The sequence below is a fragment of the Nesoenas mayeri genome (assembly GCF_963082525.1).
Source record: "Nesoenas mayeri genome assembly, chromosome: 4".
In the NCBI taxonomy this organism is placed as follows: Eukaryota; Metazoa; Chordata; class Aves; order Columbiformes; family Columbidae; genus Nesoenas; species Nesoenas mayeri.
In genome coordinates this window covers 10832414-11067627 of record NC_137540.1, presented here as the reverse complement: position 1 = coordinate 11067627, position 235214 = coordinate 10832414, and the positions used below count along the sequence as shown (strand labels likewise).

Genomic DNA, 235214 nt, shown 5'->3' with positions numbered 1-235214 from the left:
TGCCCCTCGCGGGGAGCAACAGGCGCTTTCACGGCGGGCGGGGGAGCGCCGGCGGAGGCAGCCCGAGGGGCGGTGGGAGAGGGCACAGGCTTTGGGCGCCCTGCGGCAGCCGGGGCAGTGTGCATCCCAGCCCTGTGCATCGCACCTGTGTGCATCGCACCCGCGCAGCTTGCGGCCCACCTGCTGCCCCTCGGCCGGCGCGGGGGGCAGCGCGCAGGTAGCCGGCCCGCCGCTCTGCTGTGCCCGCGGGCTGGCACACGCGTCCTGCGCCCAGCAGGGCCATAGGGCCGACCGGATGGGGAGACCTGTTACACTGCTACAGGCATTTAAGATTGTTAGTTAACGGGGGAGAAAGATTGGCTGTGTGCAGGTTTTTCACTGCATTGGAGTAAATTTAAGCTTATGCTTTCATAGCTTATTTCAAAATGTGGGGTTTTTTGTGTTTGTTTTTTTTGGTTTTGTTTTTTTTAAATACATGTAGTTATATTCCATTCTGTGTATATATTGTGTGTAGATGAACACACACTCCAAAGAGGATTTGCCAAGTTGAGGTGATAGCATGCCTTGGGGAGGGATAGCACCTTTCCCTAGGTGATGTCTTACCAAACACAGTGTATCTGAAGAAATGTAAAGTTAATAGTTTTTCAGTTAGCTGAGAATGTGGTGCTCAATTTTTCATTCTGTTATCCTACTTCTATATGCACATAGTGGATTTTTACATCTTCATAGAGATACCATTGCTGTATGGCATTGCATAGATTCATCAATACTCTGAAAAAAAAAATGACTACTTGTTTTGTAGAAGTAGTAAATTAAAGTGTTTGTGTTAGTGGTGTTCTTCAGGCTATGGGATGTGAGGTAAACTAGTGTTGAGACAGGGGAAAAAAAAGTTTTCACATCCTTCTATGTGGTGACACTTGTAGTAAACAAAACCAGGGCAAGATCTGGGTTTAGCAGATCCTCTGATCTTTCTCATGTGATTTCCAGCATGAATCTATATGTCTCTTGTCAGAACCTGGTTGCTGAAACCACCTGATCAATTTCTATTGATATTTTGGGTGTTGCCTCCAAACTAGTTTCATTGTGTGTTGGTATATGTATATGAAGAGATTAAATATGCTCAATGTTAAACAGAATGTGAAACTGTGGTTATTAAATCTATACTATTTTGCCTATGGTTCCTCTCCCTCTTCAGCACAACCTCTGTGTGTTTATACTGTCTGTGGGAAGCTTGACGTGGCAAGATTTTTTTTGTGTGAGGAAGCTGTGGAGGAAGTCATTTCCCCTGGATGCTGTCACAGCTAAAGGTATTGGCTGGTGCAGCTGCCTCAAAGTGAAAATTTCTTCCTTTATGTAGATATAAAAGGTATATGTGTTTATGCTAGTATGTAGGTAATTTAGCGCTGATTTACTGTCTTTTGGAGCAACTGAAGCTCATGCTGCCACGTCTTTTCTGATGGGAGCAGGGGAAGGAAGAAAGTATGACTGGCAGCAAGAAGCCTCTCTTGTTTAAACTTTTTTTCTTCTTCCCACATTTACTTTATTAACTAAGAAATAGAAGACTAATTCTCTAAGATTACCTGTCTGAAGCAGTTTAATGCTGCAACTGAGGAATTTTATGCCACAATGAAGAGTGTGGCGTACAGGATTGTACGACTAAAGCATGAGGAGGGCTAGGCCCAGCTCAAAGTGATTTCTTGTCTGACATGGAAGATAAGTAAAACTGTTGCTTTTTTTTTTTTTTCCCCCAGAAACGTATGCTTAATTTGAGAAGTCTAGAGATGGATTTTCTGATAGGGATAGCTTTTCTCTGCTGACATGTGCCAGTGCAGCGTGAATTTGCCTGTTGTGATCTTGGTGCTGCGTGTAATTTTGAGATGCCTTTGTGCATGCTTCTGCAGCACAACTCCCGATTTACTTTACTCCAGTTTACATACTCAAAGCTGAGTCCATGGCTCAGTTCTAAGAAGATGAAGTATAGATGGTTGAGAAAGCTAGTTCAAAGGAACACTTAACATCTAAAATCTTAGTTTATATCATGTATCTTTAGTTCTTTGAGGATGCTTGACCTGTGTTCTTGGGACTCCAGAGACATAGTAAGTGCTTATTCTCTCTCTCTTGTACTTTATACTCTGTTTTACCAGCATCAAACACAGGGAATCTTCCCTCATTTGCTTGTAACGGGGCTGATGAAGAAGGTGTGATTAAAAGCTGGTGCCATGTTCCATACTGGCTCTAAAAACAGGCATACTAGCACAGGAGAAGGATTTGCTTAGAGGAGTTTCATATTCTGATCACTCAACCTTTCCTGATTTTTCAGTATGTTCACTGAGATGTCTGGTATTTGGGGAGCAGGACTGACAGTGTCTTTTTCAAGTCTAGGTTTTCCCAGTAAAGGGAACAGTTTGAGACTTTCCCTTGAGTTTTTGTCTACCTACATATCCATCACTTACAATTTCTCTCTCTGTGGGCCTGGGACAGATGAATCCCATTTGGATTAATTCAGTGATTTGTTTAAATTCATGCAGTATGCAGTAGTACTGGGAAAACTAACCAAGGAAGCAAACAAAACCACTATTTTTGCCAGACTTCCAGGTGCTTTTTTTGCCATCAATTGTGGCTTTTGTCTTTTTAGGAACACAGTTCACAGCCTCTTATAATGCACAGTAGCAGGTGTCACTTTCTCTTTTGCAGATTCTTAAAAAGGACCCAATTCTTGGAATGAGAATATTGCCATCATGAGTCAACAAGGTTATGTTGCAGCTCCTCCATATTCCCAATCCCAGCCAGGGATAGGAGGCTTTTCTACAGGTTTTGGACCACCTAGTTCTTCACTTCATTATGGGCATTACGGGGACCCTACTTCATCATACTCAGCACCTCAACCAGGTATGAAGTTGAGCTTAAAATGTGTTTTCAGAGTCTACTTTCCTATGAAGGCATTTTGGATCTCCTTCTTACTTGTGTCAGCACAAAATGCTCAATTTTACACTGCTACTGCAACAGGATTGTTGTTGGTGCTTAGATGATGATGTAAGATGCCTGGTCGTGGGTGTCTGAACTTCATATATAATTTCTGTTATTCAGAAAGCTATAAGCACCAGTGCTTAATGCTGTATTTTGAGTAATACCTAATACAGACAAATACAAAAGGAGCGATTTCTGGGAGTAGAGAAATGTTTGTCAATTCATGTGTGTTAATGGCAAACAAGCTTTCTGAAAGGAGTTATATTCTTCACAATAGGACCTCAGTCCTACTGAATTCTTGAGTTCAAACTTGCCAATGAGTATGAGTTGGTGTTCTACTTAATCTTGCTTACTGGGTGATGTATGTGGATAATGCATGATAAGTAGAGCCAATCTACATTCTAACCACTCAGGCAACAATTACTTTCTATGAGGAAGCGCACCTTGGATATAAGCAAATGGGATATTCTCTCCAGATGATGTAATTGACATCCAACAGAAAGCATGGCTGTCATTGTCTCTTCATTGATTTTCATTAATTTTAATTTACTGTTGTGTGGCTTCAGATCTTTCAAGAAGAATAATGTTAGTACATGGTGGCTGAATCTTAAAAAAAAAAAGTAAAAATGAGAGGATGGAATTGAAGCCTGTTTTGCTGTAAGTCATGGTGGTCTAATTTTAGTAAGACCAAAGTGGGCATGCTGGACTAGTGGACTGGGCTGTGGAAAATATCCAGAGAGCAAGGTTTCTTTTTCCCTTTGTAAGTCTACTAATAGACATAGCCAAGACAGGGAGACAGGAAGGGGGACCATCTCAATGTTTTACCTGATGACACAGAGGAAAATTAATTAAAACAGTGAAGATGTCTAAATTATTCTCTAAGGTGTCCAAAAAAATGTGTTTCTTAAATTTTTAAATAACATTCAGATCATGATAATTTACATTAAATTTAGTATTTGAGATGGTGGAGGAGGGTAATGACAGAACTAAGTATCCAAATATTTGAGTTTTGAAAAATATTCTGTGTGTCTTTGATTTTTTGTGGCATGTGAAAATAGGAAAAGAAGGTTTACCCAGTTTCTCTAAAACTTATAGACAGCAGGAGTTGTGTTACCATAATCCAATGCTGAACATAGGCAGAAGATAGAATTACTTTTGGTGATTGGCTTATTAGAATACTAGGGGAAAATACCAGTTTTAGTATCAAACATATTTTTGATGTTAGAGTAATTTAAAGGAAAATAATTCAAGAAATTGAGGTTGAAAAGTTGTTTATTCAGCACTGCTGTTTACATAAGTTATAGTTTTTTCACAGTCACTGTTCCAGTTCAGAATTAAGAACCATTTTTACTACAGGTTTACAGATATGGAGACTTTTTTTTTTTTAAAGGGTTGTTCTAAGTTTTCTTTCTGATCATGGTCTCCAAAATCAAAGGGACCTCTTGCTTCTCCCTGTAAAGATAACCAGTTGACAGGGCATTTGCAGTATACCAAATTGAATTGCAGGGTCTTTTGTCCATTCTTGCTTCTTTCTCACTGTCCCTCTTGGGTTCTTTTGCTGGAAAGTTACCATCTACTATTTGTTTCCTTTTTACTATGTGTTCTCTTTCATATCTGCTTCTATAGCTGACAAGAAATCTGTCCTTTCTTATGGAATCACAGAATGACTGAGATTGGAAGGGACATCTGGAGGTCATCTAGTCCAACCCCCCTGCTCAAGCAAGGCCACCTGGAGCCGGTATTCTTATTGCTAGAGCTGGGCCATACACTAGGATTGCTTGGTGTTCTTGTGCTTTCTTACGGGGTTCTTACATGAAAGTACTTCTTCTTTTGCAGGTATTCCAAAATCAACTGCGCCTTTAGGATCTCCGGCTCCTGTTGGGCCTCCACCACCTGGTACACACCAGTTCAACCAGACCAACTTCCACAATGGGCCCAGTGCACCAGGGCAACAGCCACATAGGTGACTTTCAAGAATTAATACATGAGATCTAAGCTATTTTACCTCTGTTTCCTCTCTTTGGCAGCTTCACTGATATTTAAGTATGGCATCCCTTTTATCTTCAGCAGTTCTGACTTATTCCAATTCTGAACTGGATCTTTTAGTTTGGTTCCCTGTGATGTTAAACTGCCAGATGTGATCTGTAATCTCATTAAGTTCTATTTTACAGCAAGTCAGGTCTCTACCATGGGCTGTTTGTTTTATTTTTAGTTATTCTTTCTGCTTGATCTTAGACCCATTGCTTCAAAGCAGCAGTAAGTTGCTATAAGCAGTAAAGTGTTGTAAGTGCTGTTTGATACTGAAGTTACATTATTTTTTTTTGATCACTTTATAATATCTTAACTCTCCTTTGCTATGAGGTACCAAGTAGTTGTTATTTATAGTTGCCAGCGAGTTTTGACTAGAAGCTGGTGCATGCCTCTATATCTGTAGTTACTCCCCTCCCTCCATTGTTAGGATGTCTTTGCTTCATTGTTGTGGGATCACAGCCAAAGCTCTATAGGGTTCCTTAAAGCCATTTTTACTGCAGGTTTGCTATACTCTCTCAGGTGGATGACTGCTACTCTTTTGCTTAGATTTGACATAAACTCTTCATAGTCGATTTGAAGTGCTGCTGTCTGGCCTCCTGAGCTTACAGGAAGAAATGGAGGAGAGAGGAATGGGGAAGGGAGAAAATAGGGACAGGAGGAAACTGTAAAAAGAAATACTGGAAAAATGATGGTACAAGGGAATAGACAAGCTTTATTATACAGTGGTTGTATTGCAGGTAGTTTTAAGTGGGTAAATATGCTTAGCTCTTTTATTTAATTCTGAAATGTTAATTATTATGCTCACCTACCAGATGTGACAGAGTTAGAATTTGGGGACTGATAGCTATTTTAGTTTTAGTGAACTTGATGCTGTCTAACAACATTCTCATTTTAATTCGTTGAAATCTTAGCCTGATTCTGTTCTTTTTAGTTGTTGTACAGTTGTGTTCAAATAAAGCCACGTATATGTTTCATCAGGCATCAAAATAGGAAGTTTGTTTGTTGTCATTGTGTTATCACTGTGTAAAGACCCAGAGACTGGTGGTTGATTGTACAGGACAATGCAGAGGGAAAAGCGCTTGTTGTCCTGAATATGTAAAAACAAGGAAAGAAAGAACAAGGTGAACAGAGACAAATTGATGTGACCAACCCAGCAAAATACCGATTCTCTTTCTTAACTTCTAGTCATTGCCCTGACAGCTGTAGATCTCCTGTTTTTACCTGATTTGTTTTATTCCCGAATTGCTGAGAGCCTCTATATCCACATCAAAATTTCAAGGAAATGAATTATACTTCTCTTGAATATAGCTAGTACCCTCCTCAGTGTTAGAAGTGGTTATGGGAAAATCAGCGTAGATCTTCTTTGGGAGGTAGCCTGAGATCTTACTTTTCTGGAGTGAAATAGTCTGTTAGAAAATATCTTTATAAGCCACATGTATGTTACCTCTTTATTTTCTTTAGTTCTTTTTCTTGCATGAATTGTTTTCCAGATCAGATAACCATAAAGCAGTTTTCCCCCACCTGCACCTTTTTTTCCACTACTACAGGGGACTCCTTAAGAGTTTCTCACTTCATTTTCCTCTCTTCACAGATTTTTCTCTTAATCTTATTCACTCATCCACAGTAGGGAATCTTCCTTTATAAGCATGAGAAGAGGATGGAGGGATGCAATATGTTCAGAAACTCGTGTTCCTTAGTCTTCAGACTTTCATATAGTTATTACGCTCTCTCTTTGCCATGGCATACTCTCTCTTCTTTGTTTCTAACTATGCAAACAAACATTTACTGTCTTTTTTTTAACATTCTCATTGTGCATTCTCTCTGTGCTTCGTGACTTTTAATACAAGCATATGTTTTCTGAGCAGAACATGAGCAAACTCTTTTAAGAGTTTGACTATCCTAATGAATTGTTTCCACACCACCCTTTAGAAGGTGTGAGACCTTCTAGAATTATGATTGGTTGATGTAATTTTTTGTATAACTGCACTAATTTTTCACTTTAGGTTTCAAGGCCCTCCACCTCCAAGCAATACTGGACCTTCCTATCCTCCCTACAGTCCTCAGTCACAACCAGCCTACTCAAATTCTGCATCCACGTCATCTACAACACAACTTGCTAACCAGCTCAACAGTATGCAGCTAAATAGCTATGGTAATCACTTCTATCTGATTGACTTTTTCTCAGTTAAAGCTCTCAAAACTATGATAATTAGAAACTTACTGAATTTCTATTGAAGCAGAAAATGAAATCTTTGACCACTATCACTTGCTGAAGTTTTTAGGTTTTTAATCTCATCCTAAATCAATATTCTTAGGTTAATTCTGAATCCATGTTTGATGAACCTTCCATAAAGGTCAGCTACCTCATCAGTCACTTCTCAAATTATTTTGGTGATCCTGCATGAACAATAACATGCAGACAGGGTTTCATTTTTTCTTCAACTCTTTAGACTTTCTCTCTCTTTTGACACTTTTTTTTTTTTTTTTGTCCAAATCCTATAGGTTAGTTTTTCATCTAAATTTATGTGCGTTTATTTTGACGTTAAAACATCTCAAACCTAAGCCATGAGGTAAAATTCTTTCCATCACTTATTTTCTGTTTGGTTATATCTGCTTTTCTTGAGTATTTCCTGGTGAAATTTACCATTTCATTGAAAGTGAATGGAATTTACTTAGCATCTTGTTTTGCTGAGGCCAGTGTGTTTAGGAAGGTGAATTTTTTAAATGAAGATCACTTTGGTGGTGGATATCCTGGTAAGATACGTGTAAAGATGAATTTTTCAGTTCAGACCGCACTGACAATATCACTCTTCCTACCCTGACTTTACAAGTTGCCGATTTGTCTTGAATTAAACCTGCATACGTACCATGGGGCTGTCCCTCTGTTTCTACAACTGGCTGTGAAAACTTAGACATTTTTCACCTGAGAAAAATTAATTTAGGCTCTAATTCAACCCTGAGGTACTGAACTGCAAGTGCACAATTAACTCAGGCCTTTTTATACAGGATAAAGTGTGGCTCAGCACTTCTACAGCACTTAATTTAGAGCAGCTTGTATTATTTAGAGCCTTTTTGTTTGTTTGTTTCTGCCTTCATTATATGGCCTTCAGCAGTCATTATTTAAAATATAATGTTCTTGCTTATCGTGTTATATGCTAGAAGGCTGAGATACTCTTCACACCACTGAGGACATGCTTTCTTTACAACTCTGCCTCTGTGTTGGTTTTTTTTCCTTCTGATTTTTCCTCAGCTGTAAGTCTGAACCGGTATAACTTGACAGAGTGCTGAAATTCACAGCTACGTGTAAAGCTACTGGAGTGGTTTTGCTTGTATCAGCTGAGAACCTGAGCTTGTGTTTTGCATGTGAATTTTTTTTTTCAGTTAGCATGTCTGGCAGAGTTCTATTTTAATATTTGTATATTAGCACATTGGTCCTTTTACTCCAGACCTGACTTTGGTTATTTTTTTTAACTTAGTTGAAAATTATTTTCCTGAAATAATAGAAATTTGACAAAAAAATGTAGGTTTTGTAAAGTAATAAGTATTTACAGAATGTAAGTCTCAAAGCCCCCCCTTTTTACAGAGTCCTCTTAATTCTAATTGGAATCTGTATCTTATAAACAAGCAGGTATTCCTCACCAGTGTATACCAAGTCATTCCCACATGCAAACTAATGAAAACATGCCACATAAGAGAAATTGATTATTAAGCAAAAATAATGTTGTTTCACATTATGAAATTAAATATTATTTCAAAAGCAAATAGTGATTTATGTGTATTCTAAACAAGAATTGTCAAAGGCCAACCTCCACCTGTCTTTCCCCATCCAGCCCAGCTGCACAGTTTCATTGAAAATAGAGCCAAAATAGAAAAAATTGAATGTCTGAGTCAGTTCAGACTTAAAACTATGAGGTCAGATTTGTTATGTGAACAGGCATTCAGAATCCCCATAACGCAGTATTACCAGTATGAGATACAATATGTTGCAAAAGTATTGATCAAAACCAGAACTTCTACGGCACAGTTAGTAGGTTATCATTTTTGATTCAGCTGACATAGAGTTTCTTGCTCAGGTCCTGGCACTGCTCCGAGCTCTTGCATGTCTTCTGGGCATCCAACATCTTTTCAGGGTCCACAGTTACCACCACCGACCCAGCAGCAAATTGCTTTACCACCTGGATTGCAGGTTCCTCCACTAGCAAATAATGTTAATGGACTTGGTGCTCCACCATCATTGCCTCCTATGGCTAGACAGGATGGGATCACTGGATCTGTCCCCCCAAATCCTAACTTAGGACAGCCTCCAGGGCCTGGATATCATCCTCAGCAAGGTAGGGAAAAATGTTTGTTATGTACTTGAAAACAAAATATGCATTGAGAATAACCAGTGGAAGTGTGATTGTTCATAGCTGATGTTCTGCTCACTTGGCAAAATGAAAATTGAATCCTCTTTTTCTAGACTGGAAAGATTCACGTTGTCAGTCAGTGCGTTTAAGGCAGGCTATGTTTTTGCTCAAAAGTTCAGCAGTCTGTTGAGAATGTAACAAAAAATAATAAAAAAAAGAGATTAATCTGGGTCAGGAACAGAATTATTTGGTTAGCAGTGGGTTAAAGCACAACATGCTCCAGAAGGGAGTTTTTCTTATACTGTGTAAAGGTATAGGTTGCTCTCTATCTTACACTGTCTTTCATAAGCACCTTTCAAAAATGCTTTACTATAGCAATAAAGAATTGGAATAGTGTACAAAACACGTACTTTATTTCACTTGACATAGTTGAGTGAAATAGTTATTTTGGCAACTAAAAAGCCAGCTAACTAGACCAGTTTGCATTGACTGATGTTACAGGAGAGATTCTCAGTAATGTAATAGCCTGATTTGAGAAGCTGTGGTAAACTCTGCTAACCCTCCTACTTGGCACATACCTGAAACCAAAGTTGTCACACCTCATTTATGCTTACCTTTACAACACAGACTGCATGAGCCAAAATGATCCATTTATTTTACTTGCTGAAAACAGAAGGGAAGGAGAAGTTGCATTTAGCTGTGCAAGAATGAAATGTATGGTAAAAGTTGATGTTAAATTGATAACGCAACTTAAATACTTCAAATTAATTGTCACTTGTAACTCTGCAGCAAACTATGGTCCTCAGATGGCAGGATCTCAGCTGTCTTATCCTGGTGCTTTTCCTGGGAGTCCAGCACAGCTTTCGGGTCCACCGCAGAAAAAACTTGATCCTGACTCTATTCCAAGCCCAGTAAGTAATATGGCACTGATTTTTTTTTTGTTTGTTTGTTTTTTATGACAGAAAATTTCTGCTGCATTTAGGATAAAGGAATGGCAATGCTAATATTGTATTTATTATAGGTGTGGTTTTTGTTTGGTTTTGGTTATTGTTTGTGTTGCAGGGGAGAGCTGGAGGTTTTTTGTGACATTTGTAATCTGTGCTGTCAGTTTTGGAGAAATGAGTAGTGTGTAATGTTAGTTTTAGAACTGAAGAGGCTTTATAACTTTAGCTAATGTAGGACATACCCATGACTCCGTATACTTTAATAGGAATTCTTAACAGGGTTAGTATGACAGTAAGCAGTACTGAAGGATTACTTGCGTTCACTCCAGCTAATCACTTTCCTTTTCACTCCAGAAAGTTTGTAGGCTTAAACTTAGTAACAGATAGACACCTGAAGTTGGATTTGTGCTGAATATAGGTATGTGACCTTTAAAACTGCAATCTGGGAAATGCTGAGAAGTCCCGTGCTCAGAAGGCACCTCACTGTTTGATCGCAGGAGTTTCTCAGGCAACTGGAATTATTTCCCTGAGCATCCCTCCCGTTGCTGCAGCCTTGTAAGGATTTCAGTAGCTTGGAATATACTTAATGTATAAGGTTCCTACAGGTTCTAGAGGCATGGCCGTTGAAGCACGCCTGAACATGCACCAGTGGGACAGTGTCTGTTCTTCTCAGAATGGTGTTAGAGAAAGGGAAAACAAGGTTATGGTTGTGTTAATCTTTCTTAAATAAAGTTATTGTTACCCAAAGGAATAGCTAGTCAGATACAGGTTGCATTTAACTTCTTTTTTATTGAAAACAGCTGATTGAAATAGGGGGAGAAAACATGCTGAACTCCTGGGGAAAACACATTCTGATGTACACACTTATACTTGTTCTGGCAATAGGTCAGAAGGTCCTTGAAGAGTCAGAATTCTTGAAGCAGGCCGTGTTCTGCAGATTTAACCTGGAAATTTCTACTTAGAAAAATGAATTAACCACCACACTGTCAGCTAGTCTGGGTGAAGGAATCATCCACGGCTCTGCTGAAGCAGTATTGCTGCCCAGAAAAGAGTTTCTGTTCCACTGAGATGAGGGAAAAGCATTTGTGTAAATGCCTGGCACTGTCTACTAGGGGACAGCCCTGCCTCCTTAAGCTGGGATATTACTTTATCCTTCTAGAAGAGATTACTTGTTTTATCCAGTAATGATTTTGACATAAAACCCCCACAATTTTGGAAAAAATGTTTGTTGATAATCACTTAGAGGTTAACATAACAACTGTAATTGCCCCCATTAAAGGCAATTTTTAAGTTAAATATAATTGAAACCAATTGTGTAAAAAAAATGAAGTGTCTGAATAATTAACAAGTGCCTTTATTAGGTTAATCATTTGTAGTATTTCAGTATGGTGCTTTTTACATATGAAGAATAAAATGGTCTTGTCTGATTTACAAAAAAGGCAGGGGGAAGGGACGGAGAAGGAGGTCTGGCATGAAAGCATGGACTGATGTCTTGTTTCTATTACACATGTAGAATAAACAACTTTGACTATGACAGCGATGTTAAAATAGGTTAAAAGGTTTGTTTAAGCAGCACAAAGGGGATCAAAATGACATATTTAAAAGAAACACGATCTGGGTCAATGTCCATAAAGGGCAAAAAGCTAATTCAGAATGAGGAATAAGTATGACCATGTGTATTTTTCTTGTTATATTTACATTATATAGTTACAGTAATGTTGCCAGATAAATTTACTTCTTATCTGCAGCCATTGTTGATTTATATTTTCTTACATGTGTTAGAGGTTGATACATGCTCTGACAACATCTATGAAAAATAGCATCTGGGCTTTGTCAACCATTATTTCCAAGAACAATGATATATTTAGGTCAGCTAACTGCAGAATACCATGGTACATTGATCCTTTGCAGAGCTAAGTCTGAAAGTGGTTTGCTTTCTTCAGCCAGTGGACCTTTTTAGAGCAAACCCTTTTTCTTCCTAATGCAAGAGTTAGCAATAAGTACACAAGCCAAGGAGGCAGGGAAGAGTAATCAGGCAAAGATATAACAAGCTCTCTGAGGAATGTATTGTATATTTAAATTGCAATACAAAGACTTTATAGAGAATAAAAAAGTTACAGGCCCCAGATTACTTCCAGTGTGTTAGGAAATACCTCTTGGACAATGATCAGTAGAATCTTTGCGACTAATTTTGTTTTCCTTCTCTGTTTGCTTTCCAGCAGAGGCTTCTGAACTTCCCTAGCTATTATTAGAAATTCATGTGCAGTGTAAAGATATAATTCCATGGGATACCAGCAGCAGTGGCAAAGCCAGTTTCAGAAATTCCGTCTCATTCTTCTTGCCTCTCATAGCTGTTCAGCTACACTCTGAACCAGATTACTAAAAAGATAGCTTCTTGGAGGGAAAAGAAGGAATAATGGTATCAAACTGGTCATCCGGTTTATGGTGTGGAACAAAATACAGCTTTGTGTAGCTTCAGTTATATCCCGAAAAGTATCAGTCTTAAACAGGAACGAGGGACTGTGCAGAAGTGACAAGGGAAGTAGTATACGGGAAAGGAATGTGTTACATAGTAAAGCCAGCTTCCTGGGCATTTCATGACATTACATTGTAAATTGCTATAAACAAGGCTTCAACTAGAGTAAATCTCCAATGTTGAGGAATCCACCACTTCCCTGGGGAGATTAGAACTGTCTCACATTAATAAAAGTTTTCTATGATTGCTCTCTTTTACTTGCTTTTTAGGAGGAAGCTCACAACATGGTAGTCTGACCTAGCGAATGAAAACGTTGAGCTCCAGTATTGAAAATACTACCTCATGGCCAGAAAGGCTTTTCTCAGGAGTTTAAATTTCTGCTTTCTAAATGGCAGTGCTGAAGTATAGCTCAGCTAGGAAGGTGATATACTATGTAGATTATTGTTTATTTCTTAACCACCCTGTGCATGGAGCCTAGTCAGGAGGAATAAGGGCTAACCCCTCCCACCTTTGCGGTCTGATCACCTGTGCATTCATTTATGAAGAACAGCAGCTGGCACGACTGTGGTCATACAAAAGATAACCTGGTAGATATGGCATCTGAGTAAGGTCATGCAGCCTTGCACTTCAGTTTGATCTGGGAGAATGTAAGGCCAGATTCAGTAGCAAGGACTTTTTCACACCACTACTCTCTTCGATTTGCTGGGTAGCCTCTCCTGAGAAGCTCCGTCCTTCTAGCAGTTAATATACTTACTGTAAACAACTCATTTGTTCGCTGTATATAGGTCTTATCCACCCCTATGTGTAGTGTTAACCCTGATTTCCAGCAGGCAGCTGCAGTTGTAAATGAGTTATACCGCTCAGCTGCGTATATAGTTTTCTAGTTAAGTGTCCCTGAAGCCTGTATTGTGATTGATTTATAGCACCTGTGTATAAGGCAATGTCAATGGTGCTACTTGGTATAGATGTTAGCAGAGCTGTTTATGATTGTAACTGAACACATGGCTTACTGTTCTTGCTTCTAATTCATCAGATTCAAGTAATTGAAAATGATAAAGCTTCTAGGGGCGGACAGATCTATACTACAAACATAAGAGGACAGGTTCCTCCTCTTGTCACCACAGACTGCGTGATCCAAGACCAAGGTAACTGTCCTTGTTACTGCTTTGGGAGTCTTTCTAGGTGAAATCAAATATAATTATATAAAAAAAGAAAGACTAAATTCTCAAATTTCTCATCTGAAAATGATGCTGCTTGTGTTAAATTGGACATGAAATAGGGAACTGCCTTGAAAGAAAAAAAAAAGGGGGGGGGGGGGAGGTCAGGGGGAAAAAGTGGGAATTGAATTCTTATACCTTGGGTTAATTCCAGTGAATGCTTTGAAACCACTATGCCCTCACCTCTTCTACCATTCCTGACCTTTAAAATAACATTAATAGTTGAGACAACTTTTCTTTTTAACTTAAAGTTTTTCAAGGCTTTAGATTTCAAGTTAAATAATTTTTGGATTCTTTTGAGATTTTAAAAGCTGGACACTAGAAGACACAGTGAGACTAGCAGAGGGAGAACACAAGCTGTCTAGTTGACTTTATTTTTTCCTTTGGCCAGTATATCTGCCTTTGCTTCTTCCCAGAGCTTGGAATTACCATATTCTGTGTGCTGCTCTTGACAGCAGACTTGATATTTTAATACAGCTTAAACCAATAGTATCATTCAGTCCAGCACATATTTATCTGTGTTTGGATAAACTGTAAAAAGTGTACAAACACATCAAGATTTTTTGGCATTGTCTGAGAATGGGGTCTTGCAGTTCTGATGAACAAAGAAATTCCTTTCAAGAAAATGAACAGAGCTGCAGCTTGATGGTTAAAAAAGGAGTATAAAGAAGCCAGTTTCTGAACTCGTGTTGTGTTTCAGTGCTCTGGTCTGCAGTGCATGACAGTTTCTCATTGAGGGAACTGAGCTAAGTGTGTTACAAGAAGTGGTGTAGTAATTTCAGCACACTATTTTGCAAGATAAATGAGCATGGTGATGTTAACACAGGTATTCTATTTTCTGAATCAGAGCTCACTTGTTAGAGCAGTCTTGACAGCACGTGTCAGTCTGCAGCATTTCATTATACACAATTTCCACTGGGAATTTCATTCATGTTATTTCCTTTTAAGATCTATGATATGTTTCAAACTAATCTCTATTGAGATTTGTGTTGCAAATAATTGTGGGTTTTTTCTCGACATGTTTAAATCTCTGCTTTAAACTCAAACTGTAAGAAAATATTTACCCATAGGGACAGGGAATGGGCTGATATATAAAGAGGACAGATGGGCAGAAATTTGCACGGAAGGGGAAAAAAAGCATGTATTTAACTTAGCATAAAGGCTTGTAGCTTTATGTTGTTCTGTTGATTTTTCTGGTTTGTATTTGGGACAGGCACGTTCCTTTTAACAGCCTTTCATTCTGCATATTATGTTGGGTGTTTCAGGCCATGCCAGCCCTCGTTATATCCGATGTACTACCTACTGCTTCCCATCATCTTCAGATATGGCCAAACAGTCTCGCATTCCACTGGCAGCTGTCATCCAGCCTTTTGCTATTGTTCCAACAAATGAGGTAAGGGCTAACTGAATATGTGGTTTTGTCTCCTAAATATTACTGACTTGTTCTTCTCTGATTGGGTTGGCGGCAAAGGTGTTTTACCTCTGACTGTGAAGGAGTAAGAGAGTAGAGAGGTGGCAGAAGACTATGAGATGCACTTGGGTCATGGTGCAGCTTTAAGGGCTAAAAATCTGTGTTTGGAAAAGGTACAAGAGAGATGACTGTGTAATCTGAACAACTGGGTTCCTGTTGTTCCCTCAGCTGCCTGTAGTTTACGCCAGCTTTGTCAGTTGCTTGCTCTGCTGGAACTACTTAGGTATAGTCAAAGACGTTGAAAGAGGATGACCACAAACTACATCAAGTTAATTTTAAGACATGTACAGTTACATTCAAAGAATGGTATTTTTCCATTTAGTTCTTTACAAAATAATTTAATTTCACAGCAGACTGAGAGGATGATGGTATTTTCTACTTGGATGAGCTGTCATAGAAGACAAATGTAATCACCCCTGTTTGGCACTCATTCAAAGGCACTAACCTAATCAATTGCTTTTCTCACATTACTGTCTCTAATAGCCCTTCATATTCCAAACGTATCCCTAGTTCATCTGCAAAGTATTTCTGCAGACTGGCAGTATCTTATGGTCTTAGGTTAGTTGTCCATATTTCCTGGCATCCCCAAAGAATGGTATCAGTAGCAGGGAAAAAAAACCAACAGTTTTCAAGTGCAGCATTTAACTGCATCATCCCTAGGATCATCTTTCTTGTTCTTCAACTCCGGCCTCCTCCATTGCACATCATCTAAATTCTGCAACAAAGGTCTACAGTATGCATTTCCTTCTAATGTGCTGTACTAACTTTCAGAGCACTCTTTGCTAGAAAAAAAACCAGGGATTTCATGGAAATCGTGGTATGTGATTGTGTCTTCAAAAACTCATAAAATGCATGCACAGAAAAGCCTAATTAAAATTGCAAAGACTTTCAGGGCTTAGTTTTGCAGTCTTTGATTTTTCTTTAACTTTTTTTTTTATTACTTGTAAATTCTTAGGGTTTTTTAAAAAATATATTGGAAAAAAACAGATGTTGTTCTTCATCAAGCTGGATAACTTCCAATCCAACAGACCTCTGTAGTTTGAATTAAGAGTATTATTTTAGCCGGGTAGTGTGTAGTTATCTATTTTGTGGTCCCCAGGGAAACAGGATGTATTACTTACAGTTCTGCAGATACTGAGTCTCACCATTTGTCTGCTAGACAGCAATTTTGGGTTTCATTCCAGTTATTTTGGGGAATGTGCAAACTTGGCTTGTTGCCCCCCCTGCATATTCTCCTAGATGAAACTCCTGCTGTTACTGCTCCACCCCTTCACTTTATCAGCCAGCCTTTACTACCTTTTATCCCAGCTTCTTTGGCCAGATGGCACTTACCGATCCTGCTTTAATGCTGGCTCTTCATTTGTGCGTTTTTCAGTCTGTGCCTAGTCATTTATATCCCCCATGCATGGTTTCCCTGTCTCCTGCGTAGTGTTTAGATAGGGTGACCTAAGTATCTTCTGCATACATAAATTAGCAGTATGTACAAACACTTGCACTTGGCCAAGTTCAGGAGGGTTTTCCCAGCGTTGGCAAAAAGATGTACTCGGTGACCCACCAGTTCTGAAGTGCTAGTGCTCTCAGGCTGTTGGAAAGGTCAGTGGAATTCATTAATCTGTAAAGAGCAGTGTATTTTTCCCCAGCCTTTTACTTGGAAGAGCCTAAAAAAACTCTGCAAGATGTCTCAAAATTGGCGCAAGTCCAGTGTGGAAAATTTTAGTCTGAACAATTATAGCTTGGTAAAGTTATAAGAACTGAGGAGATGGTGTTATAGTAGGACATGCTGGGCAATCTTAGCTGAGGCCGTTTTTCCAAGGCTTGTCTGTGCCCTTTGTTTTCACTGTTACTGCCAAAGTAAGATCTTGCTCTTAACATCTTTTAATAAAAATGGTCTTCATATTGGATTTATAATGACTTTAATTCTAAAAAGTCACTTAATTTGAACGAACTGGACTTTTAATAGAGGTAAAATACATTTAGGGGCTGATTTGTGTTTCTGAATTTCCTAGTGTGGTGTATTCTACCTGGAACTAGTGACTACAAGGAACAGAATGTTCTTTTCAGAATATCTAGCCTATCGTATGAATGCCTTTTAAGTGCCTTTTAATAATACCTGCAGATGATGCTCAACACATGTTACAGGGCTCAGTGCAAAGTGGGAATCTGTCTTATCTCTTTATCTCTTGATAAACAGCATGTTGTACATAGTAACTGTTTAAAATAATGTTTTTCTAGCCTTTTAATGAATGATTTGCCTTCATTCATCTTTGCTGCAGCTTCAGCTGCAGATACGGCACAGTTTCTAAAATATTCAGTGTTAGCACCCAGAGAATTTCAGTTCTGTTTCTTTTCAATGGAGGAGGAAGAAGAGTGATGGCTACAAGGGTTTAGTGGACCATGGATGTGAAATTGCCACAAATGGTTTGTGCAACTGGTAATGTGTTTAGGAACAACTGAGAAACTGACCTATCTCACCTGAACTGTAGGGAATTTAGCAACTCTACACAGTATACATAATCCATTATGATGAGTTTTGCAAAGACCATGCCTTTCTGTGTTAGGAAAGCTGTATTCAAACAGCTTTGGGCTATCAGGGTCATACAAGTAACTAATGAACTTACGAGTGTTCCATAAATATAATTCTTAATTAGTTAGTATTTTGCTTTGATCATCACTCATAGTCAAGAATTAATTTAAAATAGTATATAAAACATATTTCCATTTTCAGTGGTCTGTTGCCATAGAATTAATGTCCATATTTTTTTTTGTCTATGCTATTACTGTACTAAGACAATTAGAAACAAAGCAAAAACCTTACATTGCTCTCATTTCCAAATAATATGAGGGTTCAGTGCAGTCTTCAGATGGCTTGTTCTTCCTCTCTGGAAGCCAATCCTGAACATAGATTTTGATTCATTGAGAGGATTGTTTTTTGCATTGATGAAGCATTATGTTCTGTCCAGGTGATCTAGATGATATCAAGAGAACTGCAGATACTTTATCCTATCCATGCTTTGTTTGGCACTGTACAATCTAAACTGCAGCAAAAATTTGATAAAAGAGCAATGAAATAGCAAATTCTACTGACAATGATAGAATTAGATATGTGTTTGAGAGGGAGAGCGCAATTGTACAGACCTTATTTTCTTTCTTAACATATTCATCATTTTGGTGAATGACTTGTAAATGATGTTACCTGTTGGTACCAGTTGGAGGGTTGTGCACTCTAATTAGTGTGTCTTGCTAAGTTTACACTTCGACCAACAGAGTGAAGTGTTGCACTGTTCTTGGGTGTGCAGGCAGAAAGGAGTGCCTGAGATATCCTTCATCTAAAGCAATTGGATAGGACGGTGTAGGAAAAGGTAATTGGGGTCCTGGAGTTGGCAGAGGCATATGTGTAATGGAGATGATAGGCTTTGCTGACAGACCTGTTTTGTTCCTGTCACTCATTGACAAGGAGTTCCTGTGAGAAAGTCTGTTTGGAGTTTACTGTAGCTTCTGCAGGTTAACAGCATTTTGTTCTGCCAATTAGGTATTTTTCACTTATGTCTCATTCAGATTTTACTTCAAAGAAACAATAGTGCCCCAGCTGACAGAGCCTGGAACACTCCCTGAAGTTTTGGAATTGATGTCTATTGTGAATTAAAAACAAAACAAACCCAAACCAAAACAACCTGTCAATTGCATTCATAGAAAAAGTAGTCAACTGGCAATTGAGCTTTGAGGGTTTGTTTCCTTTGACTACGAACACAGGATGATGGAGATAAAAGGTCCTGGGAGCTTTCAAATAAAAAGTTTAGGTTCATTGACTGAAAAGTATTTTTCTCAGAAATACTCTTCCAGTTTGGAGGTCCAACCTAGAAAAAGAGAATTCAGAATTTCAGCACATATGAAAGGCAGATATAAGTTCATTAGTCACTAGAATGTTTACACACAGGAGCTGGCGTCCCATCTCTAGAAGTGAAGTGGGAATATTAGCACAGAAAGTGAGTATATATACATATATATATATAGATATACACACTTTTTTTTTTTTTTTTTTTTTTTTTTAACTGAGGTCCATGAAACACCTGTCAGGAGCTGAGAAATACACCAACTTGATCAGGAGCATCTTTTGGATATGTGTACAACAGGTATCTGTGTTTCCAGTAAAGAATGCAATGCAAATTATCCCTGTGGTAGAAAATAAGAACAACAAGAAAAATCGTGGTGCTAGATACCACGTTAAATGAAAAGATGTCATGCATGTCTTCTGAATAAGTGTTTTGGGTGGGGTGAGCCCAAAACAATCAGGGTTTTGCCCTACACTGGGAAGGAACAAATTCAAAATTACAGAAATGCAGTGGAATGAAAAGATGAAGATGCTGTTGCCTTGTACCCTGCTAGAAACTGTCAATGCAGTTTAGACCTGATGGAGTAGTACTGTGTCTGAGAAGTTACACAGCATCTCGAAGTCTGGTAGAAATTCTAATTTGTGAGGACACAAGGCCAACATAAGTGAATACAAATCAAGGCATAAAAATATACGCATAGCAGTAAGCTGTAATATCAGTCTTCACATCAAGAGAGGAAAGTTCACCTTGGCAACAATTTATAGTTGAAAGAGTAAGAAAGATCTAATGCAACTGAGATGCAGGATTTCAGGTGTTCACATGTAACCTGGTAAAATTGCATGATGAAAACGTTCTAGAGAAGTCATTATTGAAATTCAAATAGTAAACCTGGCCACACTGAAGATTAGTGCATAAAGGAGGCTTTACTTCAGTAATGTTAAATCACAAGTGAGAGCTAATTTAAGACATAAATAAACTGTTCAATAAAGGTGGCTGTAGGGTTGTGTTTGATGTTGCAAGAACAGTTAAGTCAGCAGCGCTTGGCACATTAAGCACTGAGCTTCAGAACAGCCGAGCAAGTGAAATGGGTTTATTCATAAAAGCCCTCAAGTTGAAAGTTAAAGAGTCAGAATTCATGGAGGGCACACAGTCTCTCGTAGATGGCTACAAAAAACCTGTTAGACCTAATCTAGAAAATTCTAAACTGGTGAATGTTACATGAATGCTGTATATCATTTGAAAGAAAGGTTGTTAAAGCATTCATGCCTTCCACTCCTCCCCTACCCTGTGTCTTAACAGCTCTAGGCATTTCGGAATCTTATCTTTACCAAGTCCTTATTTATTATTTCTCAAAATTAACAGTTCATTTTCATTCTCCTGATTTGGATGATCTATGGAAAGTATTTGTTTGTTATAGATTGAGAATACAGTATCATTGTTTGACAGAACTTATTTTTAGTCCACCAGTGCTTTAGCAACGGTCTATAAAAATAAACTAGCTCTCACACTTATCATCATAGACCAAGCCCTACATGAATTTGTTTTGGAGATGTATGAATGTTTCCAGAGCCTGAATAAACCATGTGATCTTGATTTAACATTTAATACTAATTGCTAACAAAAGGTAGTTAAAAGAGTATTTCATATTTTAAAAGCAAATATAAACAACTGCAAATAATTATCTATAGCTTTTAATATCTAAATTACTTTATCCATTGTTCCTTAGTAGATTTGTGTCATCATTCTCTACCATATTCTTTCCCATTTAGTTGACTTTTTTTTTGGTAGAAATATTAATTGGTAGGATTTTAATATTTCACTTTTCATTTTCTCCACAGTTAATTGAGTAGTTAAAAGATAAAATTGGAATGGAATTACTTCTCAGAAACAGTGATGTTCTTGAGTTACAAGACATTTAACCTTTTCAGAATAGCGAACTTCAAATATCACCAGTGCAGCCGAGTGGTTTGGAAAGCCATGGTTTTTAAAGGGATGATAGTTCAATATCCTAGGTAGAGCTGTAAGGTTAGCAGCAGCTAAAATTGAGTAAGGTGAATAACAAGCACATGATACAATATTATAAATATTTTTTTGTTTCAAGTACTAAAGTGCAAATTTTCTTTTAGACCCCAAGTCTGCTCCTTCGGGTTTTAAATACATCATTTAAATGTTAAATCTTGAGAATCAAGGAAAGCCCTGCACTCTTGTAGTGTACCCTGGGCTCAATGGGGACTCAGGTTCTGCTGTCCTCATTCTGCAGATAGTAAGAAGGGTGAGCGGGCTGTAGATTTGGTTTAAAGTGTATTTTTATGTAGGCACGTGCATTTATTAGTGGTTTTGTGCTCATGCAGAACTCTGCTTTGAGGAAAGTGAGGAATGCTTAGTTTCCAGGCAATATGAAATGATTCATACTGAACATTCTACTGATTGCTCCTTTCTATTAGGGTTTTGTTAGATACCACAGACTGCAGAATAGTTCCTTGAGGTGCTTGTTGATAACATCTATCCACTTTTATTTTACCCTTTGATTTCTGTCTTGTTACTTTTTCACAGGAGGCCCTTCCCCCATATTGCAGAGAGCCTAGCTAATTTAATAGTTTTTGTTGAGGGATTCTACAGAAAGACTTTTTTCAGAAAGAATACGTTATATCAGCTAGGTCATGCTTACCTGCATGGTGGCTGACTCTTGGCAGAACTCATTAGATCTATATGTCGTGACATCTCTCTTTAAGAGCTGCATCAGATCTTCCTCTGTATATCCTATTTTTCCATGTGTCTTTTAATATTCTCCCCTGTAGTATCTACCAATTTGCTCTCTGTGGAAGTAAGACTTGCTACTCTGTAGCTCTGGGATCACCCAGAAGTTCTTCTTAAAGTTTCTCTTTGTATTGCTGCCTTTTTCCTTGTGGGGAATTAGGCCTATGTAAGCAATTAATTTTGTGTACAGTTCAACAATTTCACACTGTGAGTCTTTTTAGACAGGAATTATGTGGTTAGACAGTAAAATTGTCCATACTACTGTTAGGCTACTTTTGAACTATCTAAAGATTATTATTATTGTTCCTTTCTGAAGGAGAAGTTTTGAAAGAGAGATTGTCAACAGCGTTGCCCTGCTCTGTGTTCTGAAATTGTCTCAGCATTCTCAGTGTTGGCTTGTGACATTGTAATCCCCATATGTACTTGGGACTTGATGTGATTCCTCTTCATAGTCGCAACTACTGGAAATGAAATGTCAGCACTTACTGAATGTTCAGTGACCTTTTCCCTTTGTGTAGACTTCGTATGGCACTTTATATCTAGGTTATTCAACATTGTTTCGTGTCTGATGATAAAACTGGACTTTGCTCCAGTGTAGGTAGCTCCATAGCACAGCCAGTAAGTGTTGACCAGTGAGGATATAATATTTGCTATCTCTGAATCATAAGGGGGACAGACTGCTTTGTGTGCTCAGCAGTTCTGTTCTCTGGATTGTCCAAGATCCAGCAGAGAATGATTTTGTCAATGTCTTTGGGGTGCACTGCCATAGTAGTCTATGTTAGTTGTCATGTTTTCTTAAAACATAGTGAGAGTAAAAGCCCTGCACATGTGATATAACTTAACAGTTAGGACACTTAGTCTGACAGTGTTGACACCCTTGTTCTCCCTCCAGGAAAGGGGGGCTGACCACCAAGCCATTTACCAGTTTATACAGAAGAGTTCGTTGCCTCTCTTTAAACTTCCAGAGATGGAAGTCAGTGGACCAGAAAGCAAGCATATGTACCAGTACTGCACTGTAGATTACAACTAGGCCAGTCAGCTTGGAGATAGGGCCATGCTACCAGACGTTCCTACTTGTTCTTAGGACTGCCTTGGTATTTTTACAACCAAGCCATTGTTGAGCTATTTGGAACAATCAATCCATGTAGAGATTGTCCAGGTAGCATAAACTTGTATCCTGAACTGACTGCTGTATACCATACTGTTAAATGTGAGCCTAAGCACTGCTATTTCTTCAGTTTTCCAGATATTAAAATAGAACAAGTTCCAAAGCATCCTTGTTGATGCCTTCATGTGGGAGAGAACTGTGAGACTGCAGTCTCAGTTCTGAGTCTGCCTGGGCTATGGAGCAGGATGGGTGTTGGACAATATTTGTTGCTCTGTCAATGCTTTTTAAATGTTTTTCCTACTAGCTAGCAGCAGGTTGGTGTCTGGGGTTTTTGCAGAGCTCCTCTGGGGTGCCTGACTTTCCTATGCATGGTATAGCAAGCCCAGAACTCTCAAGCATGTCCGGGTGCCTCACCCCAAAATTTTTGTATCACTCCGGAGATCAGTGCCTGTAAGCTAGGTTTGCAATGCCTAATTTAGAGGTGCATAAATCCTCTATTAGATGAGACGTTCTTTATGGAGTATGCCCTGTGCTAGTCTGCATTTGGTAGTAAAGTGTTTGGAATTGGATTGCTTCCCAAGGCTTCATGTAGGAGAACGTTTTTGTTAGCCTGTTGGGTTGTAACTACAGCCTGTAACTAGAATGGACTTTCAGAGCCAAATTTAGCAAAGGCTTTGGCATCAGAGCTTTCCCTGATTCAAGTAAATTGCCCGATTTAGTTTTTTGTGCCTTTTTTTTAGTGTACATTTTAAAATACTCTTTAAGTGGACTCTTTTAAAATACTTCTGTAGTATATTATTCCATTCACCATTTTTATGGTAAGGAGGTGATTCCAAAAATGATAGGTGTGATAACTTGGAAGTTTGACATTTATATAAACATTACTTATATTATAATCAGAATTCCTGATTAATTTCTTACAAATTCGATATTTAGACTGAAAAAATGCCTTTCTAAAGATGTTGTAATTAGTTTTTGGTAAGTTGGAGACTGTGTCTGTTCTTCAGAATGATGATGACAAAAGAAAAACCTGACTAGCAACAGTAAATATAGAAGCAAAACAAAAAGTAACATTCATATCTACTTAATCAGCTGGCCAACAATATTGATAATTTGCTTTGCCAACAAAAATTACACTCAAGTGAAAATTACTCGCTAGATACCTCTAACTCTAAATAGCTGCTTGAATCACATCTGCCATTCTACATGTGTATTTTCCTCTACGGACTGCGTGTTGCTGTCCTGAAATGGTGTTTCTCTTCTCTTACACACTGGCCAAAGTGGATTGTAGCAACAGCAGTAAATTAAACATTTTAAGACTCTGCAAGCTCTAACTTTAAGCCATCAAGGATGTTACTTAGTTACCTTGGAAACTTCACAGAGTCAGAACATGCTGGTATTTAGTAAGATCCAGAGGAAGAGTTTGTATTTTGCTTTTTAAACTGAAGTTGTTATTGCATTTTCAGTTTATATGTATTTTAGTTATCTGTGTATATTAGTGCAGTATTGTATTTTGAATGCAACCATGTAAAGTGTGTAATTACATCGAAAAATGTGTTTTAAAGTTTAATAGGAAACTGATGTTGAGGGTCTGTGTTTGTGGTTGGGTGATTTGTTATTTGGTATCAAAAAAATGCTGTACCGGGTTACATATGGGCCTAATCACAGCAGGCTCTTAATGCCACCCTGTAGAAAAATAGGAGAGACTGAGTGTTCTTTCACAGAATGTCCCTTCATTAATTCTCTGGGGAGGGAAACTCGTTGTAGGACGGGGAGTAGGTGGAGGGGGCTGCTTTCTTATATGACGTTTAACGGAATTAGGTAATCCATGCTTGCTAAATAGTGGCATAGATTACCCCTCAGCCCCAGACTAAAGGAGCAATAGAACAGGTCTGTGCCTTTCCCAGGACTGCGTAGCTCATAACTCAGTTCTGCACAGCCCCCTGCTTGTGACATTCAGTCACAGCTCAACATTGATAAAAGAGAAGGAGGTAGTTGCATACAAACATTATTAATGTTTGGAGGTTCTGGAGTCTGCTTGTAGCATCCTAGCTATCGTAGTAGCAGAAGTGTCTGTGGGAGAGAGACTAAGAGTATGAACATTCCTACCTGATGCAGTATTTTTAAAGAGCTAGTTTTGCAACTGACCTTCAAAACTAACATTGTAGAAAAGACTTAACTTTTAAAAAGGATATTAAACTCATCCCAAATATCCTTGCTTCAGAGATGAAGATATTCAGTACTGCCTTTTGTTCACGTGACAAAAATTCTCCTTATACTTTCTAAGTACTCCTGTGGCAATTGGCTAGCCATAGTTGGCCTGCGAATGCTGCATGACACTTAAAGTACTCCCAGTTCTTTCTGATTTCAATGTAAATAAATTACTTAGCCTTATAAGCATGTTTACTTATAAACATTTTTAAGAAGGCCTTCAAGTAAGCAGAACAACCTTATCCACCTCCAGTTAATACACTCTTAAACCTGTATATGCTTTTTTTTCTAATGAAAGTTTCTTTCTTTAATATGTTTGACTGCACAGAAATAGGAGCAAGAGAATTCCTATTGTAGAAAGTTCTCAGCAATGCAAACATGAGTAGTCAGTTGATTTAAAAAGTCACAGTAATGATGTCTAACGTGCCCTGGTGACAGAAGATACAGAGAAGGCAGAGTTACTGAATGCCTTCTTTGTCTCTGTCTACTCTGCCGGAGGCTGTCCTGAGGAGCCCCATACCACTGAGGCCCCAAAGGAAGGCAGGACAATGGAGGAGTTTGCCTCGGTTGATGAGGACTGGGTTAGGCAGTCTGGACATCCATAAATCCATGGGTCCGGATGGGATGCACCTGTGGGTGCTGAGGGAGCTGGCTGAGGTCATTGCTGGACCACTCTCCATCATCTTTGCCAAATCTTGGGAAACGGGAGAGGTACCTGAGGACTGGAGGAAAGCAAATGTCACTCCAGTCTTCAAAAAGGGCAAGAGGGAGGACCTGGGTAACTGTAGACCTGTCAGCCTCACCTCCATCCCTGGGAAACTGAAGGAACCACTTATCCTTTGTGCCATCTCAAGGCATATCAGGGATAAGAGGGTCATTAGGGGCAGTCAGCATGGCTTCACCAAGGGGAAGTCGTACTTGAGCAACCTCATTGACTTTTATGAGGACATAACAAGATGGATGGATGATGGCAAGGCAGCGGATGTGGTCTACCTTGACTTGAGTAAGGCACTTGACACAGTCTCCCATGGCATCCTTGCAGCTAAACTGAGGGAGTGTGGTCTCGATGATCGGGTAGTGAGGTGGACTGTGAACTGGCTGAAGGGAAGAAGCCAGAGAGTCATGGTCAATGGGGCAGAGTCTAGTTGGAGGCCAGTATCTAGTGGGGTGCCTCAGGGGTCAGTACTGGGGCCTATATTATTCAATATATTCATCAATGATTTGGACAAGGGACTAGAGTGTACTATCAGCAAGTTTGCTGATGACACCAAGCTGGGAGGAGTGGCTGACATACCAGAAGGCTGTGCTGGCATTCACAGACCTGGACAGGCTGGAGAGTTGGGTGAGGAAAAATTAAATGAAATATAACAAGGGCAAGTGTAGAGTCTTGCATCTGGGTAGGAATGGCTGGAGAGAGTCCAGCACAGGGCAACAGAGATGATGAAGGGGGTGGAGCATCTCCCTATGAGGAAAGGCTGAGGGAGCTGAGGCTCTTTAGCTTGGAGAAGAGGAGACTGAGGGGTGACCTCATTAATGTTTACAGATATATAAAGGGTGAGTGTCATGAGGCTCTTCTCGGTGACAACCAATGATAGGACAAGGGGTAATGGGATTAAACTGTAACACAAGAGGTTCCACTTAAATTTGGAAGGAACTTCTTCTCAGTAAGGGTGACAGACACTGGAACAGGCTGCCCGGGGAGGTTGTGGAGTCTCCTACTCTGCAAACATTCAGAACCCCCCTGGACACATTTCTGTGTCACCTCATCTGGGTGTTCCTGCTCCGGCAGGGGGATTGGACTGGATGATCTTTCGAGGTCCCTTCCAATCCCTGACATTTGTGATTCTGTGAAATGAAGAACAAATCCAAGTTCTGTAGAAAAAAATAAGCTCTCCGTTCTTCAGACTTTCATGCATGATTTTAAGTCAGTAGTTGCTTTTCTCTTAAGTGCTGAAAAATATTTTTATATACGTATATATAAATACATATATACACACACACATCTGTCTATCTACCTGTGTTTATGTATATATAAAAAGAAAAAAAAGCCCATGTGTTTGCTCTCTAAAGTTGATGATAGCCCAGGAGGCCAGAATGGTCCTGAAATCCAAAGTTAGGTTTTGGTTTTGTTTGTGCTACAAAGGAATGAAAAACATTATTAAAGTCCTTCTGCTGCAGAATTTAGTCTAGGAGAAGTATGATCTCTAAAGCAACTATGTTACATTTGGATTTATTTACAAACTTAAATATTTGTTCCCTAAACCTAGAGCTTCGTGTTCTATTAGTACTATTTGTAGTGTTGCTTGATTGGCTATCTTAAGGATATTTGAGTGCATGGTCACAGCTGTGTTTGTATTAAATGGTTTTGACAGAACTGATAGGTCCATTTACCTGTTATCTTTGTATGTTACAGGCTGTGCATGTATTTTAAACCGTGGTGTTAGATTTGTCATCTATTTAGCAGAAATGAAAAATTTTGTTTTAGAGTAAATTAACAATAATGTGACCATACAGCACATGTAAGAGACTGGGCCTGTCAAGGAGAAGACAGTACTAATAGTATGTGGAGCCCAAATTCTGTCTGCTATTTTGAAGATCACCTAGAGCTTTCCTGCAGTAGTCTGCAAAAATGATGCCTTTAAGAGTTGTATTTACTTCTGTAAAATATATTTCTAAATATCTTTTGTTCAGTGCTGAATGAATTTCAAGCCAGAGAATAAATCACTGAAAATGAAACTTCTAATTTTATTGTGGAAGACTTGTGATCAATCAACCTAGACTACCTCCTTGTAATTATTATTTACTGTTTCTGTAGAGAAGCTTCCTAAAACTTGCCTATCTTATTTTTTAGTGGTTTTGCTGATAGTGTGACAATCATACCTACTAATCTCAGGGAAGAACTGCAGTGGTGTACCATCTATGGTACTGATATGTGGGAAGCAGAGCTGAGGATTAGCACAGGCATGAATCCAAGTTCTCTCATGATGTAACATGTGTATATCATCCTCAGGAGTGCTAACAGGAACCAGGGATGGGGGTGTGGGATGGAGAGGAGGACTGACACTGTCCTAGAGTAGTTTGGTCTGTCTGTTACACCTTTCTTTGCCCTCTTCTTGTGTATGTGCCTCTGCACCAGCTCCCACTCTTGCTAGGATGAGTACAGACTGGACTGAGGCAGGTTGAGACATGATTGTTTCGAAGTGCAAACATTTTAAAAGTCTGTTGTTCAGCACAGTTTCTTGATTATCCAGTTTCACGCTCCTGCTTATGTCATCAGTTAATCCTGGCTGCTGACCTTCACTTGAGATACAGCATGTCCGTACATCCAAATAACAGTCAGCACTTCACAGCTGAGAAGTGCTGGAGAGGGCTGACTTGTTAATGTGTGGGATTCCTGGCCCAGCATTATCACTGGGAAAACTTCTGGTGCCTCTCTTAAGCATGGATAGTAAACTTTTTTGTGCTTGTTTGTTTTTCCTTCTGTCACCCGTATGATAAGGAAGTTCTAATAAGAAGCTAACTGATGTTGGTGTTTCTTTACATCAAAATTTTATCATTATTACATGAATTTCCCCCCATCCTCATCTTTTAAAAATCTCTTATTCTGCTGATTAGAATAGCCTGTATTTACACTCTTCAAGCTGCCGATTCTATTCAGTTAGTTGCAATACTCCCCTTAAAAGGTGAATACTGAGTAAAAATTTCAAGGATAGCCTGAGGTATGATGCGCTGAAATCAAGATCTAGCTCTCTGTTTGTCGTACACACTGGATCATATCCCGTGTGCAGTGTCGACTTAAACTCACCTACTGTGCCACAGTATTTTTTGCACTGCTGTGTATGCAGGTGAATGTTCAGCCTTGGTCTGCAGGGTTTCTGAGCAAGAAAGTTTGAGCATACTTTTTGCATTTTTACATGAACTGTAAAACTGAGGTTAAAGCCAAGAGATAATCACATGGTTGATGCTTTAGCTGTGCTGCAGTTATGCAAACAAGCAAGGAAATAGATGAAAAAGCACTGTTATGGAAAATACTTTAACCTCCTGTGAGCCTTGCAGAGGAGATAGTCCAAATTGGCTTGAGTTGTCAGCTGAGGACACTGATAGTGTTGTACGAACCAAGAACAGGCAAAATCATTTCTGTCTTCAGAGGGAATGGCTTCTGATAAAAGACAGTAGGAACATCACAAAGGGAAATGCTTTCTTGACATTTTAATGTGAATCAGTAAAGCAACTCAAAACCAAGGGATTATTTTTAGACTGGTTAATCTTTCTCAAAAGCAATCTATGATGGTATAATAAAAACAAACAAACCCCTTCAACAGTCCTAGGAAACAGAGACAGTTTGGTTCATGACCTAGTTTTTTGTTGTTGGTTTTTTTGGTTGGTTGGTTGTTTTTTTCCCCATGAGAACATCAGTGTTACATTTCAAGATTATTTTTGATTTACCATAATTGGCCAAAATCCCTCTCCTCTGTTCATCAGAAAGTTGCATTGTATAGTGTATTTTAAAATTCTGATATGAACATTTTAATAATTAGATGTGCATCAATGTCAGTGTAAAAAGTAACTCTAGAAACAGTGCCTTTATGAATTTGTTGTGCGGGCAAACTGCACAGTTTATATGTTTACTGAACTGTTTGAATTGAATAGCTGGCAGTTTTGTGTCTTTTTTGTTAATCAGCCATGCAAATACAGTGTTTAATGTTCACTCTACATCAGAAATAGAAAATATTTTTTCTGCTGTAGTACTGCTGATCATGAAGTATCATTTTCGGGAACTGTCATATTGGAAGCCATCAGTAGTTGTGTATCTGTGCAGCTCTCTAAACCTGGAAGATGCTTTTCCCTTTTAAACAAATAACCCTCATCTGGGCCATGCTTTCAGAATCGTTTGCCCCTGAGATAATTTGTGGTTGAAAAGGCAACTTGTCATGAGTAGCATGCGATGTTAGATGGTGTAGAGTGACACTCTATGTTTGCCGGTGGTAATGTTCTTCAAAAGTGTATAGAAAAACTGGTGGTAAATTCCACTTCTTTTGGAGATGAATAAGCATGTGATAGAGATACTGGTCTAATAGAAAACTACACTCGTGGAAAGAGTTTTTGTGCTCTTCTTGGACGTAGGCAAACTGTTAGGTTGCATGGGTCTCTTTTCGATAGGACAGTGTTCCTGTTGTCTCACTGCTGGTGTGTTAAATGCACCCAGCTGATGGCAGAGGCAAACTAAGGCCAAAACCACAAGTCCTCATGCAGACTTGTCACTGTATTGACAGAGCATGTGTCAAGGAGTGGATAGGAATCCGCAGGTAGGAAAAGGCAAAGACAAGATGTGGTGTGTGTTGCATGTGAAGATTTTCCTTGCAGCACAGCTACAAAATATTTTTGTGCAGCCCAGTCTATATGCAAGCTTGGCAATGAAAACAGATGCTATACATGTTCTATTTTGTTGTGTGATAGATGGCTAGCTTTCTTCAGTGTTTGCGGATGCCTCTTTTGTTCTCCAGAGACTCTCTCATGGTTTTTCTCTTTAAGATGTCTTAGCGAGATATGCCATGATGATCTTGAGTTTCATCACAGTTCTTACTCCTACGCTTATAATTTCCAGCTGTGGCTCAGATCCTGCAATATGGCTATGGTGATACTTTGCAGGCATCACAGGAAACCCTCATGAGTGGGTCAGAACTTCATTTTTAAAGCAAGCGATAGTAATTCAGCTTTCTCAGCCTTTAAAGTGCAGGTTACAGTCCCTTTGGAAATTTTTATGGATGTATTTCATCTTGGACCTGTGCCACCAATGTCTATCTATTGCTTTGTGATGTTGTTCTGACTCCTGAGAGATGTTCTTGCTGAAATATTTCCAAAATAAAGCTTGCTATCCCAGCTATATTTGGTCTAATAGTGGGATAAGTTATGGTTTATCAGATCGGCTTTCACGACTCATGCTCCAGTGGGGCCCTGAGGTTCCAGACAAGGGAAAGTTTCTGCAGGTCTGTTAGAGCATTTCCTATCTCTTCTGCACATCTTCCTTTGCTTTAACCTAAAACTGTCATGTTCTGCCTCCCAGCACAACTGATTCTTTCTGCCTCTTTACTCCTCTGGCTTATATAAAAGGCCTATCTTTTATGTGTCCTCTTCTGATTTAGGCTACCAAGTATTAGTTTAGTCCTGGGCTTTAATAAATATTTATATTTTGATAGCACTCCTACACTAACAACTAATACTTAAGTGTTCCTTTTTGTGAGGCCTGTCTCTGTTCTTGATTAGATAGGCAGTTGAGCAAAGATTTGTTGAAGAAATGAGGGGGAGGAGAGGTGTGAGGCCATAACAACTCCACAATAGCAAAAGTCTAAATAGTTATGGTAGGTATCTAACTTGATTCACTTATTATTGGTAGGGAATTAAGGGAGGAGAGAAAGGAAATCTTTGGAAAGGCAAAAAACCAACTATTGTTTATTTTGTTTTATTCCCCTGCTTCTGTGAGAGTTTGCCACTGACTTCCATGGAACCATAAACAGATCTCTGCTTTATCTTCTGGTACACAGTGACATCTACAGAGAGTGGAGCACATCAAACAATACTTTCCTATTTCGTACTGTGTATTTTTATGACCATTTTTCTTTTCAATATTCAGTAGATTAAACTTATTACTCTGTGTTATGCTTTTTAATGCATGTACAGTATTATTTGTCTTTGTAAATTCCCAGAAGATCTATGTTTGTTTTGTTGGTTTTTTTTAAGTTACTTCACCCTGGCAGAAGTTATTTTGACATTTGGAAATGCGATAGCAGTTTATACACCCAATCAGCAATTCATTTCTCTTGATGGGTAGGATGTCTCGTCTCATGGTGCAATGCCCGGGAAGTTTTCAGCTTTTCTGAGGGAAAGTTTCTATGTTGCTCCCATCAAGAAGTGGGGTTTTGATGCTTTTGGTCTGAGTGCTTCTTCTGAAATTATCATATCAATATCTTTATTATTAGATATGTTCATTATTGAAGTAATGTTTTAAATTATTTTAAGAAAATACTAAAATGTAAATTCCATTTATTTTTTTTTTTTTTAAATCCAAATGAATAAATCAATAAAGCTACACATAGTGCTTTTTTTCAGGATTTGTTCTTTGTTAGACAAAACCCCTAGTTCTATTGCAGGCATATTTTTTGCTTGGTTTTTCTTCACTGATTTTCTTTTTCTCCTTCATTTTTTATTTAAGTTTCTGCAATCTTATTAGGAAGAAAAAATAGCTAGGTTCTGCAGTATGATTTTATAGGTATTTCATCCTGTATTTCTCTGGGTAAGACAAACCAGAATCCAGCCTAGTGTACGTTTACAGAGCATTGCCCGTGGATGCTATTTTCTGCAGACCTGGGCACGTTTTAGCCTCATGCACTGCACGTAGTCGCAGTAACTTCAAGACAACCATTTAATGCAGAAAGTTAAACACGCGTGTAGATCTTTGCAAACATAACCCTTAGGCTACTGGGGCTCTAACTCCACTCTTTCAAAAGGACTTTGTAATAGGTGATTTTTTTAAAGAAGCTTAAAGGGGCGGGGGTGGAAACTAAAATTTCCACTCAAAATATGAAAATACAAGAGAAGAAATTATTTTTGTTTCTGCTGTCTTTAAAAAGCTTGTTCATTAAGTATATGTAAGAACATAGACACTTAAGCTCTGAACTTCATGGCATTTATTTTTGTTTTGTTTTGCTTGTTCATGCTTTATATGTAAAGGTCTTAATTTTGGTAAAGTATTTGATCATTTGGGGGTATTTTTTCTTTGCTCTTGGATAACTTTAAATGTATCAAAATAAGGTTTAAAATTACTACATCAATACGCATACATGCATATTGTTTCAGTCTTTTCCCTCCCCCCCCTTACTTGGTCAGATACTATAATAGTATAAACTGCAAACCAGATCCAGGCCTTATTAAACTAATACAGCACAATGATAATCAGAAAATTGCCAAGTACTGAACAAAACCTAGAAGTTTTAAAACTTATTAAGTGATTGTGGCTGATGAGCAGGTTTTATAGCCGAGGCTTTCATATCTGAAAAATGACCCCGATAGTTTGCCAGATGACATTATTGTATAGTTTGTGGTAAACCCAATTTTTGTAGAAGAAAGAGCACAAAGTGTATTAATATCCCAGTGGAGCAGGAGGGAGCACTGGAAACCCATGTAGTGAAAATCTCATGTGTATAAAATCCTTGGTAAAAAGCCTTAAACCCTTTAGAGAAATAAATAGGTAAAATAGACTCTGTAAAATATAAACAAGCAATAAAATACATGTAAGTAGTGATTTTCTAGGTATTCAAAGACTATTAATGCTACAATAAAAGATAAAGTTTATAATAGATGCAGTATGTCCATTCCATAAGAAGAAACAGAATAATTAAAAAAAAAGAAGTGAATACACTAGTAGAAATGTTTTAGCGTTCAAAGGCCGTCAGCATTTTTCCTCTTGTAGAGATCTCTTATGTGTCCGAACTCTGCATTTCCTTTCTTATTCTTATGGTCAGAGATTTTTTATTGGGATTGAAGGGAGTAAGAAAGAAAGAAAAATACAGACCATGTTTATGCTCCATATAGTTTTACAAATAATTGAGCAAACTTCCACTTGTATAGTGGTTTCAAGTATGACTTTTCTAACATGAAATATAATCACAGGAATCTTTCAGTTGCTGCACAGTTATTACTGCGAGAGGCATCTGGAAAATGTTTTCCATTATCTGTGGGTTTTGGCAGAGGCTATAAGCAAGCATGGTCAGTGTAATTAAACTGACAAGTGCTTGAGATACTGTATTTGTCTGCTCCATGTACTTTCCTTCAATAAATATTAGTATTTCTTCCAAATCTTCTACTTTAGCCGGTCACCCTGGCAACATTTAAACGTTAGTACAGCATGTAACACGGCAGTGTTCGGGGGCAGCATTTATGATAAATTATTAGCAGCTTTCTAGTAAATAACTGTTTGAGAGACCATTTGCAATAGGTGAGAGCAACAGATTTCTTTAGGAAAAGCTCAGACTGACAGCAGGTGAAATACCTGACTCCAGCAGATTGCTCTTCGTGAGCTGTAAAAACCCTGTGCTGGAGAAAATCAGCCTGGAGGCCTAAACTTCCAATGCTTTCAAAACTTCGTAGGCTATTGGTGTGAATCCCTCTTTCTGATAAATGTTGGAATACGGCCTGTGGACTTCTAAATGTAGCCCTTCAGGGGACCTATGGGTTGAGCCACCTGTACTGCAGATTTTGGGTAAAATCTGAACAATTAATGATCTTTTAATCAGGTGATCTCTACCAGGAGTCAAGTCTGAGCAGTAGCTTTCTAGCTTATTTTATTTGGTTTCAAGTTTGCATTGCTTTTTATAACTTCATGTACCACTTCATCTAGGCACCTCTTTATGTGGTAAACCATGGTGAGACTGGACCAATCCGATGCAACAGGTGCAAAGCTTATATGTGTCCCTTCATGCAGTTTATTGAAGGTGGAAGAAGATACCAGTGCGGATTTTGCAATTGTATAAATGATGGTAAGTGGTGTTTCTCTGATCTGTGCTGCATACAAATTCCATAAAACTAAAAAGAAACTGTACCTAAAATTATTTTCTTGACTTGCTGACTTGATGAAAAAGAAGTTTAGTGAGATGCAAGAACTAGGCTGATTTTACAATAAAAAAAATACTACCCAAGAAAAATACTTAGAATTTGTTCAGTACAATTAAAAATAAATGTATGAAAAATACTGCTGACTCACAAAGTCCAGTCTGATATGATCAAAACTTTATTTAAAAATATTATGTCAGTATAGGATACAAAGCTGCTTGTATTGCTAACTAAAAGCAACTTTTGTGTGGAGAAGAATATTTTCTTTAAGAAACCTAAATGTCCAGCAAGAACCAAATATTTAGAACCATGTTAGCCTAGTCCTGTCCATGACTGTGGATGCAACGGTTAAATAACCTATTAATCTTACTGTGACAAGTGTTGGTTTTCACAGAAGATACCATGCCATATTTGTTCAAGTGTGCTGCATGTGACTCATAACTGTTCTTGTGCTCTTGGCTAAATCCCAAAGCTTTGCCAGAACTAGCCTTTCTAGACATTTGTATCATGTTGGATTTCCTCAGCTGGATCACAGCAGTATGTGCTTTCCCTAATACAGTCATCTTTTCAAGTCTGAAATGTGAACCTTGACAGGCTCATTCCAGCTTCTTTTCTGCTTAACGCTCAAATGTTTGTGCAAGCATAGCAGATAACTCATATCATGGTTTGTTAGCAATTTAAACTCTCATAAAGAGAAATTTAAATGCACAGTGAACATACTAAGAAAGACATTTAAGTTGCAGTGTCATTTTAAATCATGCTTTGTATTGCTACAGTGTCTTCTGTGCAAGTCAGAAGGCACTTAACCAAACCAAAACCACAAAAACCCCACAGAACTTTAACAAGGACTAAAAATGGCCAACAAACTAGGTAGATATTCCTCCCCCTTCCCCAGCGCCCCCCCTCTTTTTTACAAGCAAAAATGTGAAAAATAAGCATTCTAAATAGATATTGATTAAGGAAAGAGGAGCTAAAATCCAGAGGTGATTCCTCCTCAGTGTGACTTCCAACCATGAGACCAGCTGCGTATCAATTAATGGAGGAAAACCCACTTGATTTCTTAATGCTTTGAAGTTCTGCAGCTTTTATGTGTAGCTGCAGAAGGTTCCCAATACAAAGAGCCCAGTGCTCTTTGCTTGTACAGTGGGCCAGGGTCGTGAACCTGTTGGAGCATTTTCCAGTGAAATGGTGTTTTTGGATAAAGTGGTACAGGCTTTAGGAAAAGTGCTGGTTTTACCCCTGTCCCCCTGCAAAGCTCTGGAGATCTGAATTAACAGCAACTGTGAAGTCTGGATCCCGAGGGTGGCAGACTCCTGCCTGTGGAAATGGCCTGGCTCAGTTTTACCTACTCAAGCCTGACAGTGGATGGGTGGGAGAAAAGGGTCATGTATAGGGGAATATGCCCTGTCCTCCAAATACAAAAGGAGCTGGCATTACTAGAATTTTGTGGGATTTTGTTTCATTTACTTTTTTAAACCAATGTGGGGAAAAAAAAACCCCAAAACAGTGCAACCTGGCTAAGTGTTTATTTAAACTCTTCCCTTGATCTAGTAACAGAAGAGCCTACATTAGTACATTGTATCTGTTGAAATACCTTGTTGGCTTGTTCCCCTCCTCCCGAAAATATAAACATTTTTTTCTGCTCTTGTGTTGGCTTTTAGTCCCTCCGTTCTTCTTTCAACATCTGGACCACGTTGGCCGACGGGTAGATCACTATGAAAGGCCCGAACTGTCTCTGGGATCTTATGAATATGTTGCTACTTTGGATTATTGCCGAGTAAGTATTTCCAGGATGTAAACTAATTTATATTATACCTTCAGTGGAGGAAATGCACGTGTAAGCTGAACATTGGAGTCCAGGAACATTCTAGAAAATATAGGTAGATTTGGAGAATTTAAGCTTGCAATATTATGTTTTGATCTTTTGTGCTGCAGAATATGAGACTAGCAAGTAAGAATAACAAACAGTGCAGTAAAGTTGTGGATCACCAGTCTTTAACTGGGGCATTCGCTTGGTCCTAGCTAGCACGTTGCACTGTTTAGAGGATATGGCTGAAACTCTGACGCAGTGTTGTATTTTAGCTGAATGTCTTTTATTAATTTTGAAAACATGCAGACACCTAAATCGCCTTCTGAATGTTGAAAACCCTAGCAAGGGAATTTGACCTTGTAATCTTTTCCTGGCAAGATTAGTTTTAGTTTTCAGATCAGGAATAAGTTACAATGGAATGGGTTCTCTCTTATAACATTAATTCACTGAAGAACTTAATCCAAAACCCACTCAAGTCACTGGAAATATTTGTAGGTGCTTTTATTAGAGAACTGTTATTGGATACTTCCAAAAGCATAAATTACTTAAATTGGCTAATTTTACAAAACTGCAAGTGTGATTTCATCTGTCCGCAGTATGGACGTATTTTTCTGTTCTTGCTGAAATCAGGCATAATTTTCTTCCTGTCAGAGGAACTGAGGTCACGATAAGGTTAGGAAAAGCAATTGGATCCTATAACGTCTCGAAGTAGATAGCAGTCACTTCCTCAGACAGTCAGATTATTACTGGTATATAGAAAATGAACAGGTTTAATTCTGCTTTCTCACTAGAGTGCTGTTCCAGAATCCAGTGAAATCCCTGAGACCACCTCTATAGATTTTATTGAGATCTGGGTTAAACCTCAGAACAGGAGAGAACTGTAGTGAGGCATTAGAGAAATATAGTGTGGGATCCTTAGTGTGCATCCAGTGTAGATGCAGCAAATTCAGTTAAGCTTTACTGATTTCTGGCACCTAAACCTTTGGGAGCTTATGTGTGGCTTTGTGCCATTTTCACAATTCTTCTTCTCCACTCTGGAGTGTAACTCTGTGTGATGCAGTTTGCAGTGCAGTGGCTTTTGCCATAGAGCTGACTTAAAACAGGGAGTTTCCTTGACCCAAGCCACCCAGTGTGGTCTGTCATCTTGTTGCAAAGACCTGTCCATAGACTTCCTGGAATATTAGAAAAAAGAAAGCTCATACAAAATTAACATGCTGGAAATGCTAAGTCATTAAATTTTAGAGATGTTACTGTTATAATTACTTTTTCATTTTGTTGCAAGTTACAAAAGTTTGATTCCTTTATAAATCCAGTTTAAGACCAGAACTGAAAAGTCATTTCCTTTTGTGCTTATCAAATGACAAGGATGAACAGCTACAAAAAATGTTAACAAATAACAGCTGTTTTGCATTATTGTGCTCCTGCTATAGCGGATGTGGCAAGAGCACAAGTCCTCCATTCTGCCATATATTTGTCAGAAATTATGCAGGGATTCTTTATAAATGATGATGCGATACAAGAGTTTAGAAGTAGTGTTTGATGTAATTTTTGAAACTAGAATCCAAATACAGTAAACAGAGCAGCTTTTAAAAATACTGCCTGGCTTTAGTTGACAGTAGTTAATCCTGATTTACATGATTCAAATGAAGTGAGATCAAAGGCTATAAAGTTTAGTTTCAAGCGTGCCAGGGACTATGGTTAAGTCATAGTTCGAGGCTTAGATGATTGTTTTCTTAAATGGAGTTTTCTGAGCTTTAGTTAAAGAATAATTTGGTAGGTGTTCAGAACTCTATATATGAAGGCTGTGAAACAGTATAATGGAAAATCTGTCCTGAATTTGACAAAAATTAATGGCCACTACTCATCTTAATGAGAATTTGGAAAGCTTTGCTTAGGGAGTATGATGATTACTGTTGCTGTGTTCATGTTAGGTGATCCCCTTCCTGGGTACATCTCAAAGCATTACATTGCATTATTTGAAAGCAAAAGACCTTCATCATACTTTTTTTACTTACAAAAACTTGTGTCAGTAGTGTATGTCACTATTGTGTGCCATTTACATTATGAATAAGAGACTATGCTAAGAAGTCATGCCCAAAGGAATCCATACCAGCCCCAGTCACTGCTGTTTAGGCAGCAGTTACATACATTAAATGTTCCTCTCTCATGCTGTGATTATGTTACAGAAAGTCAGCTTATTCCCCAAAGGACAATTCAGCTGTCCAGAATGCACTGCAGCATGAGACAGCAAAACAGACAGGATGCAGATGATCACCACTTAGTACTGCTAAGAACTCAGATACTTGAATTCTGCTTCAGTATCTAAGTTGTATTTTCTGTTTCCAGATTGGTTAGAAGTCACTTGACAGTTGGTAGAAGCAAATGCTAACAAAAACTGAATTTAAGCATTTCTATTAACAAGACAGCATTATATATTGATATCGGGAATGCAAAAACAGTATGGGTACAGGAAAAAAGGCAAAAGGCAAATTTGTTTAAACACTTGAATTCCAGGAGAAAATGTTTGTGTTTCATTCTATCTAATAAACTTTTACCCTTTCCATATTTTATTCCATTATGGTGCTGTTTTCTAGTAATAATGTTTTATTGCAGGGGTGGACTTTAGCCAATATGTGTCATCTTTCTGCAATAATCTTCTGCAATGCAATCTTTCTGTTCCTGGTCCATAGCATTTTTCAAACAATTGAACACTGTATTTAGATTGCCTTATGGTACCACCTGTCAATTTTTTAAATGTAACAGAACACTGTCTAATTTTCCCTATGAATGATCATTTTTTCTGTAGAACAACAAGCCTCCAAATCCACCAGCTTATATCTTCATGATTGATGTATCACACAGAAACATAAACAGTGGCCTAGTCAAACTCATATGTGATGAACTGAAGACTCTGCTAGATAAGCTTCCAAGGTAAAGAAACATAACCGTGCTTTGCTTAACTCACTACACTGCAGTTTTCATGCAGCTTTGCATGTTGGGAGGTAAAAAGAAGGTACAGAATATGTCAAAATTTACCATACATGCATTTTTGGGGTGACAGTGACCATATGTTGATTTTAACTCTGCTGGCAGTTCTTGGACTTTGATGTCTGGGCTGATGGAAAGAAACTGTCATACTAACAGCACATGCAGCATGCCTCCTTTTCCTTTCTTGTAGTGAACCCTAGTGGTATTATCAGCTATGTCCAAGCTTGTAGTTTACACTTTACTTGCTATAATTTTGTTTATTGCAATGCTGTATTAAATTAAGCAGGGAAATATCAAAACCAGAATACTCAAGAATGGCAAGTCTCTCTAAAGCCGAAGTGCTGGTGACTTGTGTCTTTTATTGTTAATTAGTAAAACTTTTAAAGCTTCCTGCTGTGCTGTGAGACTTTTCTGTCCTGGTATGTATCTGGAAGGAGAACAAATCTTGTAGGCAGCAAATACTTTATGAGATATAGCACGTTTGCTTTGTCAGCGTGAAACACACAGTACTAGTATTACTGCTGATCAATATTAATAGCAATATATTATTTTACTGTAGTTTTGAGTATAGTACGTTAGTATAGTTTTCATTAAAGACATTTCTCAGCTAAGGTGTGTAAAAGCATTGAAGCACATGAAGAAAGAAAATGCATTGCAAGTAACAATACTTGCAGAGGGAGGACAGGCTTAAGAAATGGAGGGAGCAAAGTGAGGAAGGGTGAGAGACGAGATCCTTGAGATCATCTGGGATATGTTAAAAATCTTTAATCATATGTCATTCTGGGATCTCTGTGCATGAAGGAAATTCCAGTCCGGGGGGGGGGGGGTTAATCTGTAAGATGCCCATGTAAGGTGCTTCTCAAGTACTTTATCATTGAAGATTACACTGGAGACACAAGTGTTTGATATTATCATGAACATATCTCAAAGCTTTCCATCAGGATTGGTCATGACTCTGAAGATATTATGATAAAAGGCATGAGTGTGGTAACAAAAAGCAGTTGGCAGTTCAGGAACACCTAGGCTTGGAAGCTGAGGAAAAATGAAAGCAAGTATATCTATATCACAAAAAAGATATATTAATTCTTCTCCTCACCAGCACTCTGCAGAGATCTGCTGCTATATCATTTGTTTGCAGGGCCAAATTCTTCATGTCCACTGAAAAAAAGAAAAACAATACAAAATGTAAAGACACTTCAGTTTACTCAGAGACTCGTCTGTTGTCTTTAAATGATATTAATTAAAAAAAAAAAAAAAGCATTCCAACAAAATTTGTGGTGAAGCTTTTATTTTGGTGCTGAGACACAAAGGTTACTATGTGTTCATTTGCTGTTGCTTGGAGAAAGACACCTGCAAAAATATTCTGCTGTTCTCATGTGAGATAAAAGCCCTGTGCTGGGAATTGACCCTGTGTTCAGATCCAGCAGAGGAAAGGCTTGGGATAGCAAAGCAATATCCATGTAACAAAAAGGCCATTGGTGTACAGGCCTGGGCCAGATAAGCCTGTGAAAGTGGCTGCGAAATGAGAAGTTAGAGGCAACAAAGGAAGAATGAAGGTCGGTAGCTCAAGACCTGGTGTTTTGTAGCACAGCAAACACATTATTTAGTTGCTTGAAATTGTAGAGCAGACGTTTTCAGATTTAGGTGTTCCAAACCAGAAACTCCTGACTCTGTACTTAGAGAAATATGGATAAATGTGTTTAGAGAAATCATGCTTATGAGCTTGGAAAATCTAGGCTAACTAGTTCTGCAAGTATGATTTTTAGATGCCTAATTTAAAAAATAAATCGTTTTAATGCATTTCTGTACACACGATCCAGACATCTCATTCTGAGATGTTAAAAAAATCTAAATAGCGTGTGAGCTACATAGGCAGTTGGCTGTGACATGTACAGCTGATCTTTAAAACCGATAGCAGCGATGGATGCGTGGCAGGACAAACTGTCACAGGGAAGAGCAGCATTGGAAAAAGTTGTCCCAAGTACCTGCTGTGTAACAACTTTGGGACTCAATGATGTGGCTGTTTCTCTTTCAGGTAGGAAAGTGCTGTATGTGCAGAAAGTTAAAAATACTTTGTCTTTATCAAACTCCTGAATCATTACTAAGAGCGTAGTAGTGTCTGAGAAATGCTTCTGTTTGAGTATCTTGGAGGAATTATTTAAAATGCTTCTTCATGGAGTGTGTTCAGTATAGAATATTATTTTAGAACAAAGTAGCCCCCTTCTCATCTAGCTGTATTCCCATAAAGCAGAAATGGTGGATTAACATTCTAGACTGACATGAGAGTTAAAGCTCAAGATTTTAGATGAAGCTTATGAAGGTGCCAATGACAACTCCCTCCTCCTCCCCCTTGAGGACAAACAGATTTGATAGGAAAAACACTGCCAGTTTTTTCTATTTGCTGTAAGAAAAATATAAACAAGAATTGCAGAAGTATTTCTGTGTTGTTCCTCCTCTTTAGTTTGACTTCTGATTTTGCTAGCATTTGTGAACTCATGAAATACAATCTCTTGATTGCAGTGGAACGAATGGATCATTCAATGAATGGATCAATTGCCATTGATTTTGGTGGGGTCAAGGCTTTATGCTGCTTAGGAGGACGTTTTCAGAGCCTGGCTGCTGTACTGTGCTGAAGGCTCAGGATGACTGTTAATACTCCCTGGATAAATAGTAGTTTGGTTTTTATTTTGCCATGAATGCCTAGTAACTGGAAATGCTATATGCCACAGCTCTGTCATTAAATTCCTGTGGTGTGATAGTAGCACTGAATATGAAACTCTTTGCTCTCAAACATGCAAAAGCATTAGACTACAGACTCGGTATTTGCTGGTTTTGTGACACCATAAGTTAAGTAGGCTCCTTAAATGTTTAATGTACATTTAATGTACAGAGCATATGGGCTGATGTGTACTAACTGCAGGTACCACAGACTTCTTGTCTGGCATTTTTCATGCTAAAGGCTTGGTTTGTCATTTATGAGAGGAACTCCTTCCTGCTGTGAGAAGGTGCCATTTTATTAGTAATTAAGACTGACTTTTTGAGTAGGATTGCCTTTTACAGAAAAAAACCCACTGAACTTGGAATGCAAGCCTGGTAAGGATCTGACTAGTACTATTAATAGTACTGCTACTCATGGCACAGTGGGCTGCTGCTTAGAGGAGCCACCAGGAGTGAGCCTGGCTTGGGCTGAGAACTTAGTGGCCATCATGAGCCATTTCTACAGTGTTTTCTGGGTGATACAGAGCTATGGAGATCTAAGAGCTTGTGCTGATTAAAAGCAGCCATGTGGAACCAGAGGACTGACCCACCGAAGTCAATAGACGTTATTCAAGCCTAGCTAGTGTTCTTACTAGGCATCAATCATCAGTGTCACTGAATTACAGTGTATTCTAAATAAAGCTGATTTTCTGATTGTACCTTGTAAATAATTGCCCTGTTCTCTCTTTTCCATGTTTTGAGGACAGCATGGTTTATTCTTTATCTTAGGGACTTTTGACTTTCTTGGACGGGATGCACAACCTATAGGATTGATGTAAATACTTTCTTTTTCAAAAAATAAATAATATAGCAGGTTTTTTTTATCAGGGTGTTTTAATTTGACCTAAGGCAAAGATTGGGGTCATTACATCTGCCTGGTGGTTGTTTGCTTTGTTGCTCCCAGTACTGATAATGATCTGAAAGCAGCCTTGCATTTCAAAGGATTGCTTGTATTGCAAGGGCAGAATTTCAGAATTCTAACCAGTTGGACTTTGTTTTTCTTACAGGGAAGAGCAAGAAGAAACCTCAGCAATTCGAGTTGGGTTTGTCACTTATAACAAGGTCCTTCACTTCTTTAACGTAAAAAGCAGCTTAGCCCAACCTCAGATGATGGTGGTTTCAGATGTTGGAGAAGTTTTTGTTCCTTTGCTGGATGGCTTCCTTGTTAACTTTCAGGAATCACGATCTGTTATTATCAAGTAAAGTATAATTATTCCATATGTAAATACGATCTGAATGCTTACATTATACCTTTTAGTCAACTGTGTTGGGTTTTAGAGGGTGCATGTATTTATTGAAATACTTCAGAAGCCAGCAGATGCTTCAGAGTTGTATATTTATACCTCTGACGCAAAGAAAAAGTGGTATCAACAAGCCCCAGTGCTGAATTTGAAAGCTTGTTTAGGCCAGGGGTAAGCCACGCATCTTCAGCTGTCCTTCTTCACAACTGGGAGGGGGTTGCAGCTGTTTGCCACCTTGCATGTTTTTACTCTTGTGATGTGTATGATGCACACCTGGGTATGATCTAAAGGATTCTTAAGTCCTTACAGCACGCTAGAACTCTTTAATTTTTAGTTATTTTGTATTTATTATTGAAATAATGTATCTAATAGAATTTACAAATTCATATTTTTGTTTTATTCTGGCTAGAATCCTAAGAAATGGAGCAATTAAAATTTATGGTTTTTTAAAATACAAATTTACATGGAAAACACCTTCCTGTGTGAAAACTTGGTATATGAAAAGGTATATTTGGAGACTACCCCAAATATGCTAACCAGCTGAGGCACTGATCCTTTTGTCTTTCATAGCTTGTTGGACCAGATTCCAGAGATGTTTGCAGACACAAACGAGAGTGAGACGATCTTTGCTCCTGTTATCCAGGCTGGCATGGAGGCGCTCAAGGTTAGAATGTTCCTCTCTGTAAGAGAAACAGCACTTTAATGAGAATAAGACTTGATAAGCTGCAGAAAGTTCCCTTTGCTAAAAGCCAGTACCAAGTGTTCCTACAAATCACAATGGGAAATGAGAAAAAATGTTGTTGATTGTTTCCAGGCCTAATGTTCTGTTATTCTAACACTATGTTTCAACTGCTTTAGTCCAGATGAGAACACTGACAAGCATAACATCTGTTTCCAGATTTTGCTTATTGAGGGAAATCAGTCTCTAGTGTCTGTTCCACATAGAATTGATGTTTGGGAGAAGATGAGGAGCAGGAGTCGGTTTCTTGTTCAGCATTTGAAAGAAATAAAAGTGTTTAGTTACTGCAACAGAACTAAAGAGATGCTCTGGATGTTTCCACAGACATCCAGTCCTTGCGCATGTGATGGGCAGGAAGAGAGTCAGTGTAAGATGCAGTTTTACCCTGTCTGTTGTCCCACTTCTGCTGACTTCTTGTGCAAAACAAGATATTTATGACTGAATTTGGTGGACAGTGGGTTCACCACAAGATTCATAGGGGCAGAAAACAGCCAGTGGTGGTTTAAAATAGTTGATTTATCTGTGAGCCATGCATAAGGAAAGCATGAACTTTGAGTAGATAAATTTCTTGAATCAAAAATACACAATACTTGTCAAATCTGTTTCTTTAATATTTAATTATTACCTGTTTTCTTGTTACTTATTTATACTGCCAGAAGGTATGTGTGCAAAACATATGTTTGGTTACAACTTCTATCAGAATGCATGTCCCTAATACCTGATTTCTACAGAACAAGCTTAAGGACCATAATCGTACGTTTCCTTCAATGCTGACTTTAAAAGAAAGCAGCTCTTAATTAAGCTTTTTATTTAGCTCAGTATTTTACAGTTATAAATCATAAGGATTTTCACTGTGAGTTGTTGTGCACATATGTGTGCTCAAGAAAACAATTATTGTCTAAAAATAATAAAATGGATTGTGTTCTTGAGATGAATTTTAATATGTTTCTAGAAATAATATATATATTTTAGCAAGTTTGTCAAAAGCAGTGTTAGTAATTCCTGATGCGTATCATGACAAATAGATATTAAGTCTTTCAGACTTCAGCAGAATGCTTCTTAACAGAAATTCAAGAAATGGGCATTCATGATTAAAGGTAACTATGCTTGAAATAGTAGAGGTGAAATTTCAGCTCTGTTGCAAGTCAAGATACCATCTTCAATTGCATTTCTGCCACAGCAAAGAGTTTTCCCAGAAGAGTGCTGTAGCTTATTCTAAAATGTGGAACGTTTATCTTGTGAAATCTTAAGATTTGGAGAGACAGTACCCAAGCTGATCGGTGTTTGTAGTTTTGGGTATTGCAGTTTTAACCTGTATGTGAGGTTAAGTTTGGAGCAGGAAAAGGACAAATGTCTCTTTCCTCCTTCCTTCGCTTCACCCAACTTCTTCAGTACTTGAAGACCGCAGAATTGCTTACCAGTTTTCATTTCCCTTTGCTGTAACTTCTGGTCAGCCCTGAAGTGCTCAGGCAGTTGGGCTAGATGATCATTGCAGGTCCATTCCATTCCATTCCATTCCATTCCATTCCATTCCATTCATTTGCTGTCTCAATAGTAAGAGTGAGTGATAAACTGCATTTTCTAAATGGTGGTGGGAAAGTTTGTTAAGAGTACAGAGATGCCCGCAGTACTCCTACTGCTGTTATTCTTTGGAATTCAGGGTTTTCTGTCAGTGGTTTGTTATCTTGGTAAATATCATGTTCTCATTAGAGTTCTAAATATGAAAGAAAACAAATAAGACTGGCAGTTACTTCATTTCTTAGTGACAGGAGGAAATGTTCATCACATGTTTTGATACTCCTGCATTTCAGGATAGATTTGAACGTGGAGTCTACTACAGGAATATAATCGTTGCTCATCTATAAAAATGTAATGTATGCTATTGTGCCTAAACTGAAAGAAATAATTTTTTAGTTAAATTATAGTTCCTTTTAATTTTATCCAATTTAGTATTTATACTTTTGATACTTGTTGCTTGTTGCATAATGTTTGTATCCAATTGGCAAGTCTCTGAAAGAGGTACTCCTGGTTTTGCCCATCAAGGTTTTAGATTCTTGTGTAGAAATTACTGTAACAGTGTGTCAGCCAACATGTCTGTGTGCTAGACTCAGCTGTTTACTGGCATAAAATTCATAGTTTGTTTCATGACTTATTTCCATCAAGTAAGTTTTGGGTTTCTCAATGAATTATTTAGCTCTGAAGAACCTGCAGAAACTATACATTGTTCTTTGCGATACCACAATGTATGAAAATTAGGCTTTTTTAATCTTAGCAGTAATAAAAATGCCAACATGGTGTCTTTGCAACAGGCTGCAGAATGTGCTGGAAAACTGTATATCTTCCATTCTTCATTGCCAACTGCGGAAGCACCAGGGAAGCTGAGAAACAGAGATGACAAAAAACTACTCAACACAGATAAAGAAAAGGTATTTTCTACTCTGAGTTAACAAGGACTGCTGTTACATTGAGTTTCTCTAACAGAGCCTTGATATTTTTTAATGTATTTTCTTTTACAAAGATGTGTTAATATTCCCATTCTCACTGTGCCCTGATTCCATAGGTCTATTGGTTTGGGCCCTACAGGAACACCAAAGTCAAAGTAGGGTAGAGCTGCCATTCCCACCCATAAAGGAAATCCGCCAGCTGCAAATAATTCCACCCATCTAGAGCCTTTGCTGCCCACCTGTTTAGCTCTCCAAGACTGTACTGAGTTGGTTCCCTGCATGCGAGTATCACTGGACTGTGTGGGCAGGGGCAACGCGCTTTTAATCCAATCCGTGCCTCACTTAAAACTTTCACTTCATCTTTTTTTCTTCACGTGGGCATTTGGATTGTGGTTGGCTGCCAACAGCATCTAATGTTATGCCACTTCTATTTTTCAATTCTGTGCAGACACTCTTCCAGCCCCAGGTAAACTCGTATGAGGCCTTAGCCCGGGATTGTGTGGCTAACGGCTGCTGCGTGAATCTGTTCCTCTTCCCGAATCAATATGTGGATGTAGCCTCCATGGGTCTTGTCACAATGTACACTGGAGGAACCTTGTACAAGTACAACAATTTCCAGGTAAGTGATGCAGGTTTCCAGCCTTTCAGATGGTAACACCTGGGATTTGTTGTTTTTCCTGTCATTTCAAAGTGTGCTTCAACAAAAAGAGAGTAACTCTAGAAAACTTACTTATGAACTCCAAGGGATAAAGTTCAAACTTAAAAATGACAGATCAGGCTCAAATATATGTCCTGAAACTGTAATAAACTGGTCAGTATCTTAAAATGAAATCTACTTAATTAAATATGCCGGCATCTGAGCAGGGAAGTCAGTTACTCCTGTTTATACAGATAAAAATGCTGATGATAAAGATCCCAAAAAAGCAGTAACAACACCTGTTTATGTAAAATTTCATGGCAATCTCTATGGGGTGATAAAAGCCCAGCTAGGCCGCAAGGTTAAGGGCAAGAATGGATGTTACTGGAGATAGTTTGATCAAATAGAAATTCTGGATGTTCAGACCTAGTGATGGATTGGTGAATGTTTGCATATATATGGTTCTGTTAAGAAAACAATGGTCAACATTTTTAATCTCTTTTTAACTGAAAAGAGAGATATTAAATGTTAACAGATCTATGTTGGGTGGGAAAGAGGTGGGTTTCTGCTGTGTTGCTGCCACCCCGTGGTCAACTGCAACTTTTGCTTTTGCTTTGCATTTCTAGCTCTGTTCTGACAGCCCACAGTTCTTAAGTGACCTCAGGAGGGATATAGTAAAAAAGACCGGATTTGATGCAATAATGAGAGTTCGGACAAGTACAGGTAATAGCACCCATTGGGAATAAAAATAAACGTGAATACATATGACAATATATATTTTTAAGTAATATAGTGCTGTACAGATGACTTTTAACACCCAAGCTAACTATTGTAACTTATATACTTGTTGAAAAGTAATTGGACAGACTGATAAAATGCTTGAATATGTCCTTCCTGTATATGCCTCCTTATTTTCAAATAGGAGTAAGGCCTCTGATCATTATAGATGCAGCTTGGATTGCAAGTTGTATAAAAAAAGTGTTGCAGCTGCCTTACATTTTACTTCATTTTCTAAATACTTCAAATGAAATTACGGTGTCTGCTTTTCCAGCATTCATTCTTAGCTCAAATGCAGGTAATTGAGAAACATGCAAGTTCAACAGACCAAGTCAACAGTGCAAAAGGTTCTGGGGGGTGTGTCCCGGAGTCACCGTGAGGCTTTGTGGCCCATCAGCTTTTAGCTCCCACTCAACTGTAAAAAAATGCCATTGGCAAGGACAGCTGGTGGGGCCCCCTGGTGCTGCAAATCCCTCCTGTTTCAATAAGCAAAATTCACCATAAAGTCACAAAATAATGTCAAATGTATTTGCAGTTTTTACATAAAAAGTCATTTGTTTTATTTTCATTTGGCTGTAGGCTTCAGGGCTACAGACTTCTTTGGTGCTGTTTACATGAACAATACCACAGATGTAGAGATGGCAGCAGTTGACTGTGACAAGGCAGTGACAGTGGAGTTCAAACATGATGACAAACTGAATGAAGACACTGGAGCCTTAATTCAGGTAAACAGAAAAAAACCCCCTTAATTCTATGTCATTTCATGACACTGTGAGCACGAACTTCTGCAGCCATAACAGAAGACATTTATGGTGTAGGACTGATGGGAGCAAGGCACAGACTCTGGTGTCATAATGCCACTAATAAAATAAGGTTCTAATTAACCAGCCAAAGACTGCATCTTACCTCAAAAGCGCAATCTTCTGTTTGCGAGTTAAGCATGAATGCAGGAATGCCCCTTGTGTTCAACTACCTCTATACTGTATGTTCTCTATTTAGAGATACCAAAATGCTTTCTAAATACTAAGACCTTGTTTTGTCATTTTACTCAACAAGTTTGTTTCGAGTGCAAGATTCATTACTTCTTGTATGGAAACTGTTATTGCTGTGGCATTCCTTGTGACATAGTTAAGTCAAAAGCAGTTCTCACTAAACATCACAGCCAACCCTGTGGACTGTGCAAAACCCACCAGCACTGGTACCTGTGCAACGAAAGCTCTCACTTGCAAACCAGCCGGCTGCCCTGCGCCTTCAGGCTCTAGGCAGGTGAGCGCTAGAAGCCCCATGGCAGTAACTGGGAGTCTGTGTTTGCCCTGCAGGCTTTGGACCACACCTGAGATTGAAGTAGAATTGGAGTCATAAGCAAATTCTTGAATTACCCCCTCAATTTTTAATACCTAACCTCATGGTAGATGCAGGATACAGGGGTTAGCAGGACCTCTTGCATCACTTCATAAGCATTTTATTCCTGTAAAAAGAAACCTCTCATTTTTTAAGATTAGGAAGTTTTTCTGTGTTGTTCTTTGCCAAGAGCAAAGGTGACCGGCACAGTACTTCCCAGCAAGCTTCCCATCTCCTGTATGGCATCTTTTCAGATACATTTGTTTGAGCTGTTCAAATACTACACAATTACAAAGTATGATTTACCAATTTACAATCAGCATGTAGCAAATGAGAGTAATAAGCCTTTCAATCAGTCATATTGTTTTTTATAAGTTTAAGTTTAGTAACTTTGATAAAATGTTGAATACGCTTCCATTAAAAATACAGGTATGCCAGGCCTATAGATCACTGACACAGCCCTAGGCTGTCTTCAGAAGTAAAGATACGCCTTTTATGCACAAAGTAGGTGGCTCTTGCATGCTGAGAGCTTTTTGTTCTAAAATAAAAATGGTAATTTGCTCTTCTGTTGCAGTGTGCTGTCCTCTACACATCAATAAGTGGGCAAAGACGACTTCGCATACACAATATAGGTTTAAATTGTAGCTCGCAGTTAGCTGATGTCTACAAGACTTGTGAGACTGATGCACTTATCAACTTCTTTGCGAAGTCAGGTAAGTTAGAACAGACCGATTTTGTTTCCTTTATTTCTTTGGAGTAGAAGAAGAGGAAGGAAAGGGAGTTGAAGTGATTACCCTAGTGGGAGCTCATGTTTTGTAACTTGCTGCTCCAAGCCTGAGCAATTCCTGAAGTATAACAAGACAAATAGATAACATCATTTCGACATCCTGCCATAAAAGCAATGCTTGGGAAGGCAGCTAGAAACATGTAATGCACAAAACTGCATAGACACAGTAGTGGAAATGCACATATTATTGCAGTGGGGGTTTTTTGTTGTTTTGTTGGTGGGGTTTGTTTGTTTTGTTTTCAAAGAATTAATAATCTTAAAGATGCAGTAAAAGAGACTAAGAAAGACTAAATAGAATGGAGTTCAGAAAAATTAGAAGCTAGCAGCATTATAGATGCTGTGTAAGTGTCCACCTTTAGCATGCTTTTTTTTGTTCTTCTATGTGTGTAGCTTTTAAGGCCATTCTAAGCCAACCCCTGAAGACAGTCAGAGAGATCCTGGTGAATCAGACAGCTCACATGCTGGCGTGTTACAGGAAGAACTGTGCCAGCCCATCGGCAGCGAGCCAGGTAAAACACACCCAGCCTCGCACCCCCCTCAGCCAAACTTTGAAGCACATGAACCACCTCCCCTGCAATATCAGCAGTGCCAGAAATTTGAAGACAAACTTTTTCTTTTCTTTCAATATGATTAATGACAGGTGGGATTCAAAGGTAGCAATTGCAAGACACAGAGGCGGTAGCTCTGGAACAAGTGGCAATACCATTGAAGGAGACTGATGATCACATTCACATGAAGGAGTTTAGACAGGCTTTTTCTTCCTGCTGGAATTATACACTGATTCACAAAGCTTTCATTTTTTTATTCTTATGTTGTTAAAGATTTTAAGATCCTAACTTTTGAGAAATAAGACTGCTGTTGTCAAAAAATGAAACTACCATTGTATCTTAGTAAACAATCTAAATTTGCACATAGGTCTCTAAAGTGTGCTGGAATGATACATACCTGATGTCTAGATGGGGTGAAACTCCTTGGGGGGAAAAAAAATCCATGGTGATTAAGATAAGTCTACTAACTCTTTTATTTACCAAAGAAAGAAGCTCAAGGAACCTGATTACTTATATTCCACAGTACTTGAAAATTCTCTTAAGACAACTCTATTATTTTTCAGCCTATTCTTTTATATATTCAGAACATTTGGGAAGGTCTAACTGAACTAACAGGAAGGTGTTTTCAAGTCCTTTCAGCAATTATTGCTGAGAAAAGTCTTTTTCCATTTCAAACAAACACCCAAAGACTACAAATCCTGCAAGCATTTGAATTTAACTTTGCTTTTTCTTGCAATTCTCAAAATATTTCCCTATCAGATTTTAGGGCACTTCTAAGAATAGCAGGAATGGTTGGCTGAGACTTTTTTTGAATGACATTAGCAATTTTGTACATGAATGCTGAAGTTAAAAGGCCAAAGGACTCTGAAAATGTTGGACATATTTGATTTAGATTAGTTCTTTTGATCTCCTTTAAACTATATTTTCCAATTATTTCTTCCTTCTTCTTGAATGTGAGGTTTACAATTATTAAATAGCACATCCTAATTATATGACTTAAATTTAAATGCTCCAGTAAAATCAGCAGTTGTTTCCTTTTGAATCATTCACCCTTATGTCCTGGCAATTCAACCTGGAGCAAGACCAAGGCCTTTTACATGCTATGCAATGCTTCCATTAATCAAAAGCTTGGACAATCAATTGCTTAATGGTAGAGAGGACCAAATATGTAAGAACAGTACCAGAGAAACACTTACTGTGGACCTTAATTTCCCTCCTAAACTGTTCCGAGAGGTAACACCCACTTTTCCTATGTGACTCCCCTTCATTTTAGTGCCTGAAAATGAGCATGAGTGGCAGGGAGATGAGAGCATCCAAGATGATCACCACAGTCCAGAGAGCAAAAGTTTTCTGTTGGAGTGCTATTAAATATATTAAGCACTCAGACCTGTCATATCTCATTTGAAACAATACACGTTTTTCTAGTTTTTGGGGTTTTTTTTCCTGTAATCAAAGAAAACAAGCAGCTGTGTATTTAAATGTTTGAAAGTCCAGCTCTCGTTTCCCCCATCCTTCACGGGCTATATTAAACAACCATCTTTCTCTGGCTCTCAGCTCATTCTCCCAGATGCGATGAAGGTGCTGCCTGTGTACCTGAACTCTCTGCTGAAGAGCTGCACACTAGTTGGCAGACCAGAAATTCCAACTGACGAGAGAACCTACCACCGACAACTGGTCATGGCTATGGGGGTGGCCGACACACAGCTCTATTTTTATCCCCAGCTTCTGCCAATTGTAAGTATGTTGCTTGCACATCCTTTAATCTTCACTAACAAACACTGTTTTCAGTATGTGGTGATTTTATAATTGTGCAGATGCAAAAAAGATTGTGTCTACTGGGCAAGTGTTGTACTACCAAGCTGGATTACATTTTTACTGTGATGTAGTTGGTAGCTGAACTAAATTGAGGGAGGGTACAACCACTAGTTAATGGAAAATGGGGAAGTAACGTTATCAGTCATCGACATCAGCATCCTCTAAGAATCTCACTGTCCTTTTAACAAGGTTTTTTGACCAGGCTAATGAAAGGCACCAGCTTTACTACAGATCAACACTGGTACGCAAGTGTCTTCCTGCTTGCAGCAGGTATTCCTTTGCACTCAGTGCACTAACTGGAAGAGATTTTTAATTTCAAATTGCCTCTAATCTGGAAAGGAAGCACTAAGATGCACTAAACCTTTCAATTAGTTATTTGTCAGTGTCTAATTAAAGCTTTAGTCACCTTGTAGCTGCCGAGTCTGCAACTCTTGCGTATTTTTGCCCCGCAGCACAGCCTGGATCTGAAGAGTGACGCTGTCCCCGCTGCAGTCCGCTGCTCAGAGGAACGTCTCTCCGAAGGAGGGGCCTTCATTCTGGCCAGCGGGCTGAGTATGTTCCTATGGCTGGGAGTCAGCGCACCTCCAGAGCTCATCCAAGGGCTTTTCAACGTGCCGTCCTTCGCACACATCAGCACAGAGGCTGTGAGTACATGGAGACCAGTCACGGTTTCAGAATTTGTGATTCAGTATGAGCAGACTGCTAATCAGAGAAACAAGTCAGATAGATTTGCATCATTCAACTTAGAGCAGAAACGGGTGACCAGGAGGTGTTAAGACATCAGAAGTAACACCTAAAACTTTAATGGAGTGAAAGTTTAAGAAGGTTTAAAAATGTTGTGAGAGCTTCTGTCCTGTAAGCTTATTGAAGTCCTATTTAATGTGTATTGCTAAAATGGGAACAAAACACTTTGCCATAGTTAAACTTCCTCATGATGATGAATTTTCATGTAGTGATTACGTTGAAGTAAAAAATGGCTTAGACAAATGCATGTTTTTGTGATGGAGATGGCATTTCCCAGTTTAGAATGAAATCCACAGTAACTCACATCATCAAGAGCAGCAGCTAGTCTTGTATGAATTCACATGTGATGTGACAGGACTAGAACAAACTGCCATACTTTCATTCTAACAGACATTACTGCCCGACCTGGACAACCCAGTTTCTAAGAAACTTAAGTCAATACTGGAGCGTATCCAGAGCCACAAGCCCTACACTATGAAGGTAAGACTTTTCTCTGCCTCAACTCATTCCTCATGCCTCTTCAAAACACCACCACAGACTTTGACAAAACTCACTGTAGCTGTAAAAGGTTTTTTAAATATCAGGAATTTTAGTGTACGACAGCAAGTTCCAGCATGCATTGTAGGCGCAAGCATCTCACATGTGCTTAGTTCTCAGTCAGAGTGCTTACGTCTAAATGTTATCACTTAATTCTGCAAACCTTATTTCATACTAGTCTTTCTCTCCTGTGGTCATAAATACAATTACTGAAATGTGGAGATCAATTATGTTGTTGGTTCCCACCACCCCCCCACCCCAACAGCATCCGGTAACAGATACAGGAAAACAGTACTGCAGTTTGCTATGATTGTAGCCTAAAAACTATTTATCTCCTCTTTTCAGCTGATAATAGTGAAACAGCGGGAGCAGCCAGAGATGCTTTTCCGACAGTTCCTAGTAGAAGACAAGAGTATTTATGGAGGAGCTTCTTATGTGGATTTCTTATGCTGTGTTCACAAAGAGATCTGCCAGCTGCTCAGTTAAGACAAATTGAGTAAAAATTTGTCAGTTGCTTTTTGGTTTTGCAAGAGGGAGAGTCATGGGTGCCTGAAGGCTGGCCCACAGCTCCACCATACCAAGGCATTCTCCTGTGCTTTAGTGAACCTTTTCTGTGCTCTTCTTGTACAGTTTCATTTCACACAATCTCACTATTTAGTTTACTTACTAAGCTGTAGAATAGGTTATTCTGCACTCAGGTATTAATCTTCTGCGAGTCTCAAGTCTTTAAGTTGAACTGCCAGATTTCAAACTGTCCATGTTTAAGAGCATATGGTATACATTTTCAAATATCAAAATATAATTTAGAGAGCTCTTTAATTATTCCTTGTGCTCGTCATAAGTTGTATGAGTGCCAGGAAAGATCTCACAATCTATACAGAAGAGGAAAAGAATACAAAACACAGCTTTTTCTAAGTGAGGGCACACAGCTGAATCACATTTGCAGTAATCATGTAGTTCAATCTGAGTACTTAAAAATCCTTAATGTAAAGCTAATCTCTAAAAGATAATCCCCTTTTTTCCTGGAAGGGACTTTCTACAGAAACAGAACTCTGAGTAACCTTCCACACCAGGGGTTATCCAGGACACAGAAGTGCCTCACTTTATAACTGGACTTAAGTTTAACGACAATGGACCACAGGAAGAACAGTACTCGAACAGTCCTTATCCTAAGTTAGGCAGGTAGTGCCACACTAGTGCGGTACAAGTCACTGGTCTTAAAGCAGCAATTATTTTAGCATACTATTTAATTACATCTCCAAAACTGAACATGTACGCTTGCTAACTGGAATATTCCCAATACAACTTAGATAAACGTCTGTCCATCACATTTTCAGTGGCAGGTCAACCACAAGACAGTTGACACATTAACCAAATGTTATTTGTGGTGCTACAAAAAGAAAGCCTTTTGTTTAACACCAGTGCTATCTATTACATGACGGATTGATTCAACAGTCACTACTTCGAAAAACAAACCTCTGCTGATATCAATATTTAAGGTAGAATTTAGAAGGGCAGAATCTTCAGAAGAGCTGTTTACCTCAGGTACTTCAGCAGTCTCTTTATATCTTTAGGACCAACACCTCTGCACAAGACTTGAAAAGCTACTGTTACAAAAATCAGTGTTTCAAGGAAAACAAAAACCCTCAAAAGTAACGATAAGACTTGGGCCTCATGGGGAAAAAAATAAAAAGTGCCTTTAAACATGTCAGTGTTGCTAATTAGTGCTAATCATTTTTATATCCAAGGTAAGCAGTACAAATGCGTATCTTTTTGGTTTGACTGCTTACCAAAACAATTGTATCCTTTTGCATTGACTGAGAACTCTTAAACTAAGTGGATATATTATAAAAGGATCATCAGACTAAATTCAGCTGCCAAGACAAGCACTTTTTAGTTGAAGATGTTACCTTGTAAAAAGTATTTGTTGCCATTCCAAATCAGTGTACTTTGTAAAATGACACCAGCAACTATTTGTAAAGACATAACCAATTATTAAATATAATCATTAAGTGTGTGTTTATTCTTTCATATACTAAGTTCTCTCAGTTTTTTATGCTGTTGGACCCTGTTGAAAGCTGTCCAACACTTCATAAGCAGCTCATAACAGCAGGACTGTAATATTCAACTCAGATTTACTTTAATCGCTGCAATAATTCTAGTCAAAATTACTTCATGTTTCACTACAAAACTTACTTAGTGCTTGCTTTTTTTGCCCATGGGAATGGCTCTCTAATAGAAAGGATCAGTAAGCTTTCCTCCATGTTATTAAGTTGACCTTCATCACATTACACAGGCAAGATTTCTATTATAGCAGTTAAGCTGCCACCAACTATACCAATTTTAGAAGGAAAATAATTTTTCAACTACATACAGAAACAAGAGGGCTCACTACATCACCCTTTCAGTTAATGCATCCTTTAAAAGCCATATTCAAGAAACAAAGACTTACAGTTTTTAAGTTAATGGGCTTTACATGTTTGGTTTTTTGGGTTTTTTTTTTGGTTTTTTTTTTTTTTTTTTTCTTTTTTTTCCTATAGTGTGTTCTGGTTATTTCTATCCCTTGCAAAGGATTTAAGAACATCAGCGTATTCTAAAATTAATCCCTTGACTTAATGCCATTTAACTTCCACTGTCAGATTAAAATTGTTCCTTAGTTTTTGCAGCCTAAATCCCATGCCACGGAACAAAGCATTCAGTATTATGAACGTGCACAGTGTGCCTGTGCTCATGATACTGTGTTAAGGAACAACATCAAAACCCCCCAGATCATTGCCCACTGACCTGCATGGCACACCCAGCATTTCCACCAACTTCTTAATAGCCAGCAATATCAGAAAGTGGGAAGAACTGTCAAGGCAAAGGCTGGATTTATACATGGTGGGTTACAGCTGACTGATGTTTGAAAATCCCATTGGAGCTAGATGCTAAGACATCCCGAGTACCTCGTCGGTGTAATTGTCAAATCCTTCACTTGATTTATATGGGATGTAAGATACTCAAAGTACTATAAGCCTCTTCTAGAATGGAAAGATAAGACCTAGACAGGCATCCCAAATCAGACTGGTGGCATTATGCATTTGGAAAGAAAAACAACTTGTTAGGCTTTTTATCTTCAAGGACAACATGCTTCAGTTAAGTCACTTGTAGCAGATGAAATATTCATCAGTTCAGTGGTGATGCGTTTCACCCTTCTCCTTTTGTTAAAGTGTTATAGCTGAGAAATTAACTGACAACTGGTAACAAAATTAAAAGCTTTTCATCTCTAAACATCGCTTTAGATATAGACCAGATCCAAAGAGTTTAAAATAAAAAAAATTACCAGATGTTTTCACTGTATAATGGGAGGGGAGGTAGGAATGCTCTCAACTTGGGTATTTTCTAAGTATGATCTCCACAGCTGCAAGTACATGACACGAAGCCTTTGGGGATATGCACCCTGCGCTACTGCCTTACCTTTACAGCCCGTCTGTGACTGCTGAAACAGCACCTTCCAAGTACGACCAGCAGGTGTCTTTCTTCACAGAGGACATGTAGAATATTCTATTTCCTTCTCCATTAACCTCAATTTAAAAAGGTAGGTTGCTTGTTAACAACATGTACATTATACTTTCCTGGTGAAGATTGCCCATCCATATAGATGAAATCAAACACTCTCTGGGGCAGTGTTCTTTTTTTTCTTTAGACTACTTTTTAGCTATTTCAACTTTAAGGGAAAAACCGAGGAACCGAACTCTGCATGCTCAGGAAGGATGAATTTGGTAGGTTGGTTTTGGTTCTTTTTTTTTTTTTTTTTTTTACAAGACCATGTGCAGTTAATTTCCCAAGTCACTGAAGTCTTGAGCAGCATCCTGAGTTCTGCAAACTGATACAGATGCACATCTTAAACAGTTATTTTTGAGTTTCTTCTTCAGTGTAGCCTAGTATTCTATATTAAGAGAAGCCTAAGCATTGAACTATCAGCTATGAACATATAACTGAAAGAAGAAAATGGGAGTTAATATTTTCTACAAATTGAGAAAAAAAGGAATAAGATTTGTTGCTGGCACAAAAACAACATTCCTAAGGTTATCTCTGGTATTTACTTTATAGGTAAGAACATGATTAGCACAAAAATCAAGAAAAAAGTTTTCTTAATGCAGCATGTAACTACCAGATGCAGTTCTAAGTAGTCTTTTGCAGTCAGAGTGCTACCCTGAGAACACCCTCTCCCCCAAACCCCATCACTCCTCAGATGTGCTAATGTAACACCGAAAGAATCAAAATGTAAACAGGCGAGTTTCACCTACACCTCCGCAGTCCCTTACCAGCCACAACAGCAAGGCCCTGAACCTGACAAGAACCTATAAAAATTTCTGTGCTAAGATTTCATGCACCAGAAGAACAGTTACTGCCTGCTCTTTTACAAACAGTAAGGAGGAAACCACAGGAAAACTCAGTCACCCCAAAACCTCAAGGAAAACAAACCCACAAAATATTAAGAAAAATATTTCAAAATTAGCTTTGATAAACAAGTTTAATAATCCACTAATTTACAGGACAGTCATTTAAAAGCCAGGCTTCAACAGAGAAACTTCATGAGACTTAAAAGCCAATTTTCCCAAATCCACAACTAAGAATCTGAGACTTCAACAGCCAAGTTTATTCAGTCTACCAAGCATTGACTGAAAAGGTCAGAGTCATGGTTTTGCTAAAAACAAATATCGTACTTACCAAAGTGAATTCCTTCCTCTTCACTTGATACTTCAGAGCTGATCACCAACAATCTATTTCCAATGTGCATAACGGCCACAGGCAAAGCAAAACACTCAGTTCACCCTCATTCTCCAGGTGGTTATTTTCAGGAAGCTCTTGCTCTTACAGCATTGCCTCACATTTCCAATATGACCTCCAGCGAGGCCTTTCTACTACTTATATTGCAACTACTCTGCAATAAAACTGTTTTCCCCACCAAAGAACAAAGCTATGGACACTGGGTGAAAATCCCAAAGCAATCCAGACCTATGTGGAAGTTCTGGACTGCATATACACCCACGACTTCTTGCTTACCATGAAGCACAACACGCAACTGCACAGAATTAACACTCTCCCCACAACAAACATGAAAAGTGACGGCTTATACACCACAAATAAAAAATGAACTTGTTCCCTATTCCCAGGAATAATTTGGGAAATTTAAATCAAATAAGAAAAAATATAATTCTATTTATTCAATTTGCTCCTTGGTTTAAAAGAAGTTAAAATAGGTGTCAGTATAGACACAGCACTTTTTCTTCCATAAATAAGAGAGTAAGTCTGCTATGGCCATGCAATTAAGAACTGCCCATTCCAACATATTATTCCAAGTCAGTCCAAACCTGGACCTACAAAGAAGGAAGAGGAATCCATGTTTTGGAGAAAATGACAGTTGTAAAAAAGCCTACATGTTGCAGGTTTTGTAAGGGAAAAGCAAGTATCTTCACTTCAATCCTGTCCATGGTTTGCAGAGATGATGCTCTCTGCTTTGGCAAACAGAAGCTGTCAGGTGCAGGGTCCTGCCTGCCAGGTGAGGTGATGTGCCAGGCTGGTCACTGGAAGGCAAACTATCTGTAAATGCTTGCACCAAAACCAATGTTAAAATTTATCTAGCTTGAGTCCCCAGATAATTCACTTTATCAAAAACAAGAGTAAGAAAAAGATTCGGAGATGAGGCATGGGAATAGGGTAGGAAACAATTACCTAACAGTCATCAGCGGGTAGGGAAGCCTCCTCTGTGGGTACCTCCACGTCCCCCTCTGAAGCCACCCCTCTCACCCCGGAAGTTAGTTCTGTTCCTCTCTCTGCCCCTTTCTCCTCGGCCAGCCGAAGTCCCGCCTCTTCCTCCTCCCCTTGGGGCACCACCTCCCCGGTCAGACTTGGACTTGGGTGGTGGTGACTTGGGCCGCAGTCTCTCAATCTCCTCGGTACAGCCAGTCAGGTGGGAATTTGGAGCCGTGAAGTACGAAGAATATGTTTCTGCATTGAAATTGCTGTTTGTGAGGGTGGGTCCTACAGTCAGCCAACCTAAGGAACAAAGCCAGAGTCAACAAAAGCAGTAACAAGCTGCATGGCCATTATTGCCTTTCCCTAGCAAACAAACACTCTATGGGGACAGACTCTTGTACATATCATCTGTATTGAACTGAATGAAAAGGTCACCTCTAGGAAAGCCACAGTTTGACACTTTTAAGGCCTTCTTTCCCCTCCCCTCTTTTTTTTAAAAAAATTACATCTGGCTATGGGAACACTGAAGCTGTGGTTTCCCAAGACCCTTTCCTGCTCCTTCCTACTTGCTCTTACACTACAATGTTTTCCAGTCCCTCTGCAGCCACATTGTAAACCAGATCAGTAAATTCATCTATTTAGAAGTAGCAACATCCTCCTCCTCCCTTTTAAAAAAGGCATTTAAACATGAATGGAGTAATTTTGTATCCAGAAACCAGTTGTGACAGTGCATCCAAGAGCACAGCATACTGAAAGCACACATCTGAAAACACAATAAAATGGCAATGCTGTTGTTGAAGCCCACAAGATAAGAAAATAGAGCTTAAAGAGTTAAACTAACCTGTTTATGCACAAACATAACATTCAGTGGGCTCTTCAGCTTCACCAAGTGAAGCATAGCAGGCAGACATTTAAAATAAATATGTTCCTATTTCTCCATATTATGACCTAACATAGAATTTTGACCTAAAATGGGGCTGCTAAAATAGGGCTTAGACCACTAAAAATGTCAATGGAAACTTAACTTTCAGTTGTATCATCTATTAATGAAGAAAAATGTAGTTCAGTAATCTCAACAACACGCTTATAAGGAAAAGAAGAATAATAAAAAAAAACCAAACCCAACAAGACCAGTTCTTTAACACTGTTTGCTTTACCCTGGGAGTTTACAGAACATTTGCCTTGTTTACTGCACATTTAAAAAGAAAGAAAAGGAGAGGGGGGACAAAGAAGGAGAGGGGGACAAAGAAGGAGAGGGGGACAAAGAAGGAGAGGGGGACAAAGAAGGAGAGGGGGACAAAGAAGGAGAGGGGGACAAAGAAGGAGAGGGGGACAAAGAAGGAGAGGGGGACAAAGAAGGAGAGGGGGACAAAGAAGGAGAGGGGGACAAAGAAGGAGAGGGGCTCATAGTGATTTAAAATTGGTTTAGAGAAATAAATGGTGCTTCTGAGAAGTGTAAATGCACCACACACAGGGAAAAAAGAAAACTCACTTTTAAATTAGACACGTGAACGGGCAAAAATATTGGTTAACAAAAAAATTCTTCTGAAAAAAGTAATAGTTGTCTCAGACTTTCCAAACAATGCTGCTTTGTGACTGACACACAAACCAAAAATGCATCTCCTTGAAGTCTTTTTTCTGACCCATGACTTATCTCTAGAAACCTCTTCGGGACACTGATGGGAATTTTACAAGCAGAGAATTCTGCTACTCTGTCTTACACACGATATAGATATTTTAATAGTGAAGTAAACTCCATACTAGCTCTAAAAATTAAGTCCAAAAATAAAAGTTTCATAGAAAAGAAATATCCAGAATATTACCCTAAAAAGACAGAAATCATACATTTCAGTATTCCAGTAGAATACTGAATAATTTCAGCATTTATTTTCAATTAGAGAAAACATGGAGAAAACAAAAGCCTAAAGGTTTTCTTGTTTGAGCAAATATTTACTTCTAAAAATGAATACTTACAAACCAAAACTTAACAGTAAGCAGTGTTAAACTGGATTTGTGATTTGGTCTTGCTCCCTAACATAATAGTAAGAGCAGAAATTATAACCTAACTGTAATAACACTTAACAGGGTTCTATATGACATCCCTGCAACACAGGCCAAGGATTCACCCTAGACAGACATTCTTGCTAAGAAAATACACATGTGAGAACTTCAGTTCTAGCAAAAGTTTCTTCTATTTCATCACGAGGGTCAGAACATGAACTAGAGCAGAAGCCACTTTGATACTGTCATGGTGTTGAACTGTCAAGTGATGCCACAATCCCTCTCTGATGCTGAACATTAGGCTGGTTAGTTCCCTGAAGCAGAGGGCTGGAAACCTGGGCAGTATCTCCATTCAGTAGATTGTCTCACTCCTGACTAGATTTCCACTATGGAGAAGCCACCAAGAAAGTTCATGTGGCTTTCTGTTGTAGTGTAATCCCATAGTGGGAGAAATGGGGATAGATGCAGAAATACATAGTTATTCAGTTGGTGCAAGCGCTGGCAGAAGTATCATACATTTGGATTAACCGTTATTGGCTCAGCTTCCATCAGAACCCACCAAGTGGCCTCAGATGATGGAAGATGGTTATTAAAGTAAATTAACATTTGACAAAAGTAAGCATAAGAGCTACCTGGTCGAATTGTACTGTCCCTTCCGAAAAGATGAAGACGTCGTCGTCCAAGGCAGAAATGCTCAATGATGTGAAAGATCTCTACAGGTTTTTCTATGTTGCCAATTTCAGGCTCTTCTGTGATGATGAGGTCAATATCAACATTAGCGTGGATGAAGTCACCATCTGTACTGCGACGCACAGTTCCTTTAATGCCCATGAGGCAGTGCTCCTATGTACAAGGAACACAGAAGAGGACCTGTCACATGCCACACATGCTACTACAGCACAGACGTCTGTGATTTGAGCAAAATGGAGAGAAAAGGACATTCTAGGCAGAGTAGATCCTACTCTTATACAGAAAAAAGTCTGAAGCATGAACTAGAACAGAACAAGCTGGAGCCACTAAAAAAACCCTTGGAAAACAAAGCAGAGAGTAGGGTGAGCTATCTGGCTTGAAAAACAACACTACAAAGTGATAATACTCAGATAGAGGCTGAGATAAGATACTTGAACTTCTTCAATTACAGCAAAGATAGAGCTTTAAGTTGGAAAGGCTGAGAAATCACCACAAGGAGAGTACAAGTTGAAGGCAAGACTAAGGGAGTAGGTATTAATTAATACTTGGTATTAGCATTCTGATCCTAACTTTATTCATACATATAATTTTTAAAGTTCCCAGTCATGAAACAGTCTGTCAGTGAAAATAAGATGTATTTTTTTCACATTGTACCTCTGCTACAAAAGTAGCCTTCAGCCTCAGATTCCCTACTAGAAGATAACACTGCATCCAAAAAGTAAAACCACTAGCAAACTGTGAATACACTCTCAGTCAACTCCATCAGCATTAAAAATGTTCTTTAACTGTAACATGCATTGCTTTTCTTTCCTCTGAAACATTATAGATGAATGGAAGTGACTAGCATGTACAATCTGTGAATGAGGAATCACCATCATTGGTACAGCAGGAAATGAAGGGTTTACTTATTTATTTCAGAGTTCTGTTTCTGGAAATATTAAACTCAGAGGAGCAATCTTCCCCTGTACCCTAAAACATTGATTCACTAACCACCACCAGATGGCTCTAAAAAAAGTTGCAGACAAGAGTATGTAATCGTTCCCAGATTTCTGGCAAGGGTTTTAAGAGTTAGTGAATAAATATGAGAAGTAGAATAGGTGACCTATCAAATCTTCGCAGCTGATCAGCTGCACCCAAGCTACAGGGTTTTCAGATCTTACATTTAACTAAATAATAAGGCAGAACACTGCTAAGCAAACTGGCCATCAAGTAAAGCCTCACAAATCTAGTCTTCAGAAGAACTACACACAACATGTTATTTTTATAAAATACAGAATCTTATGAGAATCTTAGTACCTAAGATTCTGTAACAGGTGGCACAGCATAAAGCATCCATCAAGAGAGATGTCTAAACTAAATATAACAGGATAGCACTTGCTGTTGTAATCACTGGTAAATACTTCTTGTACAACAGACTACGTTTTAGTCAGAATAAGCTAGCTCAATTTTCAATGTTTCGTATGAAGAGCGACCTCAACCCAATCCTTGTTCAATAAACAGAGAAATTCTCTGACACCAGAAATTATTCTCCTTTGCCAAACAAAGTCACCCCCAAATTGTCTTGTGTTAGTGTTAACATCTCCCTCACAAGTGAGCTACACATACTTGCCATACTATATGCAATAAACATACAATATTTATACTTACAAATATTTATAACTACTACAACACACTTGCAAACAAACTTCAGATTAATCTAAACGCAAGTCGAAGAAAGACTCCAGATATCTTAAAGGGAAGTTTATGTTCCTAAAAAATGGCAAATATAAGACAGAGTTGAGGATGCTTAGCACTAACAAATGATTAAAGAACGTGGAATGAGTCCTGAGATCAACGACACTTTAAATTATCAAACTGTCAGCCAATATTCTGTATTCAGTAAAACTGCCAGTTACACCCACATATACCCTAAACAGTTAGTTATTAATCCTGTCTGCATTTTTTCTAAACTTTTGAATAACATACATTTAAGCCTCTTAAATCATCTTTTCTCTACACCACATCCCTAAGAAACAGTTTACTTGAAACCAATTCTGTCACTTGTGCATTAGAATCACCTTCAGGAAGTCAGGAGATTCTGGCTGAGCTCTGGTCCCTAACAGTCCTGTATCTGGTTCAAGCTCTGAGCACATACCTGTACGTGAGTATTTAGTCAGTCTTCCAGAGTTATTTTTTCTGACTGCATCCATTTATAACCTCCAGTTGTAAAGACTTCTTTCAGCATTAAATTTAGTCAAATTTTACAGCTTAGTTTAGTTCCGTTCAAAAGCTGTTCCTCCACCTGCAAGTTTTCTCCTCTAACATGGAAGAGTTTGCATGTCATACAACAGGTATTGCAAAAAGACTAACTGCTTATTTACCATTCACCCAGAACTGAAACAACCCAGAAGTCAAAAACATTGCAAAGTACAATAACATTTTCTATCCAGCTTCCATTTTTCCTCTCCGGATTTCGTTCTTGTTGCATCCATCTATGAATCCTCAGCTACATGCACTTCAACACGCCTTAAATGAGTATCACATTCAGAAGACTATAATAGAAATGTACCAAGCAGTGTTAAATGTTGATGAAACTTCTATACCTCACACCGACTACAGTCAAGAAGGGGGCAGAAGTTCATCATTTGTCCTACGAATATTTTTATTTCTATATAATGTACTTTGCAGAAGAGAACTCTGAAGTCCTAGTGTCTGCTTTCCTGAAAGCACGTCACCAACTCCTGTGGAGCACCAGGTGTTTCATTAGCATGAAGAGACAGGATGGGAACAGAGGAGAAACTGAGCCAAACCTTTACCTTGGTTCTTTGGAAAACAGCCTTAGGGTCTAGAGTCTTGGTCTTTCCAGGATTGTTCTTATTCGTTTTAATCCAACAAATGTCCTCACATCTTCTGTAACCCCATTTGCGTAGACACTAAATATTATAGACAGATAAAGCAGTTCACATTACACCAAAAGCTAAAGGAATCTAAACTAAACCCTCATATAGGTACTTGACTTTTCATAAAGCATAGATGGAAAAGAAATTTGTCATAGAGTAATAAGATACCTTGTTTACTGGCATGACCGTACTGTGTTTTGTCAAGCTGTCAATTTTTTTAAAAAAGAGGTTTATGTGCACATCAATTTGTTCATGTATCACTCTTATTTAAAAAAAAAAAAAACACTGCACAGATCCCCTATGCAACTGTGTACTCATTTTCACCTACTGATATTTAAATTTAATCTAGACCAGTCTTAACAACATAGCGATCAGCTGTCTTGTCCTTATCTCCACTAATACCTGCACTCTGATAGTGCTTCATATCAATGCTAAGTTCTACAAACGAGAAGATAAACAACCAAAGGCCTTCGCTACCACTTTGTGGTTTTTTTCCAATCCTTAACGCCTGCAAGTGTAGTCTTGAGAATGGAAGAAATTGGGCATTAAGGACTCAAGCTCATTTGGCTATTGCTGTATTCAAGAACTGTCCAGCTGCTATGAATATGTCTATGACCAAAATCTATCTATCCAAAATAGCTACTTTAACTAACCTCAGAATGAAATGCAGATGATAAAGCAAACAGATTAGTAACTACATGTTAACAAATGCCATCTTGTTTTAACAGAAAGGACTGCTCAAACTAAGGAAAGAATGCTTCAACATAGCAGAAGCCAACTGGAAACTCTGACCCCACCACCCCAACACAAGCAGTGCTACCTTGGCACGCAGAAAGATTACTCTGAAACTCAAAGATCTTACAGGGAAGTAGAACTTAATAGAGCTCACTATGAGTAAACCTATTTAAACTCCAGGTGTTTTCTGAAAATAAGCAGTGCTATGCACGCAATTTTAACTCAGTTCATGCAACAGTAGGACCTTTCTACTAGCATGAATATTTTTGGCATAAAACTATTAAGACACCTGTTAAAAAACAGTGATGTAAATGCACTCAACATGGCAACCTGCTCCTATGGCAACATGCATACATCAAGAATGAGACAGCAGTACAGCTTTCTGGTCACTACAGAATTACACTTCCTCACACAGTCACAGTGACTCATCTGGAAAATAACAGTATCTAAACAGTTAAGGGCAGATACACTTAAATATATTTAATCTACTTTAAGTTATATATCCTCTACCACAGTAACAAAACATCTCTCAGCATTTATAGCTGAGAATTCTATACAGAAAAAGTCAAGGATAAAAATAAACTCTTAAGCCCATCCCTGATGAATTAAATTAAAACATCATCTTACCACGCGGCCAAGATCCAGACCCTCGCCTGAACCGCACCACAGAAACACAAATGACCTTGGGGCTGCAATTTCTTCAATTTCCAATTTCATGATCTAATAATAACGAAAGTGTTTCTGAATTAAATATAAATTACCAATTATATCAGGAAGAATACTAAACAAGTGTTGAAGCCTTATCACAGAAACCATCAGGAGGCACTTCTATTAAAACTGTTAGTCTGTATACCATTCGCAGCCATCCTCTTAAACTTGTTTCCCAGAAAATATGTTGTAAAAGTTACCATATCAGTACCAAGTGCATGTTTTCAACAGCACTGATGATCAGCTTAATTATTCAACAGAAATTGTATCTGTATAGAAAATTCTAGACTTAAAAGACTAATATAACCCATATGGTTATTTTTTCCCCCTAAACCTCTGCTTTGTTTGATTATTCCATTGGTAGTAAAAAGATTTAAAACAGAGCAATGGTGTTCTGTTTCTCTTCAGCCCTGGAACTACGTATGTGAAGCTTGTGAAGACACATGATGAAGAAAAAACAGCTTAATTCCTATTATCATACAGGAAAGACATCCTCTCCATTTCCACTCTCAGGAAAATTTTAAAAAAGCAAGAATCTATCAGGACAGTGGTTCAACAATGACGAATGAGTAACATTCAGGATGAAATAACTTCAGATGGAAGCATCTGTTACTCATTACAAGTTGAAAAGATTCATCTGTAACTTGCTAACACATCAAATCAAGCTTCATTCAGTGCCATTGTGGAAAAAAATAATGCAGCAGAAGCCATTCTAAGATGATATAAATCCCAACTAAGAGGATGACTCCTGACTCCAACACTTCCATTTTTTTTGTTAGGACAGAATGATTTTTACCCCGGCAATGTTGCCAGGCACCATTTTTGCCTGATGTAACAGAGTGCTGAACACAGACACTACCTCTTCCTTGACAAGTACATTACCTCGTGTCTCATCGGAGGCATGAATGCCTTTGTTTTCAAATTAATTCTTTAGAAGGCAGCCTGAATTTTGATTTGTTCTCATGATCCTTTAGTTTGATTGATTCACTTCTGAAGTTATGCATGTGCAGCCTAAGGGACACGCTACATCTACTTTAAGGTAGCACCACCACCTCGTTCCACAGAAATGCACAGAACACAGTTAAAAAGAAAACCTCAGCAACAACTGCTTCAGTCTATTGATTCACTCATATTATGACAAATTTGCTGAAAATACAGAGTCCTGCATACCTTTCAAATAGGGTTTCTAAATAACAGGTATTTATTAGTTGCATATTCCCACCTATGTGCCTGAACTTAAGAATTCCTAACGTGGTTAAGCAAATAGTTTTTTTTTTTTTTAATCAGCTATTCCTCTGTATTACAGATTGGCTGCTTTGTTGTGAGGGTGGGTTTGCTCTTTGGTTTTGGTGGTTGGGTTTTTGGCGGGGCTGGTGGGGGTTCTGTTGGTGGTGGTTTATTTGGTGATTTTTGTTTTGTTGATTTCTTTTTTAGTGAGTTTGTTTGGGTTTTTTTTGTTGTTGTTTGTCTGTGGTTTTGCTATTTTGTTGTTGTTATTGGGTTTTTTTATGAGTAAAGTGTAGATCCATAGAGCAGACAGAGCCAATTCATCGCTATTAGCATTACAAGCTTTTTGTTGAATGTGATAAGGAATACTCAGGTTCAGTCTTGAAGAGCAGGACAACTTGGAAGGAGGTTGTGTGTCATCAAATTGTTATGCTTGATGACACACAGCATTCCAGAGCCTCCAGCCTTCACCTTGCTTTTCTATACCTGACTATTGAAAAGGAGTTACAGAATGGAGTCACCAATACATCTTCAGTGTTTCCTTCTTTAAAAGTATCTACATGAATTACTACAGAAAGAACTTTAAAATCTTTTCTATAAGTCAATTCTCTGAATGTTTACTAGAGCACAATAAAACGAAAGCACCAACAGTGACCTGGAAAAGGACCACATCTTGCACATTAAGACTGCTCTTTGCTCCCAAAAAGGGGTCAGAAATCAAAACGGCTTCAAAAAATCTTTGATGTGACTAAACAGTAAAGGAACACATAAATACAAGAAAAATCTCCACAAGTAAGGTTTATCTATTCTGTTAGGCTTCTCAGGATTACAATTGGTTTGACTGTTAAAATTTCCTACCTAATCAATAGTTGGGAGAAAGGAGGCATGCGAGTGAATCAAACTCATCTATTCTTTTGACTAGAAGACTAGAGCATTAAAAAGCACACCTTAAAAATTTCTTCAAGAATTTTGAGAAACAAAGGAATATTTAAATGGATGTTCTGAATTTCAACAGCAAAAACCAAACAGAAAACTCATGGGATTTGGGGGTAGGGAGAAAACTCACTATTATTACATTTAAGTTTCGAGCAGGCTCAGAGAGAACAAAAAGGTATATTTAGTTCAATAAACTCCTCAGAAAAATTCCTTTAGCACAAATACTGTAAGCAGGCTTACAATAAAGAACAGTCTTTTTAAGAATCTAGTCTTTTCTTAAAAAAAAAAAAAAAAATCCCCTTTTCCTTAAAACACATCTCAAACATTTTGATACCAAGTTAAATCCTCCAAGTGTTTGCTTATGTGCATGTACAAAATCTTTTTCATGTCAAGAAAAATACTTACGTCATCCCAGGTCCAGCATTTTTCATTGGCAGTGATGCCAGTCTCTCGGTAGTATTCTTCCAATGGTGGTTCCAGGAGAATCACATCAAATTTGGACTTCAGTTCTCTAATATCAAAAGCTTCCAAGTCTGCTTGTAGGTACCTATTTAAACAAAGTTACCACAGTGGTTTGAATACTACTCCACACAGCACTTCTGTGTAGCCAGTTACAAGAAGGGTCTCCTGTGTAGCTCACATAGCTCGAATGCACAAAATTCAGGTAAGATGCATAATGCATTCTCAGTTAACCTAGACTGGATGCTGTTGCATTAAGATTTGCTTTTTTAAAGTTGACTTTCAATAAAGAGTTTTTAGGATTCTACTGTGACAAGCTGGAAACTACTACAGAATCACCAAGCTTTCTGTATAGGAGAACGCATCAACATTTAAGAAGCAAACACTCACTGACCGGCTAACAGACTTCTCTTCTGCTTCACTTAGGGAAAGTGACATATTTTAGGAATTCCCATTTATTATAAGTTATGTTCAGGAGATTCTGAATACTGGAAGTGTGATTACTTTTCATAAAGTAGAAAAGTATTTCTCTATCCCAATAACAAAAGTCATAATTCTCCTGACACTGATTTTATTAAATACGTGCTGAAATACATCCATATCTGCCCAGTCACTGTTGTATCACTATAAAAAATTATACACCCGTCAAAACATTTAACCTTGAAAAAGCTGATTATCAGACACACAGCCCCCTTCCTAAGAAAGTGTCTGGAAGGGATTATTGTACCATAAGCGTACTTGGTGTTATCAGAAGGCAGCTTTTGATTAGAATTGTTTCCTATTGTGCTTTAAGGCTAACAATGCCAAAACACATCTAACTTCAAAATAGCAAGTTGCAGTTTGCAGTTTGTATCTCAGTTGTTCAGACAACTATTTCAGAGCTTTTCATGTGACTATCATGAAATAATGCTATTTTACCGGGTACAGATTAGGACTCCAGTATATTAAAAGCATTAGGGTCACATTCAGATTGGTTCAAATTCCTGGGAGTAACATGCTCCACACTTATACTGTGTCAAAAGTTCAGCAAAAACTCAGAGGTAATCTGAAATTAATAGGACAAATCACTGCCAGCCAGCCTAAACATTTTTTGGTCTTAAACTACAAAGTAACATCTGATTAATGGATACCAAGATAATAACTGAATATTATTTAAAAAAAAAACTGTTACAAGAACAACTAAGGTTATATTAAGAGGCACATTTTTAAAGTTTTTCTTGTTATTGTAAACTGCATCATATAATGAGATTCACAATCATATGACATTCCTTTAGTTCCCACACTAAAACCGGCAGCCCAATCAGCTGACAATTTGGTCTTAAAAACCAAAGCTTTAGATACTATAAATAATCACACTCTGGAAAGTTTACACACTACATTAAACAGCTAGATTAAACTAACAAAACCAAACTGATTTTATTCTTCTGAAGTTTCAATTGATTAATTCGAATATACAAACAGAAACAGAAAATGTAAATTTTGAACAGGTGCTAAAGATAGAGATTTGCAAAGCAGACAGCTAACTTTAAACAGCTCTGGAGAAGAAAGGCATTTTCCACAAGAACACTTACATGGGAGGAGTGTTAGATTTAGATATCAGCTCATCCTTCAATCTGATGAGCTCTCTAAGTTTTGGGTATTCTTCAAACCTATCTGCTAAGCCTAAGAAGAAGAAAACATGAAGTTAACAACTACTTAGAGAGTAAAACTGTCAATTAAGCATTGTCTAGTATTCTGAATAGGTCCAAATATTAATACTTAGCCTCATTCAAATTTTTGTTAGAACAAACTAAACCCTTTAAAGCAGTTTTTTAGTTCACTACTTGACCAAAGCCTCCTGCATTCACCCAGTTAATTATGGCTGTTACTGAACACAGTATCTATGCTCTGATCTTCTCTAGACCACTACAGTGATTGGAAGTTCACAGCTTCTTTTATCATCAGGAAACAATCTTTCATTTCAAGAGCCAGAATGATGAAAGTTATTTTGTTACTACCCCCATCCATAAGTTTATACTAAGATCTAATTAACACTCATTTACAGAATACTCTTATTTAACCTTTGAAGACTATTTCTAAGATGGCAATTGGGTTGTTGCTGGTTCCCTTAAACAACCCTTTTATTGAGATGTGGCACTTTGGCATCAGTCACAAAGATCTGAATTACATGTATATTTATTTATTGGGTTCCTAGACTTAGCTTTATTGCATTGATTTTCAAACCTTTCATATATACAGAATACAAAAGGGAGAACCCTAATTAGGTTTTCTGCAGCAAAATTTTTTTAAAAAAAGAGAAAAGCAAACAAACTTTTCAGTATGTTACATTCCCCCTTCAAAAAAATTAAGTAGAAACAGTGTGTTTTTGCTATGGCTAGCAATACTCTCAGCACAAACCAAAAAGGTACCATTCCTGCCTCCCAGTTCAACTTCAGTAGGAGTTATTTACAAAGCTTCATGTTCATTTAAATTTACAACATTAAATGATCCTAATCCATGTAGTAAAAACAAACCGACAACCAAAGAACACAACCCAACAAAAAAACCCCACAAAACAACCAAAAAAGCCCCCCACAACAAAAAACAAACCCAAATCCACAAATTGCGCAACCTTTCATCCCTCTCCTTATATTAATTCAAACTTCTGAATTTCCAACCCTAGCATCACACCAGTAAATGCAAAGTTCTTAATATGTAACCTTATTATCTATTATTACATGTGCATAAAAACCCCAGAAGTTATTTCATTATTTTCCTTAATTATGTAACACCTTAAAAACACCATCATGTTCTTCTGATTTCCACTGCTGTGCTGCTTCCTGAACCAGCAGAAATGGAAGCCAGTTAGCAGCTAAGCAACAGATGTAAAATAATATTCAATTGAGATGACTTAAGTTGTTTAAAATCAAAACAAAACCCCAAACCAATCAACCAAAAAACCCACAACAAACCACCAAGAAAACTAAAACCAAAATGAACCCACACAAAGACACACAAAAATAACCCCACAGGTCTCTTCTCTTCCAACAGCAACATCAAAAAGGTGTAACTGGGTACTCTGGAACTAATACTGTCCTACAGCGTTTTGTAGGGTCATGTCCAACTATGAAGTAGCACCTAAGCAGAGGTCTGATCTTCACGTAGAAAGTCTTTGCTAATCAACTTGACATACCTCATTTCTAATAAAGGGTCTAGACTAACTGCTGCTGATACGCTCATTTCCATACTACCACTCATATAACAATTTGTCCTGTTCATTCTCAATTCTTTATGCAGCACAGAAGTCAAGAGTCAATAACACAGGCTGTTATTTCTTCATTCTCATCTTATTTCAAAGAACAGTGTTGAAGTACTTCAAGTACAAAACTGTTGAGGCCCAGATGCTTTTCAGACAGAAACATAACTGAGTCAGGACAGGTTTTCATACTGAACATCCAGATGCCTTTCACAGAAGCATTCGCAAAATATAGAGAGAAATAAACTGCCTCAATGGACAAACAAAACCTCTTTGGGCTGACAACTATAAACACAACACACTTAGCCTGACAAATTTGGTAAAATATAGGGAACCATTGCAGAAAACTGCAGAGGGAGATGTCCTGCTTTTTGTTTTTTAATCAAATAACTACCAGGCACCCCTTCTGGGAAACAAGAGCAAACAGTACCTTAGCTTTAGAAGGATTAAATTCACGCCTAAGAAAGTAAGATTTCTATAACAAGTTCAGTGATGGCTGGATGAACATAAACTTTAAAAAATAACATCCTCTAACCTCAATAATATTTTGGGCCTTCTAGTGAGTTGCCAGCAGTTACATAATTGAGCTGGTGAATACTATCCATATTGCTTACTGACATAAATATAAGTATTTGCCATACTTTACATGCTATATGCATTATTGGACGCAGCACAATCCAGGAAACAGCTGAACTGTAAGTCAGTTATTCAAATTTCCAAAAGTTTCAATATCTGCTCACTAGACTCACCTATTTTCTGGAACAAGAGCAGCTTAGTTTTTAAAAAAAATAATTCCTGATTAAATAGTTTCAAATAAAACCAAGAGTAAGAACAGCCTTGGTAATAATCACCTCCTAACTGATTAAAAATAAAATAATTCATATAAATTTATATATTGAAATATATGCACTAAGAGAGACAAAACTATGAAGTATATGTGTATCTACACTTCCCAGTAGCTGTAAGGAATTAAAAAGGGGAAGAAAAAGAAGTGCTGTCAAATCAGTTATCTTCAAACAGTTACTGACAATGACATACCGACATCTCTGATGAAGTTCTGCGGTCTGTGTCCAGTATCCACGAAGTGCTGGCAGTAATCGTTGTGTGGATTTAAGCTCTGAGTACCCTGGAAATCAAAAGGGACTTCAGTGACAGAAATAGGGAGATAACTGGACATACACACACACTACATGTGCTAGTCTGATAAATGAGAAAGTAACAGATTTCTTTTTCATAATATGCCTTTATAAGATACAGTAGTCAAGACTGTTGTGTTTTCAGTTTCAAATCAGGCCCACTGTTGCTCCAGCTTATTGTAGGTTGACCCAGGTGTTTAGTCAGATCAATGTAAGCACTACTTAAGTCATATATTTCACAGGAAACTTCCATATTTGCGAATTCCAGTCAATTACTTCAGCCTTTAAAGCTGTATTTCAAATACCATCAATTGCAGAAATAGTTTAACATAACTATGTCAGCTTTGACTAGACTCCTAACTGCAAAAGCAGCTCACCTTAAGAAAAGTACTGGAATCTTTGTAAATCTCTTCTTCATAGGGCAGGTTCTCTTCATCCTGCTGCAGCTCTACTTCATCCTTTGGAAAGAAAGCAGATATTACAAATTTGCAAGATCATGATGTTTCTCTCCTCATTATGATTCTGCTTCTTAAGGAAAGCAGTGGGCTGTCTACAAACATAAGTCTCCTGAAACCGCAGAATCATGAATTATTCCAAATTCAGTTTTGGACAGGGAAAAAAAATACCTGTTCCCAAAAAGTCTACTTCTCATTAATGAGAAGAGTCTCTGAGAAAGACCTCTGAAAGAAGAATAAAATAAGAAACCTTTCATTTCTAGACCCTGACAGTGTAGGCAGTGCTTTACAACCTTGGACTAAAGCAAGTGATATCTTTTATTGAAGTTTTTCTCTAGTAGAACCTTTGAACGTTTATACCCATGCAATCATCTCTTATGTTCCAGCCTTAGCAGCTGAAACCATCTTTATATAATCTGTTAAAGTCCACACTTTGCAGAAACAGCACATGGTACAAGCCTGTATTGCATTTGGACTGTTCTTAAAAGTAACTTTAAAATTGCCATTTTGTAGTCTCAAAATGTACAGGAGACAGGAATCTTATTGCTATTTTTCCCCAGTTGTCTCTCACCAACTGTTCATTCATCAGATTTCTGAGATTCAGAAATCAGTCACACTGACATACTCTGAACATCCAACATAGAACTCAGAAAAGAGAAACAAAAGGTAAACTTGCTTCTTCACGTCACTTTCTGTTTTCCCATTGATCCTGAAACAATCCAGTACATAAATCATGTATAAATAAAACTGAAGAACCAATTAATAATATGATTTCCCATATTTTAGTAGGATGCATGTACTTTTCCATACATTACTCATAACAACAGAAATCTTAATCAGTGTAGTGCTTCATATGAGGAGGAAAGCTGTCTCCAGGCTGAGATATTTAAGAAAAAAAAAAAAGAAAAAAGACATTTTAACACACGGAAATAAAATGAAAGATGGAGAACCAGATTCCTCATAGAAAGGAACCAAACTTCTCTCTCGTAAAACACATCTTAAGACAAAAATGCAGAGAAGATGCTATTATTAACTGCTGCTTTTACCCTATGCTGTATATGCTGTCCGAATGCAGAATATTCTATTGAAATTGGAGCTCTGAACCAACTTCTGAAATGCCTGCTGTGACTAACAGATCACAAATTCACCCTCTCCCCACTATTCAGGTAGAGAACTTGCAGAGATACAGTCTTTTGTTTGTTTAACCAGACCAAAAAGAGAAAGATTACTCAATCAGAAACAGCAACAGTGTTTACAAGGAAAAGAAATGAACAGCAGATAAAGAGCAGCAAGTGTTACTCAGGCAAAAAGAGCTGAAAGCTTGAGTTTTACTAAAAACTGCTTATGTCATCATAAGCTTACACCTGTTTCCCCTCTCCCATCTTCCTCTAAATCTTAGCCTTCTGATGATAAACACTTGTTAGACACCTACTTCTGAGTCATCCCACTTCTCTTTACGCCTTCGTAAGTGATTAAAAAAAAAAAAAAAAAAGAAAAAAAAGAAGTCTCGTGGTTGCAAAAAAAAAACCCAAACCACCAACTTTCAAAGGGAAAAGGACACAGTCAAAGCCGAGGCACAATGAAATTAACCATAATACAAGATACCGGGCTCTTGTACATTCATCATCCTTATTTCCCAAATCTGGTATATTGTTGCTGAGTTAGGGAAACAGAAACTACCCACAATATTCAAATTACAAAAGACACATTAAGTAAATATGATGATTATGATTCAAACCAGTAAGATTTTTTCAGCCTCCAGTACAATGACATGGAAGCGTTACAAGCTTGCAGGCCGCTGCTTGCAGAAACAAAGTAAAAAAATGACTGTATCAAATTAGGCTGCCAGTGAGCAAATTGGAATCACAGGGATTTTTGTACTTCATACAAACTTAAAACTCTGGAACAATTTCCCACAATACACTGTTAATACCAGACATTTATACAAGTTCAAACAATTGAGTAAATTCACATGGGGAAGGGGAGATGTGGAGCAACAACCCCAGCTCTCAGGAGGCTATGAAGAGTCTGGGAGCAGCAGTAGATGGTCTGGTCCCTTTACCTGACACTTCCAAATATAGAGCATGAAGCTCAACTAACCCTAATACAACACAGTTCCACAAGAACAAGAATACTGCAGAAGTTCTAAAGAATTAATATCGATTACTCATTTTTGCCAATAATGCATCTCTTCCATATCTCCCACCTCTGTGGTTTGCAATGCAGAGTCAAGCAGGAAGCTTAACAAGCACCCTTGTGATCCTCTATTTTCCTATCAGCCTGATGCTCTTTAAGAACCATCACTGTAAGTTTACACTTATTCTACCAAAAAAACCCCAAATCCACAAAAACAGAAAATACCAACTTTTTTTTAATCAGATGTTCCTACATGGCTGAGATAACATGTTTCATGTTTCATTAGAAAAACAGCTCTCACACTTCTCCCATATAATAAAGAAGTCGATGTCACCGCTCAGCCTTCTCTCAAAACATCAAGTGTAAGGCACTAAAGGTGTCATCAGCTCACTTCACTTTCCATCTGCAACACCAGAAACTGACAGAAATCCTCTAAAACACCCACCTACATTTGTTTAAAGGTTTCGTGCCCACATCCACACACAGTGCCCCTGCAGACCTTCTGCCATCACACTGCACCACAGTAATGTCACATCTTCCCAGTCACCCTCCTCCACTAGCAATTACAGCTCGCTCCTCAGGCTCCAGCTAGAGCAGTCGAGGTTTGAGGACACATTCATTTCCACCAAATCTGAAGTCAGGGCACTTAAAAAGACTGTGAAACCACTTCAGAAGGATTAACTGATCTACCACATAGAACCCAACAAGATGGGTTTTAAAGACGCGAATCACTTAACATCAAAAATACCTTTAATTTTCCTAGCAGAACGGATAAACTTGCAATATTTGTCTGTAACACTAATAGTTAAGTGTTACTTTTGTCTAAAGAGTATTAATCACAACTCAATAGGGCTTGATATCACAAGGATCTAGATTCTTACATCAGTTCATATTACAAGGCTAAATTTAAACAGGCTTAGAGTACTAATGAAAATGTTACATAAATATAGATGGGATCTTACTATGTTCTTATCTCTTTGCCAACAGGGAATTAGCGATGTCTGTAGAAAACAGTTGATGGCGCCACTACAGATGTTCTACTTCGGGGTTTCAAGTGTCTCAAATCTGTTCACTTGCTTGACTGAAGTTGGTCAGAGGTAGTATTATTAAAATATTCTTCCATTTTAACTACACAGCAAGAGCCTGGCCACTTGCAAGTGGTTACAGCCCAAATCAGGGTAAATCTTCTCCATGCTAATGGAGAAAATTCTAAGATTCATATGCTTTGTCAACTGAAGTGACTTATTCACTTGTATTTCACAGAAAGAACAACTAGCTGTTTAAACACATACTTGTTGAAGGAGTAAAACTGATATTAACTCATCACTAATGTGAGCACAAAAAGCCCACTTCACAAATAGCACATCTACTCTGTAAATCCTTTGAGGTGGTAACTTAAATGGTTTGCTAAACAAGATGTACAGACTAACACTTCCATGTTAAGAAAAAAGTCTGTCCATTTTACAGATAGGCTGCAAAAACTAGTCATCAAGGAATGTTCTGTCATAAATGAACTTTTTGTTTTAGTAAGACAGACATTATTACCGAAAGATTTATAAACCTGAACACAAATGTAACACTACCAAGCACTCACATTTCAAAAATTACTATTTTTAGGCATCCAAGAGAACAGCAGACACTGCATTATTTCATAAATGCACTGACCTTGATTCTACATAACCACAGAAGCAAGGTTATGAGGACAAAGAAAAAGGAGGGGGGGAATACAATATATACTACAACAAAATCACAAAGCAAATCAGAAAGACAGCTGTTTCATAACCATGCATTTGTTTAATGTCCTTTCTCTACCACTCATCTTAGCCAAAACATCAAATTAGATATCAAAGAAGAAAGCTATTAAATAGCTCTTGGATAAGCACTTGAAAAATGAAGGGCATACAAGTCTGACAACCACTAATTGTTCAGTGGCAATGCATGCGTTTTTCTTTGTTTTTTAAACTGACCTTTTCCTGGATATTTTGGATACTTAAAGCATACCCCAAACCAGGCATCTTGCTTCCACTCCCTTAGAATCCCTTATTTCTTCCATTCATCCAGAACCAAATTCCTTTGCACTTAACAGGCAGGTTTGGAAGATACCCTCAGTCTCCCCATATTTCATCCAATCACCTGTGCCACTTGCTAAAACGCAAGCTTTTCTTCTCAAACAAGAAATTCTGGTCAAGACTACTTTTTTTTTTTTTTTGTGTGTGTGTGCACCCAAGCACACACACATTTTACCACTTCTTCCCACAGAAGACAACGAGCCTTAGCACAGTGCTGTTTCCTGTGGGCACTATCACCTAAGCCTACCGCCTCCTAGGAGCAGTACTAAATTAAGCCTCCAAATACTGGGTTCTGGTGAGTGCAGAGTTCAATGCACCTAAGCCACATCTGAAGAAAATCACTAAGCGTCCATGCCCCCTCTCTTAGATCATCAAGGGAGATGCCACTGAGGGACACCTACTTTAAAGTATCTATACACATCACATTTGTTTTTATTTATACACACATGTATTTTATATGTCCCCCTAGAGGCACAGGAACACTGAGAAAAAAAGACACTTCTTCCTTTTTTCTTACCTTATATTCTTCAATCTCTTCCTCATCAGCTTCTCCCTCATCTGGATATTTGCGTTTTGCATTTGGTGCAGAAGTATCATAAGCAGCCCTACAAACATACAAAAAAAAATCATCATATAGAACAGTTTCTCTCTGGAGAGAGAACACTTCAGAAATCTCTGATCATCTGCCTTGACTACACATTTCTGCTAAAGTCTGAAATTATTTTGAAAACTTGCATATCAAAAGTTGTTCCTCTCTCAGTATATTTGAGACCAGCACAACTTCTTAAGGACAAGACTCCTGACAACAGGTACCTCATGGAATAATTTTCCTGCTCTAGAAAGTACAGCTTATTTTAACCAAAACAGTACAGAAACAAATTCAAGCCTGCACACACAAGGAAATTACTATTACACATGAGAATTAATAAGCATTAGCTATACTGTCCTAGACACGTCTTTTGTTCCATAAGAACTTTTGAACTAAATTGCCTGTAATTGCTCTTAGCAGAAGTATAAAGGCTGGAGGGCAATGCAGGTGGCACACTCTCAATTCACACCTGTTTTGCTCCACAGCAACTTTTTAACACACAAAGCAAAAGTTAGCCTTGATTTCCAAACTGTTACTAGAAGTTAACAGGGAAAACTTTCTCACCTTATTCAAAGTTCAGATTTGAGTACATAAAGCATTTCTGTTCACTAAATTGTATGTTTTAAAATAAACGGTGGGATTTTATCTTGCTTTTTGGAAAGCATTCTCATTGTACGTCAAAAACTTGTATTTCTATTATAAGAAACTAATTTCTAACAGATACCGTGCAACAATACTGACCGACATGTTTCTCTTGTTTCAGCGATTTCCCGCTGGTCATCTTTACTGTTCAGCACCGCACCAATGCTGTCTGCGTTTTCAGCTCCTAACTGAACAAGGGGCAACAAAAATTCAAGCAAAAGTTACCTCTGATTGAAAAAAAACAAAACCGAACCCAGAACACTAACAATCACGAACTCAAAGGGCCGCTCTTTCAACCCGACACTCTCTCCCACGAGCCAGGCCCGGCTGGAGCCCCCGGCAGCGACCGCCTCCTCCTCACCGGGCCTGCGGGGCCGAATCGCGCGGCTCCCCGGGGGTCGCCGTTTCCCCTGCCCACCCACTGGGCAGCCGGGGTGAGCGGCACGACCGATCTGTGACGATGGGGACACGCAGCCGCCCCGAGGGGAGACAAAGGCCGAACGGCCCCCGCGCTGCCGTTAGGGAAACCGTTACACCTGAGGTAGCGCGCGCCCGCTCCCCCCTGCCCGCGGGGAAAGGGCGGGGCCTAGGAGCTCGAGCGCCCGTCGGCGGGCCCTGCCGGGGGGAACGGTCTCGCTGCCCGTTCAGCGCAGCGGCCGGGCCGGCCGACCCCTGCCCGCTACCTGCTGCGCCAAGAGCTGCCGGCGGAGCTTCTGCCGCTCCCGGATCTCCTGCAGGCGGCTGTTCATCGCCGTGCGGCGGGAGTCCGCCACCGCGCTCCGCCGGGCTCCTGCCGGTACGTCACTTCCGTCCCCTGTGCCAATGGGTGCGGCGGGCCGGCCGCGTGACGCTGTGGCCATGGCGGTTGCGGCAGGGGAGGCTGGAGAACGGGCGGGCCCAGCACTGAGGCGGCGTCCGAGGGGCAGCTCTGCCCTTCGCAGCAGCTCTGCCCTTCGCAGCAGCGGGCTGCCGTGCTCGGGGAGCCGGCGTGGTCAAGCTAAAACCGCCCGGAAACCCTTGAAGAAACTTGGGGTGATAAACCTGCCTCAGGGCCGCACCGCGCTCGGGAGCCGCCCGAGGGCAGAGGAGCCACGGCCTGGGCTGGCTCTGTCCCCCCGTTACACACCGCGCGTCTCGCCGGGGGCGCGGGGTAGATCTGAGCTGTGAACTCCTGCGCAGTGTCCGGTATGGCGGGGGCAGACTGGTTACCCTGACGTACAGATAAACGGGGTCTGAAGTGTCACACATTAGCCTCTAGATTGATGGAAATCCCATTTCCAGCCTCTCCCGGAGTCACTGAGCACACCGCTTACCTGGTTTAATGTAGTATATGTGTTATTCAAATACAGATGTTAAATTCATTTTCACTCAACCATTGCAATGGAAGTTCCATCACTTACTCCAGGCAACCAGCTGTGCAAAATCTTTGGAGAGGTTTTCTTCAGCAAGGTCTGTTCTCTGGGGTATTTCACAGCTGTGACAGCTTACTGCAATTTATTGCTTTTTGAGGCTCCAAATCTTAGTTTTACATACTGCTGTTTTTCTTCATCCTTCTCTCTTAAGGCCCCCTGGACATGTTCCTGTGCGACCTCACCTAGGCGTTCCTGCTCCAGCAGGGGGATTGGACTAGATGATCTTTTGAAGTCCCTTCCAATCCCAAACATACTGTGATACTGTGAACACTACTTCTTTCCTACACCTCTTTCACCCTAGTACATCCTTTATATCCAATTTCAATATCCAATATAGTTATTTGTAGGTTAACCTTTACATTTTGCTTCCATCTTTCAGATTGTTTAAAAAGTTGTAGTTTGAGGGAGTTTCGTGAAATCTTTAAAGCATTTTTAATCTAATTTTTAGTCTTTCTCCCACTTCCTTCTTTCCTCCCCCTCTCATATTTTATTCTGTGTCTTTGTATATCGTTCATATTACATGCTGATTTTCATTCTGACAGCTATTCATATTACAAGAAGAATGGAGATTGAAATAAAGGCCCACAGTCTGAATTCAGAAGTTGTGTAATAAATAAACTTCAGTTTGTAGCATCTCACAAAAGGAAACTTAACAAAAGAATACACATCACAAATGATCTCAGCAGTTACAATTCATGCTAATGTTTGCTTTCCTGAAATAGACCATTTTTTCCTGTAATTATCAGACCCAAATATGTGGACAAAAAGAGCTGAAAAGTGACATTCAGTGCTCTGTTGCATGGTGTTCCTCTCCTGTTATCTTACTGACAGATACCACCACAGGTTTGTGATACAGCTGTTACTCTCTTTTTTTAATGTGGTATATATGGTATACATGTCAATAACATTATGCAGGTCAAACTTAAAGATACATGAAGAGAAGGAAATGAGAGCAGTGCAGACTAATGCAGAAAGAAACAGTAATTCCAAGTATTCACTTTTCTCAGCGATAGAACATCCTAGAAGAATGATGGAGTTTTACAAATTAAAAACCTAAAATATCAAGAGGTGGGGTTTTTAATCTCCTTAGGAAATACATTACTGTCCTATCTAAGGAGATGTTATGGAGAAAGAAATGCTATCTTGCACTACTGGACACTTCCTTGATGTTGGCTGTAATGAATACAGTGGAAGTCCCTGCACAGTAACACAATCCCTTCCTCCTGGGTATGATTTGATGAACTTTGCATGAGCCTGCACTCCGTTAGTAGAACTGGTTGCTAAGATGAGCTAATCTTTACAAATACTAATGGCTGTGAAAGATGTTACGCTATATACATACACTGTTTCAAAATTAAAAGTTTGTATTTTTGCAGACTGCTCCTTGCCTTTCTTCTCTGTGTACAGTGTGGTTTTGGCTCTCTGAACCTTGTATACAGTCTTACATTTAGATTTTTTTTCCTAGTCTCCAGTCTGAATATTTGTTGCTGGAGTTTTTAATCTCTACTCCACATGGACAGCAACAGAAATGTGTTTTGTACTGTTTGCCATGAGCAGGCAGAAGTTTATTTGCTTTCCTGTCCAACAGCCCTTAGTGCCTAGGAATACTGCTGTTGCATTTCTTCTCACCTTGCTGTTACATATTTCTGATCCTTCTGCATCCTGGACATTTATTTAATTAAGTCAACCCCTATTCCCCAAACTAAGCATTCAGCTCAGATGAAGCCTTGACCAATGCTGTAGGAAATACAAACATGATGTACTATGTGCTGTAAGCTACCAAGCTGTTCCGGGTTCTCTGTGCGCTTTTCCTCTGTTTTGCAACCGACTCCACTGCACTGCATTCAATCCTGATCCATTATCCAGATTTTTTCCATCAGATTTATGAAGCCAATTGTTTTCTCATCCTGTTTTTATATAACGGCTTATTTCTGAGTATATGACCTTCTCTTTAATGACCTGCATTAGCTCTTTTAAAAATATTTCTATTGTTGCAATAATTTCGAATTCAACTCCTGTCCTCAGCATACTTTGTATCTACTTCCAACCTCAAGTAGTCATCTCTGAATGTAATAAGCAGATATTCTATGCCACTTTGTTTAACCATTTTAACATTGTAAAATATTTATAAAGCAAAACCAAATAATGGTATAATTTAACAGCTACTTGGAAACTGTGTTATACTATAGTCTAGTCTACTTCATTTAGCAAAATGTGCTAGCTAATTTTGTGTCAATAGAAATCATTGTAGAAGTTACAGAGAATTAGGCTCATGCTGCGTAATTTATTGTTGTTCTCTCACCTTAATTGTTCTTCACATCACAAACCTCAAACCAAATTATGCCCAATAAATTCATAAATTAAAAGCACTGGATTGACCAAATAGATGAAATAAAAGACAACTTCATCTCAACTCAAAACAGATGAATAGAACGCAGCATAGACTACCATCACACTCTTCTTATTGCATGTTTCTTTTCCCCATGCTTTTAGTCAAGTACCTAGATCTACCCCTTTAAAATATCCTTCAAAGTTGCTAATCTCAACTTTGGGTCTGATTTTGAATAAGCAATGGTATCCTCAACACCCAGTGATTGTGGCTGCATGTGTTTTTCTACCTCTGCCTTAGGCTGTGTCCCTGCAAGATGGCAAGTCTGACTTCATGAGCATATTGCAAAAACACTACAACCATGAATCTGTATCAGCTCACTGTAGTAGTTCAAATTTTGTTTAAAAATCTCATAGAAGTAACTTAGTACCAATAGAGTTTTTATTAGGCCAGTACTGCTTGTCCTTAGCAAGCCAACATACAGCCAAAAAAGAGCCTTTGTAAACACACCACCATATGCTCTGGGTAATTTGACAGACATGTTGCAATTTCACACTTGGTCTAGATCAAATGTCAGTGCCATTTGATCCAGTATTGTCCATGTCCTTTGTAACAGACATGAAGCCTTGATGTTGCATGTCGCTCACAGCATGAAAGCCGCTGCCTCTGGACCACACTATTGAAAGGAATTTTAGAAGAGATTATGTAATTGCTTTGCTTTTTGCATGGCATCGTGTTGCATTCCACTTTGTCAGCAAGAACAAATAACTTGCACACAAATGTTTAAAAATTATAAAAATCTTTCTAATTCCCCTACATGGAGTAAACTCTTCTAGTTTCTTAAATGTTCTGAGCAAAACATTGTTCTGGCTTCTTAAGCAGAGTCCAACATCGCCCGAAGAAGAGCAATATTGGAGTGGTGCTACAGAACCTTGTTGAACTGAACTATGTTTTGCTGAAAAACGTGGATGGCTCAAGAGAGCATTTTAAGAACATGCATTAAATTTGTTAAATTACTGAGAATTAAAATTATTCCCACTTTAAAAAATTTATCCGATCAACACGTTTTGTTCTAGAAATGTCACAAACATCCTTTTTCAGTTACCTATTGCAGAAACTTACTTGCCACTTGCCTATATACTCTAAGGTAAACTATATATAGCAATGGACTTCAGAACTGAGAATTTGCCCCATGGTTCCTGGACAATCTGGGCATTTTAACTCCCCTAAGGACACAGACAGTTGTACTGCACCATCCCAGCTCACCTGAGTTCACATGAGCTCACATGTCCCAGATCACCCATCATTAAGAGCTCCAGTGAAGTCACTGGGACTATCCACACAGGACAGACAATGCAATGCTATTAAAGGTGAATAAGGGGGGCACAATATGAACCTACCTCATCTTCACCACTGTTGGATATTGTGTATTTTTTGTGGAGCTATAATGACTTGTATTTTGATACCTCTCACTTTGAAGATTCAGATGATCAGCATATGTGATTTCAGAGATGCTACCTTGCATGCTACAGTCATCCATATAGCTCACCAACAGTTACAGCCATATTGTAACAACTAGATCAACAGTCTTTCTTTTGAAAATTCAGTCAATCATGGCAATTAATTCACAGTTCTTCTTCTAAATTAATAAAAAATGTAGTCAAAATAGTCTCCTGAGCCCCCAAGTCTCACTTTACTTAGAGATGAAGCATTACTGATTTCCCACCAGGTTCAGAGAGTGTGTTAAAATACAACTGGGTTTTTAACTGAAATGGCTATGTACATGCGTCAAAAACTAGGATGTGAAGAGGGGATGGAGCACAGCTTTATCTAGCCCTGCATTTACTCCTTTGCATTTTAACACTGCCCACAAATAGGCCCCTTTCTCATTTTAACACTGTGATCTTAGTGTGGCAGGAGCAAATCTCTAGTGACTATATGAACTTCAGTGATATTACTTGTTCTAAGCTGAGCTGAACTTGATCCACGCCCCTCAAGGGCAGTACAAATCTAATTACATTACATCTGCTGGCTTTATTATTATTCTAATTCAAAGTGTTAAGTGTGAATTTGTTTTGCTTTGAAGAACAAAGAAACATACTTTCATACACCTCAGTGTTCACTGACTTATAGACTTAACTCTATAAGCACTGAGAAAATATTATGTATCACTTTCCTGCTGTCCCTATGTTTCCCACAGAAGATATTATACTGCCAGATCATTTTACAGTCAGAAACTGCGTCCTATTGTGCTTGCAAAACAACCTAGTACATGTTTACGGTTAAATACAGTACTTGTGCATATTTTATATGATTATAGTACCCTTACTATGTCTCAGAGCTGGTTTGTTTGTACCAAACAGTGATAAAGGTGACTAATAATGATACTATACAGAATACCACAGTATCTGGTAGTTTTGTATACTGAAAACCTCATATGTCTAAAGTCTCTGTATTCCAGAAAACTCATATATTACCTTATATTCTCTGTACTGTCTTGTTTTCAATATTATTTAATGTTTTCCTGGATACCTCCATAGCTGATTAGATGGAGTATTTTGCATCAGCATGTTATTTGCACAGAACATTTAAAAACATATCCCCAAATTTATTGTTTACCTTCTCTTCCTAGTCTCCCATTTACTTCCATGCTTTCAAGAGCATTTACAGTGTTACCAGTTAACTGTGGCTTCTATGAATACTCCATTTCTCGATATCTACATTTTCATGCTTTCTTGTATAAGTTTATAGCATATTAAGTTAAACAACTCCTATATCTGCCACTTATTTCTACATTCACGCCAGTTCCCTATCTATCGTGGGTTTTGTGTGGCTGTGCAATAAACTTGTCTGTCTGATCTTTTAACTCAGATTATTTTGCAGCAAATGTGCAACCACAGCTTCAGAAACAACAGAACAACAGATAGAAGGCAGTTAAAAAATATGAAAAATCTTACTCCGGAGGATGGCTTGTAGTTAAATCCTAGAGAAACAAGTTATTCTACTGCTTTTTATATTTCCTGGGTTCTAGGAAATTCAGAAGGAAGCTTCAGGAAGAAGAACCTATGTATACAATGAGAAGAGTGGACACATGGACTACTCATGATCCCAACTGCATGTCTACCTCCTACAGCTCCAAACAGAAGTGACTTATTTGATTCTTAAGGGCCAAACGAAGGTCCTGATGAAACTAATAGTAAAACTCTTGAGACCTGTTTCCAAAATAGGATAACAATCCTAATTAAAAAAAAAAAAAAAAAACACTGAGAGGTTTTGAGATGTTATGATTCATAAACTTAGCAGTGTTCTAGTTCATATAACCTGGGTATTTGGTCTAGCAGGATTTAGTTACACACTATTAGAATGTTTGGGTAAACTAATGATGTGTAGGAGTCTGAAGTACAAAAGTAGTGTGTACTGTAACATAGTGTTTATTTTATTTACAAAAAGAAATGGTGTGCCAAGCAGAGCAATATAAAAACAGGGCAAGTCACTATATATGTTTTGTAAAGCTATATCCATAACAAAACGCACGGCTTTCCATAACCCAATGGTTTTAATATTAATTTTTACTTTTTAGTTGACAAATCATTATCGCAGCCGAGATGACTAAATATAAAAATAGTAAGTTGGAATGTGTAATCCCACATTGCTTTAGATTGTCAGAAAATAGCAATGGGGAAATTATCGTGATGGGACAAGAGGGATCAGTAGATTCAAGAAAGGGACATCAGTCAGAAGTCAGGAAAGAGTAAGAGATGATTAACTCAATAATGCAGATTATAAGAAAGCAGATTGTTTTGCCAATAGTGACAGCAGTGAATGTCACCTTCTTTGCTGCTTCTCCATCTGTCACCCTTCCTCCCTGCCCTTCCTGAAGCTCTTGAAAGACATTTTCCACATTCTGTGGTAATGAAGGCGATCTAAGTGCAAATGTCTGTCACAGGTCTGCAGAATAAGTACAGGAGTCATAGTTCAATAGTGCAAGCTCAGCTCTGAGCCCATCTAGTACAGTTATCTCCTTGCAATTGCAGATGCTATCCTCACTTTATTTATTTTAAAGCGTATTTAGCTGCATTTGAAAATTTCAATGAAAATGTTGAAAGGAGGTGCAAGTAGCAAGTACATCTTTGTGCATCACTTTATATTAATCAATGTGAAATGGTTGCTCCAGTTCAGTATATATTTCTGAAAGCAGTCTAGGAACTCCTGAGATTTATATTTTTTAAAAATGGTAAAAATATGAGTAAAGTAATGCTTGTATTCATAATGCACAAAATCTATTCACTAACGTGAAAAGACTCACTGATTTTGATGAAGTTATTAACTAATGCAGCAAACAGGGCCTGGTTTATAAACACTGAGAAACATATTCCCTTCCTTAACAGCTAAGCTTTTCAACTAATTGAAATTGCAAGTAAACCAAAAATATTTTAAAATTAATCCTAGTGCTTCAAAGACAAGCCCAAAAGAGAACAAAGAAAGATCATGTGTTATGAACATGTGCTAAGTTCCAAGAGCTCTTTCAGTACCCTTATGAGGTAAAAATGAACATTTCTTGAATCTCTTTGTGGTAGCACAGCATTCAGTTTCTTCAGGTAATTATAAATCCCAGCTTCCTTAAGTCAATTAGGTATTAACTGGTTTTTTAGCTTTCCCTTGGGTAGTGTTGACAAAACACCTGTTTCAGTGCGGAGTCAAGAGACTGCAACACCTAGCAGAAGGGACATATGAATAATTCCATAGTAGTTCAGGTCTCTCTTTTAAATCTTGATAGATGGAGAATTGTGACTGAAAATAAGAAGAGGCAAAATCCTGCTTTTTTTTTTTTCTGTTCTAACTTTGTGAGATTAATTGTTTTCAAGTTCATATACAATAAACTTCCCAAGTGAGAGGTTTATTATTTCATTTTGCCATACAATGGTGAAATCTTTTTAAAAGTCTATCTGTGAACTGACTAAAACTAATAGATGTAAAACAAACTTTGGAAATATGTGACATTATTTACATTGTCAATTATTTCAGCACTTAGAGGTGAAAAAAGACTTAACCTAAGTAACAGTCAGTTATAGGGGAATTATATTTTATTCTTCTGTGCCTCTTTGAGAAAATACGTATTGAAACATATTAATATGTATTTGAAAAAATATAGCAGAATTTTTTATGTTAACAGCACATTTTACAGTCTTAAAAGTCATATCTATTGAGTTATATTTTAAGAGTGCACTGCAGAAGCATATCAAGAAAATATAGATGTACTGAACACATATTTTCTTTAAAAGGGGTTTCCTCCAAAGTATTTTTAAGTATATAAAACATATGGGCCATATTATAACGGGGTATATATATATATAGGATGGGAAAAATGGAAAAAGGAACATGTTTTCCTTTGCATTTCAATTGGGAGACCAAATGCCCTCATGGTAAGTTTTGAGCTAGTCTGAAGTGGAAATTTGGAGTCTATAATGTGTTAAATATGGCTTCATAGACAAAACTATTCCTGCTCCAAGAAGCATTTCTCTTAATTTCTCCCCTTTTAGGTTTATTTTACATATTTTAATAAGTTATATTTAAATAATAACTTATATTTAAATAATTGTGTAGTATGAGCTTGCATTATGCATAATTGTAAAAACATAAAAATACAGCTGTAACTCACTTTATCCTTTCTCATTCCCAGTCACAGGATCTTATGTTAATGAAGGTAAGTGAAGGGTCACTGCGTGCATCTAAACTCTTAGCTCAGCACTAAAGTAATTCCGGCATCACTCGGAAACTCTGGAGAATAAAAGTCTTATTTCCACATTGTATGTATGCTGCTAGTGGATTTTGGGAAGGACACTGAGAAATATTAGAAATGACTCATTCCATTGCTGCTAATGGGAAGGTGACACTTGGGTTAGATGGACGATGAAAACACAAACCAACACTGCTTGACTTTTCTTTCTGTGGTGTGCACTTAAATTTCACAACAGGGCATTGCAAAATTCTGAAATAGATGTTATTTAGCAATGTTTTCAGAAGATTAACTGTGAACAAAGAGAAAACACCTGCTACCACTCCAGACATAAAAATTAATAATTGGAAGAGAACTACCTGGATTATTTGTGAGAGAATTTATTTAAACAACTGCATTTATAAAGCATTGTTTACCCCAGGGAACCTTCTATGCCATGAATGTCAGAGGAAATTGAAGAAGGTCATATATCTCAGCTCTATGAACCAGTTGTCCTCATTGACAATGGATGTTTTGAATAAATGAGGCTTCGTCCTGCTCTGTGGCAGGCTTACCTAATGTTGAGTGATTTGAGTCCAGAATATATGTCTTATGTTTTATGATGAAGACTTTAATATTTTTTTCACCTTTTCTCTCTTAGATCTAAACCAAAATGTTAAACATTTCCCCTGATGTTAGCTATTTTTACAACATGTAGCCTTCCCATTGATTTTTTTTAGTAGATTGTCTCTTCAGCATGAGCACAGAATTAATCACATATGCAGAGCTTCCCTTACAGGACAGACTCAATGAATCAAATACCAAAAAATCACACATGTCCAGTGCAGTCCGAATAGGAACTGAAGTTCAATTTCTTAGCAAATTTGTGTTAAGACTGTTGGTTAACAAATACCATTTTCCATTTAATTTCTTCAAAGAATCCTTTTTGACATATACTTGCCTCTTTAAATATGCTTATTTATAGAATGGCTACACAAACTCACCTTTCACCTACTTAACAGACTGCAACATACGTGATGCTGTTTTTACTTCCTATTCTAAGCCTCAGGAGCTAAATGGGCACTTCTGCTGTATTTGCAAGGCCGTGCTGGGGCACTCCGACTCTCACACCTGTGTCTCCCTCCCCGCTCAGGCACCACGTCTGCACGTGGTGTTGCACACTTGGGATCTGCTTAATGGTCCTTCTGGGAGAGGAATGTCAAGGAGTGCTTGGAGCTTGCTCATGGAAACAACATCAACCACAGCCCCAAATGCCATCACACTGCAACTGCATGAACAAGACTGTATGTTGTACTAGTTGTACGTTCCCAGGTGTTGCTGAAATAGTAGCAACACCATGAACAAATCATGTCTCCTGTCATCCCAAGTTTGACACATGGTACTCACGTAACCTACTTTACACACGGAGACATCACAGTTTGCAGATGTGTGCATACTATGAATGAACATACATATTTGCAGAATTAGAGCCTTGACCGAATGCAGGGCTTTTTTTCACTTTTAAAAAATATTTTTCAAACAAATAGCTCCACACATTGCTATTCAAAACTGTGATGCTTTTAAAATGATGTATAGTTAATTTGGATGTGTCAAAACTATCACAGTTGAAATAGCATTTTTTCCATTCACTATATTAAAAAAAAAGTGTTCACCAGTTTTGCGTGATTCAGCTTACCTTTCGGTTTTAAATGCAATTATTTCATCATGCCTGCATAACTCAGTGTCAAGCACATATGCACCTGTGTATTGAATTGTTCCAGGAAATCAAGTTTCTTATTGCCTTGTTCCAGGAAATCGGGTTTCATATTGCCCTATAATATGAACTCAGCTTGTTGTACAAGAAAGTACTTTACACTTCAAAAAAGGTTTTTCTATGATCTCATTACTGTGCGCACTGTGTTATGTGGTAATGGAAACCTCATCAATTACAGTCTGTTGAGTTACATCCTGTCTAATGCAGGGTCACCCTATGGAGCTTATACATAGTTACAGACAAAGGCCTATTCTCTTCCATATAAGCACAAAGTAATTTTGAGTCAGACTTGGCAGGATTCCAGATTTCTGCTGTCCATGTTTGTTAAAAAGAATAAGATTAATGAATAAAATTATTTGATAAGAGCGCTGACTTATATCCTAAAAATGTCGACTCATTATGACACCCATTCCATGGCTCATTTTGCACATGGAGATCTCCTTTGTGTGAAGCCTTGCTTCCTCTTCTTCTAATCCTGATTTCAGCCCCTCTCTGCTGCTGTTTATCTCACTCAGTGCCTACTAGGTCATGTGCATAAGTTTCTCCATTGATTCCAGCAGTTGACCTATTGGCCCCAGCATACTTGATTATATGAAGAAATAATAGTAAGAAATTATTAGATGGATAGTCTGAAAATCATTTCAGTACAACGTTTTGTGATTGGCTGTTTGGCTACATTCTCTCTGCTTTTACTTGTACTTTTTTCCTGGGGGAATTTCTCATATATTGCATTGCCTGAAGTCAACCCTTGCTCTGATCTTTCACATCTACGTTGCTATTTGACTCTAACCTGGTCAGGAGAGAAAGCAGGAGAAAATAACCTGGTTTAGGGCTATCAGTGGCAATAAAATGGGACTGACTCAGGTCTTCACTTGCCAATAGTATTTTAACTGAATTCTACCAGCAGCTGGAAGTGCTCAGATTTTTTGAAATCTGTGCTGAGAGGATACTGTGTGAGCTGCTTGAAAATAAAGGTAAAAACAGCTTTACTGAACACAGGAAGAGGCTATTCAGTACATTTTGGTAATGGAAGCAAAATTAGACTGATTCTCCAACTGAATTTCAAATGCTTAGTATTAAATGTTTTCAAAATGCAGAACTACTATTTTTGCATGTATAACCCCCACATCAGATACCTTCACCTATTCACAAGAACCACTCATTGAAAATTAGTCCTCTGATAACCTGTACCCTCACACACTTCATGCAAAACCACAGTCAGCAACAGGGAAGAACCATCAAGTGCTTTTAGAAAGCTCTTAGGATAAAGGAAGCTCTTGTGTAAGTTTCCTTTTAAGCCGTGCATATATGAATAACCCATGCTGCTGCTGTATTACGCAAATATTTCTAGTATTTCCATTTCTCGGGTAACCTGAGGAATCGGTGCACAGGAATACAGCGCAGGACAGGGACGTTTGGAGTGGTCAGATCCATTCATACCTATGAATTATTTATTATTCTTTGTTTTATCAACAGTTTAGTGTTGAGGCTGTACAACATCAGGGAATTAAAAAGCAGCCAACCCAGTGGAATTGTACACAAATTAGGACGTGTTCTAGCAGATGATTTCCTACAGCTGCTCTCATGGAAGTTGTCAGGTATGCAGCACGGATTTGGTAATTGTGGTCATGAGAGTTGTTCCATGGACTTGAACAGGACTGATGTCAATAGGTTCTACTGCTGTGCATAGGAGGTACAAACTAAATACTGAGATTAAGTATTGAAAATGTTTTGCAAAAGGGAGGATTGCTATGTAGTTCAGATAGAGCCAGTTCATCCACTGTAATATCATCTTAATGGATTATTTTCTCTACCAATCTAGAAAAAACAAAACAAGCCTTTCTCTTCATGTAAAAATGCAGGCCTTGTTAAACACAGATTACTAACTTTAAATCCTGCAGTGCTGCTGCAAGAGTATAACTAGTACAGTTTCCAAAGCTGTATTATTTCCTCAGCACTTTGTAACAATTTTTTTTTCTGAAAAGTTGGATACTCTAATTTCAGAACAAAAATTATACATGCTGCCCAGATCCATTGAAGCCTTTTGAGGTTTCCAAAGATCTACTTGCTTATTTTCCTAATTGAGCAAACAATTTTTTCTTCCCTTTTCATTTCTAATTCAATTTGTAAATGAGTTTTCATCGGTTTTGTACAGCAGAGACAAAACTTATTAAGGCAACCAAATGCACTAAGGACATCTCATATTTGGCATATTTTTAAAGGTATATCGGCTATATCAGAATAATAAGCCTTTGTTTCTTGTTTATAAACACATGAAGGTAAAACCTACCCTTAAAGCATAGGGCAGTTTCATTTTAGTCACATGTGTAGTCTTAGCGCTATTTTAAATGTAATGTCTAAAAGAACCACAGTTCTCAAAACTGTGCTGTCTGTACGTGTAACTATTGTTTTGTCTTTGCTCTTCCCACTAACTTTTGACTGATTGTGAGAGATGTGAGCGAGGTAGAAGTCACACAGATAATGAGGTTCCTGCAAGTGTAATAAAAGTAGCCAAGCAGACGAGAGTGATTTTATACACAGGACCTGTAAGTGTCACAGCCAAAGGAAAAAACTGCACCATGAGCTCATGCAGTTCAAACACAAGAGAAACTGTATGGGGGAGACACTTGTAAATGGTCTGGCCAAGACAGAAGCTGCAATTGAAGTGCAAAGCATACATCCTATGAAAAAAAGCAAACAAACTGCACCAGTTCCAGTTGTTCTTAGAAAAACGCCCCTCTTGTTAACAGCAAAACTATTACCTATGTATTGAATGGAAGCCAGATTAAGTCCCTAATTTCTAAATTCTAACAAAAGCATTATTTCCTATAGCATTAACAGGCCTCACATCATACTGAAAGCTAATTTAAAGCTATTAAAACAAATTAAGGCTCCTTCTCCTTATTACATCAAAAATAACAATCATGATAAAAACTGAAATGTTCAAGTTTGAATCTGTACATGTGGCTCATTTGATTAAAACTGAACCCTGTCTTGGGGAGGGATCATGAAAATTCTTCTTGATGCTTCTTTTATAATGCTAGATACTTCCAAATTTTTTCTCCTATATAGACTCCCTCTTCCTGCCCCCCACCTCCTGCATAGTGTCTTTTGCAGCCTCAAGCACAAACACCTCTACCCTACATGAGGAATGAAAGTTCACTGCATGTAAGATGCCTGCAGGCCCACACACCTAGAGCAGATAAATGAAGTCACAACACATGAATATGTACCAGACTCAAAGCTTTGCCTGAAACGTTTTGCAGGATTCATCATACTCATCTGTACTCCTCTTCCTGTGCTGATCAGCAGAACCCTTCCTTTTCCAGGCTAGAGGGAAAAAAAAAAGAGCTTACATCAGGGAAAATGAAATATTGCTGTTGTTGTGATGCCAAAAAGCATTTACAAGGCAATGAAGGTAGCCCTAACCAGCTAGGCTGAGCATGCTTTTAACCAGTCCTTCCAAAGGATAAAAGCAACCAACTTGTCATGACAGCAACAAATTTTCAGATAATTTTAAAATGGCCATAATGAGTTGCTTTGAGGCTAATGTCTTGTATATATTTGCATATTTCGAAAACAAACTCTTGCCTGTCCTCACAGCATCCAAACTAATAAATATACATATTCCCAGGAGAAAACTCAAAGAAGGAACAATCTGTGTGCTTACATCCTCAAAGAAGTGCAACGGATACATGTGATAGCATAGTTATGTTGCAGTAGAAACACCAGCAGAGTAGTCTTGAACTTTGTGAGTGATTAAAATACTAACTGTAATGTTGCAATAATAAATTAATCACACATGAACAGAACTAAAATGAATACAGGTAATACCAAACACTGCAGGACCTGCTTTACTTTAGCACTGGAGATCTTTTTTTCTTACAAACAAAATCTTAAATTGGTAAAGTTGCATTTTGCACTTCTTGAGCAGTTTGGAGGCTGCTAAAGGAAGGCCACAGTTTACTGGAGATACATGGGATCCTGCATGGGAAGCAGAAAGCACACTTTCTCCTTCTCTTTTAGACCCTAATAAAAATGCAAAGTTGTGGAAATACTGATGCGCTCACCCAGAAACCAGACTAACACTTCTCGGACAAAATATCAGAATGGAGAGGTGAATCTGTGCAGACTCGCACTACAGACAAATTGCCAAATAAAGGGTGCATGCTCTATCAGGCACAGTTGGACTTTACAAAATATGAACATCATAGACTAAAAACAGAGGTAAATTAAAAATTAATAACTAACCCAAACAGCGTGAGACAAAGAGGCAAAACTGACAGCCGTCCTGGTAGAAAAGGAAATCAGAGCTGATCAGGTCGTGCAAAACTCCACAGCAGTTGGTAATAAGCAGATTACTATTCAGAGCACATGGAGCTGGGATAAAGCTAAACCCTCGAAGACATTTCATGGCATTTGTTTGCAGCCTCTTTTGTTTCCCGCAGACATGTCTGAGGCTCTCCCCATCCCTCTGCCTCTCCAGCCGCTGTGTGGGTCCTTTTTGTCCCTCTCTACCCGAAGCTGCGCGCCCCCGCCCCGGGCCACGCTTTGCCCGGGCGTCTGCTGCTCTTTGTGAAGGTGTCGGAGGGGTCGGAACTGCTATAGCCGCGGGGCCGAGAGCAGAGGAGGTGGCTGGTAGGAGAACCCCAAGTGCGAGAGAAGCGGGGTGCAGGGCTGTAGCGGCACCGCGAGCGGCGATAAACCCCGCGGGGCGGCGGGGAAGGCGCAGGAAGGTAAGGGGGCGGCGGCGCCCGGGGCTGGCGGGGGAGCCGGAGGGAGCTCCCGAGGCTGAGCTCCTCCAATCCCCGCCGGGGCTGCCGGAGCGGCTGCGGTATGGGGCAGACACACCGCCCCCGCTCTCGGGCGGGCTGCAGCAGGTACCCGAAACACCGCTGCCGGCCGCACCGCGGGGCTGCGCGCCTCTCCGCTCCCCCCTCGCCCTGCCCCCGCAGGCTGAGGAACCGGGGGGAGGGCGGCAAGGGTGTGCTGCGTGGGGGATTAGTGGGACGCTGCGGCCCCGCCTTCCCTCTTCGCATCCCGGGCGCGATGAGAGGGGGAGATGGACCCGAGCCGGCGGGACTGGCACCATGACATTCGCCGGCTTCGTGGTGGCGCTGGTGATAGGGACGATCCCCGGAGCCCGCGGGCTGGGGCAGGTCTCGGTCAGCGTCCCGGCCGCCCGCCACCCGCAGCCGCACGCCCTGGCCCCGCCGCCGCCCCCCGCCGGCTGCCCCGCCGCGCTGCCCGGGAGCGGCTTCGCTACAGCCGAGCGCCCTTGGCCACCGGCGGCACCCGCCCTGCCGCGGCGCGGACCGGCGCGCCGGGCGCCGCGGGGCCGCCGCAGCTCCTGTGCCCTGCCCGGCGCCGGCAGGCGGCCCGGCTGCGACTCCGGCAGCCGCCGGGGCCGGGCGGAGCGCGGCCGCGCTGACTGCGAGCGAGGTGAGCGGGGCGGGGGCGCTCGGCCGCCTCGGGAGCGGGGTGGCTGCGGAGCGTGCGGCGGGAGGATGCGCGGTTGGCGCTCGGGACGGAGAGACTTAGCGGGACGGAGAGCTTTAGCGGCGCGGCGGCGGCTTCCCATCCCGTCCCCGCTTCCCCGGCGGCCGTCGCTGAAGGAAACGGGGACGGGCACTTCTTGCCAAAGTGAAAGCAAAGGGTTTTCTGAGAGGAGATTTTAAACTTTTGCATCAGCAGCTGCATGGGAAAGTCGAAGGTTCCACCTTGTTTTATTCCGACTCTATTTTAATACTAGGTAAAGAGCGTTAAGCAGCTGTGCCCTAGGCACTCAGTAGGCTCAGTTAGCCAATATTGGCATTCCCCTTTTTGTAATCGGGCGCACTTCTCTGGGAAACGCTCTATAGAAGTGAGTGGCACCAGTAAAGCAAAAGGATGCCTTGCTTTAAACGCGAACTGCTCCTATAGCATTTCTTCCTTTTTTTCCTCACATCTTGGGATAACGGCGTTTTTAAGTTAGCGCCTGTACTTGGGGACATCTGTGAGCACACCCGAGAGACCTGTGCTTTTCCCCACACGCTCCTGGCTAAACCCACGTTGACTTCAGTGGAAGTTTTCACTGTGTAAAGACTGAACAGCAATTTCAGCATTTAGCCCCTGAGCAGCAGATCAGCTTTACATTTCATCAGTGCTGGCACCCCTCCACAGGGTTAAATATATGTATGTACAGTCTTGTTTTGAATGACTTCGAATTATCTTTGGCATTGCTCTGGTATTATCTCCTACCTAAATAAGAATTATGTCCTATCTATATCTATACTAAAAATGATCAATGATAATTGTTGCAACAAAAATAAAAATTCCCTTCCTTTTTGCCCTCCTTTTACTTATTTTATAATATCACAAGGTCAGCAAGGAAGTTGATCATTAATATTATTATTAATTATTTTGTTCTTGTGGAAGTTGGTTTTGGGTAGGTTTTCTTTAATTTACTTTCAGATCTCTGAAGAGAATGGTTATCTTTCTCTTCCAACAATAGCCCTAGAAGATGTGTCAGATATGGAACTGAAAAAAACATGATAATTTGAACAATGAGATAATTGCACACATTGGTATAAAATACCACATGAAGAGCCTATGGAAGGCTCCAAGGTCCACATTGATCTTTTATGCATTAAAAAAGGCAGCTTCCAAAGCTGTGTTCAAATGTTGTACTCCTTCAAGAAGATAGGATGACGCTATGCATTACAGATATTTCCCTGGAAAGAAAACCAGGCAGCTGATGCCATTAAGGAGAAAACAGATAACTACACACAGATTTAAAAAAATCCAGAAGACTTCATGCCCTTTAACTGGTCTCAGTTTGGGAAAGGGTCCCACAGTTGCTTCTTAAATTTAGCCCATCATATTTAAAGCTATTTTCTGAATTCTTCAGTCTGGTTCCCAAAATACTTTGGGAGGATCTTGGACTAATATGTTACAGTGAATAAGAATGTGGCCTTTTATTGCTAAGAACCCAATCATGCACTTAATAAAGTAAATTCCAGAATCCCCTGTAAGTTCAGCATGAACTTCATTTAAGTAAAAAAAAAAAAAAAGCCCGAAATACTGCATGATTTGAGTTTAGCTGTGTTTCTCCAGTCTCTTCAGAATGCTGCTTTTTTAGCCCAGAAAAAGGAAATCCAGGTTAGCCCCCGTAAAGAGGGAGACCACAGCTACTGAGCAATAGCCAGTACTTTCTAATTGAAAGGTCATCTGCCACTGTTGGACTCTGTGGTAAACTCTCAGTGACATCAACAGGCCAAATGTCTGTCCAGAAAGTTTTGTGGAGGTAATACAAAAGAATTAGAGTGTGTTTGAGATGGCTTAAGGTGGAACATGAAAATAAATGGAGCCATTTGCCCAGAAATAAATATTATTTGAACATTCATCCTAAAGAATACTTTCTTACAAGAAGCAAAGCGATGCAAGTAAGGCAACGTTATGATGCAATTTATAGCTACAGAAGGACAGACTACTCAGAGAGAAACACACCGCATCTGTTGCGTTAGTACATGTGCTAAGGAAGCCTATGCTCAGTTGTTAGGCACCTGCAGTAACTAAATACAATACCATGTTCAAAGCCTAACCTGTAAATCTCCTAGCTTTTCTAGCTTAAATATTAAGAGTTAGCCGCAACATTAATTGGCTAAACTTGTGCATGGGTATATATTAAACTGGTTTATATTTAAACATTAACACTGAAAAATAATAATTAAAAAGCACCTTTGCAATTATACTATGTGGTACCAGTCTAAATTCAGTTTTATAGTTTAAAATAATAGATTTTGGTGTTTCATTTCCCTCCTTCTAAAATGAGAGACCTCTGGGTAATATTATCTATACATGCCTTGAAAGCAAGTAAACCAAATACATATATATAAAAACTTACCATGGTTAACCAATGAAATAGAAGCAAATAAATGAGTACAAGAGTATCCTATATCCTACGTCCAGTAGAATTTTCGTATTTTAGTTACTGGTAATAACAACTTACCTATAATGTATTCATGCTTCAACAGAGAGGCCTACTTCAGTGCCTAGAAGCAACTGTTGCCACACAGTGTTTACATGGCATTTAGTTACAGTATTCTGTATGATGTGTTGCTCATGCTGTGTTGCTACATATCTAATTTAAAGCTCTTTGAGTAACTGGGTTAACTATATTTCTTTCCTTTACAAAGGGGAAACAAAACAAGAGAGGGTGTCTTTGCCAGAAGTCACACTACCAGTCAGTGGCAGAACAGGAAATTAAATACACATCTCCAGAACTGCCAGAGTGTAGAGTTTTTCCATTTAAATTGCTTTTATCATGGGGTATTTCTACTAATGCAAATCAAATAATGCTTTGCTAAACTTTTGTGAGAGAAGAATCAAGCCTCAGGCTCATAGTCCAAACACTAGATTATTGTCCCTACCTGTTATACCATAGTCCAGGCAGTTGTTACAAAGTCTTTTGGAGGTTTGTTTAATAGGATAGAGTTAAAGAAAAAAATGTGATGAAAAATCAAACAGGAATGTCTATATTTTCCTTCTAAGAAGCAGCTCTTCTGAAACCATTCCTATTACATGAAACCCCTCATTTTCTACAGCTCTGTACCACATAGGACAATTCCAGTCTTTTAGAGCCCATTACATTCCTAACACTTCAGTGTATTTTTTCAGAGCCTTAAGCCATTGATCATTGACATGATGAATCTCACTGCTGCAGAGGAACCAATTAAGGACATTACACGCTCAATACATACAATATTTATGAAACCTCTAATATAAGGATCCTTGAGTATGCAATAGTGCTGTTTGCTGAAGTTCTTATGATAGTTCTTAAAAAGTAGATGGATGTACCTTTTTTTTCAAGGTTAAAATACCAGGGGAAAATAGTTATAATTTTAGACTAAAAGCAGTGCTGAGGAAAGTGATGGACAACAGCATTCACTGACCGCAGTGAGCGTCATCTATAGTTTTGCTGAAGTCAACAGGATGCATTTCTTTGATTTTAGCCAGGCCTGATCCTGGAGGAAAAGTTCCTGTTACTGGAACTAGTGTTAGATTGGTCCTATACTACAGGTAGATTTTTTACAAGTACCTCATGCAAATCAATGAATTAGTTTAATTCTGAAGCTGAGGTAGACTCTTATATGTATTGTGAAATATCCCCTAGTGTTCTGAAATACTGTGAGCTCATGTGGCTACATGAGATACACAGAATGTATCAAAGGGAGACCCCCACACTTTATGTTAATTTGGATTTACCTAATTGATTCCTAGGCAAGAGAGATCAATTACCAGTGCAGGGCCTTCCTGTCGTGCTACCTCATGTTGGAACATGTTTTAAACAAAAACAGAAATAAAAATATCTGCTGTTTTTACAGATTTCCACAATTCAAAATACTTCCTTTGCTTTGCTTTAAACCTGCAATTTCAGAGCACCCACACCAGGGTGAAAGGCACAGGCAACTTCTATTTCTGATCTGTCTTTACCAAATCAGTATTTAGAGCCAAATTACAAACCTTTGATGTTTATGAAGAAACTACTGGCACACCTTTAGCCAACACCTTAAACCCCACTGCTGCAGCACTTACATGTACAGCAAAAGTGGAAACGATTCCTATTCCTTTTGCACACAGTAACAACAATAATTGTTCTCAGTGAAATGTAGAAAATAAAATAGCGTTTGAAGTTACCCAGCAATTCTGGACACGAGAATGGTATAGGAAAAGAGGCCAAGTGCACCACTCATCCTGTTGACAGCACAATTCCTTTGAAGCTCTTCTGCTTTTTGGAGTTAATTAAAAGTTGGCTGAGAGGTTTTCCTCTCCCTTTTTTCCTGTGTGTCTCATCTTGAGCCTATACGGCAGGTGTTGTGGAGCAAGTCTCAGCAGCACCCACTGGCTACCCTTACTTCATTGCATTTGCAAGTATAACTTAATCTCTTTTAAACAGTGATAGCAGATAGGAAAGACTCTGACTTGGGCAGATACCAAGGAAACTAAAATTACCAGACTGTATGTAAACAACATAAACTGACTGTCAGTAACCTCGGCTAGAACATAATTAGAAGAAATGCATACATTTTTTTTGAGTGTATATCAATGAAGGAGTTTCTGTCAAGGCAGTAGATTTGTATTCTTCAGTACAGGGCTGAATTAAATCTGTTGTAAGACCACAGTATGTGTCCTAGAGCTGCTTAGTAGATCTGCCTTGTGCTCCTGTGCCCTTGTTTCTAATTCTTGTGGGGTCAATTCACCCGTTCTCATCCTGACCAGTGCTGAGGAGGGCATTGAGAGCTGTGGGCAGGATCCCTGTACTCATGTTCCCTGCTTTTGAGCTTGGTGTTGAGGCAGTGAAGGTTTGATAAGCACCTTAAGCAGGGGCTTGGCCCCTTATTTAGTTGGTGGAAAGGGGAAAGTGTGTTTCCTTGAGCATTGCTTAAAAGCCAGAGCAGATATTACTGCATTAGCTCTACTCACAACATCTTTAGTTTTCTTCTGCAACTAAAAGAGCTGAAAACTCATAGTTTCAAAAAGTTGAGATGCTACTATATCTACAAATCCAGAATCCTAGAGCCTCTAATACATATGCTTAAGCCTGATCTGTTTCCTAATAATCAGATGCTCTTCTCCAGAGCTTCTTGTGCCTTAGGGAGAGCACAGAAGGCACTTGGGCACACATGTTGAGATGCAGTATGGGCTAGTGGTGTTAAAAGTAGCAGTAGAAAACTTGACCAGTGAAATTAAGAATTAACCAGTATCCTTTTAATCATGCTAAATATTAGTTTTCTTGCTGTCTGTGAAGAGTTTCCTGGTCATTTTAACAACACAAATGCTGATTATCTTGCAATTAAGACAATAACATGTTTTAAATAACAAGGTTGAATCATGAGTAATAGAGAGATACTTGGTAACACAGTATAAACATACCTGATGGCAGATAATCTTGGTCATCTTGCAATTCCCTATGATCATCTTACACGACACACAGATCTGTGTTTCATTATGAAGTAAAATTATCTATTGGAAAGAAAAAATAAGCTGTTGAAGTGAAAGTCTATATTTTAAAGTTCTCTTATATTATATGAGGTATCTGTTTTACTGTATCTCTTGATCTGGCAAAATAACTAGAAGGGGTCTGAATACCATAACATTTTGAGTAAACTATAGAGCAATAAAGTTCTCATTAGTTTGCTCTTTGATTTTTTTGCCACATAATTATGACTCGTCATGTGATATAGGTTGACACATATTTCCAAGTGCATATGAAACAAAAAATACAGTGTCATTTTACTCTTGTTGGATACAGTGCTGAAATACTGAGCTAGAAACACTGAGAATGGACTTAGAAAAATATAGTAGAGATAGTAACCTTTCAGAGGGTTTTGAATTCTGACTTTTCATTAAAAAAATCATTTTACTTATTGTTTTGTTTGAGGAGAGAATACTGGATTTTGCCCTGAATGCTTTAGATTAATCATAGCTGTAGAAATCCACACTGTCCTATGAGGAGAGTGGTGAGTCAATGCAAGAAGCAAATTAGAATAATTATACTATATATTCAGTTACCTCTATTAAACAGCAGGCATAATAAAAGGTTTAATATCAGTCACATGTACAAACAGGCTTTCTTTTTATTTCTTTCTAGATTAAATTATCAGGTGAAAATAAGAAATATTTTAACAATCATCCTCTGTGTTTTCTATCTGATAGAAGCTGGTTCTTGATCATATTTTCTTGTAAGATGAACAGAGGTCTGTTTTCAATGGTACTGTCTTTTATAAAACATTGGTGTTCCTATGAGCAGCTGTAAATCTACAGGAAAAAGGCAAACCAAAATATTTTGTTGTGACATTAGATGAATTTTTAAAAAATCCCTCACTTTTAGTTTTATCTATGTCTTTTCCCACAGGTGCAATGACATAAGGCACTGTCCTTTCCAGTCATTTTTCCCTTCCTTACTGACTGATCCCAGTAGTGTCTTTTCCCACTTGAACAGGGACCACATGTCACCAGGGTTCTTTAGGCGAGTGAGTGGCCAGGGAAAGGTTATTTTCTTTGCCTAATGGTACATGTCCACAGCGAGAACTCTGTGCTTTCCAGACTCCTTTCCTGAGGCTTCTACTGGAGAGGCAAAGGATTTCAAATTTATTTAATTTTTAACTGCTGATAAAAGAGTGTCTGATGTGCAAAAGTTATCTGTCTCTTGTGCTTTCTTTTGCTCTGTGTACATAAATAAATTCTTCCACTGTTGTCATTGGGAATTCTGTAAATACAGAAAATGAGCCAAATTCTGCCATGGAAACCTTAGAGGAGAATCTTATTCTTCAAGTACTCCCTTATTAAATAGTTGAATAGAAATATTGTGTAATGTGTACTCAGGAAACACTGTATTGATTTCAGTAGGTGTCATGCAAGACTGTAAGCAATCATGTACAAGAATAAACTTATTTTTGGAGATGACATCTTCAAATTGCTTTCTGCTATGTCAGGAATCACTTTGCTATGACTGCAGTTGGCGTTTCCAGTGAAAATAATAGTCTATACAAAAGTCTGGTGAATACCAGAAATAAACAAAATTCTAGACTGTCTGTATGTGACAGAAAAACACAAAGAGAAAAATTATAAAGACAGATAAACAATGTGCAACATGTCTACAGTATTGTTATAATTAACGCATTAATAATCCTCTGTTCTGGATGATAGTTCACTCTCTAACATGAGTCGAATAAATGTTGTTTGTAATTTCCTGCACAGTAAGCTACTGCTGAGAAAGTAAACAGGAGGCAAAAAGGAACACAGAAAGTTTGAGGTTAATTAATTCCTCGAGTTATTTGGCAGTTGTTTGGCTTGGTGGTTTTACAAAATACACTGAACTAAATTAAAACCAGAACATAATTTGAGAAAAAGCTGAGAAGAAAAATGGATCTACTTATATTGTTATTATTATTTACAAATACACGAACACATATACAGTAAAGTACAGGCACAAACACTGTTTTCTCCCATTGCAAAAAACTCTGCAAGCTGGATAATGGTATAGCTTCTAATTTTAAGCAGATCACCGAGCAGAGACAGATGGATTAACTGAGATTTCAGGCAATACTAAAGCATACAATTAGGCTGTGTTTGATAATTTAACATAAATGCATTCTTTCTTGTTGAATTACTACTGTGTTATGACTCCTTTTTCTGCTTCGGTAGAGTTATACCTATAACCAGCTTTTTTCCCACCTTTACCAGTGGCACTTGGCTGCCTTCAACAGCAGATGTGTCTGGCACCTCAAGTAAAACTACTGTAATACAACAATGCAAAATCTATTCTAATTTTATTGCATGTATGTGTTCTGTAGTTCTCAAGAAGCAGACTCCCTCCTACACACACTTCTAGGTGATTTCTCATGGTTTTAGCTTGTTTTGTCTGAGAATTTGGTAAAGACCACTCATTAATTAATAGAACTACATCCAATGTTTTTCTGTCTGAGAACAAGTATGAACAAATGCATTCCTTTGGCTAAAATAAACTGCTGAAATCCATGACATGCATAATGTTACATGGGGCAGAGCAAAAGCTATGCAATCTGTGTGGTTGTTTTCTGCTTCCTTTAAATCAAATGGAATCATGTGGAAGATAAAAGTATAGCACTCATATCTATATATATAGATATATATGTATGTATATATATACACACACATATATATATACACACACTTTTTCCTCATTTGGGTAGAGGTAACCACATTTAAATAATTATGTGTAGTCTGTACATACTTTCTTTTGGGTTAGATCTTTAGCTAAGTTGCAGCATCAGAAGGATCAGAAATGTGATATTATTTCGGCACAGAAAGCAAAATGTTTTCCTCATGGGAAAAATGAGGTTGTCTGCTTGTATGTCACTGTATCAGAATGTTAGGTGTGCCAGAGTGCTGCTTAGAAGCAGCTCACCCAAAGAGCCCAAAGTAAGATGGTAATACATGAATTGGGAATTCTCTCTGCAGATGGGAAATCAGGTTCAGAGTCTTTTGTCTAGCATACATTACCTGAGCAATAGAATATCTTGGAGGCTTAATTTTTTTGTTTTTCTGTTTGAGCAGGGTCAGTGAGACTCCAGGGTGGCAAGAATGAGTTTGAAGGTATAGTGGAGGTTTATTTGAATGGAATCTGGGGAACAATCTGTGGGAGCCATTGGGACAATAATGATGCAACAGTCATATGTCGACAGCTTGCACTTGGGTAAGTTTCAGTCTGACTAAAAAGTCAACTTTTAAAAATCATGCTTCAGCATAAAGGACAATATATTTTGCAAATCCTGAGGGCTTTTTGTGTTTTCTGATTGTTTTTTTTGTTCGAAAGTTGCTGAATGATGAAGTTGTTCTTCCCAGAATACTTCCCTTGCCTCAATTGTGTTATACTTCAAAGAGGCTGCTGTGAGAATCAGTAATTCATCTGAAACTGGATGTGGGATCTGGAGAAGAGCAGGCCCAGGGTAGACGCTACACTTTCAAAGTGAAAACTATAAACAGGTTAGAAAGGATTAAGACAAACAAAAAATGCTTTACTAGACCATCTGGGAGATGTGTACGAGGGCAGAAATATGAGGTCTGATCCTGATCTCACTTATGTAAGTGTCAATTAAGAACAGCTCCAGTAAGGTTACTGAATCTATATAAATGTAAATGTGGCCAGAATTAGGGTCCTAATCATAGGAAAATTCCTGGTTCTCAGGAGCATAAGGTTACCCTGGTAATCATCTATTCCATCCAGACAAAAACATCTGGGACTCATCCTAGGTTTTTGGAAAATGTGGTATTTTTTTTGTGTACATATTCACATACCTAGATAATCTGTATGGTTTACTTGCAGAGCTGCACATGAGTAACAAAATCCAAAACCAGACAAGCTTTGCAGCTTTACATTTTCATGGAAACATTTTACAGAGTTATAGTAATATAGTAATGTTGAACAGCTTGAAAGTCCCTGCATTGTACTAACAGCTCACTGTCCACATTGACCACTATTTCACACTGTTATCAGAATGGAGATAAGCATCAGGAGACCTTAACATAATTTGGTCATTCAGCTCTAGATAATGCCTACAGTGATGCTGCAATTGCAATAGTAAGATGAAACTGAGGTAAGGAAGAAAATGTCCATACCAAAAGGGAGTTTTAAAAATAAAATACAATTTCAGCTTCTAGAAAATCAATGCTGTTCAAGTTAGGCAACTGAATTACATGAACACCCTCCCTTAGCACTCTGTTCCTCTTGCACTTTCTCAATAAACCAGTATGGCTGGCTTTATTGCCTTTCTAACACTGCTTTGAATTACATATCAAAGTAGTGATTTTGTTTGCTACAACTAGTAGGGGACTTTTATAGCATATTTGCACTGTGACATTCCTACTGATTATTCCACTTTTTAAGACTGCTAGCCCGACCTAAATCTAAGCTGTTTTATAATGTTCAATACTAATCTGGACACACCGTGCCAACTTATAAAAATATGAGGATTAGATGAGATAAAAGTTGAGCCATCTGGAGGCTGTGATTTTGCTTATGACGTCAGCTGTCTATGTGCAATGTCTCCTTTCCTCATTTTCATAGAATCATAGAATAGTTTGGGTTGGAAGGGAACTTCAAAGGTCACCTAGTCCAACTCCCCTTCAACTAGATCAGGTTCCTCAGAGCCCCATCCAGCCTGACCTTGAATCTTTCCAGGGATGGGGCTTCTACAGCCTCTCTGGGAACCCCATTCCAGTGTTTTACCACCCTTATAAGTAAAAAAATTTCCCCCTTATATCTAGTCTGAATCTACTTACTTTTATTTTAAGACCCTTACCTTTTGCCCTATCCTAACAGGCCCTACCAAAAAGTCTGTCTGCAACAAACTTTATGTTCTTTTTGCCTTCCATACCCTAAACATTTCAGTTGAACATGAGTTCTATTAGCAAAAGTAGTTCAGTGATATGGGTGAATGTTTTTGTCTTTTCAACAGAAATGGCTTAAATCTGAATTCAGGCCAACTCGCTCTCCCCCAGGCAAACAGTAGTTGATAGTCTTGGTTATCATGAGTGTTTGGCAGATATTTGGATCTATATATAATACCACAGGTGAAATTACAAGGTATTATTGGTGCTTTTTGGGTGCTTCCATCTACCTGTTCCTTTGATTTTACAATATTTGGAATTTGGTCTTAGTTTAATTTTGTTGGACATTATATGCAAGAAAAGATGGCTCAATAATTCTCTCTGTAGATTCAGTACAGGAAAGAAAGGAAGCCGTTTATAAATATTCTGGATGGATGGGAATGGCTGAAAAAATAATATTGGACACAGGTCTTGATCTAATGGAGTATGAGGTGGTTTCACTGCCCCATGGTCACAACTATATCATAGGATATGTGTATGGGCAGAGCATTGATATGTTCTAATGAAGGAGAGGATAAAGGAGAAAGGCATCACCTCTCCTGGAAGTATAACTGCAGTGGGATGATACTGTGGATTCACCTACGGACTGTGCTGATTTTTGTAATTAAGAACCACGAGAACAGGAATGTGGCAGGCCCGCAGCAATACAGGCCATTGTACTAAAATATCCCACAACAAAGTGGTGAGAACTGGGTCACATCTGTTACTTTTCTTTGTGCAGAAGATAATGCTGAATTGTATGAAAATGTGTTGGATTTATACTGTTGAAGAAAGCCCTTTCTTTTCTAGTCCAAGATTTATACATGAGAAAATGTTCCACTTCCCACTCTAATTTCCTTTCCTGATTATTCTTCTTACAGTGAAAAAGGTACAGCAAAATACATACCATTTTCTGCACTGGGACTTATTCCTGTTTACTGGAGTGAAGTGCGTTGTCGTGGTGATGAAGAAACTATACTGTTATGTGAAAAAGATGTCTGGCAGGATGGAACATGTCCGCAAAAAATGGCAGCTGCTGTCACATGTAGCTCTTCCCTGGGTAAAAAAAGTACATATGGTTTGGTTAACTCCTTGCCTTATTTAAAGAGAAGTAGTTATAATTACTCATTATTAAATCAGAAAAAAATATTAAGATTTCTTGGAACAGGAAATTAAACAGATTGAATCACTGCATCATTAATTGTTTCAAATCCCTCTATGCTGTACAAGTAGCAACTAGCTGAACCACCTTTTATCTTTCCATAATCAACAAGCAAATTGTTACTTTGAGATGTAGGTTGTGAGAAAGGGAGAAGCAGCAAGAATCTCCAGCTGTAAAAGTAGGATTGTTCCCCCCACATTTTAAAAACATTTGTTTATTTACTCAATACTCAGAGGTTGTCTTTGGTAGCTATATGTGCTACATATCAAATTGTTAGCTTTTCTTGAACAATAGGCAGGAGCAGCTATTTCACAACCAGGCTATGCCTTCTCCTTTTGTACGCAGGTTTTGGGATGACATTCTATACTGTAAATGTGGATGACATCCCACAAGGAACTGCAGAGTTTTTGTCCTGTTCTGTGTACATTTAAAACAGGTCCAAGGTCTTCCTAGCAGAAGATTTCTCCCTCAGACATGTCTCACACAAGTGAAAATGATATTTTAGAAAAAAAAATTACTATTAATGCTTTTAAGATATTTCTGATTATTTTAATCAACATGATGAACAACAACTAAATGGGCAATTATGCCATCAGATTTAAGATATTGCTACCTGAAGGCAGGCCAGGCTGGCAGCACTGCTGAGCTGGCAATGGCAATCTCTTCAGCTGTAACCAAACCAGGTATGGCTGCAGCCAGCCCTGTGCTGCCTGCCTACATTCCTATCCAAAGGCAGATGCATTTTTGTCCTAAAGCTCCACTATGTATGAGGATTATTTTGATAAATTGTTTTTAAAAAGTCATTTTGGTCTTAATTTAGAAACCAATAATATAGAGGGAAGGGAGATTCTTTTTAAGCTAGGAGTCAAGTTGAAGGACCAAAGCAAGAGAAATAGTTTTGCTTCTATCAGTAATTTAAAGTCCAGGATATCTGAAATCAATTAAATTGATCCCAAGATTCATCAGACTAGATGAAGTGTTCAAGTTTTACAGTTTCTACTGCAACTAGCCTTTTAAAATAATTACAAAAAAAAAAAAAAGATTCCATACCAGTGAAATAGTAAGCTGAACTTGGAGAAATACACTCTTTTTTGTTGTTGTTGTTGTTTTTGTTTGTTTTTTTTGTTGTTTTAGATTTTGGTGGTGGTGGTGGTTTTTTTGGTAAGCCAAGAAACAGACAAAATAGTAGCATTAATTGGTTGGAAGGTCTACACAAAAATTAATCACATTTTAAATCATTCAGATGTCAGATATGGTAAAACTTTAAAATAACCTTTTAAATATAGGAGTGAATATTTTTAATATGGTTTTAAGGTCTTTCCAATAGCTTTATGCAGAAGTGATGCTTTAAAGACTATTTCTTGCTGGACCAGAAAATGGCTAATTATTGAAAAAGACCGAAAATCAAACTGTATCTCAGAAATGGGAAGACAACAATATTTGCACAATAAAAGTGAGACTCTGTAGTCTGTTTCACTACTCTGACTAGAATTACTGAGGGAATGAGAAAACACGAGGATGAATTCCTGCTGGTGTGGCAATGAAATAATTTTTGCCTCTTATTTCGGATTTTACCCTCTGGGAACAAGTCTATACAGAGACAATTTTGCTTGTACTGGTAGAAATGCAACTCTACTGCCTGACTGTAGTATTTGGCCTTACAGCCTTAAGTATCTGTGAACACTGTCACATTTAAGTAACTCAACATCAGTGTGGTTACTTGTCTGTATAATATTCTTCAGATACTGAGAGCAGAGCTTAGGGGAACTAATTTCTAACAAGTTTAATTTCAGGTTTTACATCTGACTAGAAAAAATAAAGTCTGGTTCTTGAGCAGAGAAACCATTAAGACATCTCTTTTTTTCCTTACTATCAGGATAACATTTTGGGAAAAAAATGATCTTTTCCTATATTCTGTGTTTGATCACAGCCTCTGTCTTTACTCCGATCCGTCTGGCTGGTGGGAACAACGCTTATGAAGGAAGAGTAGAAGTCTACCACGCTGGCCAGTGGGGAACTGTCTGTGATGATCAGTGGGATGACGCAGATGCTGAAGTTGTCTGTCGGCAGCTTGGCCTTGGGTTTGTTTTTCTACATATTTTCTACTCCAGTAACAAAGCAGAAGAATTAGTCAGATACATAGCGTGGAGTTGTCAAAAGATGCTCCTTTAAAATCACACTACTACTTTGAAGCAGCAACTAAGTTTATTTATAGAAGGTTCAGGTACAGTGCCAATACTTTCAAGTTCCTGGAACTTTGATTTATAGCATCCAGTTTTCAGTGTCATATGATAAGGGCAATTTTGTCTGTAGGACAGACAAAGGATCAGTCACAGAATAAATTTTGGCTTTCTAGTGAAAACTCATTACAATTTCAGTGAAGTTTCAATCAAAAACCCTACATGAAGAAAGGGAAGTTGCTTTGACTGTTAAAATCCTTACATCCATTTTACTAAGGAGTCCAACAGCCTCCTTGCTTTGGGGTAAGAGCACAGCTTTGTCAGAAAGGATGTGGTTTTTGGCATGCCTGTGAGAATCTCTCAAGATTTAAGTCACAAGTCTCTGTAGGTAGTCAGTTTGCATGTACTGAGTAGAGACCTGTTTGAAGTTTTGACAGTTAATGTTGTCAGTGATTCTTTCTGAATTAAGCATGGTCCATAATATAGTCAAAGCAGCAGAACAGGATTTTCTTGCTCCACTTCTGACCAGCCCTGGGTGATCCTGATACCACACAGAAGTATTCAATATTTGAGGAAAGATGCTGCAGAAGTGGGAGGAAAAGAGCAGAATTGCTGGATCAGAAAGGACGGAGATGGCAACAACTGGAATGGAAGGCGGTGGGTTGGAGAGGGAAAGAACTAAGAGCAAGATGCAGAGAAGATACTAAGACGTAAACCCAAGGAGGAGAAGGGGGTTATGTCTGAGACAGACTGGATAAGAACTAAGCAGGTCAGCGCAGAGGAGACTGGAACAGAACTTGCCTGTTCAACCTTGCTGGGATTACAATGAATTAAAAGATGTGGCACTAAAGGTAGCAAGCTCTGTGGCGTTAATGGGTGGCCCCCAGAATGTACTTATTTGGAAACTGAAACTGAGGGTTTGGACTGCTGGTTCCTTCCAGGTTAGGTCAAGAGGCTGAGAACTATGGAGTACTTACAAAACTTGTAGATCTCCTGGTGAGCCATGTGAGAATCAACATGCTCCTGACATCAGATTTGTATTTTTTCCCAGTTTATTTTATGCTATATAAATATTTCTATATTCCTGTACATATTCTATTGGGAATGCCTCATACATAGACTGTCTTCTTGTAGGATTTTTCAGCTTTTGAATTGGGCCACAATTAATAAGTTTGGGGAGTTACTAAGATATGCATTACATTTCTCTATACTAATGACAAATGTCATCCTCTTAACATTCCTTCTTACTGATTACAGTAAAACATTTGATTACTCATATTTAATGTTCAGAAGCTGCAGTTCTGAGATGCTTCTAATTTGATTTGTTTTTCTGAGTAAATAAATTATATTAAGATGGTGCTAAGTCTTTTTGAAATATGCATAGAGATTTACAGAATTTCTCAAGTAATCAGGAAGTCTTGACAAATGTGCTCATTGCTATGAAGTGAAATGTTACCAACAGTGGCAGTAAAGCAATTATGAAGCAATAATCTAAACTTGCATACTGTTAATCAATCTAGAAATGTGCCACAAATTGTAAAAGTAAATCATATTAATATGTAGCTTCCCACACCCTTTCAGCTTTCTGTAGCACTCCTGTAACATTTCAGAATATTAATCTACCATTAATAGATGAAAAAAATGATAATTTATTATATTATTTGGTTTCATGAATATTTTGCTTGATACAAACTGCCCTTGTTATAGTGATGGGATGTGTGGTCTCTGCTTTATTAAAACTCCAGAGAATATTACTAGATTATGGTATAATTTGTTTTCAACATTCAGAGTAGTCAAGTATTCTCTCTTTGATTTCTGCCAGCTTCTTAATGAATAAGGATTTTTTCTAACACTTTCTGTACATTTGTATCAGTGTCAGTATTAAAAAAAAATATATAAGAAATGGAGGGCTTGGGCTCTTATTCTCATTACAAGCATTGCAAAATACAAGTGTTCAGTGAATTAATGCTACATATAAAAATGCATGGTTACTTCAACTAAATGAAAAAACAGTAATGGCAATCAGGAAATGCTTGCAAAGCTCAGGGAAAAATATAATTTCCAGTCTATTGAAATTGTTCTTGACACTGCTAAAGGAAAAAAATTAGAGCAAGATATCTGTTAATATGTTATTTGGAATTAGGTAGGTCCTTCAGAAGAAAAGGTAATGTCTAATTAAAAATCTTTCTTAAAAATAAGGTACTAACTTCAGACTGAAGCGTTTTGCTAAAATGTTGCTTGCTGAGTGTTTGAGGATATTTTTGGTTTGCTTACCTGCTTCTCTGAAGCAATCACAGATTATAACTCTTCCCCCTGCTGAGTAAATAAGACATTCTTTTTGATACTTTCCATGTTCTCCACCACTTGAATGAGGCATCTGGTCATCAAAGAAACAGTCTGAAAATTAACAGTGTGTTTTCAAGATTAATGAAGCATATAAGGTTGAAAATATTTTTAAAAATTATGTTAAACAAAATGAAAATGCAAAACAGGTTATTTAATTTTGCTTTCTTGTGTGTGCTTTTATTTACTGAGCACTATCATCTACACAATGTCCACTATGAATTTCCACATCCTTTCTTTTTATAGAACTTGATCCTAATCCTAATTTAATTTTTATAAGCCTCTTATTGGTGTTATTTTTCCCATATGCCTTTGCTGTTTATCAAGAATTTGTATGGTTGTTAACTAAATTTAGTATTATTTTCCTTTTAAAAAAAGCGAGAACAGAGCTTGTTACATATTTATACAAAGCATTAGAGGAGAAATCCCCATCTATGTAAATCCATGCATGGATTAATGACTCAGTGCCTTAAAAATATGAACTACTGCAATTTACATTAAAAAAGAAATCACAGCAAAGTACTCTTCTGACACACAGTTGCAAAAGCCAGTTAAGAGTTCTAATGGTTACATACTGAAACAAAATAGTCAAGACCTGTCATGTTTTCAGTATAAACAAAAGGTACTGTTCCTGTTCCTCTCTTTAAAGCAAATTAATAACTAGTATAGAGCCCCACACCCAAACTGTATGTAAATTAACTAATACTTTAGATAGGTAATTCATTATAGTAAAAAAAAAAGAGATAGACATTTCAATTTTATGAGTTGGAAAAGATGACAGATAATGACAACAGTCAATAAAAACTAGATGATATATGACAGAAAACTGTTCAGTGGAAACCAAGCCATGAAAAACATTTACATAGGAAAGACATGGTACCTTAAATAGAACTGGAAAAATCCCAATGGAACATCAAGTGATAAACACTGCATAATTCCTGTAATGCTGAAACAATACTCTGATATGGAGTATAAAACACACAAGGCTAGTCATTGATCTACTTTCTGTTCTATTTCTACCACTGATTGGTGGGCTGACGTTGTCAAGTCACTTAAGGTTTCTTTGCCATGTATTTTCCATGACTAAATGGGGAACAATCACTTTTATCTGCCTCATTTGGATATTTGAGATTTGATTAATGTGCTTTGAGGACAACAGATGAAAGTCACTGTAGAAATATATAGGATTATTTTTTCTACATATAAACGTTAAATGAAAATTAGAATCCTTATACCCAACCTGTCCATCTATAATCTCTTATAGGGAAGTTATGTTTAAAAATCAAATGGGCCAGAAAAGGAGCATCTCATAGATACAAAACAATACAAATTGATGTTATAAGTAATTTCAAACCATGGAAGTGTGGAAACAGTATGTATAAGCTGCTCTGCAGCCTCAGCTGAGACTGAAGTTGACTGCAGAACCACATCGTCTTACGTGATGTGATGTGGGTTGCACTGTCAGTACCAGTGCAGCGGCTATTTAGGCAGTCCCACTTGCGATTTTAGAAATTGGATATGCAACATTTCAGGTCTTCCCCCTGAGTCAGAGGCTCTTCAGCTTGCTTGTGCTTGACTGGCTGTTTGTTACATTTCCACAGGGGTGTTGCCAAGGCATGGGGCCAGGCTCACTTTGGAGAAGGCTCAGGCCCCGTGCTGCTCGATGAAGTGCGGTGCACGGGAAATGAACTCTCTATAGAACAGTGTCCTAAAAGCTCCTGGCGAGAACACAATTGTGGCCACAAAGAAGATGCTGGCGTTTCCTGTACACCTCTCACAGGTAGTTCACTTACCAATAATCACACGGGAAAACAGTGACAAATGCAGAGTTCACTGCTCTGGAAAGATAATTTTTAAAGTTCACAGATGCACAAAACCCCACAGTAATAAAGTGTGCTGGCAATGTCAAAAAGAACCAGCTGTTAGCTATGGAAATTTTACAGGTACAGAAGATCTCATTATTCCATACGAAGCCTTGATTCCTCAGTAACATGGTAACTGCCACTTACTATGTGGGGCATGTCTTAACTGTGTATCACATCTATCAATAACAGCATTTCACCATAAAAGCAATGGGGAATAATGGAATATAAAAATAAAAAGATAAGGTGCATATACAGTGAAATCATGTCATTAGAGCCCACTCCTGTGACCTTGGCATGTAATAAGGGTTTGGGGGGATCAGTATCTTGTGCTATTTTTCTTGCACTTAAGTGATTGCATTATGCAACTCTTCACAGCTGACCGGGGGCATTATGGCATTTCTTTTATCTTCCCATTAAATGACACCTAGTGATCAGCACTAGATTAAGTACGCTAATATTGTGCTCAGATGCGATATATGCAATGTTATTCATTTTGTTCTAGAACAATGACTGGACTTAAAAAAGCCTGATTCTTGTTTTTTGTTTTTCCTTACTTGTTAATGACACAGATGGTGCATTAAGACTAACAAGTGGGAAAGGCAGTCATGAGGGACGCCTGGAGGTCTATTATACTGGGCAGTGGGGCACAGTCTGCGATGATGGGTGGACAGAGCTGAATACACAGGTGGTTTGCCGGCAGCTGGGATTTAAGTAAGATTACTTGATATTAGATATCTGACTCTCATGCTTGACAATGATGACAAATATTTACATGAACTCTACGTTATTCAAGATTCTGGTTTTTTAATATTAGCTGAGTGCTTCATGGGAACTACTGAGTTAAAATCCATTAAAGCCCACCTCCCTCAGTCTCTAAGAGATATTTATGGCCTCGCTTGAGGTAGAATAAAAAACCTTCAATTGAGGTTGTGATTCAGCAGTAGTTGTTCACTGAGTTCCTTCCAATCATTTTTTTGGCTGACTGATATCAATGCATATACTATAGAGAAAAAATTATTTGTTGTATTCTATTTTGCCTATTAAAGTTGGACTCTTCAAAATCTTTGCTTGTCAAATAGTCATTAAAAATCACAGACATTTTCAAGGTATATGTCCTTCTGCATCTATCTCAGAAAAAAAGCACAGACTGGCCCTGGAACACTGTTTGTATTGGAAATAATATTTTAGAAGAAAATCCCATTAGAGTTTCATGCATTCACTCTTCACTACTTTTCCTGCTGACTGTGGTTACAAAGATACACTCTTACTAGGTGATTGTTATCTTGCTTTCACATGATAACAGCTCACATTAAAAAAAAGTCATTTTTCCCCAGACTGTGACATTCTAATGTATATAAAATACTAAGAACATGCTTTAAGTTTCAAAGTCCGTGAGAAGCCATACACTTGCTTGAAGGGAGGCCCTAATCAAAGGTATTGCACTCTCAAGTTTGTATTAATTTAACATAAATTCCTTAAAATAACATTATCAAAATAGCAGCATATAGTGCTGTCATTGAATTTGATGCTAACTGAACCTACTCTATCACGGTTAACACTGTTTACTGTTATTGCTTGTGAAACCTTTATTTCTTCAGACATATTTTATTTCCTTTCTCGTGCTTAACTATCACATGCCCTCTCATCAGAGTGGACCAAAACATTATATATACACATTCGTTATGCAGGTATGGAAAAAGCGCACCTGAGAGCTACTCAGAAGGAAGCTCTGGGCCCATCTGGTTGGATGATGTCAGCTGCTCAGGGAAGGAGACAAACCTTCTGCAGTGCTCAAGGAGAGAGTGGGGAAAGCACGACTGTAACCATCAGGAGGATGTCAGACTCATTTGCCACCCAGATAACGACAGCCATAAACTCTCACTTGGTAAGGTATTACTTTGGTAAAGTCACAGTATGAGTATTGCAGTAGGTGCAGATCTGAGCAAAGTACAGTGTACTTAAGGATGCTTAAAATCTCAGTATTTGGCAGATGTGTTCAAAGAAGGAACAGGAAGAGAAAAAAGCTCCCTTTTCTCCTCAAGACCATAGGAAATAATCAGGCTTTCCTTAAAGAAACATAGAGAGTCACAGAATCACAGAATGTCAGAACATTAAAGATCAGCAAAAATTTGTAAAGTAGTAAAGTCAGATTCCAGAGATCCTGTTCTCTCAGTCTTCACTAGATTTTTGACCATATTCAGCATTTCCTAATGGTATAGCACATTTGACTCCACACTCCAAGTTCTAATTGTATCATACTGTCAAAAGTTGGAGACATACCCAAGCACTGAGAAATATAAATCAACAGTATATCCTCCTATGGCCTTACATACAGACAACCTGAAAAAAAAGAGACATCGAGAAAGAGGAGAAGTTCAGAGATAGCAAGAAGAAGGGCGAGAAGCAGGCAATTATTTCTGTATTACTATCGAGTATCATTCATATTGTGCCTGGGTAAATGGGTCCCACTTGCTGACCAGGACAGAATGATACCACAAACACAGATCAAAGAGCCAGTTCCAATATCAAAAAGCCTGCAGACTTGTATGAAAAAAAGAACGAAAAGGCAGATAAGAAAAAAAAATTAGAGAGAAATACTAATTACATAGCATAGTAGTATTGTAGAACAAAATATACACAAATTAATTTCATAGATTCCTAAATCTACATGTAGATAATTAAGAATTCTGGCTATCAGATATGCACAGTAAAAACTGCAGGGGAACAATGGGTTGCTCAGCAACTCTGAAAAACAGTTTCATTTTTTAGATCTGCTACATACAAATTTTGTAGCTTGTCAGTATGTAGCATTTTACGTAATTGTTGCTGATAATCTTTAGTTTACCCAAGTATATTTTAGTTGATTTTGACATCAGAATTAAAACTAGTGGAGGCAGATTCCCAGCTTCTACTGAAATCTAATGGATTTGTATGCCTGGGTGCCTGAAGTTCTCTGGGAATTACAGAGCGAAGATCTATTCTGCAAGCTAAGACATACATTTAGTGCCCAACATTGCTACCTGTTACATCAACAGTCAGCACTTCCACATATACTCTTCTAGCCTCTCCCTCTTTATAGTTTTTTTTCTTTGTAACCTTTTGACCTCTCACAATCCAATGAATGGGTTTTGTTGCACTACAGTTCCATTATGTGTAGATGATGTCAAATCACATTTAGAAGAAATAATTTTCCCAGACCAAAAATAACAGGAATTCAAATCATGACTGCTGTCTTTACAGATGCAAACCATCTATGCTGCTTTGCTCAAATTCCTATAAAATATAATCTTAGCTGAAGGAGGTCTGGCTCACTTAAATGCATCCATATGGTAACATTCTCACATCCCCCATTACCGAAAGGTTCTATTAATTTTGTGCTCAATAAAAAAAAAAAAATATATATATATTCTAAACCACAAGAAGATGAGGTAACCATAAAATAGATATACTGTATCCCATGTCTCTAGCTGGGTAAAAATACTTCAAGAATAACACATCATTTCAACAAAAAAATGAAGACAATATATCTGACATTTCCTACAATGTTTCTGACTGGAAAGCAGACAAAGACTCTATTGTTACTATTTACCTCACAGCATTTGAAAAAGCCTTTTTTCTCCCTGTAAGGATGCATTCAGTTAAAAAAATGGTAGATGGTATGAATTGAGGAAATACAGACACTAACAAACATGAAAAATGAGATACAATGCACTACAATAACTACAACAATATTTATTATGTAAGATCATGACAATGTAGCTAAATTGTGAAGCTAATTCATGTCACTGTCCAGACAGTATGAACTCCAGTATAAAAAAATGTGCCTTAAATGATATTTGAAGCAAACAGACTATAGTTTTGGTTTCAGATGTTTTAATGAATTATGCCAGATTTAACTAGCTCTGATCCAGAGTAAGGTTTGGTATATAAAAGTTATTCAGACCCTATTTAATCTAAATTAAAATTCAAATGCAAATGTTGCAAGATATTGCTTTATTTAATAGCATAATTAATTTATTTCTCATCCTTACAGGGTTAGAAGATATTAGGAACAGGTTAGAAGTATAAGGAACAGTCTTTCCAGTTATTCTAAAAAGAACCTCTAATTAGTGTATTAAGGATTATAAAGTATGACAATTTAGAAGGTGATTGTCACTTCAACACCATAAAGAGGCCTCAGAGGAATTCATAACTGTTATAAGGCTACTTGCATTGCCAGTATGCTATAAAGGAGTCTTAACTAAGAATCAAATACATTCTTTGCTTAATTATTCAAAATTAAACCACAGGGCAAGCACTGACTAAGCCAAGATTAATTAAGGCAAACTAATCCACATGAGTGAGATCCTGTATTATAAACATATCTGAATAAGAAATCAATTTAAAATCCTAGAAAAATTATCACACATCAGTCTAGAATAACAAGCCATAGAACATGATGCTATCACAGAAAATACTCTACAGACCAGCATGCATGATGAGCAAGTAATAACTGAAGTTCAACACAATGTTGCACTTTTTTGCAGTTTGAGAATGGATTTATGAACTGAGATATAATTAATACATAAAATTTCTGCAAAGAAAACCCGTCCAGCTTGTATGTGTATCATATCAAAGGTATTTTGGATGTTTTCTGCCATCATGGGGAGAATTGTTCCGTGCCCACTGCGGTCAAATTCTGAGCTGTGCCACCTATTTGTATGAAATGAAGGAATGAGATGAACTCTGAAGTTCAAAATACAGTACTATTTAATATCATGCAATTTGTACAAATTGCTTCCTTTTGCCAGCCAGGAAAAATGTTACTACTTTAACAGCTGACATGAGGTTTGTTGAACATAAACATCAGTTGACCCTATATACTGAACCTGATGAAAATGACTTAAAGTACTAGTTCTTGTATTTGCTTCTGTTGTTGTGAGTTGACAGCAGTAATTTATTACCAGGCCCTCCCATCAGGCTGATGGATGGTGAGAATAAGAAGGAAGGACGTGTAGAGATTTTTATCAATGGCCAGTGGGGCACAATTTGTGATGATGGATGGTCTGATAAGGATGCTGCTGTAGTCTGTCGACAGCTTGGCTACAAGTAAGAAAACTCATTAAGCTGTTTCTTAAGTTATCTGTTTGCTGTATCTAAAAATGTTAAGTTTTTGCAACCGAATATCACTAACTTATGTCTGATAACTATATGCCTTTTAAAACTTGTCTGTTTGGCATTCTTTTAGAAAAGTGCACTTATATTATTTGTATAGTAGTAGTAGGCTGTGTCTTCAAATGGAGTATTCATTCACTGGCATAAATGGGAAAAGGAATTTTAATATTACAGTCATATCACAGTCTGACTGCCAACTGAAACGCAAGCTAATGCTAGTCATTAAATATTTTTTTAAGAAGTTAAATATTCTGAATTATTAACCTATTGACTAAATACTATATTTTATTTGTCACTTGTGGTGCTGTATGTCTATATGCTAGAAACATGCCTTTTTTTTTTTTTACGCTTAGTTGCACTAATGTAACTGAGAAGATAATTTGATTTAGTGTATCTGCTCTGTGCTCTTTGCCCCTCAAACTGTTCTTAATTTACTTCTTTCACCTTTGGTTTTCAGATTTCTAAACATTTTTTAAAAAGAGTGAAATTTCTAGTTTGGAAAAAATGAGAGAAACTAATATTAACATCTAGAATAGCGCAGATGATTACATATTCTGTGAACTATGTAGTTTCTCAGTTTTGTTTCTGATTTTGTGTCAGAGCCCTGTTTCCCCTTACTTAAGTGACAATTTTCATTCATATAACAATTTTGATATTGAGTCGTCGTTAGTCAACACAGAAAAAGTATGTAAATACTAGTGCTTTTGTGATTTGATGTAAGAGTATAGATTAAAAAATAGGGAATTTAAAATGACTTTTTCATTACATTAACAAATAAAATACAAATATTCAGAATCTAGATTTGGTTTACCGGTTTACTGAAATTGTCTGGAATTTTGTTAAAATTTCAGGAGTAATGGTTGCATTGTTTTAAAGAGCTCTTTATCTGTTTTCATCAAAAGGTATAATTTTGCATATTGTTAATATTTATCTTTTGTGAAGCTTAATGATTACTTTGAAATCCTTATAGGTTCTAACATAACTGTTTGTAATGGAATATATTAATAGCAACAGGTCAGTGTCCACTGTCACAAGGTGTGGATGTGAGGTCTGCAGATTCAGATGTAGGCACACTAGCTGCTGAATACCTTGTCTCATGGGTTTTTTGGTTCATTTACTGATCTGGCTTGACTCAATCTATCTTGGAGATTTGATAAAACTGTTATACAAATGATTATGGCTTCAGCCTACATGGGAGTAATTTGAATTAGATTAATTTAATATAGGAATAGACCTGACAGGACAAAAACACCTTCTAATTAAAATCACTGCAATGTATTTGTGTGACTTTTGAACCACGTCGCTTAATCAGGCTTACATCACTCACATGCACTATTTTTTTTGGATACTTAAGAGCAGTAAATATACAACATCTATAAGACAGACATATAAGTAGCAGAACTACTATGAGCTGAAAAATATTCAGAACATTAGTGAAACACAAAAGGAAGCTGGTAAAATGTCTTCTCTGAGTGTATCTCTAAAGAAATCTGAGCTCAAGAAATACAAATCATGTTATCTCTTTGTCGTATCTAACAATGTAAAGTTTGTGCAACCAAAAATCATCAGATTATATCTGAACACATAATAATGCTTTTTAAAAAACTTTCTGGTATTCTTCTAGTAAAACATATTTATAAGTAGTAGTAGACTATGGCTTCAAAACTACAAAACTTGACTTGTATTTTCTCCCACTGAATCATTCACCCTTAGCCTCTCTGGCCTTTTATGTGTCTCAGATGATCAAACTCAACCACATAATCCCACCTTCTGTTTTTAAATCTCTGCAAGGACAGATAGTTGGCTGGATTCTCAATTTGTGTCATGTCAGAACAGGGGGGTTAAGATTATAGGATACATTACAACACACGTTTCCTGAAGGACTAAAGACAGACACTTTTTAGAAGTCTAAAATTAGGTTCCAGAAATTGGGAGAGCTTGTCGGAAACGCTAGATCTTGGTGACCCTATGTCTAGACAGTTGCATTCCACAAACCTGAGTATGCCATTATGTGCACTGATGAGCTGGAATTGCTTCTGGGCCTAGAAGTTCATGCACAGATCTTTTTGCTGAAGTTCATAGTACATTCAGTAGTGACTTGGCTGTGCCAAAGCAAGGCTGGGGCTTCTGGGTTCATGCACCTGAGCTTGAGGCTTAATGAATATTGTTTCTTTAGAAATAAACACATTATGAACTTTTCCAGGGAGGAACTCAAAAAGCACCTAATACTGAAGTTCACATCAGTTTTCATTAAGACTGTTTAATTCCCAAGTCTTTCCTACTGTTTTTTTAATCCACTTGGATCCACACTACATTCCTCAGGAAAACCAAACCAACCAACCAACCAAACCAAAACCAAAACACATCCCCCCCCACCCCCAAGCCCAAAACACAAACCCACACGTTTATTAGTTCAAATGGAAGAAAAGACTGCCTTAAAAAGGAAGACTTGTGTAAACAAAGGATAAACACGAAGAAAATAGACTGATTTTTTCCTATATATGTTATTCACAGTGTCAATGCTTGTCTGTACATTTTTTTTTACAAAATCCTGTTTTGGAACATTCTCAGCCATTTACTAGGGTTCATTTCTGAGACTGGAACAAGATAATTCCTGAATTGGCAAAATGACTAGTTTCAAGGAAACACTAATTTTAAAGATTAAGCCAGTTTGTCAAATCCATTATTAATGTTAGTAAAACAGAATATAAAGAACATTAGAAAACAACGTGATTTATTGGCTAAAACCAGTCAGGAAAACATAAAAATAACTAAGAGCACCCTAATCAAAGTATATTTGTAGTAAGAGAAGCACTAAGAGAACACATACCTTTTCTGAAGAACTATCTACTATGTGATTTGGTTTAACGTACAAAAGTATTTTGATAGAATGAGTAAAGAGCAAAAGAGGGCTTTAGAAGCTCTTGCGTTTTAGTGAACCAAGTGGCCCAGTAACACTGGACCCCTTTCATTTAGGACAGGCTTATAAGAACACACATACAAACACATGCATATGTACACAACAAATGAACAAATATCTTGCCATCAGTGCTCCAAAAATTATCTACTACAGGAAAAAGAAACAGACCTAGGGTAGCTGGCCACCCATACTAATCAACTGGATTTCCTGATTAACCATACTATGCCTAACGGTAATATTGCATCTGAAGAGCTCAGCAAGTTATCGTGTATGGCCTTGTGTCTGAGAAAAGACCTGAATCCACCCTTCTCCCTAGGGACAGATCTGAGCAAGCAAAAATGTTTCTCTGATGGTCATCTGTGCTGGAAAGCAGCAATTAAGGACACATACACCTTTGTTAATGCTGCACTAAAACCAGTTATAAGAGCACATTCCAGCACGTAACACACACATAAGACTTAACACTTCTGCACGTAGAGATTTCCCAATTATATGATTTTTTTTTTCCATTAAGCTGCACTCCTTGCTCAAGAACATAATGATTTTTACATTTGGTTCCTGATAGATATTCTATATAAACAGTGGGTTTTTTTGTTGTTGTTAAGAATGGGTATGGGCAGATGTTTCATAACAGGTACAAGCAAACTGAGAGATTAGTGATGCACAGAAGTCAGCTAGTTATCATCTAAAGGTGTGAACAGTCACTGTAATACAAGTCCCACAGTTCAGTTCACGTCAGTGCATCATTGCAATCCATACGCAGTAAGTTCCCTCCACCTTTGTCTCTCTACATCTCTTTCACTTAAAATATTTACATATGTGACCTCACAGATGTCAGAATATTCTTTGAGATTTATCTGGTAAGCCAGCGGAGGCAGTGGCCCTATTAAGTAGCTGATAAGAGTCTGCAGAGACAATTATATACTAAACTGCAATAAATACTTCTCTGGGAAAGCTTACTGTGGTGATTCACAACAAAGTAGTTTTCAATATCCTGAGGAACTTCAGAGCAATGCCCTAAAGCAGAAACTGTTTTTTTGACATAGAGATACCAAAATGAGGTAAGATTTTGCAACTAGTGTCTGTACTGTCTCACTGTTTCGTAATACCATACATGGACACAGCAGCTGCCCACAGGTTTTAGAGAGTTTGACATTTTATTGTAATTATCTTTAATCAGAGTACCATCTACAAAAGAAAAATATTTGGATGGAGATGAGACGTTGCTTGTGACTGACAAGTTAAATAATACTAAACTAATTAGGCAAACATTGTCCTATATTAGTTCCAAAGTCAGATAGGCTTTGGATTATCTAGTAAATACATGCCAGCCATAGAAATTAAAAATATGTAAGGACAGTTGACCTTGTTGTATCATCTCAGATGTTTTACATGCTTCCCTTTCCTGGCTTTTTACAATTCACGCATTCAAACCAACGTTCCCTACTTAGAAAACCTGCCTACCTACCCGTCAATACGTGGTAAAAAATTCCAAACAGGCAAGGCTTTCTATGTGCAAATCTGAAAAAGGAGGAAGCTTGTATTACTTTCATGCTTGAATTATATGGATATAGGAAGTTGAGGGCTGGATTCTTTGAGTTTGATCCAGTCACACTTCTAGTATGACGAAGCTTTGAAAGTGATAGGACAAATCAAAATTCCTCTCCTAGCTGATAAAGAGACATAAACTCTTTATGCTGTTGTCACCTATCTTCCCCAACACTGCAGGTATAAAGAGAGAGAAAAAAAGAGGTTTAAAGGGAGAGAAATACCGTCTTGCCTAACACATTTTCATTGTTAAACTCTTTCTCTACTCCAGCATTTAATTGCACATGCAGTTGCCCTTTCGTATACATAGAAGTACTGTCCTTTAGAATATACAATTACAACACATCCTTTAAAACAGAAATATGTGAGATAGTGCAACATTTAATTACCTAGAATTCAATATACTCTTATCACAATAAAATAACAGGAAATTGCTCTTAACCAATGCATAACCTTGTAGTTAGACACACCTAGAGGCAGCTGTGGCTTCCCACCCCACTTCCTTGTACAGCCAGTTGGGTGCTCTCCTGTTCATAATTCTTTCTGACTTGTAAACTGTATACAACAAAACATTTATTTATATATTAAGAAGCATTATCCTAAGTAATGAAAAAAAGAAAATCTATCACAAAATTTACCAAATGAGATGCTTACATGCAAAATTCATGTGGGTTTTTTGGGTGTGTGTGTTTGTTTGTTTGTTTGTTCAATTTTGTTTGTTCGTTCACTCCCTCATTTGGGAAAAAAGTTTACCATTCAAACAAGTTTATTCAGATCACTGACACTCTAGTCATTGCTGAAGCTTTATGGCACTACATACAAGCTATAAAATGTCCTAAGTCTGACTTTTAAATACTTAGGTTTGATATTCATCCTTATAGAATAATAGGAGTATCATACTGACCTTTTGTAAAATGCCCTGAGGCCTGTGTATGAAAATGCTACACATACACTGAGTACTGTGCTCCTGCCAGGAAAAGGGGAGTGCTAAAACTGAACTGGGTTCAGTCTCTCCAATTACATTGCAGTTTTGGAACTCAACTGTGGGGTGCACTTTAAAAATGGCATGATAACAAAATATGTTAGTAACTACCAATATCTAATAGATCTGTAAATCATAGCTCCTACTACACTACAAGCATACTGTATTTGACGGGTCCATCTTTCTGAGGGAATCAAAGCAGAACAAATTATTTTTAGCATTCACAGATGCTGATTTTATATGAGGATTAAAGAGATTATGAAAAAGCAGCTTTCACGTATTTTTATAGATATTTGTAATGCCGTTACAATGTAAAATACTCTGCATAGAACCTTCTAAATGAAAACATAAAAGTACATTTTAAACATTAATGAACTGTAGCAATTCTCTTACACTTTTTTTTTTTTTCTCCTTACCTGAGGCAAGGACAAAAGTTCTCATCAAGTGAACTGGTGACAGGACTTGGAATAAAATCTCAATGTCTTCATTTTACAGCTCACTCTCTGAAATATTTCTGTTGAGTAAAATGTAGAATAATGTTTAATCAAAAAAATATATGCTTTGTTTCCAGAGGTCCAGCTAGAGCAAGGACAATGGCATATTTCGGGGAGGGCAAAGGCCCGATCCATGTGGATAACGTGAAGTGCACAGGAAATGAGAGATCCTTGGCAGACTGCATTAAACAAGACATTGGAATGCACAACTGCCGGCACAGCGAGGACGCAGGGGTGATCTGTGACCACCTCAGCAAGATGGCCCCCGCAAACAGCAATAAAGGTGAAGCCCTGTTGTGAGTAGCAGACCAAAGGGTTTGGGTGAGGAACTGTCACGGTAGGAACAGATGGATGTAAACAATCCCACCTTGCAGAGGAAACAGCTATACCAAAAGAATTACGGAAAGAAAAATGGTGGGAATCCTCTCTGCTTACACTCTGTGATCTTCTTGCTGGGCCAGCTGTGCGAAGGAATCATAATAGACTACTCAAATGATACAGGCTATTTGTCTAGCATAGTTTACAGCAGCCATGTTTCTTAAATTTTACCACATCAATGTAAATACCTAGACAGCTACTTTCAGCTTTTCAAGGTATAGCTTATCTTCAGGTGAGGATGGAAACCTATAGAGCATGCCAAGTTCTGCTGCCACTTACATGAAGGAAGAATTGTATAAAAAAACCCTACACTTGAGGAGCAGAGCACAAATATGTAAATTGCTCTGTTGTGATCACAGATCACAATCTCTGATAATTTCTAAGTCTGACAGAATTCAGTGTATTTTTCCCAATCAAAATTTGGTTATTAAAACCCACCATGAAACAGAATAACTTCAGCCTTCGTTGGTTTTTGTTTGTTTTTCTTTTAGTTAATTCTCATTGTAGGTTGGCTAATTTTCGTTTTGAGTTTAATGCTGTCTGCATCTCCCTTTCTGGTTCAGATTCTCTTGCTTCTGTTTGTGGATTGAGGTTACTACATCGTCGACAAAAGCGAATAATTGGTGGGAAAAATTCTTTACGGTAAATATTTGGTAAAGACTATATAAAGACATGTATTTGCCTAATTCACGTTTCCTATTGTAGGTTTGTTTTGTTTGGTGTTTTTTTGGTGGGGTAGGGTGTTGGTTTTTTGTTTTGTTTTGGGGTTTTTTTTGTTTGGTTTGTTTGTGGTTTTTTGTTTGTTTGTTTTTCTTTCTGGTCTTGTCATGAGGTAGAAGTAGAAATACACTCAAAGCAAATTTGGTAGAAAATTAAAAAATATTCATTGATAAATACTTACAGCATTAGTTGAAAATCTGTAATGCTTATAGGTTTAGTCTTTGCTTAGGTTAAATTTCTTACTTTTAAAATAGCCATTTTACTTTTTTCCAAAGTTATCTTATATTGGGATGTTAGCTATATGAAGAGAGCTATGAGTATAGTACAAAGTTTTAAATGCTGCCTACACCAAAAGAAAGGCTTAGAGGTCATTCACTGCCCAAGATCTCATTTTCCTCCACAAAATACACCTCTCCAATGATGAGACAGCTGTACAACCAGGCTTTTTGTTAACACTTTGTTCTTAGCTTTTAATGACATATTTACACTCACCTAATATAAATAGATTAACTAAATACTACTACTAAATGCTATGATAGGAAGTCCAGGCTTTATTTTCTTAACTTGTGAGTAACGACAAATAAATATTTCACTGAATCTTATGAAAGGAATCATAAAAAATGCATTTATAGTATTATTATATGTCATTGTGCGACCTATTTCAAAGTACTTGCATAGCATAAATCAATCCACTTCAAAAAAGACACTAAGTGTTGAAAGAAGACCTCATAGTTGAAAGAATTCATTAAGACAAAGAACCTGACAAAGTTTGAGAAGGAACAAGATACTTACATACATACCAGGAAATCCAAAGCTGTCCAAATTACCCTATTTTGGAAAGACATTAAATCCCATATTCTGAATTGTTTTATACTTTATGGGAAGTAAATTCCTTCACCTTACTTTAAAACATTTGGCACTGGGAACTCTGAGATAGGATACTGGACTAGATGATCATGGGCAGCTCTTGTACCTATTCAAGTTGACAGTAGTCAGAAAATACCTAAGCCTACCGGTTGTTTGTTCCTGGAAGTTGCTGTTGCTTACAGGTGCATCTCTCTCCCCCTCCCTTTCTCTGATTCCATATTTTGCTAATTTGTTATTAATAGACTGGTGAAAAATAATCCATCCTGTCTTCATAGTCCTGCAAATATGTATCCCAGATCTACTATACAAAACAGATGATCACAGGATGAAAAATGATGCTAATCTATTACTTGTGGATTTTACACTTGCTTTAGACCTCTTGATTTGCCAGCTTCCTTTTTCAAACAGTTCAGAACCAACAAAAGTATTAACACAGACAGGAAAGGACACTTGTTTAAGCTTTTGAAGAAATTCCTTTCTTTCCCGTATCCAGTTAACAAGAAATTTCTGGTTTGTTGACTTGGATGGTATTTGGCAAGGAACCCATAGAATGTGTCTTTGGCACAATTAATGAAATCCGAGAAGGGAAAATAAAAATAATTGACAGTGGAAGGAAGCACTCAGAATGCTGGATGCACAAGCAATCTGTAAAGTAATCCTGACCATTGTTAAATCGAATTCAGAATACTACAGGAATATAAAGGTATTCTCAACTGTTACTCAGTAAATAACATGGTTTGTAAGCTAAGTCAGTCAAAGAAACTAAATAGGATTTACACTCAAGGTAACCGACAAGCTACCTTATTTTTCCATTGTTGTACCCTGAACACAATGTCTTATCCCCTCTGTAGGGGCGGCTGGCCATGGCAGGTTGCACTTCGACTGAAATCTTCTCATGGTGATGGAAGACTCTTGTGTGGTGCTACTCTCATCAGCAGCTGCTGGGTCCTCACTGCTGCACACTGCTTTAAAAGGTAGGTCTCTCTTCAACAGTGAAGTGTATTTTCAAACTGTTTTGTTGTTCTGGGTATAGGCAAAAACATTCCCATTCAAGCCCACTGAAAACTGTTTGTAGAATCGATCTTTGGTTTTAAAAAAGCCAACCAAACTTCTTTCCCCTCAAATAAAAGCAAACAAAAAACCTAACACATTGAAATTATTCTGGTTATCATTCACAAGATTTATATTCATAATTTGAGTGTTTCCATGACAAAATATAGACAATAGTTATCACATTTGAACACAACTTTCTGTTGCAACAAAACTGCAGTTTATGACTTTCAGATTATAGTGAAGACAACTGAGGAAACAAACACAGGAACTGTAGTATTTCAAGTTACTGATAATGATAGATATTGGCAGTGATAGATATTTTTACTGTAACACTGCAGTGAATAGATGAACTAGTCTCCAAAACCCATTTTAGGGTAAAGCATTAATGTGTATTTTGCTGAATCTAATGGGAAAGTAAATCTGTACACTGGATGCAAGTGAGACCGAGCCGTTTTGCTTATTCTTCACAAATAGGTTTGAGCAACTGCCTTACTCTATTATCCTACAATACGAAAAGAATTGTGCTTTGCAGCCACTTAAATAAAGGTCCCATCCCCTTTAACAAATAAATATTTGCCTAAGTGGTTTTACTGGTATAATTCCCTGACACTGGCATCTAATAAAACTATGCCAAAGTCAACTCCTTTCCATATGTTTAACAACTGGTTTGAAACTTAGACTCACTTGTAAATCACAGTTGATCTAGTTGGTCTAACTACTTCTGCAATTCTCAGTGTTAAGCTAGTATCTAGCTTTTCTAAATGTCTTTTCCAATTTTTGCAGAAACAGATAATCTGTTACTGATAATTCTCCTATTAAGTTTTTTTATATCGCCTCTACAGTACTTTTGACATCAGGAATTCACTGCTGATGAAATTACTGTAGTATATAAGCATGAACTTACACAGTAAGGAAGCTGGTCTAATATTTTAAGCTTTTGAGAGCAATTATTTCACTGGAATCCTTATGAAACATTGCAGTATGGGCTGGAATAAAAGCGTAGAAGAATGGCATTGGAGTTTTGATGGTATTTACTAGAATTTGTTTGAGTGGGCTGCAAATGTTTCAACTTTGGACTTTATACCTTTCCATTTGCACACTAATAACTAGAGTTAGCTATACTTTTACTTTTGCTTAGCACCAGATGCACATATTTTCATGTTTCATAAAAATAATTAAGGACTTTTCTCAGTAATATTTCAAGGTGAAACATTCAAACAAAATTTCTGCCTACTTCTACTCATGTCTCAGTTGTTTCTGAGAACTATGAAAGCACTTTAGTTGCTATCATTAAATTTTATCGAAAATGGCTTCCTATTTCCCTGTTCATCATCTCTATAGTGATTACTAAAGATGCAGCTTAAACTCTTGAGAAAGCCTTTGATTAAAGGATTGAAAGCAAGTCAGTTTTTTGTTATTTATGTCAAGGGAAGAAAAGGTGAGGTCACAGGAAAGCCAGTTATGTTTACTCAGTGCAAATCAAGATCTTAGTCACCCAGCTCTTCTAGAACACTTTCACAGAGTTCAGTGAAACATCAGCAGTCACTGTCCTGCTGCAGCTGCAGTGCATTCTTACAGTAAGCACTCCCCACAATCCATTACCTGTTCTTCCCAATGGCTTGCTTACAGAACTGCGGCTCCAACTCATTACTGAATGTGCTGCCATTTTGGCAGCTTTGCTGAACACCCAGGTGATGAGGGAGGGGTGTGGATGAGCAGCAGCATGGCTGGAGCACTGGACACTGTGATACTTCCAGGCTGGTGCAGCCACTCAAGGATCTCTCCAGGCTATCCTAAAACTATTGCATGTGGTCTCAGGGACCCAACTATTGTTTCACCACAGATGTTGCACTTAAAACTGTGCAACCTAGACCTAAGCATGCAACTCTGACAGCCTGTGGACCCACTACTGTAAAGGAGAGAAGGCACCTTTAGCTCTGAGTTGACATTAGACAGACTGCACTGAACTTTCTAATGATCTCAGAGTGATTTTAAGGGGCTAGGTTTCCAAGAGCTATCTATAGATCAAGCGCCTTCTTCAAATATTTTCCACAGATGGACAAGAGAAAGGCCAGTATACCATTTCTCATATCCTGGAAATTGGAACACCATTTAAATAACAAAAATGAGCTCATTTGCACTATGGATAAAAATTCAATACAATTTTATGCATAACAATAGAAATGGTTTTCCAGGAGTATAGCAGCATTACTGGTTTCTATAATTTCATAGACACAGAATTTAAGATCAAAAATTGTTTGAAGCTATTTTTTCTTTTATAACCCACCCATCTTATTAGCAAGTTTTGTCCTGAGTGATTCTGACAGCTATAGGGAATTTGCAGGTCTATACATTAAAAAGAAACAACCTCCTCCCCCGCAACAAATAAACAACACCACCAAAATCGACCAACTAACAAAAAAAAAAGGGCAAAACAAAACACACACACACAAAAAAACCCCACCAAACCAACCAAACAAAAAACCCACACAACCACACTTTGGATAATAAGAAATGAGGCACAGAAAGAAGGAAATCTTAACTACCATTATGTCATTTTAGGAAATACTGTGTTACTTGAACATTGTGCTCTTCTAATAATGTAACTCTTATTTGCTTCTTTAGGCGTTTCTGAATGCCCATGTATACTTTAACATGGTCCTGGTAATTTTGTTTTGACAACTAGGGACCATGAAGCACAGTGGAACCAAATACCTAGTAAGACACTAGAAACCAAAGCAGAAACCAGAATTAAAATCCAGTTTTCTCAAAGGCGAAGTGAATTCAGCTGTGCCCTGTATGTTAGTAGTTCACTTGACTGGCAGCAGGATGATAAGAGCACAGTGGCTGATTACTAATCCAGCCTCCACTTGGCTGGGAAATGAACCTGCTAGGAGGTGCTAAGGTCAACATTGGCAGGCTGCACTAGAGCTTAAAGGCAAGCCCAGTTCAGCCATCCAACAAGGGGGTAATGCCCTGAAAGTAGCATCATTTTGCACCCCTGAAGCACCCCCAGACTCCTCCTTTGCCTCCACTCTTCAAAAGTGATGTGTGTGACTCTGCCATTTCATAGGTGACTTTCAGGTGAGAAAGACTGGACACCCTTGAGCTAGATGACTTTGCCTTTTGGGTACTGATACTCTATTACAATATTTCCACATTTGGCAAATACCACCTACTAGAGGGGAAGAAATACAATTGTCTGCAGATAAAAAAATCAGTTTAGGAAAGACTTATTTATGTGAATGTGCACAGAAATATGGTAAATATGTCCAAATACTGTTCATTAAGCCTCTCTCTAGAAGCTTTGTACCTATTAAAGTTTCATACATTTGCATGAGAAGCAGCACTTCTCATTCTATTAAATGTTTTAAATCAGTACTTTTAATTAAGATAAACCTTCCTGGAACTCATTTCTTCAATATTCTGCTATAAATGACTATCATCCATAACACAGAGAAACATCAGGAACCTATTAAAGGGAAAACAGCTCCTTTTGTCAAAATCAAGGACATAACATTAAATAGAAGCAGCAAGTTTTTTAATACACTATCTGATATATGGTTTACAGGAGAGCAAAATGCCATCTATAATTACCTTTTTCTATTTGAGAGACAGATTTCCATTGGACTACTGATTATACACATCTTCAAAATACTGTGATTGTGTTTGTTCATATGTACAAAAACTATGTCAATGTATACAATAGTTAACCTAGATGGGCAAATATTTACTGAAGGTAAAGAAGCATTCATAATGCACAAACTAGCAGCAGATCACTAAGATGTGATTTGCTGCAGAGAGCCCAAAACATATGTATAAATTATGAGAGAGTATTGTCAGTGACCCTTTGGAAATATTTTTGGCAGATTAGGTCAGGCAAAATATATATTTAATGCTAATGACTGTATAAATTTGTATTCCAGTGACACAGAGATGCGTACCAAAATCTGTTAAAATTCTACTTTCAAACATTCAAAGATCATACCTAGCAACACAAAATCCAGTACAGATTGGGCACAGAATCCAATTTATGATAGCTTTTAAAGGCAATGACATCAGCAGTTATAAACAATAACTGTAGCAAAAATTATTAAACTATTTAGTACCACTTACTGGCAAAGAAAACTGCATCATTGTACTTATTGGGCTCAGCTGCTCTATCACAGGTTCTTAAGTGGAATGTCATCATGCAGTTATGAAATCTGAGCAGAAAAACATATCTGAGATGTCTGTAACAAGAACAATTCTTCCATTTATTTTAGTGGGAGTTTTGCATATAAATTCGAGTAATTCAAATGAAAATAATAATGCCATTTTACTGCAATAGGAAGTTAAGTACTTTCTATATCAGCTTCTGTTTCTAACTTACTCTGAGGAAAATAAATCCTACTGAGTTGGCTAACGCATCAGCCAAGATTGTTTGTAATCTTGCCCAGACAAGAGGTGACACCAGAGAAGTACTTAATTGGCTGTAAAACCTTAGTTTTACCAAACCCTTTAGGTTCTAAGCATTACGTCTGTTCTGTAAATAGATTTTGTAAAAGTGAAAAACTGTTTGATACTGTGCGCCCTGACCATTCAGCTATCTGCCTCTACACTCACCTTGTTGACTTTGGAGAAGGCACAGAAGTTGTACTGTCAGTATGTAAAACATTCTATAGCTGCATGTTTTATTTATCTGTTTTTCAAATTGCACAGAGGACCAATGTATTGATTAGCTTACACAATAAAATGAGCTACCAGGGTCTGTCAGTTTGGTTTTCATAGCATATTCAAACTGCCTTATATATAATACCATAGCATGCTTTCTGTCGAACAACCAACATTATGGGTACTTCCATGAAAAAGGTAGTCAAAGAGGTCATGACACTTGCCCCTGATTTGGCAGTTTCTCTTCCTGCAAACAATTCAGAAATCTTTAAGCTGTAGTGCTAGGAAATACACTACCTATGAGGTTATACAGTCTCCATGTGAAGAGACAAATTACCATTTAATACATATAGATACTGAACTGCTGATGTAACTTTCTGCAGAACACAAGATTAAACGAAGAAATCAGATTAATTTCCCTAATATTTCCCATAACTATAGGAAAAAAAAATACTTTTCCCTTAATTTGTATATTTACATAAAAAATATATTTCTAACTTTGAATGCTATAGTTTTGCCAAAGCATTAGTGGAAATTTTTGCACACAGGCCAGGAAAATTTGCTTTCAAGTCTTTCTATGTGTAAATGTGCTAAACTGAACTCTGAATTATAGTTTCTAATAATTCCCAGAAGCAATAACGAGCAAATATATAAAACTGATTCAGTACAAACTGGCACAGAAATGTACCAAGCATTTTATTGCAAAGATGCACAACTTATTAATAAAAAAGTCACTTTCACAGAAATAAAACTAGAAGAAAACTGTGTTAAGAAATGCCTGTACTATATATTATATTAACACATTGGTGATGTGTGTAGCTTTACTCCTTGCTCTATTAAGGAAAGCCAAATAGATGGCAGAAGAACAAACAAAAAAGAAACTCGCCCAAGGCCACAGATCAGATCAGATCACTGCTGTAAAAAATTCCCGTTTTACTGCCAGTGCCAGATTATATTTTTACTGGCTCCCACATCATAGCTCTGAGTAATAACAATAGAAGTTTGGACTGACAATTGTACACTAAGTGTCTCGACAAAGTATGGTAAGATCAGCCTTTTCTGATGTAAGCTGTGTGGTAACAGTGACCCAGGAAAGATTCATCACTGTCAGAGCAGAAATTCCTGGCAGGCAGCAGATAGCAAGGATTTGACAGACAACCTATAGGGGTGCAGAGTTCAGGGTTTCACTGATGTCCTACTTTACATGGCCAAATACAGATGGATGTATATAACTCCAGAAAATACTGAAGACTGAACAGCATTTCCTACCCTGAAGAATCTCCTTACAAGCAAGAAAAATAAAATCAATATATCAGGTGCCAATCCTACTTCCAAGGAATTTTGCCATTTATTTTATCAGGAAAAGAATCAACTGTGAAGTCTCAATGAGCTTTGTTTTTTAAAACATCAGGTTTGTTTTTTTTTTTTTTAAAAAAAAGCATACAGATAAATACCTTCATTCTAGAAAATTCAAAGGACTAGAGCCACAACACCTCAAGACCCAGGATTCATTTTCTGCCTTTTCTGATGTTATTTTCCTATGCATGCTCTCATTTCTTAATTGGAAATTCGTAATGAAAATCGATTCAGCAATAACTTATAGAATCCCAGCACTTTTGTGGTCAAAACAGAAAGATTAGTAATGTGACACATTCAAAGAGGTTTTTTCTTAAGTATCTTTGAGATAAACTTACTGATCCACAAATTAAAAAAACCTCCTGAGCTATTTTTTTTTCCCTAGGAGGAAATAATGTATTTGGTAGAAAACAAAATATTTTTTCTCAGTTCTCCCTCCAAGACTAAAATCAGTATGAATACTTTTTAAAACACCTCTGTAAACTTCAAAAAATCTCCATCAGTTGCATCTCTTCACATCCAGCTGCTATAGAATTTTGATTTCCAGCCACAAGAAACCTACAGTACCTGGAGCGTATTTCACAAAGTACTATGGAGGAAGACCTGAAAAAGCTTTGTGGTAGACAAGTGACTTCATTTCTCCTATATAGCAGGTCATCTTCAGATGCCCAGATGCTGGGTCATAGCCTACAACCCCCTCTTCTTACAAGCATAGCAGTGAAATTTTACTCACGGAATACCTGAAGAAGTGCAGAATTTGCCAAAGAAAGCCTTGCAGAAAACCAGGAATACAACCCACCCTTAGAAGAAATATTCAGTGGTACAGTTATATATTGTTCAGAAGAAAACTGTACTATTCCTGCTTTGCCTGCTGCTCCCAAAGCAACCTTTAGTAAGCTATGGAGATCAGCACATTACTGGGGAGTATTAAAAAAAAACAAGTATAGGTTAGAAGGTGATAGAACACTGTAGCTTGTTTTCTGCACACATATTACAATTTTCCTGTTGAAGGCTATGAGGGAAAGGGAGCATATGAAAAATATTTGGGTTAGTTTAGCCAGGTTTTGAAATAAGTAAACGCACCCAAAAATATTCCCTTGTTTGCATTTTTCTGAGCAGTGCTGTGTTTCGTGTAATCCAAAAATCTCCAAAGGCATGCACAGAAAATTCTTTTTTACAGCCACACTAATAATCTCTAAGGTATTTACCATTTAGACAATGATGTTAAAGAAATTTGGGTCATATAGATGCAAAGCAAGTCTGAGATTTACAGGCCTTCTGTCACTGACAATATAGGTAGTTGTAATGCACTTATGCTTTGTTTTCTTTATTATCACTTCAGTTAATATAAGAAGCTTTTATAAAGTTATCTAAGCCTCCAAAATTTCTCAGCCAAACTACACAGTAAGCTTGAATACTGTTTTCATTTCTGTAATTATCTAGAGTATCATAATCATGTTAGTACTCGGGTTTTCATTCTAATTACTGGCAATTTCTGCTACCATTACTAAACACATTTATGGTGCACACCTTGCTTGCCAGTAACAGCAGATGGCCATAAGAAACCTTGCCTGTGAAAATACACAAAAGGAACATAGCTCAATCTGAAACTTCATGAAAAGTTTCCTTTATATTCTTTGAGATGATACACTTGACTGTCAATCTAAACATCTGAGAAAGCACTTTTGCTCTTTACAAAAACCTTTTGGTATCATTATTTATAAGAGCAATAAAGACACTGATCAAATCTGCATGCTTAGGATCTGACTTTGCATGAGTCAGCCCTATTTGTTTTCAACTCAATCTTAGGTATGGCAACAGCACACGGAACTATGCTGTGCGAGTTGGAGACTATCACACACTGGTACCAGAAGAGTACGAGGAAGAAATTGGAGTCCAACAGATTGTGATGCATAAAGAGTACAAGCCCAACAGCAGTGACTATGACATTGCATTGGTGAGGCTACAGGGGCCAGAGGAACAGTGTGCCAGATTCAGTACCCACGTCTTACCTGCTTGTTTGCCATTAAGGAGAGAGAGACCACAGAAAACTGCTCCGAACTGTTATATCACTGGATGGGGTGACACAGGTAAAAATGTTTTGATGACACCACTCTCATTACTTGAGGCTGCTTATTTATTAAAAAAAACAAACACAAAAACCAAAACACAAACAAACAAAAAACCAAATCTAATTCTTAAAATAAGAAATGCTCAAAATAGAACAATCTTAGTCTTTTCATATAGGTGAGTATTTTCTCTCCTGATCCTTAAACAGGAACTACAGCACTTTGTTTACTGAATTGAGTTTGTGTTTGAGAGGTGCCGATTAACCATGTCACTCTAAATCACTGAACCAGTCACTAAAATGGCCTCATTAACACAGAGAAGCATGAATGAAAAGCTTATTTGTTGCCAGGCACACCCTGTGCAGCAGTTTATCATCCCTTGCCTCAGAAAAACTAACAGCTCTAATATATTTAAGGTTTTTAAGGTAAGTACAATTAGTATTTTAGAAAGGTTATTTAAATTACACTACTTCAATAGAAACGTGGATAGAAAATATACACACAATAGAATTCAAAGTTACATTTTTAGTCTCCTGTTACCACTGACATTTTCAATCAGCAGTTAGATTTAAATAAGAGAATATCTTGCCAAAATTTACAAGAACCACAATGTAATCTGCAATCCAGACTTCTGGAACAAGCGATCTTGTCACTTTTTAGGTCAGTACAAGATTCTTCCTCTTTAAATGTCATTGTCCTTTACATGTTTTACAAATTAACAACCATGTTTTACTTTCATGTTTTCATGGTGTTGAATACAGCGCAAGACAGCAACCACACTTGAGCCTTTGTTCCACTGACTCATTCAAACTGGCAAGGAAGCAAGGCCAAATATCAGTTCTTCCTCTTCACATGCATTTAATCTGTGTACACAGATGTCTGGGTCACTGTACTACAATAAAGGAGATAGACTTGTAGGGTGTTGTTTTTGCTAAAAACAATTGCTAATTCATTGCCTAGCTCTGTCTTTTTACAGAATTCAGTGAAAGTTCTGCAATACTGTTTACTTATGACATCTATGTAAGTTTGCATTAGCCACGGCAATAATTTACTTCAATTACAGTAAGAAATAACATCACTGCAGTACTTTGGTTGAAATTTCACACTTACTGTGTGAATCATACTTTGTAAGTGTTAAGATTTTTACTTACATAAAAAAGCCCTAAACAAACAAAAACAAACAAAAAAAACCCCAAACTATTTGCCTTAATTTCCCATGTTTGCAACTGAAAAGGAGGTGCAAGCTATAGAAAAAAACCAAATTATTTAAATCTTGATAGTTCTTAAGCAGATCAGTGCTTATACAATGCAGGATTCACTAAAAATAAAGAAAACTGAAGGACAGGTTCTTGTCACTCCTGCAAAATTAGGATTCCTTTTGATCAGGAGTCTCTTCAGTACCCTGGTACATAGAAATTACCATGACTGTAAGATTCAAACAATTCTGCCGATCTCTACTAGAGCACACTTGGGCTTGGTAACATTGGCTCCTCAGTTGAGGTGACAAGCAAGCTTGTGTGTACTTACTTGTAAGCCAATAGAGGATAAAGCGCCTGTCAGGCTGAGCTAGACTAGATATGAACTGGCAACTTAGAAATGAAGTGTTTCTACAGCTTTAGTCTCAAGACTCCCCCAAATAACTTCCCTATTCAAGTATTAGGGTATATAGTCTTCTAAAATAAACAAGGTATGTTTGGAACAAAACAAACCCAGGCACTGTAAAGGTCCAGTGAACTGAGGAATAAAGCTACATTTAAAGGTGTTGGTTTTGTTTTTGTTTTTAAAAAAGCCTCTATATTCCATATTTCCAATATCTATCTAGTATTATAGTGTTATATTTAATGCATAGTATATTTTTTCAGCAGTCTTATTTTGAGTCATTTTATTTAATGACAAAACAGTGTGAATGACTGACAGCAAAAATTAGATTAAAACTCATATTTATGTTTCCATATTATGTTTCATAATGATACAACAATTTGTGTTGTCTTTTCAGGAAGGGCTTATTCAAGAACATTACAACAAGCTGCCATCCCCTTACTTCCCAAGAGGGTATGTGAAGAGCGTTACAAAAGAAGATTCACAGGAAGAATGCTCTGTGCTGGAAACATCCAGGAACAGAAACATGTTGATAGCTGCCAAGGAGACAGTGGCGGACCACTGATGTGTGAACGCCCAGGGGAAAGCTGGGTTGTGTATGGCGTGACCTCCTGGGGCTATGGCTGTGGAGTGAAAGATTCTCCAGGTGTCTACACAAAAGTATCATCTTTTGTACCCTGGATAAAAAGTGTGACCAAATTATGAACATCCGTAATGAAAACCAAACTTTGTTAACAAAGTTTGAGACAGGACTACTTGAACAGCACAGACAGTGCACAGCTGGGGCCCATAGTGGGTGGAAATGGACACATTCATGTCTCTTCATTAAATCCAAGCTGTATACACACAACCTTTCCAGTTACGGGTTACGATCCAAACAAAATCCCTCTGTGTTGAGGAAGTTTATATTGCATGAACAAGTTACCATGTATTTAAAAGGAAGGGAAAAATGATAGCCAGTTTAGAGTAACATTGGAGCAGGACAGCTGGAGAGTTCACTATGAGATTCACTGCCCACAGGAAGACTCTAGTAACTCCAAGCTATTTATGTTCTGAACTTCTCTAGAATTACTTGCACATCTCAGAATTAATCTTCAGTCTAGTTTGTTTAATCACTTCTTGACTGGTACCTTATTATTCCTATGATCTTATACTTAGCCCGCTAATTTTGACTCATGTTGCATTAGATAATGAGACAGGTTGACTCCTGGTGATTAATTCTGCATATGCATTAAACATTAGAAGGAAAATAACTGTAAATAATCAGATGAACAGCTATTCTGATAAATGTTCTCACAGCTTATTGTGCATAAAATACATTCCCAAGTAAAACAGGTAGTACACCACAAGCTAGTTTCCCTGCAAACATCCTGCACAGTTGCAAGAGCTAGATAAAAAACAAATGACCTCTTATTTTCTTTCTTCTAGAGAAATACAGTTTGTCTTCTTTCTGAAATTCCTAATTTTTAGTACATACAGCATTTCAGAGAGAATTTACTTTTCATATTTACCACTAGCTGTCAGTACAATATCAGACTAACAAACATCCAGTGCTCTCATTGCTGGCTTGGAGGGGCTTTACTCAAGTAACACAAAGAAGCTTTGCCAATCTTACAAGTGAAAGTTGGAAGTATGTACAATAGAAATATTGGAGGTGTTGAGAAAATACTTGTCTGAAAAGGTCTATGAAGTCTTGAACTACTATTTTCTACACTATAATGCTTAGACAACTCTCTCCTGCTTAGTTGCAACACTGATTCAGACTGATTTTACAGGAAAGATGAGAGTTATTTGAAACCAGTAATTGCAGAACATTTGTGTATCTTTTATCTAATAACTACTTAGATTTCTCACAGTGATTTATGACACTAGATTAAAAATTCAGTCATATGGTCCTTAATACCCTTTCCTATTCTAAATATCATTTAGAAATAACTATGAGTTCGATAGTTTTCAGTGACTGCTATAAAACTGACATATCTTGATTTCATTTCACTCCTTTCACAAATACTGTTAGCTACTCTATAGAAACCTTAATGGATTATTATAGAAATGAACTGATTAAAAGTTACTCTTGATGAACAAGATAAATTTAAAACAATTTACTGTCCTTTTAGAAAGGGCCACTGCATTCAACTTATCACACAGAACAGAGGAAATAATTATTATCTTAGTGCAACATTAATGAGTATCAGTCTTAAAAATATCTGAGACTAGAGTCAAGAATGAAACAGGAGAGTTCAGTGGTACCTCTGCGACCCCATCAAAGACCATTCTGTGTGCTCTACATATTATCTTAACAACAAGCTTCTTAAAAAGCTGAAACGAAAGCTCTGTGAGCCATGAAGCACTCCAGTGTGACAAGTGTGGCAGATGTGTGTCACCACATAGTGACTGTACAAACTGTGACTACAAGTGACTGTTTTCTTGTGTTTCCTATCCCCATACACTCCGGCTATGACGATGTTGTGTGGCCTTTTGTGAACAAAGTAGGATGCTCGTATTCATGTTGTAAGTGAGCAATCATTCATTTCTGTATGGTTCTATGTCTCTCTGGTGTTGTAACAAATATCTAAGACAACTCAATTTACATACAAACTGGCAATGATTTGTGGAAGCCCATGTGATGAAAGACTTTGCTCTTAATTTCTCTCAGACCTCAAACTTAGTTTTCAAGTGTAATGACTAGTTTAAATATCTTGTTGGAACTGGTGCTAAATAGGTATGTGAGGTGCTTGAATATATTTTAGTTTTCTGTAATTACACACTATTTGAAATAGTGTGAAATATTAAAAATTTAATAAAATCATAGTACTGTGACCATCTACTGTTATACCTATGTGAAACACTCTGCTAGTCAACTTTAAAACCATTTATTTTTTACTTATACCTAGCCCTTTTAATTAAAGGAAAGGAGAAGAAAATATGTCAAAAGGTATCAATTTGTACCATCAAAGCTTTGCTCTACAAGACCCATTATTTTGAAACTTGTGGTGAAGTAGGCTATATAGTGCAATATGTGTTGTGTACAGGGGAAATCGTAATTTTCTTTTAGAAGTTGTACCAACAAATACAATATGGGGGAGGGGAGGAACAAACAAAAACAACTCTACATACTAAATGTAGTAAATATTTAGATTTAGTACAGTAGTTCATTAGTTTTGTTCTTTTAATAGGATGCTTTATTGTATTTTAAAATGTTGCACTACCGTTTTCATGCAGAGAGCATGTCTTTTTAGTTTCTAACATAAAATAAAATGATCTTTGTTATGCCATTCTAATTTTTGTTCAATGAGCCTGATGATGTAAATGTATACAATAAAAACTGGCACACTGACTAACTTTTATACATTAATCCTGTGGATAATGTACAAGCAGCTGCTGCAGGAACATTAGCTGAGTAAACTCCATGTGAGCTTCCATCAGTGAAAAATGGTGCTCTTGAAAATATTTTCTTCAATGCATATAGGCTTTGGGTCATTTTCTGAGGGATGGAACTTTGTTCTGTACAATGCAATTCCTACTGCTTTGTATGCTTTAACTTAGACTAGTTAGGTGGTCATAAATAAGTTAATCCTATACTCTTAAAACTGCTTAAGATTCTTTGACTCTTGCTGCTTTCCCCTTTTTTAACATTTTTAATACATACAAGGTTGCAGAAAAAAATGGTCTTCAGCCTACACTAATGGGTTCTTGTATTAAGTAAGGAGGTCACAGTGTTCATAGTGGCAGGAACTAAGACAACACTCAGCACTTCTATTCCCAGATTAGATGATCATTTTAGACACTGATGTGCGATCCAGCCAACTTCCCCAACACTGTGAAGACTTATTGTTAGATGCAGTACCTCTGAACTTCCCAAGTTTTTTCTCCATTTTCCAGAGACTATACAGATGTCAGAAACAAATAACAGAAGCATTACTGCAACTAACCCACAAAGCCTATTTAACATGAATTTATCTCAGCCCTGAACAATTTCCCAAACGGCACATTACATACAGGCACTAGACCACAGAGCAACTCATTTTATGATCAGTATACACAGAATATCTATAACCTTAGCTGTCTTATTTCCAGAAAAAGTCACAGCGCTATAGTAGCTTATATTTTAAAATGTTAGTCCTGAATCAATGTTCTCCATTCTTTTCAGTGTGAGTGCAAGTATTTTGTGCTTCCAAGTGCTAAAATATTTATACTCAAGATTAAAATGCTGTTATAATTTCAGAGTGTCCACCACTAAACATAACTTACAAGAAGGCTAAAACAATTAGGCTCAAGTAGTAGATAGCAGAACAAGAAACCACCCTATTGTAGCCAAGTACTAAGAGAAAGCAGATTTCACTACCCTCTGTGCATGTGACTGGATATTCATGGAAAGCTTCACAGTAAAGGTAATGACTCACTAAAAGCACTCAAAACTTGTAAGATGCCCACAGCAAACATTACAATTCTTGTTTTTGTACTTGACTATGATCTTGAAATAGTTTTTCCTTCTCTTGATTTAAACCCACTGTTTCATCTTTGCAAGTTCTAAATATTTTATGAACAGCTCAAAACTGAATGTTTACAAATCTAACCTGCAGGCCAACTCCAGGCACCAGGCCAATTTATCCAGCCTGTGACCTGCTTGCCACCACCTGTTCCCAAGAACCTTAAAGCTACTCCCTGACAGATCATGGGACTCATGACCATTCAAGTGGAAATATCACTTACCTCATCATTTGGACCACACAGTGGACTATTAGAACTGCTACACGATCCTCCTCTAAATTACAGTTTCACACAAAAGAATCCTCCATGATAGGAGGCAGAGAGACAGCACAGTCAATTTTCAAAGGCAACTTGCTAAAAAAAACAAAAAAAGACAATTCAGTTATTACGCACTGAAATTGTTAAAACATTAAAAAGGCAGCTGTTGTCTGATAAAAACAAAGGTTAAAATTCAAGGGATTTGGGACAACACATCAGAGAACCACATCAGTGCAATGCCATATAGCAGACAAAAGCCAACACCAAAAAGCCTGAACTTTTCAGTCTTTCACTGACCACAAAAGAAAAATGCTTCTCTCCAGACCTTCATGCCACATTCTTGAGTTTTGTACTTTAATATTGCTTTAATGCATTCTAAATCCCTTAAGAAGCTGATCCCCAACCCTGCTCCTGCTTCTTTCTATTTGTATTTGTCTACACCTGGTTTTCTTCATGAGATCAAAGCCAGACACAAAAAAAAACCTGACCTAAAAAATTAAGGAAGCCACTTCACAAGAAGAGGACCTGCCAGGAGAGCAATCACACCTGCAGACAGCGCTGGCACTTTCTCACCCACACCTTGTCCACAGGATAGCAACAGTTGTCCTGGCCACCATCTGCTCAGCATTTGCTTGTGCAAGAAAATAACTGGCCTTGTAGAGCAGATGCTCTTTTTTTTTTTTCCTAAAAGCACCTAGATTACTACTCAAGTCCATGCTCCTGTAAGAACAGAAAATTCACAGTACATTCTTATGACTGTTGGCTACACTTGGCAGGCAAAACTTCAAATCCTAAGCAGTAAAAATGTCATATGATAGTGTTGTATGCAGAGCCATTAAAGAGTAATCACACACCACCAAATAAACAGGTGTAGTCCCCTTATTATAGCTCTACACAGAATATACCTTCAGCTATACTTTGTCAGTGGCAGAAGCACATGGTTTGAAAAAAAAAAAAAAAAAGTTTCCTATGACAGCTCTCTAATCTCCCTACCAGCCTGTTCCATTATGAATAACATGACCATCGGAAGTTATTTCCTCAGATCTAATCCATGCTGTAATTGAAGTCCACACTTCCCCTCCCCCATTTACTTCAAATTAGAATGGCCCCTCAATTGCCAAGTACTCAGCAGACATTGCACTGCATGCTTGATCTGTTCTAGCTTCACAGATTATTTCCCAGGCCTTTCAAACACTATCTTGCAAATAATTTTAAAAAAAAAACCTTTAAGTGGAAGATATTCCACAAGACATTGCGCCAGCAGAGATGGATGTTCCCTACAACAGTTTTAAGTAAAACAACTATCTTGTCCAATTCTGCAATTCACCACCTACGGGAGCTCCATATACTACTTTATTGAATATGGCCTGAAAGATGCCTCAGCAACCAGAATTGAAAAAAGCAGTTACATTCAACATCACTATTTCTCCCTTGTAGCAGTAACCTCCAACTGAAGTTATGTGACTTCCAGACAACTAGAGAAAACTGGCCAGAGTCACTGCTTTGGCCTGAAACCACAAACATTAGGCCCAGCTACCAAAAGCTGTATCCCCACAAGCAGTTTGTCATGTATCACTAGTCCAAACACATGAGGTTCTAGTCTTGGTTATCAGTAGTCTTGTAAAGAAGCAGCAATAGGTGCAGTATTGTATCTTTATTGACTTAGTAATACATTTTAAGGCTTTACACTGGCATATATATCAAAATCATGACTGCAGATTTCACATTGATTTTTCAGACTTCATAAACTTACCTTCATCTTATGCAGTGGACTTATACTCCTTGCAACAGCCTTTCTAACACACTTAAACAGTAGAAGAGCACCACTGAAGGTGCACATCCTCAAATTTAGTAATACTGCAGTACAGTCAGCCACATGAAGTACAGCATAGCCACCAAACTACATGAAGAATTGCTTTAGACTTGGTGGCAGCCCAAAGACAGGAACAACAGAAGATCCATAAAAGAGGCACAAAATTATCTAGTCACCCCAACAGTATTGGTACAGAAGCAGACAAAGCTAATTTCAGGCACAGCAAGATACATTCCAACCCCTCTTTGCAAAGATGAGAGATGGACTACAGAATCTCATTTAGGCTCCAAGTCTGAACTTAATTAAAAAAAACCTTGTTCCTGTTACATCTAAACCAACATAAAGACCTATCCTAAAATTAGCTTTGGCTAGCTCTGTTTGATAATCAGAGATTATATTGCTCACAAAAGGCATCAATTCCATACGGTAAGGCAGATTCACCTTTACCCTAAATAAAAATTTAAAATTCTAGTCACAGCTATTCTTAGAATTCATGTGGAATTTAGCCCCCATCTTCTTCTGCCATCACAACTGGAAAGTGTTTTTCACCTGTAAAAACAAGTTTGAGGCAGTTTAATATGGCTACTGGAAACACATACAGGACAGCAAACATCACTGAATAGTACTGCTGTTGCTCAAGTGCACGTCCGTTCCTGGTGTGCAAAGCCAATCCCACACAGAGACAAGATACTGATTTTATTACAGAGTTGAACAAGTCTGGATGCTAGATCAAACTATTCTAATGGCTGAAAGGGGATCAGCTTCGACGATTGCTCTCAAGTGGTTGCTGTCAACTTCCACTGGCCAGCCTCTACGCTCCTCATCTTCAAGGCTCTCATCTCCTTTTGCAAAACTTCTTGACCCACCACTGCACTGCATGTTCGTTAGCAGTTCCTGGGCCAAATGTGTTGTTGATGTTATGAGTTGTATCTGCTGCTTTATGACCCATATTCAACTCAAGTAAGAAAATAACTCAAATTTGCTTTTTAACATCTTTTCCATAGTCTAAAATAAATATAAAATAGCAAGTAATAAGTCAGTAGTAAAAAAAACAAAGTGAGAAAATCGCATTAAAATGATGTATAAAGTAGCCACGTTTATTTAAGAATGTATTCCAATATCAAACAGTAAGTTTCAACCATACAAAAACTGCAATTCCTTTTGCACCAACAGCACACCAGCGATACAAAGTTACAGTTGTTACATACAAAATCTTAACACAACATACACACCCTCAGGGAAGTCCTGAAGGGCTGCCTGGTTACACATTTGCATATTGGTCACATAAGCATTGTACTACTGCAAACGTTCCTTGCAGAGGGGTCTTGGGTTGGGCCTGGGTCTTCCCTCCTGGGATTGTGATTTTTTAGTATTATAATGAGCTTATAATGAACAAAGTTGATGTGAAGGACACTTTATCTGTCTCAAGATACAGTGTTAAGCAAACTAAACTAATTGCACAGGTTCCAGGACGTCCAAACTGCTAGTACAGGAGCTCCTGATAAGGAGTTCATCTTATCACTCTTCTCTTTGTTTTACTCTCCTCAATGGTAACTCCCTTGCTCAATCCATCACTCTTTGACGGCTTCAAGGAAGGTCAGCCTGACCTAAACTCTGTATACATTGTTGCTCTTTGCTAAAAGGTAGGCCTAAGTTTAGGCAACAATGTGATGTCCTCCTAGAAGTTGCAAACTGCTCTAAAACAAAGCTGTTAGCATCAATTTGTCATACGCCTCTGCTCTTCCATTTGCAGGTTACTCTTAATGCTCATTTCACTAAATCAGAAACGTGATTATTGAAAAAGACACGCTCCTTGTGCAGGCATCCCCGAGAAAACTGTGGATTCAGATGCTTTTAGTTGGCAGTTTGTCAGGCAAAAATACTATCAACATGTTCTTAGCATATCTAATACATCTACAACCAGGCCAAACTCTTGCCAGTCACACTAACTGATGCACTTGGTGACTGAAACAGAAACGATGCACGCCCTAAAAACAAAGCACCAAGCCTATACCTCGATTTCGACAGACAAGTCTCAGAAATGCTCAAGTCGGTGCTACTCCCGCCCAAAACCCGACTTCTAAGAGCTTATTATGTAACACACACGCAGTCACGTACTTTTTGAGGTAAGGATCTTCAATGGCAGATACACCTCCGTACTTGCACCGTCTGCGCTCCTAAGGGAAAGAAAAAAAAAAAAACAAACAAGACAAGTCGTTTAAGAACGCTTATTAAAGAAAAAAAAAGGAGAAAACGAAAAACCAAAAACACCAGCAAAGGAGGGAGACTGCCAACCCCAGGGCCCCTGCCGACTCGGCTTGTTACTTGCTACAGTCAACGACTAATACCCACAAGACGGTAGAAGTTTTGCCAATTAGCAAGGAACTGCTCTTCCATGCCTAGGAAGGGGGACAGCCACGGGCGGCAGCCCCCATGGAGTCATGGATCCACCTCCCCCACCCCGCCGCTCCCACCACGTGGCGGCCGCCATTTTCCCAACCGCCAGCCGCTCCCTCCCTCACACTGGCCCTGGCCCCGCCACCACCACCACCACCACCACCGCCGCCTAACGGCTCCCATCCCCTCCGCCTCGCCACAAGGCCTACCTGCGGCTCGCTGCGCTGCTGGCTCCGCCCGGGCCCAACCGCGACTGTGGCAGAGCAGCACGCGCCGCGTAACGGCTCCGCGCGCGCCCAGTCAGCGAACACCCCCGCGTGCCCAGCCGCCCGCCAGCCGCCCCGCATCGCCTCCCCGCCAACCGCCGCCCCTCGCGCCCGCCAACTGCCGCCCCTCGCGCCCGCCAACGGCCGCCAGCAGCCCCGAGACCAACAGCGCAGAGACCCACGCGGCCACCACCTCGCGCTGCGCCGCGAACTGGGCGTGGCCAGAGCGGCGACCCCTCCCACGCGGCGCGCGGTGCCGAGGGGCGGGGCGAGGGGCGGTGCTGAGCCTGCGCGGCACGGAGCGGCGGCCGTACCGCGGCACGGGGCGGGGTTGTGTTTGCTGCCGGAAGGCGGCATGGGGCTTATCCGCATTAAACCAGTTATTTTGGTTTCTGGTTCTTTCTGAGGCTCCTGAGTAGCATTCCCAGGAGAAACCGCATTAGCGGAGCTGTGGAAAAGGGTCTGCAAGTTACTCCCCAAACGGGGCAGTTCTCTTTACAGAACCAAAGATTCACAGAATGTCAGGGATTAAAAGGGTCCTCAAAAGCTCATCCAGTCCAATCCCCCCGCCAGAGCAGGAACACCCAGATGAGGTTACACAGGAAGGTGTCCAGGTGGGTTTTGAATGTCTCCAGAGAAGGAGACTCCACAACCTCCCTGGGCAGCCTGTTCCAGTGTCTGTCACCCTCACTGAGAATAAGTTTCTTTAAGTTTAAATTTAAATCCTGTGTTCCAGTTTGAGCCCGTTACCCCTTGTCTTACCATTGGTTGTCACCGAGAAGAGCCTGGCTCCATCCTTGTGACACTCACCCTTTACATATTTGTAAATGTTAATGAGGTCACCCCTCAGTCTCCTCCAAGCTGAAGAGCCCCAGCTCCCTCAGTCTTTCCTCATAAGGGAGATGCTCCACTCCCTTCATCATCTTTGTTGCCCTGCGCTGGACTCTCTCCAGCAGTTCCCTGTGCTTCTGGAACTGAGGGGCCCAGAACTGGACACAATATTCCAGGTGTGGTCTCACCAGGGCAGAGAAGAGGGGGAGGAGAAACTCTCTCGAGGTTCTTTAGCTGGCCTAGACATCGATGCTGCTTTCTATATGGAGACAGAGATACATGTGTGTATGTACATGTGTATGTATGCTGGGTCAAGTCATAAGAACACTGGAACAGGCTGCCCAGGGAGATTGTGGAGTCTCCTTCTCTGGAGACATTCAAACCCGCCTGGACACCTTCCCTGTGTAACCTCATCTGGGTGTTCCTGCTCCGGCGGGGGGACTGGAGTAGATGATCTTTTGAGGTCCCTTCCAATCCCTAACATTCTGTGAGCCTTAAATACTGAAACACTATTATTTGTTACTTGGTAACCATAGATTAAGAAGAAAGGTCGTGAAAGATAAATGAAGGAATCCCTTTATGTGAATATGGGTAATTTTCCTTTTCCAGCCCATGTAAGTAAGTGTGTCTGGTTAATGCTGGTCAAATCCCCACACTCTTGTTTTTAATTACTATACTTTTTATACCACAGCATCTTAATTTAAGTATTTTGCAGTCATTCTGAGCAGAGGGCAGGGCAGGCACAGGCTGTAAAAGCTGCTCCCGGCAACAGCTGCACCTCAAAGGCAAGTTCAGAGTCTCTGTGGGGCTGCACTGGAAAGGTGCTGGGGCAACATGGGCTTCTGTAGGCCAGATGCTACTGAATGACACAGCCCGGGGACTGAAAATCTGGCTCAATTGGCTACAGCAGGATGACTTTGTATTTGAATTGTTAGGGAGGTCTGGAAGAAGAGGCTAGAATAGGCGAATATTGTACTGCAGAAACCTGCCTTTTGGCTCATATCCATGTTTTTTACCTATTTTCTGTGGAAAAGATAGGAAATTATTTAAGGCATATCTTATCACATTAGATACCAGTGCCATGAGCTCGAGCCTCAGCTGTTCTGACCTTGTACCGCTTGTGTTCAGAAATTTTATTTCCGCTCTGTCACACGCATTAAAAAGCTGGCCCCTGCCTTTAGCTCATGTTTTCATTCAAGACAGAGTTCTGTAACTAAAATGTATGTACTGTGCTTGTATAAAAAGTTATGCAGAAAACATTTTCCTATTTTGTGATTTAAAATTTTTCACCGGAGTAAATCAGTTCAGAACTTAGCTGAAGAAAGGAGCTTTACTGGGAGACTTATAGGAGAGACATTCTTGATGAGATAATTGAGGAGACAATAAGATTTATTTTGAGGAAAGAGAGTCCATTTCTGTGATTACCTGAATAACACAGGCTATATGATTTCAACTAGTAATTCTGAACCAAAAACCTTTATCACAGTTGAACTAGGCCACTTCTGTTTAATACCTTTTGGAAGGAGTGACCTTGTGCTCCTACATTGACAGCTCTCCTAAGCAGACAAACATCTGAGCAATTAAAAGTACATGAGCCTTATTTCCCATCTGAATTTATCAAGAGGAAGAGAGGATCAGAACAGAAAAAGGGAAGAAAGAAAATATTGTGTTAAAAAAGATGGAAGTAAACTGTCAGAAAGCAGAGTGCTGAAGAATCCAGCTCACTATATGCTTCTAAAGTCTATCGACCTTAATTTGCCTAAATTCCTCCTCCATTCAGGTTTCCCCAGCCCTTGGTTTCAGCTGTTAATTACTTTCCTGTTCCTGGGATTTGTCCTTTGATGCCAGCTATTGTGCCTTCTTGATCCTTGTGGTCCACAGAGACAAAAAAGTGTCTTTGCCTTTGAGCTCTTAAGAGTTTTGTGATTGGAAGAACTGAAAAGAAACATTAAATGAAATCAGATAAATTGGAGACAGGTCAGGCAGGTGTTATTTGTAGCAAGGATCTTTTCCCTTTGCTTAGTATCATTCTGTTATTACTTTACTGTTCCACTTTTGTTATGCTTAGAGATTATAGAGCTAAGTATTTTAAAATAAGCTTAGACTTCTCGATGTAGAGGTTGCATCATTTCTCTCTAATTAACAGAATATTTTTTAACACAGGTTTCGTATTTTCTACATTTCTGTGAAGATATTAAGCAGCTTTTGCCCAGCTAGATAGTACACTGTTCTATTCTGTTCTAAATTTGTTGGTAACAGTGAATTTTCCTTTGGACACTCATACTGTCTTTAGAGGTTTCTCCTAAGAAAGGTTGTCTTACATCTGTGTAGGCTGACGCATTGGCACAACTATTGAATCCCCAAGGCAAATAATTTTAACAAAGTCTGCTTGTTATCTTAAAATAGCAAGCTCTGGCAATGTTTCTACAGCACATTAGCGATTTCTGGCACAAGAAATAAAAAGTAAGCAGGAAGCAAAAGCAGTAAAACGAGCAGCTGCATAAACCAGTAATATTCACTCACTGGGAGAGTAAGCAATATTTTTCACTTCTGAAAACACTTCATGCTGCTCCCCTGCTCCTGGATTGTGTTGTAGCTCAGTGTCAAACTGCAATAGCTGCTAACAAACCTGGAAAAGGACAACTTTTGTGAACATCAAAATCACTTCCACACAGCGCTATATTTTCTTATCAGAGTTTATTGTTGCACTTCAGATACCATGCCACTATGAGAATAATATATATTTTTTATTTTAAAAAACTTTGAGAAAAATGTTTCCAGCAATTTTCATTCAATGTGAATGACAAGAGTATTACATCTATAAACATTGAAATATCTATTTAATTTCTTCCTGAGGAAGTTTCACATTTTTAAGCAATGAAAAAGGATATTCTGTACAAGATAGTCTGCAAATCATTGAAACAAATTCTTTCTGCACAAGTAGAACTGGGAAAATATCACAGTATTTTCAGGAATGTTTGCTCAAATAATTAAGTGAATTCATATCAGGCTCTGTGTTTACACCCCCGAACAGTCGCTTTCTGCTCATAATCACACATTGATTTTTAATGGCACAGATGTCTGCAGAAAGCAAATTTCAGAATCATGTTTATGAAAATAAATGTGAAGCTCACATCATCAAGCATTTGTTAAAGAAATTGCTTGTGCAGTTATCTACCAGGGGAACAGAAACCATGGCTGTGTTACCAACCACTATAAAACATCTGACTTTGACTAGCAAACGTAAATTAGTTGTAATGGGTCAGTATTTTTTAACAGTATTAATGTTGATAGTCTATTTGTGGAAATCAAATACCAATTGTAGCTAAACAGTGAATAGAGGTTAAACTTCTGTCAGATAATCCATGTCGTGTGACTTGCTTATTTAGCTGTAGGGATGTGCATCCTATTGTTTGAGGAATGACACATCTAGATGTTGTCTGCATGCTTTGCTCAGACTCCATTCTTCACCAAGTTGATTGCACATTAAAAGTCACACTTTTTTTTTTAGTCTCCTGTTAAATGTAAGAACATATTTAAATAGAAGAGTTCTGGAGAAAAAAAAAAAAGGATTCATACCAGCCTTGCATAAACAAGTAATAAACAACCATCGGAAACTCAGCACTGCAAAGAGCACCAGCAGTTTGCCTTTACTTCTTCAGCTTCTGTGTCTGAGAGGAGCCTGCCCTGCATGCATAAAGCTAATCCAGCAGCACCTTTTCTAAAAATGCTAATGTTTAACAGCTGCATCCCAACAGGAGCTTTGACCTATGCAGATTCAAGATCACACCCTTTCAGATGCGCAGTTCCGGGGCCAAAAGGTCAAGCTACTTTGTTCACAGTATTGACTGAGGTAAAATTACCACAGGAAGCCACTGAAGATTTCCCTAAGAACTCATTCATTCTGTTCCCAGTTCCATCCTTTAGAAAAAGCACTAGACAGTACAAGGGCTCCACCCTGCTGTTTCTCATCAGGACTTGAGAGTCACCGTGACACTCCTTCCTGGAGGATGAGCTTTGCATTCAGCTGCCAAACCAAGCCTAGTGCATCCCAAGCCAAGGCTGTGCATGTGGGGGGCATATCTTCACAGGGCTACATGGTGACTGCACTTGGGCTCTTCTACCAGATCACCAACAACGGCAGGGAGCTCCTTGCTGTAGCTCAGAGAGGACTTCACAGTAGTCCACAGATCTAAGATGTGTCACCTTGGCTGTTGTAAAATTTCTGGAGGGACAATGAGGCCAACATGCATGTCCCCATCACTGCTCTGTCCCTGAGTGCCCACTTATTATCTTTTTGCAGTGGCCTTGATTTCCCAGAGAAAGAAAGCAGTTCTTGAAAATGAACTATGAATGTGGCTGAAGCCTGTTCCTCCTGCATGGAGGAGTCACTCAATTTATGCAGAGGGTCCTCTCACCAGGAAAACTTTGGGCACTTCAGAGTGCTTAAAGTTTCTCCTGTTTTCTTCTATTTTATCATTGCTGCTCTGAAGAGCATAGGGTAACTGAGGCAGCAGTGTACCTAACAGGAGCTTCATGTAATCCCTGCAGATTTTTAAAAAATGTTTGAGTGATGTTACATCAGGTTATGTCAAGGGTAAAATCAATCATGCCAGGATGAAAACCCCAGGTATTTTCTCCAGTTATTCAAATTAGTTGTAAGAAATCCATATATATGCTGGCAGGACACACAAGCTGTCCACAGCATGCTGAGAATTTGCTTTTATAGATGCTCAAAATCCAGAGTGTTTCTTTTATTAAATAAGTACTATTTTAAGACAAGTCAGCTTTTGGGCCAAATCCATATGACAGCAAAAATGTAAAGTGAAATGAAGTGAAAATTCTCTCTAATAAATAATAAAGATGTTCATCTTAAAAAAGTCTACTCTAGTAGGTCCTCATCATTAATCATGCACATTCCCTTAGCAAAAATGTGCTGCGTAAACAATATTGTTACATACAGCAAATTTGTCTAGATTTTTTCTTTACAGGCCTATCAAAACCAGGTGTTACATAGACAAAAGTCAATAAATAAAGACTACCAGTTAGAGGCATAGTAAGGATCTCAACATCTCTTTTCTATGTAAGGAATAACTGACTGGCTTCTATTCCATTACCTTAAAAGTCAAATTATATGATTATATAAGTGCCATAAAAGAGTACTGAGACATATTAAGTTTCCCCACCCTTTGACGCATGTTTTTAACTATTGATTCTAAACCAAATTATGCTAATATTACAGAGCTACTGTAAAAAGCATTGCTCTTTTGTTTTCACTACATCTTCATGCCTTCAGAAATATTCAGAGCCGAAGTTCAGAGAAGCAGCATCATGGCCATACTCAGCTGAAGTTTTCAATGATCTTCTTTCTCAACTTTTAAATACTATTAATTAGACTTTATCTCACATCTAAACTGACGTATTGTGAGATGTATCACTGAAATGGATCACATAAATGTAAGGCTGGATGTTTGTTTTTTCCATGATTAGAGTGTGAATTTCTACTGTAATTACACACTGTGTTCGGTTGTTTGGTTTGGTTTTTGGTTTTGTTTTTCCTAAAGCTTATTCCTAATGTTTAAAATGGACATGTTTAAAATGTCTGGATCCAGGACCAATATATTCATCTGGAAATCTGATAGATTTTTTGCAGCTGGTGTAAATTGAAGGTTACTGAAAGCTGCTACAATTTTGATCAGGTTGAGGGATCTTGGAATACACAAAGCATAGACTGAAGGCAAATAAATAAAGGAAAAATTAGGGGTACTAATTATGGCAATCTTAGGATGGATCTGTTTCTGCTCTTTAGCAATGTTTCATTCAGTTTGGTGGAGTCACTCCTGCCTCACAACAATGTAATATTCAGATCTGGCTGCTCACAGAAGCCAGGAGTGACAGACTGCTCATTGCAGGGCTTGTTTGGTTCCCAACATGCAAGTGTAATACTGCTCATAAGGATTATACTGCAACTTTTGTGCTTCACATGTCCAATTAAACTTCTGTTTGGAAAACAGCTACATTCTGTATTTTGCCATTTCAGTCAGTACAAAATCAGACATAATTATGGACAAAGGTCCTTACTGCCTTGTAAGGGTTTGTTGTTACAGGTTATAGTCATGTTTTCTGTTTGTTTTTTTTTTCTACATGACTTTTGCTTCTGGCTTCCAGATTTTGTTCCATGTATTTTGTTGCTAAACACAGCTAGATCATAATATAGTAACTGTACTTCTCACCCTTGTAAATATATACTTTGAGTATTAGCAAGCCGATTCCAAAGGCAGAAGTACACTTGGCATTTTGTGCTATATAAAGTTTTCTTATTTTATGTGAAACAATAATCAAATAGTAAGAAAAACTGTCAGTGGTCTAACAATGGGCTACAAAACCTACAGAAGACACCATACTTTTAAAATTATATATAAAAATGTAAATATTTACCATGAAATTGGACAGGTCATGTATCTCTGAAGCTTATACCAGTTGCAAATAATTTCACACATGTGCACGGGAGTACACAAGTCCACAGGCCCAGAAATGTTTATGAGAAAGATTTGGCCCACCAGAGCTCTAAGAAACACATGTATTTTCACAATCCACATGCCAGCATATGGAAATAATTTCTTTTACTCTTTTTTGAAGACATATATCTTACAAAAACTTCTTGGTAGATACTGGAGACTTTAGGTGTGATGACTGAAGCATGGGAGAGAGATTTCCAAAAGCCGTGTTTCAATGCTATCTTACTTTCTGTAGCTCCTGTCTCAGCCACGATGGCAGGGGTTGTCCCAATTTGTGTAGGAGTTTTGACAGTTCCACATTGTGATCTCTGTAGTAGCTTGACAGAAAAGCCCTGCACTGATGGATACAAAAGGAGATATTTTTATTCAATAAAATGCTGTATTGCAGTTGTTGTGAATTCTAGGTTTCCAAGTTTGTTCTACCTGTGTCAAAACTTTACTTTCTCTTATGCAGTTTACGTTGTTCTGTGCTACTTACTGAATGCAAGTTTAAGCTTTTCAGTTAGGAGCTTAATGGTAAAAGATAATTTAAAGAGAAACAAAGTTTGTTCAAAATCAACACTGAAGTCGAAGCAAAGGATCTGATTCTACTCTCAAATAGTCATGTAAAGTAAGAATCACACTGAAGCCAATGCAGTTACTTTGCATTTACTGAAGTGTGATTGAAACCAAAGCTTCTAAAATATCTTTGTATGTAGGCATGTATCAGTTAGCAACTACACTTTCAGAAGCATTTAGAGTTGAAAAATAGAACAATAAACAGTCTTGTCTTATCTCTGGTCAAAAGCCTTTCACCAAGTTATTTTGTATCAGCATGATTCTCTTGATGTAAAGTTACTTACAATCTAAGTATTGTGAGAAAAAAAAAAATCCAAGCTTACTTGCCAAATTAATGCTGCTGTTCAAACTGTAAGTTTTTATTTGCATTTTAGTCAGGCTAAATAAAATGGGAATACAGGACAGAATAACCACAAAAGTTACAGCTAGAAGAGGAGATTAAACTGCCCTTAGGTAAAGGCTGCAGCTAACGGAAGACCTTATCACTGCCTACAACTACCTGAAAGGAGGTTGTAGCGTGGAGGGGGTTGGTCCCTTCTCCCAAATAACAAATGATAGCATGAGAGGAAATGGCCTCAAGTTGCACCAGGGGATGTTTAGATTGGATATTAGGAAAAAATTCTTAATGGAAAGGGTTGTCAGGCATTGGAACAGGCTGCCCAGGGCAGTGGTGGAGTCACCATCCCTGGAGGAGTTTAAAAGACGCGTAGATGACGTTCTTAGCGACATGGTTTAGAGGTGGACTTGGCAATATTAGGTTAATGGGTGGACTCAATGATCTTAAAAGATCTTTTCCAACCAAAATGATTCTATGATTCTGTTTGATCTGATGGAAATGTCTTCATTTTAGCATTTGACTGGGAAGGTATTTATAAAATTCATAGAAACAGAAGCTAACAACTCATTATTGGTCATGGTCCAACTGAAAAATAAGGGATCAGACACAAAAACACATACCTGATCATGACTGAGAAAAAACATGCACTGTGGAGCCTCTGATGCTTAAGTCACTTAGGTAAAAGGGACAGCTTTCCAAGTGAATTTCAGGGCTGCCAAGTTTTAAAAGTTGTTTTCTTTACTGGCTTCAATTCCTCACATTTGAAATAAAGAACTGAAAAAGCTGATGTGCTTTACAGCTATTTTAAATGTTTCATTTGCAGGGAAAGGTAGTCAAATAGTGAATATCTACTAATTTTGTCTTCTTTCCCATCTTATAATTATGCCTGTGTGGTGTCCCATATGCGACAACTGAATATCTGTATAATGCAAATGACTGTAGTGGTTTACCTCAGAATCCATAGGAGGGTATTTTCTACCTTTGCTCTTTCCAAGACACTTTGTTTTTCCCTCTTCCAGGAGCTGACACCAGAAACCTTTATGTGAGTCAAATCTGAAAAAAAATATTTTGTACACTTCAACACAGAAACACAATAAAGTAAGTTCCTTATTTTTATCTCTGTTAAATCACCATTTCAGGAGAAAAGGTGGCAAGCAAAGTGGGGAAATGGAGAAGCTGAGGAGGGTTAACCGGAGAAAGGTAGTGAGAGCTGGGTACAGATACAAAGCGTGAACCAGAAGTAAATAAAGAGAAAAAAACAAAGGAGGGAAGCAGGAGCCAATACTAATCCTGAAAAGACTGAATCTTGCGAAGGAAAGGCTGCGAGATGCTGCAAGGAAGATGCATCTCCCAAGTTTAGACTGAAGTGGGTACCTGCTAATGATACAATTAGGATCCAGGTGATTATGAAGATTACTGTTGGCACAGAAAGATTTAGTATGGGCAAAGATACCGGTATGTGGTGTTTGTCTCCATTGGATTAATTCAAATACAATAATGATAATAAAAATACCTAATAAAGTCTTTGCATTCTATAGGTGTCACATATTTTAGAGCACATTTTAAGGATTACATCATGCCTTCGCAGAATACATACCTAGCCAAGGGAAAGTAAGCATGCAGAATAAAGGCTGGGCTTTTGCTTGCAACACAGACACAGGTAACATCTGTCTTCGTTGTGAAAGACTTATTATAGGTGAGAAGTACCAACAGGAAGTAACTTATTAGTGAACAGCTACACTGGTTGGAGCAATTAGTTTATCTCTCAGAGAACTTTTGCAAGCTAAGATAGAAAGCACTTCTTCCAGCTGGGCTTACTTTGTCTTCGTCAGAACATTGCAACCATGCACGAATTTTTCTTCTTAGTTATCTTTGTCCACTCTATAAAACATAACCTAACCTACAGTTCACTTTCCAGTCTTTCACTCTTGTCTTGTAAACCTGGTATATTGGTATACCAATATATACATAATATCAAATATTGGAATGCCAATATAATGGCCTTGCAGCCGTTAAAGAATTAGAAGCTACAAACCAATTTGAATTCTCTAGAGAAAGGATACACAAATACAAGTATGTTTTGTTTCACATTGCTGTATTGCAATTTTGTAATTACAAGCAAAAATAAGTTCTATTTTACGTATCTTTTGTAAAAGACATGCCAGAATGAATTAATTTAAAGACAAATTCATTACTGGTGTAAATAAGCTGACATCAGCTGAGGGGACAAAGGGAGACACAAAGGAAGATGCATGCTGTAGAATTAGATGCAGGTGGGATTGACAGTATCCAGGCCAAAGGATACTTCAGTATCAGGCCTTCAGTAGAAAACAAACATGTTTCCAATATACTTAAAGACCCAAACAATCCTTGAAGTTACCTCTTTAAAATGCACTTAATTCTACCTCATGGAAGATGAAGGTTTGTTTTGCTACCTGTGCCATAAAAAGGCATAGAGTAAAACTAGATGGAAGCATTAAACAGAGGAATGTCTAGGAAAGAAAAGCATTATTTTCTGAAAGCCTCCCATAAAGACAGATAATAGACTCATATTCAAAAGAGTAAACCTAAGGTTACCAGTCTTATTTTAAGGGCAGCTCAATCTAAACATTAGAATCCAAAGGATTCGTGTATACGTCCACTTATGACACACTGAGTGGATGTTACATTCCTGACTGATACTGTTGAGTCTTTCTATCAAAAATAAAGAAAAAACAATTATCTTTCTGTTCATGTATGTCAGCATTCCGTGTTCCGTTTACTTACGGAAATAAGATTCCTTTGTCTTCACCCAAAATCCACATGCAATTCTCACAAAACAATACTTCATTAATTTGTCAGAGGTGTATGTCTGTAAGTCAGGCTCCACACTGAGTGGCTCAGCATATGATTCACAGAAAATCTAACCCTGAATTATGTTCTTTGCAAACAATGGAGAATATATCCTATTGATAGCTCATATGAAATGCAGAAGTATGAGAGACTATTTTGCAGCAAGCTTACTTAGATATTAACTGGTATTTTAGGGATGTAGGAACAGGTGAAAATGATGCTTAAATTAACTCACGTTAGAGCTTCAGAGTAATTATAATGAGGAGAGACGCCCAGAAATTTCTGCACTTCATCCATTATGGTAGATGGGTCAGTTCTCAGCTGCTGTCCATCAATAATTAGGAGCTACAACAAATAAAATAAATGAAAGCTTAATTGACAATTCATTATTTCAAGCTTCAAACTGAAACTTCCACCTCTGTCAAACTCATTCATTATGCAGAGAGAACTGCCCCAGAGAATGATAATTGGTCCAGTTTTGTCATCATCATTAATGACTTGGGAACAGGGTAAATGGCATGTTAATTAAATCTGAAATGATATTAAATTTGAAGCTGTTGTGTCAATAGACATATAGCAGTGAAGGATCTAGAAAGGTAAGAAATATTGGCAGGAAAAGGAATGAGATCTGTCCAGCCAAGAAAAAAAGATAATAATGTCTAGAAAAATAACATATAATTCTCATAGATAAAAAAATATGCATACATATGTTACAGTAATGTTGAAAAGCTTGTCATTGGAAATGACCAAAAAGACAGAAAGCAGGAGGTAGATGTTGCATGAAATGCCTTACTTCTAAACCCATACGACAATACATATTTGTATGAAAAAGCTTTTTTTAAGAATCTGAATAAAGGCAGGTGTTATGAGAACCTTAAGGCAGGGATGCAGATAGACAGAGAACGTGCAACGCAGCTCCAAGAAAGCCAAGTACTGGTAGGTAACTTCTATTTGTTCTTTTCAAGTGCTTGACCATATACACACAGTAGGCTCCTTCAGACATGGCCGCCCTTTTACCTGGAGGTGAATCTTCAAGGAAACAGACACTACCTGAGAATTTTAACAAATGTGGTATCAAGCCAAAATGACCCACTGATGGTGCAGCAAGTTTGGGCCTTTTTGACTGTTGGAAGAGAAACAGGGTCCCAAATAGATTAGTTGAGCATTTATTTCCTGTCATGGCAACACTTCTACTTTTTCCATCATGCCTTAATAATGAAAAGGAGGGTGAAAACAGAATTGTGGATCATTCAACAATCTTCTTCTGCAACAAGTACTGAAGTTTGTTTTTATGTTTCCATGCAAGCAGAGATATAAAATCATATGAACTGCTTCCAGGATTGGATGAAACTTAGAAGTTTGCAAGACTACAAGGTTTCGGAGCATAATCAAATTGGAAGAAATGTGTTTTCTTCTGAAAGATCAGTCTTTGGAATTACCCATATATAGAATGTGGATTTTAAGATGTGGATTAATGGAAGTATCAGGCTGTCCAGAAGGCAGTAGCTCATCCCAGAAATCTTTGCAATCAGATGCATGATGACTGCCTGAGCCAAAATGAGCCCACTGCTTTCCTAAGACATAAGCTTTGAGAACAGGCCGTGAGTGCTTCAGAGCACAGAGGTCAAAACACATCCCAAATGGGGGATGCTTCTGTCTGAAAGAAAATACACGAGGTTTTTCTCTTCACTACTGTAAAAACACATAAAGATAAATATCTGTGCCATTCCCACTTCTATCACCCCAAAAAAGACATGTAAGAAAAAAATTTACCAGTGGAAATTCATTCAAATTCCTGACATTCCCAGTAACAAAAGATGCCCCCCAATGGGGGTTGTAAGGAACTGAGGCAAAATTTTTCCTTACTTGTACTGATTTATTCATATTGCTCTCAGGAACATGTAATTTCATGTATTTCCTCAAAATCTAATGCATTTATTGTATTGGTGAGGTAGAAAAAGTAAATAGTGTAATTTTTACAAAGTAGATAGTTTCATATATACTGAAAATACTACAGATGAAGCATGAGAGTCACTTCACAGCTTACTGATCATTTTACTGTAATATTGCTGACAGCTGAAGATATTGTTTAAGTCCCTGCTCTTCCACTACATGAGTTACTTCGTGTCTAAAAGTCACCATAGTGGGAGAGGAGCAAGAGAGACAGTTTGGAGAAGAGAACAGCTTAGAAACAGCCTGAGTTCTTCAGCTTCAGACAGGCCATTTAATGATGGCCGTGGCCGAAAAAAACCCCAATGAACAGCTTTATTTCCTATAGGGTTGGGGAATGAGCATATCTTTTGGTTCATGAGGGAGTTCATCGTGATAGGTCCTCTTTTCTTCTGTAGGACTGCATGGCAGCAATGAGTTGTAGGCAGGAAATTAACTTAGAGACATGAGCTTCCTGAACTTTTAGAAATCTGTCTTGGTGGTCAGACAAGATAGGCCTTTTAGTATGACTTATGAGATAATAAATTAAGTAAATCAAAATTCTAAACAGCTGAACCCCAAATCTGCAGAGTACTCTGAGATTTACAAATTCTTACCATGTAAGACAAGTGTGGTGTTAGTACTTTTCTAAGGGGAAAATTTACCTGTCCTTGTTGCTACTTCTACCACTGACTGTATGCCTGCTGACTTCATAACAAACATAAATACTTCAGTTTAGTCACATATGTAGAGACCCCACAGTTTATACAGCATTAAAAATTATAGATAGCCCTAAATAATGGGAGATAGAGCTCATTTGGAGTGATAAGGCTCTCATTCTTTCAGATAAGGCTATACTTCTAAGCTGAGCTGATTTTAGATCTGCCTTACGTAACTGTTTTATGCTTTAGCAGTTGCTTGAACTTGCTAATAACTTTGGATACGCCCTACTGTATACTGTTGCTTTTGGAATGCAAGTGAATCCCTAGTACTTTTGCGGAAAAAACACAAGGCCACCAAGGCTGGTTCTTTGCTCTCACTAAGGGACACAGAATCTGGCAAAAATCTCTATGATAATACATATTGAATATTCATGGATCACTTTTGCAGAAAAGCTAATGAAAACATAATGTAGAGAATTTCATATGCATATAATGATATTACAATATTGTGTATTTCAAGAAGCCTGCGAGGCTAGCCCAAAAGAGAATATTTGGAGAGTAACACCTACTAGATGCATCAGAGCTTCCCTGGCACACTCTGGGAAAACAGAAGGTGCAGACTCCAGCCAACTTGTCTCAGCTAAACGAATCCGGGATAAACAGAAGGCTCAGATTGCAGCCAGCCTCTCTCAACTAAAGTAATCTTTAAACATGGGGTTGGGAATAGTGCCAGACAGGCTGCTAATGTCAGAAAAATCCATTCCAGAAATAAATCTACCAAGGAGATACTGATCATGTGATATTGTCTGCCTGGGTTCTGTATACAAGATGATGTTCAACACTTAGGATTTTAAGCTTTTGAGGCCTGATCTTAAACAAGGTGTCCTGGTTTTGTTAAAAACAAGTTTCTCTTTTAGTGATTTTGCCTGTCAGCTAAAGCTTTCATATTAGCTGCATTTTCCTGGAGAACCAGACACATGTTTTGGTAAACCTAGCAATGGAATGCAAACTTATTGATAAGCACGGATGGACATCTCGCGAGAGGGGCAACGAGAAACCGGTGACCAAGAAACTGACCAACTGTGTATAACATCCCATTCATGTGAATACTTCATATAAAAGTGGGAGATCACAAGGATCTCATCCCTTTCCCTTTTTGCTTTTTCCCTTCTGCTTATGGCCGACATTAGGAGAGGACCTTGCTAGTCGTCCCTGCGAACTGAGGCCTAGTGACAGACTGAATCCAGCTCCGGTTGGCTGCAGAGTCCAATCCAGGACTTTGGTTGCCGGCTCTGCAGTTGCTGAGACTTTCAAGGTTGGTTTTGTATATTTTGTATTATTTTCTTGATTCTTATTAGTAGCAGTAGTAAAACATTGTTAATTTTTCCAACTCTCTTCTCTCTGTCCTTCTTTCCCTCCCGATCGCCTGTCCTGAGTGGGAAGGGGGGAGAGGGAGGGGCAAAAGGGGGAAGTGGAGGGGAGAGGGGGTTAACAATACATCTGCCACAGTTTTATTGTCACCCCGCAATCTAAACCCTCGACAAAAGGCCAAAAGGATGCTAATGATTTGAATGTTATATGCCAACAGAAGTTTGCAGGGAAATGCAGTTTTCAGGTTGCTAATGTGCCACCTGTACTGAAACTGTGGGTTCATAAACACACACTGTTTGAGGCTCAAAGACACACAGAGAAACTGGTCTTAACACAAAGAATACCTTGATGATCCAGATTATTCTTCTGATTTATTTTGTGGAAGAAGCTCCCAGCTGTAAGGTGCTAAGATATGACACCCCTAGCAATGTCAACCAACTGCTTAGAATATGGCTGTGAATAATCGCAATCAATGTCTTAAAACATATTCTAATATTTCTAGGATACACCTGAGGATCAGTATTCAGTAGTTAAGACTTTTACAAAGGTAATCTTTTAGGATATTATATATATAAAGGATTAGGATGTCAAGATACAGTCTTATTTACCTGATATGGTGGGAAGTAAGTTAGCCATCTTTCAATATGGGTGGCGTACCATCCAGGTGCGAGGCATCTCTTTTGGAGAGCTCTGAGCTCAGATGGGGCTCGGGGCCCAGCTGTGATCACCTGATAGAAGCTGAATTTTAGAGCTGCAGGATCTTCATGTGATCGCTGATGCTGTAAAAGAAGTGACATTGCTGGAACTTGACAGAGCATAAAAGTTGGGAAAATAAAACCAAACTGGTTGGTGTTACTGACCTGGCCTTACTGACCTTGCTATGAGTGATTATTTACAGTATAAGTTACTTAAGAAGTCCTCACCTGTATTAATTTATTGAAAATGCTGGAATAAACATTGCATGTATCCATAAATATTCTTTGTATCAAAATAAATCAGAAGATACACTGATACTAGCAATAACGAAATGGAATGTATAAATGCTTGTTTTCAATAAACTGACTGGCAGGTTTTGTACAAATGAACCCAGCACAATAAACAGAAATACTTAGAAGCTCCGTTTCTAGTAGTTTCATATTTCCATTTTCCAAATTACACAAGGGAAATTTGCAGAAAGGCAAATTTGAACACTGGTATTTATGAGGATCATTGGAAAATTCAGGTCAGAAGGGATCTCAGCAGGTTTTTAGTAAAGCCTGTTGTCCAAAGTAGTGTAAGCTACGGGATCAGACTCAGGGCTGTGATCACTTCTCATCATAAAATGACACAAAATACGTCACAGAAGTTCTAAGAACATTTATCTCTTTGGAATTTTATTTTTCTTAAAATATCTTTATTTTGTCAAATCCCATTGAAATCTGTGGACCAGGAGAACAAAAATTTCTTAATCTACCTTGTATCTTGAGCATGAAAAGTAGATAACTGTGTCTATAAACTAATTTTTGTATGTGCTGATTACATAAATTAATCAACTAAGCAAGCATATTTACATGCTTATATTGCAGGCAGACTTTTGCAAATGTGGCTTCTGATATTTAACCTTTGAAAGATTTTCAGGTTTACACTGACAGATACCTCATCCCACGGGCGACCATTTACGGTGCACTGACTGACCAATAAAAGCTTGTATTATCCAAACCCTTTATATCCATATATACTGAAAGGATATACAGAGAAGATTCAAGGTGGAAACCTTCCTTTGTGCCTGTTTACTTCAAACTGCATACCTGGTACCAGGAATATGCCCGATCGGATGGGTCGATGAGGATGGTGATGATCTTGGCCTTGGGGATGAGGGAAGCAGCTCGTTTAGGGGCTTCCTCAGAATGGAAATAGTTGGCACTTTTCTCAAAGAGGAAGTCAGTGGTGACGTTAGAAGGAGTGGGGAAGAAATCCATGTACCTAGGAAAGCAACATCATCCTCAGTTACTTAAAAGTCACAGAAAGGTTGACAAATCTGTTAAGTATATTTTTTTCTAGAATAATCAATTAAAATTATAGCCTAATTGCCAAATAAAAGCAAATAGAAGATCACATTTTACTTGGTACTTGCTTTCTTCTTCACACTACATGTAACTAGACATTGCAGCTATTTTTTGGTAACTGGATGAAAATGTTATGATATTCATGTATCTTCTTAAAATTAGTGAATTCTCACTTTTCAGTCAGAACAAACTCCTGTCAGAGTCAAAAGTAGAAAATGAGTTTTCCAAATTTGGCCTTTGGCTGACATCAATTACAATGCAATACCATAAAAATATATATATATATTCAGTATCAGAATTGGTTTTACAGAAAAGAGAAGAGAGCTTGTTTATGTGGGGAAGATGCACTGAATTCATTCAAGGTCTTCACAGTAGCAGCTGGTAAATTACCTTGCATGAGGGAGACCTAAATGATGCCGTGTGAAGGGCTGACAGATGGGCAGGTCCCTGCATCATGTGCTCAAAGTTGCATTCAAAAATTCTGCTACACCACTGCACAGCTATCGCTGCTGTCACATGCAGACTGCATGTAAAGAAGCTGACCTATGAGGACAACCACACGGAGCACAATGAAAGACTGTCACTGCCTTGCTAGTTTATTAAGTGTTTATATTTGCCAAGTGCTAATGCAAATATCTCAGAATATGATACTGTTTCATTGAACAAAAAATGGACTCTATTTTCAAAAAATATTTGGGCTGATTTGATGAAAATGATCAAGCTATAACGATTTCTGCTCCTGAATAAAACTAATGACCCAGCCTGACTGTGTGACCTCAGAATGTTTTACCAGAACATCATTGGCGAAGAAAAAGTCCGGCTCTGAAAGAAGCAATAGGCACCAAAGGGAGGTCTGTTCTGGATCATGAATGGTGTCATTAGGCTGTTGTACTCAAGTCCTGGTAGTAGACTGAGTAAAATACAAAGCAATAGGGACTACATACGGTCTTATAAGGAAACACTTAACATTAAATATGGTACTACAGTGAATTTTGGGAAAGAAGTTAATTGATACTTTAGATAACACGGCAAATTTGGAGAAAGTAGAAGCTGATGTGGTATCAGTGAAAAATGGTAAAAGAGGTCAGACCAGGTGGGATATCAAAAGGTTATAAAGCTTACACTCATAGTCATTTTTGCCTAACAGAGACTATAGAACTGCTGCTCAGTACCTCGTTCAGGAGACAATTATTAAACTCCTGCCACAGATATCTGTATCTCGTTCAAGATGGCAATATTGAAGTTACTGAGGTCCTAACAGCTGCAAGAACCCTTTCCTGTCTCTGTAGTCAGCCTTGGTCTAACTGTAAGCTTCAACAAAGACTAAGTCAGTATCAACTCTGGGAAAAAGCTATACCTCTATAACCACAAAAGAAATTGAACTCTAGCCTTGAAAGAATCCTAGCCAATTAAGCTACTAATGAGCAGAGACTTTGTATCTAATTAACACTGGGTAAGCTCATTACCTGCCAGCGCTAAAACGCCCTCTCAGACTGAGGAGATTTGTCTGGCAGACAGAATGCAAATCTAGGAGTTAAACAACTACACCAAGGGGCAGTTCTGAGTATCCAAGACCTGGCAGGGGCAAGTGGGGCATGTAGCACGGAGATACAAATAGCCAAATGGGGACTGTGGAGTGAGAACATGACAAAAGGATGTGCCTGGTCTATACAGGTTGACCACTGACAGTCTCACACAGCAGTGCTGTGTTAAGATGAAGGTAATTTAGCACGTCTAGCAGACAAATTGTATTTGCATGCTAGGGAAGTGGATACAGCAGAAGGAGTGAGAGAAGCAGCAAAGCGGTCTTCTAGCAGCATGAAAATATTGATTTTGTGGAAGAACTGTCTCCCTGTACTTAAGCTGTCTCCGTCGATGTGGCTCCGGTACGAGTCGCTTGCATGTCATCTTCTCTGATTTCACAAGTCGCAACAGCAACGTGTCAGCTTTCTAATTTCCAGTCATTCAGCCAGCATCTCTCTATTGGTAATAACTAGCTGACTCACCACTCTTTGTAATAAGAAGCTGCTGCAACAATTATAACTCTGTAAAAACTAAGTGACTTAAAAAGAAATTGGATCTGACATATCTGCACTAGGGCCTTATAACAGTGTTCGCTCTGTTAATTTTATGGATGAATACAAAGTCAAAGGCAATAAAGCTGTTTTCCCTTAAACTCGGAAAAAAAAAGAGACAAGACAAAATATCAATAATCTTTTACTGGTGCTCCCCAGCCACTACAGCCTGTTACTGCTTTTCATCTTGTAGTGTTTTATACTGCAGCACTTTCTGAAAGCAAGGGAGATCAAGAATGCCCTTCTGGGTGCAGATATGTCTGGTGATTGCCCAGCAGCCATAGTGGATGCAGTGACAGGGACACACACTCCTTTTTAGTATCACTTACCCTACAGAGACACTAATGTTCTCCTAATTACTTGATCTTTGAAAAACATTTTGAGAGGCTTTCTCTGTCCCGCATTTACCTGATTGCCACTTCTAAATCCTATTTAAAGGAAAAATGCCTCTCTCTGATATTACCTTCTGCTTAGAAATAAGGTTTCCAACAGGAACATAATTTTTGCCTCCTTATATCCAACTAACAACCATTACTGTCCCAACTTCAAAGGCACGTGGAATAAGAAATACATATTTTGCTACTCTTTTTGCATATATTAATATATGGATTTTAGAATAGTGCCTCACAAAAGTTAGTGCATTTATGACATTCTGTAGATAAGATCATTATTCATTTGCATAGGAGGACACCAAAGGTTATTTTTTTATCTCACTCTCTATATAAACAGTTAATGCTACCAACAATAATGTAATTTTTGTATTGTTCACAACATATAAACTTATATTTATACTAATAACCCATCTTACCAATCAATCCCCCTGTGGTAGTTATTTCTATTAAAGAACTGTACCTCCTCAAAGGTTTTTGGGCTGGGGGAGTTACTAATGATGGAAGGATGCATGATCAGGAACAAATATAAGGCTGTGGTACCTGTAAATAGGAAAAAAATTCAAGATTTAAAAAAAGCACACGGACACATTTTTTTGGTCATACCCGCAGATGGACTAAACCAGCTTTATTCCATCTCATTTCAGCGAGGAGATGCTGATCTATGTCACCTAAGAATCTCTACAGTCTGTGCTTTTAAATTGACGACATTTACAGAACTGTCAACAGTTAACACAGAAACTGGAGTGCCAATGCTGTAATCTGGTTTTCACACTTTTAAAAACTGTGTTTTAAAAATAATTATTGGTTTTTTGTGAGATTGTCGCAAAAAATAATTTACAAGACTTGGACTCAGCAGCTATTGGGGATTGGTGAAGATGAAAGGAAGCACAAATGCCATTTTCTGACTGCAGTGAAGAAAATTAACCATTAAGTTAATTTATAAACTACTGCAACCTTGCAATTCAAACTGTCCATAAGGAACTTCTTGATTTGAAGTAAATGCTATGAAATAACAGATTTCTATAAACGAGACACTTGCAAGACAGACGAGAACTTGCAGTTCTGAATCTACACCATTTGAAAAATGGCTGCCTTTTCCTCCTCCGGCTTTGAAAAGATCTTGTCCATCTTGTTGATCTGTTTATCAGTGTTACTCATTTTGCTATAAAGCAAAAAAAGAAAGGTCCAACACACACCTGAACCCTACATTTTCAAAATGTGAACTGTCTGCTGCTGCAACTGACATTATTAAACTACCTTTGGGTGATGTCTGAAAAGAAATAAAATGCTATTAGATGATCAAGATGTCTACAGAGCATTCTGAGTAAAACATGATTAATCAGTATTATCACTTGAACTTACACATAGCCTATTTTGTTAAAATACAATAAACTCTCACCAGTTTTCTGGGGTCCCACAACCAAGAATTTTGGTAATCGATCACAGGTTTTTTCTTTAGACCAGATATCTCTGTGCCGTTTGTCATCACAGGGATTCTAAAATGGAGAGCAACCTGATAAGGTTCTTAAACCATGTTTACACAAATTACCAATTTTTCACCAAGGTACAACTATTCTTACCAGAAAATACTATATTCCCTTATGACAGAAAACCACATAACGTATTAAATAAGTATTTCAGTGATTCAGAAAGGTATTTGCAATGTAACCAGACAACAAACTGTATCTGTTAAGTGTTTTTGTTGTTGTTGCGTGTGTGGTTCTGTTGATTTCTTTTTGAGAACAGTCACTTTCAGACAAGTATGTTGATGAAATGTGGTTTTCATACTAACTCATTCCTACATATACAGTTGCCCCAGCTACCCAACAGACCTTGGGACAAGATCATTTCTGCTATGAAATGTCAGTATGTTCAGCAGAATTACGCCAGAGACAAATTTGATCCTACATACTTGAGATGTGGGGATCATCAAAATCAATTGATCAATTACACACAAATTAAGAAGATTCAAAATTGCTAATGAGTTTTCTAAATACTGACTTTTTCTTTTACGTTACTGTAACAGCTGCTACCCTATACATGCTGTAGTTATTATACTAAAAGAATGAATTAATTATAATAAGGATTTCCGTTCACAAATACATATTCTGATCTTCTGGTTCAAATCAGAACATAATACCAAATCCTAGGGTTTTTTTATGTGCAGCTTTACAACTGCAGTAGTTTAAATTTTTTTAGAAATACTACTTGGAAATAATTTTGGACACTGCTCTTTAGTGGTACTGCACTGAAATGAAGGGAATTACCTATCTTCTAGGCTAAAAACAATGTACCTGTATTCCGATTAATGTAAATTATAAACAAAAGACAGTACGTTAGTGTCTGTTACTTACAAATCTCCTTGCTACATAATTCTTATTTTTCAAGTCATTTGGCTACAGGGTAATTTCCATTTTTTTATATTCACGCTCTCTTAAAATTATGCAAATTTCTTGACATTTTTCCCCCTAGTTCAATGTTTTATTCAGTAACAGCATGAATTTTAAGCTGTATATTTAAGTCCAAATTTGCAATGTCATACTCAGATTCTAAGTTGGCAATTCACTATCATATGCTACAAAACATTTGAGTACGCAAGCTTAAATACATTTTTATGTTTGATTTAGTAAAGATTGCTCCTTAGAATATTTCTACCAAGTCATCTTGGAAGGATGATATTTGCGATACATATTATCGGTGTCAGAACACATGTCACCACCCCACTGAACTGGGTGACCTGGCTGAGTGTGTGCAAACCCCCATGCCAGCATCTGCCGTAGCGTCTCTGTAGCGCCCGCGCTCTTACTGCTGAGTGATGGGCTAAACATGTGTCCGCTGTGGGGTCAGCACGGGCTGCAGCCTTAGCAGCTCTTCACATCCCTGAGATTTTCACTTTGAGAGTGGGATAATCAAGCAGCGGAGTTGATACCATCAATGTATTAAGTGCAGGTGAACTTCTTGCTTGGGCAGTTCTCAGCCTTTTGTGAGTAACTTTCTAATCTATCTAATCTATTTCTACTTGGCCAGTGAGTTTTAGCAGTAAGGTAGTCATGGTCTTAATACCCTTTACTCTTTTTGCATGCCCTCTTTTCCTTACACACTTGGAAAGAAGTTAATTTCTTTAATGGCCAATTGCTAAAATCTGCATGTAGATCTCTATGTCAAATGCTTTGTTCTTGTCAGTTCCAAAACAAGAAGAGAATTAATACAACATGCCTTTCCTGTATTTCCCACATTTCTAAAAGCAAGTCAAGTAACAGATAAAATGCATTAACAGTAATTTTAATGACATATATTATTATATATGAATTTAATGACCTTTCTATAGAGCTTTAAGCGATAGGGAAAACAATCACATATGCAGAAGCTTCTGTAAGATGTCTTGTGGAGCCAAGCATTACATCTAAAAATATGACTGCTTTTCGCTCCTATAAACTGAAATACAAACTTCAGCAAAAACACCATCAAGACAATTTTTTTGTCTGATCTCTTTATCAGCAAAGCTGCCTACCTGCCAGAGAGGGTCCTTTTGCTCAGGGAATAGTTCAAAATACTTGTGAGCCAGCTGAACCGGAGGAAGAGTATGCAGCTTCAGGTTTGTCCAGGTATGAACAAAGTTGGCCAGATTCACAAAGGTGTACAACCCCAGGCGGTCGTTTCCATAATTAGACAAATGTGTCATGAAGATGCTGATCTTTAAAAAACAAAATGAAGCAAGCAGACGTTGACTCTTCCTGTCACTAGATGGCAGTATAACCACAGATAACATAAATTTAATCTGCATTTTGCTGTTCTTTCGGTCGCATCCACACAGATCTAACTATCTTTGCTCTTCGTTGAATTACATCCTCCTTCTCAAGTCAGCTCAACACAATCAATGCAGAAAATTGTGGAACAGGTACTATGAGCTCTGGGTGAACTAGGATATGCAATCCTGCCCTGGAGTTGTACAGTATTTACACAATCTTTATGTAAATTCACTTAATGGATAATACAGGAAAAACAATAAATGTGATATTAAATATGTGAATTCTGTTTTCATGGAAGAGTAAAGAAGTCAGAGACCAAAAAGACAGCTGACCTCTACTGCTGTGATTTAAATCTTGTTGCTCCTACTGCAAGGTTTATAGGATAAGTAACTCTACAAAACTATTCTTCAAGTACTAGGCAGCTAATGAAATCATATGCAGAAACAAACAAATCTGAAACTTGATTGAGTACTTTCAAATAATTGTGCATAAAATACTCCAAAATAATAATTTTAAAAGCTCAGTATTCCAGCAGTTTTAAGGCTATTTGTATTTTGCTCTTCTAATGCCTTACTGTGAAAATGCTACTTGGATAAATCCTCCCTGCTACACCCCTGGTCCAAATGCCCTCCCACAGCCCCAGTGGAAGCCACGCTTGCCATGGAGGTTTCTTACAGGAACACGTTTGGATGCACATAAACCACGCTGGTGAGGGGAGCAGGAACACGCAGACTGCAGGGATGGGCTCCCAGGGACTGAGCAAGGGCTGAAGACTGAAACCTCTGCTTTGCAAAATGATCCGTTTTCAAAGTCATTTTTCGCTGATGAAACAGTCTGTTCTCACGCTAAAATCTCCAAACCTTTGCTTCTCTAACAGTGACTTTTAAAAGTTTGTTGTTGTTGTTGTTGTGTTTGCTTGTTATTTTTTAAATAGAACTCTCCCAAGATAAAATCTCCAGGTTAATTTCCATGAAAATATTAGAAGAATGACTCTTTTTATAAATAAATCCACTAATGCCATGAATTGGCAATTTCTATTTCAAGTAAAATGTGATGTAAGCCACTTTAAACAGAAAAAAAACTTAACATGGCTGTAACTCTGGAATCAGTTCAGGAACTGAAGTTTTATAGAAAAAGACAAGAATGAAACATTGGAATCTACAGTTGTATCCTTGTGTTTCAGAGTATTTAAAGTACTGGCATCCTTTGATATAAAACATTCAAAGCTATTGAACTTCTGTCTTTGAACATCTAACTGTAACGCTACAGAGTAGTTGCAGTGAATGAAAACAGTACATTGCAGAACATGTTTTACTAATACTGTCATTTGGCAAGACCTCTGGGCTTATATATGAAAAGCTGAGGGCTTCAATTTGACTCAAGTAAAATTAGAAGATATACACTGATAAATCATTAGGATATAATCTTTTTTTGTTAATCTCACTCCTATTTGAAAAGAAAGCCAACCACACAACTCCCTTTTAGGCAACCAATAATAAGCACTTTACCTAATGTATAACCTTTTCAAGTTTCCTTTTTCATTTCAAAGCAGAAACAGACCAGCCATAGGACTACCTGGTTCTCAAGGAAGATACCATCAGAGTGTTTCCATAAAAAAGGTTAACTTGTTTTCTTGACAGGCTCTTTCTTTCCTACATGTGGGTTGACCTCTGACATTCATAATGTCAGTTTGCCTCCTGGCAGCTCCGTACCTGCCAACAACTACAGCACTACACTGGAAGAAAAAGTAAGAGAACTTGAAAAGATTGCTAGTTGGGCAAAAACATGTATTATTCTTTCCTTGGAGAGATATCACTGTAATTTTAAGAATGTTAGAGTGGAGGCTGGAAAATTGATCGGACATATCATCATAAATAATGTCCAGCATAGGAAACGGTGTCAATGAAGGGGAAATATATAGAGACCTTAGATCCTGCTTTACAGTTATTTTTTTTAAATTTCAAATACTTTATGGTTAATTATTTACAACAAAAAGAAAGATGATCAAATGCTGGTTTAAAACATAAATAACTACATCTTGTAAAGAAGTCTCTACTTAGCGTAACCAAATAGAAGATCTAATATACAACTTTACATTGTAGATAAGGACTCCTTTACTCCTATATGGCATCAAAAATATTACAGACTAGCTAAGACTACCTTCCAGGAAAATCTGAACAGAAGTTTTTCCCTTCCTGTAGATACTGTACAAACAAATTCATAGTAAAATCCCTACTGCTAACTGTGTAAAATTAGCAAATTACAAATCTGTGCTTCACAGAACAATGAAGTATTGCTGAAGTATTGCCTTCACTTGATCTGACCTGAGAAATACTTAACTCTTGCTTTCAGCTGCAAAAGGTCTTTCCAGGCTAAGGCAGCGGCCTGTCTAACTAACAGGATGCTGCAATGGCTGTATTTACCTTTCTCTGAGTGAACTTGGACCAGGTTGCACCCAAGGAATCCCGATAAAAGGTGACTCATAGTCTGTGATGCCAACCTGCCAGGCACCCTGTCCTACTCACAGGGGTCTGTCTACAACAGCCATGCAGCTGCAGCTCTGGAAGAGATGTGTAAGCCGCCCCTTCTGTTTCCCCAGCCAAAAGGAGAAAACTATATCCAAGTGCCATTTTGAGGGTTTTCCCCTTGGTGCTGGCCCAGCTGCAGGAGACGGTGTGTTCCTAGTGTTCCTACCTCCCTCTCTGCGTTCCTACCAATTTGTGCACAGGGACGGAAACTCCTGTCGTTCCACTTCCATTTGTAGGTGCACAGTCTCACACCAAGACAAAGCATAATTATTACTTTTTGCCTTCTGTATTGAGTTTTGATGCTTTGTTTTGTTCTGTCATCCCACATTCTGCTTCATTCAAACAAGTTCTGACTAATGAGAATGATTACTCTTTCTGTGCCAGCCAACAGCATGCTGTGCTATTAGAGATTTATTCTCTTAAAACCACAGATCGGGACATAGAAAAGGAATCCTTTGTGGGCATCTCAGAAGACTAGGTCTAGTAAATAACACTATTTGTTCAATAATCTTGCACCTCTGGGAAATGCTGTAAAATATAAATAGAGCTTCATGCATTTCTTTATTCCTTCTTTAAAAAGGAAGCAGCTGTGAAAGGATTTATATTTACTCTAACAAGCATTTTAGCCTCCCTTTAGTTAAAAAGAGCTGATTTGATTTTATTATTTCCAGCCCTCTTATAAAATCTTTTAATGCATCTCAGCATTTTGTTCATCTCACTGCAAGAAGGATCACCCTTTTTAGCTGTTCCTCATAAATAAACTATCATCTTCATTGCACTTCAGTGCACACTCTCCACAGGATTTAATATCTTTCACAAGGGGACTGAAATGGAATGCAGACGATTTTTAAAATGATGGTTTGGGACTAAATCTTGCCTCTAGGCAGCAGCTCCTTTCTTGTTCCCACCCATCTTCGGATCAGAGTAGCAAAGGTGCTTTATGCTGCCTTCTCACAAAGCCTTGTAGGCAGCTGCATAATCTGCTCCTTTCAGCTTCTTCTCAGCATTTCTGTACTCCTCCTCCTCCAGAATAAAAGGGCAAAGGGCTATTTCTGATTTGCTCTCACTGATTACATCTGGGACTCTGACTAGTACTGCAGAGATGTAGGGAAATGAGGACAAGCACTCATAAGAGACAGCTTTTCTTTGTTGAATGCTCGTTCTCTGCTGCATATTTCCTTACTACAACAACATTTCCCAATTAGAGGCAGTAGCTTCTAGGTCAACAAATTAGAGCTGAGACCAAGACTGAGTTGCTGCTATTAAATCATATGTATCAGGAAAAGCTGAACCAGCATGATCTAATTTATGTACCAAGAACAGAGAAAACAGTACATGTTTGACAAACAATTTATACAAAATGAAAAAAAATGCAACAAGTTACCCAGTTTCTAGAGATAGATGTTATTTTAGCAGGCTGAATATTTTAAAAAATATTGATCACTACAAAATCAACATTATTAGGATGCTGCACCTATTAAAATCATGCAATAAGGACACTACCAACTAAGATTCTACAGTCTTGATAACAGCTGTTTTACTGACAAAAACAAACACAAGGCACCTACCTCCCAAAGGAAAGACATTACCCGTTAATTCCCAAGTGTGAGAAGCCCCTCTTATTGCTGCTAGTTTGTGCTATGTTTGTGTTCCTGGCTTCTTCACCCTGGAGTCAAGAGGTCTGTATTTTTGGTAATCCAGGTATAAGAGGAACCATTCAAGCATTCAAGAATAGTGGGAAAGATTCTTTTAGGTGTTTTTGTTATTGCTTCTTACCAAGGTCCCTGTGAAGGTCTAGAAGGGGGAATTACAAAGCTTCTCTGAGTTGGGACAGAAATGACTTATTAGTGAGCAGCTTCTCTGATGGAAAGCAGCAGAGGGCAACTCTGTGCTGGGCAATCTGCAAATATTCTGACTCCTTTCCATGTACCCTGGTAAGCAAAATGTACTTTGCTTCATATTCAAACTCCATTTTACCCAAACATTTTGCAGATGAAAAGGCTGTGCTTACACCTCACTTTTATGCTTCATACTCTTTTCTGTTTACACCTCCCTCATGGTGTACCACATCAGGAGGACTTTTCAATTTGGTTTCAATTACTGTAATCAAGAAAGAAAAGCAGCAATGTCTACAGTAAAGTAAAACAAATTAGGCATAAAAGCCTCTTAGAAGAGTAAAATGCCTGTAGAACAGCAGTCCACTAAGCCACTGGTCTCTAAACTTCTTGATTGCACACACCTATCAGTAAAAATATTTTGACCATGCATCCCCAATGCCTGTATATTTATGTATAAACTATATACTTCTAATACTGAAGTTCCAATATTTTCTTCCCACACCCAAATCCATCATCTTGCACACCCCGTGGGTGCACATACCTCACACTGGAGACCTCTGTATTAAGCTGTCAGGATCTGACTATGACTCAAGAGAAGCGTCTCTTGGCAGAGGTCAGCTGTACGCTCTTTGGCAACCATCAGAGAATCAGAGGGAGGACTGAGACTTGCAGTGACGCCGCTGTTGTTAAACAGATTCATTATTATTTTGGCATTTTAAATCTGGTACTAGAAGAGCTGGTACAAGAAAAAATTGGCAATAACCATTTCTTACGGAGCAGCCACATCTTTTTTATTTTTACCATCCAACTTGAATAAATTCATACTATTAAACCAGTCATAAAGGTACTTTTGTCATGGGCACTGTGCCACTCTCCAATCTGTGCAACAATATTAAAAAGCAGCACTGAGGCCTCCCAACTCAATGAAGTTAAACACAACACTTTAAAATGAAATTAAATTATGATTGACAATTAATTAAGTGATCTCTACTAGGCACTAGAAGTAGATGCGTTACCAATTTAGTATATTGCTGATATTTTAGCTACTGAACAAATATTTACAGGCCACAAGAGTATGTCTAACCCTCAGAACGCCCATATTCCAATTAATTTGGCATTGTGCACACTCTGTTTGCAGTTCTGATAGTCTCTGTGTTACTCAGAAGAGTTTTGTTTCAGGTATTCATAGACTCAGTAACAGCTGGCTTTGCTCCATTAGACTAACAAAGTGATAGAATTACGAATTAAATTGCAGTCTATGCTTGAATATATATTTGTAGTAGTTGAAAGATACTCCTTTTAGACCTGTATGCTGCCAGAAAAGCTGTGTTCAATTCCACGCAATGCAGATTCCAGCTTGCAACTCCCCTTTTTGTTCCAAGGCTGTTCTGCTGGTTTCAGAGCTGCCATGGATCCGTCCACTTGCACAGACAGCAAGCCAACTACTTGAATTTGATTTACATAGTAGTGTCTCCACTATAAATATAATGATGCCAGAGAATATTAATAAGATCAAACAAAACTATGTATTTAGTGTAGTTCTGAATTCTTAATCTGATTGTCAGGAAACCTGAGTTTATTTTCAGCTGTTGCACAAACTTTTTTCACTGTTCTCTGTAAATTGCTCATTACTCTTGTGACTCAAATTCCCAACTGGCAGTAGTGTCCAACAGACTTGTTTCACTAACAGCCGTGAACCACTTGTACAGGGCTTCCCAGTCGAGAATTTTGAAGGCAAAAGTTTTCTTATTGCTCACAGTTAAAATGCATTTGTTGCACACAGTTACAAGCAATCACCTCTAATTAGATAGCTAATCCTGTCCCGCAGGCTTTCCATGTTGCCTGTTCATTCATAATCTTTTATATTTTGTCTATTCCATCCACAAAGTACCAGGCACTGTCTGGCTTTTTTGGGTGGGCTTTGAAGAACAGATAGGAAGGCAAGGAATGTTTTGCAGTCAACTAAAACGCCAGGCAAAACTGACTTCCATCTCACCCCAGCTCACGACAACACCCCAGACTATTGCCGGAGTTCCAAAATGTTCCCGAAACGGCCACGACAGGACAGGGAAGATATGAAACTGTTGCCTGTCTCACTGATGCACAAAGCAGGTCAAGCCTTCCAAACTGAACCAGCTCCCCAGAGAGGCCAGGAGATGCTCCCAATGTGCTGCTGTGGGATGCCGGCAATGAACCCCACACATAAGAGCTCAGGGAGGTACCTGCACATCAGTGCGCTCCTCAACACATTTGTTGTCTTTCCTGCCTCTCACACTCAGTATGATTAAATATGAGGTTGTGCAAAGCAGGACAGGCAGAAAGGGAAGATTTGGGCCTGAATGTCTTTGGTTTTGTATTTTTCTCTGTAGTCCCAAAGCCTGAGTAGTCATCTTGTTCAGGGTCACATTAAGATACAGTAGGTTCTGCTGCGGCTTGTATAAATCCTCTTATTTTCAGTGCTAAAGGAGATAATTTCTCCCTTGCTGCAAGCCAATTAGCTTAATAACAGCTCTACTCACTGTAACTTGGGAGAGGTAAAAATTAGAGGAAAATAATACTTAGAACTGAATGCACATAAGGATTACAATTATTTTAAGATCAATCAGACAAAGGGCCTAAACCATTAACAGTCTCCCCTCTTGATCACTACTGCTGGAACCACATGGAGAACACACAGCTGGCTACACATCAGTTTCATTGCTAGGCTGTCAACCATTTCAAGGCTTACACCAAATTCCTCTCCAAACAACATTTTCCTTTTCCTTTAGGTCTGTAGACATATAGTACTTCCTAAGAGAAGTGCAGATAAGTGTGTGTAATGGAATTACCGTATTATGTTCTGCTTGTTTTACTTGGGGGCAGAAAAGGTATAGAAGATTTCTATGAACCATTGTTTTCCCTTGAACATCTTGTAGGATAGCAAAGCTCTGAATGTATATCTTCCATAGTTCAAATGATATTTTAGGACAGGGTTATGCATGTCTTGTACAAGTTAAACAAGAGACACCTTAACTTTCACTGATGGCAACAGAAAAGGAGAAGCATACAATATTGTTTTAGACTATGACTCTCATCAAAGGTGCAGTCTGGGTTTACTAGACTGCTTGGATTTTAGAATCAAAACATACCTTCCACATGATCATCTGAAAACAAATAGATTAACAAATTGGAATATTAATCTATTAATAAAATCTTACAAACTTTTAAAAAGCAGATGAGATATATCCCCATTAATATTGTCGGTCTGCTTCACAGATTTTGTTTCTATTGCTGAAACTTTGCACTTGGAAAAAAGAGTAAGCTTTTCCATATTAAAGCAAACCAACCAACCAACCAAGAAACAATAGAACTAGTAGGCCTGCCCTGTGTTTGCCCTGTTTATCCAGTGCAATATGATGTCTACAGAAGCAGATGGTATCATATATGTATGAGGAAAAGTACAGGATACTTTACAGCTGGGAGATGTCTGAAAAGCAATCTTCCCTTCTTTTAAGAATTACATAAAGCATGGAAGTTTATATGGAATCCATGTCCTACCAACTACTACAGATGTGAATATCCAGCCAAATTTAATTCTGTATTTAAAATCTTGGCAAGTTCTTGATGACAAAAACACCACATTAGAGCAAGATTCTGATACCATTCTCATTTAAATGCTCATCCTCATTTAAGTGGTTATCCTCTGGTTTTCTGTTTCAAGACAGACAACAGGAGTTAATGCCTAGATTCTTCATACAATTTCGTAGTTGGTTCTGTTTTTCATCTAAATTCAAATGTAATCAATCTTGATCATTTTGATTTTACTTCAAAGTAGAGTTTTTCTCAGTCCTTCATAGTCCTGTTCAGTCACCAGCTTCCACCTTTACCAATACGATCAAGTCTGAAGTGTGTTCTGGAGGAACCCCTAACCATGGATTTCCACAATTCACTATACAACACCATAATTTTCCACCCTATTTCTTCCACAGCATGTCAATGCCTTAAAGAATAAGGAACGTGGATATACCTATGTATTATCCCACTAAGAGGAATGACAAGAGGGAGGAAATGGGAAAAATCCCACTGACTTCACTGTGCAAAATGTGCAGAATCACATGTTCAGGTTGTTGATTTATCTATGTTCCACGGAATCCAAATATACCAGCTCACATATAGGAACCTTTCTCTTTTGTTACTGGGATATAACACGCTGTTCACAATGATGCCTTTTAAAATGGGCTTAACTATAAGCAAGAACAGGGAACTCATGTTCCTATTGTTTGTGCAGCCTCAAGGAGAACAAGCACCGGTCGGTCTGTTTGCCTCCTAGTCTGCAGCCTCCATCCGCCCTGTGGGACAGGCGAGCGAATTTCAATTGTTCATCGGACAAAAACTGCTCTAATAGCACATCTCTAATAGCTGCTCTCCTGGGAGAACACCCACATCATTAGAGAAAATGCTGCAATTAGCAGAATCCTCTTCCACTCACAGTTTTGGAAAGATAAAGGGTGTAGAGCCTTTATGTTCATGTATTATCATAACATGTATAGCTACTCAGCAAGACATTACTCAGATTTATTACGTTCTTGTTAATGGTTCCACAGTGCTGTTATATATCAAATAAGTAATTTTGTAATAGATAGTCTTAGTTACTTTAAAAATTATGTTCTCAGTTAATCAAGTTTTGGTACTTAAATCCATTGCAACACATGTACGAACTAAAAGCAGGTGATTCGTAACTTGGGTCTCTGAATATTGTATCAGTGCTCTTTGAACTCTTCTGGTCACAGTTCTTACATAGCTTATTTTATTGTACATGTCCCACATCAACTGCCTAGAGAAGCAACAGCTATGGCACAGACAGATAACTAACCTGTACAGACGTATTTTCATAAAGAAGCAGTATCTATATATGTTCCTAGTTGCAGATGAGGAAAATATACTGTGGCAGATAGAAAGAAGTATTCAAATAGTTTTTGCAAAGGCATGTTCAGTTCAGCTATGTTTAGTTGTTCCTGGTTCTTCAGTCTAATTATTTTCACAGTGGTTCTGAAGTGTTGGTAGAGTCTTGTCAGCATGGACAGAGATTTATTAGCAAACCTGACAAGAAACGCTACAGTTGATGGTCATGTCTATACCTACCTCATCAGTATATATAGCTCAAAATCTAATTGCTCACTTCATCATTTATAAGGCATAGTTAGAAGACTGGTACGATTTCATTCAAAGAGATGTTTAACAGAAATATTGCAGACAGAGACAGTTGAATCTGGAGTCACTGAAGATTCTTACAAGTTTATCAGGAAAAATCAAAATACTTGCTAAAATGTTTTCAAGTCAGTACAGATTCTTCATTTAAATATGCTGATTTAAATATTAAAAAAAATGGGATTTATCTTGAGATGTTTCTGGTGAAATTAATGCTAAATAAATTGATAAAGAAATAATATTTTCTTTATAAAGGGATGCCATATTAAATAAATGAAGCTTTCTTACTTTAGCATAGCAGAGCCAAATCCTTAAACCTTGGTTGTTTAAACATTTATAAAGGAAGTTAAAAGGCAAATATGCTTAATTCAGTCTCCTTTTAATTGCTAGGATCATCTCTTGCTGTGATTCTCTTAATGTGGTATTGATACCACTTAGTAGGTTATACCTCTTTGTTGCCAGCTGTTTCCACTGACATTCTCATTCCTTCCTATAAGGAAGAGTTTACTAAGCAGTGGGAACAAGAAGAAAGCCACCCTTGTGCTCTTATGTGAAACCATTGCTACTCAAAACATAAAAATGGGGGAAAAAAAGAAGCAATGATGGGAAAAAAAGTAACAATGTGAAATAATAAGACAGCTGTCTGGTTGTATAATACACCACTGAAGACTTCTACAATCTGTGTTTTCCTTGTGCCTTTCCTACAGAATTCCCTGGCTAAATTAGTGCAAGTCACACAACCTCCCTCTAAGTCAATTATCCAACCAATAAGGTGGGAAAATAATACCAGTATGCTAATAATATAGGGCTGCTGAAGGTGCTTTTTTTTTTGTGCAAGATCCTGAAATAGTACAATCTTGCCTAAGGGCCACTGAAGTCAGCAAAATCTTTAACAGAAGACAGGCATAGAAAATACTATTGGGAAAATAGATAACGTGTTATAGTACTACTTGGGCTATTTTTCAGCTTGGTGGCACTTCAGCATTCTAGATACTTTATGAACACAATGGGCAGAACTGTCAAGATCACTTTCCAGCCACCATCAGATTGCAATCAAACCAGCAGAGCAGGGATATAAGTGCACACCCAACAAATATAGCTTGCCAACCACAAGATCAGCTACTCCAGCAAACCAACTCCTAGTTCCCATATAAAACAACCTGCAGAGACTGTTGGCCCAGCAGGGTTTCCTGTGTGGACTGACACTTTGGTTACCTGCAGGATCTCTGCCCATCAGGTGCCCTGGGAACAGGGTGATAACACAGGTTCTCATGTCAAAAGCTGACAGATGCACGTATGATCGATCCTGTGGGGTTTTTTTGTGGTTTATTCTGCAGATTGTGGTTGATCTAACGTACTATAATGAAGCAGAGCCTCTCTTGTGAATAGCTACCATTGCTCAGCCACATTGCAAAGAAATTTGGGGCATTATTCTTAAGGGCATTTATTTCAGTGTAGGATGCTCGGTTTCTAAACTCTCGCCCTAACACCTTACACCTCAGAAACTATAGCCACTTAAAATCAATGATCCAAATTAAAGCAGCAAATGTAATGAGGGCCTTTGTTAAGATTTACATTTAATCTATACCCACATTTTCCGTTTTTGGAAACTAAATATTGTTGAGAATATTGTTTAGCTGACATTGTAATGATTCCTAGGTTTCTTCTTCATAGGTTTGCATCAGTGAAAATGTTTAGAACATGACTCATAGTGGTATTTTTGCATCCTCTGAAAGGCTGGGTGTTCAATGTCAAGGAATCCCGGCAATTTGAATGAAAACACAGGAAAGCTTATGAAATCCAAAATGCCATTTCATAATTAGACACATTTCTAAAGCTACTTAGTTTTCATTTTAATGCCTAATCTTTGCCCAACTCTGACTTGCAAATTATAGTATAAATACATGTAATACTTAAAAAACACAAAGACACATACCATAATCTTTAAATTGATTACATGACAGGCTAATGCTTACAACTTTAGAACCTGCTTATAAGCAGATATTTAAAACCAGACTGACTGTCTTTTCAAAGTCACTCTGTAAAAGGATCGCAACAATTTGTCTTGGGAAAATTTTGGCCTGATATTCATTTACAGTTGTATTTAGAAAACAGTGCATTCAATTTCTATTATTTTAGCCTGTATTTTATTGGGGATATCATATTTATCAGAACTAGGTGATCACACAGTCCACAATGCAACGCATAAATCAAAGATCTCAGTAATATATAAGGATTTTAAGCAGGCATGATTAAACTTCCAAGATTAATACCAATAATAATGATTGTTTCACTATTTATCTTGTCTTCTTCTCTATTCTCTTCATTCTTTTAATATAAAGGGTTTATGCCTCGAGCAACCACACTAAATTTTTGTTTCCCCACCATAGTAAGACGGTAAAATGTGTTTTGGCTAAGTTGTGGCTGTGTTTCATTATGGAATACAGATCGTGCTGTCTCAAAATGTTGTTACTATATATCTTACTCCAAGTCTTGTTTGTTAAGCTAGTAGCCTGTACTTAAAATCCACATATTGCCAGAGCATTGCTATAGTACCAATACCTTCCATCCAAGGAATTTTCCATGCCTCTCCTTTGTTAACGTGTTGTGCCTGACATGATATATATAATCAAAATTGGGACTGGGACTACTGCCATCCTCTAGCAGGGAGATCACGTGTGTGCTCAGGAAGTGAAGTTTTTATTTCCTAATTCTACTGTGTGAACATGAAAAAGGAGAACAAAACACTGTAAGAAGAATCAAAATTATGGCCTGAAAGAATTCAAGGCTTGAAAACCACACCTGCTTAGAAATTTCTAAAGTCACTGACAGAAGAGTTTTTTCCTTTGGGCTTCCATTAAATTATGGAAGATTAAAAAAGGGCACAAAAATATTTAGGCTATTATTCCAAAGGATTAGAGCTGTTCCCTTTGGTGTTCTGAAAAAAATGAATCCTAGTGATTACATTTGTACAAAATAGGTAAATTTTATTTACGTGTTTCATTTGGACTTTGGCTGAAAAACTCACCTAAAAGCTTGTCTGAAAGGTCAGTCTTGATGCAACTGCTACTTTGAAGTACTATACTGTTCTGCCAGTATTCTGTAGTTTCATAACCACCTTTGTTTTTTATTCTTCCATTAAAGATAAATGACAGATTAAGCAGATGTATTAACTACGTGGTTCGTTTACTATGAAGCTATTATGACTTGGCAACTGAAAATGCTTAAAAAGGGTTTAAGTGCAAGCACCTATTGCTTGTAACTTTCTCAAATCAATGACTGTTCCCAACGTTAATCTGGCAAAGTAGGGTAATAGACTTTGCCTGAGGTACTCATCTCATAGTAAACCCCATTTTTAATGCTTGAATTATTTTAAAAATTAAATCTTGGTGTCCCTATTTTGTACAAAAGTAAAGAAGAACTAGAACGGTTGCTACTACAGCATTACTAATAAATCAGTTGACAAAAAAAAGCAGATATCTTTGTACAACTAACAGCACACACACAATATTAGATATTAAATTAATGAACTGAAAAAGCAGAAGAGCTCACAGTGACCAATCATCACTGTTTGGGAGACCCAGCTGATTAGCCTTGAAGCATTTAATAACTTCTCCTTTAACTAATTAAAAAAAAAATACATTGTACTTACCGGATTGAGAACCACTGTGAAGAACAACTCTCCTCCTTGGATACTTTTGTCTAGTTCCTTTGGGCCTCCAGGATACTCTTTATAGAAAATGGTGTGGGTAAATAAGCCACAAGTTTGCCTAGGAAGCACCTACATTTATTTTAAAAAAAGTAAAAAAAATCAAGAGAAATGCACAGAACAAAAATGTTTATACTTTTCATGAGATAATAGGTGTCAGATAAGTAAAATATAACTGATAATGTTTCTTGCTGATAATTGCTGGGTAGATTTGGCATCACAACTTTTCCAGAAGTCAATCATGATCTTAGTTGGATTAATACACTGGCAGATCAATAAATAGTGCTCACTGAAAGAAACAACATTTTTACTATCAGTGAAATCATAACGTCCAAAAATTCATCACATTTTGTTTAAAACTGGAGATTGATCTTAACTGGTAAGTTACAATTCAGGAACCTCCTCAAACTAATTTTGTCTGTAACACTTGATAATAACAATATGCATTTGAAGTCTGGTCATCAAAGATTTCTGAGATTTTAAAATAATTTCAAACATAACCTGAAATATTATCAGTCTATATTGTATTATTCAGTTCCACTTTTCATTTGAAAGATGACTTGTATTACAATATTTGCTTCTCACTCAACCGTGCTAGTTTTATTACACAGATTGCAATAAAAAGTAGCATAAACAAAAGCATGGATTTTTAAAAAGCAGCAAAGAACTAGTCTTTTGAATAGGAATAACTAACAAATGCAGTTAGGTTTTCCAGTAGAACTTCAAAATGTTTTCTATCAACTTCAGAAAATAATTCACTGGACAGTATTTAAATTATGTCTATTTTTAATGGAAAAACAGCAGAGTATTGATGTTCAAATACAGTTCTTAAACTGGCATTGCTCTCGAAATTCTTGGTCCAATTTATAATATTATATAATAGCTTAAACTTTTAAAACATACAAATTCCTTACTTGACATAGACTATGGTTTTGTAGATACTCTTTATTTCTTGTAGTTTCATATCCCAACATCATTTTTGTAATGTATAGGATATCGTGACCACAGATCATAAATTCAGCATTGTCAGAAAATGTGTGGAATTTGTGTATTTGCAATAAACTTGCATATACTTCTTAAAAAACTCCAGATTTCACTGACAAAATACGAGAGCAATTCTTCACAGAGGGAGGCATTAAAGCTGCACTGAATGGGAAATGCTCTGGCAAATATTACACAATTATTTTCCTACCACATGTATTCATCGGCATAAGCCTGCAGATGTAAAATATTAATGCATTTGCCCTGAAGAACTGGCAGCTTGAAATTCCCCAAACAGGTGGTTTTACACAACTGTTCTTGGAAATAGATTTTTGGCCCTAGTGTCCTTGTGTTATATCTCATTATGCATCTTCAAATGATATGTTTTTACAAAAATTTATGGAAGAGATTTTTGGAGATTCTGAGAGTCAATCAATCTTTCTCAAATGCTTCATGCCCCCTGAGCATATCCACAAACCCATTATTTTACATGCAGCTATTGCTTTGAGGCAAACAAACTGTAGCTCAAATCTGTATGGTGTCAATTTTTTTGCTGGGTGTCTGGAGATCACTTTAGTTTCCTTCATCCAAAAATAGATCTAAACTTTTAAACATCAGTATTTGGCTTAGAAAAGTGGTATCTATGGTAACTCACGGACTTTTTATTATGTTATAAGCTAAGTGGCAGCTCTTGTGCTAAGGGACTTGACCCTCCAAAACTGCTTGTTGCAACTAGAAGTATAACACAGCACACACACATGGATCTTTCCCATTCACTGCTCTCCTACATGCTCCAAAAGAAAGTCACTCAAGGAACATATCATCAAGTATTTTAGAAAGTTGTTTTGAAACACTTCTGAGGTAATAATGACATTATGTGAATCAGAAATAACCTACACCTCAGTGACCAGATGGTGTTAGCATAACGCTTTTCGTGTCAGTTGTGTATAACCCCGTTTGGCAAATACTGCTGTCAGCAAACAACACTGTGAATTATGTAATACGGAAAAATTGTGTGATTTGACTTGTGGCTGTTTCATAGCCTGGAGGTAGCAGGCGGGCAAGGGCGGGTGTGCCCTCCTTCCCTTCAACCTTCTTGGGAATGTCTGCCCTGTGTCCAGACTGCTGGGCTGGGCTCAATGCAGGTTAAGCCACAGCTCAAAGCACAGTTCACATTTCTGCATGGCAAGAAGCAAAAGGAGGGCAACTGTGCACTGCTCAAATAGAAGAAAAGAAATATTTATGCACCAAGACCCAGATTCTCAGATGGCAGAAACTGGCAAAACTCTTTTGCAGTTAATCATATAATGCAAATTTAAAACCTGCTAAAAATCTAACCCATAATATTCTGTTAAAAGATGCAAAGTTGATTTTTTCCTTGAGATCTCTGCACCAATATTAACAGTAGGACTAGAACAGTTAACAGCCTGGCAACTGTTAACAGCGGGGTGCCTAGAGGCCACCTTCATCAGAAGTAACATCATCAGCAACAGACCGATTTTAATTAACAAGATACTGTCAAATATATCTTGCTACTTATGCACAGCAATATGTGCTTCTCACAACGTGAACTTTCAGGATACCATGCTTTTCCACTTAGAAATAAATTGTTCATCAAACGGTAGAGTGCTTGTAATATGAACATCATAAATACAACTCACCATGATATTTTTGTGGATGAAGCCTCGTCTGTATCTTGCAGGCTTCAGATGTGGGTATTCTTCTGTGCTAGTAACTCTGATATTCCAGACCTTTTTCCAGGCATCATAAAGTTGGACGTGTACTGGATAGACCCCAGAATGGTGCGGAGCCACTGCATAGCCCAAATCTGTTGGAATGCCATGTTCCTAAAATAGAACAGAACAATGACTGCTTTCAAAAATGTAAGAAATTTGATGTTTCAGCATTTCTCAAATCCTTTGTGAGAGATCAAAACCAGGTCTGAAATGTGAATAATGGTGATATCAAAATACACTAATAAGTAAGGGAGATGGAAGGCAGCGTGGGGAAAATGAAATGAAGGATTTTAATACAAAAGCCTTTTCAATAAATATTTTTATGACTATCTAGGGAAGAGTGATGTAAATGTATATTACACTGATTACTTCAATCAATACATTAAACAGAAAGCTGCACTCTTTCTAGTTCTTCTAAGGAATTTGCTCACAAACTAAGAATTCAGAGATAAAATTACTGGCACATATTCAACACAACAGGTAGCATTTGGGAGTTACAATAACAAAAATGTGATTTCCACGACATGTACCTACACTATTACTTGGATTGTTAGCTGAATTTCACAGAAAGTCACTGCATTTCCCTTCTAGTCACTCAAAGCATGAAGCCGTATTGAAAAACCTGCTGAATCACTTTAGTGTCATTTTAAAAAAGGAGAAGAGACAAAAGCTTGTAAAATTCTAAGGAGAATAGGTAGATGTTGTAGACTAACCTCTTTTGTAGCACATCTTTCATTTTTGCAGACTCCTGTCACTTATCTAGTTTACATACGTGACCTTGCAGCTATTACCTTCTCTTGACATTGAATATGTTTTCTTTCCAGTTGGTGGTTTCCAACACACTCTAATGAATTTTGACACCTTTTGTCTTTTCTTCCAGGTTACTTTTCAAGGGAACACTATACAGCAGGTATTCCTGTAATGGTCTGATTAGCAGAATCCACTGTCCATAAGATGTTGCTGCGTTGCAACAATTTAGGAAAACTGCCTTTGAATGATCTTTGAATTCTGTTCAAGAGTCTTTTACATTTTTTGTATTTTTATTGTCATATTCATCATATTTTTAAATCACACTTTGTGTGCAGAGGTAAATATAGGCTGATACTTGGTCTCTTCCTTTGAATAAACTAGTTACTAAGGAATATGGAAAACTCTCTTATCTCAAAGAAAAACAGGTGCGTGAAACAGGTCATCTTAATCTTTTCTGGTGGAGCAGTGGATTACTGCAGGAATGCTAAGATACTGGACTTAAAAGCTTAAATATTCAGGATTCAATATTAGACTAACTGTTATAATTCAAATCTGACAGCTTTACTAATAGGTCAAAACAACGTGTACTCACAAAAAGCAGAATTTGCTTCTGGTCTCGAAAAAAATGAGAAACTAGACTTTAAAGCTGTGAAGGCTGCAAGGGAAGAAAGCTATTTTTTCCTTATTCAAGGGTACTTTGGACTTAGCGTAATGGCACGTGTAACAGACAGGTATGATTTAATCACACTTGAGAACTATAATTTTTCAATATTTAAAATACTGGTGAAACTAATATTTCCCTTTAGCACTTTATGGCACACACACTGGGGTGTAAAATTTTATCATTCCAAGGCTGGTAGAGCTTTTGGAATTCATGTAAGGCCATCGCGCTCCTGGGTAAGACCCAAACAGCCCATCAGCTGCAGCAGGGAGCACTTCATCTGCCAGTTTACACCGGGGGTGCACTACGGGTAATCTGCCAAAATGAGAATGATTAAGATCTGGCGTATTGGATTTACTGCATGAGGAGATAAAGAATAGTTATGCCATCAAGTTATATGGCTTCACACTATTTAATTCCATCACAGATATTTCAATTTCTCATCGTTCTATCTTTTCTACTTCACTCAAGCATGCATGAACATCAGAAAGAAAAATCTTCACAGAACATCTAAGAAATTGCATTCTCTAATGTCCCATTTAATCTCCTTCATTCAGCTATAAACAAACGTCTGAATTTTAAGGGTTTTTCCCTCAAGTTTAACAATATGCTGTAGTAAAGATGTAATTAAAATATTTCATTCTAATTATGAGCCTATCACTTTAATGTATTAATATCTATTATTTCTTAGCAACTATAATTCCCAAGTTGAGCATTTCACGCACGATATGCACATTCAGTTCAATAATGCATGAAGCACCAACAATTTCAGCCTCTTTCAAAAAGGCAGGATACTTTGTTGTTAATCTAAATGCTTTAAGCAAATCTAATGAGTAACTTCACGTCTGAAGCTATATGTAAGTGTAATATAAGGTATCTATAAGTATTAAGGGCATATAAAGTAGGCAAGAAAACAGAAAATTAGATGAAATTATCAAAACCAGGGTTGAATATGAATTATTCTAGTAACATACTTCAATGGTTGCATACTGTGGACTAATCCCAGAGGATTTCTTAAGTCTTTTTGCATCACACCAGAACTACAAGAACTAATTTAATTTCCAGTGGAACTTGCAAAGTACACAGAATCACAGAAAAAAAAAGGAAGTTTGGACATAGGATTTTAAAATTTTCATGGTTTCAACTTTCACTGAAATGTTTTCTTTAAACAAAGAATAAAATTGAGCTGGCCTTTACTCAGTACTCCAGTTTACAGTAAACCTAGTACAGTCTTTGGTAGAAAGAAAGAGTATACTTAAGAGCGAAGTTTTCAATTACAAATTTTAATTGCTCAATATTCTAGGTCTCTGCCTTCCTCCTGCACTCACTGACACATGATCACAAGCACATCCTTGTTTTTGTTCCGATATTTCAAGGAACAAAGTCATTACTTGCCAGCTAAAGAGCAACCACTGTATTTTGAAAAGAGAGAAGTAAAGTTAGGCTGTTGGAAGAGTAGGTGTATTTCAGCAAACATTTTGCTTAAGTTTGCTGAAGTATTCTGATCTAACACTTTGTGTCTTCACATTGGACCATTTCTTCAGACAAACAATACGTACTATATATGGCAGTTTCATGCTATTGTATGAAAGTAACTGTAGAGAAAAGGTGAGTCTGTTTCTCTGGTATACTCAGACCTAAAGATCTGGTTTTACTTTTTCTTATATTCTCACTGAAACTGTTTTCAGAGCTTTGCTGTGAACAAAAAATTAGTAAAGGCAATGATTTTCAAAAAAAAAAGTTCATAAAGCTGATCCAGAGGGAATATATAAGATGTTAACGGGTACCACCGCAGAAAAGCATGCAGCACACTTTGTTAATTCTAACATGAAGTGTTTTCACAAAGTCATTTGATATATTTCGATGGAGTGTTTCTTCTTTCAGAAAACTGGATTTTTTTCTAATCTAAACAATGGGTTATTTGGACAATATTGAAATGGAATAATTTTTATCTATATTGAATTTCTAAGATGGGAATGTATTAATTCCACATTCCAAAAGAATTTTTCCATTAAAAATCTTTTATAAAGTAATGCAGAAAACAAATTTAATTGAGAAGAAAATCCAAACTGTATAGAGAAAGAATTTTCAAAGCACAAAATACAGTGACTGCAAAAATCACTTTATCAAAACTTCTTTTTTTTTTGCAATTACTTGACATGAAAACAAATTCTACAAGGACTGATTTTCCAACAAAATAGGAATAATGGTTTCTGAATACCGAAATTCAACATAAAATGCAAAAAATACAACTCACTAAGGCGAATTTTTTGTTGAGGATCATCTGCTCCACCAGTGACGACTCATTGTGGAAGAGATGTGGCTGCATGTGACTCCACATATGGGGAAACCACCAAAACTCATCTACAGACCTCAACAACAGGTCATCGCCTTCATCTTCCTCCTCAGTGCCTGCAGAAAGAAAAAAGAGTATCCCCCAAAGAAAATCTCTACTTTTATTATATTCTTACAAATGTCTGAAAATATAAGAATGAAATTAACACAATCAAATGTGACCATTTAAGTACTGCGGATTTTAAAATGTTTCCAAATACAAATCCCTTTTCCTAAAGTACTTCTAGCCAAGTAAAAGACTGAGAGCCCCATTTTCACAGCATCTTGAACGCATGGCACAGCACAGTTCCCGCACACATGTGCTATGCGTGTAACATTAGCAGCTAAAGGACAGAGTTGAAGAAATTGTATACAAGATCATTTACTAAAGAGTATAAATGAAAAAGTCGACAATTCTTTTTTTGCATTCGTTGCCCAAATTAAATTCACTCCTTGATCCAACTTCTTTGCCTTTCATTAACTATATCTTGAAGTATTTTTCCCAGCAGCCTTTTCAAAATATAATGCATAATACAATTATTTTTGCTTCCCTGCTAATTCTTGTTTTTCTGATTATGGCGTATATCAGAAATCTGCATCTTTGAAGAGACAAAAGGTGGCTGGAGCTCATCGAGTTATTTCTCAGGTCCCCGGCCTGTCTTCCAGCTGCTGTCCTGCCCGTTCCTGAGGATGTGGTGCCAGAACAGGCCCTGCCGTCATTGCTGGCGGCTGAGCTGGTGAAGGGGAATCGCTCGTCCAGCAGCGCATGGCCCCGCCGCTCTCCCACACCTCTCCTGCTGCAGCTGCCGCAAGCAATAACCCAGCGGCAGGGCTGTCCTCTCACCCTGAGCTGCCTGGTTGCTTTGAGGCTCATAAATCCTCCCAAGCCTGCAAGAGAGGTAGCTGCACCCCCGCTACCCACAGGGACGCCCCCGTGTACACAGGGTACTATGTGGAGGGTGGGGGTTGGCGGGACACCCTGCACACCCCTAAACCCAGATATCTATCCTCATCCCAGTGACCGGCTAGTCCTGTCAAAGGCAGCCAAATTTAAATAGCCCCTTAACAGTCTGCCTTGTAAAGACTGTATGAGCTAAACTTTGACAATGTATATCTTAACACTTCTTCAACGTGTGCCTGTTTCCTGCTTATCTGATTGTTCCCACCCCCTCCAACAATGAACACAACTTCACAAATTTTCACTTTCACAAAAATTCACTTTCTTTCAGCATTTTGCAACATGCATTCTCCTTTTTCAGCCTTTCAGATGAACATTCAGCTCTGATGTTTTTCACATCATGTGGCCATATTCTCACTAGCATTATATGCCTTTTGCTTTCTCCTCATTCCTTCAATAAACCTCGTCTGACATACCTTCACTGTTGTGATTTTATTCCTCATTATCTCTGAGGAAACTAAAGCACTGAATGAAAAATGCGGGCAGACATATGCAATGATGTATCAAGATTTGTAGAATCATTAAATTTTAAGACTCCATGTCAGTCCATGGGGCCCTGTGTGATGTTCACACAGTATCAAAGAAATTGAGAGGAATACCTAAAGGTCATACGATAGCCAGATCGTGGAGAAGAAAGCATATCATGAAAGGAAGAAAGCCACAGCAAGGGATGAGCTGTAAGAGAGAGCGGCTCAACTCATTCAGTTTACATGCACTAACTGGGCCAGTTTGTACTACAAACACACAATGTCTTTACCAAATCCCACTCAACCAAGAGCAGAAAGCCCATGTGCATGCTCCCTCCAAAGCATCTGTCAACTGAGGCACAAGAAGTGGTCTGGAAAGTACCTCTGCCTGCCGAGGCACTGGTGACAAACTTGGCGGTCAGGACTGTTAGCTGGGCAATTCTAGGCAAGACAAAGGGGGAGGAAGGGATGGGAATAGATGGAACAAGTGATATCCTGCATGTGAATATATTAAGGTATCTCTAGTCTCTCTGCACTGTGCAGGTGACACCTGGACATTTACCAAGTTTACCTGAAGTCTTCTGAGGCCTAGAAAGACCTGTGGAGAGACTGTGCAGCCCCAGCTGCTCTCTTCTCCACCTGTTCAGCTCTGAATAATAAACTTCTTTGCCTGCCTCTTCTTAACATGGCAAATAATACTGACCAAGGTGCACAACTGAGCACAGGAAGAGGAATGCTCACCCCTCTGCTACGTAACATGTGCAGCAGTCGAGCATATTCAGGCTCTGTATATTTATCTTTGGTTTTGAATAAATCTATTTTTGGTTCCTAGTCTCACCTGACATGTCACTTCCCTCTTTTTCTGCTAATATCCTTCAAGTATAATGTTATCTTGTGTTGTCCTTTGTCTCTCTCTTCCAGACTCTGATGTTGTCTTATTTCACTTGTGTGTTTATTTCTTTCTTTTTTGTCCATAAAGAGCACCTTCTTTCTTCTATATCACATGCTATTCAATACCTTATCTTTTATTTCTCCCTATTTCTACAGTGGTTTAAATATGAAGCTATTGTAATGGGTAATATCTACTGCTATGATATCTCTACAGTAGAGATTAAACTGTCCTAAAGGATGAACTGTGGTAGCTCAACAGATCTCTCAGTTAAGTCAATAGGAAATTTTATTTGATCAGTGGAATTTACCACTCAACAGGTTGAAAGGAGCTGAATTTTAATAAAAGATGAAGAGGAATCCAATCTGTTTCATACTGGCACCTAATGCAGACACTGCAGCTTATTAGTAGAATTATAGGTACCTCATCCTGACATGTTCCAGCCTATCTAAAACTACCACATAAGTGCAGTCAGGGAACAGATGCGGAGAAAAATCCAGTTCACCAATTCTACGTGCCTCCCTCTCTCCATTTCCTGGGACAGGCTCTGCAGCAAGCATCTGTGCTACCTCCAATTTCCTGTCCCGCTCTTTGAATGAAATTATGAAGAAACAAGAAGAGATTTGTTTATTCCACCCTCAGGATTGATTCTGCTGTTATCCAATGACACATATGTAATACATAGAAACCCTATAGAAAGCTGTCATCCCATGCTTGCACTGGCTCTTGCAAGTTCTACCCGTGGCCCTGTCACTCTGCCATGTCTGTATGTCCCAGCTTGCAGGAGGAGGAACCTTCCTCTAATTCAGGAAACTTAACAGTCTGAAAGGACACTTTTCTGAGGGGTTTAGTCTTTCTCTTAGAATCTACAGTCTGGTTTTCCTATTTCCACATCATTGCTCTACTTACTGGACTATTATGCAAAGAATGACCACCTTTTTGTTTGTTTGTTTAAGGAAAAAAAGGAAATTAAAAAAAAAGTGGCTGCAAAGAGGCATTCACAGACTCTGCCTACATGGTTATTTCCAGAGGGACTACAGCTCAGACAAAAGGTTAATCCAGAATAATAACTTCAGGAGAAATATTTAAATCAGTAAATCACACAAAGCAGCCTGGAAGAAAGAACAATTTGATTTTTTAGTTACTCTGTTATGAAGGAAGCTCTTCTCTCTACTCTGACCCTTAGTCCCTATCCCTGTTTTCCTCATACTAGAAAGAACACCATCAAAATGAAAGTGATTTTATTATTTCATTCTTACCTGTGTGATAAAATTTCCCTGAAAATCCCAGGTTGAAAGTAAAATTTGTAATCTGAGCTCTCAAAAGATTCTGAGTGTCAAGCAGGGCCTGAAAGAAAAATACCATATAAACATACCTGTAGAAAACTACACCTGGCACAGAAATTTAATTTCACAATACAAGTATTTTTACAGGCATATATATTTTCAATTGGTTTTGCTATTTAAAACCAGTTCTTTATATATGAAAAAGAAGTAATAGATATTTTCATTACAAGATTCAAGACAGCATGCAAACTCCATTGTTTTCCTCATTTAGATGACCAGCTACTAAATACGTTTTTATTCCCTGGATCATCAGCCAGGAAAACAAAGGCACAGGCCACAGAAAAGACCTTCAACTGATTCTTCACTAAATCTGAGACACAGCCAAGAATGAAATTCAGATCTCATATCCCCAGCTGCTGCTCTGTTCACTAAGGCGAACAGCATCTATCAGAATTGTGTTTTCTAGAATCAGAGAATGATTTGAGTTGGAAGGGACCTTTAAAAGTCATCCTGTCCAACCCCGCTGCAATGAGCAGGGACATGTTCAACTACATCAGGTTGCTCAGAGCCCCATCCAGCCCAGCCTTGAAAGTTTCCAGAGACGGGGCACCTACAGCCTCTCTGGGCAACCTGTTTCTCTAGATCAGGTCAAATACATATGCAGCATTTTAGTTATGTTTCAAAATTACTGGCAATGAAAACAAGACAAAACAACAGAAAGAGGCAAGATGAAAACTACCCCACATCAAATAACTTAATTCTAAATTCCCCCAAATTCTGACAGATTTCTCAGGCTGTTAGCATACTGGCTTTCAGCATACATGTACGTGCAACTACATTAGTACAAACAAAAAAACAGCAAGCAGGAAGAAAGGGGAAAGCTATTATTTGGCAGATACAGCTTCACTCTTTGATTTCAAAATACTGTTCTTGATTTGTCATTCCCAAGATTTACATACTGCTTTCAGGAGTTATCTCCCAAACTCTTATGCTCTGCTTGTCCACTATTTCAGCTTTCCAGGTATCACAAAGAAACCTAACCTTCTAATTCAAAATAAAACTTTGCAAAGCAAGAACAAAACTTAAGAACACAAAGCTTCTTCTAAAATGAGACTTGGAGTGCAAGTTTCTCCAAATAGCCTGTTTTCAACTGAGCACTTGGTAGTTGCTAATTTATGAACATAAGGGATTCTTTGGAGATTTGTGACACCGTACACAGCACATCAGAAGCGTATGGCCAGCTACAGCACACACAAACCCTTGGACACAGGCGCTCATGCAGTACCTTGGAAAGAAAAGGAAATATTTATAAGTCAAAGCCCAGCAAAGAGTTTTCAAAGTCAATGTACATTGTAGCACAACAATTTTAATAAAGTGACTAAAAGCAATACTCTTGTCAGAAATGAGTAACTCTAAGCATGTTATGAAAGGGGAATGTATTTAAAAAGTCACACAACTAAAATCACTGGAGGTTTTCAAAGGTTTAAAGGTACAGTGGGCTCCCCACTCGTGAAATTTAATGACAATTTGATGCCCTGAAAAATATGAGCCAGGAATTTTAACTATAGTTACTTTCAACATTTTTGAGTAATTTATCTACAGTTATTTTTTTAACTGGAATTCCAACAAAAATAAAATGTTAGTGTGGAAATCAAGTCCAGCTTTATGTATATATGCATAACATAGTCAAGTTACCGATCCTTAAAATATGATCAGTTTTACAGATGGAGGTGATATCCACCTTATCAGAGAGGTATACAAGCTCTTCTTTAGGTGTTTTCCAGGGCTCATCTAATGAAAGTACAATCTCCATCTGCAAACTCTGTCAAGCCTGTTTCCTTAAACTATCATACCTACAGCATTACAGTGACAAAATCAGGCAACCAGTGACAATAGCAGGGGCTTCCCTGCACATCAACCTCAAGAGACAGCAGGCCCAGTGGAGCTCCCCGTCCCTAGTAAGTGGTGGCCACACAGCACAGCTGGTGCATCTGGCCCCGCTCTGTGCTTGCCTTTGCCAGCACGCCCTTTCCGGAGCTGAGCGTTTCCACCTGGTCCCATTGAGAGACTGCAGCACAGCTCAAAGTGGGGACCCAGCCGCTCTCCAGTCCTCTCCTGTCCTGCATCTGATGCCCCATTGAACACACTAAGCTTGTAGCGTGTTTGACTCAGGGAAGCTGGTGCTTGAGGGAGCTGATCTGCAGCAATAGGAGACACAGTCATTTGTCCCTGTCCCGGGGGACTGCAAAACTGAATTTTGCTGACACGGCTGAGGAAACATGAGTGGTTTCAATTCTGAGTCATCAGTACTATTTGCCTCCTTCACCATTTCAGCAGACCAGAACATTATGCCTAAGCACATTCATTAAATATATACTAAACATAAAGCTAGATATGTGGAAGAATTGTCATTTTTTTGCCTTCTATTTCTTAAGGTCCTCTCAGATGTGGGAGTAATTTGTCTCTCCCACTGTTCTTCAGCAGTATAGCTCCAGCAGCAAGAGTATAGGAGGTTTCAAAGAACAGTACTTGTAAGATAAAGTCCATCTTGTTTCACTGGAAAGCCTGAAAAGTGCCCTGTGAACATGGGACATTCTAAAGGAAGGAGTAAAATGAAGCACAGAATGGATATAATTGAAAACAAGCTTGAGACTTCTGAAGTGGAATATTAAGAGAAAGATCTTCCAACAGTGTAACAAGGGCTTTTGCACAGGCTGAGAGAGCAAAGATCACTGAGGAGGCTTCTTATGCGAATGAAAGGTAGCAAATCTGCAGAGGATTTATTATGAAAACCATCCTTGAGCTGCTGGGAACTCATTCAGTGAAATAATTTTATCTTTGCACAGTTAAAAGTGTAGGACACAAATGATACGGTTATACATTTCTTATGTTAACAGTACATATTGTTGAATGAAAGAGATCCTGAGTGCAGCTTGACAGCAAAGTGGCCTGAATGGGCTGCACAGTACTTTCCCTCCAAATTAAGAACTGTGAGCATCTTTTGAGCTGAAGGTCTTATCCTGCACCTTTCTGACAACTTCTCAGCTTGCCAGCTTCAGTGTAGTCTCAGCATAATGGGAAAACAAGAGAAAAAAATCAAGAGCAGCTGGAAATGCCAGAGAAACACAACCTGGAAGGAGTTCTATGCTGTAAGCACCAAAAACCCCATGACATTTCTATGATAATGCAACACAGAGTTGACTTCTTCACTGGGAACTAATTTTGCTGGTGCAGTTATCACCTTCTCACCTCAATTATTACCTAGTGTTCGCATTTTATTTGGCCAGCAGTCATGATAAGACATTCCAAACAACACTCAAATAACATGGAACTCTAAGAGAAAGCTGAAGTTCACCTTTTACAGAGCAAACTTCGAAAACAATGCCACTGTTTGGTCTCTTTTGTTTTATTTTTTGGCCATGCTACCCTCATTAACAACAGGAGATCTGCTAAAGTCTTGTGGTGGTTGTTGAACACGTATCAGCTAATACCAAGCTGCCTACCTGCTCCAGCTGCTCTGTCTGCAAAGAGGGAGGGCACAGACCTGCTGTGAACCACTTTTTGTACAGACAAGCTGAAATAACATTTGAGTTGTCATGCCTATGATTATTTTCTGGGTGACTTGACATTTTACTCATCTTTCAGGTTCTAAAAACAAAATGTTAAAACTCATGAAAAATATATAGTAGCAGATGGCAGGGCCTATTACTGTGAGTTTCTATCAGAGAGACAGAAAGAGAGAGAAGTAGGGGGAGGAAATGCCTGAAATTTCATTTTTAAATGCTATTTCATATGCTGAAGGTAAGCTGGTGATATATTCTGTATATTTTACATTTGGTTTATGAAAAGCCCTTCTGGGTATCTGTATGACATGTTATATAAATACACTAGTACTGAAGATTATTTTTTAAAAACAGGTGAGTAAAACTTTCATATGTTTATAAATAATTATTTAGTACATAAGTTGTACTTCCACTGGTAATATAAGGAAAACAAATTGCTGGCTGCATAATCTTTTATGTACATAGATACAATGGAGTACTTGCTCTTCAAATTTTCCTAAGGTCACATACTATGTTTAGGAAATTCCTTGTCTCAGGAATCAAATGTGAGAATTCAATATACGTTGAAGATGCCCTTCTTCACCAACGGTCCAAAATAATCTCAGAAAAAGGCCCTGTTATAATCCCAGAAATAGATGAAAGTTATCCCAACAGCAAAACAACAGCAAAACACAATTCTTGCAATCCCTGCATCTGCCAGGTTTATAGCACAATGAATGAATATCACAAATAAAGCCAGATTCTCAAATGATTAATTAGCATCACCCCATTTAAATTATTGCTACTGCATTTCTGATTAAATATCTCAGCAAATATAAGATGCTGTAACTGCCACTGGGATCTTAATTGAGAGAGAATTTAGGATAAAATGGGCTCTAGGGTCATAAATGGAATGAAAGGAACTAAGAGTATTATTCTTTAATTGAAATATTCATGCAATGAAAATGTATGAAAATTCTTGTATAGATGGCCTCCTTCTTTCCTGACAACCATAATGTTACACTATTTTTGTCACTTTCCAATCAGAAATACCAACTTTGTTTACAAAGTAAACAGTTTCATTTGATTTTTCTCGTCTTATGGACAGAACAGAGGCACAGACAGATGACATGGGATGACAAAAGCTCTTGCTCAAGTAAAACAGCAGTAAAACCAAGGATAAAATTCCTATCGCTAAACTTGCTTCCCACTTCCATAGCCAGGAAACCATCCTGCCTTCTGTTCTCAAATATCTCTTTACATGATTTCACTTCATAGTCTGTCACAGAGAAGTCACAAGTATCAACTTGTCTTTGGTAAACAGACTGTAGTAATTTCTTCAGCATCAAGACAAATATTCAGATCCAAATATCTTGGTTGATCAAATAAATAAGAACACTTTGCTGAACTCTGCTTCACCAAAAAGGAACTATGATTTGTTTCTGTAGTCAGATCAACATTTTAATGACTATTTTCCTCCTCAAAAGCTATTAAAGAACTTAAGACACTTGAAAAACATGTACCTAGCCTAAAATGATGTTAATTTTACTTGCAACCACATGGATTTTAACCAAATTGGCAAGCAGACAGACATAGCCTCACAAGGCTGCAGCGGCAACATCCTAAACTTCAAATCAGCACATGCTTTCATGTTAGTAAAAAAAAATCATGAAAGGTCAGCTTCATAATTTTTTGAGAAAGCCTATCTCCTCCTCTGTTTTTTGGGAAGCAGATCTCATCTCTGGAACACTTGCTTTACTATTTCACATCTAACAATGCTATCAAAGGAGTAATTACATTACAAATCACTTTGCTTTTGAGGAAAACTTCTAATGCGGTACTGGCTCTTTAATAAAGACAAGGACCTTCTGAAAGGGCAAAACAGATTAATAGAAAATTTAATGTGAAAGCACACAAGTTAGGCGCACAAAGCCCCTTTGTGGGAGCTCTTATGCAGAAGTAGCTTTAATTCTCTGTACCATATTTCCTCTTTGGTTTAATCCCTGCAAGAGAGGAAAGAAACAGAACTAAAGCCATTTTAACTTCTGACTGGAGTTCTTAATGAGCTGTAATTGATGCGATGGCCTTTCATTTTGAACTTTTAGTGACATTTCCTTCCCTTCCCTTCCCTGTGTTCTGAGCAAAGTCCTCTGCAACTGAAGCTGCCTGCACAGGTATGTGCACACCACCTGCCTCCCTTGAAACTTCCCTTCTGCAAAACCTCACCTTTTCTAAAGTTTCTCCTCGCATTGCAAATTCACTTGCTTACAAGAAAAACAAAAGAAAAAAAAACACAAAAGAGGGTTGGGGAGGAAATAGAAAAGAGAATTGAGGAATGTAACATATATGTGGCTGAAGTTTGTGTTTATGATGCACACAAAAATGATTTTTAGAGTGTTGTGTGCTCCTGTTCAGAGTTCAGTTGCCAGTATTAGAAATTTCCCATGAAGTACTTGAGATCCACTTTATCAGATTTTATATAGTAGTCCCTAAGCTTAGAGACACTAGGAAAGTGTCTGAATGAGTGGTGAGATGTGGCACAGAGCAGAGCCCAGACCAACAAGCTGTGCCCCACAGTCAGTCCCAGACTTGCCCTGGCACTGCTGAGGTAGGTGACAGAGAAGGCATTGGGGGGGACACCCTCCACGGGGAAGGGACAGACGAGGGGGAGGGGGCAGTGGGGAGCCACAAGAAATGCTGTAGCAGCAGTGTGGTGTGGGCAGGAAAGTGAGAAGCACTGAGATCATGACAGCAGGCATCCAAGCAGCTGTGGCAGCTATTGACGATGGGAAAGCAGTGGGCAAGAATTTGGGGTGTTTGGAAGCAGTGAGAGGCAGCATGGCAAGAAAAAACAGAAGGCGGCCTCAATGAAGGCCCATCCCAAAAGGCTGGGAATCATTATTTTATTAGACTATTTTGCTTCTGAGGAAAAATGTATCCCTCATGATAAATTATGTATTGTAGAACATCATTAAAATTCAATGTCTATTCTTTCTGGATTTCCAAAGATTAGCATTTTGACACCCATTATCATAAACATTTAATCTATGCAGGAGAAAGAATAATTGCTTTGGGTATACCGAGTATATCTGAAAAAATATTTTCAATATCCTTCAGACAAAAGGAGAAGAATGCTTAAATTTTCTTTGTGCAGTCTCTTAGCAAAGCTGACACTACAGAGAGGGCAAGGCAAGAATATGAAGAAAATCTTCAGCTTTTTCAGTAACATGTTTAGCTGGCAGAGACCATAAATTATAAATAGACCCTAAACTATATAAGTGGGGAAAGGACACGGCTCTACAGTTTGGTGGAAGCAAGATGTCCAAGAGGATATAATCCAGCAAAAATAGAAAGACTGATGAAACAGGGATAGAAAAGCTAAACTGCTGACAGTGCAGATGTTCAAGTTAATAACATATCAGATTTTATGTGAGCTGAATATACTATTTCTGCCACTTTGTACAACAGAATTAAAATGGAGAAAAAAACAACCCTGTTTATTAAGATACAGTAGCTTCAAGAAACAAATTATTCTTTCAATTAAAACCAGATTTTGATAATTCTACCAAGTCCTTCAAAAGATATAAGAGTTTAAAAGTACCACATGCCAGCAGGACGCCTATTTACGAAAAGCCATGTAACATGGTAGAGTTTAAAATAGCAAATATGTGTGCAAAAAATCCTTGGAGAGGAAACAAAGTACCTGGTGTCAGTTACTTAAAAATTCTTGTGGTTTACTGACAGCTACTTTCTACTTGCAGCAATTGTGGTTTTCAGTTACCAAACAGGGGTGCCTTGGGGCTCAACTCCAGTGTGGGCAAAGCTCCCATTGATTGCCTGGCTTAATCTGGACTCTTCACCAGATTCATTTGCCTGAGTATCTTACCCGACTTCCTATAATATTATGGTCCATATTCACCAGTTAAAGAAGTCAGTGTGAGTCTTTTCAATAAGCACTGTTAGCTGGGTAACCCAGCTTCTCTTCCAAGCATCAGTAAGATAAGGTATCAGGCTGGAGCCTGATTACGTGCATCTTGGTTTTTCAGTGTCCAATGTAAGGCATATTGGACCCAATTTTCTAAAGATTCAGGAGCCAAAACTTTATTTTATGTGCATAGATGCTGTTAACTATGTATCTGAATCTGAGGACCCCTAAAAAAATATAAAGAAAATGTAAGTAGCCATTTTTGAAAATTTTATCTCAAATAATTTGAATCAAAAAAGGTTGGGTTTTTTTTCATCCAACATACCATTTTAATGTTACTGGGTCTTCTTTTACAGGTTTGGTGGTTTGGTTTTTTTGTTTTATTTTTTAACATCACATACAATAATGATCTTGACGATGGTCCAATTATACATTTTCAAGTAATGAGGCTCTTTCATCTAGGCAAATCATTTGTATGACCAAGAGATTTAAGAAATATTTCTGACTAACTTCTTTCGCCAGCTTCTCACCTCTTGGAGGCTGAGATAGCAGCTAATGAGAATAAGCTAATTATGGCAAGGTAAGTTGAAGGTTTTAAATACTTGGTGCCAATACTATTTAATAAAGTAATTAGCACACTGTTTTGAGGATTCTATATGAAATTCTGCATTATTAGGTCTTAATTAAGCTGTACTTTGATGAAAGAGGTTACTATTATGAAACAGCTAAATGATCTCGTTATTCCACAGTTAACTGAAATAAAACCCTGCATTTCTTTTAATTAAAGGTCAAAAAAACCCCAGGCCAATTGAAGTAGAACTAGTAAACACCTTGCTTCTGGATATGGTATTTTTCCCTGGGTTTTGGTAAGTCAGGATTCAATAGAAAACTTAATAGTTCTTGCATTTTTGCGTAATTCTTTATCTGCTGGTCAAATAGCAAGTATGAACAGGTAAGTTCTCAGAGTATAACAGAACTCAAAGTGGAAAAAATAAAAGTTACTCTAAATGCATTTAAAATCTCTTCACATTTACCCAGTTAAGTTATTGTGGTCTAGTGATCGTTGGTGAACCAGTACAGTGGGAAACTAAGGTTTGTTAGCCACAATACAAGCAGGCAGGTAGCTGTACTGCAAAGTCACACACACACCTCCCACTCAGCTGCCTCAGCTCCAAGCACAACAGGCCACCTCTCAGGGTGACAGATCCCATTCCAGTCCACTTCTGGGCCACTCTGCTGTGCCTGCTTAGTCTGGCCTGTCTCCAGTTGCAGTACATAAGTTGCAAGAGCTGTTCACTGATCCACATAGATGCTTGTCTGGGTACCAGCAGTAAGCATTAGGCATTAACTCAGGTGCAAACAATGGCTTCAGAGGCAAAGCATCTATAACTTTGCACTCCCGCATTTAGACAATCCACATTTCTAGAGCTTCAGGTCTTGTTTGGTAGGATGCACAATATTTTGTCATAGAAGTCAAAACAACGTCATGCCTATTCAGTCCAATGGGGCATATATCCATATATCCAGCTCAGAAAGAACAAAGGTATTATCCAAGCTCCCAGTATGACATTCACTATCAACAGCACATTTGCTTCTTATTTAATGCTTCCTCAAACAGCAGCTCCAGCTTTAGCTTTCACTGCAGCCAACAGGCAGAGCAAGCAGCGTTTGGCTGGAGGCTCAGTGCTCCTCTCCAAGCCAGACAGTCCTGTTCTGCACGGGCTGGCCACCGGCTTCCTCTGCGGCAAAGCCTGTGCTCCCTTTTCCACTGCACACTGCCAGGCTCTGCTGCTTAGAGCCCTTTTACCCAGCTGCTCAGGCTCAGTGCAGCCACTGAATGCTGAAAATATCTAGAAGACTCAACACTGGAAGAAGTTCTAGGCCTGATCTCTGGGCAGCAGAGACCACAGTGGCACCACAGGAAGTCACAGAGGGGTCACAACACCTGCTCCATTCTGATGAGCCTGTCAGTGGCTACATTACTCTGTCCAAAATCCCCATATTTTTCGAAATGCAATTTAGATTTTGGGTCTACCTTTACTTCCATGGCCTGCATATTAAAGATGACATTTGTTCAATAAAACTTGGTTTCCTATAGATTTCTCTCCCAAATTGCTATTCCCACAGCCTGCACTTCCCATAGCCTGCACTCCCTTTCACACTGCTACCTAGGACCTACCCTCCCCGTTAGATCTCCAAAGCATCTTCTTCCCTTCCTGCTCTGCCACACACTCTGTCTAGATGAAAAATGGACAGCACATGCTATCGCTGGCTCCAAGACACAGCACACAAAACAGCCAGGGGCAGGTCAAAGCGAAGGGATAAAGGCAGAGGTCCCTCTGGAATCTCTGCTGCAGTGCAGGCATTGCTGTGCTTGCATATCTTATCCCATAGTGAACTCCAGGATGCCAGCAGGAATTTAACTGTCATTGAGAACTGTTCATATCTGTCACATTGGACTGAAACTGGCCAGCAGGTTCAAATGTCATTAGATTGATCATTGAACAGTTTGGGTTGGAAGGGACCTTAAAGATCATCTAGTTTCAAGCTCCTTCCATGGGCAGGGACACCTTCCACTAGACCAGGGTGCACAAAGCCCCATCCAGCCTGGCCTTGAACACTTCCAGAGATGGGACATCCACAGCTTCTCTGGGCAATTTGTTCCAGTGCCTCACCACCGTCATTGTAAAAAATGTATGTCCAATCTAAATCTACCCTCTTTCAGTTTAATTGCTGGACTGACAAAGGCAAACAGGGACATTAAAACTGCATGATTTCTTTAGGAAGTGGAAGTAAAAATGAAGTGTCAGTGTTGCATACATGGAGTTCCAACAGTCTGTGAATATGCTCTTCTGAAAAAAGTTCAGTGTCAGTATCCTCTGGACTTCAGTGCCTGAGCCTGGATAACCTCAGACTCACCTGTTCCCATAAGCCCCGAAGCCTGTGCTTCCTATTCAGCAGTATTTTAAATAAACAAGATGTCAATGTTTTGTCTACATCATCAAACAGATGGTCACAGCTCCATAGTGAGTGTCATTTATCTTTTTTTTTTCAGAGCACAAAATTCAAAGCATTTAAATTTTTACAATATTTTTTCCAGCATTTAGAGAGTGATTACTGAGTATCAGTGGCTACAATTAAAATAGAAATCTGTTACCTGATGACAGGAAAACTGAAGTCTACAGACCAAGGTATAACAAACTGCTGTTTAGGTAGCTTGAAAGAACACTTGGACACTACAAGCTATGTCTAGAATATTGGTACCAATCAAAGAGACACACTTCGGGGTTTCTTTTTCCTCCTAGTAAGACTAAAGCTTCTAGACAAGCACAGTATTTATGTTAATGCTTAACTTTACGTACTAGAGAACAAATAAAGGGCAAATAAATGAAGACTCAAACCCTCTAATTTATATAAAAACCACAACAGAGCTGGTTGTTCTCTTTGTTTAGTAAAGCAGAGCAGAGCTACCACACTACTGGTATGTTAAATAAACTGACTACACTATGGGCAACACACCAATGACACAATCCATTCATTTTTTTTTGTTTGTTTCTTCTCCTCATGGAGCCAAAAAATGATTCCTGCACTTCTCTTAATACTTTATCTGTCTACCTTTGGCCCTGTGTTTGGGTGATCTGAGGCACCCTGCAAGCTCTTTTTGCCTGTATGCTCCACCTTTATGGACAAAAATTTTTGACCAAAGGGATTTTCATTTTCTCTTTCTGCCTGAAAGCTCCATGTCAGCAACAGCTGGAATTCAGTCTGCAGCTTGCTCACCACCTAGGGGTCACAAGTATTTTTGTCTTCTCTTTATGAGTAGTTCTAAAGTTCCTAAATGAAATTCCCCTGAGTCCCCAGCATTGATATACAAGGAATGACAAAAAATGAGAAAACAAGGAAGGCAACTTTGCATAAGATAACTGATATAACTTTTCTCAAACTATATTCATGATTATATGTAGTCAACACAGAAAAGACATTATTAGAACTTACTTCAAGTTAATAAAAACTTGGACAGCTTCATTGACTCCTATATAGCAAATAGTCTAAGGGATATAATTCAACGGGAAAAAAAACAAACAAGAACCAACCAACAACAAACCCCAACAACAACAAACCCCAACAAGACTTTAGTGAAACATGGGACATGAATAAGAGGAACATAGGGAGATGAATTTGTTAGAAGTATTAATACACACTTTTCCTGCTCTTGCATGGGTGTTTGCATTTCTAAAAGACAAGATTACAGAAACTAGATCTAGGCAGAAAAATACCCCAGCTGGCCAAATTCTGTGCTTCTGGACTTAAACCAACACACAGGAATCCAAACTGAGCTCTGCATTTATTATAATGTAAGAAATTGAGAATACATCTACATTACAAACTTCCTGCCAATATTATATTCCTTCCAATTGCATATTTCATACTTTTTTGCCAATTCAAAGTTTTGAAGACTTACATAGTTCTTTTACTTCCTTTTCGATATTAGCTTCTATTCTGCCACTTTTATTGGCTATTCAGTTTACACTTAAATATCTCTGTGCCTTACATTAGATATGTTTTATCCATCCTCACTGTTTTTACCCTGCTGACATCTGCAGCCTATTGCTTTCTGCTTTGGTCGTCGTTACTTCCCACGTTGTTTAGCCTTGATTTTTTTCGTTATTTTGCTCAGAGATTTCCTGATTATTCTGGTGTCTCAAAGCACTCTCTAAATATGTCTGAATAAGCAGTGCAGAACAAAGCAAAATACTCTAGAAACCTCCTCAGTCAGTAAGATACAGTACTTTCTTGATGCAAAATGATATTTTTCACAGTCAGCCTAAATTTCACTCCACCTTTCATTACAAACTCAGGTATAATTAAGTATTTGTTATGATTTTTGGAATTTTCAGGATTACCATTTTCACCGTTTCCATTACCTTTAAAGAAAGCAGTGAGGAAGGAGAAGGTATAAGAGAAATGTTTTGCATCATAAACTCCCTGCTTTTTATATAAATGCAAAATTATTTTGCAGCCTCTTTTCCTGTTCCATTACAGTTCAATCAAAGGCAGCTCTGAGTAATCTTTAGTCCAATTTGCTTTAAAGGTGCAGCAGAGACACCGGAATTATTTCCAGGAGTATTACCATAGAAAGGGCAAGTGCATGGGAGCTTGGTGTAGAGCTGTGTGGCTTATTGGCTCCACAAAAGTGCAACTGGTGTTTCCAAACCTAACCCATTACCTCTGCACAGCATGGCAGGGCCTTTGTCATGTGCATTTACTGGGTAGAATAACTTGGGTTGGAATGAATATGTGAAGCCTTACTCTGCACAGTCACTGCACTTTCATTTGTCCTCTCCACTATTCATATTTTCAAATGTTTTGTAGTATAATTTTTGCAATATAAAATGGTATTTATGCTTTATTCCACATATGAAACTAGATTTTAAGGAGCAATACTAACACATCTCCAGGGCTGTAAAGTATAAGAAGAAATCCCTTAAAGAGTAAATATTTTAAAAAGGTTGGTCATAAGGTTTTTATGATCTGTCAAAGTTAATTTTAAAATAAGGATTTACGCTTCTACCTTGTAGAAATGTTCAAGTTTGCAAAGAAAAACAGCTCCTGGGGAACTGGAAATAGATAGTGCATTGCTATTCCATAAGGGATTAGAAATACACTGGCAACCAACTGATTTTCTTTTAGTTTGTTTTGTGAGCATAACCACCAAGTATCAGTCGTGTTTGCATTGACTTCTTCCACATGAACTGGGAAGAAGAAATGACACTTTCCATGCAGCTGTATTGTAAAAGAAATGAATGAAAGTGTCCCAGTTCCACCCTTGTCTTTACCCTTTTCCCAGACTGTGTCTTCTTGATGTGACTGAAGATCGGCAAGAAGGTAGGCCCATTTTTTTTATCGTATTTTGCAGTTAATTGCTTTGATTTCTACATCTGTCTACAATGTGGTTTTATTTTTCCGTCCTGCTAGCAGCAGGAATTAGGCAGCAAACTTGTAATCTGAAAAAGCCTGGAATAAATCCTACAGCAGCCACTAGTACAGTGATGAATCTGAACAGCTCTGTGGCAAGCTGTAGTTGTAGTATTATTATTGGTGTTATTAAAGTGCTTTTTGAACAAAAAGCACAGAACAAAAAGAGCCTCTCGCCAAGAGAACTTGCAATCTAAGGAAAGTGAAAGACTGACAGGAAAGCTGAGGGATACATTGCCAGGAGGCTGGAAAGCAGTTTCAGCACATAACTGTCCTTGAATTACACTGCCAGGCGTGACACAGAGTTAGAACCCTGTCCCAGGTCAAGTGCATTAACTTTGTAACATCAACGCCCAGCAAGTGCCTCCTCTTGACTTTCTTTTATTCATCTGCTCTCCGAACGTTGCTACTCAGTGAACAACAACTGACAGCTTTTAAAATATTATTATAATCTTGAAACTTTTAAAAAGCTTCTTCAGTGGAGACAAATTATCCAGTAGATTTGAACACCTTCCAGTGCACACTAAGGTTTTGATATGTCTTGACACACATTTAATTTCATAAATTTTGGAATGGCAGGTTCCTTTCATGGCCAGATGGACCAACCCAAACAGAACTGAGCTTAGGTTATGTTGACAATACTCAAAGTAAAGTGTGCAGAATCATATGCATTTTCATCTTATCCATGAAAATATTCACATATATTCTACAGTATAAGCTTCAGAGAAGAGAGAGAAAGACAGAACTTGCTAACTACATGGCTGCAAACCAAAAATGATCACTGAAGCTTGGCACACTAGGTAGACACAAGCATTTGCATGGCTTTCTTTGGAAGGGAAGCCTTATGCTCAAACATAAAGACATCTTTGAATAATAAACTAAGTCAAGAGAAAAAGCAAAACCAGTGTAACCTACTTGATCTCAGGTGATCTTAATTGCTTAAGTTCGAAATAAAATAGCTCTTACATCACATAATTTCATTAAGAACAGGAATCAGAACACAACAAGCAGACAGTAATAGTAAAAGAGTTCCTTCAGCCTAGGGATAGCAAAGTATGCATCACTACAGAGAAATATGGGAAATTAAAAAATGAAAGCAAACAAATAAAAACACAAAATAAAACTGCAATTTTCCGAAAATATGTAGATAACTACATCCATAGTGTACATCTGCTTATTTGAGAAATCAACAGTGGATTAATTGAAGTCATGATTTCCTTACTCTGATTCTATCACAAAGACAAAGCAAGGACCAGGGACTGTGTAACCGGTAGTCAAATCTGGTGCTAGGGTAGAAAAGCTTGAAGCAAATCATTCTCATTGCTCTCAAAGATGTCATGGGATTCACCCATGCCGAGCAGTTTCTACCTTCTCTTTCACAATAAAAAAGCTGCAACTGTGAGGGATTTCTCTTCTCTTAGTTCCCTGCCACTGAATTCATAACAGGAGGAGATGGTGTTATTCTTGGAAAAAAAAAAATCACTGCTTCAGGATTTAGGTTGGCATGAAAATGTGGAGTGTCACAGCTTTTCAATTAAGAAAAAACAGGTTTTTTCAACACTGCAAAACTAAACAGAAGAAAAAGAACTAATCACTATAAACAACCTTATGATGAGTGATCTGGCTTGTCCTTCTGAGATGTCTTTTGTCTTAACCCTCTGTGGCACTCAGCAGTTAAGTTTCTTAGCAGTCGGTAAACACAGGAGAAGCACGGGGCAGTACTGCTCTCCAGAACCCTCCCATGGAGACACTTCTGAAGTGCAGACTGTGCTCACTTGCCACAGGATTCCGTTAGAATAGAAAATACTTGGCATCTTTTAGGCTCAGGTGCATAAACAGGTAGGGAAAGAGATACATAGAAGATTACCCTCCTTAACAATAAAACTGTTTTGCCAAAGGTCTCAAAAGGCTGCAGCACATCCGTATTGAGTTGTGAAATTCTATATTTAGGACTCAGTGACTCTCCTAGGTAAAATGGAGCTAAGGACTACCACATTAACTGCTTTATTTTTCCAAAACTTGTTTTTTCAGGAAAAAAGTCTGGAAAAATACCAACAAACCAACCAAACAAACAACAAGCCACATACTCCAGCAAACACAGAACTATGAAAGAACACTGAACTAACAGGAACGAAGAGGGAAATTTGGTTTAACATAACAGACACGGCACAGAAACGATGAGCCTCCTCACGCCTAAAACTGCTAATAGGAACCAACTGCGCTAGAAAGAACATCCACTGGTCAATCAGCATTTCTTTCACATTTTCAATGGAGAACAAAACGGCTTCAATCCACAGCATCCCTTGTACAGCTGCTATGCCTGGGAAGTATTGTATAGATGAACAAAGTGCACAGTTGAACCAACTAATAAGAACGGGTAAATGCAGTTACCAGTTTGGCGCAAGTGTGGCTTCCCCTGTAGGGACAGAGGAGCAGCCTAGCGCTGCTATTTCACGTACATTCTCTTCACAGTTTCCCTGCAGAGAGCCGTGCTTGTCCCACAGCCTCAGGGAGCCAGGCAGGGGTGTTTGGGCAAACATTCCTCAACCTTGATCCTTCCCACTTGTAATATCTATATGCATAGCAACAAAAAGCACAGAAGGGGGCATCTGAACACGTGAACAAGGCAGCTTCCTCTCCCTTTGCCTGGCAGTCCACAGAGATACAACATGGAACCCAGCTATTATTAGACACACAGTTACCAGGCAATGTTTATGAGTGCTGTGGATAAGCTGTATAATTAATCTTTATGTCAAACTTATTCCACAGGGTTTGGCTGTATCGAGCTCTATGCAGGTGCAGAATGGGAGGAAGAAGCACCCATGGAATTCCCAGCATTGACCTGGCAGTCCCAGAGTGTTGGTCCCAGGGCAGAGCCAGATTGTCTGCACCCCTATCACCCCTCTGCAGCTGCCCCCCTCTAGCTGAGGACTTCTATCCAGCTTTCTGTTTCAAACGTCAGTATACTTCCAAAAATGAAAGCTGGGCTGTATTGAGCAGCGGTTATATCAATCTTACTATACTAGAATTCATGGAAGTTGGTACATAAAGCAATTGCTTTTAGAAGTTTAATGTTAAGATGACTGACTGGTAAAGCATTCTATACTCTGGTAGCAGCCCGCAAAAGATATAAAACAATTTTTATATCTTGTTCTAAAGTTATATTTTAGTTCTGAGGTCTAATTCTCTTCTGCCCCACAGTGCGTAATATTCCACACTGCTTTGTCTGAAACAATTCACTCAAGAAGTCAAATCAGTCTTCCTAGAGCATCAGATAGCTACAGAAGCACCACAGTTAATAATATTCCATTTCTTTCCCTCTTCTAAGGACAGAATGTACTTTTAACCTATTATTCCAGCCAAGTCAATATAAAATACCACAAGAGCTTCAGGTCAAATTAAGAAATATATGTACACACAGTAACTGCATAGAACAAAGGCATAAAGCTAATCTGGCTAATGGATTTGGAATGTAAAATCAACAACAGTTCTTAAAAGTTAATTCAAGATGTCATTTAAACAGATGATTGAAAAGAAAAAGATTTACAGCTCAGTGCAACCAAGTAGACATGCGTAACTCTGGTGGTTCTGCAACTGACATGTTTGAGACACATCTATCATTCTTTAGTGATAACCTTCTGCATGATCCTATAGATAAAGAAACAATTAACTCACAGAATTAGAGTGTCTGCAGTGACAGAGACCACTCCTGTGTATTGATAGTTCAGGCTTTCCGACACCCTTTAGCCATTCTGCCTCAGTATGAAACATTTGTCTCAGAAGAGAAGCTTAGATATATTTAGGTTATTCCTATGCAGGAGTAACCTGAAAAGGTACATCACTGTATTTTAAAAAATTATATCCAAGTAGTATGCTTTACCATGGGAATTCCCAATTTCTTTCCACGTACGTTACACAGGGTGAAAAGACGCTTAATGGGTTTTAAACATCTGTAGTAATTTAAGCTGTGCTGACTAATGTGGATGAATTGGTAACACAGGGAATAAACAATTAGCTCTTAGAGGATAAATCTGTTATTAAACAAAATTATATTATATTAAACAAAATATTAGACCACCAATGCACTAAGTAAATAACAAAAAAGTGACAGCATTGGCTTTGGAATATGGAAGAAGATTGATCTGACCAAAAGTCAATGTTTGTATTTGATCTTAGTCACTCTAGAAGCATTTTATAAACAGAAACAAACATACTTTTAAGGTGCTATTCACTTAACAAGCACCTGCCTAAAGATGAGCTATTTTTTCGACGTTGTCTACTACAGAAAGTCAAGAGGACTAGCTGTGATACAGATGTCGACATTATAAACTTCAAAATCTGGGCAAGATGACAGAATGTGCAAGTGACAGAGACTAAAATGCTATGAATTTCTGGCTAAATCCCCTGCATTTTCAGAATGCTGTTTAGCACACATGATACACAAAGGAATCACTAAGAGGATAACTCCTGTTGGCCAATTCTTCAACAACTCTGATGTCGAATGACTGCAGATTCAAGCTTGTATTTCCCATGTCAGTGCACAGATACTAACAAAAACACTGCCTAAACACTCATAAAACAGGATGAGAAAAAAAGATATACCATCCCCCTCTAAATACGGGATATGGTTAATATAAATCTTCTTCCTTGGCAATGATGAAATAATAATTAGAAGTGTAGAAAAAGATTAGGCTTACATGAAGAAAGTGAAGAAATCCCCCTCCTGACTTCAATTCAAAATGCCTCTTTGGAAAAGCACACAAAGGACAAGACAATGAAGAGGAGATCACACAGCTAATCATTTAGAAAAAAAAAAACAATATTCAATTTTTTTCATTTGGAAAATGTGATCAACTCTCAAGCAAATAAAGTGCACATATGGGAGAAATGAAGTAAAACATAAGCCCACACCCTGTCTAAGACCACCAGTACTGTACAAACTGTCAATAGAAAAAAAATGTATTACATTTTGCCCTATTATCTGTTGCTTTTCCCTTGGAAAAATCTCAACGCTTTATAGTCATAAAAATTTCCCAAAGAGTAACTGTAACAAAAAATATATTAAATTAATTATACATTAAATTAATATACTGTCAACTGGAACAATCACGGTCTATTAAGATAAACTTATTCTGTGGATATCTAGATAGATTTTCTCTGCATGTCCACTTAAATGAATTATTTGCACGGTACACAAGGAAAATAAAATATGACGTTGTCACTGCATAAGGGTCTCTCCCATCTGGCAGACATTAGGAGAGAAAAAAGTCACTGAAAAATGAATGTTGAGGTGACATTACCAAGCTGATTTTCAAAGTAAGAGGCAATTAGACTATGAAAACGTTCTCTTCCATTACTTCTATTATACCAGAAGAAGATAAAGTAAGTAAAATATGAACGGTTACTGTTGATGCACAGTGACAGTTACTCAGTATGTTACATTGAAGAACTACGTTCTATCAGTCCAGATTTTATACAGTGACAGGCACACTGTATACATATACATTACACTGTAACAATCCAGTAGTCTAAAAATCTGACATCCAGTTTCAAGTTGTGGTGGAGCTAGGATAAGCTTCATCTCTTGTTTCATAAAACCATCCATTTATTAGTTTTACAGGATTCATGTTGATACACTATGTCAAAAGACTTTTCAGAAGGGCTCTTTACACTTGTGTCCCTGACTCTACAGACACTCAAGCTGAAGAAGCACCACTTTTCCTCATTTTCAGAGGTGTAGAAGACACTCATTTTAGAGAGGTTGCTTTTGACTTGACCTCTTCTGAGGTCAATATATAATACTGATTAAAAAAAATCACCACTTAACTTTATGGTAGCAATTACTGTAAGTGCTCAACTCCAATTCATAAACTTTAAAGAGGAGGGTAGTTTAACCTGTCATCCAGATATTAAGTATTCTGGCCACTTATCAAATCTCATTTAGGTATCTGAAGAAGAAATTCCACTGAAAACCTGATCTTACATGCAATCAGAATCTCCCTCGATTGGAGCTATTCGAAGGCCCTGCTGGAGCAGTGAGGTTGGATCCAATGACCTCCAGCTGTCCCTTCCAACTTCAACCATTCTGTCATCCTGTGAACTGCAATGGAAGAACTACCCTGTACTGCAGGGTACTGCAGGATAGCTTTTGTTACGACAGCCCTCTATTTTAACTCTCACAAAGAAAGAGCAGTACAGGCATAACGTCCATCTTGCTCACCTAACTTATGCCTGACCTTTATGGGTTTAACAAAGCAGTCCTTCTAAAGCAAAGCTAGGTTCTCTATGCACTCAACGCAGAGAAGCCTTTGTCTCAGAAGACCTAAGACAAACAAGGCCTTCTTGAGATAGGTAGTGAATCATTAATGAGTGATTATTTTTGCTATCAGTTCCACATTTACCCTCCAGTTTCTAAGCCCCATCCAATGCAGAGGAGTGGGCAGAACCAATCTGGGAGGTTCTCTGGAGGCTGGGAGCTTTCTGAAGTGGTTTAGGTTACCTTGCATTAACAGAACACATGGAGAAACATCCACCTTGCTCTAAGCAAGCTCAGTCTTATCAGATATATGTCCAGCAAATATCAAATACAAAACAGGTCAAACAAAATGAAAACACAAAAAGCATTATACCAAATTCTATATTGCTAGCATTTAAAATGTAAGCTCAGTAGAAATGACTTAATCTTGAGTACTGAAATCATAAAAAGCCTCCATCTAGCAAGCTGTTTTCACACTTGCAGCACACAATTCACTGTTACACTCAATGCAGCAGAACTCAGTAAAACAATCCTGTTTAATAGGATGTCATTTATACACAAATATACTTTACAGTAACAGATTTTCAACTACCACAAATTGATTTTAGTTCAGTCCTTCCATATGTCATTGTGCCACAGAGGATAACTCCTTTGACATTAATAAGAATGAAAATGCATTGCACCTGACAGCCCTAACAACATGTTTAATAGAACATTTTAACTTTAAGTACATGCATAATCAGAAGTGAACTCTTCTTCAGTTCCATGGCTTCAGAACACAGTTCTGTATAAATTAAATTATCCTACGACTTAAAAGTTATTTCCACTTTGATATTACTTCTACTTAATTTGACAATTTTATTTTGGAAGACAACATTCTGCTATACTGCAAATCATTCTCCCAAAACAATACAGTATATCCTTTTGTATCTCCTTTAATCAAATTTGTCTCAAACAGCCTCCTGTTTCTGGTAGTAATTCTGGCAATTATTCATACTAACTTATCCTAAAATGACAATCCAAAGATGTCACTCAAAGAGAAACAACACAAAACATACTGTTTCAAACCACAACTGCACAACACAGTGAGAGATTTATACAGGCTTTATTTTGTTACCAGAAACTGCTGCTTCTGCAGAACAACAGGAGTTTTGCCAGTGATGTAGGTCAGACCTTATTTCTTTCCTTAAATTTGATTTTGCGCTTAACAGCTTTTCAAAGCATGCTCATCCACATAACTCAAACTCTGCCATCATGTTCTACACAGAAACTCCATTTATTGAGTTTCGTCTTTATTCCAGCACTTTGAATAAAGAATAGACCTGCTTATCTAGGAGGTTTATCCTATTTATAATTGCATGTGCAGAGAACGTTTTGGAAAATAGCATATGCTGTCATTTTAAAGCCTAACTACAAGTCCAAAATTTTTGTTTAATGAAGCAATACACGCAAGGCTAGCACAGCACTGTAAAAGCAAATATCTAGTTAAAAGTGAAACAAAAATGATCACCAACTGCATGCAGTGCTGCTGTTGGCTTTTCCCAGTTCCTTTTTCCATTATGAAAGTGCTAGCAAACACTCTCCCTTATTTTCAGTACAAACAAGGGAACAATCAGCATCTCAAAGACTTTTAACTTCTAGATCATGTACCAGTTTTGCAAGGTGATCTCTTAACTATCTGCTTTGTAACAACACTCCTCACAAAACGAAAGTGAGGTATACAGAAATAACATTAAGGTGTTACTTCTACAGACCCACAGCTACCACCTGACTCGAACAGCACAATAGAGAATAAAAAAGAACCTTCAGGAACGTACAACTTAAAATGGAAATTGTCAAGTTAATTAGCAATAGAACAAGCTTTTAAGACCAATATTAATGCAAACCTTGCTTGTAAACAAGAGCCATAGAACAGAGATAAGAAAGGTGAAATGCTGCTACCCATTCCTGACACCTGGAACCTATTTCAGACAGCTAATAATCCAGGCTGTTCTTCAAAATTCACATTGACATTTATTTTTGCCCACCTCATTTACCTCCTGCTTTTTAAGACCAGCAACAACCACATTACGTATGAATAGATTTTAGGTTCAGCCTTGAAGTCCTGTGTTGTTTTCAAATGCCACCAAAGTATGTGCCAAAACAGAAGGGATTATCGGACTAGAGACTAAACACTCTGCAATTATTTTGAGTGGGCTGTGGTGTGTATGAAAATACTATCACTCTTACCTCCTTTTCTTTCCCAGTTACTTAGCAACTAGTTGTCTAATTTCCTTTTGGATGACTATTTTCCAAATGTAGTAAGGGGAATGTAATTCATGGATGCCCACCAACCTGTTTATGGAACTAAGTTCAACTGTGACTTGTGTGTCACTTAAGAGAAAACAAGTGACAGTAACCAGTGAGTTGTCTTATCTTACATTCTTCTCTAGTACAGGTAAAAGCCACGCTGCAGGGATTCTCCTCCAGCCGGGGGGGTGGAAGGAATCGCTACATCTGAAATCAGTGACTGCTCAAAGATAGACTGGCTTCTTTCTCAGGGTCCAAACAGTCTGGGTTGCCACTTACTGATCTGCATCCTCCATGAGTTCCAACTTTTAATAACCATTCACATTAAAAATAAAAAAAAGAAAAACCACAAACAAACCTGATCCTTTGCTGTAATGGACCATTAGTTTGTGCACATACTTTACCTGTACATCGTTGGTGTTCATTCTTGTTCCCTCCTTCCCAACGAAGATGTCATCTATGTCAACCAGAATGTACCTATCCAAGGACAGTCTGAGCTTCTTTCCAGACAGGAAAGAGATGGCATCTATGAAAATCAGTTTGTGCAGCCAAAAATTCAAGTTATTGCCGAAGAGGACTCGTTGAATCCCATCATGGAGCCCCAGGTCATGAATTACTGTGGCATGGAGAGCACTTTTAGCAGCAGGTGGTGAAAGGTTTTCTGGTGTCTTTACTTTTGCAAATATCACTGGTTGGTAAGCTGTATGATTAATCTGGAAGACTGCCCAGTCATTTCCAAGCAAGGGACCTTTCTCAAGCTTAGAAGATTTAGTCACATGGAGCAGTGGGGAATGAGGGTTAATGCAACAGTCCTTAATACCCAGATTGCTGTGGACATGGAAAGGAAAGCCCTTCAACTGAAAGCTCTGTAAGCTGTTCTCATTGCCTTTGTGAAATCCAATAACGCCTACACCATATTCTATACAGTACTTATCTAGAAGGCCTCTGTTCCAAGAGTCCATGTTCACATACTTTACAATATTTTCATACACTATGAGAGCATATTTGCCTTTATTTTTGTCTATAAGCACTGGGAGGTCGCCTTTCCCAGGTGCAATTTCAATGTGAAACTGAAATCTGCTAGATTCTAAAATGGTTATTATATCTTGGCCTAATGTTGAGTACTGACTTTCCACAAACACCAGCACTACGAGATCTGTCCTCAGGGGATCAATGGGCTTCATGGTCTTCATCTCCATCAGCTTGTATGGCAACAGTTGAAGATCACCACATTCCGCTTCTGAAGAGATTTCAGAAAGTTCATTTTCCTGTTTGTAGCCATTATACAAGTAGTACGCAGAAATAACTATGCTCACCATACAAAAAGTGGCCAGCAAAATAACTGTTCTTTGAAAATGTCTGTGAAGTTTCATGATAAAACTCATGTTGTTTACTTGCCTTAGATTGTTCTCAACAGACACAAACACAGATTCTCAACAACTTGTTCCAGTCCTCTGAAAGATTTATGTCACCATTGCAGCACAAACATCTATCTTCCACAAAGCTTTACAGAAGGGTTAATCTAGAAGAAAAGAAAAGCAGAGATTTAATTGAGGCATCACAACTGTGAAGTATCATCACACTTAAACTAATAGCAAGCAAAGAAATCTCTGCCAGACAGAGGTTTGGAAACAAACAGTTCAAAACTTTGATAGTTCCTTTTTGAACTTCTGCATTAGTAGCATGATTTGTTCCTGCTCCCCTTTATTCTTCATGATTTTATAAAACACACAGTTGTCCCTCTGCATTTCATAACAGCACAATGCTAAAACTTCCCTGAAGCTCAATACATTTGCACAAGCTCAGAAGATGTAGTTGGAAGAATCTCTACTTTGATTGTAACAGAAACCAAGTCTAAGGATTCAAGAGCTAGAAGCCTGAGGGATGAAGGCTCACAGGGTTTGCTTAGCTGGCCCTCCCACAAATTCCACTAGTTGACATGTGCATTTGAACGTCTCTAACCCTCACAGGCTTCTTAGCCCAGAGGATCCAGTAAAAGTGGGTACACATAGGAGGCACAGAAGCAAAGAACTTACTGTTTTTCTCATATTTTTTTTTTTACCCAAAGATAAAAGAATTCCAAATACACTGCTGCTGACAACCTAAACACAGAAGAAGTTTCATGACATTCCTCCTTTCACTGCCAAGCAGCTGAGGGGACACTAGTCTACATGATTAAAGGCATTCTGTCTTAAAGTCATTTTGGAAGAACAGAAAAAGTCCGTAACACAATTTGCACATTTAACTGTGTTGTACACATACATACTGGTATGCTCTGTAACAAAAAAAGACACATACACTTTTCCTTGCAACACTGGAAGCAAATATATAGCATTTTACTGGACCATGTACTGTTTTGCAAATTGTTGGAAACACTTTGTACTTCTTTTTATTAAAAAAAAATAATAATAATTCAGCTCTTAAATTTGAGAAAAGAGAGTAATAAATCAAAAGCTAAACTAAGGGCAGATCACCTAAGGATATACTTATGTTTTAACTCATACCTAAGGAAAGCAGTCATTTTTCAAGCTAACAGTACAATTACTGTCAGAAGTTTCTAGTAAAACAACTGAATGACAGGACAAGCATAAAATAATTGTTTTAAGTTATATAGGAAGGTTAACAGCAGATTTTTAAAAGTACTAAGCGTATTAAGATCTAGAACATGCTATTGTAACTCCACAATGTAGTACAAATCTATTCCCATTTGTAAATGGGACCGAGATAAGCCATGTGTATAACACTAACATGGTCATTTCCTGACTGAGTGCTTAATCCTTCCATGCTCAGCTTCTAAAAAAAATAAAGTAGGGATTAAAAAGTGAATCCGAGCAGCTTCAGAAGTAGAACCAATAGTAAATACAAACTTTTCTGTATAGAATGACAGAGACAGTTGAATTTTCTTGAGATATCATGATAACAAATTATATCTACTCAAGTTCTAGCCCATGTTTTGTACTTTATAAGGTTTACCGTTTTTTGTTAGAAATTTTTATTCCTAGAATGGCTGAATTGAGGAGCAGATGATATAAGAAGAAATATAGTAGGCTTCTGATCCAAAAGAAACTGAAGTACATAAAAGATTAATTACATATTAATTAAGGGGAGGGGAAGAGAAGTTATAAAAATAAATAACAAGAAACAAAACCAAACAACATGTAATATACTTGGGCCACTTAACCACTTGACAAGAGCTCCTTATCCTACATTGTAAGGAAGATGGGCTTTCCATCCAGGTTTTCAAACAAGTGAAAAAATATGATGTACTTATGTAACTTCCATGACTTTTAATTAAATCCCAGAGACTAATACTCCCAATACCAGGTGCATGATAAGCACAAAGTAAAAATAAATTAGTGGAAAAAATGAGATAAGAATAAAGAGATAAACTACATGGCATCCCATTTAACAAAACAGCAAAATTAAGAACCAAGGGCAAGTGTACATAAGCGGCCTAATTTGTAATTAAGATTGCCTTTAAAGCCACACCTCACCAGACAAGCCCAGTTTCTGGATATATTCTACTCTGTTCATCTTCTACTCAAATATTAACCCTTTCTGTTCTGGGTGGACTTACATCCAGCCTTGAACCTTATCTGCAGCTGCACAAGGACTTGTACATAACTTTTAGACAGGAGACTTGCCTTTCACTCAAGTATATAGGTTCTTTGGCCAGTGTTAGACTGATTATGTCATTTTTATAACATATATTATATGTTATTTTTATAACACAATCCCAGTTTCTGTGTTTCTAGAAGCACGTATCTGAAAAGAAGGTAAAGAACACAGATCAAACAACGTGATGGTACCTTTAGAAGAACTCAAAGAATGTTCTTAAGTACTGAGATGACCAACCCTTATCACACTATCTTCAAGAATATCAGTTTAGATAGCAGAAAATAGATATGTAATATTGTAAGAAGTCAGGTGACAAAGAAGGAGCTACACCTTGAATGAGTAAAACCAGATTTAAGAGAGATGTTCCCAGACAGATGATTTTTCATTATGCACACAATTTGCATCTTCAGTTCAGCTACCTGAATGCCAAGAAACTAATCATTTCAGTGGCTAAAATTAATATTTATTGCATTCTGTAGAAAAGCTATACATATGCCTGCTTATCTTCAATAACCACATATCTGGTTACTTAACTTCACATAGAGCTCTGACCTGGTTTATGCATTAAAGAGAAGCGAGCCTACAAAGCAGAACTGACAAAAGTACCGTCAGTCATTTATTTGAGTGACACAGAGTCAAGCACCATACATCCAAAGGCACAATATCTGTCTACTTCTTTTAGCCCTAAGCTCCTATAATACAGCCCTAAAATACTCCTATTCTTATGACAGAAACCACCCAAGTCCTATTGAGAGGAAGTTCTCACCAGCACAATTGAGAACTTACTTTCTTCACCAGCCCATATATCTGACCAGACAGGCACCTGAACTGGGTAACCCTGCCTGCAGCAGGAAAAAACTACAGTGACCTAAGCTCATGGAAAGAAAGGGCTGATTAGACAGTGTTGTTTGAATGAGATATCACAGACAGGCTGCAACTCAAGGGCTATTAAGGTAAGCAGCAGGAGCACCTGAAATATTTGCAGCAAGGGCACAGTTCATAATGCCATTCCACAGAGCACAAAATCTGGAGCTGGCCCAGAAACCAGTATTTTCTTCAAGAAAACCCCTGTCATTTTATCTTTAGCTTCTTATTGTCGGTAACTCCTTGGGCTGTACGGTGCAGCTGTAAGGAGAAATGGATGGAAACGCCGAAACAGGTCCAAGGTTTGACTCTGAGGAACAAGGAATTCTCTGAGACCCAGGAGGACATGGCCAGACTTGGCATCCTCACCACTGAAAACAGAAAGGAAGCGGAATGGAACGGGACAAGGCGCAAGTTTCACATGCACGTTCTCTTGAATCAGCTCGATGCTTATGTAATTTTTGCCTATTTCAGATCTGTTTTGCATGGCAAGAGTTCAAAAGAACACAGAAAGAAGAAAAAAAACACACAAAGAGAGCATGCATTTAATAATATCAAAACAGTTTCAAAAGCTTTGACAAGGTACAGTTGTTTTCCTAGGGGAACCACAGCATTTTACTCTGGGCAATAGTACTTGCTAAGTATTGTACTGATATCTTACAGTACCATATTAAAATAACTCATCATGCACCAAACTTGAGAGCGGTACAGAGATCTTTGGGGTGCATCACCCACAACACACTGTAGGATCTGTCAAAACCACTACAGAGAACTTTGTCTCCACCTTATACATGGCTTCAGTGAAAATGGTCCTTGACTGCTATCACTTCCAATAGTAAAACCAAAGGGTGTAATTCAGAAGGTATCAACACTTGGTAAGCCTTTAGAAGCAGCATTGCAGAACAGGACAATGCTTATGGAATTTTACTTTCATGACAAAAGAATACAGTATTTTACAAAAGAAAAAAAAACACAACAACTTGAAAAAGACTGTAGCTAACATAAGCAGTCTTAGCTCATTAATTTCAATGGAGTATGTTGAGTTCAATGAGAGGATATGATCCCACCTGTACCTCGGAGCACTTGAAAATGGGTGTCAGACTTTATACGAATCCCATGTTCCACAAAGATGACACTGAAATAAGTTTTACCTATAAAATAACTTGTACAGAATTTTTCTAGGTCTGAAGCAATAAAAGCTGCATTACTGTTATTTATCTAGAACCTTACTATTTTAGAAGAATCTGCATTTCATGTCTTACAGAATTCAACATTTTCATACCACCATCTGAAAATTCAGGCCAGTACCTTTTAGCTGTGTTGTTCCAAGCATGTGGTAACAAAATGTCTTCTTAATATGAAAATCAGTAATAAAAAAATTCTTTGACCATCTTTGAATATTTAGAATTTTGTTTTAACTTACAGATTCATTATGCAGGAGAAGATCTTGCTAAGAGAAATCTGAGTTATGGAAATAAGTTTTACATTCTATTCTGAATCAAACAAGGCTCATCTACTGTAGAAAGTGATTTCTGCAGCGCAGGACTAGTTCTCATGAAAACCTTGAGTGTACAGGAAACAAATATCTTATTAATTGGAAGGTTTACAATTCTAAGCAGCACTGCTGGGCACTCATAGTTACAGGTACTTTCAGACAGATGGAGTGAAACATGCATTAGAATAGAGACTGTTTGGTTATGTGTTGGGGGGGTTTTTGGTGTGTGGTTTGTGGCTTTATTATTATTATTATTTTAATTCAATAACAATGTAGCACTGGTAAGAGAACAAATACCACCATGAACTCACAAGAGCTGAACTGCACCAAAAGGCACCTGCTGAGTTCCTACCATTTGCACCTTTCTTTAGTTTATTGTTTCATTGATAAGCATAAATGACCAAATTCTTGGCTTCTATAAATCATTTCAGCACAATAACCCAAATAGAAATACTTAAATTAAACAACACTGACTGGGGTCTTAGCCTGTTAATAAGATGCAGCGAGTGAAAATAAAGAACATGAAATTGTAGGTCTTGATTTTTTTATTTTCTGGCAGCAAAATGTACATGATAAATATCAAATCCGCTGCCCTAGAAGTCTTTGCAGTCAGCCTGGAACCCAGTTCCTGGGCTCAGAATGTGTTCTGCTGCTGACAATCTCTGCTCTGTGAGTGTCATGGCAACCCTGCAAACATTGTGCCCTCCTTGGTATATTGTTGCACTGAGACTTTCATAGTGCGCAAAGCCCTTCCATGGGCTTGATGTGACTGGCTTCTCCATAAAGCAGAAACATGCTATTTTCTTGGCTCAGTAGATGAAAAGAAACGTGGTTCTGACCATTCCATTTCATAACTGGAATTCATATATTCTGGAACTAAAAAAAAAAAAAAGCCCCAAATTATACCCATTTCAGATTCACATCTTTGTGTTGTAATGAATAGATCCTCAAATAGGATACCAAGTACCCACATAAAGATACATAAAGCCACATAGAATTTTAAAAAAACATTAAAATTGTATCACAAATAACAAACTCAAAAATACAAGAAACATATTTCTTGACCTCAGTTATGTTAAAAACTATCAAAATTAAAACAACAGGCTGAGCTAAAATATACACAAACAAATGAGAAATTGCTCTCAAATCACATTTTTCAAATCCTAATAAAAAAAAAAAAGGTTTATTTTTATCTCAGACCTGTGCAAGGGCAACTTTTTACTTTGACTCTTGATTAGGAACAATAAAGGTGTGTCATATACAAATACTGCTAAAAAATCATTAAAGGGTAACACAAATCCCTTTTATCAACAACTGTCAAAAACCAGAGCAAGTTCTGGATTGATCATTCACTGATATTTTCCAGCCATGTTACATTTGTCTGGCTACATATAGCTGGACATATTTTAAAATCTCTTTCTCCTCTTCAAATAAACCCCATCATCCTGTTCCTTACCAAACTGGCTGTCACCACAGCAATAGCAACAGAGCCCTGTTATGTTAAATGAAGAATGGGCTTTCAATGAAGAATAAACCAGATGTATAGTTCAGCATGTTAATATACGTATTTAAATATACACTGATTAGAGTGTCATTTAATCACTTTGATTATAAAAGTCTGCTTTGGCCAGCCACAATGAAATGTGACCTTAAAGGAATTATTCTCAAGTTATTAGTGTTACTTAAATGGAAATCTTCAGATATATGAATGATGTGGTAGGAAGCAGCATAGTGCATCTGAGAACAACCAAACCTAGAATGGGTTGTAGTGCTCAGATATTCAAATCAACTATGAAGATATGGAACTGGTCTCCAAATACCAAGTAGACCTACTTACATTATTCTGCTGACTGAAGTATTCAAGCAGTGATAACTCAGACAAGCAAATCCAGGCTGAGAATGAGATCTTACAACTGCATATTAAGAAAACATTTTCAACTTGAAAAGATGGTGATATGAGGCACGAACTGTCAAGGGAAATCAATGAGACCCTTCAATATCACATAACAAACCCTGTAATGTGTGAATATTGAAGAGCTTACATTCTCTTACATATCTCTAAAAAAAGAGAAACGGCTTAGGCAGAACAAAAATTCTGGTAGATAAATATGCTTTTTCAAGTCCTTGAGGCAAGCAGTTTTCAGTTTCTATTGTACCTATGTTAACCTTAGCTCCATACTGTACTGCTTCATGCATTACTAGAGAATAAGAATCTAGAATCTAGGATAAGAATTCATGCATCAGAATTTGTCATTAAAAGATATTTATAAAAACGAAATATATTGTATTTTAAAATACTTCAAAATAAGGCTCGTAAGAATTTAATCAGGTGCGGAAGTTGGGTTTGGTCTTCAAATTACTGCTTTACCTTCATATAACACTTTCTGTGAAAAAAATCTTACAACACATTACATCTCATACAATTTTTCTGAGACAAATCCTATCTTCTGCTCTTGCAGAAACTTCACTATCTAAAGACTAAATGATTTGCCTAAGGTTTCTAAGATAAATGTATGACACATTCTCTTGCCCATGCTCATATCATTACTTCCCTCTCTCTTTTCTTCCACAGCTGCCAACCATGAGCCAGGTGTAAAGGGTTAATAAGGCAGAGTTCATCACCATTCGTTCTGAGAGAAACAAGTAGTGATGCTGACGGTGAGAGAAACTCCATTTTTTTCCACTTTCCATTTAATTAAAAAGAAAAAAAAAAAGCCCACCACACTAAAACCTAAAGCAGTTATCTAACACATCAAGTAGTAAATCAAATAGTAGGAAAGTTTTCTGCCGTTTCCCAAAGATTGCATGTGACAGCTGAAATGAGCAGTAACACACCAATTTCTACATGGGATTTTGGGAATCCAAATAGCTGTGAACACCTGAAGTTATTAATAATTACTGCACTATGATGACTAATTTCGCTCCCCAATTCAGCAACCAACCAATGTCTGCAAACACTAGAGGGCAACAGTGTCGCACAGAACAAGTCAGGGAGACGAGGAGAACGGGGGGAAAAAAAAGAAAACCAACCATCTGAAGGGTTGATGTGGGTACCACACCAGGCGGGCAGACGCTAAGTGCGCTAATAAAGAAAAGAAACAAAACAAAACCCAAAGAAACGCTACAAAACAAACCCGAAAACACGCCTCGGCGCGGCGGGACCCACCCGTGTGCTAAGGACCGGTGCCCCGGCACCGCTGCCGCCAGCCGCACAGGCACCGGGCGCCCACCCCGTCCGGCCGCGCTCCCGGGCAGGGCCGGCCGGGCGGTGTCCGCGGGAGGCGCAGGAGCCTCCGGAGCGGCTGGGGCATCGCCGTGCCGGCCGCACACAACTTTGAGGGGAGCGGGGACAGCCGGGTGGAAGCGGGGGGCAAGGGCGCACCGCCCGCGGAGTTGGGAGACTTCGCCCCGCCGGGAGCACCGCGCGGAGCAGCCGCCCGCCCCGACCGTTACCTCCAGGCGCGCTCCGCCGACATGCCGCCGCCCCGGGGCCGCCTGAGGGCGAGCGCCCGCCGCAGCTCCTGGTTCGTCCGCCGGCGGCGGGCGCAGGGAGCTGTGAAGGATCCTCCGGAGAGACGCGGCTGCACCCAGCGGGCGTGGAGAGCGCGGCGCAGCACCGCCCCAGCCGCGGCCTGGCCGCCCGCGGGGAGGTGCGGCAGGGCTGCCCGCCCGGGGGTGCGAGCGCCGCTGCCTCGCCTCGCCCTCCCGGAGGAGGGGCACCGCGCCGCCGCTCCCGCGCTCACCGGCGAGGGGCGGGCGGGGGCTCCGCCGCGCCGCCTCCCCGCCATTGACCGGCAGGGGCGCTACCGCTCACTGGTCGCCGCCGCCTTCTCCTCCTCGAGAGGCTCAGCTGAGCCGGGCCGGGCTGAGCCCTCGGGCGCGGGAAGCCGAAGCTTTCCCCTGGCTCCCGCTACCCGCAGCGAGCCGCGGTGGCCGCACCCGCAGGAACACGGCACCTCCTTCACGGGGACGCAGGGACGAGGCTCCTTCCTGCCCAAGGCAACTCCCTGTGACTTCCAGCAAATCGCAAACTCCCTTTCTTGTTTTGGTTTGTTTTTTCTTCACGATCCCACAGGCATAACTCACCACTGACTGTAAAGCATACAGAAAAGGACAACCCAAAACCCAGTGTATGTCCTATGAATACCTCACCGGTCACCTATCCGTGCTGCAGAAAAGTGGCTTGAGATTCTGGAAACATACCTTTGGGCACAATACAAATCCCTTAAATCCTCTTCCCCCACCCTTTTTTATTTCTTTTTTTTATTTTTTACTTCTTTTGTAACTATTGTTAAAGTGTACCTTTGGCGAGTAATTCACTTGCATTCTCTAGTGCTCAGGTTGTAAATTTAGCAAGCCTCTTCTACAGCCGGACTAAGGGGAAGTTTAACTCAAATCCTCTTGTGAAACCCAACGCTGTTCATGCAGGTTTAGGATATGACTGATTTCTGCATCGTATCAAGCGTAGCACACAATGGTGGAAATTCCATAAGGTCAATTATATTTTCTCAAGACAATTTGGGGTTAAAATCTTGAAAGAATGCCGAGTAATGTGTTTGCAGCCTCACTGCTTTTCTTTATTGGATTTTCTAACCCCATCTGTATTTTTCACTGATACTCTGCCTGCTTCACTCTGGAGATGCAGCTATTCCATTACTGCAGGTTAGGAAGTTACGATTCTCTGCCTGAACTGCTTTAGCTGACTTCTAGCCTTCACAAATGGGAAATAAAATTAATAAATTTTACAAGTGCCCTCTTGATCTAACTAATTTGCCTCACAATTGCACAGTGATTGCTGGCTCACCTAATGGCTGATAATTCAATACACCAGATTAACTCCATCACTGGCATTTATCTGTCCAAACCTTTCCTTCTATGACTCACTGAAGATAGAAGCTTAAAGGAAAAATGCCAAAGTCATCTGAATGTTCCTTTTCCAAACATCAGCAGAATTTATAGCTCTTGATTCAGGAATGTTGTGATTTACTGCATTCTCCCTTTTATTCCTATAATGTGGTCTGAAGGAACACCCCAAATTTTAATATCTTCCAAACTTTTGAAGTTGCCCAAGCCAGGGTTTCAATTAAAATTTCCATTATAGTGAAAACACATTGTGGGGGGCAAGGGGGAAGGAGATTATCTAATCCTTTATTGTTCTTGCTTTAAAAAGCAGTGCAAGGTCCCAGGCCCCATGAGCTGGACTTCCAGTAGGACAGAGGACTTGCTGACACAGGGGCTTACTCTGCATGAGGTTGGAATAGAGAGTCCATCTGAAACCCTGTTGCTCTCTCAATATTCTACACAAAGGGATTTTCTCCCATATTAAGCTTCTTGACCATGTGGACATCCTGATGTGGTCTTATTATGTGGGCTTATTATGAAGGATTTTTCCTACAGTGTGCTAAGAGGTGTGGCCGGCCAAAGTGACTGAAACTCCTGACTATGAGTTCCAACTCACAAATGTGCATGTTTTTCTCCTACGATTCTTTCTGAGTAGCTAGGACTGGTTTTAAGTTATCACTGGCCAAAACGGACAGAAGAGTGTTACATGCAGCTTGTCCTCATAAGCATTTGGATGCTCACAGAGATGTGCTAAACACCTCACAGCTGAGGGCTTGGGCACTGTAAATCAGCAGCTGTAGCACTGAGCAGTTTTGGCAAGAATATTTACAGCTCTGATCTTTCTTGGTTCTAATTTTCATTTTTTTGCTCTTGAGGTGTCATTGCAGCTTGAACTGGGCATGACGTCTTAGCCACTCTTTCAGCAATACATCTTTAAGACATTGCTGAGAATGTTTCTGGCCAAAAATTCTGCCTGGCGCCCAGTACTTCACAAAACAAGCTGTAGTAATGGGGCATTGCGTTATCACAGAGTACTAACACAAGTGGTAAAATTGTGGCTGTTTACAACATCTGAAGTCACACCTAATGTATACCACCTCAGAGCTGAATAGGTAAATGAGTAGTTAATCCAGACAAGAAGTTAGGTATGGAGTAAACTGGTGTGCTACTGAGCAGAGGCACATTCAGACAACTTCTAGTTTGTACTGTGAACTAAGGCAACATTTATGCTGCTGTTGTTGGTGTGCAAGGCAGGGTCTGAACCCTATTTCCAAGATGTATATACTGACTAGTGTCCATACATTCAGCAAAGAATAGACACTGAATCAAACTGTCCTATGTCCTACGCCTGGGAGTGTTTGCCAAGGAAACTACTTGACTCCTCTCAGAGTATTGCACCAAACCAACTATATTCCAGGTGCAGGATTCAAGACAGTAGGATGTAAGATCAACACAACAGATCACAGAATGGCTGTGGTTTGAAGGTACCTCTGTGGGTCATCTAATCCAACACCCCTTGCTCAAGCAGGGTCACCACAGCAGGCTGCTCAGGACCAGACCGCATGCAGGTGGCTTTTGAAAATCTCCAAGGAGGGACACTCCATGACCATTCTGGGCAACCTCTACCAGTACTCAGTCATCCTTACAGTGAAAAAGTGTTTCCTGATGTTGAGAGGGAACCTCCTGTGTTTCAGTTTGTACCTGTTGTCTCTGGTCATGGCACTGGGCACTCCTGAAAAGGCTCCATTCCATCTGTACCCTCCCTGGTGGTAATTGTACACATTGCCTGAGCCTTCTCCTCCCTAGGCTGAACAGTCCCAGCACTCTCAGCCTTTCCTCATACAAGAGATGCTTCCGTTCCTTACTTGTCTCAGTGGCCCTTCACTGGACTCTTTCCCCATAGATCCATCTCTCTCTTGTACTGGGGAGCCCAGAACTGGACCCAGTACTCCAGGTGTGGCCTCATCCGTGCAGAACAGAGGGGAAGGATCAACACTCTCAACCTCCTGGCAACACTCCTAGTGCAGCCCAGAAAGCTGTTAGCCCTCCCTGCAAGGGCACATTGCTGACCTGTGCTCATCTGGATGTCTGTCCATTGGAACATCCAGGTACTTTTCTGTAAAGCTGCTTTCCAGACAGGTGTTCCCCAGCAGGTTCTGATGCCCGGGGTTGTTCCTCCCCAGGTGCAAGACTTTGCTCTTGCCCTTGTTGAACTGCATGAGGTTCCTACTGACCCACTTCTCCAACCTGTTGAGGTCCCTCTACAGACATACCACATGTGTTCAAACTTGAATCCCCTGCTTTCCCATTAACAGATGCCTTCAGTGTATATGGACACAGGTGACTTCAGTGTGAATTATCCAAATTCAGGGAAAAAGAAAAAGCTCTGTACACACAAGCCTTTAGTCTCCTATTGAAACATGCTACTCAGGCATTGAAATGCCATTCAGTATCTGGCCCTAAATCCTTACTTCGGATATCTGTCCCATTTCTGATAAATTGGTTATTTTCAAACTAATTACTTTGACAATTATACCTGAATGAATTCAAATCTATATAAATTACATTGAGTTCTGACAGCACTGCTGACTACTTATGCCCTTATACCTAAGCATAGGTTGGTGTGCATACTTACACATGAGTTAGTAATTCCTGTTATGCTTTTCTTTTCTTTTTCTTTTGAAAAAGGATGAAAAAAATGTATTTAATAACTTCCAGCAACAGTTCCATCTCAGTTCAGCTCGACTTTTTAGTCATCTCCTACCCAGAGCATGTTTAAACATTTGCAACCAAGACAGGCTTAAAAAAGAGGTAGCCTACCTTCCCTGGTGACAGCCTCAGCTTTTTGCCTTTCATACTGCTGGCCTCTACACATGAATGATCTCTTTCTTATTCACATTTTTCTTCAAGTCTTCACAGAGTGCTTTCTCCTTTTGCATAATCAGCAATCTTTTTATCTTTCTCCAATGAACTGAATCCTATCTTGTCTTGTGGTCTTCTCTTTTTCAGGTTATCACTGTGAGAAATGGTTCTCACTGTTGCATGGTTCTAAGTCTGCAATCAAACCCCTGGTCCTCCAAGTCCTGCTGAAATCTGTGTAAAATTTAGGTATTTTTGTTATAGTGGTTTAACTAAAACCCCCACAAACAAATTTGTATCTATTAGATAAGACAGATTGATTACCTTGGGCATCATTCCATAAGCTTCCATAAGGTTATTGGTTGGAGAGTTACATGTCATAGCAAAAGTCTTAAATTAATAAAGGAATACTTTATCTAGTCCCGCCATTTGAAAGATTAGATACATCTTTTAACCAAACACTAATTCTTATTTGTATGATTTTTGTTGACATTCTGTAGCAGGGAGCCATCACAGTCACCTAGATATTTGAAAACAAAGCAGCTAGGCAATTACCTGTTAGTAATTTCATTGCTATTTTTTTAAGCTATTATGAGTACTACTAACCAAAAAGCAAAGTTCCTCTAGATTCACAATGGTCTCTGGACTACTCAGAAACTAGATTTTAAAACAAATCTAATAAATACACAATATTAACAATGCTTAATATAGTTATCTTTTAAATACTATGCAAATATTAACTAATGAGTCCTTAAAGGATACTATTTTTGTGGATATTTATATTAGTATTGCTCTCCACATACTTGACATAGAGTATTACTCCATGAAATTGTTGAATATGAGGCAGTGACTCAGGTTATGATTAAAGTCAGAGGTTCATGACTCAGGGCTGAGTTCAGACTATGAGACCACATCACAACGTACTAGAGCAGACATGGTCCAAAGCCAGTGAATAATATTCCATGTTAAAATCCAAAACCCTAACTTTTCCACTTAGATAAACTAGAAAAACTTTATGAGTTTCATCCACATAATGAAAACAAAAATAGGGCTTAAGGTTTAAGAAACACAACTGGTGAACAAAATAATCAGCTAAGAGGCTATCTCAGAGAAGAAAAAAACCCCAACATTGTTCACATTTATAATTGTACTACATTTTTTCTCTGCTTTTACAATATTCTCCATTTGTGAAGTGTTCAAAGATTATTCTGTAGAAAACAATATGGGAAACCAGCCACGCTTATGCGTTTTCTCTAAAAAGTCGCTAGCTTTCAGATGGAAAATACATTAATTGTTTCTTTTCAGTAGTTTCTATTTCATTTTCAATACCTTATCCTGAAAAATCCTACTATTTGCATACATTGTAGTAATATCTTTCAAACCAGTGGAAGGCAAGTTGCTAATTACATGCCGTGGGTGATGACGACTTGGCAGCAGAAAGGCATTTCTATCTCTGGGCTTAGAATACACTATTGTTACAAATATGTTTTGTTCCATTTTAATCAGGGTATTGAGACAATTGTCATCTTTGTAGAAGGATCAAATGGCTAGCTTTGGAATTCAAGAAGCTAAAAAATCATTAGGTATTTTTGTTCTAAGCTGCAAACCCATCATTTACTGCTCAAGTCACGTGGCATATAAAGTGTAAGACACATTCATTATGTAGACGACTGAGTATTTTCTGTCACAATTTGCCAGGGAATTTGCTTATGAAAAGAAAGACTCTTCCTTCCCATTATATTAGGTTCATAGGTTTCAAGTTAATAAATATTCCAAAAAATAGCAGCACAAATTCAGAATGTATTAATTTTAGTTAGCTGTTTTGAATGTATGTCAATTTGATCGAAAGCTCCTTAGTAATATTGAAATTGGTTACAGGAAAGTGCTAGTGGGGATGGAAGAGAATTAAAAAGAAACGAAGTTGCTATAAGCACCATCAACATGCTAAAGCATTTTTACCCTTTTAAAGAAAGTAATATGTAATTAAAACTTCCATTAAAAATTGATTTTAGAATGTTTAATAAAACAGGACACACTCTGGACTAAGAAGAACTTGCATTATAACCCTGAAAATGACTATTTTTTTTTCTATCAATACTGAAAGAAAAGTCTTTTAAATCTTTTAACTTGCAACGGGGAAAAAAGCTTAAATTGCAGTACCCAGCTCTTCAATCCAGCAATAATCCAAACACTTCCCAAAGCAGAATGTCATTTACAGATCGCTGGAAAAATCACCATAATTTATTCTTTCCTTTCCCTCAGCAAAGTGAGCTTGGAGAACAAGGCTAATTTAGCTAATATTTTCTTTTTTTTAAAGAAAAGCAGCATTCTTCAGCACTGCCTCCAAGTTCCTCATGCCCTTCCCTTTTTTCTATGCAAATAAATTCCTCCTGCCTTCTCTGCTCCTTGAACGTGCAGCACCCAGAGCACAACCCAGCCTCCTCGCGCCCTTGGAGGCAGCAAAGAAAGAGCAATAAATAGGCGTTTGCACAGGAATGGGAAGTTATTCAGAATGCAAGGTAACACACTGCAGGATCAATGACATGAATGTCTGCTATAAACTGGGAGCTCATCAGTTGGAAATCACTGAGGTGAGAAAGGACGTGGGTACCAGTCAAAGTCAGAGAATGTCTGTCAACTGTCAAAGTGATATGTCTAGAAAATAACGCAAATATTGCTTGCAGAGGAAAAGAAGAGGTGGAAATACTGAAAGTGTTGATGCTGTTGCATAAGGCTGCAATAGGTCCTCACCCGGCACATTATTTGAAGGTCAGGGAAAGTAATTCAAAGTGGAAGAGGTGGAAAGAAGAGCTGTTACCCTGACCAGGGGAATATGCAGCCTGTGCTGCGACAGGTGAGGTGAAGGTTGAAAAGTGATGTAGCTGCTGCACATGAGGGGGAGAGATAAATATGCAATGGTGGCCAACAGTGATTTAAGATGAAAGAGATCTTTGGCATAAAAATGAGTGAGTGCAAACTGTGCACATAGGCTGGAAATTAGAAGATTTTAAATAATTAGACTGAAGCAGACTCATTCTGTGAACAGTGAGGGCAAAAAGTGTAGCTAACTTTAAGATGGAGCTTGAGTGACTACGGGTCGTTATTCATCAGAGTGTCAGATTGGACTTGGTGACTTAAGAAGATCTTATCGATCAGTGACCCCATATATTTTATTGTGCTGGGATCAACAACAACAACAAGGACGCTGACAATAAATCCTCATCTTTGATGTTTAGAGTCGCTGTCAGCTGACGCAGCTGCGCTGTTTCATTTGTCACATTGATTGTTTCAGGCTGTCTGTAGGCACTAGCAAAGAAGAGCACCTGCATTCTGTTCACATGAATATGAACATCACCTTCCAAGTCATAATTTTTTAATGAAAGCCTGTATTCTGCAACACAAGATGTTAGCCTTCAGGGAAATATATGAGGTTGTCATCTGTCACAGAAACCAACAGGTAAAGAAAAAAAAAAGGGATTTTTTTTTTTCTCTGTTAGAATTAATTTGAATATTTTTCTGCTTCAGTTCTCCCCAAATATGAAATGGATTAAGATATCAGATATGCTGGTAGAAGTCTTATTTTTGTCATATATTATTCTGATTTAATCATAATGAATTACACCTATAGGTTGCCCATATGTAATCATGCACCATGTGCAGAGGCCTTAATTACCCTTTTCATTAAGCAAGGATGTTCATGATAGCACATATTATCCAGGGTATTATCCTATATTGTAATACGTGATGCCACATGAACACCATATGGGAGGGGGATTTTAAAAAGGTTACAGGCTAATAAGAGTATTTTATTCCACTCAGAAAACTCAAGAGAAACAGTTCTTTTCAAAGATCCAGAAGCTATAATTACATGCAAAAAGTTAAGTCGCCTTAAAGGTAAATGCTAACCCAGAAAGATTGAGGATTAAAATTAAAAGTTGAAATTTCCTATTGTTATTAGTGCTCCACTGCACTAGATATTGTGCAAATATATGAAAAAGGTGGTGCCTGTCACAAGGAGTTTAATTCTACCTTTCAGTTTATGTTGTTCTAGAGAAGAAATTGTAGTACATTTAAGCTAGCAGCTGGTGGTCATGTAATAGCAGTGAATTATAATGCTTTATAATGCCATGAATTTTGTATGTAATTCCCTGCAAAAATTACTAGAAGCTGTGTCTAGAAAATGATGCTTCAGAATAGCCCCAAATGCCAGACTTTCCATTTTGCTTTATTTACCCAATATGTGCCACCCCCCTTGTGCATGGTGCCTTGTCCTAGGTCATGAACTCCATGGGACAGGGCATGGAAGACGCTAGAGAACTAGGCTGACTTATACAAAACTCAGATAAGGCTCTCTGCCCATTATTTGCCCATGAAGTGTCATACTCATTTGAGATTACACAGATTTTTTTAACAGCACGTAAAATTTCTGTCATCCTTCAATTCAGCAGGGGGAGCACAACTGGCATCTCTGTTGCATGACAATACTGCTGTGATTCTGTAATACTATGCTGTATCTTCCAATATGATTTGTAATCACCAGGATTATATTTCAAGTCTTGATCTTGCAAACCAGTCAAGTATACACCTGACTGTACACATCAGAGTAGTCTCTGTAGCAGTGAGGCCTGATAGTCTCTGTATGACTTCAGAGGGCTGGACTCAGTTACCGCATCCCCCCGCTTCCCTCCTCTCTTGAATCATCTCAGTCTTACGCTCCTGGGCAAGGAACTGACACACTTTGCAAGCCCGTGAAGAGGATACAAATAATTCTAGGCCTGCACTAAGGGAATTAATTAGGGGTTGAGACAGGAGGAGAGTGTCTCTCCCCACGGCTCTAGCAAGCTGAAGTGTGTTCACAGTGACAGCGTGAGCTGGGCTTTGCTGATGTGCTGCTGTGAGGCTGGGCTGCTCTGCATGACCCATCAACACAGCGGGGTGAAAGGGCTCTGACTACATGGGCGATATTCTGTCCCTCTAGAAAACGAATGAATCACGATGGAACAAAGAACAAAATCAAACAAAACCAGCAAACTACTCACAAACCTTGTATTTCCTAAAGTATTATTCTCCCACCACGGTGAAAGCCCTGATGAATTCTGAGAGCCTCTTCTCTCCAAGAGGCACTTCAGAAGGGCTAAATTGCCACAGACAGGCCTGCGCAGGGTGATCACAAGGGCACGTGGATTTCTCTGTGCACTTGTCAGAGCCATTTGCTACTGATCTGAGTAGGGCAGAGCTCAGATATGAACCATGTGTGAGACAGTCACCACGTTCTCTTACCAGTGAAGGGGACATCAGCAAAGGGGACAGCCTCATCTCTCAGAATCTCTCAGCCTCTATGAGGAATCACCCCTTCTCCTCTGTATTCCTCTTCTACCAGCACACTTTCCCCATGGTTTAAAGCTCTTTCCATTTCCTGCCTTTCTTCTCAGTTTTTTCTCTTCCATTTTTCCTCTCCCTCTTCTGC

The 235214-nt window shown here is 38.4% G+C and overlaps 4 protein-coding genes and 1 long non-coding RNA gene across 9 annotated transcripts; 2 read left to right on the top strand and 3 right to left on the bottom strand.

Annotated features, from left to right (window-relative positions):
* Positions 1-2738: 2738 nt before the first annotated feature.
* Positions 2739-54615, top strand: SEC24D (SEC24 homolog D, COPII coat complex component; the record flags this gene model as incomplete). The annotated part of the gene is made up of 22 exons (XM_080343177.1): positions 2739-2889; positions 4804-4930; positions 7002-7150; positions 9072-9329; positions 10134-10255; positions 13798-13909; positions 15247-15374; positions 34753-34891; positions 36626-36741; positions 39581-39705; positions 43527-43718; positions 44331-44424; positions 46809-46925; positions 47392-47562; positions 48207-48303; positions 48937-49082; positions 50273-50411; positions 50876-50994; positions 52588-52767; positions 53301-53492; positions 53983-54072; positions 54475-54615. 22 exons carry the CDS (start codon positions 2739-2741, stop codon positions 54613-54615), a joined length of 3105 nt encoding a protein of 1034 aa, XP_080199303.1.
* Positions 53478-80575, bottom strand: METTL14 (methyltransferase 14, N6-adenosine-methyltransferase non-catalytic subunit). 5 transcript variants are annotated; one of them, XM_080343180.1, is made up of 12 exons: positions 80452-80551; positions 79868-79956; positions 79055-79142; positions 74255-74335; positions 73780-73867; positions 71078-71168; positions 69453-69594; positions 66804-66896; positions 65358-65474; positions 62505-62715; positions 59848-60171; positions 53478-53550 (listed from the first exon to the last, which is right to left on the bottom strand). In XM_080343180.1, exons 1-11 carry the CDS (start codon positions 80515-80517, stop codon positions 59858-59860), a joined length of 1380 nt encoding a protein of 459 aa, XP_080199306.1. In that variant the 5' UTR covers positions 80518-80551; the 3' UTR covers positions 53478-53550; positions 59848-59857. The 5 variants fall into 5 exon arrangements, with proteins under 5 accessions (XP_080199306.1, XP_080199307.1, XP_080199305.1 ...); XM_080343181.1 differs by having other exon boundaries at positions 53503-53547; XM_080343179.1 differs by lacking the exon at positions 53478-53550 and adding an exon at positions 58541-59699.
* Positions 80576-94267: 13692 nt separating this feature from the next.
* Positions 94268-112585, bottom strand: LOC308039680. Its single transcript, XR_013922052.1, has 4 exons — positions 112507-112585; positions 107798-107946; positions 101914-102003; positions 94268-94329 (listed from the first exon to the last, which is right to left on the bottom strand). It is a non-coding gene; the product is annotated as an uncharacterized lncRNA (long non-coding RNA).
* Positions 96090-138938, top strand: PRSS12 (serine protease 12; the record flags this gene model as incomplete). The annotated part of the gene is made up of 13 exons (XM_080343178.1): positions 96090-96441; positions 105079-105217; positions 107772-107950; positions 109983-110133; positions 114177-114355; positions 115010-115151; positions 116129-116325; positions 119387-119528; positions 125616-125821; positions 126480-126558; positions 128355-128477; positions 136375-136655; positions 138631-138938. 13 exons carry the CDS (start codon positions 96090-96092, stop codon positions 138936-138938), a joined length of 2478 nt encoding a protein of 825 aa, XP_080199304.1.
* A 16086-nt stretch (positions 138939-155024) lies between these two features.
* LOC308040429 (bifunctional heparan sulfate N-deacetylase/N-sulfotransferase 3) lies at positions 155025-217454 on the bottom strand (the record flags this gene model as incomplete). The annotated part of the gene is made up of 13 exons (XM_080344426.1): positions 155025-155144; positions 156653-156755; positions 158770-158879; positions 163105-163275; positions 164284-164458; positions 167425-167548; positions 168408-168504; positions 170520-170702; positions 183963-184091; positions 186662-186847; positions 190405-190559; positions 194055-194142; positions 216474-217454. 13 exons carry the CDS (start codon positions 217452-217454, stop codon positions 155025-155027), a joined length of 2622 nt encoding a protein of 873 aa, XP_080200552.1.
* Positions 217455-235214: the final 17760 nt, after the last annotated feature.

What these genes read in the sequence shown, in the direction of transcription:
- METTL14 (XM_080343183.1), bottom strand. Translation starts at nt 80,517, where the DNA reads ATGAACAGCCGCCTGCAGGAGATCCGGGAGCGGCAGAAGCTCCGCCGG. An exon ending in AAGAGATTGAAGAATATAAG is followed by an intron (nt 74,336 to 79,054) that starts GTAAGAAAAAAG and finishes TTCTTTCCAAAG; the next exon opens with GATGAAGTAGAGCTGCAGCA. An exon ending in ATTCCAGTACTTTTCTTAAG is followed by an intron (nt 73,868 to 74,254) that starts GTGAGCTGCTTT and finishes TTTGATTTCCAG; the next exon opens with GGTACTCAGAGCTTAAATCC.